General features: G+C 49.9%; 10 protein-coding genes, 1 long non-coding RNA gene and 1 pseudogene across 22 annotated transcripts; 7 read left to right on the forward strand and 5 right to left on the reverse strand.

Moving 5' to 3' along the window:
• Positions 1 to 16,019: 16,019 nt before the first annotated feature.
• On the forward strand, positions 16,020 to 27,737 carry LOC130873895 (cytochrome b-c1 complex subunit 1, mitochondrial). Its single transcript, XM_057768923.1, has 13 exons — positions 16,020 to 16,127; positions 16,358 to 16,498; positions 19,888 to 19,974; positions 20,892 to 21,021; positions 21,689 to 21,887; positions 22,313 to 22,392; positions 25,052 to 25,167; positions 25,347 to 25,490; positions 25,605 to 25,765; positions 25,882 to 25,967; positions 26,633 to 26,721; positions 27,035 to 27,110; positions 27,550 to 27,737. Exons 1-13 carry the CDS (start codon positions 16,059 to 16,061, stop codon positions 27,612 to 27,614), a joined length of 1,443 nt encoding a protein of 480 aa, XP_057624906.1. The 5' UTR covers positions 16,020 to 16,058; the 3' UTR covers positions 27,615 to 27,737.
• A 3,490-nt stretch (positions 27,738 to 31,227) lies between these two features.
• Col7a1 (collagen type VII alpha 1 chain) lies at positions 31,228 to 63,417 on the forward strand. Its single transcript, XM_057766862.1, has 118 exons — positions 31,228 to 31,315; positions 31,807 to 31,987; positions 32,576 to 32,735; positions 32,822 to 32,915; positions 33,005 to 33,166; positions 33,295 to 33,458; positions 33,532 to 33,661; positions 33,765 to 33,881; positions 33,963 to 34,109; positions 34,196 to 34,312; positions 34,388 to 34,537; positions 34,621 to 34,749; positions 35,525 to 35,668; positions 35,756 to 35,881; positions 35,964 to 36,107; positions 36,686 to 36,805; positions 36,935 to 37,078; positions 37,410 to 37,535; positions 37,627 to 37,773; positions 37,974 to 38,096; positions 38,428 to 38,574; positions 38,781 to 38,915; positions 38,997 to 39,143; positions 39,228 to 39,364; positions 39,627 to 39,753; positions 39,839 to 39,985; positions 40,073 to 40,245; positions 40,342 to 40,377; positions 40,458 to 40,484; positions 40,574 to 40,618; positions 40,689 to 40,751; positions 41,257 to 41,328; positions 41,625 to 41,660; positions 41,803 to 41,838; positions 42,005 to 42,076; positions 42,183 to 42,260; positions 42,828 to 42,854; positions 42,936 to 42,989; positions 43,078 to 43,140; positions 43,215 to 43,274; positions 43,363 to 43,398; positions 43,583 to 43,627; positions 43,698 to 43,733; positions 44,023 to 44,067; positions 44,157 to 44,192; positions 44,312 to 44,344; positions 44,706 to 44,738; positions 44,896 to 44,949; positions 45,028 to 45,087; positions 45,182 to 45,217; positions 45,326 to 45,406; positions 45,498 to 45,533; positions 45,732 to 45,776; positions 46,014 to 46,085; positions 46,282 to 46,326; positions 46,570 to 46,596; positions 46,793 to 46,822; positions 46,952 to 47,023; positions 47,096 to 47,131; positions 47,206 to 47,241; positions 47,331 to 47,411; positions 47,620 to 47,655; positions 47,916 to 47,987; positions 48,072 to 48,116; positions 49,338 to 49,373; positions 49,445 to 49,480; positions 49,586 to 49,681; positions 49,797 to 49,832; positions 49,924 to 49,959; positions 50,047 to 50,094; positions 50,408 to 50,443; positions 50,569 to 50,691; positions 50,784 to 50,984; positions 51,076 to 51,111; positions 51,197 to 51,250; positions 51,416 to 51,484; positions 51,714 to 51,758; positions 51,871 to 51,933; positions 52,111 to 52,155; positions 52,853 to 52,888; positions 53,003 to 53,038; positions 53,186 to 53,230; positions 53,344 to 53,376; positions 53,452 to 53,514; positions 53,620 to 53,655; positions 53,736 to 53,816; positions 53,936 to 54,004; positions 54,130 to 54,165; positions 54,241 to 54,282; positions 54,449 to 54,493; positions 54,582 to 54,626; positions 56,116 to 56,151; positions 56,235 to 56,294; positions 56,402 to 56,509; positions 56,681 to 56,752; positions 56,877 to 56,912; positions 57,033 to 57,092; positions 57,196 to 57,240; positions 57,423 to 57,458; positions 57,567 to 57,602; positions 57,680 to 57,736; positions 57,884 to 57,955; positions 58,353 to 58,424; positions 58,614 to 58,649; positions 58,897 to 58,977; positions 59,495 to 59,548; positions 59,736 to 59,789; positions 59,877 to 59,939; positions 60,293 to 60,355; positions 60,439 to 60,555; positions 61,183 to 61,260; positions 61,340 to 61,393; positions 61,540 to 61,588; positions 62,126 to 62,158; positions 62,296 to 62,382; positions 62,550 to 62,678; positions 62,777 to 62,971; positions 63,195 to 63,417. Exons 1-118 carry the CDS (start codon positions 31,228 to 31,230, stop codon positions 63,203 to 63,205), a joined length of 8,844 nt encoding a protein of 2,947 aa, XP_057622845.1. The 3' UTR covers positions 63,206 to 63,417.
• A 1,499-nt stretch (positions 63,418 to 64,916) lies between these two features.
• Positions 64,917 to 65,240, forward strand: Ucn2 (urocortin 2). Its single transcript, XM_057769018.1, has one exon. It carries the CDS (start codon positions 64,917 to 64,919, stop codon positions 65,238 to 65,240), a length of 324 nt encoding a protein of 107 aa, XP_057625001.1.
• A 1,564-nt stretch (positions 65,241 to 66,804) lies between these two features.
• On the forward strand, positions 66,805 to 104,645 carry Pfkfb4 (6-phosphofructo-2-kinase/fructose-2,6-biphosphatase 4). Of its 4 annotated transcripts, none has more exons than XM_057767611.1 (14): positions 66,805 to 66,836; positions 77,080 to 77,196; positions 77,335 to 77,431; positions 81,191 to 81,257; positions 84,709 to 84,783; positions 85,079 to 85,135; positions 86,113 to 86,234; positions 88,023 to 88,230; positions 88,744 to 88,890; positions 97,082 to 97,186; positions 100,257 to 100,386; positions 100,480 to 100,542; positions 101,474 to 101,538; positions 102,829 to 104,645. In XM_057767611.1, the coding sequence occupies exons 1-14, from the start codon at positions 66,827 to 66,829 to the stop codon at positions 102,886 to 102,888; spliced, it is 1,323 nt and encodes a 440-aa protein (XP_057623594.1). In that variant the 5' UTR covers positions 66,805 to 66,826; the 3' UTR covers positions 102,889 to 104,645. The 4 variants fall into 4 exon arrangements, with proteins under 4 accessions (XP_057623594.1, XP_057623593.1, XP_057623592.1 ...); XM_057767610.1 differs by having other exon boundaries at positions 66,814 to 66,890; XM_057767609.1 differs by lacking the exon at positions 66,805 to 66,836 and adding an exon at positions 70,529 to 70,677.
• Positions 104,646 to 111,676: 7,031 nt separating this feature from the next.
• On the forward strand, positions 111,677 to 134,202 carry Shisa5 (shisa family member 5). 3 transcript variants are annotated; one of them, XM_057767496.1, is made up of 6 exons: positions 111,677 to 111,847; positions 114,072 to 114,228; positions 127,834 to 127,917; positions 132,482 to 132,597; positions 132,778 to 132,990; positions 133,128 to 134,202. In XM_057767496.1, the coding sequence occupies exons 1-6, from the start codon at positions 111,778 to 111,780 to the stop codon at positions 133,205 to 133,207; spliced, it is 720 nt and encodes a 239-aa protein (XP_057623479.1). In that variant the 5' UTR covers positions 111,677 to 111,777; the 3' UTR covers positions 133,208 to 134,202. The 3 variants fall into 3 exon arrangements, with proteins under 3 accessions (XP_057623479.1, XP_057623480.1, XP_057623478.1); XM_057767497.1 differs by lacking the exon at positions 127,834 to 127,917; XM_057767495.1 differs by lacking the exons at positions 111,677 to 111,847; positions 114,072 to 114,228; positions 127,834 to 127,917 and adding an exon at positions 131,375 to 131,526.
• A 403-nt stretch (positions 134,203 to 134,605) lies between these two features.
• On the reverse strand, positions 134,606 to 135,595 carry Trex1 (three prime repair exonuclease 1). The gene has a single exon (XM_057767600.1). It carries the CDS (start codon positions 135,593 to 135,595, stop codon positions 134,633 to 134,635), a length of 963 nt encoding a protein of 320 aa, XP_057623583.1. The 3' UTR covers positions 134,606 to 134,632.
• An 890-nt stretch (positions 135,596 to 136,485) lies between these two features.
• On the reverse strand, positions 136,486 to 152,388 carry Atrip (ATR interacting protein). 3 transcript variants are annotated; one of them, XM_057767599.1, is made up of 13 exons: positions 152,055 to 152,388; positions 150,750 to 150,880; positions 149,735 to 149,905; positions 147,139 to 147,257; positions 145,147 to 145,304; positions 144,090 to 144,185; positions 143,588 to 143,717; positions 142,751 to 143,428; positions 138,066 to 138,202; positions 137,818 to 137,909; positions 137,361 to 137,441; positions 136,994 to 137,243; positions 136,486 to 136,612 (listed from the first exon to the last, which is right to left on the reverse strand). In XM_057767599.1, the coding sequence occupies exons 1-13, from the start codon at positions 152,302 to 152,304 to the stop codon at positions 136,545 to 136,547; spliced, it is 2,361 nt and encodes a 786-aa protein (XP_057623582.1). In that variant the 5' UTR covers positions 152,305 to 152,388; the 3' UTR covers positions 136,486 to 136,544. The 3 variants fall into 3 exon arrangements, with proteins under 3 accessions (XP_057623582.1, XP_057623581.1, XP_057623580.1); XM_057767598.1 differs by having other exon boundaries at positions 137,818 to 137,906; positions 144,090 to 144,191; XM_057767597.1 differs by having other exon boundaries at positions 144,090 to 144,191.
• A 720-nt stretch (positions 152,389 to 153,108) lies between these two features.
• On the forward strand, positions 153,109 to 171,741 carry Ccdc51 (coiled-coil domain containing 51). 4 transcript variants are annotated; one of them, XM_057767761.1, is made up of 4 exons: positions 153,109 to 153,124; positions 168,667 to 168,986; positions 170,138 to 170,302; positions 170,779 to 171,741. In XM_057767761.1, the coding sequence occupies exons 2-4, from the start codon at positions 168,675 to 168,677 to the stop codon at positions 171,532 to 171,534; spliced, it is 1,233 nt and encodes a 410-aa protein (XP_057623744.1). In that variant the 5' UTR covers positions 153,109 to 153,124; positions 168,667 to 168,674; the 3' UTR covers positions 171,535 to 171,741. The 4 variants fall into 4 exon arrangements, with proteins under 4 accessions (XP_057623744.1, XP_057623741.1, XP_057623745.1 ...); XM_057767758.1 differs by lacking the exon at positions 153,109 to 153,124 and adding an exon at positions 160,466 to 160,889; XM_057767759.1 differs by lacking the exon at positions 153,109 to 153,124 and adding an exon at positions 161,000 to 161,162.
• On the reverse strand, positions 156,112 to 160,744 carry LOC130873160 (uncharacterized). Its single transcript, XR_009057008.1, has 4 exons — positions 160,645 to 160,744; positions 160,492 to 160,547; positions 160,322 to 160,409; positions 156,112 to 156,538 (listed from the first exon to the last, which is right to left on the reverse strand). It is a non-coding gene; the product is annotated as an uncharacterized LOC130873160 (long non-coding RNA).
• Positions 171,742 to 174,757: 3,016 nt separating the features above from the next.
• Positions 174,758 to 199,295, forward strand: Plxnb1 (plexin B1). 2 transcript variants are annotated; one of them, XM_057766629.1, is made up of 38 exons: positions 174,758 to 174,941; positions 178,550 to 178,602; positions 179,326 to 180,438; positions 181,065 to 181,247; positions 181,623 to 181,751; positions 181,877 to 181,977; positions 182,605 to 182,737; positions 182,991 to 183,147; positions 183,425 to 183,533; positions 183,612 to 183,720; positions 184,109 to 184,768; positions 184,949 to 185,071; positions 185,261 to 185,383; positions 185,724 to 185,817; positions 185,904 to 186,076; positions 186,199 to 186,350; positions 187,500 to 187,605; positions 187,787 to 187,923; positions 188,170 to 188,346; positions 188,552 to 188,687; positions 188,851 to 189,093; positions 189,641 to 189,817; positions 189,894 to 190,042; positions 190,709 to 190,809; positions 190,893 to 191,110; positions 191,219 to 191,397; positions 191,527 to 191,593; positions 191,741 to 191,887; positions 192,524 to 192,692; positions 192,944 to 193,047; positions 193,122 to 193,206; positions 193,417 to 193,589; positions 193,719 to 193,879; positions 193,965 to 194,112; positions 195,180 to 195,244; positions 195,369 to 195,444; positions 196,371 to 196,445; positions 197,349 to 199,295. In XM_057766629.1, the coding sequence occupies exons 3-38, from the start codon at positions 179,332 to 179,334 to the stop codon at positions 197,451 to 197,453; spliced, it is 6,351 nt and encodes a 2,116-aa protein (XP_057622612.1). In that variant the 5' UTR covers positions 174,758 to 174,941; positions 178,550 to 178,602; positions 179,326 to 179,331; the 3' UTR covers positions 197,454 to 199,295. The 2 variants fall into 2 exon arrangements, with proteins under 2 accessions (XP_057622612.1, XP_057622613.1); XM_057766630.1 differs by lacking the exon at positions 174,758 to 174,941 and adding an exon at positions 177,501 to 177,578.
• A 2,458-nt stretch (positions 199,296 to 201,753) lies between these two features.
• On the reverse strand, positions 201,754 to 231,347 carry Fbxw12 (F-box and WD repeat domain containing 12). The gene is made up of 5 exons (XM_057768450.1): positions 231,258 to 231,347; positions 230,493 to 230,530; positions 230,229 to 230,404; positions 229,207 to 229,322; positions 201,754 to 202,007 (listed from the first exon to the last, which is right to left on the reverse strand). Exons 1-5 carry the CDS (start codon positions 231,345 to 231,347, stop codon positions 201,999 to 202,001), a joined length of 429 nt encoding a protein of 142 aa, XP_057624433.1. The 3' UTR covers positions 201,754 to 201,998.
• LOC130874039 (5S ribosomal RNA) lies at positions 225,646 to 225,764 on the reverse strand (annotated as a pseudogene).
• Positions 231,348 to 236,239: the final 4,892 nt, after the last annotated feature.

Below are 236,239 nucleotides of genomic sequence, written 5' to 3' on the forward strand. Positions count from 1 at the left end.
TCTCTAACATGGAAATTTATATTTTGTTAATTGTTTAGGAAAGTTATTTTGTTTCTCCTAACTCATTATTGACAGTGTTGCATAAATGTTACACATGGGTTGCTGGTAGCATTGTTGTTAAATTTCGTGTGCCCATGTGTTCAAAGGTGAGCATGTGGAGGTCAGAGGTCAGTCAGTGTTGGGCAATTTCCTCCATTGTTCTCCACCTGACATTTGAGGAATCTGAGGGCAGAGGACAGAAATCCCGAGTGAAATCAGGACACGTTAGGTTGATTTATTAAGCTTACGAATGTTTACTATGATGGGTACATGTGACAGAGAACAGCTTGCAGGAGTTGGTTCTCTCCAAGGGTCAAGCTCAGGTCATCAGGCCTAATTGGAAGCCTCTATACCCAATAAGCCGTCTTGCCAGTTCCTAGGTTATCTTAACTTTGCAGGTTTTCCACAATGACACATCCATGTGGACATGTTCCTTGAGCCCTTCTCAAGGCCTGAAAGTGAAGGACATTGAAGACAAAGCTTCATCAGCCTCTTGCAAGGTCCCCTCTGCATGCTGCAGGGCTTGATGAGCTCGCCTGCTTGCTGGCCCTACAAAATGGGTGTGAGCGGGTATGAGCGGGTGTGAGTGTATATGAGCGTGTTTGAGTGTGTATGAGCGTGTATGAGTGGGTATGAGCGTGTATGAGTGGGTATGAGTGTTACGAGCAGGTGTGAGTGGGTGTGAGCGGGTATGAGCGGGTGTAAGTGTGTATGAGCGTGCACTCCATGGGTGCAGCAGATCTGGCTCATCCTTCGCCTGCTCACAAGCGGAGGTGCATCTGCTGTCGAAAGAGACTTGAAAACACAATTCCTCTGAGGCAGGGACTACAGCCAGCTGTGGTCTGGGACCTTCAGGATGAGTGGAGTGGGCAGAGGAGAGGAGACGAGCACACACAAGCAAGCGGCGGAGACCCAGATCTCAACCTGTGCCAGATCTAGGGCGCTCTGATTCCGAGGGGAAGAAAGCATTGTGGGGAGCAGGAAGGAGAGACACAGTTAGTGGCTCTTAGAGGGGGTGTGGTAGGCAGAAAAATGGCCCCACAAAGACATTCATGTCCTGGTGCCTAAGGCAGTAGGTGGCAGAAAGAATTTGACAGATGAAATTAGAGAGAAGGATCTTAAATAGAGGTTTTATAACAGATCATTTTGCCGGGCCAATGTAAGGGGGGGAAAGCAGGTGAAGCAGGCAGGAATCAGAGCTATTCAGAGAAAGAGGTCCTTTATCCTGAACCAGGGGTTGAAGAATCCAGGTGGCATCAGAAGCAGGGACAATCAGGCACCAACCAGCAAGGTACCCTACAGTCAGAGGATTGAAGTCACCAACCTAACTCCCCACAGCCCCTGGGGAAACATGGCTCTGAGCTGGGTTCCATGGCACCCACATCAGCTACAGAACAGTGAGATAACAGGATTTTGATGCAATAAATCTGTGTTGCTCCAAGTACTAAATTTGTGCTGTGGCTTTTTTTTTATTTTTAACGGTGCTAGAGTTTGAACCCAGGGCTTTATGCACACTAGGCAAACACTCTATGACCGATCTCCACCCCTTAGCCCAGGGCCAGCTCATTCCTGCGGCCACAACAGAAAAGTTGTGAAGAGGTAATGCAGGCAGAGCAGCAAACCACATTAGTCCCCATCCTGCGGAGACTGAGGAAGACCCAGAGCTTGAGGGCAGCCTGGGCTACACAGCAAAACTGTGGAAAAACTGACCACTAATAAAAACTAGTAAGAATATAGATACGGGGGCTGGAGAGATGGCTCAGTAGTTAAAAGCACTGGCTGCTCTTCCAGAGATCCTGAGTTCGATTCCCAGCAACCACGTGGTGGCTCACAACCATCTGTAATGAGATCTGGCACCCTCCTCTGGCGTGCAGGCATACATGGAGGCAGAATGTTGTATACATAATAAATAAATAAATTAATTAATTAATTAAAAAAAAGAATATAGATACCAAGAATCAGGTCCTGCTGCAGCAAGTTCTAAAACTGTGGGCTTTGGAATCAGGCAGTGGGCAAAGGCTAAGGAACACTGAAAGGGACTGATGAGATGGCCATGGAAAAGGCACTTGTTGTCAAGCCTGACGACCTAAGTCCCATCCCAAGTCCTACATGGTACAAGGAGAGATCTGACTCCTGCAAATTGTCCTCTGACCCTACACATGTGTGTACCTACCCACAATAAATATGAATGTAACAAAATTTAAAAATTCATATTGAGGAAGGTTATAGAGAAAGCCAAGATTGTCTTCAAACGCTAGATGAACTCTTGACTTGTGACTCCATTGGTAGACTGCTTGCTCACCTACAGAAAGTGCACACACCCCAGCTTTGCTCTCTACTGTTGCACACACCTGTAATTCCACACTTAAGATGTGAGGCAGAGCCGGGCAGTGATGGCTCATGCCTGTGATCCCAGTACTTAGAAAACAGAGGCAGGAGGATTGGGAGTCCAAGGTTATTCCCTACTACAGGAGAATCCCAGATCAGCCTGGGCTACACGAGACCCTATCCCCAAGAAAACGAAACAGCACTCGAATGGACAGATGAAGTAGGGTCCCCTCTGCACGCTATGAATGTGATTGGCTAATAAAGTGAGCTGGTTTGAGCCTATGGCAGGGCAGAGCAGAGGTAGGCGGGGAATATGGAACTGAATGCTGGGAGAAAGAAGGAAAGAGTAGAGAGAAGCCATGTAGTCCCACTGGAGACAGATGCCCACCTGGAACTTTACCCGGTAAGCCACAGCCACGTGGTGATCCACAGATTAATAGGGTTAAATTAAGATGTAAGAATTAGCCAATAAGAAGCTAGAGCTAATGGGCCAAACAGTGATTCAATTAATACAGTTTCTGTGTGATTATTTCAGTTCTGGGTGACCGGGACAAACTAGCAGCCCCTTTCAACAGATGGAGGGTTAGGAAGCACTGGAATCCATCCCTCCGCGTCTCAAGTCAGCAAGACCTGCCCACAGCAACTTCTTTGGGTCCTGCTGTCTCAGTGAACACTGTAGCATCCAGGAGAGTGTAACGAAGCTGGTAAATTTCAGTAACTCTCAGCTGTCTCCAAGTCTTGCCCCAGCTCCACCCCATAAGCTGAAGGGGCTTCCCAGGTGCAGGGAATTTAAAGACACAATACTTCTTTCCCATCCACTTCCATGTCAGTCATGTAAAGTAGGCTTTTTTCCAGGTCATTGACTGACCTCAGAAACAATGGAGCAGAAATTTCAGTGAGCATGCACAATAGAGAGCATGCACTTTTTTTTTTTTTTTTTTTTTTTTTTTTTTTTCCGAGACAGGGTTTCTCTGTGGTTTTGAGGCCTGTCCTGGAACTAGCTCTTGTAGACCAGGCTGGTCTCAAACTCACAGAGATCCGCCTGCCTCTGCCTCCCAAGTGCTGGGATTAAAGACGTGTGCCACCACCGCCTGGCAAGAGCATGCACTTTGGAAAGAGCCTGAGAGCATGCGCTTTGGAAAGAGCCTGGGACAGAGATGTTGGTTCACACCTACAATGCCAGTGTCTGGAAAGCCACACAATCCAGCACCCTTTAAGGACTGGCAGCATTACACCTGATATTCAGGATGCCAGTTCTGAGAATATTGATATCAAGAATTCAAACTCTTAGGAGGGGGCAGGGTGCAGGCTGGAATAATAACTCAGTGGTTAAGAGTACATACTACTCTGGTAGACCCGAGTTAGGTTTCCAACACCTGTATCAGGCAGCTCACAGTAGCCAGTAACTCCAACTCTGGGGCATCTAGCACACTTTTCTGGACTTAGCAGGCACCTGTACTCACTTGTACACACAACCGCCACCAGTTCTGAGTTTGAGGCCAGCCTGTTATACAAAGTAAGTTCCAGGACAGCCAGGGCTAAACAGAAAAACCCTGTCTTGGAAAAAAAAAAAATTAAACAGCTAAATAAATTAAATAAATAAAAAATAAAATAGATACTTTAAAGAGGGGTGACTGGGTGTTTTGTAATCCTAGCACCTTAGAGTGAGAAGCAGGAGAATCACAAGTTCAAGGCCAACTTGATTAACACAGGCAGTTCTAGGCCAATCAAGGCTGTGTAGTGAGCTCCTATCTCAACCAAATTAAATAAACAAACACAGAAAAAAAAAACTGCAGGAAGCTGGTGAAGTTGGGGGGATGGGTCTGTGAATGAAGCACTGGTGTGAAAACCAGAGTTTACATCCTCAGAACCCATACAACTTCTGGGTGAGCAAGGGAACCCACCTGATTCCAGCATGGTGAAGCCAGAGGCTGGAGATGCTCAGAGCAAGCTGGCTAGCTGTAATGAGGTGAGCTTTGGACTCAACGGATCGAGGACCACTCTCAACATCAGCTGCTTCAGGTCCACCCGTATGTACACGAGCACATACAGTGTGGGTGAGAGCCACCAGAAAATATAAGAAGGAAAAAGGGAAATCAAATGGTACATTTCAAAAAGCTGAGAAAGGAAAGGGTTCTGCAGCAATGGCCCAGAGGACAAAAGCATTTGCTGCCCAGTCTGACCGCATGAGCTTGATCCCAGGAGCCCACAAGGCAGAAGGAGAGAACCAACTATTGACAGTTGTACTCTGATGTGTACGCACTTGAACATGCACTTTTAACCTGCAAGCCATGCTCCACACCCCATTCTGAATTTTTGATACAGGGTACAAAGCAGATGTACCTTGAAGATAATTTGGTGATTTCAATTAGCCAGATACAGAAAGACAAGAATTGTAGCATTGCTCTCATCCGAGGCACCTAGAAAGAGAAAGTATACTAGGGGTGACCAGAGACTAGAAGGAGGAGAAGATGAGAAGTTACTTAGTGGCTAGAGGCTCTGTCTGGGATGATGCAAACACTTTAGAAACAGAAAAGGGTGCCGCAATGTTATGAATGCAATTCATGCCGCTTAAACCGTCCCATGACTGGGCTGGATGTGTACTCAGTAGCAGAGTGTTTGCTTAACGTAGGTACTTGTCCTAAGTTTGACTTCCCGACACTGTCCTACAAGAGTCATGATGGGAAGCTTTTTTGTGATATACATATATGTATGTAAGTAATATATTTGTTATTGTTTGTTTGCTTTGAGACAGAGTCTCACTGTGTAGCTCTGGCTGGCCAAGAATTGGCTATGTAGACCAGGCTGGCCTTGAACTCCCAGAGATTCAGCTTCCTCCACCTTCTGAGGGCTGTGATTGAAGGTGTGCATCACCATGCCTGGCCCTTATTATGTGGATTTTACTACAAAGCGTTACTATGGAGCTCAGGCCAGCCCTAAACCCACAATCGTGCTTCCTCTGCCTCTGCAGTGCTGGAATTAAAGACATGCACCCCATGTCTGTCTAAGAATCCAGTTATTTTTATTATTTATTTATTATTTACCTTATGAGACCAGGTCTAAGTTTGCCCCCAGATTTTCCTTGGACTCACGACTTAACTAAGGATGACCTTAAATGTGCGATCTTTCAGCCTCCACCTTTCAAATGCGGGGATTAGCGGTACTTGGTGCCCCTAGCTTTATGTGGTACTGGGGGTTGAACCCGGGGCTTTGCAAATGGTAGGCAAGCAGCCTGCTACATCCCCAGCCCCTATTTGTTTTTTTGAGACCCTGTCTCACTCAGTAGCGCTGACTGGCCCTGAACTCAATATGCAGCCCAGCTAGCTTCAAACTTTCCGTGATCCTTCTGCCTCAGCCTTGCGAGTACCAAGATCCTTGGCCTGCACCAGCACACCAGTGAGGAATGAAAATGCCTGTGCATGTTACAACATGGGCAAACCTTTGAGCCCATTATGCTGAATCAAGTGCATTAACATGAAAGGGCGAATACCGTATGACTCCACTGTGTGAGGCATCAGAACAGGCGATCATAAAGATACACAGCAGCAGGGGTTATCTGCAGGGCAGAAATGGAGAGTGATTGCTTAATGGGTCAGAGTTTCTGTTGAGGACAATGAAAAATTCTCGGAAGCAGTGGTGATGGTTACACAACATTGTAGAGGTATTTAATACCAACAAATTATGGGCATGTCTCACCAATAGTGAGACTGCAAAATCCTGTCCTGGATAGTTTAACGTATTGTTCACAAAATAAAATTGAAAATAAAGAAAAATGTAGAACAGGTGAATGTATTAATTATTGAGCAAAGAGTGAAGCTGATGTGAGCCCAAAGCGGGCCTTGTGCCTGTGATCCCAGCACGTGGGAGGCAGAGGCAGGAGGATCAGGAGTTCGACAATGACGTTATCCTCTACTGTGTAGCCAGCCGGGGACTGCATGAGGTCCTGTCTTCAAAAAGAGAGTAAGGTGAGTGTCAGACCCTGCCAAGGGAGTGGAGCGCAGAGGCCACACACCTGACTTGAGAGCAGGGTGATGAAGCAGGTCTCAGAGGCAGGTGGAGAAAGGAAGTCTGGTCAGGAAACAGCTACTGAATTGTTTGCAGTGGGTGTGTGGGATCACTCGACTGAACTCCACTCTTTACAACCGATAAATGACAGAAGATTAATTAATGAGTCACTAAAGACCTGACAAATCACTGCCGCAGCCACGTGACCTCTGGTTGCTGTCAACTTCCAATAGCATTTCCTTCTTGGGTCAATCAATTCATTTCACCAGCTTCTCTGGTGGTTTCGGAGATGTGTATCAAGTGTTATGGTTCCCTTTATCCCATCGTCCTCCCTCTCATCTCCCCGTGACATTTACTGACCTTCACTTTATTTTATTTCATTTTCTTCTTTGAGACAGGGTTTCTCTATGTAGCCCTGGCTGTCCTGGAACTCACTCTGTAGTCCAGGCTGGCCTTGAACTCACAGAGATCCAACTGCTTCTGCCCCCCATGTCTGGAATTAAAAGTGTGTGCTACCACACCTGGGATTTTATTTTTTAACTTTTTTTTGAGAATTTCATACATGAGTCCTGTTTTCACACCATGCCCTCCTCTCCCCTCCAGTTCCTCCTGTGCCCCTGCCCCATCACAATCTCTTTAGCTGTTATTGTCAGACACACACAAATACAACCTGACGAGCCCAGTTAGTGTCGCTTGTGTGCATGTATGTTTTGATTTGACCATTTAGGATTAGAGGGGCTCCCTTCTTTTTAAGATTTTACTGCTGTGCCTTGTGGTGCACACCTTCAATCCTAGCACTAGGGGATCAAAGCCATCTCTGAGGTCAAGGCCAGCCTGGTCTATCCAGCAAGTTCAGGACAACCAGAGACATATAAAAAGACCCTGTCTCAAAAGAAAGTATACATTTTATTTGTGCGTGCGTGTGTGTGTGTTTGCATAAGTGTATTGCACAAGTGTGTGTGTGTGTTCAGGTAGCCACAGATGCTGTGAGTTCATGATTGTAACAGCCATGCCATGTCCAGAAAATAGTGGCTCACAACACTGTTTTGAGGTGGGAGAGTCTTCTGTTTTGTGTTGATTTCATTGGTTAATAAAAAAACTGCCTTGGCCCTTTAATAGGACAGAAAATTAGGTAGGCAGAGTAGACAGACAGAATGCTGGGAGAAAGAAGACAAGTCAGTCAGTTGCCATGATTCTCCCACCCGACACAGACGCCATGCCTCTCCTCTCCAGACAAACACTATAGCTCTCCTCTCCAAGATAGACACAGGTTAAGATCCTTTCTGGTAAGCCGCCACCTCGTGGTGCTACACAGATTATTAAAAATGGGTTAATCGAGATGTGAGAGTTAGCCAATAAGAGGCTAAAACTAATGGACCAGACAGTATTTAAAAAAATACAGTTTCCATGTAATTATTTTGGGTAAAGCTAGCCGGTGGCTGGAGCCGGGTGGCGGGAAGCGGCCCGCCGCTCCATACAACACTGTTTCCCATCCTCCTTCTGCCCGACCCCCCACCCCCAGGCACTACATAGCCCTGGCTGTCCTGGAACTCACTATGTGGAGGTGACCATGAACTCACAGAGCTCCCCTGCCCTCGACTCTCCAGCACTGGGAATAAAGGCATGAACCGGCTGTTGCTGTTTGCCTGCTCCCACTCTCCTCACCCCCATCCCCCAGCTGAGGACAAAACCCAAGGCCTGGCACTTGCCAGGCAAGTGCTGTCCCACTGCGCTAAATCCCTACCCCTGCTCTGTCTTTCTGTCCCCTCTCTGGTGTTCCGAGGGCCGTGGAAGAGGTGATGGAGATATCTCCTTTAGGGCGAAACTTTCGACTGTCACGTTCCTCATCATCTCTGACCTTTATGAACCTCTGCATTAACTGCTACCCACTGCAGACAGAAGCTTCTCTGACTAAGGCCAGTCTAAGAGCATAAATACCAACATTTTACAAGGTCGTTTGACTACATGCCTATTTAACAAAACACAAATAGTAAGTTTTCCCCTAAGGCCTGTAACTTTCTCAACTATGGGCTTTTTTTTTTTTAATATTTATTTATTTATTATGTGCACAGCATTCCATCCATGTGTGCCCGCAAGCCAGAAGGGGGCACCAGGTCTCATTATAGATGGCTGTGAGCCACCATGTGGTTGCTGGGAATTGAACTCAGGACCTCTGGAAGAGCAGTCAGTGCTCTTAACCACTGAGCCATCTCTCCAGCCCTCAACTATGGGCTTTTTATATATTTATTTTTAAATTTATTTGTTTGTTTTCGTTTTTCAAGATAAGGTCTCTCTGTGTAGCCCTGGCTGTCCTGGAACTCACTCTGTAGACCAAGCTGGCCTTGAACTCAGAGATCTACCTGTCTCTACTGGGATTAAAGGTGTTTGCTACCTTGCCCAGATTAGCGGTGGGCTTTTTAAAGTAAGATGTGTTTGTTTTATTTTATGTGTATGCTTGTTTTGTCTATATGGATGTCTGTGTACCATGTGTGTGTCTGGTGCCCAGAGAGGCCAGAAGAAGATTGGATCCCTGGACCTGGAGTTACAGATGATTGTGAGCTACCTTGTAGGTACTAGGAATCAAACCTAGGTCCTCTGCAAGAGCAGCAAGTGCTCTTAAGTGCTGAGCCAACTCTCCTGCCCCACAGAGTTTTCAGCAGGTTACAGAACCAGACATGAATTCCTGGCCGCAGATCCATTCAGAAAGCAGTTAATCACCCTCAGAGCAATTACCACGTTCTTTTTGGAAATGAGCTTTTCTTTTATATTTATTATTATTGTCTACACACTGTTTTCATGCCTGATTCCCGGAAAGGTCAGAGGAGGTGATCAGGACCCATGGGACCCCAGTTACAGACAGTAAGGTAACCATTTTTGAAACCTTGTCTCAAAAAAAAAAAAAAAGTACATAAAATTATTGTCTGAAGGACCAAGCGTAGATTATAAAGATGAAGAACCAAGGATAATTCCTAGTTTTGTTTTGTTTTTCTTTTTCTTTTTTTTTCTTTTTTTACTTTAGGTTATTTATTTATTATGTATATAATATTTTGTCTGTGTGTATGTCTGCAGGCCAGAAGAGGGCACCAGACCTCATTACAGATGGTTATGAGCCACCATGTGGTTGCCGGGAATTGAACTCAGGACCTTTGGAAGAGCAGGCAATGCTCTTAACCACTGAGCCATCTCTCCAGGCCCTTGTTTTTCTTTTTTAAGACAAGCTCTTGCTATGTAGCTCTGGCTAGCCAAGAGACTCACTGTGTAGACCAGGTTGGCCTTGAACTTACATCCAGTTTGCTTGCCTCTGCCTCACCAGGGCTGGGCCCAAACACATACCCTCCTCTATGAGCATGTGTGCATGTATGTTTACATGTGTGTATGCAGATTTGTGTGTGTGTGCATACGCATACATGTACCTTAAATTGGAGGCCAGAGGAAGGGGTCAGGTGACCTCCCTGATTGCTCACTTCTTTATATAACATGGAGGCAGGACGTTTTGGTAAATCTGGAGCTTACCTTTTCAGCTAGTCTGGCTGACAGCTTGCTGGGGATTCCTTGACTCCCACCCCTGTGAGCTGGGGTTACAGATGACCCTCCATGTCCACCCAGCTGTTACTCAGGCTCTAGGGATCCGAACTCTGACCTGAACTCCTGTTCTCCCTGTGTTCAGATGCTGAGCTATCTCCCCAGGCTCTTTAGGCACGAAGTCTGTGTGAAACAGAATGTAACACAAAGGCACCGATGTCACTTATAAGCCTCTATCTTGGTGAGTTTTCATAATAGAAACACAGTTCTTGGTGACTATCACCTGGGGCAAGAAACCCCTGTCCATAGGCCCTTCCATCATCTCCCTCCTCTCTCCGAGAACATTTGTGCCTGCAGTGTATGCTTTCTTTGAGAACCTTGAAGGTGCCCCTCTGTGATTTTTTTTGGCTTTCAATCTCTTTCCATCTTTTCTCCTCCTCCTCTTTTTAATTTTTGTTTTGTTTTTTGTTTTTTCTAGACAGGCTTTCTCTGTGTAGCCCTGGCTTCCCTGGAAGCAGCTCTATAGACCAAGCTGGTCTTTAACTCAGAGATTCACCTGCCTCTCCACCACCACCACCAGGCTTCTTTTCTTCCTGTGTTGGAGAACAAACCTAGTCTCTCATCTGCTTGGTAAGCACTCTCCAGCTGAGCTATGACCTCAGCAACCCTGTTTCCCTCTCCTTTCTCTCCCTCTCTCTGTTTCTCTCCCTTCCTTCCTTCCTTCCTTCCTTCCTTCCTTCCTTCCTTCCTTCCTTCCTTCCTTCCTTTCTTCTTTCACCAGGAGCTCACATAGACCAGACTGCAGCAGATACCTGGAAATGTTTCCTGTACAGATGAGCTGGTGGTTCACACCTGTAATCCCTGCCTTTAGGAAGCTGAAGCAGTAATATTGTGAATTTGGAGAAAGCCTCAGCTGCTTTTCAAGATCCTATATAGCTGGTTGGTAGTGGCACACATCTTTAATCTCAGCACTCAGGGAGGCAGAAGCAAGCAGATCTTTGTAAGTTGAGGCCAGCCTGGTCTACAGAGCAAGTTCCAGGACAGCCAAGGCAACACAGAGAAACCATGTCTTAAAAAACTAAACCAAACAAAAAGATCCTCTGTGAAACAAGTGTGTGTGTGTGTGTGTGTGTGTGTGAGAGAGAGAGAGAGAGAGAGAGAGAGAGAGAGAGAGAGAGAGTGTGTTGTGTGTGAGAGAGTATGTTGTGTGTGAGAGAGTGTGGTGTGTGTGTGAGAGTGTGTTGTGTGTGTGTGAGAGAGAGAGAGGTGTGTGAGAGAGAGTAGTGTGTGTGTGTGTGTGTGTGTGTGTGAGAGAGAGAGAGAGAGAGAGAGAGAGAGAGAGAGAGAGAGAGAGAGAGAGAGGCCAGAAACGCTGGTAAAAGCTGTCTCAGTGGATCTGGAACTTGCACCACCACCTGCCTGCCTTGCTCCAAGTGGGACGGTTCCTGGAACAGGAGTTCAGGTAGAGTGCAGATCCCGAGCATCTGAGTAACATGTGAGTGGGCCTGGAGAGCCATCTGTAACCCCAGCAGACAGAGGCAGGGCCTGGAGAGCCATCTGTAACCCCAGCCGACGGGGCAGGAGGTAGGAATCCCCCAGCAAGCTGACAGGCAGAGTAACTAGAGGAGAAGGAAGGCAGTGTCTGCAGAGAGTCTCACTGGAGGCAGTTTTCTCCAAAGACAATCTGAACCACGGCCAATTTGCTACTGATCCATTTTCACAGTCAATTCATGCCCCACCTCTGGGAGAACCTGCTTGTGCCCTCTGGACTTGGGCATTTCATAGTCCTCCCATGAGTCTGGTGTTTACCACTTAAGATGCTTCTCTATGACTGGGATCTGAGTAACGTTCTGTTTTCATATTTCTGGAAAGCTCTTATCATTATTATGATAGTCCACATACTGGTCACTCAAGAAATCTATTTGATTTTTTTTTAAGTCTTCAGCTGAGACAGCAAAGGAAATGGTTTGTTGCACCTGTTGTACCTGGCCACGAATGAGAACTGAACTCCCGAATGCGGCGGGTCCAGGGTGGAGAACCAACAGGAATTTTTTTCAGTTGCAAGCAAGGCAGGGCTCTCACACATTGGCAGTGCAGAGGTGGTACAAGTCCCAGATCGGATGAGACAAATTTTACCAGCATTCAAGGCCTCTGGCATTCCTTGTGTCTGTCCCCAAGCATCTAGGGTGACAAGCCACCTCACCCAGGCCTCTGCCTCATCTCTCTGGTTTTGGGTTCCAGCTGAGACTTGGCTTCATCCTCCACTCTGTTCTCATGGCGTAGAAATCTGAATGAGGGAGACAGTCCTAAGGCCAAGAGCATGTTTGACTCTGAATCATTTTCTAGCCGTTTATTCTTCCAGCACACGATCCAGCTACAAGATACAGATCACACAGGCGTGGGAATCCGGATGGGAAGAAGTACTGAACACAAAGGAGGTTTGTTCTTTTTTTTTTTTTTTTTTAAATTTTTTTATTTATTTATTATTTATACAGTGTTCTGTCTGCATGCCAGAAGAGGGAACCAGATCAAATTACAGATGGTTGTGAGCCACCATATGGTTGCTGGGAATTGAACTCAGGACCTCTGGAAGAGCAGCCAGTGCTCTTAACCTCTGAGCCATCTCTCCAGCCCCATGAGGTTTGTTCTTATAGAATGACAAATAATTATAATTATTGTTTAGTTTAGCCAGGCACGGTAACCAGGCCTTTAATCGCAGCACTCTAGAGGCAAGGGCAAGTGGATCTCTGTGAGTTTGAGGAAAGCCTGTTCTCTCTCTCTCTCTCTATGTATATATATAAAGTTCGAGGCCAGCCAGGGATTCATAGTGATATTTTATCTCCCTCCCTCTCCTTCCCCTCTCTCTGAGACAGGGTCTCACTATGTAGCTCTGGAACTCTAGACCGACCAGGCTGGCCTTGAACCCACAGAGATCCTCCTGCCTCTGTCTCCCAAGTGTTGCGATTAAAAGTGTGCACCACTGTGCCCAGCTGAGACCCTATCTCAGACAAACAAACATAAAACAAAAACAAACAAAACCCAGTTTTCTTATGTGATACTGGGGAAGGAGCGCAGGATCTTGTACAAACTATCCTTAAACCATGTTCCAGTCTGGCAAATAATTATGTTTTAAATTTTTATCTATTTATTTGTGTGTGCACTTAAGAATCTATATGCATGTGGGGGTCTGAGGACAAGTTCGTGGAGTTAGTTCTCCTTCCACCAATATGTCTTCCAGGGATTGAATCTGGGTGGTCAGGCTTAGCAGCAAGAATCTTTACCCATCTCACTGGCCCAGTAACGAATTAAAAACAAAAACAAAAACAAAAAACAAAAACAAAAACAAAAAACAAAACTGGGGCTAGAGAGTTGGATCAGAAGTTAAGAACATTTACTGCTCTTGCATAGGATCCGGGTCCCATTCCTATCACCCACACAACAGCTCAGAACCATCTATAACTCAAGTCCCAGAGGATCCGATTCCCTCTTCTGGCCTCTGAGAGCACCAGTCACACACGTGGTACATGTACATACACTCAGGAAATAGGCAATATACTCAATACCCATAAAAGATTTAAAAGTAAATCTTTTAAAAAACAAAAGCCCACAAGAGGCTGGAGAGATAGATGGCTTAATGGTCAAGAACATTTGCAGCTCTGATAGAGGACCCAGGTACAGTTCCCAGCACGATAGTCCACAACTGTCTACAACTCTAGTTCCAGGGGATTCAGAGTCATCTACTAGCCTCCGTACAGGCAGACAAACCCTTTCTACATTAAAAACAAAAAAGCAAACCTCTAAAACAACACCCATGAGATCTACTGATGTAATGATACAAGAATTATCAAATATTCAGATTTTAAACCACTACAAAGAGACATTCTGGTGGAAAAGGGTCTTGTAAATGTCTTTCTATTTATATTGAAATGTCTTCTCATTCGGATGGTGCAACTTCTAATAGGCTACAGGCATAATTGCGAAAGGAACGGACGAAGCTCTGTGAGGCGCAGACAGAACTGAGTAGGAGGGCCATCTGGTTACCGCTCAGGGTTTAAGGTCTCAGGACGACCTGCGAAGGAAGGTCAGGTTGGTTGTTGTTTTTGGTTGCACCGCACAGGCTTCCAAACAGCACACTCCATTTTCATTGTAGCATGTAACTGAAAGTCTTATAAATGGTCACATTAAAGTCTGGGATGGCAAAAAACAAAACAAAACAAAACAAAAAAAACCAGAACACAGGAGTCATAAACAGGAGAAACATAGGCAAATGTAAGGTACTATCCTGAAACAGAAAAATGACATTAGCTTAAAAAAAAAGAAAAAAAAAAAAAACTCAAGGAAATCTGTGCAAACTGTGGACTTTAGTTAATGATGAACCAATAATGGCCCATTAATAATAATAGATGACCTATGCCAATGTAAGATGTCAATAAAAGGGGAGCTGCTCCCTTATGCTTGTGGGAGTGCATGGTGGATCTCTGTACCATCGGCTCACCGGTTCTGTAAAATAAGGCTGCTCTATAAGTGACTCAGCACTTTTGTACAAGCCTGGTGACCTGCATTTGATCCCTGGAATCTATGTAAAGGTGGAAGGAGAGAAATGATGCCCCAAAGTTGTCCTCTGACCTTTGAACACGTGTAGGGACATGCCCCCCCCCACATCATATGCACATATACAAGTAACAGATAATAAAAAACAATTTTAAATTAAAAATTAACATCTACAAAAAGCTGATAGAGGGCTGAGGACGTAGCTCAGTGGGGGTGTTTGCCTAGCGCTCCTGAGACGCGGACTTTTCTTCTTAGCACCACAGAAATCTTAGTATTGGGGGGGTTGTGTGTAGGAGTTCAGAAGTTCAAGGTCATCCTTGTCTACAGGACACCCTGTCTTTCAAAGAAGAGAAAGCAGGTTTGTTTTGTGTGTTAGATGAGACAGGCTCTCACTATATAGGCCTGGCTCACTGTACATACCAGGCTAGTCTGGAAGGCAAACGATCTATCCGCCCTTGCCTCTTGAATCCTGGGATTAAAGGCATTTACCACCATATCCAGCAACTCAGCAATTTAAAATATTTTGTTTCACTTTATTTCCTCTCTAAATCATAATTTTGGTACACAAATTCTCAATCAATACACACTAAGCATCTTTTGTCTGATTTCAGATAAGTTTTTTTTTTGTTTGTTTTAGTTTTTGCTTTTTAAGATAGGGTTTCTCTTTGTGACAGCACTGGCTGCCCTGGAATTCTCTTTGTGACAGCACTGGCTGTTCTGGAATTCTCTTTGTGACAGCACTGGCTGTTCTGGAATTCTCTTTGTACACCAGGCTGCCCAGATAAATTTTTTAAAAACGTTTTGAAAAGATCACAAATGTAGGAAAATCATTTTCATTTAAAAAAAAAAAAAGAGAGGGGATTAGTTTTTTGTTTGTCAAACAAAGAAATCCTGTTTCACAAATTAACCTATTAACCTTTACATGTTCCGTTTTTCATACATATTCCCCCCCCCCCCCCCCCGCGCACTTTGGAGACACTGTCTTACACAACCCAGGCTAGTTTTGAACTCCTTACACAGGGCAGGATGCTACTTCTGTGCCTCCATTTCCCAAGTGCTGACATTCAATACTGCTTTGGCAATATACTATTAAACGTTTTTCAGGTCAACCATTTAGACATTTTATTCTTTCAAACTAACTTCAGTGGCCACCTTGTTGTTGGGGAATCACTGGCAGGCTGGTGCTTCTCTTCAACCGATTCCCGGGTTTGTGCACCCTGCCCTCCAGGCCCAGGCAGTGCTGCTGCTGCTGCTGCTGCTGCTGCTGCTGCTGCTGCTGCTGCTGCTGCTGCTGCTGCTGCTGCTGGCGTGCAGTGCACACTGCGCTCCCGCAGCCGGAGAGAAACAGTGCACAGCGCCTCCCTCAGGTGGAAGAAGGCATGATCGGGACAGCAGGAGGGCCAGCAGCAGGTTGATGGACAGCCAGCTGAGTAGTCTATCAATGGCTTAGAACCAAAGGAAAAAAAACATTAATTTTTGCAAATAGACCCGATGCCCGTCAGGGGGCGATCGAGCACCAAGTCTTCCGTATGGCGCCTGCGTCTCCGCCTCAGACTCCGCCTTCTCAGTTCTGCGCATGCGTGACGCGGCTTTACGCCGACAGGAAGTAGAAGATGGCGGCGTCCGCAGTCTGCCGGGCTGCTTGCTCCGGGACGCAAGTGCTCCTTCGCTCCGGCCGCACGGTGAGCTGGCGGCGAGAACGCTGCTCTGCGGGGCTCAGGGCTTCCGCACGAAGACGAGGAGCAGGCTGTCAGTAGTGGCCGCGCCGAGTGGGGAGGTCGCGGGGTCAGGGCCGTGGGAAGGTCACCGCGGAGGGCGGGGATGGCTGCCTTCTCTGGCTTGGGCCTGAGAGCCGGGGTCCCACTGTCAGAGGCTCGGAGAGCAGTTCTTACAGGGACGTCTTCTTCCTTAGCCGGCCCTGCTGAGGTCACCCGCCTTGCGGGGTACCGCCACCTTCGCCCAGGCGCTCCAGAGCGTGCCGGAGACCCAGGTCAGCGTGTTGGACAACGGGCTGCGCGTGGCCTCGGAGCAGTCCTCCCATCCTACCTGCACTGTGAGTGATCGCCAGCCCTCTAGATGGCCCGAAGTGTTTCCAGGTTGGGATATGACCTTGGGCCGCCTTCTCCTGCGTTTTGGGTGGAGACTGGCTTACTGCCGCCTGATTTGATTTGTCCGTGTACCTGACTTCAGCCCTGCCCTAACTTAATAGCGGCAGCCCTCCAGCCAACATTACGGTGCTTGCCAAAGACGGGGCCCAATTCTTTTCCAGCTTTTTGTATCAATGGCAAGAGAGAAGTGATTATTGTCTTAAAATGACAAAAAAAAGTTAGATTTCAGAGACTTGAGGTGACTTTCATAAAGACATCCAGATCTACGAGACTCACCACCTAGGCTATATAATCTGTAGCTAGACCAGGAATGCACTTCAAAAAATACCTCTGAAGGGCTGGGAAGATGGCCCAGTGTGTAAAGTGCTTGCTACTCAAGCATGAGGACCTGAATTGTGGAACTCTAGTATACCTACATAATTTGGATCCCCAATGTGGCAGTTTGGGTCCGACACCAGTACTGAGGAGGGTGGAGACTAGTGTGTCTAGTCTTTATTGTTTATGTGTTTGAGTGGTTTTCCCACATGCATGTATGTGTACCGCGTGTGCATGAAGCCCATGGAGGCCCAAAGAGCCTTCAGATCCTCCGGAACTGGAGTTACAGGTGGTTGAGAGCCACCATATGGGTGCTGGGAATTGAACCTCGATCCTGTGGAAGAGCAGCCAGTGCTCTTAACTTCTCTACCATCTTACCATGCCACATACACATAGACACATATTTAAAAATAAAAGTTTTCTTTCCTGTTCAGTTTTTCTGTATAGCCCTGGCTGTCCTGGAACTCACTCTATAGACCAGGCTAGCTTTGAACATGGAGATCCACGTGCCTCTGCCTCTCAAGTGCTGGGGTTAAAGATATACATCACCACTACCTGGTTAGGGCTTTATGTTTTTATTGACTGATTGAGTTTTCCAGGGACAAATAATGTCCTATGATCTAAATTGTTGCCAAACACAGGGCATAGTGGTAGGCATCTTGCTTGATACTTGGGAGCTGTATATGCAGACTCTAAGAAAGCTTAGTAAATCATGCTGTATTCTGCAGACTCTAAGGTACTATGATTGTGAGGAGTTCCAAAGAAAGAATGGTATCAGTTAAAATCAAAGGATGCTGTGGATTGTAGTCATTTAAGGTGAATGTTTGGAGCTAGAAAAATGACTCCAGGGTTAAAGTTGTTTACTGTGCAACCACGAGAAGAGGAGAACACATCCCAGCACACAGATAACAAGCTAGGAGTTCCTCGAATGTCTGCAGCTCCAGCCTTGATGGATAGGGTATCCACCTCCTGCCACTATGTGCACACAGGTGCACATGCATTCACACAGGTGCACATACATTCACACAGGTACACATACATTCACACAGGTGCACATGCATTCACATAGGTGCACATACATTCACACAGGTGCACATGCATTCACACAGGTGCACATACATTCACACAGGTGCACATACATTCACATAGGTGCATATACATTCATACAGGTGCACATGCATTCACACAGGTGCACATGCATTCACACAGGTTCACATACATTCACACAGGTGCGCATGCATTCACACAGGCGCACATACATTCACACAAAGAGCAAAACACATGTTTACTACACAAATGTTTATCAACATCTGTTTGCAAAGCATGTGGAAAACTTAAGGCAACAATGAACAGATAATAAAAAGCTTGGTCACGTGGGTAAGTAGTGTGTTTCGCAGCACACTGGGAAACATTCGATTCTTGCATACCTATAATCCTGGTACTGGGATGTGGGGACAGGAGGATTGGGAATTCAAGGCTATTTTCAGCTACAGAATAAATTCAAGGCCAACCTGAGCTACATGACACCCTCTCTCAAAAAACAAGAAAACCCAAAAAGAATATAAGATTCACACTCAGAAGGTAGAAGCAGGTGGATCTCTGAGTCCAGCCCAGCCAGGAGTACATAGTGAGACCTAGTTAAATTTTTTTTTTTTCTTTTTTTTTTTTTTTTTTTTTTTTGAGCCTGGGTTTCTCTATGTAGCTTTGGAGTCTGTCCTGGAACTCACTCTGTAGACCAAGCTGGCCTCAAACTCACAGAGATCCACCTGTCTCTGCCTCCCATGTGCTGGGATTAAAGGTGTGTGCCACCACCACCAGGCTAGAATATTAAGATTCTGAGGCATGGTAGAAGGGGTGACTAGAGAGACGGCTCAGTGGTTAAAAGCTTCTACAGTTTTTGCAGAAGAATCAAGCTCTATTCCCAGCACCCACTTCAAGTAACTCAAAACTGTCTGTAACCCTAGCTACAGGGGTAACCAACACCCTCATGTAGACATGCAGGAAAACACCAGTTCACATAAAATAAAAATAAATCATTAAAAAAATTTCTTTGAGGTCTGTAAGTGTACATCAGTGGTAAAGCAATTGCTAAGTATTCCTGAGGCTTTGTGTTTGATCTCCGGTACTGAAATAGGATGAAGTCTTCCTGAAGCTGAACACATGGCGTGTGCTTACAGTCCTAGACATCTGAGAGATTGAAAGATGAGGATTGTTTAACCCAGAAGTTCAGGACCAGCCTAGTGGCATGGCCAGACTCCATGTTGAAAAGTTACTGAGTTACAGGGTTTCACTATGGAAGTTATTTTCTCTTTGTTTTTCATACAAAGTCTCACTATGTAACCCTGGTTGGGCTAGAACTTGCCATGTAGACCAGGCTGGCCCCAAACCTATGTCTGCTAGGATTAAAAGTGTGTGCCACCACACCCTGCTTCAGCACCTTTTTAAAATGATGACGTGCAAGGTGTCTAAGTCAGGAGCTTTCCTCCTATCACAGGCTAGCCTTGAACTCATGATCCTGCTTCTGCCTTCCATAGTGCTGGGGTTACAGGTCACCATACCCTAAATTGCATATAATTCTTAGAGTGTAGAGCATGGACTGTTGTCTGTGAATGATAGGCTTTGTGCACAGGAGAAAACAGAATTAACTAAAAGTTATAATTGTGGAGCCAGGTAAATGGACACAGTTGAGAGAATAAGGCGAGGGATTTCTGTGCATTCAAAGCCAGGTTAGGCTTCAAAGCATGGCAGTGCCTTAAAGAGGAACACCAGAAATGCTCCTGGATGCTTTTGATAGCCCATGCGGAAACCTGTGTCAGGTGAAAGAGGTGAGGCAGTGTAGTCATGTGGACTTTCCCTGTGCTGTGGGCTTTCCTGTCTCTGTAGGGCTCTTATTGGAGCAGCTCTGTCCACAGTGCCGCCTAGGAGGATGTTATGAATTGTGCAGAGTTACTCAAGGTTATTTCGTGACTGGGAACTAGGCTGATTTGTTGGTTCCTTTTGTTGGTGGTTTCTTGTACAGGTGGGAGTGTGGATTGATGCTGGCAGCCGGTATGAGACTGAGAAGAACAATGGGGCAGGCTACTTTTTGGAGCATCTGGCTTTCAAGGTAAGTCTCGTGAAGTCCATGATTCCCCTCAGTGTGGACTACCTGTCTCAAAAGACCAGAGTTCAAAAAATTAGTCTCCTGATTGTGGAACTTTTGGGGCATAATCGCTGGCTATGCTTTCGGGAAGGGGCAGTATGGGCTTAGTTTTTTCTGAGTGTTTATCTGGTGAGTCCCTGCCTGAGGTCCTCCTTCCAGGTTGCAGTCCATCATAGCAGGGACTTGGAGCCGCTAATCACTTTACATCCCCAGTCAAGAGCAGAGGGCAGGTTAGGCTGTCAAGGGAACTCTGGTTATTAGGCACCACTTGCTCAGCCCTGCTGTCCTGTCCCTGACTGGCTCCAAACAGCCCATGATACTGTCTGCTCAACTGAGGGCCTACTCAGTGTGTTGAATACAGACTCTTGAAGGAGGTATGTGTTGAAATTTCAACCTTTGAAGGCAGATCCTGTATTCTGTGGCTCCTGGTTTGGATTTTTTTTTAAATGTTAGACACTAAATTGTAGTCGTATCAAAGAGTTTCACAATAATAAGAAATAGAGTATAACAAAGGTTTATTTATTTGGGGATAAACTCACAGTAAGGGTAGCAATCTGCAGTTCTCTGTGTGCGCTGGAAACTGGAACCGAATCCTGCAGAAAAAGCGCCCCCTCCTCTACATGCTTACATCTGCACTTAACAGTACATGAGACCACACCCAAAGTGGGCCAGTATCTTAGAGGCTATTGGCTGAAGGCGTTCCCACAACATAAATGTACACTGTGTATTTGCTGATTGCATCTCTTGGAACTGGGGTTAGGAATGGCTGTTAGCCACCATGTGGGTGCTGGGAACCAAGCCTGCATCCTCTGCAAGAGCAGCCAGTGCTCTTAACTGCTGAGCCAGCTCCAGCCCCTGATCCTTTTCATGTCTGATTCCAGGGAACAAAGAATCGTCCTGGCAATGCCTTAGAGAAGGAGGTAGAGAGTATGGGGGCTCATCTTAATGCCTATACCACTCGGGAGCACACTGCTTACCTCATCAAGGCGCTGTCCAAGGACCTGCCAAAAGGTAACACCTGCAGGAAGGCATGGGCATAGAAGGGTAGGTCTCCAGAGCTGCAGAAGTCAGACTCCCAAGAGCTCCAGACTGTCCCCAGAACTGGACTTCCCACTGGGCTGTGGCCTTATTGAAAGCAACTAATATGAGTGTAGACCAGTGGGAGATGTCTTTTTTTTTCCCCCATGTTTCAAGACAAGGTTTCTCTGTAGCTTTGGAACCTGTTCTCAAACTAGCTCTTGCGACCAGGCTGGCCTCTTACTCACAGAGATCTGCCTGCCTCTGCCTCCTGAGTACTGGGAGTAGAGGTGAGCACCAGTACCACCCAGCTGGGACGTGCCAGCTTTTTAAGCTTTTTTTTTTTTCTTTTTTAAACTGTATGTGTGTTGGTGTAAGCTTGGTCAGAGGTAGCTTAGCAGGAGTCAGTTATCTCTTCCCACCATGTGGGTTCTGGTACTCAGACTCAGGTCAACATGCTTGGTGGCCAATGCCCTTACCCATTGAGTCAGCTCTTAAGTTTTTTGATATAACTTCCCATCATTGTACCCCAAGTTGGCTTTGAATTCACTGTGTAGCCTGGGCGTCCTTGAGCACTTGGTATTCCTCCACTTTGGCCTCCCAAATGTCGGGATTGGGGTGTATAGCACGATGCCCGGCTAACACAACCTTCCGTGTCCAGTTGTGGAACTCCTGGCAGACATTGTGCAGAACTGCAGTCTGGAAGACTCCCAGATCGAGAAGGAACGAGATGTGATCCTGCAGGAGATGCGGGAAAATGATGCCTCTATGCAGAACGTGGTCTTTGATTACCTGCATGCCACAGCATTCCAGGGCACACCTCTGGGCCAAGCTGTGGAGGGGCCCAGTGAGAATGTCAGGTGAGAGGAGCGGGGTGAGGTTGAAGCAGTGCATGTCCCCATCAGCCACAGAGTGCAGGTCGTCTAGCTGCCTCTGTTGTTTTCCTAATTCGTAGAATTGTTGTGTTGCCTTCTGGTCCTATGACCCTGTCTAGGGTCTTCACTTGTCTTGGACTCTGTTTAGGATATCCTGACAGTCTAGGGGAGGGAGCATCTAGGTGTGCCTTCTGTGTACCACTGTCCTCTGTTGGGAGTGTACACAGTGGGGATCTGATGCCCTTTCAGAGCCCAGTATTAGCTCACACCTTTCTCAACGTGTTGCCCTGTGGGTCCTGAAGGGTAGGTGACAGAGGCTGGATTGAGAGGGGTGTGTTAGAGCCTGCTCTGCAGAGATGCCATACTTCTTCTTGGCCACATTTTGGGTGACTCAGCTGCATGTTTTGCAGGAGGCTGTCGCGCGCAGACTTGACTGATTACCTGAACAGGCATTACAAAGCTCCTCGAATGGTGCTAGCTGCAGCTGGAGGTGAGTGATGGGTTTGCCGAAGCCCTGGCCAGGAGGGCCTAAACCTTGCTTATCAATGCCTGTGTCCTCTGGTCCTGACCATAGAGGACTCCAGGGAGCTCTGTGCCTGTTCTGTCATTGAGGTATGCGATCCTTCTATGATTTGAGATGGGCTGGAATCTCATTCTGCTGCCACCACTGGCACTGGCCATACAGGGATACCCCTTTAGTATGTGCCTCAGTTTGGCTGCCAGCTCCTGCCTACGCCTCAAACCTCTTAGACTCACCTAGTCCTAGAATACCCTGTTTGTGGGCCAATTCCTTATAGCTTTGCCATTGAGTGCCACCAACAGTGGCTCTTTGATGATGTACATTTGTTGGTGACTGTGGCCACCTTACAAGGGAGGCACAGAATTTAGCAGCGGTTTTAATAGGAGCTTAGACGTGGGTGGGGAGCATATGTCATTTGAACAAATTTCTAAAGGGTGGTAGTTGTCAGTTCGTGGGGACCTGGACAAAGAGGAAAGGTAGTGCCCTGACCTGGATTACTTTAAGGCTTGCTCTGCTCCCAGATGGGGTCAGAGAAAGCGCGCTAACTAGGGACAATGTGACAGGTCCCCTGTGGAGATGGCAGAAGCAAGGGGGAGCAGTGGATGGATCCCACATAATTTTCTGATGCAGGTCTTGTGTAGGTCTAGCTGTGGCTGGGGAAGCAGACTTGCTTAAAACTTGCCACCAAGATGGGAGAAAAAGGCCCAGGAAGAACACAACAGGGAACTGGGAACCAAGAGCAGCGACAATTACTAACCCATCAGACTTTCTTGAGTCTTAGCAGGCGTAGGGCAGGTTGTCCTGTAATGGTACTCACCTGTCAGGGTATGCCCCATGGCGTCTTATGAGGTGTCTGGCACAGAGTCCTACCTAAGGTGTTTGTTTATGATGTTCCTTGTCCTTGACCTCAGCTCCCCAGGCTCCCATGGTAAATTGTAGCTCTGCAGGAGCACCTCTTTTTGCCGCACCTTCAGGGCTGTCAGTGAGGTCTGTGATAGAGCTTGAGAGGACAGTGCCATAGCCTTGTGCTCAGCCTGTACCAGTTCCCTCAGTGCAGGCAAGACGATGCTTCTGGGGTGAGGGTCGATGCTCATGGCATATGACAGACCATTGCCCCTTTTGTCTGATTTTCTGATTTTTAAATATGTATTTGTGTGTGTGCGCGCGAGTGCACGCATGCCCTTGCTTACACATCCCAGGACAACCACAGAGTTGGTTCTCTCCAACCAATGCGGATCTCAAGGATCAAACTCAGTCATTAGACTTTGCAGTAGGTGTCTTTACTTACTGAGCTACTGGTTGACCCAGACAGGGTTTCTCTGTGGTTTTGGAGCCTGTCTTGGAACAAGCTCTTGTAGACCAGACTGGTCTCAAACTCATAGAGATCCGCCTGACTCTGCCTCCCAAGTGCTGGGATTAAAGGCGTGCGCCACCACCGCCCGGCTTGTTTATATTTTTTATGTATGTGACTGTGCATGTGTCTGTGTATGTATGCAGAAAGCATGCGGTGCTCATGGAAGCCAGAAGAGGGTGTTAGATCCCCTGGAGTGAGTTATGTGCAGTTGTGAACATTGGTGCTGGGAACTGAACTCTCAGGTTCTCTGGAAGAGCAGGAATCTCTCTTAACTGCTGAGCCATCTCTCCAGCCCTACTTTTTTTGTGGTGCTGGGATTGAACCTAAGGTGCTGTGCATGTTAGGCAAGATCTCTAAGCACTCAGATATCCTCCCATTCACCATTTTTAAAATAAATACATACATGCACATCTATCTATCCATCTATCTATCCATCCATCCATCCATCCATCCATCCATCCATCCATCCATCCATCCATCCATCCATCTATCTATCTATCTATCTATCTATCTATCTATCTATCTATCTTTTCAAGACAGAGTTTCTGTAGCTTATTTATTTTTTTGGAACACCTATCCTGGAGCTCACTCTGTAGACCAGGCTGGCCTTGAACTCACAGATATCCTCCTACCTCTACCTGTCTCTGCCTCCTGAGTGCTGGGATTAAAGGCCACTGCCCAGCTAAAATAATTTTTAAAAGATTTATTGTGGAGACTGGAGAAATGACTGAATGGTTAAGAGCACTTACTGCTCTTCCAGAGGGCCCGGGTTTGGTTCCCACCACCCTCATGGCAGCCCACAACTGTCTATAACTCCAAGTTCTGACACCCTCGCACAGGCATACATACAGGCAAAGCACCAATACACATAAAGTAAAAATAAATTAATTAAAAAAAAACTACAATGTGTATGAGCGTTTTGCCTTTCTGTATGTCTGTGTACCACATGTGGCTGGTGTTTACAGAGGTCAGAAGAGGGCATCAGACCTGAAACTAAAGTTATAGATGACTGTAAACCACCATGTAGGTGTTAGGAACCAATCCCTGGTGTGCAGGAACAAGCACTTTTAACTGCTGAGCCATCTCTCCAGATCCCCACCCTCCAAGTCTAATTTTGACTTCAGTGTGCCTGGGCCACGGGCTTCCCAGCCCTGGATTCCTAGCTTGCCTTTGAGACAGGATGTGCCTAGGGATCATCCTCGCCCCTTTGCGTGTTCTCTCCTCTTCCCTGTGCTTGGACTCTTGGTGGCCACTGACACCACTCTGTCCCCACAGGGGTGGAACACCGGCAGCTGCTCGATCTCGCCCAGAAGCACTTCAGCAGCGTATCCCGCGTGTATGAAGAGGATGCTGTACCTGGTGTGACTTCATGTCGTTTCACTGGCAGTGAGGTGTGCTGCCTGGTAGTGGGATTGATGCTCTGAAGCTGGTGACCTCTGGGAGGATCCTTGTGTGCATGGTTGTCTTTGTGATGTCAAATGCCTCAGGAATCGGCAAGGGTCTGGCATCTCCCATTCTTTCTGTTTACTCAGGTCTGGTTTTCTGTCAGCCTTAACATGTATTGTTTCAGATCCGCCATCGTGATGATGCCTTGCCTTTAGCCCACGTGGCTATTGCAGTAGAGGGACCTGGCTGGGCTAACCCGGACAATGTGGCTCTCCAAGTGGCCAATGCCATCATTGGCCACTATGACTGCACTTACGGTGGTGGAGCGGTAAGTGCCAGGACAGGCATGGGACCTTCCCTCCAGGGAGGAGAGGATGCTGGTTGTGGAGCTTAGGACTGGGCCACAGACAAGAGGAGTGCTTATGGTCCTTGCCTTTCGCAGCACCTGTCCAGCCCACTGGCTTCCGTTGCTGTGGCTAACAAGCTTTGCCAGAGTTTCCAGACCTTCAACATCTCCTACTCTGACACTGGGTTGTTGGGTGCACACTTTGTCTGTAACGGCATGAGCATCGATGACATGGTCTTCTTCCTCCAAGCCCAGTGGTGAGTGTCAGCTCAGTATTGCCTCGGGAGCCGGGCTAGTAGGAAGCTAAGAGACCACACACGGTCTCCCAGAATGAACATCACTCCAAGCCCACTCTACCCCCACCCTGCTTTAGGATGCGCCTGTGCACCAGTGCTACAGAAGGCGAGGTGACTCGGGGCAAAAACATCCTCAGAAATGCCTTGGTGTCTCATCTGGATGGTGAGTCCTCATCCCTGCCGGGGTGGGGGACGACAATATGTCCTGTAGTGATCACAGTGACTTAGGCCTTGGCCGTGTGTGGTGTTTCACACTGTAATCCCAGCATTTGGGGGATAAGCCACCTTAACTACACAGTCAGTTCTGGGTCAGATCAGACTGTAGTAGTACTTGAGATCTTTTTTTTGTTTGTTTGGTTTTTTTTGTTTTTTTGAGACAGGGTTTCTCTGTAGCTTTGGAGCTTGTCCTGGAACTTGCTCTGTAGACCAGATTGGCCTCAAACTCACAGAGATCCACCTGCCTCTGCATCCCAGCATGCACCACAACTACCCAGTATGAGACCATATCTTTAAAAAAAATAAAACAAAAAAAATTTGGCAAGGTGGCCCATGCCTTTATCCCAGCACTCTGGAGGCAGAGGTAGGCAGATCTTCTGAGTTAGAAGCCAGCCTGACCTGCCAGCTAAGGTACATAGCAAGAAAACAGAAGAAAGGGAGAAAGGGAGAGAAACCCCAGGTGCAGGGCTTGGAACTTTGGGTGTCAGTGGAGGTAGGCACTATTGTTGCGGCGGGTTGTTATGGTGATGGGATCAGAGCACGGTCTTAGAGGCTTCTGTAGGTCTGAGATTGGACTGGACCGACTTCTAAGCTTTCCCCCTTCCCTTGAAGGCACCACTCCTGTGTGTGAAGACATTGGTCGCAGCCTCCTGACTTACGGCCGCCGCATCCCTCTGGCTGAGTGGGAGAGCCGGATTGCGGTAATTGGACCCCAGGAGAGGGTCTGTCTAGAGCTGATGGACCTCTGCAGAGTTGGGAGTTGGGATCTGATATAACAAAAATTGCTCCCATAAGCATCTCTGTTACCCAAGACAGCTGCCAGTTGTAGGGGTGGGGATAACCAGAGGGGTAACCAGGTGACTGTGGACTTGGTAGGGAGAACCCTACCTACTCACCCTTTAGGTAGAGGGACAACCCCAAAGGACAAATAGGAAGTGTGGGTGACACAAGAAGATACTGGCTAACGGGTTGCCTGGTACCTGTCACTCAGTGTTGTCTCTGCTTCCCCTACAGGAGGTGGATGCCCATATGCTGCGTGAGGTTTGCTCCAAGTATTTTTATGACCAGTGTCCAGCAGTGGCTGGATTTGGTGAGTAGTCTGGAAAGTCAGCTCTGCTGTTGCTTTCCTCTGGCTATTATCTCGTCCTCCTCTCCCACCTCTGCTCCCCCGTCCCAGCTTATACTCTGAGAAGGAAATTAAGGTTCTCTCCAGTCACCTGGCTGCCAGGGAAGTTCTTTTTCAGAAAACCTGTCCCAACAGTTCCCTGACTCCTTGCCAAGCTCCTTCCATTAATACCCCACCCACCCCCCAGCCCACCAGGCAGCAGGTACCCTGCATGTGGGGTGTGGCTGCCAGGGCCAGAGCATGAAAGGACAGGCTCTGCACCATGGGGAATGTGCTCTTGCCTCTTCCACTCAAAGCCTGTCTTGTGCTGCTCTGGGCAGCCTCTGCGCTGGGCGTGGCACAGGGCCAGGTGTCCCTGTGCAGGCCAGGCACTCCACCCTGACTCACCACCCTATCCCCACAGGCCCCATTGAGCAGCTCCCAGACTACAACCGGATCCGTAGCGGCATGTTCTGGCTGCGCTTCTAGGCAGGAAGTCTGTGCTGGCAGGCAAGAGGGTGCGGCCAAGGACTGGGGTCCTCTGCCACAAACTACCACTCCTGCTGCTCAGACGTATGCAGCCAATTACCACCAATAAAGTCCTATTGAGAATTGTGTTGTCCTTTCTTTAGTGTTGGCATGGAATCCACTGGGGAGCAAAGACTTCCTCACATTCTGCATGCTCTGAATCCTGCCCTCGTCTGATGTGTCCTCAGCCAGGGGCAAGTGTGGAGGCTGCAACGCAGAGGCCGGAAGCCTTTGATGCTTGCAGGGAGTTCGCCCAGCTGTTTCCACTCAGCTACATGGGGGACATTCCTTAGCCATCTTGTCCCACGGGTGGGATGTGGGAGTTACGGAAACTCTAGGCCCAGCCTGTACCCTATTGATGTCCCAGTGTGGAATCTGGGAGCTTACGTGGGAAACCCCTCACTGAAGACACTATACAGAGTCACCCTCTGGTGGCCTCTGTTCTCTGCTGGGGTGGACTAGGAGGGGCCACCAGTGTCCCAGAGGAAGCCGCTTCTGAGTGTGTGCTGTGGTTGTGGAGAGAATAGCCTGGGGCACTGTGTTCTGATTTGGTTTCTAACTGCTGTCTGGACAGGCAACGCAGGAATCCTTCGCCTCTGTTTGCCGCTGACTCAAGCTCCAAGAATAGCCCTGAGCTCAGTGGGGCCCAAGCCCCCTCCCTCCTCTAGGACTGTCCTAGGCAAGTCCTGAGCTGTTGGTCTAGTGGTCCCCTCCCCATTTCCTAAAGGCAGCCAGGACCTAACCCTCACCCAATAAAACTCACAGCTGCTTTATCCCTCTGCTACCCCTTTAAGCTCTGATCTGGGAGAGACTTGTGTTTCTCTTCCTGTACTCCCCCAGACTTCTCTAAGATTCCTAAGAAGGCCTGTAGGAAAGGTGGAAGGGAAGGGCCTGAACCTTTGAATATGAGCAGGGTTCTCAGAGGGGCTGTTCCAAAGTCTTCCCCAACACACTACTGAATGTAGCCAAACAAGCCTTGGCCCGTAGACTGTCCAGTGCCTTTCCCTCAGTTGTCAGGGAACAGGTCATCTTACTGTGTGCCCATCTGGAAGGAAACTTAGCACACAGCTTAGATGGGCCCAACCCTGGCTTTGTGTAGATGCAGAGCACCCAAGTAGATCCAGGAACAAGTCTGTTCTGCTCATGGAATGAGATTTGATTTCTCTTAAGCGAATGCCTGACCCCAAAGGGTACAGAAGGGCTGGAGCTGCTGGAGTTTCTGACTCCTTGCTTCTGAGGTAGAAGCATGCAGGCAGGTGCCTACAGGGGATCATAAAAATAGCATGGTGAGTGCGCGGGATTTGGGCTGCATTTCTGTGGCCATAGGGAGAGGCAGTGAGTTGTGGAAGCATGAGCAAGGCAATGCTCCCAGTAGTCCTGGGAGGTGCAGATGGAAGAGAGGGTCAGAGGACACCCTGTCCAGTTTGCTGAGGATTGTTGAGGTATTGAGGATACAGTGGGATGTGGGTCCTGGTTGGAGACATGGTTCCATCTGGTGAGACATGACACACCGAGGAAGATGTTCAGGGGAGCATGAGAGGGAAAGGTTCACACTCTGGGTTCCACTGCCCTGATGGAAGAGCTGCAGGTAGGTACAGGTCTCCAGTACTGTATCTAAAGCTGCAAGCCTGCTGAGATGCTGCCGCCAGGGGCCTTAGAGGGCCACACCCCTGTGTTTGCTATAGACCTAGTTATCCCCAGCCTTCTGCCTTTCCAGGAGCCTCCTTTGGCCCACACTGAGCCTTTAGCTGAGGGAGTGCTTCAATTCTAGTGAGGCTTATCTTGATACTAATACTCTTTAAGTTGGCCTATTTCCCCTAAAGGCCAGGCCCACATATACATGTATGTCCATACTGTACATGCCATCTTTATCCTGCTACCACCCACCCTTGACTGCCAGAGTAGGCAATGGTCTTAAGGGCAGGGATTGCCTCTATGAGAACGTGCCTCTACCGCCCTCATCTGGAACATACCTTTTAGGGTTGGAGACCCTGATGTTGGGGAGTGTTTCTGGGACCTGTAAAGACATCACTGTGTACCGGGATAGTTCTGGGGGTGGGTGTCTTCAGTGACAACCAGAGCTCCAGCCTTCCTGACAACAGAGACATAGGAGTGGATGGTTCCTGTACCCTGAGGTTTGCCCATGCTAGAAAACTCTGCTCTGGCCAGCCCCAGGGGAAACATAACTTCCATTTAACCTAAGGGTCTGAAGGAGCGAGGGTGTAGGGCCAGGCATATTGGAAACACCCAGCAGCAATGGTGAATGAAGATAAACTTAGGGGATTGTGCTGAACTATATAGGACTGACTAACAAAGAAACCAGGCCCGAATGGGGGCTAGTTTTCTTAGGCATGTCTCTCTGTCTTGATGTCACCCACCTTGTAACATAGGTATTAACTGAAGACCTCATTAGGAAAATGGGGTTGACCTGGGCTTTGGAATGACTGTCCACAGGGAAGGACCAAGAGGGGTCAATTAGGAAGGAGAATGTTAGATACCTTGAGGCAATGAGGAAAGGAAATAGTCACAGGGTGGTCCCAGGCCCAATTAGGGAACTGAGTCAAAAGGCTACAAGAGTGGGTTGAAGGAGGGGATTCCTACAAGCCAGGATGAAGGCAGGTTAGATGGTGGGACAGGGCCTGCCAGTGGGAACATGGCATTAGGTGGATTCCTGAGAGAGCTGAGCTGTCAGCATGGGTGGTCCATCCCTTCACATATGGACAACCCTCCCTCACTGCAAACACATCTGGATGGCATCTGTCTAGGACTGGTTCAAGACATAGTGGGGAGTGAAGGGCACTGGGTAGGACAAGCATGAGTAAGCATGACACAAGTTCTCTCTTCCAAAACAAGGGTGGATTGCTTAGACCCCCAACACGATTTGGGGTCCCTAAAATAGTCCCGGTGTCTCTCGTTTGCTGGGGGCTGCCCTGCCTGTCGCAGAGGCTAGGGTGGGGAAGAGGAGGTCCACCAGACAGAAGCATGGCTGATTCACAAGATTTGGGTTTGTCAGGATCTATGGCCTGAGGCTTTGTCTGGGCACCCCCACGGGTTGGGGGTGAGTCAGTTCCAGCTGCAAAGTGTCCCACCATCGGGCTGCTACCCCTATGGTCTGCAGGAACCTGTCCACATTTCAGAGAGCAGCAATGACTTCATTGGTCACTGTCTAAAAAGCAGTCAAGACCTATAACCCTAAGCCAGGTTGGGGTGCTCTCTCAGCGTCTGTCAAAAAAAAAAAAAACCCTGGATGATTCCAGAAGACATGGGAGAGGGCCTTGCACTAAAGTGCGTCATATCTTACTTAAATCCGGGAGAAGTGGGGTGGGGGAAGAGACCTCTGGGGAGGGGAGTGAGGGCGGGCCGCCTGGTCCCCGCCTGCTGCTCCGCCTCCTGGGATCTGGGACTTTTCTCCTCTGTGCCGGAGGGACTAGGACTGGCTGCGGCTGCGGCGGGAGCAGGCTGACCGGCAGGCAAGATTAGGACTTGGGGTGGGGGGCACTGGGCTTCCACCCGCCAAAGGCTCAGGAGAAGGAACAGAGGTGGGGTTCCTGACTGACGGTTTCTATCACCCAGGATGAGGCTGCGGCTCCTGGTCGCTGCGCTCTGCACTGCCGAGGTCCTGGTGGGGGCGCCCGGAGTGTGGGCCCAGCCCAGAGATAGAGGTGGGCACCTTCCGGGATTCTGCACCCTGAAACCCATGCATCTACTCAAACTTTATCCCTGACACCTTCCCATCCAGGTTTTCTCCAAACTCTTCATCGATGCCTCTAACTCTTCCCAGGCTTCCCAAATTCCACTCTAGGCTCCCCAAATTGCCTCCTATCTCGTTAGCACCCAAATTCTAGTTCTCTAGATGCATGCTGAATTCCCTGCCCTTTGCCACCTGGCAACAGTCCCTCCGAAGCTGACTTCAGCCCCAGAACTACACCCTGCTTGCGATCTATCCTCCCCCACGATGCTTCTGCCCTCCCTGAGACAAGCTCTACTCTGAGCTCCACTGCGGCTTCCTCCAAGGCTAGCAGGCACACGCCTACCGGATCCCCATTTGCTAGGCAGATGAAGCCTGTTGTCCACTCAGTCCCAGGGGACCGCAGTGCCTAGAGAGGATGGCTGGATTCCTAGGAAAGGTCACGATCTCTCTTCCCCGCTTCAGTGACCTGCACGCGCCTTTACGCCGCTGACATCGTGTTCTTACTCGATGGCTCTTCATCCATTGGCCGCAGCAACTTCCGCGAAGTGCGAGGATTCCTGGAGGGGCTGGTGCTGCCTTTTTCAGGGGCAGCCAGTGCGCAGGGCGTCCGATTTGCCACGGTGCAGTACAGTGATGACCCACAGTGAGTAGCCGGCTTGGGGCCAGGATCGTAGGTCCCAAGACCCCTTTCCTCAGATAGGAGAGAGTCTAGAAACCAGCTTTGGGGAGTCCAGAAAGGCCCTAGCAGAGACCTCCTCTGGAGAGAGGTAGGGATAACTGGGAAGAGTGTTCCTGTGCTGAAACACTCCTAAGCCAGTGTCCTGGAGGGGGTCAGAGGTAGGGTGAGCTAGACAGGATGATTCTGTTTTCTGGTCTGGATAGAGATGCACAGTCCAGGTCAGAGTCATGTCTGGGCTCTCTGACCCCTTCAGCTCACCAGAAAGACTTTCTGTCCTGCCAGTGTCCACTGTCCTACCACTGGGCCCTTCCTCCTATAATTGTTTAACCAGATATCCTGTCTCCCCCGGGGCTGGGAACCTTAAGGGTTCACAGTTTGTTGAAGTTCCGCAGCACTGCTGGACTGCGTGGCACCTGTGGAGTCTGTTAAGGTGGAAGCTTCCATGGTAGAGGTCTGGGATCTCAGAACCAAGGGCACACTCAAGAGCTCTCATCCCAGAGGCTAGGACAGGAAGAGATCCTTGCCTTTTGTTATCCTGTTTCTTCCCCTCAGGACAGAATTTGGTCTGGATGCACTCGGCTCTGGAGGTGATACCGTCCGCGCCATCCGGGAACTCAGCTATAAGGGTGGCAACACACGTACAGGGGCCGCTCTTCGTCACGTCTCTGACCACGTCTTTTTGCCCCATCTAACACGACCTGGCATACCCAAGGTGTTCCCTAAACTTATCGTGCCTCCAAATGTGACTCCAAAATAAATGTTCAAAGCATCCCTTACTGGTCTTGGCATCTATTCTAGGTCTGTATCCTGATCACGGATGGGAAGTCCCAAGACTTAGTGGACCCAGCTGCCCAAAAACTGAAGGGGCAGGGAGTCAAGCTGTTTGCTGTGGGTGAGAACCAAGCTGAGGCGAGGTCAGTTGGAGTGGGGACCGTGCAGAGAATGAGGAAGTAACTGAGCCCTGTTTGGGCATCTCTTCAGGAATCAAGAATGCTGACCCCGAGGAGCTGAAGCGGGTTGCCTCACAGCCAACCAATGACTTCTTCTTCTTTGTCAACGACTTCAGCATCTTGAGGACACTGTTGCCCCTCATTTCTCGGAGGGTGTGCACGACTGCTGGTGGTGTGCCTGTGACCCTGCCCCGTAAGTTCCTGCCCATGCTGGGTACCCTGGCCCTGGGCCTCTATCCCAACCCCAGCCTGGGAGTGCTGACTTAGGTGCTCCTCACCCTCTTTCCTGATGACCTGATGCTGCTCCAACCCCATTCGCAGCTGATGGCACTCCGTCTGGGCCCCGGGACCTGGTGCTGTCTGAGCCAAGTAGTCAATCCTTGCGAGTACAGTGGACAGCGGCTAGTGGCCCCGTGACTGGCTACAAGGTTCAGTACACCCCTCTGACAGGGCTGGGACAGCCACTGCCGAGTGAGCGACAAGAGGTAAGGCTTGTCAGCGGTGATGACTGCTAGGGGGCTTGGCCAGCAATATGAGATGACCTCTGGCTCTGGGCAGGTGAACGTCCCAGCTGGTGAGACCAGCATGCGACTACAGGGTCTCCGGCCACTAACTGAATACCAAGTGACTGTGGTCGCCCTCTACGCCAACAGCATCGGGGAGGCCGTGAGTGGAACAGCTCGGACCAGTGAGCACTTCTGTTAACCTCTGACCCCATTCTCCTAACCACCCAGACCCCCAAACCCCTTCCTACTTTTGACCTCACTAATCCCCCGTGGACCTTCCCTCAGCTGCCGAGGAAGGGCTGGAGTTGAGCATCCAGAACATCACATCCCACAGCCTCCTGGTGGCCTGGAGGAGAGTGCCAGGTGCCACTGGCTACCGTGTGGCATGGCGAGACCTCCGCGGTAAGCGAGAGGTATGGGTTGACAAAATGATAAAGCCCTGCGTCTGTAACACCCACTGAACCCTCTGTGGCCCCAATACAGGCGGGGCAACACAGCAGCAGGACCTGAGCCCTGGACAGGGGTCAATGCTTTTATATCACTTGGAGCCTGGCACAGACTATGAGGTGACTGTGAGTGCCCTATTTGGCCACAGCGTGGGGCCTGCCACTTCTCTGACTACCCGCACTGGTGAGAAGTCTGGGTCCTTTCTTCAGGTTGGGATGGGCAGGCAGGGCAGGGTGTAGAGGCCATTGATACCCATGTGCCCTGGACAGACTCCTCGGTTGAGCAGACCCTGCACCCTGTCATCTTGAGCCCCACATCCATCCTCCTTTCCTGGAACTTGGTGCCTGAGGCCCGTGGCTACCGGTTGGAATGGCATCGTGAAAGTGGTCAGTGCAACTGTAAGGCTGAGCAGGCAGGGTTTGGGGCTTGGCTGCAGCTAACACGACCCTGCCATCTTACAGGCTTGGAAGCACCACAGAAAGTGGTCCTGCCCTCTGATGTGACCCGCCACCAGCTGGATGGGTTGCAGCCGGGCACTGAGTATCGCTTCACGCTCTACACTCTGTTGGAGGGCCGGGAGGTGGCCACTCCTGCGACTGTCGTTCCTACTGGTAAGGGCTCTGTAGCTTGAAGTAGACTGGGAAAATCTAGCAACTCCAGACTCCAGTCAACCTTACAGTCTCCTCTCTCCCAGGGCCAGAGCAGCCAGCGAGCGAGGTGATGAATTTACGAGCCACAGAACTGCCCGGGCACCGGGTGCAAGTATCTTGGCAACCAGTCCCTGGTGCCACCGAGTACCGTGTCACTGTCCGCAGTAGCCAGGGTAAGGCAGAAGCAGTCAGAAAAGTCTTCTCATCCTGAAGTCCCAGCCAGCAGCACCCTCACACCCCTTCCTCTGGGTTCCGACAACTTCCGTCATCTCTTTGCCCATCTACATCCTGACAACTGTCATCCCCAGAACTGCCCCAGGGTCTGTCTTTCCTCTCCTCTACCCTGCCTGTCTCGCCAGTTGTCTCTCCCCACTCCACCCACACCCCTACCATGGCTCATCCTCCTCCACCATAAGCTCTATGGCCCTCCCTCCTGCTGTCCTTCTCAAGAGGGAGAAGAGGGCCTGCCCCCCTGTGGTCATTGTGGTGCAAACTGGACAGATTCTGTCTCAGTCTCTTGATTCTTTGCCTTGAACGCCCCTTCAGACTCCCATGTGCCCCCCAATCCCTCACATTTCCACTGCCCCCCCCGACTAAAAGTCCTCTAATACTAATCTCTCATGTCTCACCCAGCACTCACCTCTGCTGGGTGACAGTGTCTATCAGCGGCTGGTCCACTCGCCTCGCTGTCACGGACTCATCATACTACACCCTCTATTACCCAGAGTCCCCGTTCACTGGTGGCCCCAGTTGTCCCGTGCTGCCTCCATGACTGGTCCCTTTGACCCACATCCCTTTCTCTCACTGCATTCATCTCTCGCTGCCCCTCCCCATCCAATTTTCCAGCTCCCATGAGACCCCTTGTCTTGCATTCCTGCCCATCACCGATTGCTGTTTTATATCCCTGTATGGTACTGACCCCTGCCTGTCCACCCTGCCTTCTCTCAGGAGTTGAGCGAACCCTGTTGCTCCCTGGGAGTCAGACAACCTTTGACTTAGATGATGTTCGAGCTGGGATCAGCTACACGGTGCGGGTGTCTGCTCGAGTGGGCACTCAAGAGGGCGGTGCCAGCATCCTGACCATCCGCAGAGGTGAGCACTTTGGGAGACTTGTAGGGACTGGTGACTGACTTGCTGCTGTCCCTGTCTTGACCCTTGACCCCTGTTTTTAATCTCCAGATCCAGAAACCCAACTTACTGTTCCAGGACTGCGGGTTGTGGTGTCAGATGCAACAAGAATCAGAGTGGCCTGGGGACCTGTACCTGGGGCCAGTGGATTCCGGATTAGCTGGAGGACAGGCAGCGGTCAGTGTGGAGCGTGTGGATCACCGAGGAGAGAACTAAGAGGACAGCCAGAAACCAAGCCATCCTTTCTCTCTGATCCTAGGTCCAGAGTCCAGTCAGACACTGACCCCAGACTCGACCACCACAGACATCCTGGGGCTGCAGCCTGGAACCTCTTATCACGTGGCTGTGTCAGCGCTTCGAGGGAGAGAGGAGGGCCCCCCTGTGGTCATCGTGGCTCGAACTGGTCAGAGCCTGACCCAGTCTCTTGGTTCTTAGCCTCCAGTGTCCCTTCAGACTGCTATAGCCCTTTTTATCACTTAACGTGCCCGCCGCTTCCACCCCAAGAGAGTCGTTCCTTCAGCTCCCCTGTGCTCCCCCTCAGCTCCCACTGTCTTCTCATTCCTGCTACTCATCCCTCAGAACCCGCCACTTCCTCTTCTTCCTCTTCCTCCTCCTTCTTCCCCCTCCTCCTTCTCTTCTTTCTCCTCCTTTTCCTCCTCCCTCCTCCTCTTCCTTCTCTCCCTCCTCCTCCTTTTCCTCCTCTTTCGCCAGACCCAGCTCTCTCTTAAACTTTTACTTTGTTCTTTGCCTGATGGCCTCACTATCTCCTAATGCATCCATAGACTCCACTCTATCACACCTTGTCTTTCAGATTGCTACTGCCTGCCTGCTTAGCCTTCCTAGGTACCTTTTGTCAAAGCTTTCACTGCCTTCTTTGTGAGATCTCTGCCTCTTTAAACACTCATGGAAGAGATAGCTTCCACCCTTCTCCAATTAGACCTCCTGCCTGCTTTACCAGACTCCCGTTATCTCCCTCTCCAGACCCACTGAGCCCAGTGAGGAGAGTCCATTTGACTCAGTCTGGCAGCTCATCCATCAGCGTTGCCTGGACCGGTGTTCCTGGCGCCACAGGATACAGGGTTTCCTGGCACTCAGGCCGTGGTAGGAGGCAGGGGTTTAAGGGGGGCTGAGAGGCGATTCTGAGAGGAAGATGGATGGAGATCTTTTGGGGTCCAAGTGGAGTACAGGTAGTCTGCCAAGTCCTGGTGTTGCCTCTATCCCTGATTCTAGGTCCAGAGAAATCTCAGTTGGTTTCTGGGGAAGCCACGGTGGCCGACATCGATGGGCTGGAGCCAGACACAGAGTACACAGTGCATGTGAGAACCCATGTCGCTGGTGTGGATGGCCCCCCTGCCTCTATGGTTGTGAGGACTGGTGAGTGACCCTGGCCAGCTCTTCTCTCACCTTATGGGCTGACCCACCCTGCTGTGTATTTCTGCCTGCTCTAACTACTACTCCATTGCTGCTCAGTGACTTTCCTGTCCACACTGAACCGCCCATGGTGACTGAGTGTCCACCCACGGTGGTGACCTTGGCCGTGCCACACTTCCTACTTTGGAACACTGACCTCCTCACTCTTAAACTTCCCTCTACTGACCCAGCTGCATTAACCTCACCTAGCCTCCATTACCCATGCTCACCTGGCCACGCTTGCTCCTGCTAGATACCCAGTGACCCCTGACCTTTCCCTTGCCTTTGCCCCTAGCTCCTGAGCCTGTGGGCAGTGTGTCCAAACTGCAAATCCTTAATGCGTCCAGTGATGTTGTACGGGTCACTTGGGTAGGAGTCCCTGGAGCCACAGCCTATAGACTGGCATGGGGACGGAGTGAAGGTACAGCTCCATGACCCCATGCTTGTCCTTCCCGGTTACAGCGCCTTCTCTGGTAACTCCCCTAACTCTTACTCTTCCCTGGCTTGGACAGGCGGCCCTATGAGGCACCAGATACTCCCAGGAAACAAAGACTCTGCCGAGATACGGGATCTCGAAGGCGGAGTCAGCTACTCAGTGAGAGTGACGGCACTGGTTGGGGACCGAGAGGGCGCACCAGTTTCTATTGTCGTCACCACACGTAGGAGGATTTGGGGTTTGGATCGAGGCTAGTGTCCAAGGGGTGGGGCTTATGGGGCTGGACTTGTGCTGGAGATTGGAGAAGGGCTCGAGGATTTGTAGTTAACCTGTGTGGGCAAAGTCTTCGGGGAGGTGGGGAAGGTAGTAAGTACTTGGGATTGGTGCAGCAAAACCTCCCTGACTGTAGTGCTTTCTCTTAAGCGCCTGAGGCTCCAACACCTCTGGAGAGCCTTCAAGTAGTGCAGCGAGGAGCACATTCTTTGAGGCTGCGCTGGGAGCCGGTACCTGGAGCCCTGGGCTTCCGTCTGCATTGGCAACCTGAGGGTGAGAGGTGCCCTAGTAGGACCAATAGGTTGGGATCAACGGAGGCAGAGGGCCAGTGGGCGGAGTCATCAACGTTGGTGAAAGGAGCAGGGGACCAGGTCTGCAGGAACAAAAACAGCAGGGGGCCTAATCGACAAGGTGGGCGGGGCTAATCAGGCTTGAGGGGATGCATCTGGTAGGTCAGTGGAGAGGCCAGGGTAAAGATGAGAGGGGAAGGTCCGTCAGGCGGTGGTCAGTGTGGTTGGTGGGAGTCGGTGAGGTGGGTGCGTCTGTCACTGTTAATCACCACCCTCCTGCGTAGTCCTGATCCTTACTCTTGTACTTGTCTCAGGTGGCCAGGAACAGTCCCTGATCTTGCGACCTGAGTCTAACAGCTACAACCTGGATGGACTGGAGCCAGCCACTCTGTACCATGTACGGCTGAGTGTCCTGGGGCAAACGGGAGAAGGGCCCCCTAGGAAGGTGTCTGCACACACTGGTGAGCCTTCCCAGAGTTCTGTGGGCTGTGGTGTGTGCTTCCCCCTCATTGCCGACGTGGCCTAAGCCCCTCCCCTAAGGCCCTGAGGGAGAATCCACCATGATCTCCCATAATGCCTCACTAAAGTGAAGCTGCTTCAGGAGATCCTGTCGCTCTTGTTCTCTGCATCCAGGCTCTGATTCTTTGGTCTCCGATTCCTCTTTCAGAGCCCTCTCGTGTCCTGAGCACTGACCTCCGTGTGGTGGACACCTCCATTGACTCAGTGACTTTGGCCTGGACCCCAGTACCTGAGGCATCCAGCTATATCTTGTCCTGGCGGCCCCTCAGAGGAACTGGCCAGGGTGAGGTGAAGGCCAGAGTTGGGTGTGTAGTATTTGGGGCTCCATGGAGAAGCTCCTGCTTAACCAAATTTGCCTCTGCAGAAGTGCCTGGGGCTCCACAGACACTGCCAGGGACCTCAAGCTCCCACAGGGTGACAGGCCTAGACCCTGGTGTTTCCTATGTCTTCTCTCTGGTACCTATCCAGAGGGGTACACGAGGTCCTGAGGTCTCTGTCACACAAAAGCCAGGTATGGAATGAACGGTGGGAGAAGCCCGGGGTGGGGGGACCACGACATGGTTAATGATGTTAGCAACTCAGTTCTTTTGTGCAGCGTGTCCCCATGGCCAGGTGGACGTGGTGTTCCTGTTACGTACCACCCGAGACAATGCACACAATGCAGAGGTTGTCAGGAGGGTCCTGGAGAGGCTGGTGTCTGCACTCGGGCCTCTTGGTCCACAGGCTGCCCAGGTTTGGCTCTAAAGACAGGCAGACTCCACTGTCTCTGTCCCTCCTCTCTGCAGGTTCCTCACCAGCCAACAACTCCCATCCCTCTGGGGGTTCAGATGCTCCTAGCTCACACCCAGGCTCCAGACCATCTCACCTGCTGGGTGACCCCCATCCTAATTAGCAGTTCTGAATTGGTCATACCGCCCATGTCTTTTTCTCCAGACTCTGAGGACCCTGTCCTAGTCCTTCGTTCCCCCCATGTTCTCTGTCTGTCCCCACCCAGGTTGGCCTGCTGTCCTACAGTCACCGGCCCTCCCCATTGTTCCCCCTGAATAGTTCCCATGATCTTGGCATCATCTTGCAAAAGATCCGGGATATCCCCTATGTGGACCCAAGCGGAAACAACCTAGGTAAGGGTTGCAAATGGCTTGGGCTCCTGGGGCTTCCCCATCAGGAGTTCAATGTCTCAGGCTTCTGACACGCCTTTCTGCGCAGGCACAGCCGTGATCACAGCTCATAGCCACCTCTTGGCATCCAACGCTCCTGGTCGCCGTCAGCGAGTACCAGGGGTGATGGTCCTGTTAGTGGATGAGCCGCTGAGGGGGGACATATTCAGTCCCATTCAAGAGGTCCAGGCTTCTGGTGAGCTGTAGGGCTGATGGGATGGGGCCTTGGGAATAGCGGTGGCCCCAGTGAGGTTGACATGTAGGTTGCTGGATTTTTTCTTAGGGCTCAAGGTGATGATTTTGGGTATGGCGGGTGCTGACCCAGAGCAGCTGCGACGCTTGGCACCAGGCACAGACACCATCCAGAACTTCTTTGCCATGGATAATGGCCCAAGCTTGGACCGAGCAGTCAGTGATCTGGCAGTAACCCTGTGTCGGGCAGCTGTGACCATACAGGTTCGGACAAGGCCTCCTGAGAACCGGTAGTAGATGGGGGACCTAGGGGCTGTTTTAGGAGAGCTTCCTGGTCTCAAAGAGCCTCTTTGTCCACAGCCACAATCCGAGCCTTGTGCTGTGCATTGTCCACAGGTGAGTGACCAGGGCTGAATGCCTGAAAGGCCACATTTAGGCTGGTTATTCTTACCCTCTGCTGACATGTCTTTTCCTAGGGCCAGAAGGGGGAGCCTGGAGTACCGGTAAGTAACCCTGTAGAGGTAAACAGACCAGGAGTCAGTGGGGCCGAGCTGGTTGACAGCACAGGACTCATGTAGGTCACCCCTTTTAGGGACTGCAAGGACAAGCTGGACCTCCAGGTCCCCCCGGTCTCCCGGTGAGTTCCTCTCCACACCTGTCCCTACCCTGACTGGTTTGCAGCCTCCTGACCTGTTCTCCTCACTCAGGGCAGGACCGGTGCTCCTGGCCCACAGGGTCCCCCGGGAAGTACCCAGGCAAAAGGCGAGAGGGTGAGTGTGGAGGTCATCAGCCATCTCCAGGGTGCTCCTGCGGGTGCTCTCCGAGGGCATAGAGAAAGAGGAGGAAGAGGAGTTAGAGCCCCAGGATGAGCTGGGCATGCGCACTTGTAATCCTAGCCCCCAAGAAGCAGGGATAAGGGGAGCCACAGCATTGGGGCTAACCTAGACTGTACAGCAAGACCCTATCTCAAATAAATAAATACCCACAGAATATTCTTAGAAGCCCGGGTGAAGATTATAAACCATAGCAAATTAGGCCGAGGTTCTGGAGTGGAGAGAGTAAAGGCTTTGAGATCCCTGGGAGGCTGGGCCTCTGCCTCTTCACTGCCTGGGATAGCGCCCTTCAGTTTGGTAATGCTGCTTCTCCCCGACTGCTCACCTCTGGTAGCACTTAGGATCCTGGAGGTTAGAGCCATTGGCGACAGAATGGGGCTCTTGATGTAAACCAGGACGGGGAGGAGAATCTTTCCCTGCTCTGACCTCCTTACCTTTCTAGGGCTTTCCTGGCTCAGAAGGACCTCCAGGCAGTCCTGGCCTCACTGGCGTTCCTGGGTCTCCTGGCATTAAAGTGAGTCAACTTTGCCTTTGCTGGTCACAGGGGGACAATTCCTTGAACGGGTGCTATGAGTTTTTGTTTTGTTTTGTTTTGTTGTTGTTTTTGTTTTTTGGTTTTGGCTCTGTTTTTTTGAGACAGGGTTTCTCTATAGCTTTGAAGTCTGTCTTGGAACTTGCTCTGTAGACCAGGCTGGCCTCGAACTCACAGAGATCTGCCTGCCTCTGCCTCCTGAGCGCTGGGATTAAAGGCACCATGGCCCGACTGGGTGCTATGGTTTTGACTGTTCTGCCTTTGACCTCCATTTTCAGGGCTCTCCCGGATGGCCTGGCCCTCCTGGGGAACCGGTAAGTGCTCTCTGCTTTTCCAGTGCCTTCTGGGGTTCTTTCTATGGGGTGAAGAGCCTGAGGCTGGGGTCAGTCATGGCTCATGAGGGCCACCCTGAGACTCATCTGAATTTACTACCCCTCTCCTCTGCTTTGTCCTCAGGGAGAGCGAGGGCCTCGAGGCCCAAAGGGAGAGCCGGTAGGTTAAAGGGAAAGAGAGAGGGGGCCAGGCTATTCCCTGGAGGAGCAGGGGTGCCCCAGGCTAGGCCCTAAACAAGGCCTAAAGCCTGCTAAGGAAGAACTGGGATACCTCTAGGACCTTATTCTATCTTCCCTACCCTGAGAAGTGCTCTCTGCCCACACAGGGGGAGCCTGGGCAAGTCACTGGAGGTGAAGGGTCAGGACTTCCTGGAAAGAAAGGGGACCCTGGACCTTCGGTAAGTCCCAAGATACGTGACGGCAAGAGATACGGGAGAGAGAGAAGACCGGATGGGGGGGTGACAGTGAGGTCTAAAACACTTTATGTATTGTTTCCTTTATCAGGGACCCCCTGGACCTCGTGGCTCTTCGGGGCAACCAGGACCCCGTGGTCCCCCAGGACTTCCGGGAACATCAGTGAAGGTGACACCATGATCCCCTATTAGTTTTATGAACGCTGTGTGATTCAGAGACTTGGTGACCCCGCTGGAGTCCATACAACCCTTACTACTCTGGCCTTTAACTCCCACTCCTCAGTTCCCCATTATTCTTTGGGGGGTGGGGGTATTGAGACAGGATCACTCTATGTAACTTGGGCTAGCGTGGAATTTACTATGCAGACCCAGGCTGGCCTTGAACGCACAGAGATTAGCCTGCCTCCCAGGTGCTGGGATTAAAGGCGTGCGCCACCACACCCAGCTCCCATTATTTCTTCTTCTTCTTCTTTTTTTTTTTTTTTTGGTTTTTCGAGACAGGGTTTCTCTGTAGCTTTGGAGCCTGTCCTGGAACTAGCTCTTGCAGACCAGGCTGATCTCGAACTCCCAGAGATCCGCCTGCCTCTGCCTCCCGAGTGCTGGGATTAAAGGCGTGCGCCACCACCGCCCGGCAGTTCCCATTATTTCTGTAATAAAGTTTGACCCAATAACTTTCCTTGTATCTTGGGGAGGAAGGGTATGATCCATAGTCATGGGGTCATGATCTGTCTTCCAGGGTGACAAAGGTGATCGTGGGGAACGGGTAAGTAAGGGACCAGGTATCCTGGGCATGGCTTGGAGTCCAGGTCTCATGGCCATTTCCTGATACATTGTCCTTCTCCAGGGTCCCCCAGGACCAGGTATTGGTGGCACTGGACAAGGCGAGCCTGGACTTCCGGTGAGGAGGCCATGGGCTTCTGCTGGGGCAGTGGTTGAGTACTGGGCTTCCTAGTTTTTGGCTTATATGTTTGCTTACTTCCTTCTAGGGTCTTCCTGGAAGCCCTGGACCCCAAGGCCCGGCTGGTCGCACTGGAGAGAAGGGAGAGAAGGTAGGAACCCGACCTCTTGGTGGCCCATAGGCAGGGCCTCCCCTGGGTCTTCCTGTCATTTTTTTCTCCTTCAGGGTGACTGTGAGGATGGATCCCCAGGCCTTCCAGGACAACCTGGGGCCCCAGGTGAACCGGTGAGTTAGCTCTAGTTTCTGCCTCCAACCATCAGTCTCATTTCACCCGTATGCTCTAACCCAAATCTCTGAACTCTCCATCGTCCAGGGCCTACGGGGAGCTCCTGGAGTTACTGGGCCCAAAGTAAGTCCCAGCTGTGGCAGGGAGTGTGTGCAGATGTAAGGTGTAGTCTGGACCCTCCTACAGTGTTGCGGAGGCTGGAAGGTTATGGGCCTAGAGAGAGCAGGGGCTTTGGTAGTTTTAGTAGCTGGAGGTCGATACACTTTATTTGGTGTTCTCTGAAAGCCCCTCTCTTCTTTTTCCTTAGGGTGACCGGGGACAGACAGGGACCCCGGGGGAACCTGGAGAAAAGGTACGTGCAACCTCGGGGGCTTGGGAGGATCTGGGGCCATTTTCAGCTCTAACCTCTTCTGTTCTGTCAGGGTGAACGGGGACCACCTGGTGCAGTGGGACCCCAGGTAAGCCCTTTGACCTTAGCCAGTGCTGGCTGACTTGTGGATTCTATGTTCCCTCCTCGTTCTAATTTCCTGCTCTTGATCCGTTCTACCCCCGCCCTTCTACCCATCAGCCCAAGACACCCAATCCTTAGGGATACAGTGCTCAGCTTCCAGGGATCGAGCTTTCAATTTTCTGACTTGGGTAAACTGCCCTTGGCTTTCGCTGCTCTCTGTCTCTTGCCAAGTTCAACTCCTGCCCTGCCCAATCCCACCTTTCTAACCCACCCCCACCTCTGTTCCTCTTCCCCAGGGACTCCCCGGGGTTGCTGGACATCCTGGAGTGGAGGGTCCTGAGGTGAGTCTGTGACTTTGGCGGGGGATCAGGAATGGGATTTTCCTGTGTCCCTCTCTCCCTGTTCAGACTCACAATTTCTCCATGTACAGGGGCCACCAGGACCTGCTGGCCGCAGAGGAGAAAAGGTAACTTATGGGTTAGATGTCACACTTCCTGGCAGCAGGGATGTGGCAGATGGGACACTTGGACTTTGGGTTCCTAGGTGGCCTTTTGACCTGTTTCTGTCCCTGTCCTCTCTCTGTAGGGGGAGCCTGGACGCCCTGGGGACCCTGCAGTGGTAAGTGAGGGACAGACGGGGTCCCGAGGCCAGCATAGTCCTGGAGCAGTGGCATAGGAACTCTGCTCAGGGCTGGGACCGCACAACCTTAACCCTGGGTAGCTCAGCTTGGTGATTCCCCTTGAGTGGTAATCTCCTTCAGACCTCCAGCTGTGCCCCTGTGCCCCATAACCATTCTGCAGTCATGGACACATGTCAGTCCCTCGTGTGTGGTCCTTACCTTGTTCTCGTTAGTGAGCCTGTGACCTACAGGCAGAGACTGAGCCTGTGACATCTAGCTTCATTTATCTCCGTCCCCATGGAACCTGATCCTATGAATCCCTAGACAAGGCTGAGCTGTGTCTGTCCTGTTTGTTTTCAGGGTCCTGGTGGTACTGGAGTCAAAGGAGAAAAGGTATGTCTGGGGGTTGTTAAAGGGTGAGGTCAAGGTCACAGGGTCACAGGGTCTATCTTGGGTGCTACCTAGAAATAACAAGGCTTGCAGCATGATTGCTGGGTTGTGGCAATACCTGGAGCCTGGTACTAATGCTGACACTCCATGTCACCTTTAGGGAGATGCTGGACTCCCTGGACCCAGAGGAGCTTCTGGAACCAAAGGGGAACAAGTGAGTAAGACCAGAGGGTTTGTGGGTAGGCACAGCTGGAGGCTACCCTCTCCTGAATTCTGCTAATCCCATCTACAGGGCCCACCTGGATTGGCTCTTCCTGGAGACCCTGGGCCCAAAGGAGACCCTGGAGACCGGGTGAATAAATGGGGGGAAGGCGTGTAACAGAAGGTGGAGGGAAAGGTACCTCAAACTCTGGCTAAGTCCTGTTACCCTTCCTGCTCTCTCTCAGGGTCCTATTGGCCTCACTGGCAGAGCAGGACCCACAGTGAGTATCTACAACCCTTGGAAGACCCCAGAGTTTCTGGAGTTCCCTCCTCTCAAAGGCTGCCTGGTATCTGAGTTCTTCATCACCTCTTTCTTGTCTCCCTGGCAGGGAGACTCGGGGCCTCCTGGAGAGAAGGGAGATCCTGGGCGACCTGGCCCCCCAGGACCTGTCGGCCCCCGAGGAAGAGATGTGAGAGGCTGGAGTTGGGGGAGTGGAGAACAGGGAGAATGGGTGCTTGTATCACTGGGGTCTTGGTACCAAGCTGACTCATGTCTCTCAGGGTGAAGCTGGAGAGAAAGGCGACGAGGGCACCCCGGTGAGACTCCTCCCCACTGTGGCTTTTGATTCTTTACCCTTGAACCATGACCCCAAGGATGGTTGGGCCCTAAGAGGTCATCTTGCCCATCCCCATCTCTTCCTGTCCAGTCAGTGTCCAGGCCATCTCTGTCCCCGCTGACTGAGTCAGTTAGATCCTAACCCAGCTGCACAGAGTGACTTTTCTCTCCATCACCAGGGTGACCCAGGTTTGCCTGGAAAAGCCGGCGAGCGTGGCCCTCGGGTGAGTGTTGGTTGGGAGAAATGAGGGGTCGAGGAAAAAGGAGGAAGATGCTTAGACCAGAAGGTGGTAGGAGGCTCTGGGAGGGATGGGAGGTGAGAGGGGAATCTACAGGGAGGTGTGGGGTGATGGGAAACTCTGTCATGGACTTTGGGGTGATGTGGAATATAGGCAGTCAGTGCTGCTCATGGGAAAATCTGCAGATGCCAGAGTCCATCTCAAACCACTTGTTCTTCTCAGGGCGCCCCTGGGGCCCGGGGGCCTGTGGGTGAGAAAGGCGAGCAGGGAGACCCTGGAGAAGACGGACGGAATGTGAGTAACAGCCTCTGGCCCCTTACCCTTGACCTCAGTCTCTATTCATCCACCCAATCTACCGTCACTGCCCTCACTCCCTTCGCCTCTTTTGTGAGAACTTCCCAAAGGCCATGGGACCTCACGAGCCCTCGTGGTACTTCTAAGTCTCCCCCCAGTTGCTGTTTGTCCTGAGTAACTCCCTGGCCTTCTGCAGGGCAGCCCTGGACCATCTGGACCCAAGGGTGACCGTGGGGAGCCGGTGAGTAGTACCCGTCCTGGGCTTGTGTGGGCTGCCATGTGGCCTTTGACCATGCAAGGGGTCTGGAAGTTATCAGGGGAAACGGTGATGGTGATAGCCACTCGCGGGCCTAGCTGCCCTCTAGGAGTTGGCATTGGGGTGTTTTAGGGAATTGGGAGGCAGAGTCGAACCTGGGGTAACTATGAACTTTGATGTCCAGGTAACCTCAAGGCTCCTATTGACACCTGTAATTTCTTTTCCCAGGGCCCCCCAGGTCCCCCTGGACGGCCGGTAGGTGTTAAGCTGAGTCTTGTCTTCTGTCATCTCCCTTTCCTGCCCTGTGAACTCTTGTCTCCTCTTACCCCATGCTCTCCCCTCACAGCCCCTTGACTCCTCTATCGATCTTCATAGCCCCTCACGGACCCCGCTTCCCCTTTCCAGCCTCAGATTTCCTCTTGAAGTGCTCTAATTGCTCATTCCCCTATAGGTGGATGCAGGAATTGGATCCGGAGACAAGGTACTGGGGTTTGTGGGTAAAGTGAAGCTGGAAATCTGGGAATGATCGGGTGTCCCTAATGAGGGGACCTGGTTCAAATGTACTTAGTGGCTGAGGAGTGTTCCCTCCACAATGCTGTCTCTGCCACAGGGAGAGCCTGGACAGGAAGGTCCTCGAGGACCCAAGGGTGATCCTGGCCCCCCTGGAGCCTCTGGAGAAAGGGTAAGTGTGATGGCCTGTGGGAACTGTAGTCCTGGAAAACCTCACTCTGACTCTTCTTTCCTTTGTCCTCAGGGCATTGACGGGCTTCGGGGACCCCCTGGCCCACAGGTGAGTACCTGCTTTGTCCTTTAACTTGCATCACCATCTTGCCGGCACCTTTTATCTGACCTTGTTCCATCCAGGGAGACCCAGGTGTCCGAGGCCCTGCAGGAGACAAGGTGAGATGATATGATCTATTTCCGGAGGTGAAGCTGGCTCTTGGTCCCATCTTGGTCTTCAAGGCTTCCTGTCACTCTGTTTTCTTCAGGGTGATCGGGGGCCCCCAGGTCTGGATGGCCGGAATGGACTGGATGGGAAACCAGGTGCACTTGGCCCCCCAGGGCCACATGTGAGTAGTGGTTGCCCCATTTCTGTACCCCTCACTTCATTTGGTTGGTCTTGGTCTTGAGCTCTGGCACCAGCTATGTGTTTTCCTCTCAGAGCCTTCCTGTGTGGGGCATAGCACCGTTACAAGGCTTTGGGGGTCACAGAAACCATTGTCCTGCCAGTGGGCAGGGACCCTCATCCCATGTATCTAACTTTGAATGTCTTCTTAGGGTGCTTCAGGCAAAGCTGGAGACCCTGGGAGAGATGTAAGTTAGGGGAGACGCCAGGATGGAGGGTGGCTTGGAGGCCCAGCAGAAACTCCATTCAGGTCTCACATCAATGAAAATAGGGCCAGTTGGCCCTACTGGGTCTTTGTTAGGTCTCAGTCCCTAGGCAGCAGGTCAGTAGAGTCCCCTTGCTGACCTCTGCATTACACATCACTGGGGTCCCTCCTTGGCAATGGGGTGCCATGTCCTAACTAGTATCTCAGAGACCCTCTCAATCCTAGCAATGGATTTTTTTCCAGGGGCTTCCAGGCCTTCGAGGAGAACACGGCCCCACTGGCCAACCTGGTCCCCCTGGCCCCCCTGGAGTACCTGTGAGTCCGGCTTCATATTATCCTGGTAGCCTCTTCCTAGGGCCACCTGAGCCCTGACAGCTGACCAACACTCTGTTCCCACAGGGAAAGGCAGGCGAGGATGGCAAACCTGGCCTAAATGGGAAAAACGTGAGTGTTCTAAGCATTACCAAACCTGCCAAGAAAGACCAGCGCATTCACATAGCCCAGAAACATAGACAATACATGAAACATATGTACTGACACATGTAGACATGCACCAACATAGACATAGCCCCCATGTGAAGATGCATCTAAAGTGTGTTCTAGTGTACATGTGGGCAGCCTTGCAGACACGGTGAGCTAGGTGCATGTGTCGGTTTAGAAAGGCCAGACACAATGAACTAGGTGCGTGTGTGTCCATTCATAAGGGCCAGACGCTGTGAGTTAGGTGTGTGTGTGTCCGATCAGAAGGGCTAATATGTGACAAAATAAGGCACAGCCACTTGTCCAGTCAAAGAGCCACAAAAAAAAAGGTTGGGAGCAGCAGATCTGTGGGCATCAAGCCACATTCAGTGGCATGTAGAGACATGTTAACACTTGACATTTTACTTAGACAAAGTCCCATAGCTGTACCATGACACATCTGAGGACATGCTGGCGATGTATTTATAGCAACAGTCACCAACAGATGTATGACCATATATATTGAAAATCATATAAGGTTGGCAGACACAAGCCAAAACATAGAGTTTCTAAGGAACTAGAGATCTTAGTACACACATATAAACTCATGCTAAGACAGAGGCCATGATATGCAGACAGACAGGGAAAGTCACCTTCTAGGACATGCAAAGCCCTGTGTATACCTGCTAAGACACATATGGGCATATGAACTCATAAGACACGGACAGACACCTGCTATGTCTGCATGGATGTGGAGTTACATATAGAGAGCTAAAGGAGGAGGACATGAATACATATACATGAATGCAGACACATATAGGCATACCCATAAACACATAGCAGTTGTCTGGGATGGACACAGTCACTTTAAGACTCACAGAGCCGGGCTGGAGAGATGGCTCAGATGTTAAGAGCATTGCCTGCTCTTCCAAAGGTCCTGAGTTCAATTTCCAGCAACCACATGGTGGCTCACAACCATCTGTAATGGGGTCTGGTGCCCTCTTCTGGCCTACAGGCATACACACAGACAGAATATAGTATACATAATAAATAAATAAATTAATTAATTAATTAAAAAAAACAACTTAAAAAAAAAGACTCACAGAGCCATAAAGTTACAGGCACAGATTCAGTTATAGTCATCTGAAATCTATACAGACAGTCTCAAAGCTGAACCATCTAGGCTTATGAGTCTTCTGCCCACAGGGAGAACCTGGAGACCCTGGAGAAGATGGGAGGAAGGTAAGCCCCTCCCCTTGGAGGATGCTGTGGCTTCAGATTGGACCATATCTAAAAATCCCTGTCTTCCTTAGGGGGAAAAGGGAGATTCTGGTGCCCCTGGAAGAGAAGTGAGTGCTTGAGTTTTTTATATTCTGTGACCCCGTTCATGACCCTGTGAGGGATCTGCTTCCACTCTTCCCTGAGGCCCTTGATGCTGACTGTACCCTCCACAGGGTCCTGATGGCCCTAAGGGTGAACGTGGAGCTCCTGGTAATCCTGGACTCCAGGGTCCTCCAGGTCTCCCAGGACAGGTCGGTCCTCCTGGCCAGGTGAGTGTCTAGGGTAATTCTAGGACTTGGAATCAATGGCCCATTATGTTTCCTGGGCTACCCACTTGGGATGCCTTGATCCTATGTGACCTCTTTATGTCCTCTCATATTTCAGGGTTTCCCTGGTGTCCCAGGAAGTGTGGGTCCTAAGGTGAGTACGTGTATCTATATTGGATAAAGAGTATGAGAAGGGACACAGAGGATTAGGAGACATGTCCCCCCTTGATCATTCTTTGTTCCAGGGTGACCGTGGAGAGACTGGATCCAAAGGGGAACAGGTGAGGCTGGGGTTCATGTAGCTATGCCCTCCCCGGATGCACACACATCCCACATGGTGGGTTCCAGCGCCCATGTCTTGTCTCTAGGGCCTTCCTGGAGAACGTGGCCTACGAGGAGAACCTGGGAGCTTGCCGGTGAGCCAGACCTGGCCCTTGACCCTTGTCTGCTTACCTATAGTGGCCACTTCTCCCTCACTTTCCCCATGCCGTGGGACTCTGTGGGTTCTGCCCTCTGTGCTCAGTCCCTTGTCCCTTGCGGTTCCTGACGCTTCCCTTCAAGGAAGCACAAGTGGTAGAGAAATGCCAAAGATAGGCTTCCAGTGACCTCGCACTTGACCTCCATGGAGGCCGAGAGGATGTAGAAACGCGCCTAGGTGACAATGTAGGGCAGGAGGCAGGGCCTTCTCCTTCGTGGATCCCTAGCTCTTCACCATCTTTATGTCTCCAGAATGCAGAGAGGTTGCTGGAAACTGCTGGCATCAAGGTAGGTTGTTCAGAGCTGAGGTGGGGTCTAGTGGGGCCCTGTGAGACAAGCAAAGTCCACAGGGCCATGCAGATGAGCTGTGTCAGCTATAGGCCCTGCTCCTCTGGGCCCTCACCATTCCTCAGGTGTCAGCCCTGCGGGACATTGTGGAGACCTGGGATGAAAGCTCTGGTGGCTTCCTGTCTGTGCCTGAGCGGAGGCCTGGCCCCAAGGGGGACCCCGGTGAGCGAGGCCCTCCGGGCAAGGAGGTAAGTGTGGCTGGTGGCTGCTCGGTGGAGATGCCCTGTGGAGGCCATGTTCTAACGGACATAAGCATCCACCCACCCTTCTCCTCCCACAGGGCTCCATTGGTTTTCCTGGAGAACGCGGGCTGAAGGGAGATCGTGGAGACCCTGGCCCTCAGGGGCCTCCTGGTCTGGCCCTTGGGGAGAGGGGCCCACCTGGACCACCTGGCCTTGCTGGGGAACCTGGAAAGCCTGGCATTCCTGGACTCCCAGGCCGGGCTGGTGGTGTGGGGGAGGCAGGACGGCCAGGAGAGAGGGTGAGTCTGGGGCCGACCAGGAGAGCCAGGGCAATAGTTAGAGCAACTGGCCTCCCCATTGAGTTGGCCTCACACTGCTCTTTGTATCCAGGGAGAACGAGGAGAGAAAGGAGATCGTGGAGAACAGGTGTGTGTTGGGGGAGGCACCCCAAAGCAGTCCTTGCTGGAGCCTGTACCAGCTGGCACAACCTCCATTGTCTTCTCTTCTGCAGGGCAGAGATGGCCTTCCTGGCCTTCCTGGACCACCTGGCCCTCCTGGCCCCAAGGTGATCACCCAGCCTTGTGACTGGTGATGATGTTACCCTGAGACTGGGCCCTAGAAACTCCATGCAGTATCTTCAATCCCATAATTCTATGCGATCCTAAGACCTGTACTGATCCCTTAATCTATATAACAGACTCATCTTCCATCCACTGCTTTGTTCTCATAGGTGGCTGTCGAGGACCCAGGTACTGGACCCTCTAGAGAACAAGGACCCCCTGGACTCAAAGGTGCCAAGGTCAGTGTGGGGTCAACTTTTGTTTTTGTTTTTGTTCTTTTGAGACAGGGTTTCTTTGTGTAACAGTTCTAGCTGTCCTGGAACTAGCTCTTGTAGACCAGGCTGGCCTGGAACTCACAGAGATCCGTTTGCCTCTGCCTCCCAAGTACTGGTAATACTCTGCCCGACATGGGGCCAACTTGTGACCCGCTATAACACTTGGGCCTGACCTGACATCTCATCCATATAGGGGGAGCCAGGCAGCGATGGTGACCGTGGACCCAAAGGAGACAGGGTGAGGCTTGCTACCCCACTGTACTCTCTATGGGGCATGCCATAAGTAGTAGGCACACATATGTATACACATGGCGGAGAATGGCACTCAGGGCATGGCTTTTTGCTTGCAGGGTGTACCAGGCATCAAAGGAGACCAAGGAGAGCCTGGGAAGCGAGGTCATGATGGCAGCCCGGTACGTTCCTCTCCCATAGGTCACACGTGTGCAAGGCTGTGACTCTTACGTCTGTTGTCTCATGTATAGGGCTGGAGTCAGCACTGTTTGTCCTGCTGGCCATCAGGGCAGGGTGGGCAGTGAAGAAGCTGGGGTTGGGCACAAGGGCAAGGTGGTGTTAGACATATTGTCTTACAGGGTCTCCCGGGAGAACGTGGTGTGGCTGGACCTGAAGGAAAGCCGGTGAGTAACCACAGGAATAGCTGGGCTAGGATTTGAGACCCTCACTGTGTGTTTATTACTCAAGAGGAATAAGGCTATGCCCAAGCACAAATTGTAGGCTCAGGTGCATGATGTCTGACAGGTTTACTATGTGTGTATGTCTGTGTGTCTGTCTGTAAAGGGCAGTCCACGGGTCTATGTGGTCATCTGTGCCTGAGAAGTGGGGAGAGTAACAGGTTTACTGTGTGTGTGTGTCTGTGTGTCTGTCTGTAAGGGGCAGGCTATGGGTCTATGTGGTCATCTGTGCCTGAGAGGTGAGGAGAGTAACAGGTTTACTGTGTGTGTGTGTCTGTGTGTCTGTCTGTAACTGGCAGTCCATGGGAATATATTCTCATTTATACCTAAGAAATGGGGAGGGGCTGGAGAGATGGCTCAAAGGTTAAGAGCACTGATTGTTCTTCCCAAGGTCCTGAGTTCAATTCCCAGCAACCACATGGTGGCTCACAGCCATCTATAATGAGATCTGGTGCCCTCTTCTGGCATGCAGGCCTACATGCAGACAAAACATTGTACACATACTAAATAAATAAATCTTAAAAAAAAAAAAGAAAGAAAGAAATGGGGAGAGTACAGTACTCTCCAGGCAAAGGCCCTCAGAAGGTGGGAACAGGCTAAAGAGAAGCCTGGACCCAGGTTCATCAGCCCCTTCCTTCTGCAGGGTCTGCAGGGCCCAAGGGGGACCCCTGGCCCAGCGGTAAGTACATTAGAACCCTCACTTCTGCTCCCATCCTGTGCCAAACCCCAGTGAAAATCATTCGCTACTTTCCCTGTGTGCGATTGGCTCCTTTCATCAGACTGTCCCCAACAGGGTGGCCATGGAGACCCCGGACCACCTGGTGCCCCGGTGAGTGATAGGGAAGCACTGCCTAGTGAGGGGAGGGGAGGGAGGGGGACAAACTGTCACTGTTGACAAGCCAGGCTTTGGTCATGAGGATCCTGGAGCCTGGACAGACAGCACTGACCTGTCTCCTGCCTTCACACTCCTCCCTAGGGTCTTGCTGGCCCTGCAGGACCCCAGGGGCCTTCAGGCCTAAAGGTGAGTGTAGACATGAGAGGGGAATGGGTCAGTACATATGAAGAAGGAGAGGAATTCCAGGCATATCTTTTCCCATGATGGAGCTGAGCATGTGGTTTCTGCCTCTTTTCCAGGGGGAGCCTGGAGAAACAGGACCCCCAGGACGGGTGAGTAGTGTGGTTCATGAGGTTGCATCACTAGTACACCTGTGGGGTTGTCACCATCCCGAATTCCTCTTCCAGGGTCTGCCTGGACCTACTGGAGCTGTGGGACTTCCTGGCCCTCCTGGCCCTTCAGGCCTTGTGGTAAGTGAGTTGCTGTAGGGTTACCATGATCTCCTCAGGTACCACACTCTCCTGTGTCCTTTGTCCTTCACCCCACGTGACCCTTGTATCTGCTCCCCCCACCAGGGTCCACAAGGGTCACCAGGTTTGCCTGGACAAGTGGTAAGTCCTGGCAGTCTTGGGTTGGGCTCCAGGGGTTAAGGGTCATCATTCTGGATCTTGACTGAGCTCCATCTTTTCAGGGGGAGACAGGGAAGCCAGGACCCCCAGGTCGTGATGGTACCAGTGGAAAGGATGGAGACAGGGGAGGTCCTGGTGTGCCGGTATGTATTTTGGGGGAGCTGGTGGTTGTGGGGTCCTGTGCCCAGCTGGCTGGATAGCAGCTGGGACGGTGGGAACGGGATGATGAAGAGACTGAGTTCCTCACAATGCTCTTTTCCAGGGGTTGCCAGGTTCGCCTGGCCCTGTTGGACCTAAAGGAGAACCTGGGCCTGTAGGGGCCCCTGGACAGGTGACCTTTGGCTCTGCTTCCTGCCTCCTGCTCACCCCTGAGCCCCAGTTTTCACCTATCATCTGGGAAGCAGGGTGGGGATGGGAAGGAGGGTGGCTAGGCTACTCACATGGCGTTCCCCACAGGCGGTGGTTGGGCCCCCTGGAGCAAAAGGCGAGAAGGTGAGTAGGGAGAAGTTCTGAAAGAAAGGGCCGAGGAACGGGAGTAAAGGACCCACTGACCCCCTCTGTTATCAGGGAGCCCCAGGAGACCTTGCTGGAGCCCTGCTGGGTGAGCCGGTGAGTGGAACACCCTTGACAGTAGGTGTCTTTTGACCCATAATCCATCCCCATGAGTCTTAGCTTTCACAGTGTCCCCCACATTTGACCCTGGCCTCAGGCCTACCTCAAGATGCATCTGTTTGTGATTGACACCTGTGTTGTTACACGGCCCTTGCGTCCTTAGGGAGCCAAAGGTGACCGAGGACTGCCAGGACCACGGGGTGAGAAAGTGAGTGGGTCTGGGCTTCCAGCGTAAGTTCTGGGCAGAGTAGGGGTGAGGTGGAAGGCCAGGGACCCTTACCATCCTTTATGTGCAGGGTGAAGCTGGTCGTGCAGGAGAGCCTGGAGACCCTGGAGAAGATGTGAGTCTGGGGTCTGGGCAGGACCAAGCCTGACTTGACTGTGAAAACAAGGACCATTCTTGGGTTTGGTCACATCCCTAACCTCTATGCCTATGTTCTCAGGAGGTTTCTGTTTGGAAGACACATGGCCACACTTATGGACCCAAACTTGGCTTCTGTGTGCCCTTGCTTAATCATCTGTCCCTTACCATGGCTGAACCCATGCATGTCCGTTACCACCTCATCTCCCAGGACTTGGGACACAGCTGATTTCCTGCAGGCCTCTCCTTGGTCATGTGTTTATAATCTTGTCTTCCACCCCCGCCTGAGTACACATCTGTGGTCACATCGAAGTTCCCTGATGGGAGTTTTCCATTGAACGCCACATCCGCGGTTCCTCTTGTTTGCACGCTCATGTGTGAACTCTGTGGGCCTGTGGTCACATCTGGGCTTCCCTTGGCCTGTGCTCATACTCGTCTGAGTTCCCTTGGGAATATTTTTGGTCCATATAGAAGCTTAGCATTCACACCTACACTTTTTTGAGTATTTTGCCTGCATGTTTGTCTGTGCACCACTGGCCTGCCTGTTGTCCTCGGAGGCTAGAAAGGGCACAGGATCCCTTGGGACTGGACTTGTGGATGAGTGTGAGCTGCCATGTGGGTCCTGGGAATTGAACCTGAGTCCTCTGTGTACCAGGTTTTTTCTTTGGGGTCTCCAACCAGCTCCCAAATCATGACACAGAGACTTATTATTACTTTTGAATACTTAGCCTAACTTAGGCACGTTTCTGGCTAGCTCTTTTAATTTAAATTAATGTTTCATTTTATCTACCCTTTGCCTTGGGACTTTTTGTCTTTTCTTTCTTCTGTATATCTTAATTTCACGGCTTTTCATGTCTAGCCGGCTGGCGGGTGCCTGGCTTCCTGCCAGGTGTGTCCCTTGTTCTCTCCTCCTCCTTCTTCCTCTTCTTGTTCCTCCTCTTTCTAGCCTAGATATCTCCTTCTACTTATCCTCTCTGCCTGGAAGCCCCGCCTATCCTTTCTCTGCCTAGCTATTGGCCGTTCAGCTCTTTATTAGACCAATCAGGTGCCTTAGTTAGGCAAAGTGAAACAAATGCAACTCGTCCTTACATAATTAAACACAGATCCTTATATCATTAAACAAATGCAGCACAAACAAATGGAACACATCTTTGCCCAGTTCAAACAATATCCCACACCACCTCTGGAAAAGCAGCCAGTGCTCTTGACCATAGAGTCATTGCTCCAGCTTGAATTTTACCTTTATTTTTTTTTTAAATAATTATTTATTTATTGTGTATACAATATTCTGTCTGTGTGTATGCGCCAAGGCCAGAAGAGGGCACCAGACCCCATTACAGATGGTTGTGAGCCATCATGTGGTTGCTGGGAATTGAACTCAGGACCTTTGGAAGAGCAGGCAGTGCTCTTAACCTCTGAGCCATCTCTCCAGCCCCTATCTTTATTTTTTTTTTTTTTTTATTTTTTAGGGTCAAAAAGGGGCTCCAGGACTCAAAGGTCTCAAGGTACATTTATATGGAAGGGCTTTTGCTTGGGGCTATGGTCTTGTGACTCTCTAAGCCTGATAAGATCCTTCTTTCCCTTAAAGGGTGAGCCAGGAATTGGGGTTCAGGGCCCCCCTGGGCCAACTGGTCCTCCAGGTATGAAGGTAAGTCAGCATCTCATCACAGTTCCCAGAGATGGGAGGAAGGCGTTCTGGGGCTTGGGAGGGGATGGTGTCCTTCTGTGACCACTCTTCCTTTTCATCTGTTTCAGGGGGACTTGGGCTCCCCTGGTGCCCCCGGTGCTCCTGGTGTCGTTGGATTCCCTGGTCAGACAGGACCTCGAGGAGAGATGGGCCAGCCAGGGCCTGTGGGGGAGCGGGTAAGAGGGCTGGGGACAGCATGTGGGAACTTGGGGACCTCAAGATCTCTGATCTGGTAGCAGGTGAGGAAGGAACCCAGGCCCTTCCTTGGTTGGTGCCCAGTCTTAAAAGGAAGAGAGAAGGGGGTTCCCAAATCACCCCGCCATCTCCCTTGTCCAATTTTCCTATAGGGTCTGGCAGGCCCTCCGGGAAGAGAAGGCGCCCCAGGCCCCTTGGGACCACCTGGACCACCAGGGTTAGCGGTGAGTAGGACCTCCCAAATGCCCCAAGTCTGCCCACGTGAGGGTTATTGGTGTGGGCAGGCCATGAGGTTGGGTGTGTGGGGACTTTGAGCCCATAGGTTCCTCACTTCACTCTGACCCACAGGGAGCACCTGGCGCCTCTGGACTCAAAGGAGACAAGGTAGATGAAATGCTGCGGCTCTTTCCTGCCATTGTCACTCTCCAGCTCTGCCGAGCTTCTACAACCCTCCGTCCTTTATTGAGTCCCCTTACGCATCCCTGGTGTCCTGTTGATCTCTAGGGAGACCCCGGAGCAGGGCTGCCTGGGCCCCGAGGCGAGCGTGGCGAGCCAGGTGTCCGGGTACGTATGTCCTCACCACAGCCAGGGCTCACCATCCCTTTACCATCACCGTTCCTGCCTCAGTCCCAGCCTCTGAGTCAGTGAACCCAATGTTACCGTTCAGGGGGAAGATGGCCACCCCGGCCAGGCAGGACCTCGGGGACTCATGGTAGGTCCTGTTGTACGACTTCAGTTCCTTGCCTGACGTCCTCTGTGCCCGTGGGGCACTGCAGTCTGTGCTAGCCCTCTGGTTCTTTGTTGGCTCTGGTCCTCTGTCCTTCTCTGTCCTCTGTGCCTCCTCCTCCCTATTCCTCCCTCATCCACTGTCATAATCGCATTTTCTTCACACAGGGGCCTCCCGGCAGCCGGGGAGACCGAGGGGAGAAGGTAAGAATGTGGGGGAAAGGCCCCCCTGTGAGTGGGGTGAGGATGGATACGGTAATTGAGTTCTGGAGCCTCCCCAGCTTGGGTGAGATTCATTCTTCTACCCAATAGGGTGACGCTGGAACCGCAGGGCTAAAGGGTGACAAGGTATGTGTGGTTATCAGGGGGGCTGGAGTAGGAGACCGGGGTGCTCCTGCCTCTGCTGATCCCTTCTTGCCCCTCAGGGTGACTCAGCTGTGATTGAGGGGCCTCCAGGGCCACGAGGTGCCAAAGGAGACATGGTGAGTAGGCCTGGTTCACATATGAACTGGGTCTCTCTTGCCTGGAGGAAGAGTTTTGTGGGGCTGGCCCAGGTGAGCCAAGAGCTTGGCTTTCCAGAACATGAGGGGCCTCCAGCTCCTGACCCTGATTTCTGACCTCTGATCTAGGGTGAACGAGGCCCTCGAGGCGCAGATGGTGACAAAGGACCTCGGGGAGACAGTGGGAATCCTGGCGACAAGGTACAAGGAAGAGAGTGGGTTTTCCTCACAGGGGTCCTGCGGGTCATGTACAAGTTCCACAGAGAGCCGGGGAGGGCGGAGCTTATGGCGGGTGATAGGGAAAGGGTGGGTTTTCCTTTGGGGGTCCTACAGGCTATGTACGTGTTCCACAGAGATACGGGAAGGGGTGACACTTATGGTGGGTAATAGGGAAATTTAGGCTGTGGTGACTCTAAGGGTGGCAGAGAGGATGGGGACTCTTGGGAGGAGTCCAATGCCTCAGGGTGAGAGGCGAGGCGGGGGGGGGGTGACCCTCTGGGCTATGACCCTGTGAGAGGAGCAAGGGAGCCCTTGGATGTTAGGGTGCTCCAGACAGTGGGTGTCTTGACTCTGTTCTTTCTTCTGGTAACCCCTAAAGGGCTCCAAAGGAGAGCCTGGTGACAAAGGCTCAACTGGATCAATTGGAGTTCGAGGCCTCACGGGACCCAAGGCACGTTCCACCTCAGGTTTATTCCCATATCTCTCACACCTGCCGTGGGGATTTCTTACGTGTCGCACGTGTGTTCACACGGGATCTGTGTGTAGCCTGTTTCCTGGCTGACTGTGACTGCGTGAGCACAGATAAGCCAGCATGGGGCACAATCACACTGAAGGACTTGGCCCAATCTGTTTCCCACAGGGTGAGCCAGGCACTGCAGGGATCCCGGGTGAGCCGGTAAGATGCCCCAGTCCCACAGAGACCCCCCTATCCTCACAAGGCCCCCGTTCCCATGATAGCCCTGCCCATGTGGCCTTTGGCCTTTTAGGGACCTACATTTTTATGACCTTCCTTTTTCTAGAAGCTCTGTCTCTTAGTGAGCTCTAGGATGGTGACCCCAGCCTGTCCCCAAGGCAGGGGGTAGTGGCTGGAGTCCCAGCCTGCAGTCTAGGTTGACCCCTTTGGATGTCTCACTTTCCTCCAGGGAACCCCAGGAAAGGATGGAGCCCCTGGTTTCCAAGGAGTCAAAGGAGATATTGGCTTCACGGGTCCCCGGGGCCTCAAGGTGAGAAAGAATCTATTGTTTTTCTATTCAAGATGTCCTGGTGTTGGAGAATAAGGGATGTAGGGTCCGATTTGGGGGCTCAGGTTACACAGAGTGTTAGCCCCGGGTTGGAACGCCTCAAACGAGTAGTAAGAGTTGGTTTTAAGGTCAAGGATTCAAGATGAGGTAGAAGTGGCTCTTCTTAAAAAAATTGTGACCGGGCAGTGGTGGCGCACGCCTTTAATCCCAGCACTCGGGAGGCAGAGGCAGGCGGATCTCTGTGAGTTCGAGACCAGCCTAGTCTACAAGAGCTAGTTCCAGGACAGGCTCCAAAACCACAGAGAAACCCTGTCTCAAAAAAAAAAAATTGTGAACCCAAGTTCTCATGTAGTCCAGGCTAGCTTTGAACTTGCTATGTAGCCAAGCCTGGACTTGAATTCCTGACCCTCCTGCCTTTACCTCCCAAGTGCTGAGATCACAGATGTGTGCCATCATATCTGACTGAGACATTGTTTTCTCATCTGCTTTCCTGCCGTAGGGCGAAAGAGGAATGAAGGGAGCCTGTGGCCTCGATGGAGAAAAAGGAGATAAGGTATAAATTTACCAGAGATAAGGGGGCTGTGGGGGCTTATGCAGGGGCTGTAGCGAGGGCTGTGGGGGCTGATGCTGGGGGCTGATGGGGCTGTGGGGGATGTAGCAAGGGCTGTGGGGGCTGATGTGCGGGGGGGGGCGCTGTGGGGCTGTGGCCCAAGGCTTACTCCTCTACCTGATGCCTCCAGGGAGAAGCTGGTTTTCCCGGCCGCCCTGGGTTGGCAGGACGGAAAGGAGACGCAGTGAGTGTCAGGGTAGGATCCACCCTAAATGACAAGGGGCAGTTGGCTAGAGAATCAACCTTACATTTCCTTTCCTCTTTCCTCTAGGGGGAGCCTGGTATGCCCGGTCAGGCTGGGGCTCCTGGCAAAGAGGGTCTGATCGGTCCCAAGGTACAGCAGCTCTTGATAATGAACATGATGGGGGTGGAGTCAGGCAGGATAGAGAAAGGCATGATAGGATCAAGGAAGACTGGCTTTGGGGGAACTTGTGTAGCTGTTCTTGAGATTTCAGGAGAGATTGGGGTCACAACAGAAAGTCAGGGTAAAAGGATAGAAGGTGAGAGTGGGGGTCATGTTGTATTGGATTGAGTGGGGTTTGTGTCATGGGATTATAGTTGAAACAGGTGGCTGGATCATCCACTGTAGAGGGCATTGGTCCAGAGGGCGTACAAAGCTCAAGGATGTGCAGGAGTGGAGTGAGGGATGTCAGGGCTGAGTGTATTTTCTGCTTCTTCTGTTTCCAGGGCGACAGAGGCTTTGATGGGCAGTCAGGACCCAAGGGTGACCAAGGCGAGAAAGGGGAGAGGGTGAGTTGATGTGGGGTCTGTGATCTGAGGGGAGCGGTTTCATCTTGAAGGGTTTTTTGTCACCAACGCTTTTCTATCCACAGGGGCCCCCAGGAGTTGGGGGCTTCCCAGGTCCCAAAGGGAATGATGGCTCTAGTGGTCCCCCAGGGCCACCTGGTGGGGTTGGTCCCAAAGGCCCTGAAGGACTTCAGGGTCAGAAGGTACGTTTCTTCATCTGTGACTCCTGACCCTTGACCCTACCCTCCCTGCTTTGGTTGTCGTTTTAGACAGGATCTCACTATGTAGCCTTGGGTGGCTTGAAACTCTCTGTGTGGACCAGACTAGTCTTAAATTTAGAATTCTTCTTGCCTTTGCATCTCAGGTGCTGAGATTGAAGACATGTGCCACCATGCTGGCTTTGTGTGTTTACTTTGTTTATTCTATGTATATGAATGTTGTTCCTGAACATAAGTCTGTGTACCGTATGTCTTCCTGGTGCCCGAGAAGGCCAGAAGAGGGCATTGGATCCCCTGGAACTGGAGTTCAGAAGGTTGTGAGCCACCAAGTGGGTGCTGGGAACCAAGCCTGGGTCCTTTATAAGAACAGCAAATGCTGTAACTGCTGAGCCCTCTCTCCAGCTTGGCTTTCTCATTTTGAATAGCCCAGGGCCTTACACAGGCTAAGCAGGTGCTACACTCCAAGCTCTCCCAGCCATCCCCACCTCTCTAAGCCATGATCCTACAGCCCATGCTCTGATCTCCATGTTCCAGTCTCTGGAGCCATGGTCCTCCCATTGCCTGTATTCTACTCTGTCACTGACCCTGCCCACTTGGTCCTTGTGTTAACAGGGTGAGCGAGGTCCCCCTGGAGAGAGTGTGGTGGGGGCTCCTGGTGTTCCTGGTACCCCCGGTGAGAGAGGGGAGCAGGTGAGTGTCGATTCCTGGGTTTGGAGTCAGAGATTGGCTATGAGATCTGTCACGACCTGGTCACATTTGTTGTGAACAGGGGCGACCAGGACCTGCTGGCCCTCGTGGGGAGAAAGGAGAAGCTGCACTGACTGTGAGTTTGGCCTGGGTGGGATGGGTCACCCGGCACCCTGACTCTGGTCCCAGAGCTCTTGATTTGATATGACTAGTCTTTGATCCCTGCATTATGCGACCCATGATTCATGGGTTCTTGGTGGCCTTGTGGTCTTGTGTTCCCAGGAGGATGACATTCGGGGCTTTGTGCGTCAGGAGATGAGTCAGCATTGTGGTGAGTGGGTCTAATGTGGAGTCTCCTGCCTCCACCCCATCCTAGGACACCTAGGTAGAGCTGCTAACAGGACTCCCTTGATGGAGGGGGACAGATGTGGGCTGCATAGTGGTCTGGACTAGCTGCATTTGGAGGGGTAGAGTGGAGGACAGAGCTGTCCCAGAAGATGTGGCACAGGTGGGGAGTGATGATTCTGGGACCCCGTTTCTTCCTACTGTGACCGGTTTCATCTCTGTGCCTCCTGCCCTGACTTCCTTGGTCCCTCACTTCCCTGGTCTATTTCCAGCTTCTTGTTCCTGCAGGCTCATCATCTCTACATTTCTTCCTGTCTTTCTCCTCCCTTCCCTTCTTCACCTCTTGCCTGTTCTCCCTTCTCACTCCTCTGGCTCTCACTGACTCTCCTGCTGTATCTCTGTACATCTTACCCCGCATGTGTGTGTTTTTGTTTGTTTCTCTTTCTCCATCTTCCCATCTTTTTTTTGTCTCTTGTTCTTCACTTTTCATGACCTCATTCTACCTTTTCTCTGTCCCTTCCAGCCTGCCAGGGACAGTTTATTGCATCTGGATCACGTGAGTAACTTTCTGTATCTAGAACTTTCTCATCTAAGGCACTGATGCTCTTGCCTATCATTTGGGCCCTCTCAGCAGGGGTGTGGCTAGGGTGGCTGACCATGACAACCAAGAGCGTCATCACTGCCCTGTTCCAGGACCCCTCCCCAGCTATGCTGCGGATACAGCTGGCCCCCAGCTCCACCGTGTGCCTGTGCTCCGGGTCTCTCATGTAGAGGAGGAAGGTGAGGCTGGTAACCCATGGGGCATATACAGACTGGGTACAGATATGTATATCAGTGCACATTGCACATATATAGAGTCATTTCTGCACATGGGGGAGAAAGACGCTGTCTAGTCTATCCCAGAGCCAGCAGGGACCTCCTCAAAGCACACCCCACCCTGCCTGCAGGCCAGGTACCCCCTGAAGATGACGACGACTTCTCTGAGTACTCGGTATATTCTGTGCAAGACTACCAGGACCCCGAGGTTCCCTGGGATGGCGACGGTGATAGCAAGGGCTGGGACCAGAGAGGTTCAGGTAGTGGCAGATGAAGCCCATCCCATTGCTGATCTATTGCTGATTTTGCATTCCTCTGACCCCCACTATCCCCAATGACTAACCACCAATAACCCTAGACCCCTGCTCCCTACCACTGGATGAGGGTTCCTGTACTGCCTACACCCTGCGCTGGTACCATCGGGCTGTGCCTGGTGGCACAGCCTGTCATCCCTTTGTCTACGGTGGCTGCGGAGGGAATGCCAACCGTTTTGGAACCCGTGAGGCATGTGAGCGTCGCTGCCCACCTCAAGTGGTCCACAGCCAGAAAACAGGTAGGGGCTCAGATTCTCTCAGTGACGCTGAGCCTACATGTATCAGTGTGGCTATATTTCCCCAGCTATGGAGCCTGCATGGTTCCTCTCCATGTTCCTTTTTGTCAAGGGTCCCCTCTCTTAGTCAGAGCCCACTCTCAATCCCTCACGATTGCTTTGCCATGTTTCTGTGCAGGTTTCATGTTGGGAAAGGTCAGGATGTTTTCTGGTGTGTTCCACACAGGTGCTGCCTAGGGCTGAGGCCTGAATGACGCGTTTGATGGTCAGCAGTCCCTGGAGGTGGCAGGGCTCAGCAGGGTCCTGCCGATCTCCGTTTGGTGCTAGAGTTCTGTGTGCACGTGAGCGTGCGTGGTGTCCACGATTTCAGTGACTTGGTCCTGTGGGTCTAGCTTTCCCCCTTAGGGACAAATCCCCATTGTGGCGCCTGCTTTCCTGGCAGATGACTCATGGGGGTGGTTGTGGGCAGTGAATGGATATGACTGGTGTCCGACCTGCCCCTTGACCCAAGGCTGTGATGCCATGGTGCTGATTCGGGGAGGGGGGAACATTAAAGCTGCTCTTTTAAAAGGCCTTCGTTGTTGATTTCTTGGGTGCGATGGGGGTATCAGGAAACAAAGTTCCTTGCGGGGAGGGGTAGTCAGCATTATATTGCATGGCATAGAGTCCTCATACCTGGCCCTGGTTTTTTCTGTGCTCTTATTCCCCTAGCTTGCCCCCCCCAGATGTAAATAGGGTGGGGGCTAAGGAGATGTCCTTACTGCTCCCCAGGAGGGGATGAGTCATAGGTGGGGGGGCTGCCTCATGCCAGGAAACATGCCCTAGCTCCTACCCCAGGAGGCTGGGGGAGATAAATGGGCCTTGAAGTGGAGTAAAGGGTCAGGCCGCAGGAGAGCATTGCCTGGCCCCAGCCCCAGCAGCTCCAGTGTCCCCGGTCTTCCCTGGAGGAAGCTGGTAATGGTATGACTGACATTGGGTCAGGATGGGAAGGGTCTGGGGTTGAGTGGTCCTGGGATTTGGGTGAGTGGGGATGTCTGGGAGACTGGGAGGTTCGGAGGCTCTTGTCCCCTCTGTCCCCCCTGCCACTCAGAACCTGTCTCCATTTTGTCATGTGGGCTGTCTCTGTTTCTGAGTCTTTCTTTAACTCGAGAGGATTCCAGGTGGTTTCTTTCTCTTCCTGCCTTGTCTTTCTTCTTCTCTTCCCCATTTGCTTTGTCCCCTTGTCCCCGTCCCATTCATCTTCCTCTCTTCCTCCCCAGCCACTCCCCTGCCAGCCCAGCCCCCTTCTTTCTCTGCCCCTGGTTATCTTTGTCCTTAGCTTCTACTTGTTCTCCTTCTGTTGTCTTTGGAGTTTTTAGACAGGGTCTCATTATGTAACCTAGCTGCCTTCAAATTTGATCCTGCCTCAGCCTCCCAGGTGCTGAGATCATAGACACACCACCATGCCTCAGGACACATTATAGACATACGTTACTATGCCTCAGAACACATTATAGATATACACTACCATGCCTCAGGACACATAGACACACACCACCGTGCCTCAGAACACATTATAGACATACGTTACTATGCCTCAGGACACATTATAGACATACACTACCGTGCCTCAGGACACATTATAGACACACAGCACTGTGCCTCAGGACACATTATAGACATACGCCACCGTGCCTCAAGACACATTATAGACATACGCCACCGTGCCTCAGGACACATTATAGACATACACTACCGTGCCTCAGGACACGTTTTCATTCTTTCTATCTGGCTCCTGCCTCTGTTTGGTTCTGTCTTGGCTTTCTTCTTGTTTCTTTTACTCTGTCTCTGTCCCTGGCCTGGCCTCTGTAATCTCTCCAGCCCCTCTTCATCTCTTGCCTCTTGCAGTCTGTCTCCTTCCAAAGAACGTCCAGACCCTGAGCCTGTTTTCTCCTTACAGCCTTACAGCATGATGGCCAGGTGGGCCCTGGTGATGCTCATGGTCCTGTTTGTCTCAGGGACCCCTGTCCCCACCTCCCAGCTCCTCCCTCAGAACCATCTGGAGACTCTTCCCTACTCTGTGGCCGTGGAGAGCCACTCAGCTGCCACCACAGGGCCCTCAGCTTCCTGGACCGACTCCAAAGCTAACCCTCACCTGGACACGCGTGTCACACTCTCCCTGGATGTCCCCATCGGCCTCCTGCAGATCTTACTGGAGCAGGCTCGGACCAAGGCTGCCAGGGATCGGGCTGCCACTAACGCCCGAATACTAGCTCGTGTTGGCCGCCGCTGAGACTGAGAGAAGGGGGTCATAAAGATGGGGTGTCCCTGGATGCGAAGTTCTGGAGGACAGCCATAAAGTTGGACAGTACTATACCAGGCAGAGCGCATACCCAGACTTTACAGTACTATACCTAGCCAGAGCTTCAGAGTGTCCACAGTATGTTCAGACAGCTTGGCTGTGTGGTGGCATGCTTCTGTGCCCTTCATACTTACATGTGTTTGGGCATCTTGAACACTTGTATGTATGTTTGCTATATAGAACCATGTCATGCCTGGCTGTGACTGGCAGTCACAGAGCATCAAGATACTATCATGTGAGCTCCATCATTAAATGTTGAGGCGAGGACCCAACATTGAGACTGCACCCAAGATCCATCTAAAGCCCACCGGCCCAGGCCCCACCTGAGGTCTCCACAGGAGAGGGTGCTGGCAAGGGCCACATGCTTGTCTTGTGCGTTTGTTTTTAAAGACAGTCTTACAATGAAACCCTTGCGTGTCCTAGAACTTGCTATGTGACCAGGCTGGTCTCAAACTTGTAGCAATCCTTCAGCCTTTGCCCCGAGTGTTAGGATTACAAGCATGTGTCACCCCGTGTTTTGCACTCTGTTAGGCAGCACCCCACTTAGTTGGATGTAGTTATCAGAGACATTTCCAGGCAAAGGCATAGATGGCCACACGTGAGAAATCTGACCTTGACAGTTGTGTGTGTGTGTGTCTGCCTGCTATAAATCTCTGACAGCTCTGTGTGAGCAAGGGTTGGAGACACGTGAGAAGGACTGGGGAAAAAGGGTGTTTGACTCCCAAATCTGCACACAATACCCAGCCAAGCATTGTCCTAGATACACCCAGCAGCCCTGCCAGGTCGATGGACATGCCTGGCTCAGAGAGGGGGTGGATACAGCTGGAGCTCCAAGCCAACTCTATGCTCTCCTTGATGAACTGTCCGAAGCAAAGCTGCTCCCATTTTCTGAGCCCCAACTTCCTCGACTGTAAAGCAGAGTGATGCCACCAAGCTTCTTGTAGCTCAGAGTGACATGGTGTACATGAAAGTTGTGGCTACAGGAGGTGCTCAATAAATGGGAGATGATTGAAAGGTAGGATGCACCGAGTCACCCAGGCAGTGACACATGAGGGCTGAGTCACACCTGGCTTCTCTGCTGCCCTTCCATTCACCTTCGCTCCCTACCCTCTGACCTGCTCACTGTAAAATGAGTAGGTTTCACGCCCCCCCCCCCCCCATTCCATTGCTCGAGTGGAGAGATTGACTTTCTGGGGCGTGTGATTCTATTTGCCTGTGGATGAGGCAGGAGCTCCCAGTAGTGTCGACAACACGTTCAGGAGAGACGACCGGATAGATCCTGAGTGCTACCGGCAGCTCCGACTGGAAAAAAAAGTGCTACTGGCCTGAGCGCAGAGTGCAGCTGCTGGCAACCTCACTGGGCAAAGCAGCCCTCGGGGGCGGGTCTAGGACGGTTGGAAAGGCGGGGCCGTTTTCTTCTGAGCCTGCAAGGGGGGGGGCGGGGTTTCCTTAGCCTTGCCGAATCGCGGGAGGGGTTGGGGAGTGGGGGCGGCGGCCCTGGACAGTTCGGTGGCAGGATGGACAGAGGTACATTAGGAGGCACCTCTCTGACTGGCCCTGGGCGGGAGAGCGACGGGCAGGGTAGGCACTGGGTAGCCTGGGGACGGTGGGGATTGGGAGAAGACCTGAGTGTAGTGAAGATGGTGTTGGAGGGGGCATGAGGGCGCTGGAAGTCTCTCAGAGTGCTCTGAGAGGGCATCAGTCTATCAACGGCCTGAGGGGTGGAAAAAACTGGGGCCTCGTTGGGAACAGGGGCCTGGACCAAGGTGGGATGACTATAAATAGTATCTTCCTTTAGCCAAGGGGGAGGGCCAGGCAGCTGGAACTGCCTGAGGCTCTCCCCAGTATACCCCTTGCTGGCCTCCAAGGGGTCTTGTTCATCAGGGTCAACCGGGTTTGGGAAGTTTTTCAGATAATGCCTTCTTAGCCTTTAAGCTTGTATTTCTAGGGCACCTACTATGTGCTCTGTGCTGGTCCTGAGTTTCTCTACACACCTACTGTGTACTCTGTCTTTCCCATAAGCCTTTCTGAGCTGTTTTGGCACCTTGGCTAGCTCTGAATCACTTGCAGCACCTACTGTGTGCCCTGTGCCAGGCTAGAATCAAGAAGTACAGATCAGGGTTCCCAAGCTGCCACTCACATGGCTGGATCCCCAAAGTGGAACCTCACACTGTGAACTCTGGGCTCAGAAGGATGGTGGGGACAGTTCTTGAAAATGGCCAGAGGAAGCTAGGACTCCTGGGAAGTCCCTGCACCCAGCAAAGCAGCATCTGGTCAGGGAATAAAGAGGAAGAGCAAGGGCCAACTAATGAATATGTATGTTCTGTGTGTATGCATGAGCATGCTAGCGTGCATTTGTGTGGTAGGGCTGGGCCCTGCATCTTGCTGTTGTAAATGGTGGCTCACTGGTACAGCCAGGATGGGGCAGAAGATAGAGAGTGGCAAGATTTTGAGCCTTGAGAAGCGAGGGTTGAGGACTTGGATCAAATGGCTTCTATAATAGGGTTACTAGGAGGCAGCCCATTGGTCAGTACAAAAGGTGCCCAGGGAGCCATCTAGGGTCAGGCCAGTTAGGTTCATGGTGGAGAAGGGCTGAGCTAGCCGAGTTCATACTTGAGTGCACAATGGCATCCCAACACATCCTGTGCACGGGACAGGGTAATGGGTGCACTTTGAGTACCCTGAATAGGGAAAAGCCACGAGGGCTAGTCTGTTGGACATCTGCTGATGTTGGGGGAGCAGAGAGCTTGGATTCCAGGGCATTCCAGCAGAGGGAACAAGCAAGAGCCTAGGTGTGAGAAGTAAGGCGATGAAGGAAGTCATAGGTGAGGCTCTGAAGGCTGGGAGGTGAGTTGAGTCCTGCTCGTTCGCACCATGGGCTGGCTCTGCTATCTTGTCTCCTCCCCACCTGCATCCGCAGCTTCTTACCTAAGAAATGAGGCCATGGAAGGGGAGATGGGGAGTAGTCCTCAGAGCAGATGTAGACCCTGGCATTGGTAAGGTTGCCTAGGCTCATGATGGTGACCTATGGCTTCCTAGATGGATCTATGGACTTGAGAGGGTGTGTCTGGGTCAGCCCGGGGTGAGCCGAGAAGAGTGGGAGGTATAGATCCACATTTCCTGAAACCAGACTCAGACTGGGTGTGGAGATGTCTTTGGCCCCTGGCCCTGCCCTACTCTGCCCTGCCTACCAGCTCTTGAGTAATATCCAGGAGCTTTGGGGAAGAGAATGGATTGGGTATACATGATGTTACGAAGTCAGTCTGTGATGAGTCCCAGTGAGCCACACTGAGATTTCTGAGGTCAAATGTGGTCCCAAGGTGACCTCGTCAGTGACCGAGATACAAACAGGAACAGAGTGAGTGACTTTGGAGAAGTAGGTGCAGCTGATGTGCACACGAGGAACCCTGCTCATATGAGCCATCTGTGGGTGTGCTCCAAGCTGCCCACCTCCTGCTGGGGATTGAGGGAGGACACAGCCACAGGAGAACAAGGAAGAGGAAACAAACCACTTGCCTGGAGCAGGGTATTTCTCAAAGTAACCAGCTAGAACCGGTACTAGGGAGGCACAAGGTGGGCTCCTGCACTTACACCTCCTTGTGTAGTGGTTACCATTGTCACAGTGGTCCTGAGGGTCTTTGCCAACTCTCCAGAGCTGGGTTGGGACCTGGTCACCTGACCCAAAGCAGAGGTGACAGGAGGTGACAGGAAGGGATGTTGCACTGATTGGGAATGAGGTCAGCCTTGTTTTTCACGTCCCTAGCTCTGTCTGGGCATCTGGAGAGCTGGAAGCAGGAAACCATCACTAGAGGGCAGCAAACGGAGATGGAGGTTCGAGCTGTGCTGGTGGGGCCTGGAGCAGCAAGTGTGGTTTGGAGAGGTGGGGCTGGGCGAGAAACTGTGGTGGGGGTCAGACACCGAAGAGTCGTGTTCATCCCGGCCCACCCAGGTTGGGGAGTTATTCCTATCAGCGCCTTAGCCTTTAAGCCTGAGCTGCAAAGCTTGGCCCTTGGTGCTTGCCCAGGTACATTTCCAAAGGCAGGGAGGGCGATAATATAATGAATGAGAATGCCTACACGTTAGGAGCAGATTCCTGAGACTGATACATTTAATCTGTACCACAATCTTGTAAAATTGATGTCTGTATCTCGTTTTCCTGATGGAGAGACAGGAATTCATTTTAAAAAATGCACAAACTCGTTCCAAAAATGTAATTGGGACTGGGAGTGTAGCTCAGCTGATAGAATGTTTGCCTAGCTAGTATGCACAAAGCCCTAGGTTCACTTCCCAGCCCTGTATAAACATTGTGCAGCAATAACAGCTTGGGAGGAGAAAGCAGGGTGATCAGAATTCAAAGTTATCCTCAGCTACATATTGAATTCCAGGCCAGCCTAGGCTACAAGAGGCCCTGACCATCCTCCCTCAAAAGGAAAAAAAATTGTAATTGGTAAAATGTAAATCCTGGGAAGAGAATCAAAATACTGCCAGGGCTTAGTGAGTCTCCAAATAGCTTGGTCATATATTTGTACCAGGTGGGCAGCCCACGTTCCCCAAGAGCCATGCCAAACACGGTCGATTTGGAGATGTATCCTGTGTTTCTGTCCCCGAGATAAGGGAACATTTTCTGCGTGGTTGAACTCGTGGACGGGGGAAGTTTCGAGGGTGGGAAAAGTTGAGAGGACCCCGAGAAGGTCCAGGAGGGCGCAGCGGAGGTTGACTGCCAGAACATTAGAGCCACTAGGGGCCAAGAGCCAAGCAGTCTAGACGATCCTGGCTCTGAGGGTCACGCAGGCCCCGTCCGGCCTCATACCCTGCTCACCAGGCGACCGTGGGGTCACGTTCCTCAGGGAGCAGAGGCCGCACACGCCTTGGAGGCGGGACTGGGGAGCCCAAAAGGGGACCGTGGGCGGGGATATGCAAATACGAACAAGCCGCTTGAGCGCTGGAAACTTCACATCCGGGGTGGGGCCTGCATAAACTAGGTGTCAAACGCCTTGGGAATCGAGCATGCGCGTTATTAGCTTTGGTTTGAAGGACGGGGCGCGCTTAGTCCAAAAAGAGGCAGTAAGAAAATTGGGCATGCGTAGTCGTAGGCCAGTGCCTCTTCAGTTTGGGTGGAGCCTAATAGTACTGGGGTGGGCCTGCGGGAAGATGGACAGGAGTAGGAGCCGCTAGAGGAGGGGCGGGGCCGAGGGGCGGGACCTCGGGTGGCCCGAGGTGGCCCGGTTGCTGGGTGCGAAGCAGCGCAGTCCGATTCATCGCAGCCGGGGGATGGCGTCCCCACGGGAATTGACCCAGAATCCCCTGAAGAAGATCTGGATGCCGTATAGCAATGGACGACCCGCTCTGCACGCCAGTCAGCGGGGTGGTAAGACGGGGTCCGCAGATAGAGGTGGAGGGCGATGAACCCGGATGGGTGGGTAGACGGCCTGGGAGAGGGTCTCCAGTGGAAAGGCAGGAGACAGGTAGAGAAACAGGCAAGGTGAGGCTGTTGTGCCTGATGGGCGGAGTCGGGGACAGGTGAGAGGCTGGGAACAGGTGAGGCGGGGTGACAGTGGTGCAGTGACAGTGGCCCGCAGAAGCTAAAGTGTGGTGGAGCAGGAGTGGAGACAGGTGTGAGGGGACATGTCAGTTTGTTGGAGACCAGGTCTGGCCACCATGACCCAAGCTGTCCAGTGCCTGGATGGATATAGAGACGACTTTGGCGTCGTGACTGCTGCTCGTTGCTCGCTCTGGAAACCGAGCAGTGTAGCTCTAGACAAGGCAATTGAAGTCTCTGAACCGAGGACTTTTGAAAGCCTAATAGTCCTCAGCAAGACAAGTGTTCCTTGGTCTTAAAACCAAAGTTTTGGGAGGAACTTCAGGGGAGTCCAGTTGTCAGCCAGTGGGGACAGCACACCATATGATCCTAGCTCTGTGCCTCTGGAACTGGAAGCACTCCCCTGAGTTCATAGGTAGTGACTGCACAGGAGGGTGGAACGTCCAGGGGATGTGCGGAAATTTGCGAATTGCTAAGTGACTCACCTCTTCTGGGATGCTGGGTGTTTTCACCGACTTCCTTGGGCCTTCTGTTTGTTCTGCGATTTTTTTATTAACAAGGAAAAGAAAAAATGTTTCAGGAGTAATTCAAATATTGTAATGAATTTGTAGCTTGGCAAAGACCTCAGAGAACATCTAGTCCAACTGGTGGCGCAGATATGGAAAGGAGATCAGGCTGTTGTGTGACGTGCCCGGGTCTCCTGGCCATCCTGAAGGCTGCTGTGTGTGATAAGGGAGGGGAGGGTCCTTTAGGCTTCAGTCGCCAAGGCCAGCCTGAGGCCACGACTTTGACCTTTACCATAAGGAGAGCCGTAGGAGAGTGGGGGTGAGAAGGTGTGCATAAGATGGCTGTGGTTCCCAAGCAGACTGTGTTCCTGTGAGTGGTGGCTCTGACCACCACTGGTAGAGCCATAGCTGTCCAGACACATTCTGAGTCCCCAGGGACTGTGCCGTTAGCCTGGCCAGCCGTCCTTTTGGAAGCATTGAGGCAGCTCCTTGCCAGCCATTGTTAATACCGTGATCCTGACCAGGGGTGGCCGCACCTGCTACAGGAGGAGTAGGAACCTGGACTGTGGGGCCAGTAGCACTCAGGTCACATCCTGGACCAACTCTGTGGTCTTGGGAAAGGAGCTAACACCTTAGACCCCCAACCGTAGGATGAGACCACCATTGCCTGAACCTCTAATGGATGGATACTTGACATGTGGGAGCAAGCTGGGCATGGTGGTACAAACTTTTGATCCTAGCAGTCAGGAGGCAGAGGCAGGAGGGGTCTCCATGAATATATCTAATTTATGTAGTGAGTACCAGGACAGTCAGGGCTACAAAAAAAAAAAAAAATGCCTCTTGCTCTTCAGAGTAAGGGACTGAGCTATCAGCCTGAGCCAGCCCCTCAGTACTGGAGCTGAGGCCCAGAGGCGGGACCTGCTCAGGTATCTGCTCCTGAGGTGGGACTATATGTCTTTCTCTAAGCTCTAAGTGTAGGGTTAAAATGTGGCTCTTGTGCCAGGCAGTCATGGCACTCACCTTTAATCCTGGAGAGGCAGAGGCAGGTGGATCTCTGAGTTTGAGGCCAGCGAGGTCTACAGAGTGACTTCCAGGACAGCCAGGACTACACAGAGAAAACTAACAAACCAACCAAAGTGGTTCTTGTGTAAGTGGAGGGCTTGTCAGGTCAGAGTGTTGGAATAGTCTGGGTTGTAGAATCCTGCTTTCCTGGAGTAGGAGGTGACATGGCCGGGGATGAAGCTTGCAGATGTGTGCCTGGGAATGAGAGTCTGGGCCCCAGCCGGAGGTCCTGGAGGTCACACACAACACACCCATCCACTTTGCACCTGTGCGGCGTTCTGCCTTTTGCATAGTGAGCTCGGGGCTGGGTTGCAAGACAGTAAGGACAGTAAAGACCCAGGGTGGGGAAGTTTAGTCTGACCGCAGGGGTGTATGGGAAGGAAGAAACAGTGCCTACTGCTAATCGGGGCAGGCAGTAGGTTCCCTCTGGTGTCTAGTCTCCAGCTTCTTGGGGTACTGTGGATGAATGACAAAGCCATGTTCTCCACCCTCAGACACCATAAGCAGTTGATAAAATTTTATAATTTACAAAATTCAGATGCACACCTGCATGTCTGGAAGCTATTAACCTTTCTTTCCATTGGAATGCCAGCTTAGACCTTTAGGAGCTCTGTGGGAAGGAGGTGGGACAGGTGATAAGGAGGGGCCCCAGGACCAAGGCAGTTAGGACATTGTTTTTCCTTTGCTTTTGAGAATGTAGTCTCCTTGAGCAGGCTCTGGACAGCTGACCAGGGAACCTACTATGTAGGCCTCCTGTTGATGGCCTTGTGGATGGATCTCTTGGCTCCACCTCCTTAGTAACAAGATATCACTTTCTTTTTTTTTTTTTTTTACGTTTTTTATGTTTGTTTCTTTTATGTGTATGAGGGTTTTGTTTTCATGTGTTTTTGTGCTCTGTGTGTGTGCCTGATGTCCTTAGAGGTGAGGAGAGGGCATCAGATCCTCTAGAACTGGAGTTAGGGACCCTTGTAATCTTGTAATCCTCTGGATGTTGGCTGGGACTCAAACCCCAGTCCCTTGCAAGAACAAGTGGGGTTTTTTTTTGTTGTTGTTTGTTTGTTTTGTTTGTTTGTTTGTTTTGTTTTGAGACAGGGTTTCTCTGTGTAGTCCTGACTGCCCTGGAATTCCCTATGTAGACCAGGCTGGCCTCCTGGATGCTGGGATTAAAGACATGTGCTACTATGTCCAACTTCTGATGACTTTTTTCAGCCAAAATGTGAAAAGATGCCATGATTCCCCTGTGGGACAGGACTTGTGTGTGTGCACAAGGCAGCAGAGGAGACAACTCTGTCCTTGAATGGGACTGCCACGCCATGTGTTTAATTTTTTGTTTGTTTTTGAGACAGGGCTTCTCTGTATCTTTAGATCCTGTTCTGAAACTCGCTCTGTACATCAATCTGGTCTCAAACTCACAGAGATCCACCTGCCTCTGCCTCCTAAGTGTTGAGATTAAAGGCGAATACCTCCGCTGCCAGCATGTTATTTATTTTTAAGAAGTCTTCCTTCCTCAGTCTGGCCAAGATGGCGGGAGCAGGTCCAGTCATTTCAGGAGTCTACCCAGAGTCCACTCCAGGAACTTTGGCTCTGCCTTTGGTGGAAGTGTCTGGAAGTAGGTAGGCTGGCAGCCACTTCCATTGCTACCAGTCTCAGGCCTTGGGGCTCCTAGGGCTCTCTGGCCTTCCATGGATCTATGGGAAGGGAACCAGAAAGGGCTGAGTTGGCATGTCTTCAGACTTCCTTCTCTCTGTGTGGATGATGTTACAGACAATGTGTTCTACTGTCCTGGCTGCTAGATGTTGGGGTCCTTGTGGGCTCAGGGCTGGTCTTCTGACTGCATACCCCCGCTTTGGACCGTAGCTCTCAAGGTCTATAGTGTATCCTTTTTTGTTCTGCCTTTGTTTGTAATTTTTCCTCTCCTGGGATTATCACCACATCATGCTGTTGTAAGCAGAGCTGCCACGAATGTTCTTGAACTTTGGTTTGCTTTGGGTTATTTCTTGGGAGCTTATCTTGAGGAGCAGAGGTGATCACTAATTTATTGCCTTGTTTTGTGCCCAGCTCCAGTCTGCTCGGCTGACTGCCCACCTTGCACATGGATAGGAATGGGGAAGAGGAGTGAAGTTACCAAAGACTGTGGGATGAGGCTGTGGCCATGAGAGGGGCCCAGGTCTGCTCCAGGAAAATAGATGCTGTGCTGGCTAGTTTTATGTCACTTTGACACAAGCTAGAGTCATCTAGAAGAGGGAAGGAACTTCAACTGAGAAAATGTCCTCAGAAGGTCTGCCTTCAGGCAAGCCTATAAGGCATTTTCTTAATTAGTGACTTTATGGGGGAGGGCCCAGTCCATTAAGACTGGTGCTACCCCTGGGCTGGTGGTCCTGCGTTCTATAAGAAAGCAGGCTGAACAAGCTATGATCTCCAGGACAGTAAGCAGCGCTCCTCCATGGCCTCAGTTCCAACTCTTGCCTCCAGATTCCTGCCCTGTTTGAGTTCCTGTCCTGCCTTGCTTCAGTGATGAATTGTGATGTGGAAGCCAAATAACCCTTTCCTCCCCGAGTTGCTCTGGTCATGGTGTTTATAACAGCAATGGTCACCCTGACTAAAGCAGATGTGAAGAATGAGTACAGTACCTCCATCTTGAAGTCATGAACACTGGGGGAGCAATGGTGTGGGTGCATGCGTGCGTGCGTGTGGGGGGGGGACCCATCAGGAGGAGCATGGACAGGCAGATGGATGGATTCCCATGGTAAATGGCTGATGTACTCTCTTTAACTTGCTTCAGAGCTCCTGGTCAGCGTGGGCAGGAGTTGTGCAAATAGACTCGAGCAGTCTGCTGGCCCTGAGGAGGCAGGAACTTGCTTAACTCAGCTTCCTCTCACCTTAGCCAATACTGAGGTTATTCTGCAAGTATCCTCACTCTTCCTTCAGCCCACGTCCCCTCTGGCCTCCCCTGGAGTTCCCAGTTTGGGTCATGCACAGGAATGATGCTGCCTACATCCTGGGCCTAAGTGCAGTCGGTGCTGAGTACACCTGTGGCCGTAGTCCAGGATGCTGCCAGGCGAGGCAAAGGGCACAGTTTCCCAGAAGCTTTTCCGTGGGGAAAGTGCAAGATCATGCTGGTGAGGTCACCAAGACTCCGAGTTACCAGAAGGTGTCACAACCAAAGTAGGAACCGAGGCTCGCCTGACTGCTGACAGGCAGAGCTGTCCCCAGGTCTCTATGTCCTAAGAGAGACAGCTGATGGGGGTTCCTGATGGTCTGGCAAAGGAGGGCAACTAAATGGGCAGACAGAGGAGGGCCAGCTCCCCACATCCGCTCAGCAGTCTGTCCCCTATGATTTTACTGGCTCTGTCGTATGGGTGATGCCGAGAAGGTTCCTGGGACTCCTGGGACCACATCTGGCCACGCTGGAAGCTGAGCTGAGTCATAGGCAGGCCTGCTGCTTAGTGTCAGTCGTAGGCCGCTGACGCTCAGGGAAGCTGTGGGCAGGTCTTTCCCTACCTCCAACCTTGGCAGATTATCTGGTTGACACCCTGGCTTGGTAGCATGTGAGATTGTGAAGAGGATCGTCATTGCTGGGCCTCTGGTCTGGCCCTTTGTGGCCCTACCCTGCTGTCCTCCTAGCTGCCTCCCTGCTCGTATTACTGAGCATCAGTGCGGTGCCAGGGCAGGAACAAGAGTGGCAGGGCACTCCAGGGTTACTGGGTCAAAATTCCTTCCCTGGGGGGACATAAACAAGGTCTACCCCTCCTCCCAAGGTCCCAATGACAAACTAGCGCAAAATTCTACACAAGTTCCCTCTGAAGAGCCAATGAGTTCATTGGACTTTCTTCCAGAGCATAAGTGAGGGGTTACGTACATGGGTATAGGCGCATACAGCAGGGTAGAAAGCAGTGGATTCTCAGGAGAGGGTCTCTAGACCCTACGCACCCCTCCATGAGGGGACATAAGCAGCCAGCCAACCTAGCCAGGATAATGCTTTCGCAAAGGGGCGCAGCTGGTGGCTGCTCGGCTTGGAGGACAGTCACACATAAGTACTCTAAATAATCAGTATCAGTCCAGAGCTAGCAGTCACTCATGAGGTGGCCAAGTAGGGGTGAAATGCCCCAGGGGCACATGGAGGTGTCCTTGGGGAAGGAGGTCCCTGCAGAAGGGAAAACTTTAAGGCGGAGCTTTGAAGAGAAAGAGAACTTCAAGGGGGACCACAGTGCAGCTGTCACAACATGTGGAGATGGGGAGATTAGGGAGTGGAGTTTTGGCTGAGGGAGGCAGGCATTGGCTTTGCTGTCCTCTGGGTAGTGGGCAGCTCCCTAGAGTGTTTAGCTGCTAGCCTGGCTGGTTAGGCCTTACATACACCTGTGTGCCTGAGGTAACTGGTAGCCTTGCTTCCTAGGTGAGGAAGTGAGAGGTGAATGGATGCTCCGCTTACTTGCTTTCACTCTCTGTCTCTGTCTCTGTCTCTGACTCTGTCTCTCTCTCTCTCTCTCTTTTTTTTTTGTTGCAGTTCAGGACCCTAGCCCAGGGAATGGTGCTGCCCACATATGGTCTCTCTACCTCAGTTAATGGGAACTCCCTCATAGAATGAGATTTGTTTCCATGGTGATTCTAGATCCCATCAAGGTGACAGTCCAAATTAACCCTCCCCTTGCTGCTTGCCTTCCAGTTTGCATGACCAACTGCCCGACGCTCATCGTCATGGTGGGCCTACCAGCCAGGGGCAAAACCTACATTTCTAAGAAGCTGACCCGGTACCTCAACTGGATTGGTGTGCCTACTCGGGGTGAGGCTCCAGTGGAATTGTGGGAGGACTATAGAGGGAGGGAGAGAGAAGGCTGGTGGTGGCAGGGCCTGGGGACGGGCCTGGGCAGGGGTTGGTAGAGTTGCTGTCCTGTGAAAGTTAAGTCTCTTCTCCCCCTAGAATTCAACGTTGGCCAGTATCGCCGGGACATGGTCAAGACATACAAATCGTTTGAGTTTTTCCTCCCAGAGAATGAGGAAGGCCTGAAAATCAGGAAGTAAGTGTGGTGAGGGCTGGGGTGGGGCATTGCTGTAGAGATGGCTTGATAAGTTACCACCCATTTGCTGAGAAGCACCCCTTCTCGCTGCCTCTGGAGCCTGCTTACTGGCGAGTGCAGGAGCTACTGCTGAGCTCTAGCAGCTCAGTCTGATGCTGAGTGACTGACAGGGCTGGCTCCATGCTGTGTGACTGACAGGGCTGGCTCCATGCTGAGTGACTGACAGGGCTGGCTCCATGCTGAGTGACTGACAGGGCTGGCTCCATGCTGAGTGACTGACAAGGCTGGCTCCATGCTGAGTGACTGACAGGGTTGGCTCCATGCTGAGTGACTGACAGGGCTGGCTCCATGCTGTGTGACTGACAGGACTGGCTCCATTCTGTGTGACTGACAGGGCTGGCTCCATGCTGTGTGACTGACAGGACTGGCTCCATTCTGTGTGACTGACAGGGCTGGCTCCATGCTGTGTGACTGACAGGACTGGCTCCATTCTGTGTGACTGACAGGGCTGGCTCCATTCTGTGTGATTGACAGGGCTGGCTCCATGCTAAGTGACTGACAGGGCTGGCTCCATGCTGTGTGACTGACAGGACTGGTTCCATGCTGTGTGACTGACAGGACTGGTTCCATGCTGTGTGACTGACAGGACTGGTCCCATGCTGTATCACTGACAGGACTGACTCTATGCTGTGTGACTGACGAGACTGGCTCAGTGCTGTGTGACAGACTGAGCTGGCTCCATGCTGTATCACTGACAGGGCTGGCTCCATGCTGTGTGACTGACAGGGCTGGCTAGATGCTGCAGACTGAAGGGGCTGGCATCTTTGTTTTTTCTTTCTCTTTTCTTTAGTTTTTTTGAGATAGAACCTCACTATGTTGCTCTGGCTGTCCTCGAACTCACAGAGATCCGCCTGCCTCTGCCTCCCGAGTGCTGGGATTAAAGGGATTAAAGGCGTGCGCCACCACCGCCCGGCTCTAGGCTGGCTTCTTAACCTCTCAGGTTGTGGAAAGGTTGGCATATGCTGGGTTTATGGGGAAGTTGTGTGTAGCCTCCTCATGGCTGTCTCATCCCTCCCTAGTATTAAGGACTTTGGTAAGGACATTCTGTGGGAAGGGAGGGTGGAGCTTCAGAGAGGGAAGAGGGTTAGCCAGGGCATGTCAGGGGCCATTGTATGGCTCGGAGGTCTGCTTTTGTCTACTCCAGGCCTCTGTGGAGGATGCATGTTAGTTCCTCTTCTGCCCCAGAAGAGGCGCTCTCATGAGTACAGGAATATGCTTGTTTTGTGCCTGGCACATACCTTAGTTTTAGTTTAGCGTGGCTTGGGTGCTGTGGAGTGAGTGGTTGACACTCATGAGATAGAAATTTTCATGTGATCGCTCTCCCCTCCCTGTTCAGACTTGAATTTTTTGAGAAGGTGTTGGTGGGGTGGTCAAGAGCCCTGTCCTGCTGGGCGGTGGTAGCACACACCTTTACTCTCATCGGTTGGGAGACAGAGGCAGACAGGTCTCTGTTTGTTCAAGGCCAGGCTGGTCTGCATAGTGAGTTCCAGGACAGCCAGGGCTAATGTGAGACCCTGTCTCACAACAACAACAAAAAAAGCCTTCTCCTATTTTCACTTCAGCTGCTGTGATAAATCACCAGGCAGAAACACCCGAAAGAACGCTTAGGAGCCGGGCGGTGGTGGCGCACGCCTTTAATCCCAGCACTCGGGAGGCAGAGGCAGGTGGATCTCTGTGAGTTCGAGACCAGCCTGGTCTACGAGAGCTAGTTCCAGGACAGGCTCCAAAACCACAGAGAAACCCTGTCTCGAAAAACCAAAAAAAAAAAAAAAAAAAAAAAAAAAAAAAAAAAAAAAAAAAAGAACGCTTAGGGGAGAAATGTTTGTTTGGTTTGTTGGACCAGATTATAGTCCACCGAGGGAAGTCAAGGCAGAAACTTGAAGCAGCTAGTCACACCTACCGTGCCAAACAGACAATAAATACGTGTGTGCTTACCTGCCCTGCCTGCTTTCTCACTCAGCGCACAGTTGAGACCCGGCCGTGACAGTGTGTCACCGTATGTTCACGGTGGGCCTTCCCACTTCAGTCAAGCCAATTAAAGTAAAATCCAGAGGCTGAAGAGATGGCTTACTAGTTAGGAACACTGGATGCTCTTCCAAGGATCTGGGTTCAATTCCCGGCACCCATGTGGCAGCTCACAACTGTCCATAACTCCAGTTCTAGGAGACCTGGCACCCTCACACAGACATAAATGCAGGCAAAGCTCCATTGCACATAGAATAAACAAGTCTTAAAAATAAAATCCCTCACAGACAGGCCCACCTGACCTGGGCGGCCAGTCCTTGAGCCTCTTCCCAGGTGATTGTAAGATTGTGTCAAGTTGACGATGAAAGCTAACCACCACATGCGTCTTGCCAGCCTGAGGTGGCACAGACTGACTCTGGCCTCGCCATGCTGGTAGGACAGTACCAGAAGCTGCGCTAGGCTAGGCTCTCCTGACTTCCTCAAATTTAGAGGCCACTGTGCAGCTACTTCTCCCCTCTATGGCCACGAGGGGGCAGGAGCACCCCACTGTGTACTTGAACTTGCTTCCTTTGCTCTTGCATCATAGGGGTGGGATGAGGCTGAGGCACCTAGAAAGGGAGTCTGACATTTAGGTTAAGACTAGAAGCTAGGAGTTGTACTGATTCTTGACTCTGCTGTGCACTTGATGTCTGATATCCATTGTCCCCATTTTATAGGTAAGGGGACTGAGGCTCAAAGAGTCCGGGAGTCTCACACCCTTCTGTGCAGGCTACTTCACGATTAAAGTACCTAATTTTGAGCCCGAGTCTTTACCACTAAGAACCCTCCATCACAGCTGAGTTTGGTTCTATGCCTGCAGTCCCAGCACTTGGGAGGCGAAGGCAGGAGGATTAGGAGTTCAAGGCCAGCAGCCGCCAAACAGCACAAAGCCAGCCTGGGCAGCATGAGTCCATGCCTCAAAAGACCAAGGACCAAAAATCCATTAAACAAATCAAACAACAACAACAGCTTTCCATCGTCCTGCATCCCAGCCCAGAAACAGAAGGCATTTTTGTCTATTTTGTTTTGAAATAGATGGGATGATATAGCTCAGGCTGGCCATGAACTTGCTACATAGCCAAGAATGACTTGAACATCTTTTCCTCCTGTCTCCTCCTTCCAAGTGCTAGGATTTCAGGCATTGCCACTGTGTGTGGTGGGACCAGAGACTTAAAAATGAGAAGCTTGGGAAGAAAGGGCTGTGTTTCCGAGACGCCTAGCTACACACACACATTACTGAGGTCTCAAAAGCTAGACCATATTCATATACATGAAACTAGACAAGAGGAAGGGACAATCAGGCATGCATATGTAAAGGCACATGCACACATCCCATCAGGCACATTCCTGTTCTCTTTTCTTACCATCCACGAGCTCTCTATGTACACCACGGACGCATAACCTCACATGTATGCACATCTACATACACATAAGCCTACATGGCATAAGTATACATGGGTGTGTTCACATACATACATAACCCCTGGACACATTTAGTCACGCTGTCTGTGAGAGTGTGTGCTGTGTGCACATGTGGCCTCATTCTTGCTTGTGCGTTACTCAGAGTCACACCCATGCTCACCCTTGTGTGCCTCTACATACCGCATGCATTTGGGTCCCTCAGGCTGCCTTCAGGCCTGTCTGCAGTAGGGCTAGTGACTGGATGCTAGACTGACTTTGTCTTCTCCCCTGAAGGCAGTGTGCCCTGGCAGCCCTCTGTGATGTCCGGAAGTTCCTCAGTGAGGAGGGAGGACATGTGGCGGTGAGTGTGACACCCTAGAAACAGCCGACAGTGAGACATAGTATTCCTCACCACCACCCTGTCTGCTGTTTGCTCATCAGGCACCTGGAAGGAAATCAGGGTGGGGTGGCTGTGCCCCTGGATGCCCGAGGGTGCCAGCCAGAGGGAGAAGCATGCAGAAGCTATGCCGAAGGAGGCGTGTCCAACCGTTGCTCCCGGATGTGTATTTAACTCGCATGGTTCTTCCTTCTAGAAGTTAGGACATGAAGCATACCTGTCTTTCATACATATGACAGGTCCCCTGGTGCAGGGATCCCTGCCCTGCCCTACCTGCCCTGCCCTGCCCTGCCCTTCCCATAATTTACTATTCCAGAAAGCAGCTGAGGCCAGATAGGAAAGTCTTCCAGAGTGGTGACCCTGCAGTCCTATGAAGTGTGTGACTGGGCAGAGCTGGGGAATGTGTGAGGAAGGGCCCAGCCTGGACATGCAAGCACCAGAGCTGTGTCCTCCTTACCACGCTCTTGGAGTTGTGCCTGCTAGAGCTCTCTGACTCTTAACTCCAGCCTGCACTCATGGCTCTGGCACTGCCACCACTCTGTGGGCTCCTTTCTCATCTCTCTTTCTTTTTTAAAAAATATTTATTTATTTATTTATTTATGATGTATACAATATTCTGTCTGTGTGTATGCCTACAGGCCAGAAGAGGGCGCCAGACCCTATTACAGATGGTTGTGAGCCACCATGTGGTTGCTGGGAATTGAACTCAGGACCTTTGGAAGAGCAGTCAGTGCTCTTAACCTCTGAGCCATCTCTCCAGCCCCCTCCTTTCTCATCTCTTCTGGGACGAGCTCCTGTAACTCAGGTCCCCTTCACTTTACTCAGCTGACTCATTTTTTTAATAATTTATATTATTTTTATTTTATGTTTATTACTGGTTTACCTGTGTGTATGTCTGTGTGAGGGTGTCAGGTTCTCTTGGAACTGGAGTTACAGACAGGTGTGAGCTGCTATGTGGGTTCTGGGAGTTGAACCCGGGTCCTCTGGAAGAGCAGTCAGCTCTTATCTGCTGAGCCATCTCTCCAGCCAGCTGACTGTGTTATTAGCGTGAACTCCACAGATATGTTTTCTTCAGTAGAGTGGCTGCAGTTGTAGCTCAGTGGGTAGATGCTGGTCTGGCAGGCGTGGAACCTAGGACTGACCTCCAGCGTGGTGCGAGCCTGTAGCTCAGTGCTGTGGGGTGTGAGCCTGTAGCTCAGTGCTGTGTGGTGTGAACCTGTAGCTCAGTGCTGTGTGGTGTGAACCTGTAGCTCAGTGCTGTGTGGTGTGAACCTGTAGCTCAGTGCTGTGTGGTGTGAGCCTATAGCTCAGTACTGTGGGCTGTGGTGTGAGCCTGTAGTTCAGTGCTGTGTGGTGTGAGCCTGTAGTTCAGTGCTGTGTGGTGTGAGCCTGTAGTTCAGTGCTGTGGGGTGTGAGCCTGTAGTTCAGTGCTGTGGGGTGTGGTGTGAGCCTGTAGTTCAGTGCTGTGGGGTGTGAGCCTGTAGTTCAGTGCTGTGGGCTGTGGTGTGAGCCTGTAGCTCAGTGCTGTGGGCTGTGGTGTGAACCTGTAGTTCAGTGCTGTGTGGTGTGAGCCTGTAGCTCAGTGCTGTGGGGTGTGGTGTGAGCCTGTAGCTCAGTGCTGTGGTGGTAGAGACAGGAGAAGCAGAGCACCCTTGACAAGTCTAGGGACTTGTAGACCAGCCTGAGGTGCCTGCAACCCCACTTCTAAACAACAGAGTGCTTGGGAAATACTTGCCTTGCCTAGCAGAAGTATCTTTTTTTTTTTCTGATTTTTTTTCTCTCCCAAACATGGTCTCATGATGTAGCTCTAGCTGTCCGGGAGCTCTATCTAGACCAGGCTGGCCTCTACTTCGTAGAGATCCGCCTGCCTCTGCCTCCTGAGTGCTGGGATTAAAGGAGTGTGCCACTACCATCCAGCTTCAAAAATTATTTCTTTAATAAACTGCCTCTACCATCTACTGTTTTCTCGCAATGTAGCTTCCCTCTACCTCCCATTTTCTTAGCTGCCTTTTTTAGAAACCTTGGTGGAACCAGTTTTTAATTTGTTTTCTTTCTTTGTGTGTGTGTGTGTGTGTGTGTGTGTGTGAGAGAGAGAGAGAGAGAGAGAGAGAGAGAGAGAGAGAGAGAGAGAGAGAGATTCTCTATGTAGACCTATAGCCCTGGAATTCACTCTGTAGACCAGTTTGGCCTCACACTCAGAGATCCGCCTGCCTCTGCCTCCTGAGTGTAGGTCACCACGTCTTTAATGTGGCTCCAGTTTTTGTCTTTTTAAGATTTATTTATTTGTATCTTATGTATGAGTGCCCTGCCTCTACTTCCAGAAGAGGGCATCAGATCCCACTATAGATGTGAGGCACCATGTGATTGCTGGGAATCGAACTCAGCACCTCTGGAAGAGCAAGCCAGTGCTCTCCCCCCACCCAATACAGGGTTTCTCTGTGTAACAGCCCTGGCTGTCTCTGAACTTACTTTGTTCTTTGTATAAGAGGTTGGCCTTGAACTCACAGAGATTCACCTGCCTCTGCCTCCCAAGTGCTAGGATTAAAGACATGTGCCAGCATTGTCCAGCTCCACTCTCTCTTTAAATATAATAAAAAACAAAAATAAAATAAAAAAGAAAAGAAAAAAGGTTTGTTGCTAGTCATGGTGGAATACACTTGTATTCCTAGCACTTGAAAAACATAGGCAGGAGGATTGCTGCAAGTTAGGCCAATCTGCCCTACACAGTAAGTTCAAAGCCATCCGACTACATAGTGAGACCCTGTCTCAGCCCCTCACAAAACAGATTTAACTCACAGTTTTGAGACTGAAAGTTCTAGATTGGGCATCCCCACCCCATCCCACCCCCCAAACCCTTGTTAAGGATCTGATAGCATCAAGGCAGGAGTCCTGAGGGAGGAAAAGATGACATCTGGAGCTAGGAAACCACAGAGCTGGGTAGGCCAGACTTGCATCTCTCTTGGGAATGGGAAAACTTGACCATGAACTTTTTTTTTTTTTTTTGGTTTTTCGAGACAGGGTTTCTCTGTAGCTTTGGTGCCTGTCCTGGAACTAGCTCTTGTAGACCAGGCTGGCCTCGAACTCACAGAGATCCGCCTGCCTCTACCTCCCGAGTGCTGGGATTAAAGGCGTGCACCACCACCGCCCGGCTTGACCATGAACCTTTAGGAGAAAAACCACATCCAGACCATAGTACCAGGCTTAACCAGTTCTGCTAGTGTTCGGCTGGCCAAACATGAACTGAGCGCCTACTCTGTCCGCTGTGGAGTCTTCCAGAGGCAGGCAGGTTGATGGCCCGAGCTGCAGTTATCCTGGCAAGAAGCCCAGTCCACAGAGATGTCTGTACTGCAGCCTTGGGTAGCCTTTTGCTTCCTCAGGACCAGAGTCCTGAGTTCACCCCCTAATTCGGTCCTAGGTTTTTGATGCAACCAATACCACGCGAGAACGAAGAGCGATGGTCTTTAACTTTGGGGAACAGAACGGCTACAAGGTGAGGTCTCCTGGGTGTCACATCTGGGCCCTCAGCTGCTCCTTTCTCAGGCTCCTGGTGCTGGGCCCTAGGGTTGTGGAGTGTAATTTGAGATGAAGGTGTAGTTTCCTCTCCTGGAGCTTGTTCTCCAAGACTGTAGTGGGGGAGTTCAGGATGTAGTGACATCCCCTAGAGGATGCTCAGGCCTGGTCAGCATGGCCATGGGTGGAAGGGAGAGACCCTGGGAGGAAGCGCAGAGCACTAACCATGTCTGTGGTTCTGTCCTCCTTTCCCTGGTCCTCTGGCCTTGCTGTAGACCTTCTTTGTTGAATCTATCTGTGTGGATCCTGAGGTCATAGCTGCCAACATCGTGGTGAGTGCTGCATCTGACCTCCCTGGGATGGTGACAAGGCAGGTGCTGGGTGGCAGTGGACGACGGTGACAGTGAGGTGCCTCTCCAGGTCTGGGCTGCTGCTTGGGCTGACCTTCTTTGAGCTTGAATTTTGTGGGAGTGGGGAGGCAGGGGAGCCTGGAGTCCTGAGGAGCAATTGTGCGGAGGAGGGTTGTGTGCCTCATGGGCCTGTATCCCTTCTCTCTCCCTTCTCCTCTCCCACAATCCCTCGACAGCAGGAGGAGCTGCCGCCACGTGTGGGCTGGGTGTTTCTATTTAAGACTCAGACTGGTTTCCCATTCTTATTTTGTACTCCCTGGATATCTAAAAAGTGGCCATGTCAGCTGGGTAGTGGTGGCACACTCCTATAATCCCAGCACTCGGGAGGCAGAGGCAAGCAGATCTCTCAGTTTGAGACCAGCCTGGCCTACAGAGTGAGTTCCAGGACAGCCAGGACTACACAGAGAAACCTTGTTTCAAAAAACAAAAAATAGGGCTGAAGAGATGGCTCAGGGGTTAAGAGCATTGCCTGCTCTTTCAAAGGTCCTGAGTCCAATTCCCGGCAACTACATGGTGGCTCACAACCATCTGTAATGAGGTCTGGTGCCCTCTTCTGGCCTGCAGACATACACACAGACAGAATATTGTATACATAATAAATAAATATTTAAAATAATAATAATAATAAATAAAAAGGCCATGTTGGTTTGAAAGATAATTCAGGTAGAGAAAGAGCCTTAGGTTTCCTCTAGGCCACGGGGTGAGAGACTGACTCAGACCTGGAAGCTTCAGAGTCACTCCTGATGGGAGTAGTCCCCAGCTTGACTTCAGCCTCAGGTCTCCAGCCCTAGCCTGGCCTGGCCCCACCTCCCTGATCCCTGCCTAGCTGTGTCCTTGCTTTTGGGCTCTGTCTGGACTCCAGTCCTGATGTGTCCTTGCTCTGTGTCTGGCTCTGGCAGCAAGTGAAGCTGGGCAGTCCTGACTATGTTAACCGGGACAGCGATGAGGCCACCGAGGACTTCATGAGGCGTATTGAGTGCTATGAAAACTCCTACGAGTCGCTGGATGAAGACTTGGACAAGTGAGCAGCTAACCCGCAGCCTGCCGCTGCAGTGTGCGTGGGGGGTGTCCCCTTGGCCACCTCTCTGTGGCTTCCTGTGGTGGTGACTGGGGAAGCGCACCGAAAGGTAGAGGCTGTCTGATCTCTTGTGTTTCTTTCTTTGGGGCAGAGGTGATGTACAGAACACCTGCTGCCTCATCTGGAGCTCTACAAGTCAGGACTTCTCCTGTCCCAGCATAAAACTGAGCCTCTTTTCAAAAGGCTTTTGCAAACCTTCCATGTGCTTCTTTCACTGTGCAGCTGGGGAAGGGGAGGGGAGCCAGGCAGATCGTGCCTGTGAACAGCAGCCAGTGGCCAGTGCTTGTCAGGCCCATCGGCCTCCCTCTGGCACGGAAGAGCAAGCAGGAGTGCTGAGTGCCATAGCCAGTGCCCACTGAGGGTCCTACAGCCGGGGCCAGCAATATCTTCAGCCAAAGGCCAGACAGCGAGTAGTTTATTTAGGCTTTAGAGGGTTCCCTGCTGCGGTGAATGACTGTGCCATTGTCCTGCAAAAGAGACGGCGTAAATAAGTGACCATCGGTGTGTTCTACTGAAACTTTATAGCAAACAGCTGTGGGCAGCATCTGAGTGGTCGGCAGTGGTTTGCCAGCTCCTGACTCTTGGCGTAAGTGTCACCAACAGTAGTTAAATCAGTAGCAGTGAGAGGTTGGCGAAGTCTCACGGTCTCCATAAATCATAATTACAGGAAGAGGTGGGCGTGTAGGTTGCACGGCATTAGCGAAAGGCTGGACTATAAATATATGTTTGGATGTTTATAATTACATAAGAATATGTCATGCATACGAACCAAGGAACACAAGCAACTGCTAGAGGGATAGCTTCTGGGTGCTTCTAGAATAGTGGTGCCTGTGCCGGCCATGGTGACACAGCTTTCTTCCCTCTACTGGACTCTGCAGCCAGGCTGAAGCTGAGTGGCACTTGGGCCTCTCCGCTGTGACTCTGTTGTTTCGCCTGGTCTCCCCAGTATTGCTTCTGGTCACTCTGTAATGCCTCTGCACTAGTGGGGCTCACCCGGAGCAGCCCCAGGTAGGCCGACAGCAATGTTGCTCCTGGTTTTATTGGTAACATCAAGGCAACAAACATATCGGGTCTCCAAACATATCGGGTCTCCCGTGAGACCCGTGAGAACTCAGATGAGAACATCCAGGGGCTGTTAGCTAAGTCACAGTTGGTCCCCGCTGCTGCCAGCGTAAGCGCGCTCTCCAGGCAGGAGCCTCTCATGTGCACAGTGGGGGAAGCGGCGGCCTAGTCGGGTGCCGGCTGCTGTCCCAGGGCCATCCTCCTGTACTTCTCAACCACTGGTTTCCTTAGGGGGAGGATGGCCGCTCCTTGGCACATAGGTGACCTTGACTGTGTCCCTGGGGAGAGGCTCACCGGGAAGGAAAGCTGACCAGGAACCTGGGGGAGTGGAGTGTTGGCCAGCTACCAGGTCAGCCCTAGGAAAAGCCGTCTTGGTTCAGCCTTCACAGCTCAGAGGGAGGCAAGAAGGGGTCTGGGAACTCACAGGCAGCAGTCTGGGAACTGACGTGATTTGACTGACCACCTCTCCAGATGTCACCTTTGAAGTCTCACGATGCTTGTGTGTGTGTCACTGCTTCCTCACCCCCGTCACTTGCACACCAACTCACAGTCCTGTGTGTTGTGATCAAATCCAGTGTGAGAGTTGCAGGTTTAGAACTGGTCCCTGTGGCTGCTGATGCGCTCCCAAGGGCCCAGCCGCCCTCACGGTTCTACCTTCTCTCTGGCAAGGGATCTGTCCTACATCAAGATCATGGACGTGGGCCAGAGCTATGTGGTGAACCGTGTGGCTGACCACATCCAGAGTCGCATCGTTTATTACCTCATGAACATCCACGTGACACCCCGCTCCATCTACCTCTGCCGGCATGGGGAGAGTGAACTCAACCTCAAGGGCCGGATTGGTGGGGATCCTGGACTGTCTCCCCGGGGCAGGGAGGTCAGTGCGTGTGTGTGTGTGTGTGTGTGTGTGTGTGTGTGTATGTGCATGACACGCTTGTGTGCATGTATTCATTGGTACCCTTGGGTGGCAGAATGGATATAGACAGTGTAGTGGGTCTTCTGTAGTCAATGTGCAGCTGAGCCCTTTTCTGGGAGGGTCATACAACCGTTATAGTGCCCTGAGTCCCAGGGTCACAGGACCTTTACAGTGGGCTGAGTCCAAATTCTGCTGTTAAAGACTTTGACACAGTCCAGGGAGGGATTGGGACTCAGAAAAAGTCACATGGCCTTGGGACAGTGGATCAAGATGGGGGAACATGACAATTATGGGATTGCTCTTGGGGCCTGGGGAGAATGCACAGAACAGCACTTGGGTATCGGCATCATTGGGAAGTTAGTGAGGTTTTTAACCTATTTCCTGAGGTTGAACAGAACCCACAGGCCCCGTGCTTTGGTGTCCTTTGAGGCAGCCCATGCGCTGTGGGGCTGAATGTGCCATGGTGTGTTTCAGTTTGCCAAGCACCTGGCTGAGTTCATCAGTGACCAGAACATCAAGGACCTGAAGGTCTGGACGAGCCAGATGAAGAGGACGATCCAGACAGCAGAGGCGCTGAGTGTGCCTTATGAGCAGTGGAAGGTCCTCAACGAGATCGACGCGGTAATTACTGTCCCTTCCTCCCCTGCCTGCCTCTTGGGCACTGTCCTCTGGGTCAGGGAAAAAATTAATCTGTGCTTAGTGTGATCTGGAGAATAATCTCAATAGTCATACTTCTGGGGTTCAAAAATTATTAGTTTATTTTCTGTTTGTATATCTGCAAGTTGGTGCCAGTTGCTCTCCTGGAGGTCAGAGGACAGCCGACAGGGATTGGTTATTTTTCCCACCTATGTAGGCCTTGCTGGCAAGTGCCTTTACCTGCTGAGCCAGCTCACTGGTCCTACTTTCAGTCTTAAAGAAAGAAGTTTCCTAAATGTACAACAAGCCAGAAGTCAAAGGGTAAATAATAAGTGGCAGACAGACTGAGGCTCAGCGCTTAGTGTCATTGTCACATGGCCACTTCCACACGGGAGGTGGCTCGGCATACTCAGCTTACCTTGGTCTTCTGACTACACCATCTCTTTTTCTACTGAGCTATTTTAAAGCAAATTCAAGCATAATATTTCGTTTCTGTTTTATTGCTGGGAATAAATTAATGACTCCTTGTTCCCATTAACAGAATCATGTCTTCATTAAGAAAACTTTAAAGAATAGTCATTAGCACCAGGTACGATGGCTCCCACCTGTAAACTCGTGACTTGTGGCGCTGAGACAGGAGGATGTGCTTCAGACCAGTCTGGGCTGGAGAGAGAGAACTGTTTCAAACAACAAAGCCAATTTAAAGCTGGGCAGTGGTGGCGCACGCCTTTAATCCCAGCACTAAGGGGAGCAGAGGCAGGTGGATCTCTGTGAGTTCCAGGACAACCAGGGCTGTTACACAGAGAAAACCTGTGTTGGTAAAACAGACAATAAAAAAAAAAGAAAAAGAAAAAAGAAAGAAAAGGAAGGAAGAAGGAAGGAAAGAAAAAAGAAAGAAAAGGAAGGAAGAAGGAAGGAAAGAAAAAAGAAAGAGAGAGACAGTTAGGAATAGAGGCGGCCAGAGATGGGGTGGGGTAGGTTTTCCTGATCTGACAGGCAGAGTACAGAAACCTGAATTATCTGATACTAGAATAGGAATTTGATGGATTTCCCATCTTGTTTGAGCCTAGGGAGGGCTCTGTATTCTTTTGTGCATTTTTAAGACTTTTTATTTTTACGTGTGTGTGTGTGTGAGAGAGTGTGTGTGTGAGTGAGTGAGTGAGTGAGTGAGTGAGTGAGTGAGTGAGTGAGTGAGTGAGTGTATGCTGTGTGGTTGTCCATGGAGGCCGAAAGAGAGCCTTCCAGAGGAATCTCACACAAGCTACTTGAGGCACAGACTTATGACTCATTGCTGCTGTGGTTCCCAGTCTGGCAGGTGTGGCCGCGTTCTTTGCGATTACAGCATCAGCTGGGAAGCGTCTCTGCAGAGACTTGGGGTCTCCTTCAAGCCCGCATGCTTGTTACCTCTATTCATCTCCTTGGCTACAGGGTGAGGGCCTAATATCTTAGCTGCGGCTTGCCAGTAGCTAAGTCATACAGGCCAACCATAGTTCCTTGCCATGTGGACCTCTTGGAATTTGGCAACTCATTTCTTCAGTCAGTAAGAAGGAGCCTGTCTCTTTAGTCAATAAACTGGAATCTTACAATACAGTGTGACCATGTGGTTGACGGCTTTTCCCTCTGCCACACTCTGTTGGCTTAGAAGCAGGTCTCGGACCCTGCTTCTGCTCACAAGGCTCTCAGAGAAGAGGCCTGACTCCCTCACTGTGTGTGTGTGTGTGTGTGTGTGTGTGTGTGACGGCAGGGTTCCACCGCCAAGCCTTTACTGTGTCTGCCTTCTCACTTTCTGTTCCTCTCGCCCTCCCGAGAGTCAGGCCACCATTTTCTTCAGTCATCCAGTTGGATAGGCGGTGGGGAAGGAAGCAGTTACCACTTTAGCTGAAAGACACTCGCTGTGCTGTTACTAGTCAGGGCTAGGAGGAATGGGCAAGGTGCCATTTTACTGTTGTCTCTGATGCTCTATGTGACTGAAATTTCCACATGAAAAGTGTGTATGTATAATGCATCAGTTTCAGTAATCTATAATTATACCCTTCAAATTCTCTGCAGCTTTAGGGTTTTGTGTGTGTGTGAACTTGGTCATCATAAACTAATAGTTCAGTGTTGTTGGACTATAATCATGATTCTGTTTGTTTTTCTCGCATTTCTTTTTTGCTCTTTATATTTTCCTGTTTGCTGTGCATATTTTGATCTTTCTAATATAAGATAATTTGTCATAACTTGTGGGTTGGGATAGCTGTGTTAGTAGAATGCTTGCCTAGCATGCAGGAAGCCCTGGAGGAATCCGCAGCTGTGCATCAACTGGTCTGGTGGCATGCAGCTGTAATTCCTGCACTTGGGAGGCAGAGGCAGGAGGGACAGAAGTTCAAGGTCAACCTTGGCTACAGTTTGAGGCCATCTTGGCTACACGAGACCCTGGACTAAAAAGGAAAACTTAAGTGATATGAATTTGTGGTCCACAAAAAGAAACAGATTCTCGTTCCTTCTTGTTCTTGGAGTTTTAGGGCAAAAGCTCTGGCTCTGGAAGCCTCTCCATCCAGTCCAGTATGGCAATCAGAGACATGGCCAATGGCAGAAAGGAGATGCAGTCCGTGTGACCTCTGTTGACATGGACGGATGCAGTGGTCACTGATCCCTCGGTCCATCTTCACAGACTGAGAGGAAGTCTGAGATTCTGTATAAAGGGGAAATAAACGAGAGAAAAGGGTTTGGGGTTTGCACAGCTGCCAGAACAGGAAGTCTTGGTTGGTCAAGCCAGTGGTCTGGTCACTGATTGCTCTCTAGTTCTGAAAGTGGCTCAGGAGAAGCAGTGACCACCCCTTGAGAACAGTCTACTTCTTAGGAGATGATTGCTGCAGCCGCGGGGTGCAGCCTCACCGGCACAGGAGCCGACCTCCTCCAGTCAGGACCATTGCTGTCACCATCCAGAGGAGAGCAGGAGGGAACAGCAGCCTGTGAGATAGCAGGCCCCTAGCCTGGGAGTGACCGGCTCACTTCCTGTGGTCTCATCCCTCATGGCTTGGTAGGTGTAGTCCAGAATGGTCTCCCTGTGGTAAGAGCAAGGGAGAGGGACGAGGAATCTGGAGGCACACATGAGATGGCCCAGTTGGCATCACCCGCCCTCCCACCCCGAGATAAGGTTTCTTTGGATAGCCCTGCCTGTTCTGTAACTCTCTGTGTAGATCAGGCTGACCTCAAACTCAAGAGATTCACCCGCCTCAGTCTCCCGAGTGCTGGGATTAAAGATGTGCACTGCTATACTCGGCCCAGCATCTCCTTTAAAGTTTTTGTTTTTAAATTTTATTTATTTAATGTACATTAGGGTTTTGACTGTATGTATGTCTGTATGAGTATGTCAGATCCCCTGGAACTGGAGTTACAGATAGCTGTGTGCTGCCATGTAGGTGCTGGGAATTGAATCTGAGTCCTTTGGAAGAACAGCTAGTGCTCTTAACCTCGGAGCCATCTCTCTTGTGTCTTTTTAAATTTTAAATGTATTTGTGTATTTTTCCTTGGGGGGGTCTGTGACATGTCCCACAGCACATGTGGAGGTCAGAGGACAACTTGCTGGAGTCGGTTCTCTCCTCCCACCATGTGGGTCCTGGGAACGGAGCTCCTGTCACTAGATTGGGTGGCAAGTGCCTATATCTACTGAGTCATCTTGTCAGCCCCTAGCACCTCTTTAAGGCTGCTGTTTCATCTGAGTGTGGTGACGCACATCTTCAATCCCAGCTCTTGGGAGGCCTCAAACTCAGAGATCCGCCTGCCTTCTGCCTCTGCCTTCTGAGTGCTGGGGTTAAAGGCATGTGCTACCACCGCCTGGCTTGTTTTGTTTTTTAGTCTTCTGCACATGAGCTCAGTGTGTGTGTGCACACGTATGGAATATATGCATGTTTGTGTGCACATAGGCACCCGAGGCTAGAGGAGGAAGTTGGGTGTCCTGCTCCATCGCCCTCTGCCTTCTCCCCTTGAGACAGTATTTCACTGAATTAGCTGGCAGCCAGCATGCCCAGTGACCCTCCGGTCTCTGCCCCACAGCACTGGGATTGCAGATGTATGTGGCCTTGCCTAGCTTTTACATGGGTGCGGAGGATTCGAACTCAGGCCTCCCTGCGTGTGCAGCAAGTGCTCTTACCATCTGCCTGTGCCCTGATCGGTCTGTTTGAGGGTGTGGTGAGGTTTCTGCTGTTTCTCTGTGAGCTTTTGTGTGGGTAGTCTCTATTGCTGTTTGTGTTTTTAAGTTCAGTTTCACTTCTGCTTTTTCTTTCTGGTGTGGAAAGCCTGACTAATTATTGCTTTGAGGCTGGAGCCCTCAGAGTGATGGTTCCCCCTTTGTCACCCCAGGCTTCTGGTGACTCCTTTGCTGCTGGCCTCCTTTGCCCAGCCTTAGGCCCATCCATCGTCCTTTTAATCACCTCTGCAGTGGAAGGCTTCAGGTCACTGGGCTCAGTGATGTAGGTCTGTTTGTTCCTCTTGCAGAAAAGTTGATGCATTCAGTCTCCGTCCATCGCAGAAGTGCACATCGGATGGCCGTTCTCCAGACTGACAGGCAGGCAGGGGGCAGCAGTGAGCCCTTTATCTCAGAGGGTGCCCTTTGAAGCTCTAGGGATTAGAATTTTTCTTGTTCTCTCTTTTCTTTCTCTTCTCTGTTAATGCTCTGCAGTTCAGGAAGTGCCCTTGAGCGCTGAGCTGCCGCAGTCTGGGCTCACCTACTTTCTCTCAGGCTTGCAGTCGTTTGGCTCATTCTTTAAAACAAACAAACAAACAAAAAACCTGAAATGCTTTTCTATATGCCTTGTACTTTGTTTTCTCAACTTTTTTATATGTGTAGTCTGCATTCATGTGTGTTTGCATGTTTGCATGTGCTTGGGGAGGCCAGAGGTTGACACTGAGTGTTTTCTCAGCTAGTCTCCGCCTTATATTTTGAGGTAGAGTCTCTCACTGAACCCAAAGCTTGCCAGCTTGGCTAGTCTAACCAGCTGGCTTGTTCCAGGGCTCCTCCTGTGTCCAGCTCCCATGTGCTGGGATTATAGGCAGGCCACGTGCCTGCTTGACATTAAGTGGGTTCTGGGGGTCTCAGCTCCAGTTCCCGTTTCTGACCAGCAGGTGCTTTACTCACTGAGCCAACATTTTATGTGTTTTTCTTTACACGTGTGTGTGTGTGTACATGTGCACCTGCTTGATTTTGACTGCACGTGTACCCTGTTCAGGTGTAGATGCCCACAGAGGCCGGAAGGGGGCTCCATTGCTAGACTAGTGCAGCCACGTTCTCTGCCTCTTCAGAACAGATCATCTTGTCCCTAGTTTTTCATGACTGGCTTGATTCCTTCTGGGGCTTCACAGAAACACCCCAACATCCATATTTCTCTCTCTTTTCCTGTTGAAGCAGGTTCTTGCTGTCACTCAGGCTCAGGCTGTCCTGGGATCTCAGGATCCTCCTTCTTCAGCCTTCTGAATATGAGATTGCAAGAAGTGTTTGCTGCTACGATGGGCTAAACTCACATTTACATCAACAGCCTGGTTATGGTGATGCTAATAACAGAGCACAGGCTCACACACGTGTGTGTGTGCACGTATGTGCATGTGTGCACATGTGTCTGTGTTTCTGGGTGTTGTGCACATGTGCTTATGGGTGCATATGAGCCCAGAGGTCAGTGCCAACACCACGTGTTCTTCAGGCACTCTTCATCTGACCTCTCTCTCTCTTGTTTTCTGAGACAGGGTTTCTCTGTGAAACAATCCTGGCTGTCCTGGAACTCACTCCGTAGACCAGGCTGGCCTCTAACTCACAGAGATCCGCCTGCCTTTGCCTCCCAAGTGCTAGGACTTTTTTGAGACAGGGTCTCTCACTGGACCTGGTGCTCCAAGGCTTCTTCTCCTGCCTCTGCCTGCCCAGTGCTGGGACGGCAAATGCGTGTGACCACATTAGCTTTTTACATGTGTTGGGGATCCAAACTCAGATTCTCAAGAGTCAGCACGGGCTTTCCTGACTGAGCCATCTTCCCAGCCTGACCAGGACTTTGTTTACCAGGCCTGCTTTCCTGTAAGCCTTCCCACAATGCCCTTTAACATTTACATTGTTACCAGCAGGTGCTTCAAGTCAACCTAAAACATTCTTCCTGCCTCAGTAACCACTTCCACATTCTTAGGGACTTATTACAACAGAGCTTCGCTTCCTGGTGTCAGAACACATCTCAGTTCTTAGGGCCCCATAGTGATGGCTCACTCTGGTGGATGTACTTCATGAAATGCTTGAGGCTTCACTGCCTCTGGGCCTTAAATACCTTTTCGGTACTTTCCATCACCTGTCTTGTCTACTGGTGGCTGACTGTGTTTTATTTAATTTGTGTGGGTGTGTGGCGCCCACAGAGACCCGAAGAGGACATTGGGTCCTCTGGAGCTTAAGTTACAGGTGACTGGGACCCACTCAGCATGGTTTCTGGGAGCTGAACTTGGGCCCTCTGGAAAAGCAGCAAACGTTCTTAACCGTTGAGCAGTCTCTGTAGCTCCTTTGTCATGGTTTTAATTGTGTGTGTGTGTGTGTGTGTGTGTGTGTGTGTGTGAGAGAGAGAGAGAGAGAGAGAGAGAGAGAATGTGTGTGTGCACATGCGTTGTGGTTTCAATTGTGTGTGTGAGTGTGCATGTGTGTGTGTGTATGTGAGTGTGTGCGGATGTGCAGTGGAGTCCAGGTGCCTATGCAGGCCTGAGGATGAGACCTCCTAGAGCTGGAGTTACAGGCAGTTGTGAGGTGCCTGCAGCGAGTGCTGGAACTGAACCCAGATCCTCTGCAAGAGCAGGGTGATCTCTCAACTCCTGAGCCTCCTCTCTGCCCCAGGTTGTTTTTTTGAGACAGAGTCTCCTGTAGGTTAGGCTGACCTCAGCTTTGACCTTCAGCTCCCTGTACGCATGATTCACCTCCTGCTGTGCTCAGCTTGGCTTGTTTTGACATTTGTATAAGATCGTGTATGTTTGTGTTCTCTCTCTGTCTTTCTCTCGTTCACTGTGGCCTGGTCTTTCCCTCAGGGACACAAATGAGTTTTTGTTATTACAGTTCCCACAGCAGTTCCTACTCCTACTTAGCACTTCCATAATAGACAAGAATTAAGGACTAGCATGATGCTGGTGAGAGGAGAAGGGCACTCGCTGACAAGCCTGAGAACTGGGTTCTGTTCCTGTGGTGAGAACTGACTGCTGCAAGTTGTCCTCTGACCTCCACAACCATGCCCTGTCATGAGCACATGGGCACACACACAACAAACTAACAAACACATAAATAAATGTAATAAAAAGATTTTAAGCCAGTGTAGTGGCACATGACTTTAATCCCAGCACTCGGGAGGCAGAGGCAGGCAGATCTCTGTTGTAGAATATTATTTTAAGGTGTGTTACTTTTGTTTATGTTGCATTTGTTTAACTCTGTGAAGCTGTGATACTTTGTCTAAAACACCTGGGGGTCTAATAAATAAAGAGCTGATTAGCTAATAGCGAGGCAGGAGAATGGATAGGTGGGGCTGGTGGGCAGAGAGAACAAATAGGGGAAGCTGGGCAGAGGAGAAGGAACAAGAACAAGGAGAGAAGGATGCCAGGGGCCGGCCACACACCCAGCCGTGGTGTGAGAGTCAAAGTAAGATACACAGAAGAAAAGGAAAAGGCTCAGAGGCAGAAGGCAGATGGGATAATTTAAGAAAAGCAGCAAGAAACAAGCCAAGCTAAGGCCGGGCATTCATAAGTAATCATAAGTCTTTGTGTGTGGGGGAGCTGGATGGCTGGCCTACCAAAAAGCCAGAAGAATAAAAACCAACAACAGATCTCTGAGTTTGAGGCCAGCCTGGTTTACAGGACAGTCAGGGCTGTATATAGAGAACCTGTCTCAAAGAAAAAAAAACAGACAAAAAAAATTAAAGACTAAGGAAAAGACCCACATTTGTGCTAAGTCCTGTATCATTCCCTGGATAGTTGTGTGAGGGCGAGGTAAGGATGATTCTGACAGCTTCCTACAGCTTGGCTACCAGCACACTCAATGTCCCGAGAAGGTCTGCTTTTCCACAGTGTAAGCTTTGTGCTTAGAGTGGCCCCTTGGCCCAGGAAATGCTGGTCTCTTCCGTCTGCCCCTCCACCCCCAGGGTGGTCTTTTCAGTCTGGCATGGGTGGTGTGATGGCTGCTGTGTCTTCCTAGGGTGTCTGTGAGGAGATGACCTACGAAGAGATCCAGGGCCACTACCCACTGGAGTTTGCCCTGCGGGATCAGGACAAGTACCGCTACCGGTACCCGAAGGGTGAGGTAGGTGGGGCCTGGGGTCTTAGTTGCAGCTCCTGCTGCCGGCCTGGCAGTGCTGTCTGTGGCCAGGGCTCAGAGGCTTGACCTTAGGGCAGGCAGCAGAGGTGTGGGTTTCTTCTCCATCAGTTCCCGGCTCTGCCTCCCAAACCTTTGTTCTTCCTCCAGCGGGCCACAGAGAGCAGGGATTAGCCATGCTGGGTGCCTCTCTGTCTTTGTTTCTTCCTTTCTAAGGGTGCAGACCTGGCAAGGGCAGAGGCTGAGCTCAGTGTTCCTGGCTCTGTTAGATTTGGCTTTTCTGGGACTTCTAGATTAGCCATGGTCTCCTGGGATGCCCAGGCCAGCTCCTTTTTCAGGGAACTGTCAGCCTTTCCCAGAGTGTGCTCAGTGGCCAGGCCTCACTCCAAGGTTTTCCACCCTTGTCTCTGCCCTGGACCTTTGACCTTTCTTTAGACACCTTCCCCCGGCACAAGGTGATCCTATCCTTCCCAGGGCTCCACTTGCCAACCCTACCCTGCCTCCAGATCTATAGAGATCTTCTCCAAAGAGATTGGCCAAGGTGACCACATTGTCACCTTCCCTCAGAGAATCCCTGGTCACTCCAGGCCCCAGGTCAGAAAGTAAGAATCACTTTGTCTGAAGAGTCTCCTGCTTCAGGGAGGTGCCCCAGGATGGTGACTAAATATGGCCCTGAGACACATGTGTGTCTCATGTAGCTCTGGGTGACATGAATAATTCTCACCTTGTCCTGTGAGGTAGAGTTCAAGTTCAGAGCCATCCCAGATCGGGGGGGAAAGGAACCAGTGCAGTCAGCTATCTGCCTTGCAAACACGAGGACCTAAGCTCGATCCCCAGAGTCCAGGTAAACAAAACCAAACTACCCAGTGTAGCATGGATACCTGTAATCCCGGGAACTGAGGAGGTGGAGGCAAGTTGATCCTTGGCACTTGCTAACTAGGAAGCCTTCCCTACTCTGCTTCAGGCCAATGAGAGACCCTGTCTCAAAAAGTAAGGTAGACAGTACCTTAAATAATAAATAAAAATAAATGACATCCGAGGCTGACCTCAAAGCCTCCGCATGCATACATATAATCATTGAACATATATCCTTCCACACACACATAAAAAAGAATAAAAAAAAAGAGAAGCAAAAAAGGATTGTGCCAGAACTGCTGGAGGTCGGCACAGGTCAGGCGTTGGTGCCACTGCCCAGTCACAGTGTGGGCAGACTCTGCGGGGATTTAATTTTGAAAAATGGATGACTGTAGAGAGATGGACCTGCCCCTACCCCCATACCTAATTCTTGGGTTAAAATGGAGCTAGGGTTGCTCTAGGGGCCAGCAGAGACACAAGGTCCGCATTACCGCAACAGTGTGGGAGGGGACAGGTAAGCAGACAACCACAAGGTTGTTTCTGAGGACTTCAAGTTCCTGACAGTTGTCATACTCCAGGAAGTCCATCGCCTTCTCCAAGTGCTGTGGACTAGAGGGAGGGAGGGCCTTTCCGCCAGTCACAGCTTCCCGCTACTGAATAATGTAGTGAAGGCTGCAGAGGCCCCATGGATGGCATGAGGTAGCTGTGTAAACTGAGGACTACTCCAAGGTATGGTTATAAGGAAAGTTCTTATCGTTAACTATGAGGGAGAGAACAGCCAGAGGCATCTGGAAGAGTCCAGAGCAGAGAGAAAGTTGTAGACTTAACATGTCCAGCAGACTAGACCTGGCCACGAGAGGAGAATGGCGGAAGGAGGGACAGAAACAAGACCAAGAGAGACAGGCAAGAGAGGGAACCAAGAGAGCACATTCCCAAAATAGTGGGGTTACAGGGAATGAGAAACTGGGGGAGGGAAGCCTAGGAACTGGAGAAGTTTAGGGTAGGGGATGGGTAAGAAGAGCCATAGGTACTTTTGATACAGAGGAAGCCTGGAGGCCAGCATTGCTTCAGTATGCTAATAGGCACCACAGACAGCCTTTTATCCTGAGTTTCTTTGGGACCTGATAGTAGCCTTTTGGGATATGTCTGAGGCCTCGCTCTCTTGGTCCTACCAGGACTCAGCCCCAGAAGGAGAAGGTGGCCCCCTTCCCAGATTGTCCCCAGCGCCTGTCCAGGTTAGGCATCTCACTAAAGCAGCCCTCCAAGGGAAGCCGCCCACTCCATCCCCTCAGAACCTGGCTAGAGGGAGCTTAAACACAACCTCTAAAAGAGTGAGCAGCTCCAGGGGGCGGCAGGTGGCCCATTGCCTAGCACACCTGTCTTAGCAGGGTTTCTATTGCTGGGGTGAAACCCAATGGCCAAAAGAAAGTCGGGGAGGAGAGGCATTATTGGCTTACACCTCACACTAAAGTTCTTCACTGAAGGAAGTCAGGACAGAACTCAAACAGGGCAGGAACCTGGAGGCAGGAGCTGATGCAGAGGCTTGGGCGGGGGGTGGGGGTGGGTGCTGCTACTGGCTTGCTTCCCATGGATTGCTCAGCCTGCTTGGGTACAGAACCCAGGCCCGCCAGCCCAGCGCCACCCACAATGTGCTGTGCTCTCCCCCATCAACCACTAGTTAAGAGAATGTCCTGCAGCAGGATCTTATGGAGGGATTTTCTCTATTGAGGTAACCTCCTGTCTTTCTTAGAATTTCTTTTGCTGTGAAGGGAAACCATGACCACAACAACCCTCACAAAGAACAACATTTACCTGGGACTGGCTTACAGTTCAGAAGTTTAGTCCATTATGGCGGGAAGCATGGCAGCTCGCAGGTAGAGAGGTAGCTGAGAGTCTACATCTGGATCGACAGGCAGCTGGAAGAGAGGGTGACATTGGGCCTGACTTGAGCATTTGAAACCTCAGAGCTCACCCCCAGTGACACACTTCCTCCTCCAAGGTCACACCTACTCCAGCAAGGCCACAACTCCTTATAGTGCCAGTCCCTACGAGCCTGTGGGGCCATTTTCGTCCAGACCACCGCACCTCCTTTCAGACAACTCTAGTTTATATGTGAAGTTGACGTAAGTCTAGTCAGAACAACTCCTGACTCCGTTCCTACCCCTGGAGCCGGGCCTGGAGGACACCTCTGTTGCCTTTGCAGTCCTATGAAGACCTGGTGCAGCGACTGGAGCCTGTCATCATGGAACTGGAGAGACAGGAGAATGTGCTGGTCATCTGCCACCAGGCTGTGATGCGCTGCCTCCTGGCTTACTTCCTTGACAAGGCAGCTGGTGAGAGGCCTTGGCCGGGCTGGTGGGCTGTGGGCATGACATGGGGACATCGGACATGCGTGGCATGTGAGCCCTGTCCTTCTTTGTCCACAGAAGAGCTGCCCTACCTCAAGTGCCCCTTGCACACAGTCTTGAAGCTCACACCCGTGGCCTACGGTAAGGGGGCGTCCCGTGTTGACCCTGACTGTCTGTAGGGTCTAGGATGGTCCACAGATCTCTGCTTTCCCTTGGGCCTCATTCATGCCCACTCTCCCCCACACACTGCCTTTCCCAGTTCCCTTTCTCCATTTTTCTTCTTTCATTGCTCTGAGGCAGGTTTTTGCTCAGAAACTTCCTGTCTCAGTTCCTTCCTGCCCCACCCCCACCAGTGCTGGAATTCTTTCTAATCACACACCTAATTTGCTTTTTAGTTTATAAAAAACTTTGTGTATTCAATTATGGTAGCTTGTGCTTGTAATCAGGAGGAAGATTGCCAAGAGTTTGAGGCTAGCCTTGGCTACATAGTGAGTTCAAGGCCAGCCTGAGTTACAAAATGAGACCCTGTCTCAAACAAACATAAGTTCCTGTGACCATAGAAAGTCTCCTCAGTGATCTTTGATCTTTCCTTAGCCTTAGAATGTTCTGGATGTAGGACATTCATGTCTCCCCCCACTACACTGGCAGATGCTCAGGCCACAGTCCACTCTCCTGGGTCACGCTTGTGGAGAATGAAGCTTCAGGGGAGCTGGGATTACTCCCCCTCCTGGGCTTACTGCACTGTCTGTGGCAGGATGGAGGGTGTTGCTGGTGTGGGGGTACCAAGAGTTAGGGACTCCATGTTGATCACTGACCTGTTGCTGCCCCAGCCACCCCCAGTCGCTGTGTAGGCAGCTTGGGCCCCCCATGTGGCACACATGGGCAGTCACACATGGGTCCACAGGAGTCTGACAAGTCCTCCTTGCCTCCTGGCGGGCCCTGGAGCTGTCTGGGAAGGATGGACGGGATAAAGCTGATCTCTGTACGCTCTGGCCTCCTCCTTGGCGTAGCTTTTGCCACTGTGGCTCTGCTGCCCTTGTGTGGAAATGACACTGGCCTCTTCCTTCGTCAGGTTGTAAAGTGGAGTCCATATTCCTGAACGTAGCAGCTGTGAACACACACCGAGACAGGCCTCAGGTAGCGCTGGGCTCACTGCTGGGGTGGTGGACGTGTTCCCTGGGGGTGTCCTGACTCTATCTTCAGGCTTCCCACTTGGGTATCTCTTCCCAGGCTGTTTTCTCTTGTCTCCTGTGGCTAGGTAGTGCTGTGGCCTGGGTAGTTAGGTGCTTCCCAAGGTCAGCCCTGGGGAGGGCCTGGAACTGGGTATGTTTGGCTCCCAGTTCTTAAGGCCCCACAAACTCAACAGCTCTGCCCGGATCTGGACCAGATGCTGGTCCAGGGTGAGGGAGAGGCTAGATGCCCACCTATAGCAGGTGGGGATTCTGGCCTCCCTTACCAGTCCAGGCATCATGAGAGCCTTTGTAACTGGGTACCTTTGAACTTTAAAAAGTATTATGGGCCTGGCATTATGGCTGAGATGGTAGAATGCTTGCCTGTCACACACAGAGCCTTGAATTTGATCCCCAACAGTGCACAGTGACAGATGCCTAGAATCCCAGCTTACGGAGGCAGGAGAATCAGAAGTTTAAGGTCATCCTCAGCTATATAGTGAGTTTGAGGGCAACATGGGCTACATGAGACTCTCTCTCAAAAGACAAAACAATAACAAACCAACCCTACCTCAAAGTAGGAATCTACCTGGGGCTGGTCTGTGAGCTTAGCATAGGCCAAGAGGAGCGTGTCTCTGTTCCTGAAGGGATGGCTATAGTATGCTGCACAGGGCTACCACTCCTGACCTAGTCCTGCAGCTTCTGGAATCAAAGGAAGCCATTGAGGACTCACAGAACAGCCTCGTGGAGCTTAGGGAAATCTCAAGACCCCCATTCCTCAGGTCGGAGATACCCAAGGCTTAGCAGGCCAAGGATGGAACTGGACCTTATGGCTTATGGAGGTCATTCACAGTGAGAGCCTCAGGGGCTTCAGGGGGTCCCGTGACTCAGTCCTGAGGCGCTAAGCCATGTTACAGACTAGATGTCCATAGGCTGCTAGAGCCGGGAAAGAGGCACACCCAGGGACTGAGCCTCGTCAGCTACCAGTCCTCAGGTAGGAGGTAGAGTAGCCTTGCTTGGGGCAGCACCTGACCCACTTGCAGTGGGGCCTGGAGTAGTTAGTAGCCTCACCCCACCCTTGTCCTGTCATCTGAGAACCAAGCACGTGGTACTTCAGACTTCCGGCAGATTGGGGTCTTTCAGCTGGGGCTCCTGAGGTAAGATGGGTATCTGTCTGGCCACAGTGATCAGGACAGCAGGGGTGAGGTGTCCCCTCTCTTCCTGAGCAGGGTGGACATTCTTTGTCTTTGTTATGCAGAATGTAGACATCTCCAGGCCTTCAGAGGAAGCCCTTGTCACAGTCCCTGCTCACCAGTGACCACTTCTCATCCAAAAGCCCTGGCAGGCCCTGACTTCTGCAGAGGGGTCACCCCAGGGGTCACTCCAGGCCTACTTGGTGTTTGCTGTACTGATGATGTCACCGAGCAGGAGCACTCCTGAAGCCATGGGTGCCTAGCAACACTCAGAACTCTCAGCCTAGCCCACTGCCTCCTTGCTGACAACCAGCAGCAGGGCTAGGGACGGCTGCTGAGCTGCTGCTGAGTTCTCTGGGCCTTGTGCCCCGCTGCTGGCTCCTCTGCAACAGCTCTCAAGCAGCCTGCCCGCTGCCTCGTGAAGTATGCAACCTTAAATGTGACATGAGACAGAAGTCTCACTAGGACACCCCACTGCGGCCCAGCTGCCTGAAATGGGCCAGGTGACCACTGTAGAGCTCTGCTGTCCTCTCTGTAGCCACCCTCGAGGCCAGAGGCCAGAGGCCAGACCTTTGCGGGACCTTAGTGTACGCTATTCCCCGCCTGGAACAGAGTGGCGCAGAAGAACTGTCACCGTATTTGTAGGTGCTCATGGGGACAGCATGTTGTTTCTGGCGTTTGACACTGGACAAGTGTGGAAGGCAGCGTTTGTGGTGCCTTCCTATGTCTACCAAGTCGTGCACTGGAACGTGGGGCAGCTGCAGCTCAGGCTGCCTTGTCCTCAGTTCTCCCCCGGGGGGCCGTGCAGTGGCTGGGCACCAAAGTGCTCATGGAGCTGGTCTCCCCTGCCTGGCTGTCGCTGTCAGGTCCACACAGGACAGACCACTGGTGACCGGGACATACCTTTGTCATAAATGGCTCAGACCTGGTAGTCCTGTCAGACTGTCTTCTACCTGTAAGACTGAGGAGGGAGAGACAAAATACGGAGGTAGGCGGTCCCAGCCGCGGGAGGAGCCTCCAGACCCACTCCAGCTTTGATGCGCAGACAACTTAAGCCTAGCGAAACAGCCTTATGAAGCCTGGTGCCTCTCATGCCCTGAGTTCTCGTGGGTCCAGGCAGCAAGGTCAGGCTCCATGTTTCAGCTGACCGGCAGAATGACAAGCAGGCTTTGAAGCAGGCTGGAAGCTGCGTATAGCAGTAATCAGTGCTCTGATATCCACACAGCAGCCATGGGGAAGCCAGGCCCTGCATCCAAGAGCATTTCCAGGCCTGAAACTGGCAGAGCAGCCCACCGCTGCCAGCCCTGGGCTGTATAACTTGCAGATGCCACCTGCCTCGGAGAAGTCAGTGCCGTTATCCCCAGCCAGTGTCTCTCAGCTGCTGTGCTGGGACTGGGGCATGACTCTCCTGGACTCATCAGACTTCCAAGCCCTAGCTTGGAGCTAGAAGACCATACCACTGCCTTTGGGATGTGGGGCCTGCACCCTTTGCTCCCCGTCTCAGAATCTGAGTGCTGCTGTCATGTTATCTCCACACGCATGTCAGCCAGAGCAGACCCAGCGGTCAGCAGCTGTGAGCACATAGCTGGATGGCATTTGAGGTGAAGACCACCAAAGCCTTTTTCCTCTGTGCCCAGGAAGATGGGAATTGTTGGACGCAGAGGTAAGAGCCTCGGGTTGGGGCAGAAGGATGCCAGTGGAGCAGGGCATATGCTGCAATACTCCCTCCCTCACGCAGCAGGAAGTGGCCTCCGTGCAGTAGGCAGGCTGGCCACCAGCTCTTAGCTGAGATGATTCATGGGCAGAATCACCGACATTGTTCTGCTTTCCCGAGAACATATGGTTTTGGATTTCAGTTGTACATTGCACTATGTCCAGCGTTCTTTGCAATAAATACTTTTTAAAAAACGTAATTCGATGTGGGATTTTGTAGCTTTTTTTTTTCTCTCTCTCTTTGTGTGTGTGTGTGTGTGTATGTTTATGTGTGGTGATCTTTCCCAGCTCTGTCGTCACCTGGTGCAGGCTTTCTCATAGGTGTGTGTGGTGGTTTGAAAATGACCCCCAAAAGGAATGACACTATTAGGAGGTGTGGCCTTGTTGGAGGGACTGTGTCACTGTGGAGGCTTTGAAGTCTCACATGTGCTCAAGGCACCACCCAGTATCTCCAACCACTTCCTGTTGCCTGCAAGTCTCAGCTCCGTCTCCAACACCATGTCTGCCTACACGCCACCTTGTCAATAATGGACTAAACTTCTGCAAATGTAAGCCACTCAAATTAAATGTTTTTTCTTTATATGGGTTGCCGTGGCCATGGTGTCTTTTCACAGCAACAGAAACCCTAAGACAGTGTGTGTGTGTATTGGAGTCCTTCAGTCAGCTTCTGCCCAGATGTTCCCCCTTGAAAACTACCAGGTGTGGTGGTACATATCTGTAATCTCAGCCCACTGGAGGCAGAGGCAGGAGAATCTCTGTTTTAGGATTCTGCTGCCGTGAAGAGACACCATGACCATGGCAACTCTTTTTTTTTTTTTTTTTTTTTTTGGTTTTTTTTTGGTTTTTTGAGACAGAGTTTCTCTGTAGCTTTGAAGCCTGTCCTGGAACTAGCTCTTGTAGACCAGGCTGGCCTTGAACTCACAGAGATCCACCAGCCTCTGCCTCCCGAGTGCTGGGATTAAAGGTGTGCGCCACCACCTCCCGGCTCCATGACAACTCTTATAAAAGAAAGCATTTCATTGGGCTGGCTTACAGTTTCAGAGGTTAGCTCATTATCATGGTGGGAGCATGGTGGCATGCAGGCAGACATGGTGCTGAAGAAGTTGTGAACTCTACATCTGGACCCTCAGCAGCAGCAGGAAGAGAGAGAGTCACTGGCCTGGCTTGAGCTTTTGAAACCTCAAAGCCCACCTCCCAGTGACACACTTCCTCCTAATTAGGTCATACCTCCTTATCCTTCTCAAACAGTGCTACTCCCTGACAACCAGGCATTCAAATATAAGGGGCTATGGGGGCCATTCTTATTCAAACCTCCACAATCTATCAATAGATTCTTTCTTACTCTTTTAATTTTTAAAATTTAATTATTTTATGTGAATGTATGTATGTATGTATGTATGTGTGTATGGGTGCTTGCCTACCTGTATGTCTATTCACCATGTGCATGTCTGGTCCCCACAGAGGCCAGAAGAGGGCATTGGGTCCTCTTGAACTAGAGTTACAGACAGTTGTGAGCTGCCATATGGGCACTGGGAATTGAACCCAGATCCTCTGGAAGAGCAATAACTGCTCTTAACCACTGAGCCATCTCTCTAACCCAGGGTCTGTCTCTCTCTCTCTCTCTCTCTTTTTTTTTTTTTTTTTTTTTTTTTTTTTTGAGATAGGGTTTTACTGTGTAGCCCTGGCTGTCCTGGAACTTGCTTTGTAGACAGGCTGCTCTTGAACTCAGAGATCTACCTGCCTCTGCCTCCCAAGTGCTGGGGTTAAAGGTGTGTCACCACTGCCCAGCTATAACGCAGGACCAAGCACAGTGTGGAGTGCTTAGGGCTCTTCCTGGGACTTCATTGTTTTCCTTTATTTACATTCATGCTGTCCCTCAAATTTCATTTACACTAAATTGCTGCCGCCTTCTCCCCAGCTCCCACACCCAGGCATCTCCGTGAACACAGAAGATGGTCACTCCTCGGCACTCACATGCCGTCCTCTGCAGTGTCAGTCAGTCTTGGCACTGCCTTCTAAATATATGCAAAATAAAGCGCGTGCCTGACATGAGGCCTCAGACGGACACTCAGCACCACAAATAAGCCAACCCTGATGCAGTGAAGCCTTGTCCACATCGTGGCCATCCTCACCTGGATTGGTGCATCAGGTTCCACAGGGGAACTGTGGCCAGAGGTCTTATCATTTTAAAATAATTACTAAGGGGCTGGAGAGATGGCTCGGTGATTAAGAGCACAGAGTATTCTTGCAGAAGACCCGAGTTCAATACCCAGCACACAAGATATTTCCGAACTGCCTGTAAATCCAGCTCACCCGTGCACAGGTGGCATACACTGTGTGCATGGTTAAAGATAAGGTAATTTTTGAGAGGTTCATTTATTTCTACATGTATGTGGGAGTGCCTTCATGTGTAGCCATGTGGACTGTGTGCATGCACGATGTCTTTGAAGGCTTGAGGTCACAGATCCCCTGGCACCGGAGTCACAGGCGTTGGAGCTGCCTGATGTGAGGCTGGGAAGCGATCCATGCTCTCACTGAAGGTAGACTCTTCCCGAGGATTGGAGCATGTTTTCGTTTTGTGCCTTGATTCTGTGGCTAAGAATCTGACCTTGTTCATTCTTTAAGCTGTGGGTCCTCTATAATGCGACCACCTGACATCACTTCCGGACCTCTCAGCCACTCTGAGTCTAAAGTCTTCCTGTGTTCCTCACTGGCCTGGCCTCCCAAGGTCTGATGTCCTTTCTAGCACAAGATTGTGCTTTTGCCCTCTGTTTAACCCAAATCCTCTCTTTGATACCCTGAAGATGGATTTGGGGCATGGGGGGGGGTGTCCCTGAACTTCTTTCTTTGTCCCTAATCCCAACATGGCCACACAGAGCAATTCTGCTCTGGCTTTTGAGATCACTTGTCTGTGGCATTAACAACCAGTGCCCTGTTCTAACATCATCTGAGTAACTCAGTCCTTACTCAGACCCCAGAGGTTAAAGACTTAGCACCCCAAGACTGTCCCCAGTTCAGGTTTCAAGGGCAAAGTCACTCATACTCAAGAGTGCTGGCTATGAATCTTGGGTACCCACAACTGCCTCCAGTGGTTCTATGATTAATTAGCGTGACCACAGGACTCAGGAACTTAGCATTTACTGCCTTATTGTAAAGAGTACAAAGGGTGAGATTCAGGAGGAGTGGGGTGTTTTAGATTCCGTCTTTTCTTCCCCCTCTCCCTCTTTTCTCCTCCCTCCTTCTCTCTCCCTCCCTTCCCTGCAGTACTGGCAGGAAGAAAGCTATTTTAAGTGACCCTTGTGTCCCTCCTATCTGGCTATCAAACTACTGGAACAATGGACCTCAAAGAACTGCAGTTTCCCAAGAATCTCAGGGTCGAGTGAAGCCTGGTCCTGGCCAGAGGAGGGGTTTCTCACAGTTCTTTCTGACAACTTGCCATAGCACCTTGCCAGACAGACTTGGGCAGGGACAACAGCTTGGGCTGGACTCCACTCCTTTTGCCCTCTCTTTAACCAAAAACCTCTCTTTGGTACCCTGAAAATGGATTTGGGGGTGGTGGTCCCTGGCCTTCTTTATTTGTTCCTATTCCCAGCATGGCCACATAGAATAAATCTGTTCTGACTTTAATGATTACTTTTAGCCTAAAACCCTAAAAATTGGTCACATGATCTTTCTAATAAAACACACCAAACAAAAAGACCCCCCCAAAAAAAACTTATTTGTGTGTATTTGGGGGAGGGGTGTTAGAGGACAGCGTGGAAGTTCCCAGGCCTCTCACAGCTTTGCCACTGAGCAATATCCCAGTGTGCGAGGGAAATGTTAAGAAGGCGGTAGATCATGAAGCGTTTTATCTTAGAGCAGGTGACTCTAGTCTGTCAGGAACACAAAGTTCTTTCTGCAGACTTTTAGCTGCCTAGATTTTGTTTGTTTGTTTCTCTGTGTAGCTTTGGAGCCTGTCCTGGAACTTACTTTGTAGACCAGGCTTTGAACTCACAGAGACCCACCTGCCTCTGCCTCCTGAGTGCTGGAGTTAAAGGTGTGTGCCACCACCGCCCAGCTGACCTCCTAGATTTAAATAAAAGGTGGGAGGGGGGGCATGAGAAGGTAACTAGAAGACTTTTTTGTGTGAAGGAAAAGGCAAGCTGGGAATCTCGGCAGCTGCCAGGAGGGAGATGGAGGAGGAGAAAAGCCTATGCTCTTTGAGTCAAGAAAGCAGGCAGGTGAGTAAGAGCAGTGTTGGAGCAGCTGCTGGAGGGGTCCCCCAAAGAGAAAGGGTAAGAGTGTGAGATGTCTGGGTGAGCAGGTTTGGGATGTTAGCGGGAATCTGAAAGGGGGACATAGAGGAAGGAGAAGCTTTCTGAGAAGCCAGAAAATGGACTTCGCAGAGCGTGCCTGTAAACAACAGTGTCCAGGAAGGACCTTTGGTGTACAGAAGGACCTCACTGAAGGGACAGTTATTCCTTCCATCTTCAACATTTTTTTTTTTTTTTACATTTGTGGGTTGCAGGGGCAATGGTGTCAGGCATTCAAGTGGACCACTTGTAGGTAGGAGTTGGTTCTTGACTCCATCATTGGCCCTGGGCTCTGAGCAGGTGGTAAGGCTTGGCTCGGCTGCAGGTGTCTTTACCCAGGTCTTCACTGAGCCTTTGAATATGGCTTCAGGTGTACCACGTTTCTCTCTGTCTTCTGGCAGATCCCATGAGGTTGCGGCACAGGATTTTCTCCAGGGAGGCCTATTTTCATAGAAGGGTATTATTGGCAGGGCTATTGCAGAGGGGTTACGCTGATGATTAATGGCTGGGTCTTCAGAGTCTTAGGAGGAGCAAGTGAGATATTTCCTCCTTCATCAAGATAATCTGAGACACAGGAGGTGGGGTCCAAAGATGAACGAAACAGGGTCTCGTCTTGACCTCCAAGCCTGTGGATATCCGTCTGCTATTTCCCTTCCCTCCTCCACACTGCCATGGCTGGGGTGCAGCTTATTGGCTGCACCATCTGGGCCTGCAGCAAAAGCTCTTGCTCTAGGTGCCATGGATGCGAGGAAGGAGTGTTTGACTCACCATCATTCAAAGCGGATGAAAAGGGCCAAGTGCTGGGTAAGAACAAGGCCCCTCGGGCTAGTGGACTGTCACTCACCGCACCCAGCTTCCCCAACCTGTCAGAGCTGAGCACCACCGGGTGTTGTTCTGACTTGCCAGGTCTGTGCACAGTTCGCAGCTACAAACTGTACTTGTTTTTTTACGATTATGTGTATGAGTGTTTGCCTCCACATACGTATGTGTACCACATATGTGCCTGGTGACCACAGAGGTCAGGAGAGGGCATGGGATCCCTTGGCAATGGAGCTACAGACGGCTGTGAGCCACCATGTGGATGCTGGGAGTTAACCACAAGAGCAACTAGTGCCTTTAACTGCTGAGCCACCTCCAGCCCTGGAACAGTTATCCTAACTGAGGTGCTGATGCCATCCAGGCATGCGGGAATCCGGGCATGCGGGAATCCAGGCATGCGGGAATGGGTTCATTTTTTTTTTCCACCAGTTTAAGAATTAAAAGGCAGGAAAAGTGGGATAGTCAAGAAAAGTCCAAGTTTATCCAAAGAGGACAAATTTATTGTATCTTAAAAACAAAACCTGGCCGGGCGTGGTGGCGCACGCCTTTAATCCCAGCACTTGGGAGGCAGAGGCAGGCGGATCTCTTGTGAGTTCGAGACTAGCCTGGTCTACAAGAGCTAGTTCCAGGACAGGCTCCAAAACCACAGAGAAACCCTGTCTCGAAAAACCAAAAAAAAAAAAAAAAAACAAAACCTGGCTGAGTGTGGTGGCACACACCTTTGATTCCAGCACTGGCGAGGCAGAAGCAGGCAGATCTCTGTGAGGTCTACATAGTGAGACCTTTATCAAAAACAAACATCTGAAGAATGGAGATGAAAAGAACGAAAGATCACCATTCCCTTTGAGTTAAACCAGCATGGAGGGCAGAGCTTTAGAGGAAGCCCAAGTGTTAGCAACAGCACACATACGTTCTGACAAGCATCCCAAAGGACAAAACGAGGCAGGCTCAGCAGAACCTCATGGCGGCTTGTAGGAACCTAGTGGCCAGGAATTCTGGGAAGGAAAGGTGTAGTATTTCATTAAAGGGACATTCCGTCTACCCATCCTTTAGCACAGTTTAAGGTGAGCCTGTCTTCCTGGGGTGGCCCTGCCTCACTTCCAGGGTAATCCTGTGGCCTGGCCAACCAGATTAACTCTTTTACATGTCTCACAGTTTAGAGATGTCAGCGTCTTGACCAGAAGGAACTAGCTTTGCCTTATGGGCTTGTGTTGCTTCCTTCTCTAATCCTATAGGCAGGATGGCTGGGGGAGCCTTCCCAGACTCTCCTTAGGGCTTGGCCGTTGCACAGTGCTGAGTACATACTGTCTCAAGTGGTCCACTGCAGATGGTTAGTGGGTTCAGCCTTGAGGAGGAAATGCTAGCTGTTCCAGGTGCTAGGCAGTACAAGAACGCCATACCTCCCTTTCCAGGCTGCACTGGGAGCTTTGCCCCACACTGAGGGGAAAAGACAGCCTGTCAGAACTTTGTCAGGAGGTGGCCTGTAAGTGCCCTGAGAGCTGTTAGCTCTTACCCTCAGGATTGGCCCCCTGGGCAAGAGTGAGCAGCTTTCTGGGCCGGGGGCTTGAGGGGTATTAGAGGGGGATGAAGAGAGTGGGGGGTTATATAGAGGTGTCTGTCATCTCAGGGCTGTCGTCAGACTGAAGTCCTGGAAATCTTCTAGAAGGAACTTGAATCTGTTGAGTACTATTCCCCCCACCCCCCGCATCACTCCTCATGATCCTCAGGTGAATTGTGAATCTGTGTGAGGCTCCAGCCAGCGAGAAAATCGCAGCTTCCCTAAAGGCAAAGTTGGGACGAGTACACAGCTGTACATAGCTGGCGCTCAAGTGTTGGGATAACGTTGCCACGGAGATCCTGTCCCAGCCCCTTAAGTCAGCTGCAAGGGGGGGGTCCTCCCCACAAAAGTATCCCGTGAGCAGAAAGCAACTTGGGTGTATCAATCCTGGGAAAAACCTGTCTCCAGATTTCGCCGACGGGGACGGGAGAACAGCGGCCAGACTGGGAGGGGTGGCCGCTTCCCTTCCCTCCCACCTCCTCCTCCTTCCTCCCACCTCCTCCTCTGGGGCGGGGGTTCCGGGAACCGGCCGGGGCGGGGCAAGGAGGCTAGGGCCGCTCGGGTCGTTGAGGTTGCCGCGGCACCCCGGCGGTGTGCTTGGTCCGTCTGTCCGCCCGTCTGTCTGTCTCGCCATGGCTGACCTGGCGCCCGCTCCGCGGACCCTGTTGCTGCTGCTGTTGTTGCTGCCGCCGCCTCCGGGTGGTGAGCCTGGGAGAAGGGGGCGGTGTGCGCTGCCCAGGGACTGGGTCGGGTCAGACACTTCCCCGAGTTGTCTATGGAACGAGCCAGATAGCACCAGCCCTGGAGTGCTTCGACTTGGCTCCCGATAACAGAGGGGGCGTCTGCAAATCCCATCACTGACTTCATCCTGTCACCCCCACCCTCCTGAACTGATAGTGCCCCGGAAAACTGCCACCTTTGTTTTGTCCTCATAGTGGGTAGGCCCTACATGTTCCAGGGGCTGGAGCAGGATTCCCCGCCTGGGGTTAGTTAGCTCCAGGTAGGAGGACCTCAGAGCGGCCGGGCCCTTCCTGCAGAGGTTGTCCCTTGCAGCCTGCTTCCTGGCTGGCAGCCCTCCATCCGCTGCCTCTACAGACCTTGTTTTCCTGGAGAAGCTGGGCCCTGAGGCTGGCCTCTTGTGGGGGAGGAAACGCCGCTTTCCCTTGTCATCCCCAGGGATGACTCCGATGGGAGGGTAGGCTGGGGACCTGTTGGGATGGGAATTGGAACAGCCCCCAGCCCAGCCAAGGGAAGCTAATGATTCCGTGGGATGGCTGACTTCCTAGAGGAAAGGAACTGTGTTTCCTAAAAGCTGACATGAGTTTGGAGGATCTGGGGTGGGGAGATGAGAAGGAAGAGTCCTGCCCCAGAGTCAGCCTACCCCTGGAGTGAGCCTGTGGGAGGATGGGTCTCCAGTCTAGAAAGCCTTGCTCGGTGTCTGGAGTTCAGAATAGCATTTGTGCCTGGGACCCAGCCTGAAAGACCCACGGGTGTGAGCGCCAGAACATGATACCTGTTTTAGTCTCAGCAGTCCGAAGGCAGAAGTGGGAGGATCCCTGTGGGTTTGAGGCCAGTCTGGTCTAGGTTGTGAGTTTCTAGGCCAGCCAGGGCCACATAGTAGGACCCTGGCGTAAAAGAAAGTCTCACTAGTGTGTAGTCTGTTCAGCCTGACTCAGGCACAGCCTGGCTTGTGGCTGTGGCTGTCCTCACTTTCCGGTGGCTAATGGCTGAACTGGGCTTGCAAGGGTCAGAAATACCCATTCTACAGTTTTGCCAAGAGCAAGGTTCTGTATGGTGCTACCAAAACGCAGCCTTCCTTACTTCCAAGTTACCGTTCCTCTGAGTCTCATAGTGCCTCTGCCCTCGGGGTTCCTCCTGATAGCCCTGGGGCGCATGCTCTACTGCTCTGGCTGGGCCTTTCGACCACGGTCCATGTGCTGGACCAAGACTGTATCCAGACCAGTGCTTGAGTGATTGTCCACAGATAGCATCTGATGAGCCTGACGCTCTGGGTTGCTTGTGGGGGCTCCAGGTCTGCTAGTGTAGCCTGATGACACACAGGGACATGTGTGTGGCATCTTCCTGGAGTGTTGCAAAGCTTGTGAATAGCCAAAGCCCTGTGCCCTTCCCCACATCCCTCAGCATGACCTTGTTTGAGATTTGCAAGGGTACCACTTGCCCTTAGGCTGAGAGCTTTGTGAGGGCTACAGGGTGTCACCTGGTGCCACTGAGAGCACAAAAATGTCCTAATGCCTGCTGTATGCCTGTCCTAGAGATGAGTACTGTCCGGATACTTGTGCAGGGGTTAGGATTCAGCCTGCTGGTAGCATGCACTATGAGATTTAGGCCTCTCTCCATCCCTCCCTCCTCTCCTCCCCTCCCCTCCCCATGTCTGTCTGTGTGTGTGTGTGCGCGCGCGCGCGCGCACACGCATGCATTTGTGCCCAGCAGGTGAGGCTGCTATGGAGGTAATAAGGATTAAATATTGGACAGTCCTGTGCCTGCAGGTGTGTTTCTATTCATCTTGGCAGCTTCTGGGAGGTGGCCTGGAATAAGGCCTTGAAGGTGGAGTGGAGTGTCCCCTGAAGTGGAAAGGAGAATCGCCTAGGGCCTTTGCAGTTGACACTCTGCCTCGAGGTCTTAATCAAGGGGGATTCTGAGAGCAGCAAGTAGTCCCGTCAGACTTACAAGTAGAAAAGTCAGTTTTCTACCAGGAAACCAAGGAACTGCTAAGGGACGGAGGGCATCTTTTGATGCACCTTGGTGTGGCCACAAGGAGAGGGCGGAGGCTTGGTAGGTGGCTGGTCTTCTGGGGTGGCCTAAAGCTTGCCTGGTAGTTGCACTGGGGAAATCACTGTCGTTGGCTGGGGTGCGTATGAGACCTGGCTTATGGGACAAGGGGAACAGGCTTGTTTCTCTGCTTCAGCCCATGGTGAGCTATGCAGGCCTGTTGACGAAGATGACCTGATCCCAGAATCCTGTCCTGATTTCTGCTGCGGCTCCTGTTCCAGCCAGTATTGCTGCTCTGATGAGCTGAAGAAAGTCCAGTGGAGTGAGGATGTGTGTACTGAGTCCGAGGCCAGGTGGGTGCAAGGAGGGGCGGTGGAGGGTGAGGAACCGCAGTCTGAGCCCTGGAACATGCCCTGCCCCTTTGGCCTCTCAAGACAGAGGGCTCAGCATTGAACCAGAGTGTGTGTGGGCCCTGTTCTAGGGCTCCTTACCTAGAGCTATTCCGCTCTGCCGCGCTCCCCATCCCCCCATCCTCAAGGGTTCTGTTTCACTCAGCCTCGTGCTGGGCCCAATGGCCTCAGCTGGCTTTGGCTCTGAGTGTGTACTTTGACCCACAGGTCCTCAGGGTAGACACCTGGTTATGAGCGTGCCCCACACTGTGTGTGTGCTGTGGTTATGTGTGTGTTATGCAAGGCACAGGGTGAGCACAGTGTGAGCTGGGCTGTGTCCTCCTGGCTGAGCAGATGTGTTTCTATTCCATCTTTGGTACAGGCTGCTGTCATTGGTGAGGACCCAGATGTGCCTCACATCGTCAGGTTGTGTTTCTCCTTGGCCGCAGATTTAGAGTCGTAGTGGTCAGACGTAGCTCCTAGCTTGTCACTGTTTTGCACAAGTCCAGGCCGCACCATCTGTGTTCACTTCAGTTTCTCAAGGCCATTCTGTTTCCCTCCCATCCCATGGGCATCCTAGTCTGTGTCTGAGGTATATTCTTTTGTTTGTATTCTTAAGAAGTTTATTGTTATTTTATGGGCACTTTTTGGGGGGTGTTCCAATGAATGCCCTTTTTGAGCTCAGTACAGTGTTGATAAGACAGTTGTCTGTAGAAGGTCTTGTCGGGCCTTCTTTGGGCCAGTCCCCCAACAGTGACACTGAGACTTATTATTAATTATGAAAGCTTGTCTTTAGCTTAGGCTTGTCTTAACTAGCTCTTATAACTTAATTAACACATATTTTTAAGCTACATTCTGCCACGTGGCTTTTACCTTCCAGCAATACGGCACATCTGACTTGCTTGGAGTCAGCTGAGGGAATCTGAGCCCTAGACTGTTCTCCCAGTTCTGTCCTGCCTATCCTCTCCTGCCTAGCTAATTTATGTTAAATCAATCAGAAGGTGCCTCAGGCAGAGACACAGCTTTACAGCATTTATCCCACACCAATTGTCGCTACTGTGTCCTTCTCTGATGTGAGCCCAAAGCTGCTGACATCAGAAGTGCGGCAGTGAGGTCCTTGTACCCCTTCCTCCTGCTCTTCAGGGATTTGTAAGACATTCTTGGGGACTTGCATGGGACTGCCAGGTGTCCCAGAAACGCCACATGGTCACTAAGAATAACCATTACTTGTCCTTATAGTTTATAGATGTCTTTTTTTTGAGAGAGGGTCTCACTATATAGCCCTAGCTGGCCTCAAATTCACAGAGCTCCACCTGCCTCTGAGTCTTGAGAGCTGGGTTTAAAGGTGTGTGTCACCATGCTTAACTTAAAGATACTGTATTTAAATTTTTCATTAATTAATTTTTATTAATTTTTTTAAAAAAACTTTTGTTTTTTTGAGACAGGGTTTCTCTGTGTAGCCCTGACTGTTCTGGAATTCCTTCTGTAGACCAGACTGGTCTCGAACTCAGAGATTTACCTATCTCTGCCCCTCCGCAATGCTGGGATGTATTGTAATAACACTGCCCAACTTAAAAACTTATTTTAAGATAGGGTCTCATATAGCCCAAGCTAGTTTTGGTTTTTTTGTAAGTTCTTTTTTATTTTCCTCCACACTGACAAAAGTTCTGAGGGAGTTTAAAGTTTTGTAAACATTTTAACCATCCCTCTTCCCCACCCCACCCCTAAGCTGGCTTTGAATGCTGAATGTAGCCAAGGACTTGTGATTCTTTTGTCTCTGCCTCCTGAGTGCTAGGATTACAGGAGTGCCCGACTCCATCTGGAGTGATGCTGGGTTGAGGGTTGAACCCAGGGCCTGTGCATGGTAGCAAGTACTCTACCAGCTTAATTGTATCTCTATCCCATCTTTTCATGTTTAAAAAGTTACTTATTTTTGTATTATGTATATGGGTGCTTTGCCTGCATGTATTTCTGTGAATCGCGTGCATATAGTGCTCTTAAAACCCAGAGTCCCGCCGGGCGGTGGTGGCGCACGCCTTTAATCCCAGCACTCGGGAGGCAGAGGCAGGCGGATCTCTGTGAGTTTGAGGCCAGCCTGGTCTACAGAACTAGTTCCAGAACAGGCTCCAAAGCTACAGAGAAACCCTGTCTCGAAAAACCAAAAAAAAAAAAAAAAAAAAAAAAAAAACCAGAGTCCCCTGGAACTGGAGTTACATTACAAACAGTTGTGAGCTGCCATGTGGGTGCTGGGAATCAAACCTGGTCCCTCTGGAAGAGCAGCCAGTGCTCTTAACGGATGAGCCATCTTTCTAGTCCTCTTTTGACATTTTTTTTTTTTTTGACACGAGATCTTGATTGGTTTCACACAACCTTCTCATCTGAGATTACTGAGTAGTAGATATTGTGGGTGCATGCATTAAACCCAGCATACAGTCACTTTTTAAAAAGCAGGTGCAGGGCCGGAGAGATGGCTCAGTGGTTAAGAGCATTCATTGCCTGCTTTTCCAAAGGTCCTGAGTTCAATTCCCAGCAACCACATGGTGGCTCATAACCATCTGTAATGAGGTCTGGTGCCCTCTTCTGGCCTGCAGACATACACACAAGCAGAATATTGTATACATAAGAAAGAAAGAGAAAGAAAGAGAAAGAAAGAAAGAAAGAAAGAAAGAAAGAAAGAAAGAAAGAAAGAGCATTTATTCCATTTAGATATCATAGATCACCTAGGATGGAGCTCAGTGGCACACTGGGCCCTGGGTTCAGTTGCTAGCACCTCAAAAAGGGCCATCACATGTATCGTAGTTGTTAATATTATGAAATTATATTTGCCTTTTTATTTAGCTTTCTGTTAGTTTCCTGTTTTGTACATTTAAATTCCTTGTATTTTTTCTGTTTGGCTTTATTCTCTTTATTTTTTTTCTTTTACAATCTTATTACTTTATTTCTTTTTCTTGCCTTATTGCATTGGAGAGATGTAGATAGCCATATCTTTAAATTTTTTTTTTTACTTTTATGTGCATGAATATATGTGTACCGTGTATGTGCGGTGCCCTCAGAGGTCAAAAGAGGCTGTCGGGTATCTGGAGAGGAAGTTACAGCTAGTTATAGGCTGCCGTATGGGTGCTGGGAACAGAACTCTAGTCTGCATGAGGAGCAAGTGTTCATTAGTGCTGAGCCGTCTCTCCAGCCTTATATCCACGTTTTGTTTCCAGTTTTAGGGGTTGAATGCTAGTTTTTTGGAGGTATCCTGTTTCGTGTTGAGGAAGTTCCTTGTTCTATTTTTTCTGGAGTTTTAAAGATGGAGGAATTTGAATTTTGTGAGATGCTTTTCTGCTGTTTTCTGATATTGTCATGGGCTTTCTGCTTTTATTCTCTTAATGTGGTAAATAATGTGTATCTCATTCTAAAACAGTCTTTTACTTATCTTTATTTATTGTGTCTGAGTGTTTTGCCTGCATGCATGTCTACCACCTGCATACCTGGTGTCTGTGGAAGGCAGAAGATGACATTACCGGATTCCTTGAAACTGGAGTTAGCACACAGTTAGTTGTGAACCACTGTGGTGCTGGGAATCGAACCCAGGTCCTCTGGAAGAGCAGCCAGTGCTCTTACCTGCTGAGCCATCTTTGCGGCCGCTAAAGTAATATTTTATAATGGGCTGTTGAAATGATTCAGTGGGTCAAGGTCCTTGCCACCAAGCCTGACGACCTGAGTTCAGTCCCTGGGACCCACACTGTGGAAGGAAAGGACTGACTCGTGAAAATTGTCCTCTGACATCTGCATGTGTGTGCATGCTAAATGTAAAATTAAAACATCAAAATATATTAACTTAGGTTGGTGGCTTTTTCTCTCTTGGCATATAGAAAGTCCCATTGCACTGCCTCCCAGTTTCTCATCCTTTCATGGAGACATGTGCTTGAAAATCATTATCATTTTAATTTTCATTTTAATCTCTAAAGAAATAGAAGGGTAAGGGATTATTGTTCTTTTGTGGTGCTAGGAAGCACACAGGGCCTTGAACACACTCCTGAACTTCATGTTTGCCCAATCTTAGCCTTCCTTTACATATTTTTCTCAGACAGGATTCTCTTTTTTTTTTTTTTTTTATTGGAGCCTGTCCTGGAACTAGCTCTTGTAGACCAGGCTGGTCTCGAACTCACAGAGATCCACCTGCCTCTGCCTCCCAAGTGCTGGGATTAAAGGCGTGCGCCACCACCGCCCGGCAGGATTTCTCTTGTATTCCCTGACTGGCTTGGAACTCGTGTAGACCAGGCTAGCCTCTGATTTGTGGTAATCTGCCTGCCTTTTCCTGCTTAGTGTTGGCATTAAAGGCCTGCACCACCTTGCCTGGCTTACAGATTTCTCATTTGTGTGAATTGTTGAACTCCTGAAATCTGTGGCTAGCTTGTCTCACTAGCTCTGGACAGTGTCTGCCATATTGAAACACTGCTCTTGCCCTTCTCCTTTCTCCCTGGAACTCCAGGAGACATGTGCTGTGCTGTGTGTCCCCCAGTGTCCAGGACTCTCAGCTTCTCTCCTGTTTTCATCTGTTTCTTGCTGTCTGGATACTGTTTTTTTAACGGCTCAGATCACACAATTCTGGTTTTGATTCTGGTTTTGTTTTTTTCTTTTAGTTTATCAAGACAGGGTTTCTCTGTAGCTTTGGAGCCTGTCCTGGAACTAGCTCGTATAGACCAAGCTGGCCTCAAACTCACAGAGATCTATCTGCCTGTCTCTGCCTCCCTAGTGCTCGGATTAAAGATGTGTGTGTGTGTATGTGTGTGTGTTTGCGTGCGCGCATGCGTGCGCACATATGGATGGGTGGACGGGTACTACAGGTCATCTGTGGAAGTCAGAGGACAGCTTGCAACCATCTGTTCTTTTCCCTCACCACCCCTTTGTTTGTTTGAGACAGAGTCTTACTGTATATACCTGTCACTGGCCTGACACTTGCTTTGTAGACCGAAGTGGGCTAGAATTTGCGGTGATCCTTTTGCCTCCTGAATACTGGCGTTAAAGATGTGCACCACCATGCTAGATTTTCATTGAGGTTTTTGTTAATTTTTTTTTTCGGGGGAGATGGTGTTGTTATTTGTTTTTTTCAAGACAGGGTTTCTCTGTGTAGCCCTGGCTGTCCTGAAAGTCTGTAGACCAGTCTGGCCTACTGAGTGTTGGGGTTAAAGGTGTGTGCCTGAAGTTTTTTTGTTTTGTTTTGTTTTGTTTCTGAGGTTTATTTATGCTAGGCAGTGGTGGTGCATTCCTTTAATTTCAGCACTTGACTCGGAAGGCAGAGGCTGGCGGATCTCTGTGGGTTCCAGAACAGCCAAGGCTAGAAAGAAAGATAGAAAAAGATTTACTTATTTGTTATGTATACAGTGTTCTGCTGCATGTATGCCAGAGGAGGGCGCCAGATCTCATTACAGATGGTTGTGAGCTGGGAATTGAACTCAGGACCTCTTAGCCACTGAGCCATCTCTCCAGCTCCATGATTGAAGTTTTCATATGGTTATATTGTACGTAATATACTATGTACAAAATAAATGTACAGCCCTGTAATCTATCATTGGATCGAGGCTAGAATCTTTAGAACAACTCAGAGGCTTCGTAAGCCCACTCTTTGTTTCTCTCTCAACCCCCAAACAGTAGCTGTTATCTTAACTTTTATATAACTTTGACTTTTTCTTTCACTTTATGTGTATGGGTGTTTTGCCTACATGTATGTCTGTATTACACGACATGCAGTGCCCTTGGATGCCAGAAGAGGGCCTCAGATCCCCTAGGATTGGGGCCACAGACTGCTGTGAACCACTGTGTGAGTGTTGTGAATTGAGCCCTGGTCTTCTGGAAAAGCAGTCAGTGCTTAGCCATTCCTCCAGCCCCAGCTTTGATTTTCTTTATGCATGTATGTGCACACGCACGCGCACATGCCTACCTCTGAAGATCAGCTCCAAAATAGGTTTCTTTTAAAAAATATGTATTTGAAAGAAATAGATGTAATTGTGAATCAAGGTTCTTTGGTTATCATTGTATTCTATTTTATTTATTTTTATATGCATAAGTATTTTGCTTGCATGTCTGTGCACCACCTGTGCGCCTGGTACCTGTGGAGGCCAGGAGAGGTCATTGGATTACCATGGGGTTGTGAGCTGCTCTGGGGCTGAGAATAAAGCCCAGGCCCTCTGCAAGAGCAGCAAGTGCTCCTAACCACGGATCCTTTCCTCCAGCCCTGATTTGTAAATCTTCTAATTGAGATATAATTATATATGGTAGCTTTTTTTGTTAATGCTGTTGACTTTTTTGCGGGGGGTCCCCCTTTTTTTGGAGATGGTGAGTGCGGTTGGCATTGAACTCACTATGAGGCTGACGGCAGTCTTGCGCTCTCGGCAATTCTCCTGCCTCAGCCTCCCAGATGTGGAGATTATGAGCATTCACTGTCATGCTTGGGAAGATAATAGACTTTTTACATGTTCTTCTCACAGAAAATGCCGAGTGTGTGAGGTAATGCATGTGTTAATTAGTTTAGCTTAGCCACTCTGCAGCGTATATTTTCAGAACACCTTTGCATTAATTGATTTATCAGCACCATGTGCTGACCGACTGATTCACTAGCCGCTATTTATCTCTTTATTTACTTCTGGAAGACTTGTAAGAAGTAACAGTTCCCAGCAAGAAAGCCCCCTGATTGGTGGGGGTGGGGGGGCTGGAGAGATGGCTCATTGGTTAAAAGCAGACTGGTTGCTCTTCCAGAGGTCCTGAGTTCAATTCCTAGCAACCACGTGGTGGCTCACAACCATCTGTATGAGATCTGGTGCCCTCTGCTGGCACAAAGTTGTACATGACAATAGAGCTCTCATATACATAAAATAAATAAAAGAAAGCCCCAAACTTATCAAGGCAAACTCCATTAAAGAGAGAGACAGAAAGAGAGAATGTGTGCACGTGTGTGTGCGCATGTAACCCAAGTGTGTGGAGACTGGAGGAGACCTCGGATGCTGAGAGGATGTGTGTGTATGTGTGTGTGTGTGCATGTACTTCAAGTGTGTGTGGAGACTGGAGGAGACCTCAGATGCTGAGAGGATGTGTGTGCACGTGTGTGTGCGCATGTAACCCAAGTGTGTGTGGAGACTGGAGGAGACCTCAGATGCTGAGAGGATGTGTGTGCACGTGTGTGTGCGCATGTAACCCAAGTGTGTGTGGAGACTGGAGGAGACCTCAGATGCTGAGAGGATGTGTGTGCACATGTGTGTGCGCATGTAACCCAAGTGTGTGTGGAGACTGGAGGAGACCTCAGATGCTGAGAGGATGTGTGTGCACGTGTGTGTGTGTGTGCATGTAGCTCAAGTGTGTGTGGAGACTGGAGGAGACCTCAGATGCTGGTTCTCAGGCACTGTCCACAGTATTTAATTTATATAAGATTTATTTTCATTTTATGTGTGTGAGTGGTTTTGCGTGCATGTATGTATTTCTATGTATGTATGTATGTATGTATGTACAGTGATCAAAGAGTACAGAAATGGGTGTCGGTTCCCCTGGAACCAGAGTAGAAAGCCACAGTTGTGAGCCACCATATAGGGCCTGAGAACCAAACCTGGGTCCTGTGTAAAAACAGCAAGTGCTTTTCAGCACTGAGCCATTTCTCTGGATCCTGCTTTTATTATTTTGAATTTTTGAGGTGGGGTCTCACTATGTAGCTCTAGCTTGCCTGGAACTCTCTATGTAGACCAGGCTGGCCTCAGACTCACAGAGATCCGCCTGCCTCTGCTTCCCAAGTGCTTGGATTAAAGGCGTGCGCCATCACCACCCGGCTAAAAATTAATTTGTTTTTACGTACATGGGCACACAAATGCCTAATGCATGTGTAGAAGTCAGAGGACGACTTTTAGCAGCCAGTTCTTCCCTCCACCATGCTATTGAACCTCCAAGGCAGCTTGGCGGCTACAGCTGTCTCACTGGCCTCTGTGCATTGGTTTTTTCGAGACAGGGTTTCTCTGTAGCTTTGGAGCCTGTCCTGGAACTAGCTCTTATAGACCAGGCTGGCCTCAAATTCACAGAGATCCGCCTGCCTCTGCCTCCCAAGTGCTGGGATTAAAGGTGTGTGCTACCACCACCCTGCTTCCTCTGTGTATTCTCTCTCTCTCTCTTTTTTTTTAAATTGATTTTTGTTGAACTCTACATTTTTCTCTGCTCCCTCCTTGCCTCTCCTCTCCCCTTCAACCCTCTTCCAAGGTCCCCATGCTCAGGAGATCTTGTCTTTTTCTACTTTCTATTTCCCATGTAGATTAGATCTATGTATGTCTCTCTTAGTGTCCGCATTGTTGTTGTCTAGGTTCTCTGGGTTGAGATTTGTAGGCTGGTTTTCTTTTCTTTATGTTTAAAAACCACTTATGAATGAGTACATGTGATAATTGTCTTTCTGGGTCTGGGTTACCTCACTCAAAATAATGTTTTCTAGTTTCATCCATTTTCCTACAAAATTCAAGATGTCGTTTTTTTTTTTTCTGCTGTGTAGTACTCCACTGTGTAAATGTATCACATTTTCCTTATCCATTCTTCGGTCTAGAGGCATTTAGGTTGTTTCCAGGTTCTGGCTATGACAAACAAAGCTGCTATGAACATAGTTGAGCACATGTCTTTGTGGCACGATTGAGCATCCTTTGAATATATACCCAAAAGTGGTATTACTGGGTCTTGAGGAAGGTTGTTTCCTAATTTTCTGAGAAATTGCCACACTGACATCCAAAGGGGTTGTACCAGCTTGCATTCCTCCCCCGCAATGCAGGAGTGTTCCCTTTTCCCCACATCCTCTCCAGCACAAGTTGTCATCAGTGTTTTTGATCTTGGCCATTCTTACAGGTGTAAGATGGAATCTCAGAGTTGTTTTGATTTGCGTTTCTCTGATGACTAAGGACGTTGAATATTTCCTTAAGTATCTTTCAGCCATTTTAGATTCCTCTGTTGAGAGTTTTCTATTTAGGTCTGTACTCCATTTTTTTTTATTGGATTATGTGTTCTTTTGATGACCAATTTCTTGAGTTCTTTGTATATTTTGGAGATCAGACCTCTGTCTGATGTGGGGTTAGTGAAGATCTTTTCCCATTCTGTAGGCTGTCGTTTTGTCTTGTTGACCATGTCCTTTCCTTACAGAAGCTTTTCAGTTTCAGGAGGTCCCATTTATTAATTGTTTCTCTCAGTGTCTGTGCTGCTGGGGTTCTATGTAGGAAGTGGTCTCCTCTGCCAAGCGTTCAAGTGTACTTCCCACTTTCTCTTCTATAAGGCTCAGTGTGGTTGGCTTTATGTTGAGGTCTTTGATCCATTTGGACTTGAGTTTTGTGCATGGTGATAGATATGGATCTATTTTCATTCTTCTACATGTTGATATCTAGTTATGCCAGCACCATTTGTTAAATATGCTTTCTTTTTTCCATTTGATATTTTTTGCTTCTTTGTCAAAAATCAGGTGTTCGAAGGTATGTGGATTGATATCTGGGTCTTCTATTCGGTTCCATTGGTCCTCCTGTCTGTTCTTATGCCAATACCAGACTGTTTTCAGTACTGTAGCTCTGTAGTAGAGTTTGAAGTCAGGGATTGTGATGCCTCTGGAAGTTCTTTTATTGTACTGGATTGTTTTGCCTATCCTGGGTTTTTTGCTTTTCCATATGAAGTTGAGTACCGTTCTTTCGAGGTCTTTGAAGAATTTTTCTGGGAATTTGATGGGCATTGCACTGGATCTGTAGATGGCTTTTGGTAAGATTGCCCCTCTGTGTATTCTTTGAACAGTGCTTTTGTTGGGCTGGAGAGATGACTCAGAGGTTAGGAGCACTGACTGTTCTAGAGGTCTTGAGTTCAATTCTCAGGAGCCACATGGTGGCTCACAACCATCTATAGTAATGCCCTCTTCTGGCCTGTAAGCATAGATGCAGGCAGAACACTGTACATAGTAAATAAGTAAATCTTACTAGCTGTGTCTTGTCCCTTGACATCAGTGTCTGCTGATTCCATGCTCAAAGCCCTGCGAACCTTTTTTGTTTTATCTCACTTTTGTGTTTGTTTTCTTTCTCTTTCTTTCTTTGGTTTTTCAAGATAGGTTTCTCTGTACACCAGTCCTGGCTGACCTGGAACTCGCTTTGTAGACCAGACTGGCCTCAAGCTCACAGAGATTCTCCTGCCTCTGCCTCCCGAGTTTGGGGATTAAAAGTGTGCGCCACTATGCCTGGTCCCTGTGGACATTTTTGTTGTCCCTTTATCGCTCTGCTTTCTATTTGCAGTATCTACTCTTAGTGCTCCTGAAGTCTTTAGCTGTGTGTCTGACACTACTGAGCCAGCTCTCCAGATCCACTTTCTTTCTTTTAAACCAGAGGGAATGAAAATTTAGTAAGAAAGCCCTTAGCCCCAGCACTTGGGAGGCAGAAGCTGGCAGACCTTGGTGAGTTTGAGGTCTGCTTGGTCTACAGAGTAAGTTCCTGGACAGCCAGAGGTATAATACAGCAAAACCTTATCAAAAAAAAAAAAGAAAGAAAGAAAGAAAGAAAGAAGAAAAGAAAAAAGAAAAGGTAAAAACCTGATTGGAGGGCTGGAGAAATGGCTCAGAGGTTAAGAGCGTTGCCTGTTCTTCCAAAGGTCCTGAGTTCAATTCCCAGCAACCACATGGTGGCTCACAACCATCTATAATGGGGTCTAGTGCCCTCTTCTGGCCTGCAGGCATACACACAGACAGAATATTGTATACATAATAAAAAAAAAAAAAAAAAAAAAAAAAAAAAAACCTGATTGGAGGAACTTGGAACTAGGAACTCTCTTCGGAGGACTTACGTTACTTCTGCAGGAAGGTCAACCCCATCACAGAGGCCGAGGATTAGAAGGAAGGCCTGGCCTTCCCTCTTCCTGTGAGACACAGCTTCTCAGGTCCTGGTCCAAGTGTACAGGATCATCATGGCCTCCTCATTTTGTGGTTTGTAGATCTAATTTTTCCTACCTTGGTCTCTCAAAGATTCTGGAAATTATGCTCAGCCTCCCAGATGTCCTTCAGAGAAACTGGGAAGCTGCCGGAAGAGGATTTGGGTAGCAGGCGCATCTCCACTGTCTGTTCCCGGCCTCTATTAGCCCCTGCTCTCTGAAGACTTCACCCTGGGTTTTATTTTATTATTTAAGATGGGGTCTGTAGTCAAGCATGGTGGCATACACTTTTAATCCCAGCGCTCAGGAGGAGACAGAGGCAGGTGGATCTCTGTGAGTTCAGGGCCTGTCTGGTCTATATGGCAAGTTCCAGGACAACCAGGTTTACATAACAGAGAGACCCTGGCTCAAAACAAACAAAAGAAAAAACAGGGTATTCCTCTCTTGGACCCCTCCTACTCTTGGGAGTTCTTTTCTTTTCCTTAATAGACTTTCTTTTTTCTTTCTTTCTTTCTTTTTCCTTCCTTTTTTTCTTTCCTTCCTTCTTTCTTTTTATTTTTTATTTTTACTTTTTTTTTTTTTTTTTTTAAGAGAGGGTTTCTCTGTGTAATGACCCTGGCTGTCCTGAAAAATCACTCTGTAGACCAGGCTGGCCTTGAACTCACAGAGATCCTCCTGCATCTGGCTCCCAAGTGCTGGGACTAAAGGTGTACACCACCACCACCACCTGGCTTCCTTAGTAATGTTTCATTTGCTCTGCTTTAAAAGAAGGGAAGTGGGGCTGGAGAAATGAGATGGCTCAGTAGTTACGAGCATTGGCTGCTCTTTCAGAGGACCAGGGTTCATTCCCAGTACCCACATGGGTGTTCAGCTGTCTGTAACTGGGTCCTAGAGGATCCAGTGCCCTTCCGACCTCTACAGGCACTACACAAATATGGTGCACAGACATGCATGCATGCAAAACACTCATACACATAAACTTTGAGGACCCTTTCCTCCTACTGGGTTGCCTCTTCCAATCTTAATAGGAGAGGAGGGGCCTAGTCTCACTGCAACTTGATATGCCATGGCTGGCTGATAAACATGGGAGGCCTGCCCTTTTCTGAAGAGAAAGGAAGAGGGGATGTGTGTGTGGGGGGGTTGGGGAATAAACAGTGATTGGGCTGGAAAATATATTTATTACTAAAAAATGTAAAGCATAAAAGTAAGTACATGTAATAAACAACTGTAAAAATTCTGGAAGCGCAACCAGTTCTCTAAACCACTGAGCCATCTCCAGCCCATGACAGAAAGTTGTGCGCTGCCATGTGGGTGCTGGGAATTGAGCCTGACTCTCCTAGAAGAACAGTACTCTTAACCACCAAGCCATCTCTCCAGCTCCAAAATTAATTTCTTAAGAAAAAAGAATAGCCAGGCGTAGTGACGCAAGCCTTTAATCCCAACCCTTAGGAAGTAGGAGCAGGTGAATCTCTGTGAGTTTGAGGCCAGCCTGGTCTACAGAGTGAGTTCCAGGACACCCAGAGATACACAGAGAAACCTTGTTTTGACATACCAAAAAAAAAAAAAAAAGAAAAGAAAAAAATGATAAAGAAAGAGAAGACAGGGTTCTATTATGTACCCAGAATACCCTTGAACTCCAAATCATCCTCAGGCTCCCCAGTGTAGACATGCACCCTACAGCTGACTTTTCTTGAGTTTTGTTGTTGTTGTTGTGTGTGTGTTTGCAGTTGTGGCTTTTTGTTTCTGTTTTTGTTTTTGTTTTTGAAATGGTCTGCTGTAGTGTAGTTAAGGCTGCTTTTGACCTTGCGGAGTAGCAAAGGATGATCCTGAGTTCTGATCGTCCTTCCTCTGTGTGCTAGGATTCTAAGTGTGTGTTACTCTAGCTTTGTTCCCCCTGCCCGACCCCAGTCCATTTGTAGCCTAAAAGGAGCTCGAATTTTAGACAACCCCTGCCTCAGCCTCCTGGATGCTGGGATTATGAGTCACCATGCCCAGCTGTGGCTTACTGTATTTTGCCCTTGACATATTCTAGTAATGAAGTTCGTTTCCTTCTAAATTAGCTCGGCTGTTTGATGCCTGTGGTCTGTTTTGTTTGGGATGGGTTCTCCTGCTGCACAGGTTTACCCCAGCCCCTGACTCTCCTGTCTCCACCTCCTGAGCGCCGGGGTTGCAGCTGTGCATCACCCTGGCTCTCGCTTGCTGAATTTTGATTTAAGCATTTTCATTCCATCCTGTGTAACTGCCTCTCTGTGTCGCCTTTCCTCTCTTCCCTCCCCCTTTTCTCCCATTTTCCCCTCCCCTTCACTCCCTCCGTAGAAAACATCTTGTCATGCAGTCTGGGCTGGCTTTAATCTTGTGATCCTCCTGCCTCAGTCTCCAGTGGAGAGAGTCGGTAGTGGTCTTTTTTCCCTGCTTTTCTTTTTTTAACTTTGTAGCAATGCAGGCCTCTGCTCTCGGTTTCCCCCTCCATCCTGTTGTGATCAGGGGCATGTCCGCTGCATATCTTAAGTTTGAGATCTGTTTCCTGGCCTCATAGGTGCTGTGCCCTGGAGACTGCCTCTGGTGTGTTGGGGAAGAGTGTGCGGATCCCTTCTGGTGTGTAGCCGTTCATTCTCGGAAGGTCATGTGTGCAGATGGGGATCTAGAGTTGCTCAGGAACTTTCTCTTTTCTGTTAGCAGATTTTCCACCACCACAGAGGCACTCGAGCAGCTGGGTTCGGCGCTGAGATTTCGATCCAGTTTTGACAGTGACCCCATGTCAGGGTAAATAAAGCCTTTTGGCTGGGTCTGTTTTCCTGGCAGAAGTGACAAGGGATCAGGTGGGCTTAGGGGTGGCCTTCACACACCTAAATGACACAGAATCATTGGGATGGTGTCCCAGTGATGTTGTGACTGTGTTTTCCCACTGGGACCTTTGAACCTCCAGGCAGCTGGGTTTCCTCTGTGTTCTGGGGAGGGAGATGATGGGGGTACCTGGTTGGGGATGGATAGTTGAAGGTCCGGGGATGGGGTCCATAATGACCTGAGTGATGGAGTGGAACCTGATGGAAGAGGGAACAGAGGAGGAAGTGACATTTGGTGGCGGCCACAGTCCTGTGAGGTAATGAGGCAGTGGTAGTCAGGTGGTTGATGGTGGTGACGTAATGATGGCCATGCTGGTGGTGGAAGGGTGATGACCGTGAGGTGACGGACGGTATGACAATGTCGAGTCAAGGTGCTGAGACAGCAGAAGTGCTCAGTCATGTTCACAGCTCAGTCACTGTGCTGGCATCTCGGCCTCAGGATTGGGGTGGCCCCGTAGGAAGAAGGGGCACAGCTGTAATTCTTCCCTCACACTCACAGAGGCCCCTGACTCTCCCAGCCTTACACTTCTTGGCCAGGCTCCTGCCCTATCTTTCTTTCTTCCTTTTCTTCCTCCCTGAGACAAAGTCTCTTGTAGCCCAGGCTAACCATGAGCTGGGTATATAGCTGAGGATGACCTTAAACTTCTGATCCTCCCCAGTGCTTAAATCACGGGTTCATCTCCACTCCAAGTTTATGCAGTGCTGCGGGTCAAACCCAGGGCCTCCCATGTGGTAGGTGGGAGAAACAAGAGCCTTACTTTATGATAACAAATTCAAGAGACTAGGGAAAGTAAAGCAGTTTTAACAGACGGTTCTGTAGAGCCGGGCACCAGCATAGAGAAAAGGCTAAAATGACTGGTATAGGTTAGTCTCCAGCTCTTTAGGATCCCCGTCCTGTTGGTCCTGAATGCAAAGCCTCATCTAGTGAATATCTGGGGCTTGGTTACAAAGCTAACACCTGCAACTTTCCAAGTCTGAGTTCCGAGACTGGCAGGCCAGCTGCCAGCCTTAGTGGGGGGACCTAGACCCCCTGCTCAGTTGTGAGTCTTAGCACTCTAGGCATGTGGCATCATCGGACTAGAATAATTTATCTCTATACAGGCAAGCGTTCTGTCAACTGAGCTGTAGCCCTAGCATTTTTGTTTGTTTTGAAGCAGCCTCTTGCTCTGTAGCCCAGGCTAGCCTGGAACTCACTTTGTCTAGCTCAGAGTGTGTAATCCTCCTGCCTCAGCTTCCTGATTGCTGGAATTACAGGTATGAGCTTCCATGTTCCCTTCATGAACTGTCATCTTGTTATCATCTGAGGCCACAAAGCAAGCACTGAGGGGAAAAACACATGCGTCGACAGGGCAGGCAACCGTTGGGAGTGGCTGTGACTTCCTGGACAGAGCCCTTGGGAGGAGGCCAGGGTGGAGGTGGGCTGTTGGCGGTCCCTGCCAGCAAGGAGCAAGAGAAGAGAGTGAACAGAGGGACTGGCTTCCTTGGCCTCCGCTCTGGAGACAGGTCCAGCCCGTTAGTGGGATTGGGGAAGAGGGGCCTCATCTTGAAGTTTTAGGTGAGAAGAACACGCGGGCATGGGACCTAGGGGACAGCAGTATCTGAGGAACAGTGTCAGGGAGAGCAAGAGGGAGGGCTGGGGTTGACAGCAAGAAGGCAGCTGGCCCAAAGCACTGTGGACTGCATTCGGGTGAGATTGGCACCCCACACCAGCATGGCATGGTTGGCAGGAGCCACCCAGCACAGCATATGAAATTGGAAGCAGTGTATGAGTGTAGACAACACCATAGGGACACTCGGGGCCTGGGAAAGGCTCTTTCTAGCTATGGCAGAGACAGCTAGAACTATTGCGGGGGGCAATGCTCGGAGGAAGAATGGGTTGCTGGAATTTCTTTTTGTCTTATTCTTCGGAGCCCGAGACCTGTGCACAGCAGAGGAAGCTGGGGACAAGGCTGTCCATGGCACTTCTCTTGGGAGCGTTCTTAGGGAGACACTCCGTTGGACACCTGTGTGATGCCTCTGTAGCACAGATTCCACAGAGCGGAGTCCATGGTAGAGGTTTAGTCCCTGCTGCCTGACCATGACTTGCCCAGAGAAGCCCCCAGAGGAAAGATGCTGGGACCCAAGGTCTGCAGACCCTGCCCCTGTATCCCACCATTGACCTTCTGAGCCACAGGTCAGCACAGAGGTCTGCAAGGGTGCACACCTGCCAAGCCCTGAGTTATCACATCCTGTGCAGGATGTGCCCTCCCTCAGTGTGCTCAACTTTGGTTTCTTTTCTTTTTCTTTTTTTTTTTTTCCTAGTTTTTTGAGACAGATCTCACTATGTAGCCCTGGCTGGCCTGAAACTCATACATAGACCAAGCTAGCCTCAAAAATCAGAGATCTTCTACCTGTCTATAGGAGCCAAGGATTCTGGTGTTTTTGTGGTTGAGGAATATATCCCCTTGGAGGTGACACTTTGTGCTAAGATCTGAGAGGTGAACAGGGATAATCAGCTGGGAGTGAGGGTCCCCCCACTCCCCGGCAGGAAGATGTGGTTGTGAAGAGACCCTACGGCAGAAACAGCTTGATGCTTAGTGAGCTGGCTAGATTGGAGATAAAGAGGGAGGGGTGAGTTCTTGGCCCCACCTGGCTTGGTGGATTCCGCAAGGAATTTTGTCTATTTTTTTTTTTTTTTTTTTTTAGGTTTTTGGGGGACAGGGTTTCTCAGTATAATCCAGGCTTGCCTGAAATTTTCTCTATGTAGCTCAGGCTTGCCTGGAATTCTCTATGTAGCTCAGGCTTGCCCAGAACTCATCATCCTGCCTTGACAGCCTCCAGACTTCAACTATTACCTGGGCGCTAGCACACCTAGCTAAATTTTTAATTCAAGATTGAAATTGGCTCTTTTTGTAAGTTTTACTCTCTGGTTAGACAAACCCTAGATTTTAGTTGTTAACTATACTTAGACTATACCCACAGAAAGGTGGGTACACACCATGTCAACTAGTGATTACGAGAAACAACATCCTGTGGTTGCCGGGGCTGGGGGAGCCTTTGGCATCAAAACCAGGGAAACATGATCAGATGTGGCAGGGGCAGGGAGTGGGAGAGGAGGATCAGCTGCCTGTGTGTCAGCCAGAGCCAGCAGGTCCCACTTTGCCCATGCATGCTCAGGCTGGTGGGGGTAGAGGGTGAGGCAAGCAGACTAGCTCAGGGCTGGGGCGAGGCTGCATTTAGAGGCCTGGGTACACAGGGCTGGGAAAGTGACCTGGGGCCTCTGCCTGCCCCTCCAGCCCTTTTCAGTGCTTCTCTGGCTGCTGGTGCTATAGAGGGTGTTTGAGTCATTCTGTGTCTTTAAGAGGGAGGCTACTGGGCCTGTGAGTATGTCCTTCCTGCCGCTGACGTCAGGACTGGGAAAGACTGAGAAGAAGATTCGATTTCCTTTTCTTTGAAAGGGGAGGAGATTGAAACTGAGTGGCCCCTGATGAAAAGAGGGGAAGTCCTGGGCTGCGGGAGCCCCTTGTGTGAAGGCGGAGGCTAACATGGGGTGAGCGAGGCACATTCTATAGAGAGGCAGAGAGACACTGGCCTTCCGCTGCATGCCACCAATTGTGTGAATGTGTTTTCATCCTTTCCTGCCTCTGACTGCTCAGGGGGACACCTGTGCTTCTGGTCCTGTCTTAAATGCTTGTCCTAGGCCACGTGGTTGGTGAAGGCTCCAGTTTTGGAAGCCTGGAGTGTGGGGGTCCTGTCCCTAAGTCTGTCTCTCAGCTGAGAGGCCCTGTTGTGGCTGTGAGCTGGAAGCCTCATGTAGGGTGGGGTGGCACCTACATCCTCTCTGACCTCAGAGGGGCAGATGTTCTGGAGTTCACATTTGGAATGTGCCTGTTGCAGTTAGCAAACGTTTGTCTGTTATTAGGATCCAGTGTGGGCCCAGGGACTATGGGAGGATAACTGGGGGCCTTGTCTGCTATCGGAACCATTTGGGGGAAGAGATAGACTTCCAGCTTATGCGGTTGCTGTCAAAGGGCAACCTCTATTCTGTGGGTGCCTGGGTAGGGCAGGGAGGCAGCTTCTTCCAGAAAGTACTGCTCCCTCCATTTAGCCACCCTGGGATGGACCCATGCTAGTTAACCGTGGAGCAGCCCTGGATGTCACACAGCCTGCAGTGAGCTGAGCTGGGGTTCCTCAGTACTTGACAGCCTGTTTGACTCTGATCCCATCCTGCCTGGCTTGTGGCATATGCCTGACAACCATAAGCTGCTGGCTTGGTAGGGGAGGACAGGGTTGTAGGTAGGGAGATACAGGGAGCAGGTGTGGGGGAGGGGAGCTTTACATCCCTGCTGCCTGTGTGAGGAATTGGGCTGAAAGAGATTTCTACCACATAACTGGGAAGTCTTTTAGAGTCTGTGTTGCTGAGGAGGGTGCCCTCGGGAGCAGTGAGGTGAGGATCGTTGGTCATAGGAAGGAGTAAAAGGTGGTTACAACGAGCTCTTTGGCAGGTTTGGAGCGACTGTCGCCATTGGCCTGACCATCTTTGTGTTGTTCATTGCCACCATCATCATATGCTTCACCTGTTCCTGCTGCTGCCTGTATAAGATGTGCCGCCGACCACGCCGTAAGCTTGCCCTTCCCTACCTTGTCCGCCTGTGCCCCTCCCTGCTTGAACATGCTGATCCCAGAGAGGGCAAGGGTTAAGGAACCTGTTTGGGCTAAGCTGAAGGGATGGACGGGCAGGCCTGGCCTCTCCTGGCCTAGGGAGCCATAAGGTTTTGACTAATCAGGATTCTCTTTGCAGCTGTCGTGACCAACACCACAACCACTACCGTGGTTCATACCCCCTACCCTCAGCCTCCAAGTGTGGCCCCCAGCTACCCTGGACCAACGTACCAGGGCTATCACCCCATGCCCCCCCAGCCAGGAATGCCAGCAGCACCCTACCCAACGCAGTACCCACCACCCTATCTGGCCCAGCCCATGGGGCCACCAGCCTATCATGAGACTTTGGCTGGTAAGTACCACTGTGGGTACCCTGCATGACTCCCCATCTCAGGCCTCTGCCCCTAGGGTTTCTTCCTGCTAGCTTGCCGGCCCATTTGCACTGCAGCCCAATGTCCCACAGCTGACCTGTGTCCTCTTTACTTTCAGGAGGTTCAGCTACACCCTACTCTGCCAGCCAGCCTCCGTACAACCCAGCCTACATGGACCCCCCAAAGGCCGTCCCCTGAGCCTGCCTCCCACCTCTCTGACTGCCATTTGATTATATCATGTGCGAGTGAGTGGTGTGCGGAGCTCTCTGCTTTGTGGTGTGTGTGCCTTGTCTAAACACGTGGCTTCCTCTGACACTGACCAGGTAGGCACAAATCCTTACCAGTGTGGGGTGGGACCAACTTGCTTTCTTCCTCACTTGAAATTAGACTTTCTGAAGTCTCAAGTAAACTAAAAACATTGGGGGGAGGCATTTCCCAGTTCACCCCAGGGTGACCAGCCATGGCTTGTCATACTTGGAGAGTAAGCTTTTTGTGGGCACATGTCCTACTCTGGGGAGTAACCAGCTAGCTGCTGCTCAGGGCCATGGCTTGTCCCCAGGGCTTGGCTGCATTTTGCAGTGAGGCAGGTAGATGGGCAGAACAAGGGGCCTGGCTGAAGCTCGGTGCCATGGGTCAGCTCCTGATGTCAAAGCACAGCAGGCAGAGCCTCATCCACCACCACCTGTTGTCTGAACTACTCAGTATCTCCCCTGGGACTTTGTAGAAGGCCATGTGCACTCACTATTCAGTGGGGATGCTTTTCCGCCTTTGCTGGCCTGGCTCCTGCCACTAGGCAAGGGGTCTCTGTCCACCTCACGCTCCTGTTTTCTCTCTGCAGTATCTTGTTTTACTTTTAGCCAAACATTTTGCCTGTTTTCTGTCTCCAGATGTGTGATAGTTGGTGTGAGATTGAAATCCCTGGTTCCTGACCTCTGAGTCTGTTTCCCTTGACACCTGACTCCTGTAGAACAGTCCAGTTTGTCCTGGCAACAGGGACACCAGGGCCAAGGGGCTATCTGGACCAAATGGGGTGGGGAAGACCCAGATGGTAGCTCTGGCCCAGACATGAATACCTCATCTCGGTGTTCCCTGTTGGTTGCCGTCCCACCAGCTGCCCTAGCTTTGTGTCTATTGGTGTGTTTCTGAGCATCCAGACTCTGCACCCTTGTTTATAATAAATGCAAACATTTGGACCCACTTCCTCTTCCTTCAGAGCCTGGCTGCTAGCCTTGCCTATACATCAAATACTGTTCCTATCTACTTCTTTTTTTTTTTTTGGTTTTTCGAAACAGGGTTTCTCTGTGGTTTTGGAGCCTGTCCTGGAACTAGCTCTTGTAGACCAGGCTGGTCTCGAACTCACAGAGATCCGCCTGCCTCTGCCTCCCAAGTGCTGGGATTAAAGGTGTACGCCACCACCGCCCGGCTCCTATCTACTTCTTGAACTTGTTTTTCCCTACTTTATTAGCCTGCAGGTTTGACTGCCCCACTCTTAGCAGGACAGGAACTGTGCCTTGTCCCCAGGGCCCTGAGTATGGGCAGAGGCCCAGGCTGTGAAGAATTGGATCTGACAAGTACCAGTCAGTGCTGTGAGGGGTCTTTATTAATCAGATTTTCCTTCTTGACTTACTGCCCGGGGGAGGCCAAGAAGAGTCCATACAGTATGGCTACTGCCAAGGTCAGACAGGCCAACAGGCCCAGTGGGGCCAGAAGCTCCTGTGATGGGGCTTCTGGGACCTTTGCTGGAGGAAGACTCTTGCGTTGCCTGCTCCTGCCATGGCTGGGACTTGTGTTGGTTGTGGCCAGGGATGTAGGGGCCATGGCAGCATATGGTCTTGGGTTGGTTGTTCCAGCAGTGGTTGCAGTATCATACATGGGCTTGATGGTGCTAAAGGGCCGGGCATGTTTATCCACCCACTGCAACAGGGCCCGTGGCTTCCACTGACAGATGCTGAGCAAGGCTAGAACGTCACCTTCAGCAGTGTGTGAGTCTGTCGGTGCTTGCCCATACAGGCGGGTGTAGATGCTTCCCAGGCTGTAGCTTTTCCTTGGACCATGCTCGGAGGGGCTGCTAGATCGTTCCAAGGCCTTTAGGGCAGCAATGCTATCCACACAGAAGGTACCATCTAGAGGACTGCCAATGCTCAGCATAGCAAGCTCCGCCTGGAGCAGGGGAAAGTCATAGCGGTCACCATTGTGTGCCACAAGGCAGCAGGGCTGTGGCTGGCGCTGCAGGAAGGCGTGGATCAGGTTGGCCAAGTTGTCGTCGAAGCATTGACGCCCATTGACTTCCAGCTCAGCTGTGTTCAGACCTGTAATCTCACTGGCTGCAGGGCTACAGGCTTTCCCTGGAGCAATGCATAGAGAGAGCTTGTCCACCACACGGGGTGGTTTGGGCACTGGAGGTGGCTGCCCCCCAGAGATGGAGGTGTTTTCCAGGGCATATCTGTGGACAGCCAGCAGGCACAGCTCTGTGACCTTGGGCTGAGAGAAAGGCAGGCCAGTGGCTTCTAGGTCCAAGAAGATGAGGGTCTGCATGGGACCATGGGGCAGAGCATGTGAGCCCATGCTGATCCTGGGGAGGAGCATGGGGGAGATGAGTGCCAGCAGAATCTCAAGGGGCAGGGGCGGGGATAGGGATAGGGTGTGGGCAAAAGCACAGCTCAGACCTTCCCTTCTGTCAGGCACTATCCAGGGCCCATTTTCAGAGCAGGAAGCTAGAAGACAGGCCTGTTTTCCTAGTGGAATGGGCAAACTGCTATCCTTTTGAGGGAGGAGCCCTTCCCCTACTGCTGACCACCTTTGGAGTGAGGGAAACTTATCCTTTTCTGTCTTACCCCATACCCTTAAGGTCCACACTTACCGAGAAGCAGGCAGCAAGGCACCGTGTTGGTTCTGCTGCTGGCAGCAGGGGCTCAGGAAGTAAAACTGCCTGGGTCCGCCTCTAGGCCTGCCTCCTGAACAAGGCCCGCCCAGCTAGCCAGCCTGCCAGGCCTGGCCCTCATTTGCTAAAGCCCTCCCTTCTCTCCGAGCGCCCCAAAGGCCTTAGATCCTCCGCTTGATTCTGCTGACTGATGAAACAGACTAGCGCTCCCGCACCGACAGCCCACTTAACCTTGGTTTGTCCCATGGACTCAAGCATGCCTGCTAGTCTCTGCCATGACTCTCCTTGCCTTTCCCCTGTCTTTGGCCCACTTTCCCAGGCCTTCCTAGGAAAAGGCTGCCTTCCCTGCTACACAACCAAGTTTTCTTCCCATGGCCCCAGCCAAAAGCTATGACTCAGGATAATTCCCGAAGAGAGGCAGGGTTTCTCCTCAAGGCGGATTAGTCACCAAGGAGACCATCTCAACTCCTATAGGGAGGGGAAAGGGAGGCACCTAATCAAACTACTTCCTACTCTGCCCTGTCCCTCCCTCATCCACACAAACTGGACTCTGGAACAAAGCTGTTGTCTTCCCAGGAACTGCAGTTTTAATCAGTGGATAGGCAAAGACAGTGGTGGGAGCTGGTGCCACCTTGTGGCCGGACTCTCAGGCCCTCAGCTACAGTCCATTTCAGAGTCTTCCAAATCTGTCTCCGCAGCACAGAGGTCATCCAGGGCTGCCTCTGCGCCAAAAGGAAGGGGGTTCTGAGGTTAAGCCTGATGGTGCTGAGGTTCGGGAGTTCTACCCATCCCCCTAACAACACGGGAACTAACCAGTCTCTTCCATACCCAGGCTTTGCTCCCTCAGCTACTGTGGGCAAAAGTGATACAAAAGCAATTCGGACAGATATTTCTAGAAAAAACCATGGCTCGGCTAGGGCAATTCAATAGACATTATCAAAGGACAGCCTAGCATACTCAAAGAACCAGGCAGGAAGGTAATGTGGCAGGAATGGCTCTGGTGGTGGGGGAGACCCACTGAAGTCCAGCAAAGGAGTCTGACAGTTCATGAGCCTCAGGTCGAGGCACATGAAGGCTAGGACAGGGTTTTCTTGCTGGCTTACCTTCACAGTCAGTCACATCAGGAAGGGCTCGAATCAGCATACTGACCCCTGGCATCACCTGGTCATACTGATGCAGGACCTCTACACAATGCACAGTAAAGAGCTTGTCCGTCTGAGACAGGCTATGCAGCAGCAACACAGTATCTCGCAGACAGCGTACTGTCTGCTTCTGCTGGCGGGTCCTTGGGCCCCCTGCCCGCCGCACAGTCAGCCATTGTCTGTGCAGCATCACGGTGAGCACTCTGACTGCCTAGAGTAAGAGAGGGCACAGACTGAGGTCTAATGACTTACTCATTAGCCATTTCAGGGAAACAGGACATCCCTACCCACGTTGTTGGTACCATGTCGTTAGCCCCTGGCCACTCACCTCTACGTTGCATTGGCAGTCAGAACCAATGCCTGGTGGGAAAGGGCTCTGCACACTCAGCTTGGCCAAGAGCCATACCACCTGGAACAAGAAGAGGTGGTTCATCCCTTACACAACAAACACAACCACCAGGGCTCTCACAGGCATTTCTAAGCTCTCACTACTTCTCCACTGCTTGCCTGCACAAGTGGGGTCTGAGGCTTTCAGACCTGAATCTCATCAACAGCTCACCCAGTTCTGGGACCAGGATCAGGCCCCAAAGTGCAGGCAGCATTGTCAGGCAACTCTGCTGAGTCCATTGTAATCCTGGTACATTTGTATTGCATCTGTGTAAAACCCCTAAATTTTACTTGTTGTCCTTAGATAAACCAATCAAAATTAACTGCCGCTCCCATTTTCCCACAGGAGGAAAGGAGACCCTGGGCTCTTAGGAGGGTTGGAGGGTGCACAGTCTCACCTCTTGTTCCAGCTGAAGCCACTGTGTCTCTGAGGCCACTTTGTCAGGCCTTGATGTAATGTACATGTACAGCCGCAGGAGAAGGCAGCCTTCTGAAAAGGATGGCCAGCCTTACTCAGGGTCTCCCTTCTCATAGCAGCCTGGGGTCCAAGTGCAGAAACCCTTGCGAGCCTCTGAACCTGTCCCTGCTCCAATCCCTCCCTCCCTCCCGCTTCAGGATAGCTGAGACCCAGCCTGCCCTGACTTACCTGAGTTGGAGCACAGCCGCTGTGCAAGGCTGTCATGGTCCACCAGAACAGAGAGCAGCTCAACAGCTAGCAGCACACATGGCAGTGGCAGCTCTGAGCTGAGGCACTGTGGCAACATCGGCAACACACAGGAGAACCTGAAGGATGGGCACAGTTATGACATTCTCCAAAAGGACACTTACTGCAGTGAGACATGGTTTCACATGCTGGCCCGACCGTAGCCTGCTTGCTTCAAGACTGTCACAGGTAGACAGGTGTTAACCTTTAAAAATGACAGGCCTTACCGGGCGGTGGTGGCGCACGCCTTTAATCCCAGCACTTGGGAGGCAGAGGCAGGTGGATCTCTGTGAGTTCGAGACCAGCCTGGTCTACAGAGCTAGCTCCAGGACAGGCTCCAAAACCACAGAGAAACCCTGTCTCGAAAAACCAAAAAAGAAAAAAAAAAAAAAAAAAAAAGACAGGCCTTCAGTGGAGGGCAGGGTACATGCCTATAATCTCAGCACTTGGGAGGCAGAGGCAGGATTCACCACACGATGAGTTGGAGGTGAGCCTGGCTTACATGCAGACGAGTCTTACCACCGTATCACAACCCTCATTCACCCTAAAGAAGATAGGCCTTATGTGGCTTTTTATCAAGTAAAGGGACAGGACTCCTTGGATCTGGGCTGCATGGTCACACCCCAGGCCCCTTCCTGCATTTGCTCTCAAACAGGGATGCAGGTCCATATCTTCAGCATGAGAAATGTCTTTTGTCTCATACCACAGGACTGGCCAGGGCTTTAAAAGGAACAAGGATGTGGCTACAGCTGTCTTATGAGTCATTCATAGAACAAAGAAAGCCATTTTTCTGCACTTATCAGAAAACACTGGTCTGTTACCAGTGTGAAAAGGTACCTACTACGGGTACACAGTGTGCATGTGTGTGAGAGAGAGAGGCCGGGCGGTGGTGGCGCACACCTTTAATCCCAGCACTCGGGAGGCAGAGGCAGGCGGATCTCTGTGAGTTCGAGGTCAGCCTGGTCTACAAGAGCTAGTTCCAGGACAGGCTCCAAAGCTAGAGAAACCTTGTCTCAAAAAAAAGAAAAGAAAAAGAAAGAGAAACAGGGAGGAGGAGAGAGAATGGATATGAATGTTATTTCCCCTTAGGTCTCAGAGACAAAGAGAGATGGCTATGGCCAAGGAACCAGGTCCCAAGGACTAGATTTGCTCTACCCACACAAGGGAGAAGTGGTAGGGTGGGAGAGCCACCTAGGACCGAGGCCACATACAGGGCATCTCAGCACAGAGCATGGAGCAGACACTGCCTATCTGTGTCACTAGAAAGCAAAGGCTCACTATTTGAGGTAAACTCTTTTTATAACACATTCTTTTCTTTTTCTTTTTTTTCTGTGTGCATTGGTATTTGCCTGAATGCATGTCTGTATGAGGGTGCTGGATCCCCTGAAACTAGAGTTACAGAATTGTGAGCTGCTGCCATGTGGGTGCTGGGAATTGAACCCAACTGAACCCGGGGACCTCTGGAAAAGCAAGTGCTCTTTTTTTGTTTTTTCAAGACAGGGTTTCTCTGTGTATCCCTGGCTGGCCTCAAACTCAGAGAGCCACCTGCCTCTACCTCCTGAATGCTGGGATTAAAGGTGTGCGCCACCACCACCCTGCATAAGTAGTGCTCTTAACTACTGAGCCATCTTTCCAGCTTTTGTTTTACAGCACATTCTACAGACAAGAAATTGGGCTTCAAGTTGACAGGTACTGTTGATCTCTGGGAAAATGGAGTTTAACTTAGTTGCTTTCTGGCCTAACTATTCCTATCTATCCCACTATGGCCATTGAACATACCTGGAGAGATTTTATCTTTGGTTTCCAGTGTTTTTTTTTCTTCCCTCCCGTATCTGTGTTAAGCTAGATATGGGGGCGCACACCTGTAATCCCAGAACTCGGAAAGCAGAGGCTGGTGGATCTCCGCGTTCTAGGCCAGACTGGTCTACTGAGTGAGTTCCAGGCCAAGTTGGGGGGGTGGGGCGGCGTATATAATGAGACTGTTTCAAAAAGGAAACAGACAAGTTACACATAGCACCAGTCTAGAAAACTAGATGAATCCTGATCTCTGGGTGAGGGGTTTTCAAGCTGGGAGGCAGTGACACTGAGCAGACTGTAGGTCTCAGCTACTTACACCTGCTCTGCAGCCCTGATAGCATCCACCCTGGCTTTCACTAGAGGGCAAAGAGGAAGCTGTGCAGTTTATCTCGAGCACATGAATACAATGAAATCTACAGAGAAGTATTTTGTGGGGGGCTCTGTCTGAAAGTGATGGAGCAGTGGCTTATAATAATAACTGGCTCGGGACTGTCTCATCAATGTACCCTATGGCATTTTTAGACAAGCTTTTCTACTTCAACATAGGGCTTATTTAACAAACACTGACTGAGCATTTAGACTGAGCCAGGCTCTGTGTGAAGTATAGAATCCAGAGTCTCCCGGACTGTCACCTGAGCCAGTGAATGAAACACTTGTATCTGGCCAGTAGAAGCATCCATTAGGTGAGAGTTATGAATACCTGTGGGTCAACAGAAAAGGAGCACAGTGAGGGGTCTGCTAACAAAAATGGGAAATGTGGTTTCTGGGATTCATCTTTAAGCACAGAGGAAACAGGCGACTATCCAGTTGGGCATGTGGATGGCAACTCTGCCCCATGTATTGTCTATACTGTACTGAAGTGCTCTGTTCAATTTTATACATCACTTTGGGACAGATAAAACATGACCCAGAAGCACTTTTAAGAAATAGGAATGTAGTCAGGCAGTGGTGGCGCACGCCTTTAATCCCAGCACACAGGAGGCAGAGGTAGGTGGATCTCTGTGAGTTCAAGGCCAGCCTGAACAAGAGCTGGTTCCAGGACAGCTAGGCCTGTTACAGAGAAACCTAAACAAACAAACAAATATAAATAAGTTAATTAAAAAATTTAAAAAGAAAATAGTAATGTTGGGTGGGCAGTGGTGGCACACACCTTTAACCCCAGCATTTAGGAGACAAGAGATAGACAAATCTCTGAGCTTGAGGCCAGCCTGGTTACACAAGAAACTGTCTTAAAAAACAAACAAACAACAACAAAAAAAAAACACAAAAAAGTAAAAGGAATGATAAGCTCAGAGGTAAGAATTTGTTTTTTGAGACAGGGCCTCACTGTATAGCTCTGGCTGATCTCAAACTCAGAGATCCACCTGTCTCTGTCTACCAAGTACTGGATTAAAAGCATAGACCATGATGTGTGGCAGAGACTAGACCTAGACAGTGGTATTACTTTAATATAAAAATTGGCCTCTTGGGCTGGAGAGATGGCTCAGTGGTTAATTCCCAGCAACCCTCTTCTGGCATGTGGGTATACAAGGAGGTAGAATGTTATATACACAATAAACAAATCTTAAAAAAAAAAAAATTGGCTTTTTGCCAGGCAGTGGTGGTAGAAGCCTTTAATTCCAGCACTTGAGAGGCAGAGGCAGGCAGATCTCAGTGAGTCTGAGGTCAGCCTAGTCTACAAAGAAAGTCCTAAGACAGCTAAGACTGTTATATAAACAGAGAAACTGTCTCGAAAAACCAAAACAAACAAAGCAACCCACCCTACACACACACACACACACACACACACACACAAAAACCACTTGACCTCAGGGCTGGAGAGATGGCTCAGAGGTTAAAAGCACCAGCTGTTCTTCCAGAGGACCCAGGTTCAATTCCCAACACCCACATGGCAGCTCACAACTGTTTATAATTCCAGTTCAGGGGATCTGACACCCATGGCAAAATACTGATACACACATACACACACACACACACACACACACACACACACACACACACAAAAAAAAACAAAACAAAAAAAACCACTTGGCCTCTTACAAGCATGGTTTGAGAGAAACAAATGGATGGCTGGATGGAAGGGCAGGCTGCCCAGTGCTGATTATAATTCTCCCTATCTTGTCCTTGATGCTCTCAACTCCCAAGTTAGGAATTTATAATTTTTTAAAGATTCATTCACTTATTCTACTTTATGTGTATGCACGTTTTGCCTCCGTGCATGTATGTGCACCACATGCATGTCTGCTGGATCCCCTGGAACTGGAATAACAGATGGTTATGAGCTATCATGTGGGTAATGGGAATTGAACCCAGATCCCTCTGCAGGAAAAACAAGCACTCTTAATTGCTAAGCCATCTCTCTAGCACCCCAAATTAGTGATTTATAACAATTTTTTGTGAGCTAGATTCATCGTACTATGACTTCTAACAAATTCCTCTTAAGAAGCAAGTAACCTGTGACTCACAGTAGATGTGGACACAAAGTTGACAGACTCCCAGAAAGGTCAGCTCATGGGAGTCTGAAGTCTCTGCTTCCTTACAGAACTCTACCAAGTTTCAATATGTTGTGTCACATTCTTCACCTAATCCACATTTCAGTTTCAAAGGGCTCTAAGTCAACCTTTGTCCAGGGGCAGGACATTCACGGTACCTTATTCCATGTGCTTCGCTTATTCAGCCCCCTTCCCATCACTTCAGAACTCCCCTGAACTAAGCCACAGCTGAGTAGTAAAATGAAGTCAAGATGTGAACAAAGTACCAGAGCCGCAGGTCAGACCTCAAGAGGTCAGGGCAGACCCCTAGGGAATCATGCCTCCTGCGAGTCTTTATACCTGGGCAAGAAATCAGAGGAAGCATTTTCAGCTAATTTCACCAAAACTTTGAGGCACTGGCTCAGGACACTGGCTTGAAAATGACCTGATGTTGTGGAGGAGAAAGCCACCAGCTGAAGAAGCATCGTCAATAGTGGATGCTGTTTTTGGTCATGAGCATCCTCCCTGGAGGCTGAGGTCGTATCTGTACAAGTCTGAACTGGGTTTCCTTCCCTGGCAGTGGCATCTGTCCCCAAGTCTGACAGTAATAGGCAGACAACTGCCCCGCTGTGGCATACCAGGTGCTGAAGAAGGCTAAGTGAGGCCACAGAGAAGCTTTCCAGGTGACTGATCAAGTCCTCTGGGCTGGCCTCTACCCCAGAGCTCACACAGGAGGTATGTGTCGGACAGTCCCCAGGCACACCACTCTTCTTAGCTAGAGTTAAATCTTGCAGAGCCTGGCAGTGTAAGCCGATGAAAAACTGTACAAGTGGGAGGAGGTGCACAGCCCCAGGAAGCTGGCAGAGCGGGAAGACTCTCCTGCTTCCCTTTGCTAGGTCTTCACCATGTGAGCGCTCACTCCTGGCAACTAGATTTAATCCAGTGAATGCCAAGTTCTGTGCTTCTCTCAGGGCAGAGGGGGAAAATGACCCATCCCGAGAACTGATGGTCCTGAGGCCTGAAATCCCAGCCAAGGTACTGGAAACAAAAGAAAACAAATTAGGTTAAGGACCCAAAATCACCTGTCTGCTAAGTTCTCTAGTCTCCCCAAACAAGCCATGTTGGGCCAGAACCAGAAAGGCACACACTTTCTGGAAACACTTTCCCAAACAAGCTTTTCAGGAGTCTCATGCTTACCTACTGAGCCCCGGTGGCTGCAAGAGGGTGCCAGTAGGAACCTCGGAACAACTGCTCAGGAGATGACAAAGACCTAGAGATGACCCTGGGACCAAAGGTTGCTTCAGGAGCAGGTTTATCAAAATAGAACCTGCAAAAGACAAGGTAACTCCAGAATGTTCTGACAAGGGAGAGTTCTTCCTTCCCACCCTTTCTTTTTTTCTGCCCCTTTGGTTTTGAGACAGAGTTTCTCTGTGTTGCCCTGGCTATTCTGGAACTGCCTCTCTAGACCAGGCTGGCCTTAAACTCAGAGATCAACTGCCTTTGCTGGGAGTAAAGACAAGTGCCAAGTGCCACCACCCAGCTTTGTTTTTCTTTCTAAGTCGCAGACTCCTATGTGCTTGAACACTATAAAAGATTGCCTGGGATGGGCTTTTCAGACAGTTCCCCTAGGCAATTCTGTGTATCACAGAAGAAAATGAAACCCAGGCAGGCTTCTACAGAAAAGCAGGCATTTTGGTACCTTGACTGTTTGATCTCTGCATCCAGCTGTCAGACAGAGTTTTCTGCTGCACATCTTGCTTCGTGGGGCTACCTCTCAGACTGTGGGGTTTATGATCTGAAACTAGAAAAAACGTGAGTCAAAAGCTGACCATAAAAGAAACTCATACATATAATATTTAAAAGACTGGATAATCTCTTCTTCAAACTCTGTCAAAACCAGAGCCAAAGTACCTCCAGATCCCTAAAAGGAAAATGTATCTATTTGCCTCATTGTAAATGAAACAATATGGTGAAAACAGCAATCACTAACTTTACACAGATGAGCCCATTAGTTTCATAGAGCTGCCCTATGACTAGAGGTCATAACTAGCTGTTTTACATGTAAAGAACTGAAGCACAGAGGTAACAGACTTGTCCAGATCACATAAGCTAGTAGGTAGTGTGTTTGGGACTTATATGCAGGCTGCTCTTGCCTACAGTGCGATGCCCTGTTAGTTGGAGACACCAAAAATGTGGCTGCAGTTTCTCAGGAGAGCAGTAACAGCGATTTGAAAAGGCTGATGTGGGAAGAGTGGCGATGCATCTAATTATAAAATAAAGCAGCACAGCAGAGTCTCAGGGCCACCTTAGAAGACTCCAAGCCAGGCAATGGTGGTGCACGCCTTTAATCCCAGTACGCAGGAGGCAGAGTCAGGTGGATCTCTGAGTTTGAGGCCAGCCTAGTCTACAGAGCAAGTGCCAGGACAGGCTCCAAAGCTACAGAGAACCCTGTCTTGACAAACAAACAAAAAAACAACATGACAAAAAAAAGAGAAGACTCTCCAGACTCGGGAGGCAGATGGAACTCTGAGTTCCAGGCTAGCTTGGTTTACAGAGCAAGTTCCATAACTGTCAGAACTACACAGAAAAACCCTGTCTGGAAAAACAAATCAAAACAAAAAAGACTCTCCAACCCCAATATGATCTCCATGTGTCAAACTGCTAATCAGAGAAATTCTGAGAAAGTAAGTATTGTTGTTTAGGTCATTAGTAGGGCAGTCAATTACACAGCAATCAACTATATTAGTTTGACTTACCCTCTTGTTCCACCAGAAATTTGTATCCTGCCTCAGACTGGCAGGGATGGGAGAATGGCATGTTAGCACTAAAAGATTCCTTTGTAGGGAAAGTTGATTTTCCAACGTGTGGAGAGCATGCTTCTGACTTTATAACCACAGAAGAGCCTTTCCTAGGACTGCAAAGAGTTAACTATGAGAGCAAAGTTATGACTCTGTTAAAACCACTTAAAATACCTGTTTAGAATAGTTCTAATATAAATTAAACTTTTCATGGCTAGACATTTTGACTAGAGGTTTTATCTATTATAAATGTTAGTCTGTTGAAGGTAGTATTTATTTTCATTCACCCAAAAATACTGGCTGTTAGTCTTTACTATTTCCAATTCCACACCCTCCCCCCAAAAAAGTTTTTAAATGAACAGCTCAGTTTTTAGTAATCAGTGCCTGGGTCCAAAAACTTTCAAAAGAGTTAATCATGGGGCTGGAGATAGCTCAGCATTAAAAGTGAATATTGTTCGGGCTGGGGAGATGGCTCAGAGGTTAAGAGCACTGGCTGCGCCGGGCGGTGGTGGTGCACGCCTGTAATCCCAGCACTCGGGAGGCAGAGGCAGGCGAATCTCTGTGAGTTCAAGTCCAGCCTGGTCTACAAGAGCTAGTTCCAGGACAGGCTCCAAAACCACAGAGAAACCCTGTCTTGAAAAACCAAAAAAAAAAAAAAAAAAAAAAAAAAAAAGCACTGGCTGCTCTTCCAGAGGTCCCGAGTTCAATTCCCAGCAACCACATGGTGGCTCACAACTATCTATGATGAAATCTGGTGCTCTCTTCTGGTGTGCAGGCATACATGTAGGCAGAATGCTATATACATAATAAATACATAATTTAAAAAAAAAAAGTGAATATTGCTCTTGCAGAGGACCTAAGTTCTGTTCCCAGTACCCATGTCTGGCAGCTCCTAACTGCCTATAACTCCAGCTCTATGGAATCCAATGCCCTCTTCTGGCCTCTGTAGGAACTTGCGTTCATAAATGCATACCTGTTCACAAACATATACAGATAGATGTACATAATTTTTAAAAAATCTTTAAAACAAAGAGAGTCTATTAGAAAGTATACTGAAAATTGAGTAAGCTCCTCAGCCCTGATGGCTTCATACTAGACAGTAGTCTGAGCCAGATATCAGAGAGTATCCACTACTCTGACGTCTTCCGAATGCTGACAGACCTCATCTCTCCCACCTCACTGAAGCATGTAAGGCAAGAGGAGTTCCATTTCACCCTGCCCAGTGTGAGCAAAGGCAGGAGAATGTCTATACCAGAAAGAGCTCAAATGTCAAGGCTGATTCTGACACGTGACAGACTATTGTGGGGCAGAGGGCAGGACACAGGTCATTAACAAGCTGAGCACTTCTGGCAGCAAAGGAGGGGCTATAAGACAAAGGTGCTAGATAGCAAAAGAACAAAAATACTTTAAGCAGCCAGGACTGAAATGTACTTGCTTCTTTTTGGGGGGTGGGGGAGGGGAGTATTAATCAAATAAATTACATGAAAATAAAGGTAGGTCTGTTTTCAAAATTTGAAGGCCTGCCCTAAATGTGGGTAGCACCACAGCACAGACTTTTTAGTACTGAATAAAAAGGGAAAGCGAGGAAACCAGCTGGCACCAGCATGCATCTCTCTCTGCTTAGCCCTGAGTTCCTGTTGCCATGCCTTCCCCAACATGAAGGACTGTACTCCCTGAACTGTTACCCAAAATAAACCTTTTTTACCTTAAAAAAATAGATATTATCTTTCCAGCTCTTTGTGGTCGCACAGAATTGTGCTACTACTGCCCCATTCAGGGTAAGCACTCCTGGAGGAAAAATATTTACACTGAACGGCTCAGACCATTCAGCCTCATCCAGCCACCTTTGCATCCATCAGGAAATGCTGTTCAGTTAAAACAATCCAGATAGTTGTCAGGCTTTTTGAAAATCATTGCCAGTCTAAACTATACATGCAGCACTCTCTTTACCTGAGGTGGGAAATGGAGGGGGCAGCGAGTTTGTTTGTCCGTTCATTGCTTTGCAGCTTTGTCCTTAATTCATTCATTTCTGCATCTTTAAACTGGAGTTCAGACTGCAATGATTGAAGCTGAAAAAGCCAAAGAAAGATATTTTGTAGTACCTTTATAAAGATATTTATAGTGGTAGCACTATAATACACATACCCCAAAATATGGGTATGGTGGTACATGTCTTTAATCCCAACACTTAGGAAGCAGAGGTAGGTATGGATGGTGAATCTCTGAGTTTGAGACCAGTCTGATCTACATATTGAGTTCCAGGGACAGCCAGGGTTACGTAGTGAGAGTCTGTCTCAAAGACAAAACAAAACACATTATCCATGTCTATTGCAATATAAATGTCCTCAAATGTTAGCTGTTTTTCCATTGAAAAATACTCTAGAAAGACATGTCAGACTCTATTGTGGAAGCAGTTTATGAGGGCTAAAAACAAGCCCCATTACTTGTTTAGACTGTCTGAATCTCTAATTATAGGTCCTTGGCTGGGACTAGGGATTAAGTAAAATGATAACTGTATAGCATTCAGCATGGAGCTTGGGGAGATGCCCTATCTCAAAAAAAACATGCTTTATTGGCTGACTCCCACGCCACGAGACATGCTCTGCTCCCCAAACTGCTGTCAAACTCTGAACTCTCTTCTACTTTCACAGGGCTTGGCTGCTCACCTGCTAATTAACTTAGCAGCACAGAATCCTAGAGCTTCTTGAAAGTCTGAGCAGGGTGCCTGGAAGTTTTGCCCAAACCTGTGTATATGTGTGTCACGAAACTAGAAGGAGGGTGCTAAGAGGGAGAAAAATCTTAAGTAAGCTGGGAAATTGGGTATTGGTATGCGTGTGATAGGAAAGCAGAGGGAAGGACTGAGTGGGGGAGGAAAAGGGACCTGGAAGCGCAAGTGGAAGGGTGTGTGCCTAGCATGCACCCTAGGTTAATGCTCTCACTAAACAAACAGGGCATGGCAGCAACTACACCTGTAATCCCAGCACTCAGGAGGCAGAAGTTTAAGGGCATCCTTGGCCACAAAGTAACTTTAAGGCCAGCCTGGGCTACATTACCATGTCAAGAAAAAGTCATGTTTATGTTTCCCAACAACCTTTGTTCTGTGAAGGTACGAGTATATGTGCATATATAATTTGCTAAAGGAAGTAATGGAGGCAGACGCTACCTCACTGCTCCCTTACACAGTAAAAAGGGGGAACAAAGATGTTCTGAAGGAAAGTGGTGGTAGATACTGGACACCAATCATTTTCTTTGCAGAACACAACCTCCCTTTCCTACCTCTGGCTGGGATTTAAATGATAGGTATCCTTTGCTTTTTTTTTTTTTTTTTTTTTTTGGTTTTTCGAGACAGGGTTTCTCTGTGGTTTTGGAGCCTGTCCTGGAACTAGCTCTTGTAGACCAGGCTGGTCTCGAACTCACAGAGATCCGCCTGCCTCTGCCTCCCAAGTGCTGGGATTAAAGGCGTGCGCCACCACCGCCCGGCTATCCTTTGCTTTTATAGCTAATCTGGAAACATACCTGGCTTAATGCCAGTCATTTGCTTTTTAAAAAAATCTTAAGTTAGAGATAGTGAACCTCAGCCTTTTTTCTTCTTCTTCTTCTTCTTTTTTTTTTTTGGTTTTTCGAGACAGGGTTTCTCTGTGGTTTTGGAGCCTGTCCTGGAACTAGCTCTTGTAGACCAGGCTGATCTCGAACTCACAGAGATCCACCTGCCTCTGCCTCCCAAGTGCTGGGATTAAAGGCGTGCGCCACCACCGCCCGGCTTTTTTTTTTTTTTTTTTGAAACAGGGTCTCACTATGTAGTCCAGCCTGTCCTTGGACCTATGGTAATACAGTTGTTCCAGCCTCCCAACTGCTAGCATTACAAACAAGTATTTACCATGCCCGGCTGAGAAAGCCCAAGTCTTAATTGTACTCTGGAGTTTTGAAATGTATGTTCATGAGCCTGGGAGTCAGAACACACTACTGAGAGAGCAGAAGATCTCTTTAACAGAGACCCAAAACATATCCTGGTAAAGTTTAAGTCATTTGAAGCCATAGAACATCCCTGTCTTCCTAGACTTTGGACATGGTGCTCATATATTTCCTTTTTGGTAAGTTGAGCAAGTGAATTTCTTATCTAACAAAGAACCCTAATTCAAGCCTATTCCTAGACACGCTAAGCTAGTGATTTATTCCTGCCACGACTAACAACCACAGGAAAGCAGAGTTTCATCTTAGTCTTTTTCCAAACCATGCACATCCTGGAAGAAAGGTGCACACGGTTTATTAAGAGCAGAAAGTATTTAAGACATACAATGGTTGAATATTTCCAGGCACACTGGCTATTGCTTCTATTTTGTTTCATTTTTTAGAGACATTGTCTCACTATGTAACCTTAACTGGCCTGGAATTCACTATGTAGACTAAACTGAACTAGAGCTCATAGAGATCTTCTGCTTCCTTTGATTAAAGGCATGCACCACCACAGCCAGCCTGTATTGCTTCTAATGGAATTTAGCGAATAGGCAAAACTACTGTCCATATCAAAGCAAATGTTCTGAGTCACCTTTTTAGAGAACTCCTTTTCTTTTTCATTGAGTGCTTGAGTCTTCTCTTGCTCAAGAAGGAAATGTGATCTTCTCTGTTCTTCTAGAATGGATTCTGTCTGATGCAGTGAGTCACGCAAAATTTTAATTTCTCCATTCTTAATTAGGACTTCTTCTTCCATTGATTTCAGCTGTAAATTATGTCCAACCAGTTGATATTCAGCAAGAACTGTTTTAGAATACACTTGCCACTTATAGATTCTTTCAGCTTTGATTTAACACTATGGCTCACACACTTCACAGAACTAAAATTCCTGATTTTCTTAGAGGTATCTACAGATGGCCATATGAAAGATATCTAATTGCTTACAAAACTAATGAAATAGCAACCTCTATGATGAGGTGTTCCTCATATAAAAGTACAGGTTATGGGGGCTAGAGATGGCTTAGCTACTAAAAGCACTTACTGCTCTTGCAGAGGACATAGGTTCCTTTCTCAGTAACCTGGCTCATAACCAGTTGTAACCCCAGTTCCAGAGGATCCAACACCCTCTGCACGCATGTGGTGGCATTCTCCCCCCAATCTTTTCATTTCAGGACGATGAATCTAGATGTTTGTTTTAAAGTTTACATATATATTATTTATATATTTATTTTTTTTAAAAAAAGAACTGTTTATTATGTGTGAAGTATCCTGCCTGCATGTATACATGAAGGCCAGAAGAGGGCGCCAGATCTCATTACAGATGGTTGTGAGAATTCCCATGTGGTTGCTGGGAATTGAACTCAGGACCTCTGGAAGAGCAGCCAGTGCTCTTAGCCACTGAGCCATCTCTCTAACCCCCAACTTTTATATATTTTACACAATTCTTTTTAATACCTAAATGAATGAATTAGCTACAAGTTACAACAAGTTAGGGCTGGAAGTATAGGTTAGCAGTAGAGCGGTTCTGTTTATAGCATGTGAAAAGTCCTGGGTTCAATTCTCAGCATTAGACTAAATAAGCAAGGAAGGAAACCTCACAAGTTACATACCTTTTCTTTAAGTTCGTTGTATTGTATCTGAAGTACTTCTAATTCAAAATTATCTTTAACTGGAATGTTTTCTCTGTTTTTCCTCATAGGACTATTTGATAACCCATCTAATTGGCGAATCTTATCAGCACCTGTATAAAAACAGTTCCCATTAACTGAGCATGGTGGCACAGAACTATAATCCCAGCTCTTGGGAGGCAGAGGCACGGGGAGCTCAAGTTCAAGGATAGCCTAGTTATAGAGTGAGAACCTGTCTTTGAAAGAAAATCCCATATATACTTCATATATATACTTCAGGACTCAGTATGTACCCACCCTTGTCATAAAATGCTTGTCTTAAGAGACAAACTGAGAAAGACCCAGTAGACAATATTTATCAGTACTTTTCAGTCTCAGAACATGATATAAATTGACGAAGAACCCTTATTAAATAGCACATCTGGATACTCTCCCTTTACACCCTCACCCAGTTTCAAGAGTCTCAGCTAATAGCTAAGACTTCACTGGTTGTAACTCTGATATATCATTAATATTATTTACTGCAGTAGGCTAGGCATAGGATCTGCTAGTCTTTAAAGACACAATGGTGAACAAAATGGATATATTCCACGGGGGAGGTGGGGCTCCAGGGATGGATTAAGGTAAAGGAAAGAGGAGGAGTTGCCTGTGCCACCGGATGGAGAGTAGTGCTAACCACTGCCCTATCAAACATCTGGTCAGCAATGAGCGTTTTCTAGTGCCTGGTTTTCCTGGCAGTATTGCTGGAGAGATGGGGGTCCGCGTTTCCAGGAATAATCCTATGTTTCAGATGCCTTAAGTGTTAAGTACAGATGCAAACGGCCCATTGAATCCTGACAGTCCACAGATTTTAAGAAGTTTTGGTATTTCTTGTTCATTGCCTATGGCCGTTGCCACTCCGAACCTTTGTTTGGGTAACTAGCATAGATTACTGGTTGAATAAGAATCATCTCTTGCCTCTGCCAGAGGCTTCCCATGCTCATGCCGTCCAAGGGTTACAGTGGGCTGCGTAAAATCTAAATCCTCTCACATGGGTTGTGACAGTCCTGAGGTAGTCGTCATGTCTGAGCTGTCTGTATTTCAAGTCTGGGTGGATGAGGCAGGCCTTTTGACAGCTGTTTTAACCACCAAATCGAAGGACCTTTTGAAACAGAACCGCCCTTAGATCGGGGTGCTCCTTCATCTTAAAAAGAGAAAGGGAAGCGGTGCAAGACTCCAGTGCCAAAGTCACCGCGTTGACGAGTTATGCACCACCCCCGGGGGAAAGGCGCCCCCATAAGCACTCACTGGACAGGTTCCGAGGCGCGACCGGACACTGGCTCAGGGCCTGTGACGCGAGGATGTCGAGTTCCTCTAGGTCGTCGGCGGTGAATTCCGCGTGCGCGCCGAATGGGTCTTCGGGGTCCGGGACCGTAGTCTCAATGACGCTCCGGGCCCGCTTGCTCGGAGGGTTCTCGAAGGCCCGCGATAGGCCAGGGAGAGGCGCCGGGCCGCCGCTCTGCTTCCTGTGGCTGTTCGGTGCGGGGGTCCCAGCCATGACTTCCTTCAGCACGCAGCGTCCGTGGACGCCAAGCACAACCTTGTCCGCGGCAAGCCCAACCTGGCCCAACCGCCCGCGCGCCGCCGCTCCCTCCAGCCTCCGGCCAATCAGCAGTCAGCTGGCGGGCGCAGAGAGATGACGCATGCAGAGCGCGCCGTTACACCTGACAGGTTCCTGCCTGTCCCGGCTCAGGACCGCTAAGTCGCCGCTTGTGCCGGGGCGCTGTGCAGCTCTACCGGGATTACTCGTGTGGCGGGATCGCGGAGCGTCTGACCAACGGCACCTGTGACTGTCCTCCTGGCTTGTGTAGAACACTGAGCCTCCGAGGAGCAGTTCGCCTTGAATCGAGACGGGCAGCATTCAGGGGTCAGCTCTATTTCACCTCACGCATCGCGGTTGACTCCCTGAGACTGTCTCAGGGAGGAGGGCTGGAAGAGCGGACTTGGGGAGGAGAAGGAATGCAGCGGTTCTTCTGAACGCGGGGATCTTCCAGAATAGCGAATGTTTCGAGTATGTGTGAATTTGAGAAAAGTCTGGGAAGGGTGAGCTCGAGAACGGTGTGCCTGTTCAGAACTTCTCGAACTGTTAGCTTTCGTTTATTTCTCGGAGAGTCTTTATGTTCTGAACGCTGGTTGTATAGAGATGAATGAAGGCCAAGAAGTCAAGGAAAGCTTCCTGTGAGTGGTCCTTGAATTGCCCTACAGGTTGAGGGGAAATTGGCAAGAAAAATGGGTAAGAGGCTGATGCGCGATGATACTGAGAAATATTCAGCTTCGACAAGGATACCAGGTGGAAGTTACTGCGGCAGAGAGAGGAGGTAAAACTTCACAGGGGAGCAAAGAGTTGGGTTTTGCTTGGGTGTGAGCAGAAGTGGTGGGCGGAACAGTTAGCGGGAATGGGGGAATGGAGAGCAACAGGATCGAGACTTTTCTACTCCGCTTGCTCGGTGCCAGACTTAGCTTGTGAGCCTATCAATCTGCTAAAATATCGGGTGAGAGAGTGCTCAGGTCTAGAATGCCTTAGGTCTTCTGTTTTTTTAGATTTGTTATTTTTTATGTATATGAGTGTTTTGCCTGCATGTATGTCTGTGCACCACACGCATGCCTGGTGCCTACAAAGGTCGGAAGGCATTGGCTCACTTAGAACTACCTTAGTTTTTTTTTTCTTCAACTGCTAATAATTTCCCTTAGCTTTCCAATATAATTGACCTGAAACTGGCCTGAAACTCCAAAATGTCCTTCCTTCTCTCTGACTGCTGGGATTATAGACCCGAACCACCCTGTCAAGCTGCTTTTGTTTCTTGAGATGGCCTAGCACTTCCAATCCTCCTCTGTCAGTCGCCAAGTGCTAGAATTGTAGGTGTGAGTTACCATGCCTGACTGAATACCCAAGTCTTACTAAGGTCTGTGGTTCAGAAAAGAGACTGGACTGTTCACTGTCAGGTAGGATCAGATTCCAGAAAATAAAAGAGAAGTAACTTCCGTTGGGGGGCAGGAAGCCATGACTGCTGACTTTTTGTTGTTTGTTGTTGTTATTGTTGTTTCCAGCAGCTTAGGGCTGGGAGCCAGCTGGCAAGACCCCATGGTCCTAACACTCAAAGAAGGTGCTGTTTTTTATGTGTATGAGTGTTTCGCTTACGTGTATGTCAGAAGCCAGACAAGGGCATCAGCTCCCCTGGAACTAGAATTATAGTGAGTCACCATGTGGGTGCTGGGAATTGAACCCTGGCCCTCTAGAACAGCCAGTGCTATTAACTGCTGAGCCATCTCTCCAGCCCCCAAGTTGGTTTCTGATTCTCTTGCATCAGCTGACCGAGTGCTGGGATTACAGGTGTGTGAGCTGGGCATGCCTGTAATTCCAACTGCTCAGGAGCCTTGGGCTGGGGAAATCACAAATTCAAGGTCTGCCTGAGCTACTTAATAAGATCCTGTCTCATAAAAAAGATATCCTCAGGGAAGGTTTATTACTATTCCCAGTTGTATGAATGGCCTAGAGGAAAAGTCTTGTGCCTCTCAATTAATTAGGTTTTTTGGGAAATATATATGGGGTTTGGACAGTGTTAAAGTTATTTGCTTAGAATATTCAAGGCTCTGGATTTGATTTCCGGCATCCTGTCTCCCCTAAAATAGGATCACATTTCTGGGCCTGATGGCACCAACCGGTAATCCCAGCTGAGGCAGAAAGGTTTTAGTTAAGGCCCTCCTAGTCTATACGGACCGAGTTCCAGGCCAGTCTGTGATTAGACCCTATCTCAACTCCCTCCTTCCCAAACAAGATTGGTTTCTAGTTCGGAGTTTTTTACTTAGTGGTTGGTAGCAGATAACATCTGGTAAGAACTACTGCTTTACAGAGTATAATCAGGGAAGAGTCACTATTTTTTTTCCAGAACTGGAGTCTGAAAACTAGGGCTCTTCGCATGAGCTACATCCCTAGCCCCATTTTTTACATTTTTGTGACTGTTACTCAGTCATGTCTTCAAGTTGTGATCCTCCTGCCTCAGTTTTCCAAGGAGTTAGGATTTTCTAAAGGTAAGACTGAAGGAATCGAGTTGGTCACAGTGAAAGGCTTGGGTTTCCTCACTGCTTTGCAAGGATCTGTGTGTGTGCTTGCTATTGTGTATTCTTTAGCCACTAACAAAAACAAACAGAAAACACAGAGCTGGGCATTAGTGCCTCATGCCTTTAATCCCAGTACTTGGGAGGCAGGCCTGGTCTCCATAGGACAGCCAGGGCTGCATGGGGTGCAACCTAGCAAGCAAACAAACAATAAACACAGCGAGAGCCTTGCAGTGGTGGTGCACGCCTTTAATCCCAGCACTGAGGAGGCAGAGACAGGTGAATCTCTGTGAGTTCGAGGCCAGCCTGGTCTACAGAGCAGTTTCAGAACAGGCTCCAAAGCTACACAGAGAAACCCTGTCTCGGAAAACAAAACCAAAAACAAGCAAATAAACAAAAAAACAAGTGAGGTTTGTCTTTACCCCAGACTACTGTGGCTGCAAATGGACTAGAGGGTGAATAGTAGAAATCAGAAGGCAAGGAATGCCAGACCACTTAGAGCAACAGTGGCAATTTGTCACCCCTTTGAGGGTCACATATATTTACATTGCGATTCATAACAGTAGCAAAATTAGTTACTATGAAAAGAGTAGCAATGAATTTTGATTGGGGGTTACCACAAGAACTGTATTAAGGGATTATAGTCTTAGAAAAGTTGAGAAGAACTGCCTTAGAGCCTGATTTTAAGAACTTTGGCTTCTTTTTTTAAGTACTGAAGAATGTTAAGCCAACAAAAAACAATTATGAGTTGTAGTTTAACAAGATCTGCCTTTTTGTCCTTTGCATGTTGAAGCCCAGGCTTGGGAGTCTTTTTTTTTTTTAATATTTATTTATTATGTATACAATATTCAGTCTGTGGATGCCTACAGTCAGGAAGAGGGCACCAGACCTCATTACAGATGGTTGTGACCTACCATGTGGTTGCTGGGAATTGAACTCAGGACCTCTGGAAGGGCAGGCAATGCTCTTAACCCCTGAGCCATCTCTCCAGCCCCAGGCTTGGGAGTCTTATTCATTGATGCAGGATGTCTCAACTGAATTCAGAGCTCACCTATATGGCTAGCTAGCTGTCCAGCTTGCTCCAGGGATCCCTTGTCTCTGCCTGAATTGCAGATTGCTTTAAACACATGAACATATGGCAACTTCAATATCATGAAAGTCAGGTGGTTTTCTTTATAAAGTATACTTCTTTTACTAGTCTCCGAAAAAGCATACCATCAGATAAAGAACCACGCAAGAATGATAGCCTTTGAATGAGTTGGTTTAATTCAAAGTGATACAGAATTCAGAGTACAACAAAGACGAAACAGCAGGCTCTGGCAGAATTCCAGACTGGGTTCACTTTCAATTCACAGCTGAGGTAGGAACTGCTGAACACTAAAGACAATGAGCCATTGTATTATTTATTTATTATAATTTTTTTTTTTACAAAAGTTTATTACAATGTACAACAGGCTCCAGGATAACACTTCATTCTAACTATAGGTGGCAATGATGTTATAGTAGGGGATCCAGATATTTAACAGGCTCCAGGATAACACTTCATTCTAGCTGTAGTTGGCAAAGATGTTATGGCAGGGAATCCAGATGTTTAAATAGGAATGGAAGAGGGTCACCATCATCTCAGATATGAGGAACAGCTTACTTTTTGCCAGATTTCTTAATTCCACCTGTAGCTGCAAAAAGAAAAGTCGATCAGGGAAAAATATACTTGTGGCTAAAAAGCCTCAAGGGTCCTGGCAATACCTGGCTCTTGTGCTGGGTGTTTGCTATGACACAAACACGCACAATTCCTTCATCAACACCATCTCTCCTACAAAGACAGAGCATAGCTGAGGCAGGGGCCACGACTCTAGAGCTGCGGACTACTCTCTATACTATTGTGTCCTTCAGATTGGCTTATTAATGTTCCTCACAGCAACTCACGTTACAGGTAAGTAGTTCTGGATGTTTGGTGACTTCAAGGTTATAAACTAGTATGTGAGAAGCCTCAATTCTCATCTGGTGGTTTGTCTTTTCTGTTTTTAAGGTGTTTTATTTTTTGTTTACAGTAAAGTCTTAAAACAGTAAGGGTGGGCTTCGAATTCACTCTCCTTTTTTTGTGGGCTCCCCCCATTGGTTTTTTGTTTTGATTTTCTTTTCCTTCTTAAAATAGAGAAAGAACACAGAAGTTGGTGTGTAGGGAAGTGGAGAAGACCTGGAAAGAGCTGGGGGAGGAGAAAACATGATCAAAATATGATGTAGGTTCCCCCCTGTATACCATTGGCTAATAAAGAAGCTTCCTTGGACCTATCACAGGGTAGAATAGAACAAGGCAGGAATTCCAAGCAGAGATAGAGGAGAAAGTAGGCAGAGTCAGAAAGACTCCACGTAGCCACCGCAGGAGACAGATGTGCCGGAACCTTGCCGGTAAACCATGAGCCTCGTGGTAAAATATAAAATAATAGAAATGGGTTAATTTAAGATGTAAGAGCTAGCTAGAAATACACTTAAGCTATTGGCCAAACAGTATTGCAAATAACATAGTTTCTATGTGATTATTTCAGGTCTGGGAGGCTGGGAACAAATGAGCAGTCTCTGCCAACAAACGTACACTGTATGAAAAAAAGGTTTTAATCAGGTATGGTGGTACATGTGATTAGCCCCAGCACTTGGGAGGCAGGGGCGTGTCTGAGGCCAGCCTAGTCTACATACTGAGTTCCAGCACAGTCAGGACTACAGAGAGCAATGATTTCCAGCCTTCCTAAAGCTGCAACCTTTTAATACAATTCTTCATGTTGTGATGACCCCCAGCCACAGAATGGTTTTTGTTGCTACTCTATAACTGTAATTTTGCTACTGTTATGAATCATAATCCAAATATCGGTGTTTTCAAATGGTCTTAGGCAACCCATGTGAAAGTGGTTTGACCCTAAGAGATTGTGACCCACATGTTGAGAAACCCTATCTCAAAAAATTCATCTTTCTGCCTCAGTCTCTCTCAGCCTCCCCAGGTGTTAGGATTAGTGGTATAGGCCAGCATGCCAGGGCTCTACCTAAGAAGCCTAACTTCTAATTGCATACTTTTTTTCCTTTCACATTTTATGTGCCTGCATTTGTGGGCCAGAAGCTCACCCTAGGTTGTATTCCCCACCAACCTAGTGTTTTTTTCCAACCTAGTGTTTTTTTTTTTTTTTGAAATGGTATCTCACTGACCCAGAGCTTGCCAAGTCACCGCCATCAGGAAAAACTGAATATTCTTAACTGCCACACTACAACACACTATATCCCATTTTATATTCCTGGACTGGCTTATTGTGCCTTCAATTTAAAAATATCACTCCAAAGCCGGGCAGTGGTGGCGCACACCTTTAATCCCAGCACTCAGGGAGGTGGAAGCAGGCAGATCTCTGTGAGCTTGAGGCTAGCCTGGTCTACAATGCAAGTTCCAGAACAGCCAGGCTGATACACACAGAAACCCTGTCTCAAAACAAAACAAAACAAAACGAAAGCTACTACATTTGGTACTAAGTAGGTAATTAGTGAAATGTTTGTACAATTAATTATGCCTAACATAAGGATAAAGGTGAAGCGGAGCAGGGATGGCACACACTTTTAATTCCAGCATTCGAGAAGCAGAGGCAGGTGGATCTCTGTGAATGAGGCTAGCCTCGTCTATATAGTGAGTTCTAGGACAGCCAAGGCTATAGAGAAACCGTGTCTTGAGGGGGGAAAAAAAGAATGAGGGTGTAAAAGAACTATGACAAATCTTTTGATGAATTAGGCACAGAGTCACACCCCAGCATTCTGAGGACAAGGCAGAGGATAAGGAATTCAAGGGAAGTTCATGTCATACCAGGAGACCTTGTTTAAAACAAACAGGAAGCAAGCCCAAAATAGATGGTGTTCAATAAGAAGTATTACCAGTTGGATTTCCCTATCAGAAATTCCCGGGAACAGAAGTGTTTAGGGCATGGGGGACTTTTGCATATACACATTTCAGGGATGGGACCCAATTATGAACACAACGCTCATTTATGCTTCACACACAGCCAATGCATATAGTTTGAAGTTAATGTAATATAACACTTCCACCCCACATGCAATGCATATAGTCTGAAGTTAATGTAATAACACTTCCATTTCCTCAGCATTCTGACTGCAGCTCATCACCTAAAGTCAGGAGTAGATTTTCTACTTCTAACGAGGTTTCAGATCTGGAGCATTTTGGATTTACAGATTATAAATGCTCAATCTGTATAGGACTTCAAGGTTTGAACCTTTTTAATATAAACACAGATTAAAGGAAGGCACCAGGTACCTGACTTCATTGCAGTGTTGATAACAAGAGATCAAGCCTACTGTAATAGGTCTTGGGGTGACAGTTTCCAGTATATGCCACACTGATACCTGGCAGAATCAGCACTAGTTAGAAAATGCAAAATAGTGCTTTTACAATGTACACAAAGCCAGACTGGTGGCACAAACTCCAACCTCAGCTATCTAGGAGATGAAGGCAGGAGAATCATAAATTCAAGGCCATCCTGAGAAAATTAGTAAAAGCATGTCTCAAAATAATAATGACAGTGTAGGTCTTGTCTAGCATGCAAGGTACTGAAATAAAAAAGAATAAGAGGCAAAGCAATTAAAAAACAAAATAACAAAAAATGGGAATAGAGTGACAGCTCCGCAGTTAAGAGTGCTGGTTGCTCTTCCAGGGGACCTGGGTTCGATTCCCAGGTCACAACCATCTGTGACTGTAGTCTCATGAGATCTGATACCCTTGTCTGGTCTCTCAGGGCACTGCACACACATGGTACAGGGACATGCACGAAAAACACTCATACACAGAAAGCACAAAAATAAATACGTTTTTTAAATGCAGAATTAGGACTGCTGGGCCTGTAATTCACTCCTAAGAGGCAGAACCATGGGGAAGATTGGGTTAGCAATGTGGACTGAGAAACGTGGGGCATAGGACACTGTTTCCCGGCATAGTCACAAATAAACACAAAATAGCACGCAGAGCAAAATACGTATTAAGGACCCTGGACTTTTATCTTTTAGTTTAGACACACCCAAAGGTGACTCAGGACTCAACATTACAGATATGTAAGCAGCAAGTAAAAGTTCTATGTTATAATGTAACAAACTATAAAGAAGCCAGAAACTGAACGATATTCAAACAGATATGCATCTGTTCGGAGTACATTTTCGTGTTTCCATTTCTGTAGCTTCCCAACGGACTGGAAGCCCAAGGTGTCCGCGAGGCAAGAGATTTCATTTTCTGGCCACATTTCCACTCCCATCCCTCCGTACTGCTGCAAAGCCAAGACAAGCCGGGGGTTTGGCCAGCGTGGACACGAGGGTCCCGCAATTTCATCAAGGACCCCAGGAACAGAAGACCTGTTTGTCCCTCGTACCTATCTATACTGGCTCCGAGCATTTGTCTCTCAGAGGTGTGCTCCACCCTCACTTACCCAGGGGTCCCTTCCCCGCGGCCTTGGCTTTTAGCTCCTCGAGTTTCTTCTGCTCCTCTTTTTGTTTCTGCTTGAAAGCCTTATCTTCCTGCGGAGAGGCAGAGCAGGTTCACTCCAGGCCAGTCGCCCACTCCCTCAGCGCCCGCCCGCGCCTCCGCTCCCGTCCTCACCTCGTCCATTTCCTTGGCCTGCTTCTTGGGCTGTTTCAGGGGCTTCTTTTTGCCACCTGTGGGCGACACGAGCATGCTCGGCCCATCCCCGCCATCCACCGCCCTATTCGTTCTTCCCCGTCCATCCGTCCCCCAGACTCCAAACAGCCTTACCTTCCCGGCCCGACATGGCGCCTCCAGACACCCCCTTCTCCAGACCCTGATCCTAAGCCGGAAACGGAGCTTACTACTGGCGCCTATGCCGCGCGGCGGGCTCGCTGATTGGCTTCCAAGCAGGAAGTTACCCTCACGTTTTTTAAAGGACGCGCTCTCCAGGGGAGGGTGCTACCCGGTCAGAGGTCATTTGAGTGGCAGCCGCGGGGCTTACCGCTGGAGCCTAATAGGCTTAGGCTCTTAAGGTACGAGGCGGAAGGCTCTTTCTTCCGGGGGGACGATCCGAAACCTCGGGGGGGGGGGGGGACTGGGGGGCGTATGGCTATAAGGCCTGTCATCCTGCACAGAAAGAACGTGGTGCAGGTAGAGGGGCAGGCGCGTGCGAAGCTCCTTTCCGGAACCCAGGAAAGCACAGCTGGCTGGAACGATGGAGAATGGGAGATGGCCGTGGCCAACATCACTTGGTCCTCAGCTTCGGAAGCCGCGGGAAGAAGTTTGGACTTTATGAAATAATGAGTGTAACCGTTTGCAAATTCTTCTTCTAGTTCATTTTTGTTGACTGTGTACTATATAGACAGTACTCTGGACTGGGGGATTCAGCAAAGCTGACATTGTAGCAAGGCAAACCTACAGCAAAGCAAATAAGTAAACTATGTATCACATATTATGTGACCTGTCTAGGGAGAAAAAAGACGCAAAGAAAGTGGTTATGGAATGTTCCCTGGGGCGGGGGTAAGATGTCGCTTTTTGATAGGGGGACTTAATGGACTATTTGAGCAGGACTTGACCAAGGCCACGGAGACAACTATAAGCAGGGATCAGCTAGCCAGTACCAAGACCCTGAGGTGAGGGATTGCCTCCCGCGGTCCAGACCTTCATAACTGAAGGGAGGGAGAAAAGAGACCCTAGTGGGAAGTGCAGTCAGAGAGGAATGAGTCAGATCCCCTGTAAGCTGTGAAGACTTTGACTTTTGCCTTGAAAGAAACATGGGACTGTTGAAGAATTTAAGCAGACAGAGACCTGAGATTGCCAGCATCTGAAAAGACCACTGGCTGTTTGTTGATAGCTGACCTCAGAGACTGGAGTAGAGAGGCAGAAGCCCAGCAGAGATAGTCCAGCCGCAGAGTGTTGGTCATTGAAACCACTTTGTAGCCCTGGCAGAGCTAGAAGGGACGGGCACCTGGTTTTAGAAAGTCAGTGGAATTTTGCTAATCGAGTGGATTGAGATCAGAGAGAAAAACTGAGGGTCTAGGGTTATGTGAGGTTGTCAGTCTAGCATTTGTACGTGAATTACCGTAAACCATGGTGGAGAAGAGTATGGCAAAAGCAGTTTGGTAGATAAAGTTAGATTAGATTTTCTTTTTTTTTTTTTTTTTTTTTTTTTGGTTTTTCGAGACAGGGTTTCTCTGTGGTTTTTTGGAGCCTGTCCTGGAACTAGCTCTTGTAGACCAGGCTGGTCTCGAACTCACAGAGATCCGCCTGCCTCTGCCTCCCGAGTGCTGGGATTAAAGGCGTGCGCCACCACCGCCCGGCTAGATTAGATTTTCAAGCAGTGATATTGGCTGGACATTTAGGTAATATAGAATCTGGAGAAAAAGTCTTGACTGAAGAAGTCACAGATGTGGGATGTGTGTGTGCACGAGGGTCTTACACATGTTAGACAACTATACTCCCAGCTTTTGGAAAAAATATTATTTTTAATTATGAGTGTGTGTGTGTGTGTGTGTGTGTAAAAGAGAGTGAGCGAGCAAGAGAACGCTCAGAAGCTTAGAGCCATCAGGTACCCCAGACTTGGAGTTACAGGCAATTGCGAGCTGCCCAGTGTGAGTGCTAGTAACCAAACTAGTTTATATTCCCTCTTAACCGTCTCTCCATCCCAGTTCTTCTTCTTCTTCTTCTTCTTCTTCTTCTTCTTCTTCTTCTTCTTCTTCTTCTTCTTCTTCTTCTTCTTCTTCTTCTTGGTTTTTCGAGACAGTTATTCTTTAATACAGCTTTACTGATCTAAAACTCACTATATAACTGTATAACTAAGCTACTTAATTTGTACAATTCAGTGATTTTTTTTAATGCATGAAAGATTATGCAAATATTACTACAACCAATGATAGAAGTATTTCCTCTTGCTCTCTCTGGGGTTTGAAACAGAGACTCCCTGGGCAGTGGTGGCACGCAGCTTTAATCCCAGCACTTAGGAGGCAGAGGCAGGAGGATCTCTGTGAGTTCTAGGACAGCCAGGGCTACACAGAAAAATTCTGTCTCAACAAACCGGAGCGGGGATGGCAGGGAGAAGAAAGAAAAGAAACAGATTCACTGTGTAGACTGGACTAGCCTGGGACTTGGAAGTCCGCCTGCCTGCCAGCCTCCCGAGAGTTGGGATGGCGGGTATGAGCATCGTTTTGAGTATGAGGAATGCTTTTGCATTCTTCTCCAACATTGGGGATGTAGCCCAGCACTTCCCCCATGCGAGGGAAATACTGTACCCCCTACCTACATCCCTAGCCTTGCAGCATTTTGTTTTGGTTCATTAATAGATTTTTAATTTTTATGGGTATGTGTGTGTGCCTGCTTGTCCATCCATGTACCACATGCATGCAGTGCCTCTGGAAGCCAGAAAAGGGAGTCAGAGCCCCTAGAGCTGGAATTACAGGTGATTGTGAGCCATGTGATACAGGTCCTGGGAACTAAACCCTGGACCTCTAAAAGAGTAGCAATTATCCCTAACCCCTGAGGCTTCTCTCCAACCCCAAAACCAGTTTTTTGAGTTTGTTTTTGAGACAGGGGCTTAATGTGTAGTCTGGATTAGTCTAGAACGCACAAAGATCTGCCTGCTTCTGCCTTATGTGTGCTTGGATTAAAAGACATGTGTCATACCCAATTATAATGTAAATTATTTAAAAATATGTTCTATTATATATGTGTGTAATGTAATATTATATATATGTGATATATATTATTATTGGTGGTGGCTGTTTTTTGTTTTTCAAGACAGGGTTTCCCTGTGTAGTCCTTGCTGTTCTGGAAGTCCCTCTGTGGATCAGGCTGGTCTCAAACTCATAGAGATCTGGCTGCTTCTACCTCCCGAGTGCTGGGGTTAAAGTTATATGCCCAGCTTTTTATTTATTTATTTATTTATTTATTTATTTATTTTCGAGACAGCATCTCTGTATCCTTGGCTGACCTGGAACTTACTATGTAGACCAGGCTGGCCTTGAACTCATAGAGATCTGCCTGCCTCTGCTTCTTTGGTGCTAGGATTAAAGGCTTGTACCACTACCCCTAGCCCTTATATTTTATTTTAATTACATGTACATATGTATGTCTGTCTGGAGGAATGTGCATATAAATGCATGTGTCCATGGAGGCCAGAAGAGGGCAATGACTCCCTGTAGGTGGAGTCACAGGTGGCGGCAAGCACCCATCTGCATACTGGGAACCAAATTTGTCTCCTCTGCAAGACCAGTATGCTCTCTTCACCACTGAGCCGTCTCAGCCCCCTCTAGCATTTTTAAATCCAGAAAACTGTATGCAAGAGGAACCTGAGCACTGTGTCTGGCCATTAGGGAGATGAGGACAAGTGAAGCCAATTGAAGTGGCTTTTGAATGAAGAGGTAGCTCTCACAAGGCACAGGCCGATGAAGGGCAAATGCCATGAGGATCCAGGACTGCCCATCATATTTAGTGGAGGAGGTGATCTACAAGAAACAGGTGACATTTGAGCAGATACATATCTGGACAAGGGTGGATGCAAAGGCAATTGCAGAGAGGGTTTAAATGGGAGGAGAACAGTAGAGATGGGGGTCTGGCAATCTGTCAAAGCATCTGAGGGCACACAGGGACAAAGAGATGGGGCACTTGCTAGATGAGGTGGTCTCAATGACTGAGCAGTGTCGGAGGCTGCGTATTGCTCTTCCTAAGAGGCGGGAGAAAGTGAGGACTAGAGATCTAGATCACTGCTTGCTTAGCATGTGCAAAATTCTTACTTCTATTCTTTTCTTGCTTTTTTTCTTCTTTCTTTCTTTCTTTCGTTCGTTCGTTATTTGAGACAGGGTTTCTCTGTGTAACAGTCCTGACTGTCCTGGAACTCACTGTGTAGACCAGGCTGGCCTCGAACTCACAGAGATCTGCCTGCCTCTGCCTCCCAAGTGTTGGGATTAAAGGCACACGCCATCACTGCCCACCCGGCAAGATTCTGGGTTTAACTCCAAGCACTGCAGTAAGGGGCTGTGGCTGGGCAGACACTGACAACTGAGAAAGGCTGCTAGAATCTGTAGAGGTGCCCCCTCCCCATTTCAAGTTTCTTGGTGAGAAACAAGCAAACTATCAGCTGCAAGAGAGGGTAATAGACAGATGACAGGCCGGGTGGTGGTGGCACACGCCTTTAATCCCAGCACTCAGGAGGCAGAGACAGGCAGGTCTTTGTGAGTTTGACGCCAGCCTGGTATACAAAGCAAGTTCCAGGACAGGCTCCAAAGCTACAGAAAAACCCTGTCTAGAAGAAAAAAAACAAAGCAAAACAAAAAAGCCACATGACAAAAGCGTGAAGAAGGCAGGGTAGGAAGCAAGCAGCCATCTGGTGGTAGTGGGAGACCTGATCTGAAAGGGCAAGAATCTGAACTCCGTCCTTAGGCTCCTGCTTAGTATGACCTCTGTCCATCTTCCAGCCTCACCCCCTCAACCATCTCTGCCTTACCTTTTAGCTGCATTGGCCACCTTCCATGTTGTAGACAACTCCAAGAGCTTCCCAGCTTTTCCTCTGCCAGCATAATTTTTCCCTTGTTGGTTGAGGGTCCTATAAGACACCTGTGGATGGATGTTGTTGAAATTGAGAGACAAGCAGTGTGTGATGGGGTGGCAAGGAGAGGCTGGAAGGAGGGCGTAGAGAGGGCAACAAGCTGGGAGTATTGACATTTTTCTCTTTGAAGTTTCTGCTATTACCAAGTGTGTGTTTGTGCTAGGAAATACATATCTGATACAGACAGCAGGAAAGGTGACTAGTAAGGAAGGCTTTACTGCAAGGGGACAATTGAGGAGACAGATGAGCCACAGTCTCATGGAGGAAGCGGAATGTCGCTGGGGGAGACAGCAGGGCACAGAGTTATGCAGGTCATGCTTAGTGTGTCAAAGTGGTCGGAGCAGAATAAGGCTATGGAAAGAAGAAAGAGGGGGGAGGTTGGGAGGGCCTGAGCTTACTGCCTTCTGCCGGATCTCTTTATGCCAAGTGACTTGGAAACTGGAGACTCTGCTCTTCCTCGTGTCTTAGCAGACCCTTGAGCTGCTGTGTCAAAAACAAGGTTTCAGGCTCCTCTCTGCCAGGTATAAGTGATGTTCCAGGGCACTTAGAGCAAACAGCCAGCGGAGGACAAGCCAGGAGCTGGACTGAAAGGCTGGGGGAAGTTGAAAGGAAGCAGTGACCTCAGGAAGAGATGGGGACTTTGAAGGCTGTAGGGCAATCAGAGATGTCTGAGTGCCTCTTAATTTCAGGGACCTCTGAACCATAGAATGGGGTCAAGAGAGCTGGCAAGCAGCTGTGGGTGTAGTGATACAGGGCTTGTCCAGCATTGCCAGGCTCTGCTGGGTTTGGTCCCCAACACTGAGAGGGCTGTGGAGGGCGATAGAGGGGGAGGTGTGAGGCTGCAGTAAATGCAGTGGCCAACTCATTCCTACCAAGTGTTGCTGGGAAGGACAGTGGGGATTGTGCTCGGCTGTAATGAAAAGTGTATTTACAGAACTATTCTGGGGCTGTAACCTCTGTTCTGAGGGCCCTGGTGTTGGGGCTTAGGATGATCACCCAACCACCAGGGCACGAATATTGTAGGCTGCCTTGGGCATGGTCCTCCAGAGTTCAGGTAGAGCTCCAGCTTGGAACCAGTGTCACAGAGATGCCCTTTTCTGGGGCTCTCAGCTGGAGCCTACTTTGACCAGAGGGTGTGTCCCTGTCTATCCAGCTTTGTTTTCAAAAGGACCAAGAGTCTCTCTGATGCTGCAAGCAGGCCTGTACGTGAGGAAGCACCCCCCATACCTGTGTTTGTTTACATATATCTTTTCCGTGTGATCTAGTTAATATATATAGAGAATAAATTATCAAAATTATCCTGACATCTTGTAGTTACCACCTGTGAGAAGTTTTATGTCTTGAAACTAAGGAAAAATCCCAGCCACAGTTTGAGGAAGCCTTTCTGTGTTCTCCACTTGGCCCTTCCTCCTCTTCTGTGGCCGACTCCCTTTGCTTTCTCTGGTTGGCCACCAGATGTCGCTCTGGTCAGCGTTTTAGGGCTTAATGTGGTTTGACCAGAGGACACTGCCAGGTTTTTCTGAGATTCTGGGTAACCTAGCCCTCCCTTTGGGTTTCTGAGTCCATTCTGTTCTTGGGCTGGGGCAGTGCCTGATTCTGGGTACTCCCTGTCCTGTTCAGGTCAGAGGAAGTAGGTGTTGTTAGGGCCCAAACCTGAAAGCGAGCAGAGAAGCCTGCCATGCTGAGCAGTGGCTGGGGCTGGGGAGGAAACTGAGAAATGTGAGACAGGGACTTGGGAGCCTGAAAAGTCAGTGGGAGGGCAGAGTGATGGTGTGACCTGAACCTAAGAAAAGCACGGGGAAAACAGGTTTTCCCTCCCTGGAATTGTCCTTTCAGAGGAGAGCTAGTGGCAAGCTCAGTAATTCTGGAAGTTAGATGTGAGGGACTTGGATAAAAACGACTCTGAAAGTTAACTTTCCCCCTCGTTCTTAGTTCCACCACTCCCAAGGGAGCTTTTTTTGTGTTTTTGCAGGACTGGGGATTGAACTTAGGGTTGCAGGCATGCTAGACAAGTGCTCTGTCACTGAGCTATATGCCTAGTCCTTAAAACGCATCTTTACTTTTTGTTATTTTTATTATTATTTTGTTTACTGTTGCTGTTTGAGACAGGGTCTCACTGTGTAGCCCTGGCTAGCCTGCAACTTGCTGTATAGACTAGGCTGTCCTTGAACTTCAGGCCTTCTGCATCAGCTTCAAAGAGCTAGGATTACAAACCTGTACCATCAGACCAGTCCACAGGGCCTTTGTTAATCTTTTTGTCAGCATGGGCAACCCAGGTTTGAGGATTTTCTCTGGCATTAGCCGAAAAAGCAAGCACCAAGATTCTCACCTAGGTCCTGTCAGAGACCTAGGAGATGGTATGTATGTAGTTGGGGGGTGAGAGGTGTAAAGTATTTTCTGACCAACAAACCTCTCCGCCGACGCAATAATCCCAATTAGACCAAATTAGAAAATGCTCAGGTTTGAGAATGCCAGCATGCCGGGCAGTGGTGGTGCATGCCTTTAATCCCAGCACTCAGGAGGCAGAGACAGGAAGATCTCTGTGAGTTCGAGGTCAGCCTGGTCTACAAGAACTAGTTCCAGGTTCCAGGACAGGCTCCAAAGCTACAGGGAAACCCTGTCTCGAAAAACCAAGAAAAAAAAAAGAATGCCAGCACTCCCGGGTGGCACCCTAGAAAAACACAGGGGTGAAAGGAGAACTGGAACGACCACTGGAAAGGGAAAAGGGGAGACCATGTGTTCTTTCTCTGGGGGGCAGCTTAAATAGCCTGTGGGAGTGATCTTGACTCTGGGGGGGGGTCACCATTTGGTGGTCTTTCTTGGAGGTGGAGTCTGGACTGCAGCCACTCCAAGGGGAGGGGGCTTATGCCAGGAGCTGGGGTGAAGCCCCCAGCCAAACATTCCAGGATTTTTCGGATAAAGATGTTAGGGGTTGAGGTGATGCGTTTAACTAAACATTTTTTAGGCTCCTTGTATATATGTATGCCAGGGGCCTGGGGTGAAGCCCTCAGCCAAACAGCAGGGGAGGTGGTTTTTAAGGCTTCATGGTAAGAGAGCAAAGGCATGATGCCCTGATGAGCTTTTTCCTGCAGACTCATAGGAAAGCCTGGCCTTCCCCTTGCTGTAGGGGCGGAATTTAGTCTGTTCAGCACCAGGCCTAGCGTTGGAGACCCTCCTGAAGCCTAGCCTTTCTTGGTCAGGGGCTCATCTGTCTGGTCTCTTCCTCACAGCTCCTCCAATGACACGGTACAACCCCGTGTTTGCCATGCAGCACATTGTGGGCATGCCCCATGTACTGGTACGGAAAAGCTTCTTGGGAATGGACCTCCTTGTGACAAGGACTCTATGCAGTCCTGGTCCCAACCAGCCCAGAGAGAAGCGACCAGAGGCCGCAGCCTTAGGGTTGTATCACCGCCTCCCCACACTGGGAAGAACACTGGGCCACACCATTCAGCAGCAAGCAGCCTCTACAGCCAAGGCTTGGTGGGACAGATACGAAGAGTTTGTGGGACTCAATGAAGTTCGAGAGGCCCAGGGGAATGTAACCGAGGTGAGGAGAGGAGCCAGGGTGCTTGCCTTTGCCTTCGTTTGGGGAAATACAACTTGGGTTCCTAATGAAACAGTTCCCAGCGGCACACGTGATGACGAGGCCTTCCGTGTCCTTGACTGGCCTTGGAGTCTCTCTGTAGCCGAACTCCTTATCTTCCTGTGTCCACCTTCTGAGCCTGGGATTTCAGCTGTGTGCTACCACAGCTGGCCATCTTTTCTTTCTAAGACAGGGTTTTGTCCAAAGTCCAGTCTGGCCCCGAACTTACAGTATATTCTAGCTGGCTGCGAACTTGTGATCTTCCTGCCTCAGAGCTGAGATTATAGGCGTGGGTACCACACCAGCTCAGACTTGCCTTTTCTGAAATGAACATCACTGGTAGAAACATTTGACTCTCTCACACGGAAATCTGGGTCTGTTCTACTGGGGTGAAGGTCTCTCTGTAATTATAACCACTCTGCTAAAATGCCCTAGCCTATGACTCCCCAATTGTATTAGGCCAGCAAATTGTCCTTTGTGGATTTTGCCTATGGTGTGAAGGCAAAGGGCACTGGGAAACATTGTATTGGGAAGTAGACAGAGCCGCCTGTGGTTTTCAAATCCTTGGTGGCAGCGGAAGTACACCCATCACCCGCCCCACCCAGGCACAGAGCCGTGTGGCATGGGAGGAGGAGACTGAGGCTTAGGCACTGGCGTCCCCTCTCCTTGGACACTGTTTGTACCAGTGAGCTTTGCTGAGTTGGAACTTCCAGGGCCATCAGCTGGAGGCTGTAGCGATGCTTTGGTGGTGGTCCTGCAGGCCTCAGCAGCACACTGGAAACAGCATAAGAACATTGGTTCCTCGTGGTGGTTTCCATCCGACAGGAGTTGGCTGGAATTAGTGGACAAAGATTGTGTCACTGTTTGCTTTTTGCAAGTTTCTCAGGGGCATGTTATTTCTGCTTGAATGAATAAATCCAGTGCTTCACATGGGCGTGGCCTACAGCTGCATGTTGAGCATGCCAGAGTGAGCCAGGATTAAGGTCCAAGAACTGTTTCTACCTTTCACAGTGACACCCCAGTGACCTCTGTTCAGCTGTGGCCTTGTTAGCTGTGAAACTGAGCCCGGATGGGGATGGACAAAGGGCTGATGGCATCTGACGTTCTCTCTGCAGGCAGAGAAAGTGTTCATGGTGGCTCGTGGCCTTGTCCGAGAGGCTCGGGAGAATTTAGAGGCACAGCAGGCTAAGCTGAAGGAGGTGAGGGACCGTTTGGATCGGATCTCCAGGGAGGACAACCAGTACCTGGAACTGGCCACTGTGGAGCACCGGATGCTGCAGGTAAGCCCCTCAGGAAGCAGCCCTCGGGCACCTGCACAGGGCCCTAGGCCCCAGCACAGCAGGTTGTGGAGGAGTTTAACCCTGACTGTTAATTAGAAGCTCCTAAGGTGGCCATGGCCCCCAGGCTTCCGGAGCCTGTGTGCCTGCTCTTTCCTGAGTACTGGGCGAAGAGTCCAGCAAAGGACTGACACCCAAATGATTGAAGAGCCTGTGGAGGTGCTGGCTCAGGGAATGCCACCCACTTATTTCCTAGAGATGCGTTCTCCATGACTGCCCAGTGGGAAGATCTTGTGGCTGCCTTTCACACACACACACACACACACACACACCCAGCTCTGCTCCTACCGCCAGCCAGGTGTTTTTTGTCTTCTTCAGGCAGCAGGTATTTGTGGAGCCAGGGGCAGGGGAGTGGCCCTGTGCCACTGGCTGCAGTCACAAGCTGCTGGTTGCTGCCTGACACCACTTTGCTCCCACAGGAGGAGAAGAGGCTCCGAGCAGCATACGTGCATGCAGAAGACTCAGAGCGGGAGAAGTTCTCTCTCTTCTCCGCAGCTGTGCGGGAGAGTCATGAGAAGGAGCGCACGAGGGCCGAGAGAACTAAGAACTGGTCCCTCATTGGGTCAGTCCTCGGAGCTCTGATCGGTGTGGCTGGCTCCACCTATGTTAACCGTGTCCGGCTACAAGAACTGAAGGCCTTACTCCTGGAGGCACAGAAAGGACCTGTCAGTCTCCAGGAGGCTATCCGTGAACAGGCTTCTAGCTACTCCCTCCAGCAGAGAGACCTCAAGGACCTTATGGTGGATCTGAGGGGCCTGGTGCACGCCGGGCAGGGCCAGGGCTCCGGGTCACCAACAGGGTCCTCTTCTACCCAAGGGAAGGACATAGAAACCCTTTCAGCTGCCATGAGAGAACAGCTCAGTCATTCTCGGCAGGTCCGTTCCTGCCTAGAGGGTTTACAAGAGCAGCTTGATGGCCTGGAAAAGACTTGCAGCCAGATGGCTGGGGTGGTTCAGCTTGCAAAGGCTGCAGCACATCTAGGCCCGGTAGATCCAGTAGATGGGACCCTGCCCAGCTCTTTGCTGGAACAAGGGAGCATGGTCTTGGCCCTGTCCGATATGGGGCAGAGGCTAGAAGCACAAGTCAACAGAAATACTATCTGCAGCACGCTGGTCACCTGTGTGACCTTTATGGCCACATTGCCTGTGCTCTACATGCTCTTCAAGACCAGTTAGCCCTGGGATCCTTCCTCAGAGGGGCCTAAGGGTGAAGGTGGCTGTTGGTGGTGATATAATCAGTCTTAAGGCGCATATAGCCTCAGACTAAGTGTCATCTAAGGAGCTGACCAGCAGGTGTTTTTTTATTTTGTAGGTAATACTTATTTACATAATTATCAAAACTTTCTGTAAATGTTCAATTAAAATATCTAAGAATTTGTATTATTTAAAAGGGTTTTATATCAGACTCAGTTTTGTCATTGACTTCAGAAATCTGGGACGTGGAGTTCTACCTGGAGTGAGAGAACTCACCCTTTCTTACCTCATCTTGGTCCTAGCTCAGGACTGTGTTAGATGAGGTTAGCCCTAAGGTCTAGATTCTCACTTTGAATATACTGACTTACCCTCTGATTGCTGGGCCTTCCTGTCTTCCTGTTTTGTCTGTTCAAGTGAACAGAACCTAGCCTGGTGCATAGCTTTTTGCCATGGGGTAGGGAGGAGAGGAACTTCCTGGTTTTGATGTTGAAGTGTGCTCAGAAGAAGAGATGGAGGACATCATTACAGATCCATGGTTTGTCTGCATCCTTGATGCCCTGGTGCAAAGTACTCCCCATGTGCCTGGACCCTCGAAAGGCGTGGGCCTAGTTCAGACCTATGCTGGTAGCAGCATGGAGTAGTTAAAGGTACAGTGAAAAACAGGTGTGGACTGCCCTGAGAACTCTGACCTCTTTTCAGAGGTACAGTGACCCTTGACTTCCTCAGTTAAATGGCGTGGGTGGCCTTGTGTAAACAGAATTTGTGGAGTGTTGTTCGGTGCCTGAGTATTAGGGGTGTAGAACCATAGTGGGGAGTCAATTTAATAGCACTCCCCAGAGTGCACCTGCACCCCAGAAGGCACCCTCACCCCCCAAGGTCACCACAGCTGTACACTTCAGGTGGGAGCTTGTTTGTGCCTGTGGAGCCAGAAGTGTTTCCCACCAGGAGGAGCCTCTACTCTTGGATGAACTGTGCTCATCCTTAAACAGCAAGCATGGCCCAAATGGCTCCTCGAGTTCAAGAACCTCTGAGAACCTAGTCTTTTGGTCATTTGGACACTTCATTCTTGGTATACAGTGGTTCCCAAGGGGTGAAACAACCCCAGCACCTAAGGGTGTTCATACTCCTGAAGGGCCAGGAAGTGTCCTATCTGTACGGATGAGGCCAGGCTCCCCTCTGGGATAAAGTTAGCTCCAAGGAGAATGCACTTGAGTAAGTGGGTTTGAGAGCGGACTCCCCACACACGGAAGGGGCTCTCCTATAAGTTGCAGAAGTGGATGGGAGCGAGGGAGTCAGGGCAGACCGTGCCAGCTGAGGTGGGGATAGATCTGGGAGAGTTGTGGAGCATAAGGCTAGAGGGTGGGGGAAAGGCCTTGGAGTCCTGGGCTGGTGGTCTGAATGTCAGGCCCGCGTGAGGGAACCCGTTGTCATGATGTGCTGACGACGTCCTAGGTGACTGAAATCAGGTGCTGAAGGTGGGGGTGGAGGAAAAAGAGGGGTGATTTGGGACCTCGGGAAGGCTGTTTTAGACAGCACGAAGATGTGTGAAAGGACCGTCTTGCAGCTTCAATAGCTGCCATGAACACCATGGCCAAAAGCAAGCTGGGGAGGAAAGGGTTATTCGGTTTATGTTCGTCATTTACGAAGTCTGAACAGGAACCCAAACAGGGCAGGATCCTGGAGGGGTGCAGAAGCCACGGAGGGGTGCTGCTTAGGGGCTTGATCCTCAGGGCTTATTCAGCAAGCTTTCTGATAGAATGCAGTACCACCTGCCGGGGTGGCTCCACCCACAAGGGGCTGGGGCCTCCCCCATCAATCACTAATTAAGAAAATGCCCTACAGCGGTATTTATGGAGGGATTTTTCTCAGTTGAGGTTCCCTCCTTTCAGATAACTCAAGCTTGGTCAAGTTGACATAAAACAAGCCAGCACAGCCCCCACCCCACCCCTGAGACGGGGCGGAAGGGTGTGGTGGAAGAGGAGCCTGGCATCAGCTCTGAGTGCCATGACCTACGTGGAAGGCTTCCTTGCTGAAGAGCCCTCTAACCTTAGAGGCTTCTATATATGACAAATTTTGCCTTTCTGGATGTTGTGCCGATGCCCTTGAGCTAAAGTCCTCCAAAAGCCCTCAGGATGGGTCAGGTCCTGGCTCCACAGATTGCCGTAGGCAAGCCTGGGTGTGAAAGGCCCTGCATAAGACACAGTGCACTGCGCCTCGGGAGAGAACTTCTGCCCAGGAAGACCCAGGTGTTTTCCAAGGAGGGAATCCAGACTTGCTTAAAGCTTCTGAGTTCTGGATAGCTCGAGGTACGGGCGTTGGAGGAAAGGAAGGAACTGAGACCCCACTTAGGAAGGCAGCGTGTTTTGCTTTCACATCCCTGCCAATAGGTGGTATCACCCCCACTTGTGGGTGAGCAAATAGGTTGGGGGAGAGGTGTCAAGTTACATGGCTTAGTGATGGCGCAAACTTGGGTCCAAAGCCCGGGCTCTCCTCAAACAGCCAGGGGTGGGGGCCGGAAGGAGAGGTTGGGTGTTGCGGAGTCCTGGGAGAAGGAAAGGTGGGCAGGGCCAGGTGAGAAGAGGAGAAAGCTGGCGCCTAGGAGTTCAGGTGAAGAAAGTTGGGAGAAGATGACTACAAGGGCCAGGAACTAGAAGGGAAAGAGGGCGCTCGGGGCGCAGGGCGAGGCGCGTAGGGGGTAGTGAAGATGGTGGTTTGGAAACAGACCGGGCTGGTGAGGGGTACGAGTCCCATCGAACTCTGGCAGAGCAAGTGCTGTATCACTACAACCAGGAGTAAGGCAAGCAACCTTGGCCGCGGCCTCTAGCGTTTGGTGAGTGGGGCGAGCGGCTTGTCCCGAGCCGCGCGCAGGTGAGGCTCCCGCTGGGCGGGGCGGACCGCCCACGCTCCGGGCTAGGCTCCTCACCCTACACGTCCGCGTAGCCATGGCTACCGCCGGGTTGCAACAACCCCCACTTAATAAGAGGGGCTGATCACCCCCCCCACACCCCGGCCCTTCACAAACTCCGATCCCGCGGGACCGGAATTAAGGGTCCCGGGGGGCTGGGGCTGCGCACCCCGCTCTTCGGGCTGCTTCCGGCCTGACCCGGGCGGCACGCGGGGGGAGGGCGGCCCGACGGGAGGGGGGGTGGAAGGAGCGGAGCCCGGGCCGGCCGACGCGGCTTTGTCTCCTTTGTTCCCAGCGGTGGCAGCGCCGCGGCGGGAGGGGCGGGCAGCGGGCGCAGTTTTCCGCCCCTCGGTCTCCGGGTAACAGCTGCGGCTCCGCCAGACCCACCTCCGGGGGGAGGGAAGGTCGCCGCGCGCAGATCCCGAGCGAGCCCGGAGCTGCCCGCGGACGCCTCGCCGCGCGCATCCCGCAGGCAGGTCGGGCGGTGAGTTGCGGGGCTTGGGCTGGGAAGGCGGGGCCGGGCCGAAAGCCGCGCGCACCCAGGTGCAACGACCCGAGGCCTCGGTCCCGCTGGGCACGGGCAGCCCGAGTGGAGTGGTGGGCGGCTTCGGTCCAGAGAGTTGGGACCACACTCGTGCGCGCGAAGGCAAACTCTGGCGGCACCGCCTGTAACGCGATTGGGAGATAGAGGAGGTGGAGCTGCTCCTCCGCGCCCCCTCCTCGCTGCCGCCACCGCCGCTGTCGGGACCGGCCGGCCCCTTCCCCGCCCTCCCAGGGCCACTGGTGGGGTCTTTGTCCCGTGGCGCGGTGGAGGGCGGAGGGCTGAGGATGAGCCGAAGCGGGCAAGTGGAGGCTTCCCCAGAGGGTAGCAGACCCTTCAGGCTGAGGCCGACAAAGGAGGGGGACCACGAGCCTTCTAATTCTGGGACTCAGTCTTGGTACCGACATACCCAGCGGGTGCTTGATGAGTCCTTTAATTTATCGCGGTTGTTTGGTCAACGATGGCATCCCTCTACCCCACTCAACATCCAGAAAGCAGGTGTGCAATGCACACCATTTCACAGTCAATGAGTAACGCTCTCCTTTAAGTGGATACTGGGACGGGGGCTCAGGAAGAGAAGGCCGGTTTCCCACTCCAACTCCCAGGTACAAGACATGTACAGGTGCAGATGGGATGAATTTGGAAGCCCTCTTAGAGCAGCTGCAGGAGTGGGGGTCAGGTGGCGCCTGCCCTTTGCAGAAGTCAGGCAAGCAGTCTTGGGCCCCGCTGAAGGTTTCAGGGAGTGTGGGCTCTGAAGAGGCCTGTGGGACAGGCCTGGGCACAGGCAGAGTTAGACTTTGGCTATGAGCCTGGACAGAGTCTGAGATGTGGGGAGTTGGGAGGAGATACTGGCAGTGCAAGTTAGGGGCGTGAGGCTTGGCTCCAAATAAGCGTTTTCAGTCTGCTCTAGTCTGATCATTAATAAAACTGGGCCAATTCCTGTGTTTTGAGAGGCCAGGAGGCTTGAAAAGCAGTGTGTAAGCTCCGTGTTACCCCAACCCTTCTTTGGCCGTGAAATGGGGGCTCATTCACCATGTAGGGAACACCTGCTTTGCGCTGGGGTTGCCGGTTGCTGGGGTCTCCTAATTAAAGTGGGAACTCTGCGCCTTGTCCAGAGAGGCAGGCTGCAGCGGGAGAAAATGGCCTTGCGGCCCACTGGGCCCCACCACATTTACTGATCCAAGTGGTCTACCTCCTCTCCCACCAATGGGAGTCTGAGGCTCAGAGCCCGAGGAAGTTGAAGCTGGTGACTAGGTGTGTCCATTTCATCTACCACACAGGGTCACCTCCTTAGCCTGGGAAGCCTAGGAAGGCTCTCCAGGGAGGTGTGATGGCTGGGCGTGGGAGGTAATGGGAGAGAGAGGGAGTGGGCATTCCAGGCCTAGGGAACAGCCCTTGTGATGGCGGGGAGAGAAGAACAAGCCTGCAGTTTAAGCAGGAACGAAGAGCATTTGTGGGGGTGGTTGTGGACGAGAGGGGCCTGACCTTCATCCCTCCAGACCCAGGGTACCCCAAAAGCTTGAGGAGTGTGTGCACTCCATTTTTGTTTAAGGAAAATCCGGTGAGCTATTCCTAGATGGGAGGGACTAGGGATCCCTCTGTGGCGAGTAGCTGAAGTGAAGTGAAATCTGTGGGCCGCATGCAGCAGAGAGATGTCACTACTCTTTGTCCTGCCCTTGCCCATGGTATATAGGCCCATTGACGTAGCTCCTTGGAGTGGGTCAACCTCTGGCCTGTGTGCTCTTCAGAGCCCTCGCGTTTCTCTCAGTGCCCCTCAATGCAGTTGTGATTTCAGTCTGGGGAGTGGTTTTGTTACCGCCCCTTAAAGGCTGAGAAGCTTTGGCATGCGGTAGGCTCTGAGCAAATATTTATGAGCTAATGGAACAGCAAATGCTGGTCTCTCTATGGGACCCTGTGCCCAAGGCACATCTGTGGGCCAAGGTGGTGGGAGGGTCGGGCAGTAGCAGTGCAGGAGGTGGCTTCTGCCTTTCCAGGGGAGGAAATGTGTTCTCTCTATCCCTTGGAAACAAGGTGGGGGGCTCTTTAGTAGCTTGGCCTTGCCACAGTCTTGGACTTCTGGCTGGGTTCAAGACTTTCCCTGCTGCCTTCTTCCCTCCCACCCCCTTGGGTGGCAAACAGAGGCAGCCTTGTTCCCGCTCCCATAGAGCTGCCCTGTTCTCTGCACACTAAAAATGGAAACCCCCAAGCTATTTTGGGAGCAGTGCCCAGCCAGACTGTGGCCATGGCCCCCTGCTCCCACTGGGCTGTGACCACAGCGTCCCTGCTTCCACCAGGCTGCTGGACCTTCCTCTTAGCCTTGTGCCCAGCCCTGCTTATGATAGGGCAACCTCAGGAGTGCCCTGCTGAGGCCTCTGATAGTATGGGCCAATCCAAGCGCAAGAAAGGGAACTTTGGGAACATTCTGCATAGACAGCCTGGCAGCTAGGTGGTGGGAGGGGCTGGGCAATGTGGCCTGGGTACAGGCTAGGAGGGAAAAGTGTTCCTCAGTGTAGAATGGTTTGCCCCATAACCTAACCACACTTTGTGTTCCTGCTTGAGGACCAGTGGATTTGGGGAAAGGTAGTGTTGCCATAGTTACTTAGGTCTAGGATTTAGGAGCCTTAGCTGGGGCCTGCAAAATTGGAAAGCAGGCACTCAGAGTCTGGGGAGTTGGTCCTAGGGTTGAACTTGGGCTGCAGGGCTAGGCATGATGACTCCCTCAGAATACCCAGCCTACCACTCCTACTGTACTCTGGGTTCTGACTCTACAGCCTGCAGGAGAGAAAAATTCCAGGAGATGGCCTGCCTTCCACAGCTTTCTAGGATTTAGTGCTGGAACCAGGGAAGTGTGCGTGAGTCTGTATGTGCGGGTATCTAATGTGGGTGATGTGTGTCTGTCTCTGGTGGGTGGGTATGAGGTGTGTCAATGCAGTGTCTGTAGAAGGCAGAGCTTTGTATGTGGTGTCTGAACATAGATACGTGTGCCCTGGGTGGCGTGTTTATGTTTGTGTGTATGTTGTATGTGTCTATATGTTTGTGTGTATATATCTTCTGTGTGCATAGGTCATACCTGCATGTGTCTGTATGTGCAAGTACTCCTGTGTTTGTGTGGAGATGCATGCATTCAGGGTAGGTGGTATGTGTACATCTTAGTATATGTGAGTGGTACCTGCTGGTGCGCTGGCACCCGATTGGGTTAGGGTGGCCCCTGGTTGGTGTGAGTGCCGTGACAGAACAGAGTTAAAGCAAAGGGTGGGATGGGAAGAATGCCGAGAAGAGACCACAGCGCTAGGGGCCTGAGTGGGCCCAAACGCCCATGGGGCTCCTTTCTAGGTGACCTTTCCCAGGCCCCTCGGGTGCCTGGCTCTGCTGCCCTCCCCCTCCCTGTGTGGGCTCTGAGGAGGCGTCCTCTGTGGAATGTGTTTGGTGGCTGAGGGCCAGGCTGGGCTGGGCTCCACCATCAGGCTGGGGAGTGCGGAGGGGAGCCTAGGGCTCCCGCATGCCTGCAGCCCAGCCCCCGGTTTTATACTCTGCTTTCCCCCACTGGCTAGGTGACTCCTGCTCAGGTCATGCTGTTATCGCCTGATCCATCCAGCCCTGCCAGGTGAGCCAGACTTGACCCTAATGGGGAATAGTGTGCTTGTCACAGGGCTCCCCAAGGTGGGGCCCTGTCCTTCAGCCCTCACCCATCTATCATAGCCTATTGATTATCACCCTTTTGGATTTTTAATCTGCAAGGCTCTGCGTCCAAATTCTTTTCTTCTTCATCTGTTTATTTTGTTGTTGTATTGAGACAAGGTGTGGCTGTCCTAGAACTCGCTATGTAGACCAGGCTGGTCTCAGAGTGACAGAGATCCACTTGCCTCTGCCTCCTGAGTGTGTCATCACACGCATCCTGCATCGAGTTCTTGCATTGTTAGGACATGCTGGTGGTCCATACGACCTCGTCACCCCTCCTCCTGCCTAGGAACCTAGTGTCCACACACAGGGGGCCCTGCCCATCCTCAGAGACATCTTCTCCCGAGTCCGAGAGCAGGGTCTAGAAGGAGCAAGGAGACCAAGTGGGGAGCTAGGATGGAGTATGGGTAGGTGCAGGTCCCCTGAGAGCATAGTGTCTACAGAGAAGGGGTAGTGTTGAGATTCCCAAGGGCAGTGGTAAGTGTGTAGTCCTGGGATCACCCCGGACATGGATGGGTCACCTAGTGGATATGGGGAATGTCTGCGTAGCCAGGTTAGGAGGAACATCTTGGCAATGCCTGTCCCTCATCAGTGACTTCTGAGTAACCTCCTGGCCATGTGAGCCTCACCCAGCCTTTCTCTCTACCAGGTGACCATGCCTGTCCTTGGCCCAGTTCTTCTGCAGATGCTCTGGGCCGGGTGTGTCTTCACCCTACAATCCCCTCTACCAGCTGCTTTTACTGCCAATGGCACACATCTACAACACTTGGCAAGGGACCCCACCTCAGGTACCCTTTACGTAGGGGCCACCAACTTCCTGTTCCAGTTGAGCCCAGGGTTGCAGCTGGAAGCCGTGGTGTCCACAGGCCCTGTGAATGACAGCCGAGATTGTCTGCCACCTGTGATACCTGACGAATGTCCCCAAGCCCAGCCTACTAACAACCCAAACCAGCTGCTCCTGGTCAGCCCAGAGGCTCTGGTGGTGTGTGGGAGTGTTCACCAGGGCATCTGTGAACTAAGGAGCCTAGGACAGATCGGGCAACTGCTGCTAAGGCCAGAGCGGCCTGGGGACACCCAGTATGTGGCTGCAAATGACCCTGCAGTTAGCACAGTGGGACTAGTTGCCCGGGGATTGGGGGGGGAGCCGCTTCTGTTTGTGGGGCGGGGATACACCAGCAGGGGTGTGGGCGGTGGCATTCCTCCCATTACAACCCGGGCCCTGCGACCACCGGACCCCCAAGCTGCCTTCTCTTATGAAGAGACAGCCAAGCTGGCAGTGGGCCGCCTCTCTGAGTACAGCCACCACTTTGTGAGTGCCTTTGTACGTGGGGCCAGTGCCTACTTCCTGTTCCTGCGGCGAGACCTGAAGGCCCCTTCTAGAGCTTTCCGTGCCTATGTGTCCCGCGTGTGCCTTCAGGACCAGCATTACTACTCTTATGTGGAACTACCCCTGGCCTGCCAGGGTGGGCGCTATGGTTTGATCCAGGCCGCAGCTGTTGCCACATCCAAGGAGGTGGCCCGTGGGGATGTGCTCTTTGCCGCCTTCTCCTCCGTGGCTCCTCCCACTGTGGACTGGCCCCTGTCGGCATCTACTGGGGCGTCTGGAACCTCTGTGCTCTGTGCCTTCCCCCTGGATGAGGTAGACCAGCTTGCTAACTATACTCGAGATGCCTGTTACACCCGGGAAGGCCGCGCTGAGAATGGGACCAAGGTGGCTGATATTGCATATGATGTCCTTTCTGACTGTGCGCAGCTGCCAGTGGTGAGTCCAGGTGTTTGCCACCACGCACCTGCCCAGGAAGGCTGAGGGGAGCAGGGAGTGAGTGGGTGGAGTGGCTCTTGTCCAGGTGCTAGGTCTCCTTTTAGGTTGAGTAAGAAGACTGCATTATTGCAGTGGCTGAGTCAGAGTGCTAAAGAAGGGACTGCAGAAGTTGGCTAAGAGAGTGTTTGGGCTCAAGGGTAAGGAGAGAGTGTTGGGATGAGCCATCTCGTTTTAGGTTCTGGAGCCGTAGGACAGGTCAAGACTCGTGTGTCTGTAGCCTAGGAAGGACAGATGGAGAAATACTACTCACTGAGTCAGTGAGGTGCAGAGAGCCCAGGCCAGTATGCTGGGAGCTGAGGAGCTAGGCTCTGAGAGCTTTAGGGCATGGCTCAGGAGATGGTACTGAGTGTAGCACCTGGAGGCAGTAGCTCCCAGGAAAGAGATGGCAGAAGTCGGGGGCCACAGCTGGACTGGGAGTGAGAAGGAACCGCTGGAAACTGCACCGAGGTAAAGCTTCAGATATAAGAGCGATGCCCAGGTGGAACTGCTGGGGAGGCTCGGGCCTAGGAGAAGGTGTCCTCAGGTTATCCAGGTGGGGTGTTAGTGATGCTTTTTGTTGCCTGCAGGATACCCCGGATGCTTTTCCCTGTGGCTCAGACCACACACCCAGCCCCATGGTCAGCTGTGTCCCTTTGGAAGCCACCCCGATTCTGGAGCTGCCAGGGGTTCAACTAACAGCTGTGGCGGTCACCATAGAGGATGGACACACCATCGCTTTCCTGGGTGACAGTCAAGGACAGTTGCATAGGGTACATCCTTAGGAAGTATTAAGACTGAACTGTGTGCCTTCTGATATACTACATGCCTCCCTTCCCTGTCCCAGCTCGGCTTATACCGCTCCTCCCAGGGTTAGGTGGTATTTACCCATGATTCTTCCCACATACGTACACCCTACCCAAGGCTGGTTGTAATAACCTCTCTTGCCTAGAACATAGACCAAGCTGTTCTCAAACTCCTAGAAATCTGCCTGTCTCTGCCTCCAGAGTGCTGGGTTTTAAGACTGCCCCACCACACCCGCCCAAAGAGAAAACCCTTATTCATAAATTGTTTTTGTTCTAAGTGGAGGAAGGTCTTGAGTCTGTGACTTTGGGCTTGGTGCCAGACCTTGTGGCCTTTCATCGTAGGTCTACTTAGGCCCTGGAGGAAGTGTTGCCCCATACTCTACCCAGAGCATCCAGCCGGGATCTGCCGTGAGCAGAGACCTTACCTTTGATGGTACCTTCGAGCATCTGTATGTAGCGACCCAGACTACTGTAAGTTCTGGACACAGGCTAACGCATGACTGCTGGGAGGGGTCTCTGGGCAGGTACAGGGACCCGTATGTGGGTGAGACACTGGTTTTTGGATTGCCAGCTTCAGGTCCTCTTTGCTGTCACAGCTTGTGAAGGTTCCTGTGGCCCCTTGTGCTCAGCGTCTGGACTGTGACTCTTGCCTTGCCCACAGGGACCCTTATTGTGGATGGTGTGTCCTCCTGGGCAGGTTAGTGCACCACCTGCTGACCTGGGCTTGTGCCTCTGGAACTGCGCCATCAACTCCGAACCTCTGACTTGTGGATAGCCCTGCCCTGCCCTTTAGCCCCGCCCCTGCCCTTTAGTTCCCTGCTCAGGGCTCGGGTTCCCTGCCACAGCAGACTCAAGAGCTGGGTATCAACCCCATGTGAGGGCTGTGACCAGGGCCTCAGGCCTAAAGATGCATTGGCTTTGTGACTTCTTGGTGGCTACTTGAGGGTCACAATTACATGAAGCATGATTAATAAAAACTTAGAGACAGAAATTGGGGTTCAACCTGAAGGTCAGAAAAGCAAAACAGCCATCCACTGGCTCTTACCTCAACCTCTGAATGAAAATGGTGATCCCGCCTCCAGGAAACCTCAGGATGAGACTGAGCCTGAGAGCTGTCTCCTCCCGTTATATAATCCTCTCTAGTTCTGGTCTGGGATTAAGGTCATGAACCACTATCCCCCTGGTTTCTGTGGCAACTAGTGTGGCTACTGGGATTAAAGGTCATTGCTGCCTAGTCTGTAAGGCTGGCCATTGTGGCTGTTTTACTTTTCTAATCCTCAGATAAGCTTTATTTACACCACTATGGTTACATGTTGGTTCTTAGATGCAGCCGCCGGTCGGAGTGCACAAGGGGCCAGGGCCCTGAGCAGTGGGTGTGGAGCTTCCAATCGGAGCTGGGCTGTCTTCAGGTGGTGGCTGTGAGCCCCGCCAATATCAGTCGTGAGGAGAAGAGGGAGGTAAATGACTGGAGTAGGCCGGGCCCCAGTGGGAAGAACTCTGGGATGGATGGGAGACCTTGGATTTTTGTCATTGCATGAAGTACCACATGGCTTGCCCAGGCACTTCTCTTGGTCCTTGGATTTCTCTGTTACAGTCAAGGTCAGAGTGTTTGTGAGGCCTCAAGGGCTATGGGGTGCTAGTGCCAGCCTGTACTTGGTGCCCCGGTCTACCACCCAGTGGGTCCAGATAGGCCCTTGACTTTCTTGGTAGGTTTTCCTGTCGGTGCCAGGCCTGCCGTCTCTTTGGCCAGGGGAATCGTACTTCTGCTACTTTGGAGACCATCAAAGCCCTGCTCTACTGACTGGTTCTGGTGTGATGTGCCCCTCCCCAGACCCTAGCGAGGCTCCGATGCTGCAGAGAGGAGCCGGTGGGTGAGAGAAGGGGCCAGCCCCGGACCTGGGAGCCGCACCCGGCTTTCATTTTGCTTTAACGGGTTTTGTTGGGATGTGAGCTGAATCCAGACATAGCCCTGGTCATGCTCTGAGTCCCCTCACTGGATTCTGTACCCCACAGTGTCCATGCCATGTCCTATGGACTTTGTTCTCTGACCCTAGTTCCTGTCTCCATTTGGGGTATTAGCCTCATTCTGTATGGATCCCATCCCTCCCCACTCCTCATTTCCGCATTTCTCCCCCGTGTTGCAGACCATGTCTCCGTGAATGTGGAGCTCAGGTTTGGTGCCGTGGTGATCGCCAACACTTCCGTCTCGTTCTATGACTGTATGGCAGTTACTGAGTTTTTCCCGTCTGCGCCGTGAGTTCCTTACCTTGTCTGTCCCCAGCGCTGGGCTCCCGTATTTCGAACTCCATTCCATGCCTACGCTATGTGCAGGTGCCGGGCCTGTGTGAGCAGCCGCTGGGGGTGCAACTGGTGTGTGTGGCAGCACCTGTGCACACACAAGGCCTCGTGTGACACTGGGCCTATGGTGGCAAGCCAGCAGGTGAGTGGGACTCCCGAATGAGGCATGTTGGGGGTAGGGAGAGGTTCTCTGATGGCCTGGGGTCTGTGTGCCTGCCGGCCTCCTGGGACGTTCTGTCCTGAGCACCTGCTCTGTGTGACAGACACCTGGAGAGTGGCTGCTTGTCCATCCCATCTGTTTTGGGAGAGGACATTTAAGCTGAGAGGCAAGAGGTGTGACCTTGGCTCCCCACCTCAGCACAGACCCCCTGGAGCCTGCCCTCTGTGTTTCTGCTTTAGAGAATTAATGGGATGTTTTTGTTTCTCTTTTCCTTGGTCTTCTTCCCTCTTAACATCCCCTTGCCTGCCTGCCTGCTCCTGCACCTGCCTGCTGAGTGGCCCTTCCTGTCTTTCTTGGCCTTCCCTCTCAGAGCCCACTTCTGTCCCTAGTTCCTCCTGCAAGGGATGTACTCACCCCTTTCCCACCCACAGTCACCCCTACTCCCAACACCTTCCCAGCAGAGCCTAGGGCTCCCTCCATAGCTCCAGATGTCCTACCTGAGGCCAGGCCTTCCCAGCTCAGCCTCTGGGGCCCATGGGTGGGTCCTGGCCCCATACTTTCCCCCACGTCCACAGAGACACCTGTGCATGAGAAGCCCCTCCTTCCCGACCTCCCTACCACACCTGAAACCATTGTCCCTGCCCCTACTGACTTGGGACCAGTGACCACACCTGAGGACCTCTCGGCCTCCTACCCGTTCCCCTCAGATGCAGCCACAGTGTCCCCTGCAGAGCCTGGCCCTGAGGCCCTGCCTTCCTCCGTGGCTCTGGACCAGCCCCCTGGCACTGCTCCAGCCACCACTTTCCCAGGGGCCACTGGCTCCATGAAGCCTGTTCTGGATTGGCTCATGAAAGAAGGCGGCGAGCTGCCCGAGGCGGATGAGTGGACGGGTGGTGACACGCCCGCCTTCTCCACTTCCACACTCCTCTCAGGTGATGGAGACTCAGCAGAGCGCGAGGGCTCTCCTGCCCCCCTCATCCTCCTGTCCAGCCTCGACTACCAGTACGACACCCCCGGGCTCTGGGAGCTGGTGAGGTCCAGCCCAGGAAGGAGGCCTCGGGAGGGGATGGGAAGATGCAGCCGGTGGTTCACCCTATGATTCTGCTTTGGGAGGGTGGGGACAGAGGACTGCCCTCTGGAGTCAAGCGAGGTGGAGGACTGAGGTGGGCGGGGTGGGAGCCACAGACTGCCTCACTCTCGGTGCCCGCAGGGAGAGATGAGTCAGAGGGTGAGCTCCTGCCCCTGTGTGGAGAATGTTCAAGGCTCCTTGCTAATACCGGTCTACGTGGAGCGAGAAGTCCAGCTTCGCGGCAGGAACCTGTGGCTCTTCCAGGTGTGCTTGCTGTCTGGCTGACCTCTTTCCCCTCAGACTGCTTGGCTACTGACCAGCCTTGCCCAGGAGGAGAGCATCGCCAGGCCCAGCTCTCTTTCCTATCTTGGGCTGTACCAGAGCAGGGCCTGCTCTGTGGCATGCAGGGTCTAGCTTCTAAAGCGGCCTGAACAACGTGTTCTCTGCCCCCAGGATGGCCTGCGGAACAGCGAGTGTGTGATGGAGCTGGAGGGCCTCGAGGTGGTGGTTGAGGCCCAGGTCGAGTGTGAGCCACCTCCAGGTGCCTGGTGTCACATCAAGTGCCAGCAGCACCAGGTGCGGACCTCAGGAGCCTGGGTGGGCATAGACTGACTGTCAACCTCAGCTGGCTACATTGTGCTTGTCACAGCCCAAGCTTTGACACTGCAAAACAGATGGCTACCCCAACTGTGCCATGTGCCTCCTGGGGTCCCCATTTCCCAGCCTGACCTCTAAGTTGATGTCTCAGGTGTTCTATCTTCTAATTCCATTGCTGATCCTGTCCTTGCACTCTGGGACCCCACAATTCCAATTCTGACCTCCAACACTGCTCCGATAACTGGTCATTTTGGTCCTTTCCTAAGCCACACCCTCTGCAGGCCTGGCCCAAACCATAACTTCACTCCCGTTTCTCCAGTTCAGCTATAAGGCTCTGCAGCCGGAGCTCCAGGTGGGGCTGTTCCTGCGCTGGGCAGGAGGCCTGCGTGTGGACAGTGCTGATGGGCTGTACGGTAAGCTGCCCGGGGACCACAGGGCCGGCAGGGTGGTATCAACTCCGGTAGGCCTCGCCATCACACATCACTCCTGCTGTCTCTAGTGGTACTGTACGACTGCTCTGTGGGACATGGGGACTGCAGCCGCTGCCAAACTGCCATGCCCCAGTATGGCTGTGTGTGGTGTGAGGGGGAGCATCCACGTTGTGTGGCCCGGGAAGCCTGTCATGAAGCTGAGACTGTGGCCACTCAGTGCCCTGCGCCTCTCATTCACTCCGTATGTTGGAATGCTGGCGTGTCTCCTCCCTTACTGCTGCCCCTGGAGGGAGGTTTGTCACGTGGAGGAAGCTGGGATTGCCTCAGAGAGCAGAGGCTGACAGTGTCCTTGTCCTGGAATAGGTGGAGCCGCTGACTGGACCTATAGACGGAGGCACCCGTGTCACCATCAGGGGCTCCAACCTGGGCCAGCAGGTCCAGGATGTGCTGGACATGGTCAGAGTGGCTGGAGTGCCCTGTGCTGTTGATGCTGGGGAGTACGAGGTCTCCAGCAGGTGAGTCGATTGGGCCCAGCAGGGGCGGGGGGAGCGCTGTGCCTAGACGGCTTCCTGTCCAAGGCCCCCTTTCTCCCGTCTTTGATTTTGGTGTCGGTGTCTTAGCGCTGGGCTGCCACGGAGGCCTGGAACTCTGGCTTCCTGTGCGTACCTGGTTCAGGTCTCTAGCCTGAGCTGCTTGGGGACTCTAGTCTGTCGGGCAGAGTCGCTGCCTGGAGCTTGCTAATGGCTCTGCTGAGATGTACTTCTTGCTTTCTTAGTGGCCTTGGATATCCTGTAGCAGGTTCCTCAGCAGCCTTCTCCCCAGCCCTTCTTCTCTAAGACCTACCCTGGCAAGGCTCTTGGGAGGGACTCCTGTGGAACACCTCCAGGGTGCCACAGGCGAATATGGAACGTTGTCCAGGAGATGCCCATGAGCAGCAGTTCCCAAACCTGGCAGGATATTAGGGTGACCTCTTCACTGCACCCTCAGAAGAGCTGTTGCAGAGCCCCACAGTTTAGACTATTAATAATTCTAGAAGCATCAGGCTCGGGAGATTATGAAGTGTAAGATATATTCTGGCTGGAGCCCCCTGGCTAGTTCATACCACTTGCTCTGTTTTGCTAGTGTTTGTGGTGACCATAACAATGTTAGCCACTGTAGGCCTAACATTCTGGAAGTTAATGTGCCTCAGGCTTCTGTTTTCTGGCCAAGAACCAGCGTTCTTCGACTGTTCACATCTGCCCCCAGTCCCTACTAGAGGCTTTCAGGTACCTTTTGTTCAAGGTCAGGTTAGACTTCCATCACTTTGCAAGTGGTTGCTGACCATGCGGTGATGGTGGGGCGCTTGGGGTGGCTGATGAGCCCCCTTACTCGCTCAGCAGCCCCACCACAATCAGCTCTCTGAGCTCCTTTGTCACATCAGAGAGGCTCTTCCTTGTTGGGGTTTGTACCTTCACGATTAAAGCAGGAATATGACTTCTCTGATGCCAATGCTTGCTAGTATGCTGTAGGGCATCCCCTCCAAAGCTAGAGGGGATGCTGACCCATCTTATGGGGGATGGGCACAGCACACCACGTGGGCAGTAGCAGGAAGAGGATCTGCCGGGTCACTCTGAGGGACATCTGTGCAGCGTGCTATGCCCTTGCCTGTCTTGTGCCTTCTTCAGTCTTGTGTGCATCACCGGGCCCAGCAGGGAGGAAGTGACTGGCGCTGTGGCCGTGGAGGTGACTGGAAGAGGACACAGTGTCTCAGAGTTCAACTTTGCCTACCAGGTGCCTGACTGCTCAGCCAACCCCCAGCTGCCAGCGGGCCTGGAGCTCCCTCTGTGGGTGTCCTAGCCCGTTTGGTTTTGCCTTCATAGAGCACCCCTCCCTGAGGCTGCCTTGTTTGTCTGAGGTGCCCTGGCCTCTATTTTGGCCTGACTTTGTCTATCTTTCCCCCCACCCAACACAGGATCCAAAAGTACACTCCATCTTCCCAGGCCATGGCCCGAGAGCTGGGGGCACCCGCCTCACTCTTCATGGTTCTAAGCTCCTGACTGGGCGGCTAGAGGACATCCGTGTTGTGATTGGTGACCAGCCTTGCCACTTGTAAGGGTTGTTTTCCTGTTCTACAAAATCCATGGTGCCCATGGAGCAGATGGGGTGGTAGGGAAAGCCAGCGTGGAATGGGTCAAGTCTGCCTGACAAGAAAGTTCTGGCCAGCTGCGCCAAAGCTGGGGCTGTGGGAGAAGTATGTCAGGGCTACTTGGAATCTGCGGTTGGCAAGGAAGCAAAGTGAGCCAAGATTTGAGCAGGTCGCCGACTCCTGGATCTGGCCTGTCTACCCCTCCCCAGGCTCCTGGAGCAGCAGTCTGAGCAGCTGTACTGTGAGACCAGCCCATACCCCGTGTCTGCTGCGCTGCCAGTGGCTGTGTGGTTTGGGACCACTGAGCGGACGCTGCAACACGGCCAATTCAAGTACACATGGGACCCGAACGTCACCTCTGTGGGCCCCACCAAGAGTTTCTTCAGGTGTGGGGCCAAAAGCATGTGTGGAAAGTCTTTGCCGTTCTCCTCATGGTGGGGGAGGTGGGGTTCTGGGAATGGGGGCTGTGAACCCCTTACTGTTGACAGAATGGGTCATGAATTTGGGTTTGGGAGTGAGCTGGCTAGGACCGGGCTACGCTTTAAGTCCTGGTTTGTGTAAGTCATGAATGGCTCCTCGGCTGTGTTTCAGCGGAGGACGTGAGCTATGGGTCCGTGGCCAGAATCTGGATGTGGTGCAGACGCCAAGAATCCGAGTAACTGTGGTGCCAAGAACGCTACAGCCTGGCCAGGGGCTTGGACAGAGGCATCACGGGGTCCCTGAGAAAGTATGTTCTTCTAGAGCCCTCAGCACATGGCATGCCCACAAGCCTCTCCCCTCACCTGTGGGCAGTCGTGGGGAAGCTAGTCCCAGAGGAGATGCTTCCCATCTCTGTGCAGCCGTACCTCTTGGGAGGTGCATCAGCTGACCTGCTCTCATCTCCCCTACAGTTTGAGGAGCCGTGTCTCGTGAACTCCTCCCGTCTTATCATGTGCCGCACACCCGCTCTCCCAGGCCCGCCAGAGGACCCCTGGGTCCAGGTGGAGTTTATCCTGGACAACGTGGTCTTCGACTTTGCCACACTGAGCCCCACCCCCTTCTCCTATGAGGCTGACCCCACTTTACGTTCTCTCAACCCCGAGGACACCAGCGTACCCTTCCGGCACAAGCCAGGGAGCGTGTTCTCTGTGGAGGTAAGGTGCCCTCTTGGGCTCGCTTATAGGAGAATGGTGTTGTGTGCTGGAGAGGTCCTGAAGGGGGGTGGTACAGGACAGGTGCCAGACTAGGTTGTGGCAGAGACTCGTTTGGTGGCCTGGGTCCCTATACTCCATGAAGGTATCTGGTGTATTCAGTCGTTGGGTGCATTAGGTAACTGGCTGGTCATCATTTGACAACTGGGCTTACATGGATGATACTAGATGCTTGTTATGACACACATGGTATGTACGTAGTGTGTGGGCACTTGGGCAGGTCAGAGTCAGATAATCTATCATCATCCCCTAGCCGAGGGTAACTCAACGGTTCACTGCCCAGGGTGTGGGGAATCATTGTAGTTTCAGCTTAGGAGGTAGGAAGCACAGGCGATTAAGATGGCAGTCCAGAGGCCATCTCTCACCATGGGCTCTGCCTACAGGGAAGCCGTGCTGAGTCATGGTCTCCTGGCTGTCCCTGTCCTGTTCGGGAAGATGGGGTCTGGGTGGCAAGTGTTCTGAGTAACAGATCAATGACCCACTGTTCCAGGGGGAGAATCTGGACCTCGCCATGTCTAAGGAGGAGGTGGTGGCCATGATAGGAGACGGCCCCTGTGTGGTGAAGACACTGACCCGGCACCACCTGTACTGTGAGCCCCCTGTGGAGCAGCCCCTGCCACAGCAGCACGCCTCCCAGGAGACACCAGATGCTTTGCCTGAGTTCACGGTCAGTGGGCAGGACCTGGGCACAGCTGGGCATCGTGGTGTCTGGGGTGCTGGCTCACAAGTAGCTTCCCACACAGGTACAGATGGGGAACCTGCGCTTCTCCCTGGGTCGTGTGCAGTATGATGGCGAGAGCCCTGTGGCTTTTCCAGTGGCAGCCCAAGTGGGTTTGGGAGTGGGCACGTCTCTCCTGGCTCTGGGTGTCATCATCATTGTTCTCGTCTACAGGTGGGCGTCGCCCGTTCTGACGGGCAGGGAAATGGGCAGAGATTGTTCTGGTTTTTCAAGAAAGGGTAGCTCTGTGTTGCCCTGGAACTTGCTTTGTAGACCAGCCTGGCCTTGAACTCATAAAGATCCATTCTGCCTTCAGAATGCTGGGATTAAAGGCATGCGCCACCACTGCCCAGGTTTTATTTTTATCTTACGGGCATTGGTGTCTGTGTGAAGGTGTCAGATCCCCTGGAACGATGAGTTACAGTTGTAAGCTGCCATGTGGGTCCTGAACCCAGGTCCTCTAGAGTCAGTACTCTTAACCATCTCTCCAACGTCCCTCTGCAGATATTTTACATGAACGATCAGACCTCTGGGAATGGTTGCAACAGCCTGGTGGTCTCCCAGAATACTCTGTTTTGCCCTTGGGCATAAGAATAGCCATGAGCAATAAATAAACTATTGATTATAGCAGAGTTCTAACAAACTGGGTTCATAAAATCAGCTTGTGGGCCTATATGGCCTAGTCAGAGTTTGCTGGGGACAGGAGCAGGACGAATGGGCTTTGATGGGGCAGATGAATTGTTTTGGGTCAGGTTGGCCTGGAGTAGAGATAAACAGGCCTGAGCCAAGTCAAGCCCAGCAAGGGCTGGCCTTTCTTTCCCTTCTGCCCTTGCTGAGTAGGAGAAAGAGCAAGCAGGCCCTGAGGGACTATAAGAAAGTGCAGATCCAGCTGGAGAATCTGGAGAGCAGTGTGCGGGACCGCTGTAAGAAGGAGTTTACAGGTGAGACTCTGGGAGTAGCCACAGGGCTCTGCCCCAAGCTGCTCTGGTCACAAGGGATCCATTGACATTCTTCTGCTCCACAGACCTCATGACTGAGATGACTGATCTCACCAGTGACCTCCTTGGCAGCGGCATCCCCTTCCTTGACTACAAGGTGTATGCGGAGAGGGTCTTCTTCCCTGGGCACCGGGAGTCACCCTTGCACAGGGACCTCGGCGTGCCCGACAGCAGGCGCCCCACTGTGGAACAGGGCCTGGGGCAGCTCTCCAACCTGCTTAACAGCAAGCTCTTCCTCACCAAGGTGCTCGCCCTGCCTGGCTTCCCCATCCCTCCTGGCTCCTAACTGGATGGGTCTAGTCTCTTCCGCCTGTTTCTGAATGCACCCCTTGTTCTCTCTTCCTGACCTCAGTTCATCCACACGCTGGAGAGCCAGCGTACCTTCTCCGCTCGGGACCGTGCCTATGTGGCATCTCTGCTCACTGTCGCACTTCACGGGAAGCTCGAATATTTCACTGACATCCTCCGTACTCTGCTTAGTGACCTGGTGGCCCAATATGTGGCCAAGAACCCCAAGCTGATGCTGCGCAGGTATGTGGCTGTCAGGGTGTAGAACAGCCGGAGCACGGGAGTAGAGCCAGGGTCTTGGGTTTGGTGGTCTGCAGAACAGAGCCCTGTAGCCCCCTGCTGACCCTGGCCTTCCCTTTGCTGTCGTCTCAGGACAGAGACTGTGGTGGAGAAGCTGCTCACCAACTGGATGTCCATCTGCCTCTACACCTTTGTGCGGGTGAGAGCAGGAGGGTCGGGCCCTTTAGGACACCGAGTCCCCAGCAGTCCATGTAGCGCCTACTACTGCCAGAGACAGGACCTTACCCAACATGCCCCGTGTACTTTCGCCTCCTGCCAGAGGCCCTGACTGCCCACACTTTCACAGGACTCCGTGGGCGAGCCTCTGTACATGCTCTTCCGAGGGATTAAGCATCAAGTGGACAAGGGTCCCGTGGACAGTGTGACTGGCAAAGCCAAGTACACCCTGAATGACAACCGCCTGCTCAGAGAGGATGTGGAGTATCGTCCTCTGGTGAGGGTGTGCTCTGGGCAGGTGTACATGTGTCTGGTCTACACTACCAGTTTCCACTGGCTTCTGGCGTCTGTAGCTGGGTGTAGATCCCATCTGACCTCTGCTGGAGAGGCTGTTGATTCATTTATTGTAGTAGGAACGCATGACCTCACATGTGCTAGCATTGTTCTTCCAGCGCTGAGCCACAACCCTAGCGTGGAAGGATTGAAGTGGGAGTCTCAGAGGGTCCCTGACTTAGGAGGGAAGCACAGATCCATGTTGAGTCGGAGTAGCTTTCTTGCCGTCTCACTGGGGATGCAGTCTTGTCCCCTAAGTCTGTAGCCACTTGACAGGCAGGCCTGCCTGGAGCTTCCCTGTCACACACAAGGGTTCCTTTGGAGGTCCCGACTAGTCTGTGCGGAACGGCTAACACATCAGGTTGCAGGGGGAGACTGTTGAGACATGGAGGGTTATGTGAGCATTTGCATCCAGCAGGGAGGCAGATGGGGGAGGAGTCAAGGACTGCATGTTGCTGGGCTGGCCTCAGAGCCTGCAGTCTTTTCATGGGTTGTCCCTGTCCCTGCCCTTGACCTATGTGTCTTGGTGGTCATCCTGCCTGTGGAACCAGTCCTGAAGTCACTCACACTTCTTGTGTAGACTCTAAATGCTCTTCTGGCTGTGGGGCCTGAGGCAGGAGAGGCCCAAGGTACACCTGTGAAAGTCCTGGACTGTGACACCATCTCTCAGGCCAAGGAGAAGATGCTTGACCAGCTGTATAAGGGACTGCCTCTTGCCCAGCGGCCAGACTCTCGCACCTTGGATGTTGGTGAGGGCGGGAGCAAGGTGGCGTGAGGACCCTGAGATAGCCCAAGATTGGTGCCGTGGGGGCAGGTGGGATTTTGGAAGTTATTACAAAAGCTGGGTCTGGAACATTACCAGATGACCTTTCACCTGGAGAGGGTGCTGCTCTAGCTCTTTGGAGAGGATGGAGGGGCCTTGTCTCCTAGGACGGGATGAGCTGCATGGCAGAAAGAGGATGCGGGAAGCCCTGAGCCAGGTCCTCTCTTGTCTTTGCAGAATGGCGGTCTGGAGTGGCCGGGCACCTCGTCCTTTCTGATGAGGATGTCACTTCTGAGATCCAGGGTCTGTGGAGGCGTCTGAATACCCTGCAACATTACAAGGTGGGAGGGGTGGGAGCTGGAGGCGGGAGAGGGTGGGCGCAGACTGACGGGAGGGTCACCAGCTGTGCTCACAGGTCCCAGACGGAGCAACGGTGGCCCTTGTCCCCTGCCTTACAAAGCATGTTCTCAGGGAAAACCAGGATTATGTCCCTGGAGAACGTGAGTACGCACCTCCTCCCTTTGTGGGCACTAGTTTTGTCCAGTCCTGGGTAGCAGGGAAAGCCCTTCAGACTGAGGGAGGGCCTGTGTCTCTTTTTCTCAGAGGAGCCCCAGCCAGTGCTCCTACTCCTGGGGGAGTTGGCTGGACTTGGCTTCCCAAGAGGTGGCAGCACCATGTGGGGGGCATCCAACTCTTACATGTTGGCACAGGGACCCCAATGCTAGAGGATGTAGATGAGGGGGGCATCCGGCCCTGGCACCTGGTAAAGCCAAGTGAGGAGCCAGAGCCTCCCAGGCCACGAAGGGGCAGCCTTCGGAGTGGGGAGCGTGAGCGAGCCAAGGCCATTCCTGAGATCTACCTGACACGCCTGCTGTCCATGAAGGTAGGGCTGGGCTATTTAGGAAGAACGGCTACCCAGAGGACGTGGGGGTGGGTGGTGTGGAGCCTGTACAAGGGAGTGGCTGCTGGTCTCCTTCCTACCTGGGCTCTGAGCTTCCTTGTCTTCCCGCAGGGTACACTGCAGAAGTTTGTGGATGACCTGTTCCAGGTGATCCTCAGCACCAGCCGCCCTGTGCCGCTGGCTGTCAAGTACTTCTTTGACTTGCTGGATGAACAGGCTCAGCAGCACGGCATCTCTGACCAGGATACCATCCACATCTGGAAGACCAACAGGTGTGGGAGGAGCAGGGCTCAGGACAGATGTGAGGGCCTCCTGGCCCCCCAGCATAGTTACCGGCCCCCTTCTCTCGACTTGCAGCCTGCCGTTGAGGTTCTGGATCAACATCATCAAAAACCCACAGTTCGTGTTTGACGTGCAGACGTCCGATAACATGGACGCCGTGCTCCTCGTCATTGCACAGACCTTCATGGATGCCTGCACCCTGGCCGACCACAAACTGGGCAGGGTGAGCAGTCTGAGACATGAGGGAGGATGGGGCTACTCAGGTGGGTGTGGACAGTGTCGGACACACAGAGCTTCAGGCTCCTGACATAGTTGGAAAGGTGATGATGGTTGGGGGCAGCCATTAACCTAAGGCATTCTCACACCAGGCCTCATCCCAAAGTCTCTTCAGAAGGCAGCCATAGTCAATCTCAGGGGTTAAGAGGAGGGGAGGGGGTGACCATAGTCTCGGGATAAGAGGTGGGGAGGGAGTGTGGCACCTGTGTCAGCTCAGACTTGAGATGGCAGTAGGTGTAGCCTCATATAGTTGGGGTGGATGTTGTAACAGACTGACAGTCATGTGTAGCAGTACCAATTGATCAGGGCTCACCATCAGGGCAAGCGGTAGCCACAGTAAGCAGTGTGATTCAGTAACAACTGTCAGTTACCTGTAGGTGGCCTAGCCTGTGGTCCGGCAGAGGCCAGCTCAAGCCAGCAAAGGTACAGGTGTGGATTAGCGGTGTGGGATACTGAAGGGTGAGGCAAGACTCCCAGGCCCCAGACTATGGTGAGCTCAGGTTTGGGGGTGAGCCTGAGGAGTTGCAGGGGGTCACCAGTGGTCTCTGGTAGAGCGATGGATTCCCTAGCCCTAGAGCAGTCCCCCCAGATGCCTGGCAGATTTGGTTTCTTGGGGGGTTGGAGGTCTTTTCCTTTCACACCGCTGACGAGAGGTAGGACAATGTCCTAGGAGTCACAGCTCAGAGTCTCTGACATGGGGTCCCCGGGCCAGGGCTGTGGGGTAATGGCGCCTGCTGCCAAGTCTGATGACCTGGTTCAATCCCTGGGACCCATATGGTGTAAAAAGAGAACCAGCTCCTGCAAGTTGTCCTCTGACCTCCACACGTGCATACAAAAAAAAAAAAATGTGAAAACAAACAAGGAAGTAGGCTAGGGTGACCAATAATCCTAGTTTCGTGGTTGCTGGGAGGGTCCTGGCACGTGGGTTGTTTAGTTATAAAACTGGTGCTGGTCGGACCCTGGGTGCTGATCATGCTGTTGAACTTTGACCCTTCCTTCTCTGCTGCTGTCTAGGATTCTCCCATCAACAAGCTTCTGTATGCCCGAGATATTCCCCGCTACAAACAGATGGTGGAAAGGTACCAGGGAGGGAGTGGGTCTGGGGAGGCGTGGGGATGTGTGTGCAGCTGAGGCCCTTGGTGAGCCCTGGTGGCACCAAAGAAATGGTTTATTTAGCAGCTGTTGTCCCTGGCTTTCTGGCAGATACTATACAGACATCAGACAGACCGTCCCAGCCAGTGACCAAGAGATGAACTCGGTCCTAGCCGAGCTGTCCCGGGTAAGGCCTCCCTTCATACGTCTCAACTATAGAAAAGCCCTTGTCACCTCTATACCTCTGTGATCTGTCTGGAAGAGGACACACCCTCTTCCATATGTAACCATATGGACACCCTATAACCATATGGACAGTGTGTTCCAGTGTTACTGCAAAAGGCCAGGCCTCCTAGCATCTCAGAGTGAGCAGGGGTCTCGTTTTGATAGCTGTCACCTAATCTGATCTAAGCAGGTGCTTGTATAGTTGTAGCCCTTGCTAGGGTCTGTAGAGTAGGTGGGGTTCAGCTCTGGGCCTTTTGAGTCAGCTGCCCACACTATCCACTGTTCTGCTACCATGTGGCACCCGTAGCACCCACATGAGAACATTAGGAGCTATGAACAGTGTTCCTTAAGTGGTTACAAGGACACCCACACTACCAATGACAGCTGTGCCAAGCCCTTCATGGGGGTGTGCTTCTGCCCTGCATCCCCTAAGATCTCCATGAGTTACTTGGGCTGAATCAGCATTACTGTCCAGATAAAGAGGCTGAGGATCTGATGTCCCCATGGAAGACTTTGGACTGGTCTCAGGACACGTTTGAGTAAGATCAGAGCAAAATGACACGGAGTTCCCAGCCAGTCCCATGACCCTGAAGTCCTCCCTGAATGGGAGGACTATCTAGCTTTAGCCTCGCCTGGGAGAGGCAGGTGGGTTCCAGCACAAACTCCAGCCCTGCCGAAACTAGTCCTGGGGTTTCTCCCTACCATGGAGGTCTTTGGCCTTGGCCTGAGCTCTAATCTTGGGTCCCTGCCCTATAGAGAGGCTTCCCACCACAGGACCCATTCTTTTTCAGGTCCCCTTCTCTGCTCTCATCCTTCTCTGGCGTCCTGGGTCTCTTTCCCCCAACTTCCTTCTCATTTCTCTCCCCTTTTATTTGCCCTCTTCCCCAGAACTACTCTGGTGACCTTGGGGCGCGCGTGGCTCTGCACGAACTCTACAAGTATATCAACAAATACTATGACCAGGTGAGCACACCCTGGGCCCCGACTGCAAGGCAGACTTTGGTCTCTGTGTGCTCCTTGGGAAACTGAGGGGGGCTCCATAGACTGGTTCAGTGATGTTGGCTCCTCGCTCCCTGTCCCCACAACTCCCCATCCTGGTCCTGCAGTACGGCTTCCAGGCATGGTAGTAGTGGTTGGGGCTACCTAGAGAATTTGCCGGGGTCTGAAGATTGTGGGGTGTGCTGGAAGACCACTTAGTTGCCATCCCTTGAAGATTCCAGGGTTGGCTTTGTCCCAGATATTACCACTTCTGTGGGTACAGATTGGGCTGGGCTTCTGGAACCAAAGAATGAATGAATGAGGTACAGCAAAGTCATGGAGGGGTTTTTCTGGGTCCTCTCTTGAGCAGGCCTGTTGTTCTGAGTACCTGTTAGTTATCCTATGAGTTCCCAGGAGAATCACATACCATATCCTCCTGGTCTTGGCATATAGACTCATGAAATGCCATTAGCTGGCAGGCAGGGCAGTGGGGATAGCTGCAGCAGACCTGCGGGAAGGCCAGTGCGTGTGTAAGGCTGGATCCTACACGAAATGAGCTGGGCAGGGAAAGGACGTTAAGTAATGAGTAAAAAAAATATGTCAGTCTCCAACTGCCTGGTCTTTAGCATCTCCGAGTGGTGACGCTGGACTCTATTCTCAACACCGGAGGCTGGAAGTTTGTGTAAGGCCTCACCGAGTAAAATAAAACCCTAGAAAAGCAAGCCATGGTGACTTTGTTCTGTTTTCACCCTGACAGTAAGTGAGGTGATTTACTGGATTTCTCTGTACTTACCCCTGACTGCTGTATAGCCTTTGGGCCGAGGTCCACCTGTAGTAATCGTGGGGTTCAGAGACGTCCCCCCTGAGTCTGTTGCTTCTGTCTTCCAGATCATCACTGCCCTGGAGGAGGACGGCACTGCCCAGAAGATGCAGCTGGCCTACCGGCTCCAGCAGATCGCTGCTGCTGTGGAAAACAAGGTCACGGATCTATAGGGGACCAGGGAGTCCTGGCCTGCTGTACCTTAGCACCTCCTGGGCAGCCCTGGAATCTCAAAGGGGAGCCACCTTCGTAGATGCCTGTAGTGACTGACAAGCAGAGTTTAATGAAAGGTGGTTCCCAGTCTCCTGCTGGCTTCAGCCCCATTGGGCCCACCTTGTAGGCCTGGACCTAGTGGCTCAGTGGGTAGTGCCAGGCCTACCCCAAGCCCGTTGACTCTGTGACATCCTTCCTGGGTGACGCCAGCCTGCAGGGAGCTGGGGACTTAGGGTTTCCAGAGAATGTCTGGTAGGGCCTCCGGGCCCCTGGGGACACTGTAGTGTTCTGCACTGGCCTATGTCCCATGAGGAATCACAGCAGAAGGAAGAGAGCCCTCCCATTTCCTGTCCTCTTCATCCATCCTCCTTGGCCTCAGTTTAGCTTCCTCTGTCTTTGTTCCCTGTTGCCAATTGCAAGGCCTGAGAGGAAAAAGGGAAAGAAAAAATGCCTTTCCAGGCTGCTGCTGCCTCAACAGCCATGGTGCCTCAGGCCCACCCTCTCTTCTGGGAGGCTGGTGGGGAGGGAGAGCAGTGGCCCACCCGTGGTGCAGCTCGTCGTGAAAGGATAACACATGGTGTGGAGTCTGACCGGGGACTCACCCACCCTTCTGCTAACTGGCAGCTGTTGGGGACATGGACACAGTCACATTCTGAAGGGTCTCCCGACCCCTATGAAAGGCCTTACACTGTCAGGTGGCAGGCTCTGCTTCCTGGAAAGGAGAACTTGAAGCATGATAGGACTCAGGGAGAGCAGGGGCCTGATGGGGGGAGCAGGTTCTCCATCGTCAAGGGTTGCACCATGTCTGCAGGGTGTGCTCTTGTCTCCACTCAAGATTCTGAAAGGAACTGAGAAAGTGTGGCATCTTTAAAGGTGACTGCAGGCACCATGGGTATCAAGAGTCCTTGTCTATGGCCCTGTTTCTGGACCCATCCGATTTCCAGATTACGGGCCATGTTGAGGTACCTTAAGGCAGGGGCTCAAAGCCAACCACCTGCCTGTGTGGTGGCCCACTTGCATGGCATTTTCCTGTTTGAAGTTGCCGGTGAGCTTCAAGACCAATGTACTGAGGTGTCTGTAGCTGCCTGGATCAGCAGAGCTGGAGGTGAAAAATGCCCTAGGCCTCACTAGGTGAGGGCTTTAGTGTCCTCAGAGAGCTCCCCCTTGACCAGCCACCTTTGGGGTCTTACCTGAAGGTTTGAAGAGATGGGCTGATACATTTCCAAGAAGAGGCCTTCTTTGTCATCTCCAAAGTCCTTGTCCTGAAGAGAGCAGGATGAAGAGAGCAGGAGCCATATTGGTTTTCATTCCAGCGGTAACCACAGCTGCTATTTCTGTCAGCTCTAACATCCCGTCTTGGCCATGCCAGTCCGATGTGGGAGCCACAGCCACAGATGGGGTCAGCAGTCGGGTCCTCATTTGGGAGCTGCGAACCTCAGTACTAATAATAGATGTCTTAGTCCAGATTCTATCCTCACACAGAGTCTCTGCCTCTCCCAGGGCCGACCATGGGGTTGACGGGGGAATGAGGTCTTGGCTAGACTTCAGACAGGCACAGGGAGTGAGGCAGCTTGAATCAACATGGGGGAGAGCTGCACTTCTGTTCCAGGCTTGCTTCTGCGGTCTTTGGGAGTCCTTTGGGAGGCGGGGGTTCCTGGGGAGGAAGGCCGAGTACTGGCATGCTTGGGCGTGCACTCATGGGAAGGGCGAGTCCTGAAGATGCTCTGAATCACTCATGTCTCAGCCTCACAGAACACTGTGATAAAAGATGTCGTGAAAATAAAACCTTACCACATACGATAGGAAGCTAAGTCTTGACTCAAACACCGTGGCCAAGAATGGCCGTGCCAGTGCCAACAGGACTTGGCGATGGCTCACTTGGGTCGAAGCCCGTTTTGGTTTGGTCGGTCTTCTCCCTTTCTCTCCAAGTTCACAAAGGTGTGCCCTCGTTGTTTTTCACAGACTTGTTAGTGCACAAAGGCTCTTTGTATCTCACTTTCCCCACTAGTTTAAATATTGGAGTAATTGTCCGGATTTTACATATATTTATTTTTAATTCTTCAAGATAGGGGTTCACTGTTTCTCTCTGGCTGCCATGGAACTTGCTAAGTAGACCAGCCTGGCCTTGAACTCAGTCATACTGAAGCTGAACTAAAGGTGTGAATCACCACACTCGTGTGTGTGTGTAAATATATTTTAACTGAAGAATGGTGAAGAATGGTGCTTGTGGGTGTAACATCTGGATTTGTGCTGATGAGCACCGAGGTCACTTTGGAGGTCACCTTGAACCTTGGAAAGGGACAAGAGCACAGGAGACCATTGACTGATGTCCAGTCTAGACTATGCTGGGCCACAGCGTAGACCTACCTTGTCTCTCCTGGGCAGCAGTGCCCACCATTGCCTGTGTTACTAGGATCCTGCAGGAGAACACATTTAAAAGTGCACATCCACCCCCGGTCTGCTAAGGCAGGGGTTCATGGCTTCATCTTTTTTCAGGATCCTGTGTCAAAGATAAAGGGCTGGAAAGACCACAGTGGTTACCAGCACTTGCTCTTTCAGAGGACCTGAGTTCAGTTCCTGGGCACCCACATCAGGTGGCTACCACTTAAATTCCATTTCCGGCGGATCTGATGCCCTCTTCTGGCCTCTGTGGGTACTTCACTGACACACTTTCCCATGACTACAAGTCTTGATAAATTCTCGTATCTGCATGCAGGTTTTCTTTGGAAGCGTCTTGGCCTAGGTTAGCCTGGTTTTCACAGTATTGCTCCCGCCTCAGCCCCCTGAGTACAGAGATGACAGCTCAGCGCCACCAGGCCCGGCTGGATCTCAGAAGCCTGCTCAGCAGAGAAGAGCGCCCACATGGTAGCTACTCCAGGCCCAGGAGAGCTATTGTGGGCACCAGGCAGGCACATAGGCAAAGCTCATTATTTTTGATTTGTTTGTTTTTCAAGACTGGATTTCTTTGTGTAGCCCTGGCTGTCTCGGAACTTAGAGATCTGCCTGCATCTGCCTCCTGAGTGCTGGGATTAAAGTAGTACACCACCATCACTGCCCAGCTCATTATTTTAAGGTGTCTGTTCTTGCCAGGCATAGTGGTGCATACCTGTAGTCCAAGCATTTGAGGGGCAGAGGTAGGACAGTTACTCCAAGTTCAAGGCTAGCCTGGTCTACACAGTTAATTCTAAACCAGTCAAGGGTGGACAGGGATCTTTTCAAAAAAAAAAAGTTATAGTTTATCCCATTCCAAACTTACCAGAAATTGAAGGTGGTGTTTGAAAGAAAATTTCTTCCTTGGCTCCAAGATGGTTGGGGGAGGCAGAAGTGCTTGGATTATCTGGAGGACCTGTTCCTGAGACATATGAGCTGTCTACCCCACAGAGAACCTGCATAAAAAGGAATGTGCTGTCCCATGGCTGGTGTCTGGCTTCATACTGCCATCTTCTGGCCATAGTGTAGAATTGCGATGGCTGTGCAGTTACAAGCACTTAACTGTTCTTCCAGAGTAGCTTGGTCCTCAGCGCCCATATTAGGTGACTTACAACCGCCTGTAACTGCAGCTCCAGGAGATGTGACACCTCTGGCCTCTGGGAGCATCCCAGCTCAGGACAGAAAATGATCCTGTAGCAGTGAGTAGCCAGTAGGAAAACCGTTGTGCCTTCCCAGCAGTGGTAGTGATGGTACATTGGTGGAAGGGTGGGAAGAGAGAAGCTGAAAGTCGCCCACAGAAGGGGCCACCATTGCTTCTGTTGCCTGCAGCCTGTCTCTACTTGTCACGGCTCTGGTGGGCAGGGAAGCTGACACCATGCTCTTGGCTCAGGCTTGTGGTTAGATAGGTTGGTGATACCAGGATGCTTCACTACCATGGTGAATGTTTGCTACCAGGAGGATTCAGCTCCTCTTGCTTGAACCTTCCCTCCACCCCAAACTTCACTGCCTTCCCAGACATAAGGCCCATGCCCTGCCATGGGAGTTAAGAGACCCGGGTTCTAATTTCACTTCCCTGAGTGGCTGGATATCTTCAGAGAAGGGAAGCAGCATTCTGGCGCATGGTGGGGGCCATCCTGTGTTGAGTGACCTCTTAAGCTGGCATCTGGACGGGTTTAATGAGGTAACAACCACTAGATTGGTCAGGTCCAGGTAGGGCATTGGTGGTATGTACCAGGAAAGGACAGTTTGATCAGAGCCACTTCACAGATGGCGGGCGTTAGAGAGGGAGTGTGAACTGCAGCTTCCTCAGTCCAGGGCTCTGTTCCAGAGCTGGGGCAGCTGTCCCCAGCATTGAGCTTGAAGAGACAAAAGCAGGCAGCTGAGGCGAGTGGAAAACTGCAGCTGCAGGGGCAATGCACGGACACCGATGCATCTACCGCATCTGAAGGGGTGATGCGTCTACCACAGCTGACGGGGCAATGCGTCTACAGCAACTGAAGGGGTGATGCGCAGGCACCGCATCTGCTGCAGGTGGTCATGACAGGAGGATGCTCTTCCCACTTGCCGGACTTCTTTCAGGTTGTCTGAGGGCAGAGAGGAAAAGCAATGGAAAAGACAAATGATGGGACCAACATGAGCACCTTTCACGCCAACTCTGTAAGTGACCAGCAGGGTCTCTGTGCAAGACTGTTCCAGCCATAGCAAGAGTTGGCCCCAAGTCTCCTGGTTTTTAGGACCCTCCCTCTCCCCAATGTCCTGGTTCTCCTTGGGAGGAACCACACACTCTACCTGGAGGACCTTAGAAATGTCAACGTTCAGAGCTGGCGGTGCCCCCATGCTGTCTCTCCAGGCTGAGATCCAAGAACAGCAGCAAGCTTCCAACTACGGAAGACAGGTTCTCGGTCTATAGCTTCATCTATGGGTCAAAGGCACAGGCCACCCCCAGGGATGTGAAAGCCAGTATACACCTGCATGCCTCACCCCCCACTGAGGTACATGCCGGCATTTGGAGCCCCATGTATAGTGCCACTTCCTCCCAGGCTCCTCATTGTGTTCAAATGTAACAGCACACATGTGTGATGTATGTGTGTGTGGTCACCCTGGAAGAAGGGAGCCCTGGTAGAAATCCCCACGGACTGAGAGTGTAAGAACTGGTCTTTCACCTGGCAGTGGCCACACAGAACAGACTAAGCAGCCTCAGCCCCTGCTTCTATAAGTCATGCCTTAACCACCTGCCAGAGAAGTCACCATGGGAAAGTTTTCCCTGCAAGGACAGAACCCAGGTCCTCTCCAGGTTCTCCTTGCCAAGAGACCAGGCCTGCTGGCTGATCCACTCCACACAGGTTTCTCAGAAGATGAGGAAGGGGAGGGAGCAGAAAGTCTAAGTTCCACATTGAGTCCTCCTAAGGTAGCCACATTGATCACATGGAAGGGCAGAAACTGAGACCTGGGTCCTCGTTGAGATTCAATGTCCCCATCACATACTACACAGGGAGCCCTTCTGTCCTTAGGACTTTTCTGTCATAAGCTGAGTTTGTAACTCTGAAACTGAACATTAAAATCTAACTCTTTCTCCCACTACCACTCCCTCCCTCCCTCCCTCCCTCCCTCTCTCCTTTCCTCCTCCTTCCTCTCAGTATGCCTGGCTTCATATTTAACTCTGCCTGGCCTTTTCTTCTACAGTAATCAGGTGAAGTGGTTTTGTTTTCAAGACAGGGTTTCTCTGTGCATATCCCTGGCTGTCCTGGAACTCATGCTGTAAGCCAGGCTGGCTTTGAACTCAAAGATCCACCTGCCTCTGCCTCCAAAGTACTGTGCTACCACTGTGTGTTTGCTGGGCCAGAACAGGCCCTGGGCAGCTACCTGTCTAGTCTGTCCACTGTGTAATATGCCAGGAACTCTGCACAACTAATCAGTAAGGACAACCTGAAGAAACAGTCATTTGGACAAAAAGAATTACTGTTTTTCTTGAGATCTGCAGAACTGAAAAACATCTGTGACCATTAATGAGGTCAGGTCTGCATACCTGGTCACCGACATCACCCATGAGAACGTGCCACCCGGTCTCCAGTTACCTGTTTCTAGAAAATAATCCAATTCCCGGCAACCTTGTCCTCTGACTGGTCATTTTGTGAACAGCTAGCTCATCAATAAAATTCTTTGTCATGCACCACCTGTCCCTTGCCTGGTTGGCTTTTTCAGGCTCTAAGCAGAACTTGTCACCATGCTCATGTGGTCAGAGGGAGTCAGTTCTCTTCCACCACGTGGGTCCGATCAAAAACAGGTCATCAGGCATCTCAGCGGGCCACGTCTGCCCTTTTAAAAAGCAAAGAAGCCTCAAATGCACACAAGCATCTGGCTTCATAGTAAGTGGCATTCTCAATAGGATTTTTGTTTTTGTTCTTTGAGACAGGGTTTCTCTGTATAACAGCTCTGGCTGTCCTGTAACTTGCTTTGTAGCTCAAGCTGTCCTCAAACTCACAGAGATCCGCCTGTCTCTGCCTCCTGAGTGCTGGGATTAAAGGCATGTGCCACCGCCACTCTCTTGGTGGGATTTTTTTCAGTGTCAAGGGAACTCAATCAACCAAAAAAAAAAAAAAGCCGGGCGGTGGTGGCGCACGCCTTTAATTCCAGCACTCGGGAGGCAGAGGCAGGCGGATCTCTGAGTTCGAGACCAGCCTGGTCTACAAGAGCTAGCTCCAGGACAGGCTCCAAAACCACAGAGAAACCCTGTCTCGAAAAACCAAAACAAAAAAAAAAAAAAAAAAAAAAGGGAGCTCAATCAAATGGTTGTCATTTATTACCTTGTCAGTACAACTGTTTTCTTTCTGAGCCCAGTCAGCCGAAGAAAACTCATACAGCCTTGCCAGCAGATACAGCCCAAGGTCAGCAGATGTCTTAGACCACAGAGGTCCAGTCTCATCATTTGCTATGAGGAGAAGCATTTACTGAGTGCCAGCCACCCAGAGAATTGCTCTCAGGATGTCCTTCTCAGAGTTCACATGGCCATAGGAAAGTCCCTGGTAAGACAGTTGCTAAGCTGTCCCAGTTAGGTTGCTATGGCTGTGATAAACACTGTAATCAAAAGCAACCTGGGAAGAAAACGTTTATTTGGCTTGCAGGTCACAGTCCATTCATCATCAGGGAAGTCAAGGCAGGAACCTAGAGGCAGGAACTGAAGCAGAGGTCAGAGACCAGTACCATGAGCTTGCCCGGCTTGCTTTCTTACATCACTCGGGATACTGCCCTGGGGACAGAAGTGGGGTGGGAGTGGAAGCACCCACAGTGGGGTGGTCCCTCCCACATCAATCATCAATCAAGAAAATGCCTTACTGTCGTCCCCTCAGGGGACGTTGAAGGACTTCCCCAGGTAACTCTAGCTTGTATAAAGTTGACAAACTGAGGTAACATCTAACTGCAGATACCATTTCTAGGTACTGCAAGTGCAGAAGGGCATTTCCCTTCAGCCACTTTGCCTTGTATCTTTTGTTTCCAGATAGGGTTTCTCTCTGTAGCCCTGGCACCTCGGAGATCTGCCTCTGCCTCCCAAGTACTGGGATTAAAAGTGTGTGCCACCATAGCCAGCTTACTTTGCCTTGTTTTTAAATATTGACTATTGAAGTCATTTCCATTGTCCTCAATTCTCTGAACAACTGGTCTGACACAAGACTAATAACTTTAAGTAGGGCTAATTTCTGATTCTCCTGCTGTTGCAATCAGTATTAAATTACTGGTGCATAGCCATCATGTGGAGAAAGGACCATGGTGTGTAGAAAGACTGCAAATGCCATGAGACCCCGGAAAAAGGCAGACAAACCAGGATTTCAGACTGCCATTTGTTGGGGGACTTCTTACCTGCAGAAGCATGTTTGTGGGTAGCAACGAGACCAGTGGACCCCCCCCAGTCTGTGCGAGCAGAAGGGAGCTTCTGGAGGGAGGACAAACACAACTTAAGCTAATGCCTGCTTTTCTCAAGCTAATATCAAAGATGTCAGGATGGTTCCTGGCACTGTTGGCACCAGGTGCAGGGTCTAAAGCTTCATGTATTCCAATTAGCTATCATCCAATGGAGAACAAAGGGAGGAGACCAGACAACAGTAGCTATGGCTACAGTCAGGTCACGTTGAATCCCTGCATGTTATAGTATGCTTAAAAGGACATAAGATGCATCTCTATTTCTAGTTGAAACACTCATCTATATCCAAATCCACAGGAAATCAACAGTCAGAAAAATTAGAAAATTTATATTAACTGTCAACTGGGCAGTGGTGGTGCATACCTTTAAGCCCAGCACTCAGGGAGGCAGAGGCAGGCGGATCTTTGTGAGTTTGAGGTCAGCCTGGTCTACAGAGTGAATTCCAGGACAACCAAGGCTGCCCAAAGAAACCCTGTCTCAAAAAAACAAAAGCAAAAACAAAATGACAAAAAAAAAAAAACTTAAATTAACTATCACTGCAGAATTTTGTCATTAAAAAAAAAAAGACAGACAGACAGACAGACAGAGCAGGTGACAACTCTCCTGCTCAGAGAGTAAAGGTGCTTGCAACCACGACTCACAATCTGAGTTCAACTTCTAGGACCCACATTGTAGGAGGAGGAAACCAACTTTCAAAAGTTGCCCTCTGACTTCCACACATGCACCATGTCAGGTCTGCCCCCAATCAATTAAAAACAGTAATTAAGTTTTAATGGGGGGGGGGTGGAGAGATGGCTCAGCAGTTAAGAGCACTGGCTGCTCTTCCAGAGGACCAAGGTTCAATTCCCAGCGCCCATATAGCAGCTTGCAACTGTAACTCCAGCTCCAGAGGTTCTGACACACTCACACAGATACACATGAAGGCAAAAACCACCAATGCATATAAAATAAAAATAAAGTATAAAAAAACCTTTAATGGGGCTGGAGAGATGGTTCATGGATTAGGAGCACACACCGCTGAGAAGAGGACAAGAATTTGTTGCCCAGTACTGACATCCACCTGTAAATCTACAAGCACTGGTAACCACAGCTCCAGGGAGATCCCTGGGCTCAAGGCCACCCACAGTCATGTGCATATGCTACCCCCATACACATAATTACAATACTTCTAAGCTTTTTTAAAATGAAAGACATCCTGGTAATGGCAGCTCTTGACTATAAACCTCGGCATTCAGCAGGCTGAGGCAGGAGAATTCTTGTACCCACCAGTACATTGGGTCACATAGTAAGTTCTGTCTCCAACAGCCCTACCAAAACATCCTCAAACCAAATCAAAATGGAGGGAAAAGAAAATCCATGGACATCAACATGAAGAATGAAAATAGACCCATATCTATCACCATGCACAAAACTTAAATCCAAATGGATCAAAGATCTCAGCATAAAGCCAGCCACACTGAACCTCATAGAAGAGAAAGTGGGAAGTACACTCGAATGCATTGACACAGGAGACCACTTTCTAAATATGACCCCAGTAGCACAGACACTGAGAGAAACAATTAATAAATGGGACCTCCTGAATCTGAAAAGCTTCTGTAAAGCAAAGGACACGGTCAACAAGACAAAATAACAGCCTACAGAATGGGAAAAGATCTTCACCAACCCCACATAAGACAGAGCTCTGATTTCCAAAATATACAAAGAATTCAAGAAACTGGTAATCAAAAGAACAAATAATCCAACAAAAAAAATGGAGTACAGACCTAAATAGAAAACTCTCAACAGAGGAATCTAAAATGGCTGAAAGACACTTAAGGAAATGCTCAACATCCTTAGTCATCAGAGAAATGCACATCAAAACAACTCTGAGATTCCATCTTACTCCTGTAAGAATAGCCAAGATCAAAAACACTGATGACAACTTGTGCTGGAGAGGTTGTGGGGTAAAGGGAACACTTCTGTATTGCTGGTGGGAATGCAAGCTGGTACAACCCCTTTGGATGTCAGTGTGGCGATTTCTCAGAAAATTAGGAAACAACCTTCCTCAAGACCCAGCAATACCACTTTTGGGACATGTGCACAACTGTGTTCATAGCAGCTTTGTTTGTCATAGCCAGTACCTGGAAACAACCTAAATGCCCTTTGACTGAAGAACTGGTAAGGAAAATGTGGTACATTTACACAATGGAGTACTACACAGCAGAAAAAAAATATTTTGAATTTTGCAGGCAAATGGATGAAGCTAGAAAACATCATTTTGAGTGAGGTAACCCAGATACAGAAAGACAATCATCATAGGTACTTACTCATAAATGGTTTTTAAACATAAAGCAAAGAAAACAAGCCTAAAAATCACAATCCCAGAGAACCTAGACAACAATGAGGACCCTAAGAGAGACATACATGGATCTAATCTACATGGGAAGTAGAAAAAGACAAGATCTCCTGAGTAAATTGGGAGCATGGGAACCTTGGAAGAGGGGTTGAAGGGGAGGGGAGAGGCAGGGAGGGGAGCAGAGAAAAATGTAGAGCTCAATAAAAAATAAAATTATAGATAGATAGATAGATAGATAGATAGATAGATAGATAGATAGATAATCTAGCCAGACAGTACAAACAAAGCGAAACTGGTTTGTGAGTCATACAGTGGAGGCACCCCGCCTGTGGCCCTGCTGTTAGCGACAAAACAAGGCAGCCACCTTCAGGTGCCTTGAAAAGGTCCTTTTGTTTCAGCAAAAACGCTTTGGAAAGAAAGCAGAAGTCTTTTGTTTACCTTCATATCCTTTGACCATGTGCTCACTGAGCTGAGCTCACCCAGAAATACAGACCCGAGCCCGTCTCTCCTGGATTAGGACTTTAAACTGAGCATACTCAAAAATGTGCCTGACCCTTAAGTGCCTTCCCTTGTGAGTTCGTACAGAAGCCCTGAATAAATCCTCACAGCTCCTTTGTTTGATGAGGACGCTGCTCTTCATGCTCTCGGCTGTGTTCATTGACACTGACTGATACACTGTGACAGTTTGTCCCAGAAGGCAGGCAGCCACTAGGCGACTAATGAAGGGGTAGTGTATAGAGTGGGCACATGTTGGACAAAAGGGTGATTCATGCCCTGGATGAAACCAAGCAAGTTTTCAACACTGCTTAGAATGTGGGTGGTGGGTTAATGTTCACAGTCAGCTTATCTGGATACCTCTAGGCAAGTCTGATGTTGTTTCCTGAGAGGTGTATCTGAGGGGGGAGACCCACCCTGAATCCAGGCAGCACAATCCCATGAACTGACTAAAAAGGGACAAAGGAGCAAGAGAGTGTCTGCTCTGCTGGACTATAGACACACTGTAAGCAACTTCTTCACACTCCGCCACCATGATGCCATTATGATGGACTGTCTCCCTGTAGACCATTAGCCCAAATAAACTGTCCCCTGAGGTACTTTTTCAGATGTTTTGTTATATCAATGAGAAAAGTAACCAATAGAGTATACTTTTATTTTATTTTAAACAATTATTATGTGTACAGTGTTCTGTCTGCATGTATGCCTGCAGGCCAGAAGAGGGTGCCTTACTGATGGTTGTGAGCCACCATGTGGTTGCTGAAAATTGAATTCAGGACCTCTTGAAGAACAGCCAGTGAGTCATCTCTCCAGCCCATTTTTTATTTTTGAGACAGGTTTTTCTGTGTACTGTTTGGCTATCCTGGAATTCACTCTGTGAAACAGGCTGGCCTTGAACTCAGACATCCACCTGCCTCTGCCTCCTGATTGCTGGGATTGAAAGCTTGTTTTACTACATCAACCCAGCATAATTTTAAGATTTACTTTTTTGTTTTACTATTTTTGAGACAAGGTTTCCTACAAAGAATTAGCTCTCCTGGAATTTTCTCTGTAGACCAGGCTGGCCTTGAACTCAGAGAGATCCACCTGCTTCTGCTTCCTGAGTGCTAGGATTAAAGATGTATGCCACTATGCCCAGCAGGTTAAAGGTTTTTAACCTTTAACCTACATGCATGTCTGTGTACCATATGTATGTAGTGCCCACAGGGGTCAGAAGAGGGCATTGGGTCAGATTCTCTGAAACTACGGACTGAAGTTAGACCATTGTGAGCCACTCTATGGGTGTTGGGAATCAAACCTAGGCTGTCTGCAAGAGTGCAAGTGTTGAGTCATCTCTCCCACCTGCAGGGTAAAACTTTACACTCTGTGTGTGTGTGTGTGTGTGTGTGTGTGTGTGTGTGTGTGTGTGTGCGCGTGTCGATAGGGATCAAATCCAGGGTTTTGGCCATGCTAGGCAAGCACTTTACCATATCCCCAGCCTAAGTTCCAGAACTTTCCACTTAAGATTTTCAGATTGTTTACCATGAAATAATGGATGCCAATAGGTAAAAGACAACTTCAGACCATGCTTCTATGTGGTAGGAGCAGGTTCAGATCGTCCCAAAGTGCCTTTAACACAAAGTTTATATGATATAGAATGGCTTTTCCTGTGGAATGTTACCGTACAGAATACACTAGTCAAATCTGGGGCTGGGGAGTTGGCTCAATGAGTGCAGAGCTGCCATGAAGTGAAGCAGGAGTTCAGATCCCCTGCAGTGTGTCCTTAACCCCCATGCGTGGGCTTCGCTGGTCAGCCAGCCTAGAGGAAAGGGTGACTCCAAGCTCAATGAGATATCCTGTCTCAAAAAAAAAATTGGAGGGGCTAGCAAGATGGCCCAGGAAGTAAAAGCCTCTGGAACCCAAAAGGTAGGAGAGAACCTACTCCTGCAAGCTGTCTTCTGACTTTCACATATGCACTGTAACATGCATGTTACCCCCCCCCCATAAACGTAATAACTGTTTTTAAAGACATAGAGCAAGAGAGGGAAACAACAACATGGCTCTCTGGTACACTCCCTGTGCACACTCACAGGCAAGGGTACTCAGATCTATAGCTTTAAACCATTTACTTATACTCTTTAAAGTGAGGACCATTTTTTAAAAGTTAATTTTATAGGTATGTGGTTCTTCATTTTTGAAATTGAAATGTGTGTTCTGAATGTATGTATACCATGTGCCTGCCTTGTACCAGAGGAGCTTGGAGAGGATGTTGTGGTGTGGGAAGTCCTTCTGTATATGTGTTGCTTTTATTGGTTAATGAATAAAGAAGCTGTCTTGACCTGTGATAGGACAGAATGGAGCTAGGTGGGGAAGACCAAACTGAATGCTGGGAGGAAGGCGGCAGAGGCAGGAAATGCCATGTAGCCACCAGAGGGGAAAGACGTGAGCTGCCAGTTGAAACCTTGCCAATAGGCCATGAGCATCATGGTAAAATATAATAATAGAACCGGGTTAATTTAGGAGATAAGAGTGAGCTAGAAATATGCATAAGCTAATAGGACAAGCAGTGATTTAATTAATACAGTTTCTGTGCAGTTATTTTGAGTCTGGGCAACCGAGAACGAACAAGAGGGTTCCTACAACAGTGTTGGATCGCCCAGAACTGGAGTTACAGGTGATCCAGAAGGCTGTGAACTGCAGGGCTAGGACCTAAAACCTCTGCAAGGTCAGCAAATGTTCTTAGCTGCTGAGCCTTCTCTCCAGCCCCTCCCTATGCTATTTTATTTATTTATTTATTTATTTAGGTTTTTCGAGACAGGGTTTCTCTGTGGTTTTGGAGCCTGTCCTGGAACTAGCTCTTGTAGACCAGGCTGGTCTCGAACTCACAGAGATCCGCCTGACTCTGCCTCCCAAGTGCTGGGATTAAAGGCGTGCGCCACCACTGTCCGGCTTCCCTATGCTATTTTAAATGTTACTAAATGGTTATCTGGTCAAGAGCTTTAATAAAGGGATGGCATGGATTGATTCTCTGTATTCTACAGCTTGAAGCCCCAGGCATTCTGGAGTGCCGAGCTGAGAAATCCCAGAATTCCCCCTCAGTCAGCCCGATGCACGCACATGAGTGCAGTGGGAGAATATCAACCACACACAGGAGGCAAGGCTTTGATCAGTGACTCCTGGCAGGTGCCGGCTGGCGGGCTTCTGTGACTGAGGAAGAACCTGGACTGACCTGGACCAGCGGATCAGAAGTGGACATAAGCATCCTCATCTACAGGATGGCTACATAGATGCTAAGATTCCAATCGGGTTTCATTCCTGTGGCTTCTCTAATTCTTTTGAGGCCAGTCTGTGTATGGGTAGTGAAGACAGCAAATGTTCACACTCAGGCCGGAACGTGCAAGTGGAGCCGAGAGAGCAGCTTCAGAGTTAGAGATCTTCCCACCAGGTGGGGCCCAGGGAGTAGACACTCAAGTCATAGGGCTTGCCTGTAGTGCTCTCACTGAGACATCTGACACAGCTTCAAATGGTGTTTTCATAAAATCCTCAGGTTAATCTGTAGGGCCTCTATCATACTGGGACTTCAACTAGCAGGAAGCCCAGTGCCAAGAATGAGTGTCCTTACTGTTTGAATTTTGGAGAGTCATTTCTGGTTTTGTTCTGTCTGAGCAAGCCGCCACCATCACTCGCTTCCAGTGGCAAGAGTCCCCTCAGCTCATCTCCAGGAGCATTGCTTTTCTAGGAGTCTGGCATCTCAGTTCTGATGAGGACTCTAATTTGTCAGAAACCCTGAATTTCATTGTGAAATTCCTTGGACTTCTATGAAGATATGAAGACATTGTTTTGCCTGCTTTTTTCACTTTGTATTATTTTCATTCCCCAACTCAGAAAATTTATCCTTACTAGCCTCATTTACTTTTAGGGTGTTGCAAGTCCAGGCTGCCTTGAACTCCCTGTGACCAGGCTCAGCCTCCTGGGTACTGGGACTGCAGACATGTGCCACCCTTCCCTAGACACCCAGAGGCCTTGTTTTGTCAGACGGCGTGTCTGTGCACCAGAAGCATGTAGGGCCCTTGGAGGCCAGAAGAGAACGTTGGATCCCCAGGAACTGGATTTTCAGTTGTGAGCTGCCATGTGGGTACCGGAAATTGAACCCAGGACATCTGGAAGAGCAGCTATGGTCTTAACTGCCTTGGTCTTATTTCTTTAGCAACAGGGTGTCATATAACCCACGCTAACCTTGGTCACCATACGCTGAGGACCCTTTTGTTTTCACCTCCCAAGTAACTTAGTCATGAACTTTTTGTATGTGGATGCGTGTGGTGTGCATGCGTGTGTGTGCACGTGTTGCAACTTGAATAAGAATCTCCTCCCCACCCCTGGTTCAAGTGTTTGAATACATGGTCCCTAGCTGGAACTATTTTGGAAGGATTAGGAGGTGTGGCCCTGCTGGTGGAGGTATGTTACTATGAGCAGGCTTAATTTAAAAAATAGTGTGAAAAAAGGAGGCTAAGAATTTAAAAGAGAGTGGGGGGATATATAGGAAGGCTTGAAGGAAGAAGGGGGAGATGGTAGAGTTTTATTACAATCTCAAATAATTTGAAAAGTGCCTATTTTGTTTTTCAAGACAGGGCTTTTCTATGTACCCCTGTCTCTCCTGGAACTCACTCTGTAGATGATGTTGGCCTCAAACTTGAGAGATCGATCTGCCTTTGCCTCTGCCTCCCAAGTGCTGGGGTTAGAGGCATGCACCACCATTGCTTGGCTTAAAAGGTGCTTTATTATCCAGGAAAGTAACGCTCTTCATCTGAGCCCAGCTTCTATAGCGATAGGCACAGAAAGGTAGACATCTGCCCACACAACCTGGTCAACTCTAGAATCAATGGGATGACAGATTGACAAACTGCATATACATCTAGCCATGGGTTTTGTTTCGGAGACAGGGTCTCTTTATGTAGCCAGACCAGGCTGCCCTCGAACTCAGAGATCCGCCTGCCTCTGCCTCCTGAGTGCTGGGATTAAAGGCGTGTGCACCACATCTGTCCTCATCACTTCTTAGCAACACTAAAAATCACAAGTTTGGCCTTGCAAATAGAGGTTTATTATAATAAGGAAGAGGACACACAGCCCATTCAATTAGTTTTCAGGAGCAGACTTTCAAAATATATGCCTACAGAAAGGGGCATCCGAAACTCATCACTCAAGCTATACTCACATTATCGCACTGTGTTTTGGAGATAATACTGCCAAAGGCGAAAAAAACAAATAAGACGTCAGTGCACAGGTGGGAGGGGCAGCACCAACTGATGCCGGCTCTTTATTCACAGTCCTAAACATTTAAAACTTAAGAATTTGCCAGGCAGTGGTGACACACGCCTTTAATCCCAGAACTCGGGAGGCAGAGGCCATCCTGGTCTACAAGAGCTAGTTCCAGGAGAGACTTCAAAGCAACACAGAAACCCTGTCTCAAAAAAGACAAAAAAAGCTAAGTTATTTATTTATTCACGGCGTGTGTATTAAAGAATAGCCTGTGGGAATCAGCTCTCTCCATCTAAGCAAGATCCAGAGACTCAGCTCAGGCTGCCAGCTTGGTGGCAACTGCCTTACCTGCTGAGCCAACTCAGATCACTTTTGTATAGCTGCACACATTGGCAAAGGTAGCCTTCCTAGCACGAGTGCCAATCCCAGCCTCCTGTGCTAGGCCTCTGCCATAGTTTAGTTCTCTGACAGGGCTATCTGAACTTAGCAATGGGAGAAGCCCGGTGTGATGTCGCATGCCTTAAATCACATCAACTTAGAGGCTGAGGCAGGAAAACAGATGAGTTTGAGGCAGTCTGAGGTTAGTCTAGGCTATACAGTGAGACTTTGACTCAAACAGACAAAAAAAAAGATTTTTAATTTATAAATTCATTTAAAATTGAATTCTGCTCCCTTGGCTATACTTGGTCTACTCAAAGTGGATATAGTAGAAGCATCAATGTGTCCTTTCCCATCAGGTGACGTGGAGACGGTGCGGCGCAGTCCTGTCAATCATGGAGGGGCATATCTACCATGCTCTCTCAGGAGCTCATAAATGTCAGACCTGCCCCGTAAGTGCAAATCCAAGTCCACACCTTCCCTGCTCCTGGCCCTGCAGACCCGGGAGCCCTGTCATCCATTTCTTCCTCTGCACTAAGTTTAGAAAAAAAAAAAAGCAACCCTTCCCTCTCCCCACACCAGGCATGTTAAGAACACAGCAAAATGCCCTAAAGGTAAAGTTCATTAGCAGAATTCATACTTTACATGTGCAAGATCCAGATTCACTCCCCCAGCACAAGAAAGACAAATACCTCCCCCAAATTGGTAAATCTACAGAGGCAAAAGCTGATAAAGCCCAAACACATTAAATTTCAAATATTCACACTAGATACATCATAATCAAATTTCTAAAAACTGAACAAAATTTGTCACACCACCAACTTTAATCCCAGCACTCTGAAAGCAGAGGCAGGCAGATCTCAGAGTTCAAGGTCAGCCTGGTCTACAGAGTGAATTCCAGGACAACCAGAACTACAGAGAAACCCTGTCATGGGGGAGAAGGAGGATGACACACAACACTGAACAAAAAACTTGAAATCAGAGGGACATGACACCTGGATCTACGAGTGGCAGACTCCAGTGACGATAGCTCTCTCAGCACATCAACAGATGGCAGAAGGAACAGCGAAGCCCTTTTCAGATCCTGAAAGAGAATAAACTGATGACAATTAATGACGGAGGAAGGTCATTGGTTAAAAAAATAAAGAAACTGCTTGGCCCTCATAGGTTAGAACATAGGTAGGTGGAGTAAACAGAACAGAATGCTGGGCGGAAGAGGAAGTGAGCTCAGACGCCATGCCATGCTGGTGTGCTCCAGAGCAGATGCGATGAAGCTCCGACCCAGGATGGACATAGGCTAGAATCTTCCTGGTAAGCGCACCTCAAGGTGCTACACACATGAATAGAAATGGGCCAGGCAGTGTTTAAAAGAATACAGCTTGTGTGTTGTTATTTCGGGGCATAAGCTAGCTGGGTGGCAGGAAGCCATGCGGGAGCCGGGAGCCGGGAGCCGGGGCGGCTGGAACGCAGCCCACCGCAGCTCCCACTACAGACATAAGCCGGGCTGTGGGAAGAGGCCCGCAGCCCCCACAACAAATTAAAAGACCGAGACTGAGTGAGGCAGCAAGATCAGGAGTTCAAGGCAATCTTTGGATACATAAAACTTTAGGCTAGCCTTGGCTACATAGCAATTTCCAGGCCAGCCTGGGATATAAAGGATGTCTCGAAACAACCAACACACACACACACTTTAAATAGCAAAGGCCTTCTTGACCAAAACAACAAAACTAAGAGTTATCACAATACTAGATTTTAAAATGCATCCCGCGAAGCTACTGTGTGTAAAGCAGAATGGTATTGCCATAGAAACGGGTCCATCAAAGCCCAGTCACAGAACCCACACATTCATGGTTGACCGGGTTAAGGGAAACAATAGTCTCTCCAATAAACGGTATGGAGGAAGTTAGCTAAACACCACATCCATGTACCACCCACTAATCAGTAATTCAATAATTATCTCAGAACAGATTCAAGATAAGATCAGACCCAAAACTTGGAAACAACTAAAAGCAAATCTATAGAAAATGTTTTATGACTCTGGGCTAGGACCCCAAACACAGGCGACCAAACCAGGAATTGGGGAATGAGAGTGAATCAAGCTAAAAAGCTTATCTACAAAGTGGGGAAAAACAACAAAACAAAAACAAAACAAAGAGAAAGCCTACAGAGTGGGAAAAAAATTTAAAGTAAGGTTTCACTGTGTAGGTCAGCATTGAATTGGAATGTAGCCTAGGCTGGTTTCAAACTTGAGGTAATCCTTCTGCCTTAGTTTCCTGAGTGGTGAAATTATAGGTGTATGCTCCCATATCCATAGGGAGAAAATATCACTGAGTCATACATGTAATATAAATTATATTGGTAAGTTGTCAAGTGCTGTTGGCCCTTGTTGAAAATGGACTCGGGATGGGCAATGGTGGCCTACACCTTAAACCCAGCACTCAGGAGACAGAGGAAGGTGGATCTCTGAGTTTAAGGCTAGCCTGGTCTACAGTGTGAGTACCAGGACAGCCAGGCCTATACAGAGAGACCCCGTCTCAAAACAAAACAAAACAAAAGACAACAATTCAAAGTAAACTTTTTCTGTTCTTTTGGAGATTGGGAGTAGGGTAAGGAGGTGTTTCACTAAATTGTCCAAGATGGCCTGAAACTTGCAATCAATCCTTGCCTCGGTGTGCTCAGAGCTAGGAACTGGACATGTGCCAGCACACCTTGTTCAGTGAAAATAATTTGGATGAAGGCAAGTAAAACTCATGGGAAAAGTTAGCCAAAGGAGATTAAAAAAAAAAAAAAAAAAAAAAAAAAAAAAAAAAAGCCCAATTCCATGAATGAAGCAACCCAAGTGGGCACAGAACTCAGAGGCCCATCCTGCCATTAAAGACAAACTAGGAAGGCACAGTCTGGGTTCTACTGTGGGAGACAAACTGCTGACAGGTAGCTGTATGTGCCACAGTAACAAGACTAGCAATCCCCCTCCCCTCCCCCCCCACACACACAAGACAGGGTGTTTCTCTGTAACAGCCCTGGCTGTCCTGGAACTGACAAGAGACCCATCTGCATCTGCCTCTGCCTCTGCCTCTGCCTCTGCCTCCCAAGTGCTAGGATTAAAGGTATGTAATGGTCTGCTCTGTCCCTTTAAGAGACAGGCCACGCCCACTTCCTCCCCCATTCAAGGCAAGGTGATCTTCAGCTTCCAGCCTGAGTCTCTTCCCATCTCCCTCTCAAAGAGGCAGCTTCTGTCTCTCCCCATTTCTCCTCTTCCCTCCTCTGCACACACAACACAATACCAGCTTTTATGTGTGGCTGGGATCATACACCTAGTCATATCTTTTTACAGAAAGTAAAATGTATTTTTATTCAGAAGGTTTTTTTATATTATTATTAAGGTAGAGTTTAATTTCAAAGCAGAGCTTACCTTGTTGGTCCCACGTGTCTCGTTTTGTAGGCGGTAACACTTCCTGAGATATAGCCTTCTCTCCTCCCGTGTGTGCACATCCAAAGAACCATCAGTAAACGCAGAGATGACGGGGAAGGGATCCTTCAAAGGACACCCAGATGTGAGTGAACAGGAGTCAAAGTCACATCAAAATATAGGGAAAGGGCCCGTGGGATGGCCCATCAGGTAAAGGCACTTGCTAGTGAGCCTGGTACTCCGAGTCTGTGGAAGGAGGAAAGTACTAACTCCGGAAAGCTGGCCTCTGGCCTCTGCATGAGCATGCATATGTACATGTCCCAACAGTCATAAGCTAAAAAATGTAAATCCATACAGGTGGTGGTGGCGCACGCCTTTAATCCCAGCACTCTGGGAGGCAAGGACAGGCGGCTCTCTGTGAGTTCGAGGCCAGCCTGGTCTACAAGAACTAGTTCCAGGACAGGCTCCAGAGCTACAGAAAAACCTGTCTCAAAAAAAAAAAACAAAAAACAAAAACAACAACAAAAACCCACCACTGGAAAGGAGGCACCCCAGACATACCACTAGTAATTTCGTGGTCCTTTGCAAGCAGCCTTCAAATCTCTGTAGCTGGATGCCTTGCATGTTATAGATGAATAGAGATGACTTGCTTGAAAACACAATCCCATCCATCCTAGGCTCTCGATGTAACATGGTAACCGGAAGACTGCAACTTTATGAACTGCTCCATGCAAAACACAAAGTAGGTGGGCAACTTCTGAATCATACCCTACTTCCATGGGACTCTAACCTGGTAAAGACCATGAAGACAGTCCAGTAGACTGACAGATCCATGGCCTTGACCGTGGAAAAGCAGACTATGACAATGACAGTTTGAACAATCAATAACAGCCCGAACACTGGAAAGACACCTGTACCGAGAAAGAACATTAGAACCCAGTGCCTAATACATGATATGAATGTGTTGTGGGACAATGGCCTTGTACCCTGTCAATTGTATTGTTTTAATAAAACGTCAATTGACCAGTAGCCAGGCAGGAAGTATAGGCGGAACAACCAGGCCTCAAATCAGTTCTGCCTGCCTTTGCTTCCCAAGTGCTGGCATTAAAGGCATGTGCTACTACTGCCTGGCTACACATTTTTTTAAAGAGACTTTTACGGGGCTGGGTGGTGGTGTTTCACACCTTTAATCACAATACATGGCAGAGGCTGTGGTGGGTCTCTCGGTTAGAGGCCAACCTGGTGAGTTTCTACATAGTGAGTTGCAGGACAGCCTGGGCTACACAGAGAAACCCTTCTCAAAAAAAACAAACAAAAACCCCAAAACAAAACAATGCATGGTAGCATATGTCTTTAACCCCAGCACTCAGGAAATAGAGGCAGGCTAATCTGAGTTTGAAGATAGCATGGTCTACACAGTGAGTTCCAGGCCAGCCAGGACTACATCATATGACTTTGACTCAAACACACACACATATATGAGGAGGGAGATTTTCTAAGTCCTAAACCACTCTTCCCCAACGACTCACTGGGGTGTCAACATTATCCTTTTTCCTTATTATCTGATAAAATTCACAGTTTTCTCTCCACTATCTCTGTCCAAATTATGGAGTCCACATTAGTAAATATTGGAGTGCTAGAGAGATGGCTCAGTGGTTAAGGGCACTGGCTGTTCTTGCAGAGGACCTGGGTTCAATTCCCTGCACCCACATGACAGTCCACAACTGTCTGTGACCCCAGTGCCAGGGGATCTGACACTTTCATGCAGATGCACATGCAAGCAAAACACCCAATACACATAAACCAGAATAAATAAAACATTAAAAATAATAAACATTTGAAAGAAGCAAAAATGTTGTCTGAGGTTTTCTGTCCAGCCTGGTTCCCGCAATTGTTAAGTCCCAAAGAAATCACACTGAGGTCTACATTAGTTATAAACTGATTGGCCCATTAGCTCAGGACTTTTATTAACTCTTATAACATATTAGCCCATTATTCTTGTCTATGTTAGGCACATGACTCACTACTTTTTTCAGCGAGGCAGTCACAGCTTGCTTGCTCTATTACTGGGCCAGGACTGCTGAGGAATGACTTCCTTCTTCCCAGAATTCTTCTGTTCTCATTGACCCACCTCTACTTCCTGTCTGGTTGTCCTGCCTATACTTCCTGCCTGGTTACTGTCCAATCCATGTTTATTTAAAATATAATTGACAGAATACAGACCATTGTCCCACACCACAAAAGTGTAAAATCACTTAGAAAAATTGTGTGTTGTATGTATATTTGTGCATGGGTATGTGGATGTGCACACCTGTGCGTACATGTCAGGCATCCTGCTCCCTCGGTCTCCACCTTTTTCCCTTGAGGTAGTCTCTTATTGAGCATGGAGCAAGGCTGACTAGCAGCCAGCAAACCCCGTCACCCTTTTGTTTCCAACACCAACAGCATTGGGGCCGCTGCACACTTAGGTACTTTTTATTACCCACTTTTCATGTGATTGCCAGGGATTTGAACTCAGGTCTTCATGCTTGCACAGCAAACACCCCTACTCACTGAGACATCTCGCCCCAAGCCTCCAGAAAAATTTTTTAAATTTTTAAAAGAACGGCTTAAGAGCATAGTGAGGGTAGCACACATCTTTAATCCCAACATTTGAGAGACAGAGAGAGTCAGGAGGATCTCTGAGTTCCAGGCCAGCCTGGTCTACAAACCAAGTTCTAGGACAGCCAGGCTACACAAAGAGACCTTGTCTTGAAAAGCCAAACCAAACTAAAAGAAAGACAAGGTAGCTTAGGAAAGGTACATGAGGTTAGGTCAGCTGTCCTTTGTCCGTGTGCTGTGACTGACTCTCAGGCTTGCAGACTCCGAGAAGACAGACAGTTTTGACAGTGATGGGACCTCAAACTGGCCAGTGTTTTGTTCTGTATGCCTACTCTAGATATGGGGGGTCACTTACCAAGATGAATGGGCCATCCTTTGTAAGGACAGCTTCCAGCAACCCACAGGAAGCGGACATGGCGTTAGACGCCAGAGCATCCCTGTCGTGACAGTTCCACACCTTGATGGTTGCTTCCATATCTACAGTGATTGCAATGTGCATCTCGGGGAGGGTTGCCACTCTCTCAATCTTGGCAGACTGCGCTGGGCTTGCCTAGGTCATAACGCCCTGCGGAACAAGGGCAGCCACGTGTCTGAGGAGTTATTTCCACTGCTTTCACCCACTAACTTTAATTGGAAGCCTTTTCCAGACTGGAACCACTTCTTATACGCAAAGGACACGAAAATTCTAAGCATCTCTAGCTAGGCATGGTGGCACACGCCTGTCACCCCAGCCCAGAGAGGCAGAGGCAGGAAGAACACTAAGTTTGAGGCCGGTTTGATTTACAATATCGATTTACAATATCGAGTTGCAGACCAGTTGGGGCTACACTACAAGGCTATCTCAAAAAAGAAAAAGAGACACTACAAAAAAGAAAACTATAAACATCTAGATTACTAGGGGGCAGGAGTGGACATGAAAACAGGACATAGGCACTTTGCTCAGAGGTAAGCATTCACTCCACAGACTGTAAAGAAAAACATGGCTGGTGATTCGCCTTAGCAGGCACTTGCCCGCAAACCAGATGATAGGAGTGCAATCCCCAGGACCGCATGGCAGAAGGAGAGAACTGACTCTCACAAACATGTGTGAAGAACAGTCACCCTGTGCTCAGGCCATTTTGCCTTTTACTAACAGTTGCAGCGAGCAGTGCCTTCTTATTGCTGTGTCTCTTGGGGCTAGTGTTTGGTCTTTTTTTTTTTTTTTTTTTTGGTTTTTCGAGACAAGGTTTCTCTGTGGTTTTGGAGCCTGTCCTGGAACTAGCTCTTGTAGACCAGGCTGGTCTCGAACTCAGAGTTCCGCCTGCCTCTGCTTCCCGAGTGCTGGGATTAAAGGCGTGCGCCACCACTGCCCGGCTAGTGTTTGGTCTTTTATTTATTTTATTTATGTTTCTGAGATGGTCTCTCTACAGTCCTAGCTGCTCTGGAACTCACTATATGTAGACCAGGCTGACCTCAAACTCAGATTTCCACCTGCCTCTGCCTCCTGAATGCTGAGGTTAAAGGCCTTGGCCACCACTTCTGGCAGTATTAACTTTGGTTGGTTGGGTTTTCGAGACATGGATTCTCTGTGTAGCCCTAGTGTCTTGGAACTTACTCTGTAGACCAGGCTGACCTCATCCACCTGCCTCTCCCTCCCAAATGCTAGGATTAAAAGCATGCACTAACACACCCCACTTAAAATTGCTTTATAACACACAAAACCTATTCACAATGACTCAATCATCGCAAAATTTGTTATTGTATCATCAACTCTTATACATTGAAAACAAAACCAGGTTTCTTCCAGGCTTTTCTTTAGCTTAGAAACATCACACACACACACAAACACCCCCCCCACCCACCCCCCACAAACACACAAATGCACCCATCCACCCACCACCACCCAAAAAGCCAAAAGCATAAATATTAAGGGAATTTAATAAAAATATAGACAACAATCAATGACCATTTCTAAGCCCTAACTCCATTTGCATGGGAACTATTAGTAACGCCTTCTTCCCCTAAACACAATCTCCCCTTTGAGTTAACCTTTCACTGAAACGCGACTCCCACTTTGATTCCTTTGAAAGGGAAGCTGTCAGGGTCTAGTGCCATGTAGCACAGGACTCGAAGTCTCAAGAGGCTGAAGTCAATTTCCACTCTTAGCTCTCTGCCGGGGATAACTGACCCACCATTGCATCCTAGCACTTAGGGGCAGAACTAAGAGGGTTCCTGTGAGTCTGAGGCCAGCCTAGGTGCCTAGTGAGTTCTAGGACCTTCTGATATTCTGTCTTAAACAATCTCCTAAAAGAGAACAACCAAAAAACAAATAAAAAACCTTCAACCTCAAGATCATCCAGCTCATTACAGTACATTTCCACTTTGTTGTGACAATTGACAATGTTTCTAAACATTTGTGACCCAACAAGCCAAACAAAACAGTGGTTTATCTAACAAACAAATAAAAACAAAACACATTTGCTGGGTGTGTGCGCTCATGCCTTTAGTCCCAGCACTCAGGAGGCAGGCCTATCTGTTTAGTTGGAGGCCAGCCTGGTCTACATAGTTCCAGAACAGCCAGGACAACACGTTGAGACTTTCTCTCAAACAAGATTCATTTCATCACTATATAACATACTCTTACCTTTTAAAAGAAAAAGAAAATATTTGAGAACAGAGGATAAGCAGTATGTACTCTTAGAAGCATTCAGCATTAATTCACCTACTTCTCCCTGGGGGGTGGTGTGGGGGCCACAGACACAGCTGTGTACTTTGATACATGACTACTGAGTACTGGGATTCAACCATAGAAAAAAACGAAACCTTGCAAACTCAGAACAGGGAAGGTCATAGCAAGACAAAGAATATGGCCACCTGCTGCTAGCATCTTCATCTATAAGAGAACCAGTCACCTCCTCCCAGAGATAAAGAATTTCACCTACCAGAGCCCCCATAGAAGGCTGTATCCTGGAATCTCAAGAACAAAGCTAGCCCTGTGTTTATACTGCTCTGGGAGAAAAGCTGCAAACCCAAATCTGGGACCCCATAGACTGCTCTGGGAGTGGGAAAGCCTGCACAATCCATGCCTGGGAGTCAGATAAGTCTACCTGGGACCTCATAGACATTCTGCTATACCGGCTCAGCACATGGCTGTCTCACAAGTCAGAGTACACAAGAAAACTCTTGCCCAAACCAGCAGGGAGTGCACAGTGGGATCTGGTGTCATGATGCAGAGGTAAACCATGGGTACTGCCCTCAAGAACCACAGGCATAGCCAGGCCTGTGTACTTTCCCACAGGGACTAGGGTAAAGAGTAGGGTCCTGTATGGTTCACACTATCCCTCTCCCAGGTCTGTATATGGGCTCCAATCTTTAACAAACCAGATGGGGAAAGAGAACCAAGATTTCCCTGATTCTCCCACACACAGGTGTACTGGTACTGTGTCAAGCAATGTTGCCACAGCTCCACTGCCTTTCCTCCCCTAAGACACACAGCTTAAGGTCCCAAGAGAAACTATGCCCAGTGCCAGCCACATTCTGTTCTGTTTAGCTCTGGGATGAGGTACCCAATTCCTGGTGGCAGACACCACCATAGGAAGAATCCTGGGGAGAACAGCCAGGGTCAAGTGTCCCATCCCCAGTAGAGCACAGCTCCTGCTCATAGTTAGGCACACACAGGCTCAGCAGATCTAAAAATCACACAAACTTTGCTTCTACAATACCTATGTGGGTTCCCTAAATTGATCAAGCTGTGCCTTGACAAAATTTGTGTGCTGGTACCATGGGGGTCTCTCTATAAAGTCAGAAAGAAATTTGTACAGTTCTTTAGTAAAATCTATTAAAACTGAGTCAAGAGATATAAAAACACTTAACAGATCAAGAGCAGGTATCAAAACAAAGCTCTTAACAAAAGGTCTCCCAAGATGCACCTCACCATAAAAAGACAAAAGGGTGAAAAAGGAATTCTAAGCAAATAGACCCAGGAAACAGACAAGTACTCTTTTAATATCTGACAAAATAGACTTCAAATTGAAACTAGCCAGAAGAGATAAAGGTCACTTCATTCTGTTTAAGAAAATGATCTATTGCCGGGCAGTGGTGGCGCATGCTTCAATCCCAGCCAGCCTGGTCTACAGAGTGAGTTCAAGGACAGGCTCCAAAGCTACAGAGAAACCCTGTCTCAAAAAACAAAAACAAACAACAACAACAAAAAAAAAAAACAAAGAAAGATAAGAAAGAAAGAAAGAAAGAAAGAAAGAAAGAAAGAAAGAAAGAAAGAGAGAGAGAGAGAAAGAGAGAGAAAGGAAGAAAATGATCCATCAAGGGGACGTTACAATTTTAAGCATATGCACCAAACAATGGGGTACTCAAGCTTGAAGACGAATACCCCTGGAAAGTTACAGATTTATCCAGCATGACAGTAATGGGTGACTTTAATACCCCACTTTCACCAACTGGCAGGCCATCCTGACAGAAAAATAGACAGAAAAATAAACAGAAATACTGAATTAAATTACTTCATAGGTTAAAAAACTTAGACATCTATAGAACATTCTACCCAAATATTGCAGAATATATAGTGTATATTCTAAGAGAATTCTTGTGTTCTCTCTGGTAACACTGGAATAAAGCATTAACCAACAGTCCTCGGATCTCTAGAACATATGCAAATTCGCGAAGATCAAATAAACTGATGAACACTGAGTGGAGTCATTGAAGAAATCAAAAGGGAACAAAGATTCCTAGAATTGAATGAAGACAAAACCACAACATAGAAAAACCATCAGATATAGTGAAGAGCAGTCCTAAGAGGAAAGCTTACAGATCCAAGCTCCTCCATTAATGTATCAGAGAACACCAGAGAGAAGAGAAATCAGGAGGCAAGGCAGAGGCAGGTGGATCTCTGAGTTCCAGGCTAAACAAGGTTACATAGTGAGACCTTCTCTCAAAACAATCTCTTTTCAGAGAAACCTCAAATAAGTGAATATGTCTAGGAAATAAAACAAAGCAACCCCAAAGTCAGACATAAATAAATCACTAAGATCCAGGCAAAGGGGCCAGTGAGGTGGGTGACTCAGCAGGTAAAGGCACTTGCCACCAAGACTAGTTAATCTAAGTTCAGTGAACTGACACCCACAAGATAAGAGGAGGAAAATGACTCCCACAGGTTGTCCTGACCTTCACACACGCCATGGTATTGTAGGCACATGCATGTACACATACATACGCAAACATATGTGTAATAAAGAGACGGAAGAGAAACTAATGAAATGAAAATAAAAACCAAACCAAGTAAATTACCCAAATCAATAAAATGACAGAAGATAGCCATGATGGCAGATATCAGCAAAATTCTGAAACTCATACCTTAAAAATAAATGCTTTCCAATAAATTAAAAAATAAAAATGGATACATTTCTAGGTGTACATGACCTGCCAAAATTAAACTGAGATGTGAACAGGAATGTACACATGCATTACCACATACATACACATGCAAAAAGGTAAAAAACAAAACAAAAAGCTGAACAAAGGGGGCTGGAGAGATGGCTCAGCAGTTAAGAGAACTGACTGCTCTTCCACAGGTCCCGAGTTCAATTCCCGCCAACCACATGGTGGCTCACAACCATCTGTGCACTCTTCTGGTCTGCAGGCAAACATGCAGACAGAACATTGTATACGTAAAAAATAAATCTTTTTTTTAAAAAAAAAAAAGCTGAACAAATAAATACCCAGGGCCAGATTAATTCCCTGGTGAATTTTACCAAACCTTCATAGTAAAACTAACACCAATGCTTCTCAAACTACTGTACACCACAGGGACATTAGGAAGGGACATTACCAAACTTTTATGTGTGCGTTCTTTCTTTTTTTAGCCTACAGCACCTGATATTCCCAGGCAGTCGCCCATCCAAGTACTAACCAGGCCTGACCCCGCTTAGCTTTCAAGATCAGAGGAGATGGGGAGAGTTCAGGGTGGTATGGCCGTAGATGTGTGTGTCTTTTCACGACAGGGTTTCTCTGTTAATAGTCCTGGCTGTCCTGGAGCTCCCTTTGTAGACCAAGTTGGCCTCAACCTCAGAGTTTCACCTGCCTTTGCCTCCCACATGCTAGGATTAAAGGTGTGCGCCACCACTGCCCCACTTCCAAATTCTTTCTATGAAGCTATTATTACCCAATACCAAAACTAGATAAAAGACAACCAAAAAAAGGGGGAGGGAGAGTTGGGGGCTGGAGAGATGGCTCAGAGGTTAGGAGCACTGGCTGCTCTTCCAGAGGTCCCCAGTTCAATTCCCAGCAACCACATGATGGCTCACAATCATTTGTAATGATATCTGGTGCCCTCTTTTGGCCTGCGGGGATACATGCAGGCAGAACACTTGATACATAATAAACCTTAAAAAAAAAAAAAAAAAGGCAGTATGGGGGGGGAGAGTAACAGTCAATCCCCCTGTTGAACATAAATAAATTCTCAACAAAATACTTGCAAACCAAATTCAAGAGTACACCAGGGGACTGAAAAAAACGGCTCAGCGGTTATGAGAATACTATTCTTCCAGAAGACTCAAGTTCAGTTTCCGGTGCCTACCTAGGGTAATCACAACTATCTTGTAACTTCAGCTCCACGGTATCTGACTCCCTCTTCTGGCCTCTACAGGTACCTGCACTCATGTGCACATACCTGCCCCCATAGAAATAATTTAAAAATAATAAAAATAAGTCTTAGAAAAAGAATATACCAAGCTGAATGGTGGTGGCTTACATCTTTAATCTGAGCACTTGGGAGGAGGTAGGTGGATTTTTTGAGTTCAAGGCCAGCCTAGTCAATAGATTTCCAGGACAGCCATAGAGTGAGTTCCAGGACAGCTGGGCTATGCAGAGAAACCCTGTCTCGGGGGAAGTAGAAAATAAAAGAACATACCAAAAAGATCACTCCCACAATCAAGCTGGCTTTATTATAAAGATGCATACATGGTTTAATATATATAAAATCAATAAGTGTTATAAATTATATAAGTAGACTCGAGGATAGAAATCAAATGTCAATAGATGCAGAAAAGGGTGTATTCCAACATCTCATGATATAAGTCCTGAAGAAACTCAGAGTAGAAGGAACATATTTCAACACAATGAGGGTTGTTTTTTGACAAATTGTCCTCGTTAGTTTTTGTTGTATTGGTGGTTATTCTGTGTGTGTAAACTTGACACAAGCTCTGAGAAGAGGAAGCTTGACTGGAAAACCATCTCCATCAGATTGCTTCTAAGCAAGTCTGGAGGGCATTTCCTAACTAATCATCAGTGTGGGAGAGCTTGGCCCACTGTGGGCAGTGCCACTCCTGGGCAGGAGGTACTAGGTGGTATTAGAACTGAGCAAGCCATGGAGTATCTGGAAATGGATAAGCAGAACTGTCAAATATTGCCAAGACAGGGTAGGACGGTTTTGAAATTTTTCTTGCCTTTAAAAACAATCTGTCAGTTATTCTAGGCCTTAGCCAGACTTGGTTGCTTCAAAGTTGCAAATGTGACTTTGGGTGATTGCCCAGGTAGCCAGTTGTCTCTATGATTTGTTGCATGTTTTGGAAATTGTTTAATTGCACTTCCTAATTACTCAGGTAATATTTCCCTTCTCGGATCTTCGATGGGGTTGAAGACTAGATGAATGTAGTTACTTTCCTCTCATGACTTGGCTTAGTTATTTATAAGACTTAAGCTAGTTAGAATAGGATATTTGTTCTTATTGTATAAAATTTTGTAGTAGCTTTAGAACTCTCTTATTTAAACAAAAGGGGGAGGTGCTGCGGGAAGGTGTATAGCTCACAACTACCCGCCTACTGGGGCATGGCCTCATAGACTATTTACCCGGATGTGGAAGGCGTCCGGCCCCTTCCTCTCTGCTTCCCCCTGGGCCCGTTTACTGTTCGGTTTGCTTTGGATCTGATCTTCATCCATCGTTCGAACAGAGAATCCTGACTTTGTAAATTTTACCTTTTAATAAACATCGGTCTATTTCTTAGTTCTGAGCTAGAGTGGGATTCCTTGTTTCATAAGCATCCGATCTCTCCGCCTTCACCCATCCAGTCTCGCGGCTTTGCACTGCTCACCCGCTTCTAACTCACTACTGTTTCTTACTCTCGCTGTGCTCTGTTCTCTTCTTGTCTCCACTACTCCCTCTTGCTCCCCGGCTTCCCGAGCTCTGGCCATGACCAGCCTGCTTGCCGTGTTCAGATTCCCTCCTCTCTCTGCTCTGGACTCTAAGATGCCTCTGGCTGTTCTCTCATATCTAATAAAACCATAGTCATACGAGCAGTCACATCCGCGGTTCCTTTACTGTTCCCTCTTGGATGCCCTCAAAGCATTTCCAGCAACATCAGAAACAAGACCAGGAGAGCCACGCTTATTCCACTCTTAACACACTATGGTATTGTTTTAGCCAGAGTAATGAGCCAAGAGAAGCAAACAAAAGGAATGCCAATAGGAATGGGAGACGCTAAAGTAGCCTTATTTGGTGATTCTGCTAGCTCTCATAGACTAGGCTGGCCTCGAACTCAGAGACCTTCCTGCCTCTGCCTCTTGAGTGCTGGGATTAAAGGCATGCACCACCACCACCCAGCTGTGATTCTGTACTTAAGAGACCCTGAAGACTCCACCAGAAAACTCTTAGGACTGAAAAGCTCCCAGCAAATTGACAGGCTACAAAATTAACATCAAACAAAACAAACCAGTGGCCTTCCTCTTAGCAATAAACAAAGCAAAGGAGCAAGTAAGGAAGCACAGCCTCAAGACAACAACCAAACCCTGGAGAATGGGGCTGGAGCAGTGGTTCAGCAGTTAAGAGCAGTCACTGTGCTTGCAGGGGACCCCAGGTGGGTTCGCAGAGCCTACCCAACATCCCACAGCCCTCTCTGGCCTCTGCCGGCCCCCAGTCATAAACTCACAGGCGCACACACACATATAAAATAAAAAAGAAACATCCAAAAAAAAGTATATCTGAGTGTAAACCTAACCGAGTAAGTGAAAGCTTCTAAAATGAAAATTTTAAGACTGGAGAGGCCCCGGAGGATGAATCAGCAGGGAACCTGGGTTCAGGGCCCAGCACCCAAAGTTCACAACCATCTGTAATTACAGTTCTAAGGAATCTGACTCCCTCCTGTGGCTTCCACAGGCACCAGGCACACAGGTGGCACACATCCATACATTCAGGAAAAACACTTGTACATATAAAATGAATAAATCTTAAAAAAAAAAAAAAAAAAGGAAGAAACCGAGAGTGGTGGTGCAACCTTAAAGCCAAGCGCTGGGGAGGCAGAAGCAGGTCAATCTGCATCGGGAGTTCCAGGACAGCCCGGGCTGCACAAGGAGACTCCGTCTCTGCAACAAGAGATGAATTCAGGATTCAGGTCTAGGTCCCTTTAGCTGCTCCTGGGCCAGACTCACCTCTTGAAGATCCCAGGCGGAAAGGCGAGTCAAGGATATCACCACGCAGACAACCGATCTTCCTTGCCCTTCTCTGGTCAAGCCCCTCCCCGAGAGATAGTTCACATCACCCAATCCTGCAAAGAAACCCCAACAATATTCGGACACTAGATACTTGAGGAGTGACTCAAAAAGGTTGGTTTCCATTTCCCTCTTTGCAGGGAGCCTCGGGTAACAGCTGTGGAAGGATGAAGAGAGGTAGCCAAACAAGCTGCAGGTTGGCCTGACTCAGATTTTTTACTCTTTAATCTGTTTCTAGAGATACCAAGTGGTTCCTGGGGACTCCTAGATAAACCCTAACCCCAGCCCTCATTTGGAAGCAGAAAGATCCAAAATTCAAAGTCATTGCTGTTTCTATATGTGGAGTCTGACGTCAGCCTTTGGTACATGAGACCCTTTCTTAAAAAAAAAAGAAAAAAAGCCAGGCGTGGCGGTATATACACTTCCAGTCCCAGGAAAGAGGCAGATCTCAAGTCTGAAGCCAGCCTGGTCCACATATCGAGTTCCAGGCCAGTTTACATGATGAGGCCTTGTCTCGAACAACAAGACTTTCCATCAGGAGAACGGATCCCACAAAGTTGTCTTCTGACATACACATCATGTGTATTACATAATCGCATATGCACATGCTAAGAACAATGTAAAAATTAAAGTAGCTCCCCATCAGAAAACTGTCAAGGAGGTTTTTAGGGAAAGGGAAATAACAGCTTATGCTATTTAGTAATTTTCCAATTCAATTTTCTGTATATTCTGGGGAGGGTAAGAAGGCTCTGGAGAAATGGGGAGATAGGGCTGGGCTGGCTTTACGCTGTTATGCCATCACTCTGGGTTTTTCCTTCAGATCACAGGAGACAAGACAAGAATCAGGGCTGGTTCCACGGCTAGATGGCAACCTCAGCCATTAAATTCTAATTCCCCTTCTCTTATCCAATGAGAATATGAGACTGCATAGATTGGGGAAAATATCAACTGGGTGTCCATACCAAAGTCCCTAGGTATTTCTTTGTAGATGAAGTCTTCTGGCTTGGCCCAGGTCATAGAGTACTCTTGCCTAGTTTGGCGAAGGAAGAACTGCTTCCAAGTCTGTGCGTTCAGGAGTTCTAGGCGGATGTCGCAACAGGGCCATCTTTTCAGACACAACTTCCCAGTCAGGTCACCTCTTCGGAGCCCCTGTCTTCTTGGGTGTATCTCACACACCAGAGGTGAGGGGGGCGGACTCAGAAGCCCTGTCCTGCCCCTTTCTTTACCTCCACAGGAGATCACTGCCTGAAACCTCATGCCAGCTCTGCAAGAGAGAAAGGAGACCTTAAGTCAGTCAGCAAACCTCCACCACTGCTCTATTTGTTCTGTGCAGGGCCGGCCTACACAGTTCATCAAAAGCAGTCCCAGCTCTCCAGGCTTGGAGGAAGGAGGGCCAGTCCCCAAACCTTTGATCTGGGAACCTCAAGGGTCTCACATATCAGCGGCACAACTACACCCATCAGCTTGTTTCTTTAATTTAGCAGAATTTTGTTGTTACCGTTACTGTTTTGCAACAGGGTCTCTCGTAGCCTATGACGGCTTTAAATTCACCACTTAGCTGACTATGACCCAACCTTCTGGTCTTCTTGCTTCTGCCTCCCACGTGCTTCCATTACGGGTGCGTGCCAGCACGCCTGGCTCATTTACCAGGATTTGAGGTCTTCAGAGCTGATAATGCTAGCCCATGCTAGCCCACGCTAGCCCACAAACCCCCAGCGTATCCCTTTGCTGTCCTGTAGCTCGACACTCCCAGTGGTCAAGAGAAGCAAATGAGTCCCCGAGCTGAGAGCTAGTGTGTCGGAGCCGAATGGACAGGGCTGAATAAAGTCAGTCTAAGGAGTGAAGAAAGACTGTGAGTGTGACGCTGGGGTAGCTAACTCCGTGGTGGGGGGAGGGGAAGGCCAACGGGCCTTTTGTAGGAACATACAAACTGGAGGCGTTCAGGCCCAGAGCTGGTCAATTAGACAGCAGGAAGAAAGCGGAGTCTTTACCTTGTTCACCTGGGCAGCCTGGAGCAAGCTGAAGGTGTCCAGATAGGAGAAGATTTCCCATAATGGCACACAAGACAAAAAAATCTCCATCTTTCCTGGCCTAAGCCCACACTCGCTCTTCTCCCTGACTTGCTCTGGTTTTAAAGGCTTAGCCAAAGATGGCAGCATTTCGTGGGATTGCCACCTGCAGCTTGTGAGGCTTTGATTGAAGTCAGCTGCGGGCGTGTAGGCTCTCAGCCTGATGTACTTGCCAGAGCTTTCTACAAAATATCAAGTAACGTGCTCATTTTCAACAGGTTCAGTTGATTATGTGACGCCCATTAGGAGGCAGGGAATCTGTTTTTCATGCTGATGGCTACCTTGAGAACGGAATTAGACCCATAGGGTCTCCCTCTCAGTGCCAATACAGCCTCTGAGATTTTGCGTGTGTATATTTAGCTTTCTAGTAGAAAGGGGCACCTGAGGAAGACACCTGAAGCCTGCTGCTGACCTCTGCGCACACACGTGCGAACTCACGTGCGCGCTCGCACACACACACAGACACACACACACATGCACACGTGCACTCATGTATATAGGCACTTACACATCATTGCACATGAATTCCAATTCAGCCTAGGCTAAAGAATGAGACTTTGTCTCAAAAAGAAAACCAAAAGCCTCGTGCTGATTTTATTCAAGCATATATTACTAATCAGAAATCAGAATATGTTTTTGTCCCAAAATTACATTTTGTGCATCTGCAGCGTAGAGAATGTGTCCTGGATCCTAGGGAGCTGGGCTCCTTTGTCCTTTAAGACAAAAACTCAAAGAATCCAGCACTAAGCTGGAGTGTGCACACACATAGACATATGCATATGTGCACACACATAGACATATACATATATGCACACACATAGACATATACATATATGTACACATATAGACATATATGCACATACATATACATATGCATATATGTACACATAGACATATGGATATATGCACACACATAGCCATATGCATATATGCACACACATAGGCACATGCATGCACACATATACGCTATAGTCATATGCATATATACATGAAGACACATGCATGCATACTACATAGGTCATAGGCATGGCATATATACACATAGACATGCTTTTTAGACTATGCTGTCCACTGATTCGGATTGAAAATAATTTTGAGGACTGCAGACGCCATCACTGGCTTTGCTACCACAGAGTCGGAGGTTAGAACATGAAGTGCCCTGAGAAGCCAAAGCAGCAGAAGACAGGGCTACAGGTCACAGTACAGGCCCTAGGAGGAGTAAATGCTCCTTGTGCTATACTTTTGTCAATCTCCTTCCTTCCTTCTTCCTCTCTTCTTCCTTCCTTCCTTCCTTCCTTCCTTCCTTCCTTCCTTCCTTCCTTCCTTTTCTTCTTTTCTCTCTCCTTTATTTTATTTTGAGAAAGGGTCTCATTATCTAGCCCTGACTGACTAGCCTGGAACTTGATATATAGACCAGGCTGGCCTCAGACTCAGAGATCTGTCTGTCTCTGCCTCCCAAGTGCTGGATTGAAAGGTGTGCACCACCATGCCTGGCTTTGAATTTTCTGTTTGCATGTTTGCTGAGCCAGAGGATGGTTCCCACCTCCTTTTCTGAGTACCTGTTCAACAAAAAGCTGTTATCATTCCTTATAACAGCATGAGGCATTGCTACCCTAAACCCCTTAGCAACAGACATTTTCCATCCACATGCGAGATTTGATTAGTTTTATAGTGTATACTTGTTTAAGGTTTTTTTGGTGTGTGTGATTGACTGAGATAGGGTGCCATCCTATGACCTAGATTGGCCTAGAATTCAAACATGAAATCCTCCTGCCTGCAGAAGCCAGAAGAGGACATTGGATCTCCTGGAACTGGAGTTACAGATAGTTGTGAACTGCCATGGTGGGTGTTGGGAATTGAACCTAGAGTCTTGGAAGAGCAGTCAGTGTTCTTGACCACTGAGCCATCTCTCTAGTCCCTAAAGAAATAACTTTACTGGTTGTATTGAGACCAGTAGTTCCACTGATGGGCCATCCAGCAATGTCACCATCAAGTGACTAGAGAGACGGTCTGAGAAACGTTTTCTGTGGCCCTGATAGTCAGCACACAATGAGAGTGGAAGATGGTCATTGCTCTAGCTTCCTGAGGCACATTAACAAATGAGTGTAAATGAGATGGGTATGTGGGAAAAATACATTCTCTCCCAGTCTAGTCACTGCTTGTCCAAAATTGGCAGGGCCCTGGGTCTTCTGTAAGAGAGCATATGCTCTTGATTGCTTACCCATCCCCATCCCACCGAGCCAGATGTTTTATCACATTAAGGGACATCCACACCTTTGTCATCAAAGGTGATACAAGTTCCAGGGTTTGGGGCATGGCTGTATCTTTTAGAAGGCATTGCCAATCAATCCACCGCAGCTATTGAATAAAGACACATTTGGATGTTCACTTTGGTTGGGAATCCCATAATAACCACTTCAACAACATCAGTGACTCACATTGTACTGAGCCCTTAAATGGGAAACCAGCTGATGATGGGCATACATGCTGATCTATTTCGGATTTGCTGTGATAGTCTAGTGACCCATTTCAGTAATAAATCTATTTGCCTCTTTATCAAGGCTGGTCAAAGGTGATCCTTTTGATTGTTTGATTTTCAAGACAAGGTTTCTCTGTGTAGACCTGGCTGTCCTAGAGCTCACTCTATAGACCAGGCTGGCCTTGAACTCACAGAGATCTGCCTGCCTTTGCCGCCTGAGTGCTGGGATTAAAAGTGTACACCACCACACCTGGCCCGACAAAGGTGATCTTAATGTCAAGCAGATTTGTAGTTTCAAAGTTGGGTTTCTTTTCTAAATTTTATTTTTAATATTTATTTATTTTATGTGTATGTGGAATGCCTGAGTATTTGTATGAGCACAAGCTGTTGGATTTTCTGGAACTGGAGTTACAGATAATTGGGAACCAAACCTGGGTCCTCTGCAAGAGCAGTAAATGCTCTTAACTGCAGCTATCTCTCCAGCCCCTTGAATGTGTGTGTGTGTGTGTGTGTGTGTGTGTGTGTACACAAATGTGCTGATGCCTGAAAAAGGGCATCTGATTTTCTGATTCTCTGGAACTAGAATTACACGAGGTTGTGAGCTGCCTGATGTGGGTGCTGGGAAATGAACTTCAGTCCTCTGGAAAACCAGCAGGAGCTCCTAACTGCTGAGCAACCTCTCCAGTCCCCAGCTATGTGACTCTTAAGGTCTTCTGGGACACCTTAATGTTACTTCATTATGTGAATCTGAGCTATCTCAGTCCCTAAAGAAGAGCTTTTACAGGTCGGGAGTGATGGTCCATGCCTTTAGTTCCAGCACTCCGGAGGCAGAGGCAGGTGGATCTCTGTGAGTTCAAGGCCAGCCTAGTCTACAAAGTTAGTTCCAGGACAGCTAGGGCTGTTGCATAGAAAAAGCCTGTCTTGAAAAAAACAAAACAATGACAACAACAACCACCACAAAGAAGTGTTGTTTATGGTGTTGGAGAGATTGCTCGGTGGTTAAGAGCACTGGCTGTTCTTCCAGCGAACTCAGGTTAAATTCCCAGCACCCACATAGCCGCTTACAACCATCTGTAACTCCAGTTTCAGGGCATCTGTCGCCTTCTTCTGGTCTCTGAGGGCACTAGGCATGCATTTGGTACACAGACACACATGCAGGCCAAACATTCACATGCATACATTTCAATAGTAAACAATAGAAGTATGTTTATTGAAGGGTTCCTCTTCTTGGTTAGGTCTTGAAACCAAGGTTTTCTTCTTTGACCATAAGAGCCTGGCAGATATTAGAGGCTTCTCACCCACAGGTTTGTTCCCCTGTGCAATGCAGTATTGAGTTTGATGAAAGCCTTCAAGGGAAGGGGACCTCCCTCAAGTCAGAGTTCAGGTTCCACCTGCCCGCGTCCTCTCTGGAACCCTGTCTCCCGGAGTCTGACCTTCCACAGCTCACCCTTGCCACTTATTTTGCTCTCTTCTGCAGCCGCCGAGCCACCCAATCTCCTTACACTGGGTTCAGCAGCCTTCCTAGTCACAGCCAGATGCCTGCAGGCTGAAATCAGATGAAGAATTTTGGCTTCCACTCCGCTTCCTTTTCATGCTCTGCCCACTCAGGTCCTAGTTAGCCAGACAGCTCTCTGAAGAGATCATAAAGATTAAGTTTTGAAAATCTGATTTCCATTTTAATCTGTTTTCATAGGAGCATGCATTCTCCACAAACCACACCATCGTATCCAGCAAAGGAAGTCTGGATCCCTGCTTTAACCATGTCTGTACCCTGCTTCCTCTCACGTTACCTCCCGCTGACAGTTAATGTGGATTAAAAGCTAACCCCTTGTCTTCTCAACATCTGTATTTTGATTTTTTAATTAAAATTTTAGTTGTTTATGAGGGTGTGTCTGCATGTGTGCATATGTTTGGTGTGAACGGGTGTCCAAGGAAGACAGATGAGGGTGTTAGATCACCTGGAGGCCGAGTCACAGGCTAGCCCTGTATTTTGATGTTAAGAGGCAAATCAGCTGTTGAGAGCACTTGATCTTTTAGAAGACCCAGGACTGATTCTCAGCACTCACATGGCTGCTCACCACTCCTGTTCCATGGGATCTGATGCCCTCTTCTGCCCTCCATAGGTAGCAGGCACACGGGTGCTACATAGACAAACATGCTAGGACACGGACACACATGCAAAGGAAACACTCATGTACATAAAATCAAGAGGGGTAGTTTTTCTGTTATTGTTTTCTTTTTCAGAGGCATCTCAGGAGCTGCAGAGATGCTTCTGCAGGTAGGGGACCTCACCACTCTACCAAAGGAGCCAAGTTCATTTCCCAGTACCTACATCTGCCTGTAACTCCAGCACCAAGGGATTCAGTGCCCTCTTCTGGCCTCCATGGGCACCTGCACACAGAGACATATACATAAAATGTTTCAA

Source organism: Chionomys nivalis, chromosome 4, assembly GCF_950005125.1.
Source record: "Chionomys nivalis chromosome 4, mChiNiv1.1, whole genome shotgun sequence".
NCBI lineage: Eukaryota > Metazoa > Chordata > Mammalia > Rodentia > Cricetidae > Chionomys > Chionomys nivalis.

Bases quoted from the DNA above. Each gene is read 5' to 3' on its own strand.
- Pfkfb4 (XM_057767609.1), top strand. From the start codon at position 70,581: ATGGCGTCCCCACGGGAATTGACCCAGAATCCCCTGAAGAAGATCTGG. The intron at 97,187-100,256 runs GTAGGTGGGGCC...TTGCCTTTGCAG, and splicing joins ACCGGTACCCGAAGGGTGAG to TCCTATGAAGACCTGGTGCA. The intron at 100,543-101,473 runs GTAAGGGGGCGT...TTCCTTCGTCAG, and splicing joins GCTCACACCCGTGGCCTACG to GTTGTAAAGTGGAGTCCATA.
- Ucn2 (XM_057769018.1), top strand. From the start codon at position 64,917: ATGATGGCCAGGTGGGCCCTGGTGATGCTCATGGTCCTGTTTGTCTCA.
- Fbxw12 (XM_057768450.1), bottom strand. From the start codon at position 231,347: ATGGAGATTTTTTTGTCTTGTGTGCCATTATGGGAAATCTTCTCCTAT. The intron at 230,531-231,257 runs GTAAAGACTCCG...TCTCTCTTGCAG, and splicing joins AGGCTGCCCAGGTGAACAAG to AGCTGGCATGAGGTTTCAGG. The intron at 230,405-230,492 runs GTAAAGAAAGGG...GGGGCTCCGAAG, and splicing joins GGCAGTGATCTCCTGTGGAG to AGGTGACCTGACTGGGAAGT.
- Plxnb1 (XM_057766629.1), top strand. From the start codon at position 179,332: ATGCCTGTCCTTGGCCCAGTTCTTCTGCAGATGCTCTGGGCCGGGTGT. The intron at 181,978-182,604 runs GTTAGTGCACCA...GTTGGTTCTTAG, and splicing joins TGGTGTGTCCTCCTGGGCAG to ATGCAGCCGCCGGTCGGAGT. The intron at 186,077-186,198 runs GTATGTTGGAAT...GTCCTGGAATAG, and splicing joins CTGCGCCTCTCATTCACTCC to GTGGAGCCGCTGACTGGACC.
- Atrip (XM_057767597.1), bottom strand. From the start codon at position 152,304: ATGGCTGGGACCCCCGCACCGAACAGCCACAGGAAGCAGAGCGGCGGC. The intron at 147,258-149,734 runs GTGACTCAGAAC...TGGCTTTTTCAG, and splicing joins AAAAGGAGTTCTCTAAAAAG to CTTCAATCATTGCAGTCTGA. The intron at 145,305-147,138 runs GTAAAGAGAGTG...AACTCTTTGCAG, and splicing joins CCCTCCATTTCCCACCTCAG to TCCTAGGAAAGGCTCTTCTG.
- Ccdc51 (XM_057767761.1), top strand. From the start codon at position 168,675: ATGACACGGTACAACCCCGTGTTTGCCATGCAGCACATTGTGGGCATG. The intron at 168,987-170,137 runs GTGAGGAGAGGA...TTCTCTCTGCAG, and splicing joins CCCAGGGGAATGTAACCGAG to GCAGAGAAAGTGTTCATGGT. The intron at 170,303-170,778 runs GTAAGCCCCTCA...TTGCTCCCACAG, and splicing joins TGGAGCACCGGATGCTGCAG to GAGGAGAAGAGGCTCCGAGC.
- Col7a1 (XM_057766862.1), top strand. From the start codon at position 31,228: ATGAGGCTGCGGCTCCTGGTCGCTGCGCTCTGCACTGCCGAGGTCCTG. The intron at 33,167-33,294 runs GTAAGTTCCTGC...CCCCATTCGCAG, and splicing joins TGTGCCTGTGACCCTGCCCC to CTGATGGCACTCCGTCTGGG. The intron at 58,978-59,494 runs GTGAGAAAGAAT...TTCCTGCCGTAG, and splicing joins CGGGTCCCCGGGGCCTCAAG to GGCGAAAGAGGAATGAAGGG.
- LOC130873895 (XM_057768923.1), top strand. From the start codon at position 16,059: ATGGCGGCGTCCGCAGTCTGCCGGGCTGCTTGCTCCGGGACGCAAGTG. The intron at 25,766-25,881 runs GTGAGTGTCAGC...ACCCTGCTTTAG, and splicing joins TTCTTCCTCCAAGCCCAGTG to GATGCGCCTGTGCACCAGTG. The intron at 27,111-27,549 runs GTGAGTAGTCTG...CTATCCCCACAG, and splicing joins TCCAGCAGTGGCTGGATTTG to GCCCCATTGAGCAGCTCCCA.
- Trex1 (XM_057767600.1), bottom strand. From the start codon at position 135,595: ATGCTCCTCCCCAGGATCAGCATGGGCTCACATGCTCTGCCCCATGGT.
- Shisa5 (XM_057767496.1), top strand. From the start codon at position 111,778: ATGGCTGACCTGGCGCCCGCTCCGCGGACCCTGTTGCTGCTGCTGTTG. The intron at 114,229-127,833 runs GTGGGTGCAAGG...TTCTGTTAGCAG, and splicing joins TGTACTGAGTCCGAGGCCAG to ATTTTCCACCACCACAGAGG. The intron at 132,598-132,777 runs GTAAGCTTGCCC...TTCTCTTTGCAG, and splicing joins GATGTGCCGCCGACCACGCC to CTGTCGTGACCAACACCACA.